The 288358-nt window shown below is 46.2% G+C and overlaps 3 protein-coding genes across 8 annotated transcripts; 1 reads left to right on the plus strand and 2 right to left on the minus strand.

The window, feature by feature from the left end:
• Window positions 1-67537: 67537 nt before the first annotated feature.
• On the minus strand, window positions 67538-199645 carry RNF144A (ring finger protein 144A). 5 transcript variants are annotated; one of them, XM_025261608.3, is made up of 9 exons: window positions 199626-199645; window positions 165073-165260; window positions 105116-105264; window positions 95678-95782; window positions 95475-95535; window positions 87095-87302; window positions 85441-85588; window positions 78468-78557; window positions 67538-71805 (listed from the first exon to the last, which is right to left on the minus strand). In XM_025261608.3, exons 3-9 carry the CDS (start codon window positions 105251-105253, stop codon window positions 71674-71676), a joined length of 882 nt encoding a protein of 293 aa, XP_025117393.1. In that variant the 5' UTR covers window positions 105254-105264; window positions 165073-165260; window positions 199626-199645; the 3' UTR covers window positions 67538-71673. The 5 variants fall into 5 exon arrangements, with proteins under 5 accessions (XP_025117393.1, XP_025117392.1, XP_044782224.1 ...); XM_025261607.3 differs by lacking the exon at window positions 199626-199645 and adding an exon at window positions 199027-199160; XM_044926289.2 differs by lacking the exons at window positions 105116-105264; window positions 199626-199645 and adding an exon at window positions 199027-199160.
• An 11813-nt stretch (window positions 199646-211458) lies between these two features.
• RSAD2 (radical S-adenosyl methionine domain containing 2) lies at window positions 211459-229570 on the minus strand. 2 transcript variants are annotated; one of them, XM_006076056.4, is made up of 6 exons: window positions 229117-229566; window positions 224865-225026; window positions 220588-220817; window positions 217961-218110; window positions 215757-215789; window positions 211459-213841 (listed from the first exon to the last, which is right to left on the minus strand). In XM_006076056.4, exons 1-6 carry the CDS (start codon window positions 229466-229468, stop codon window positions 213677-213679), a joined length of 1092 nt encoding a protein of 363 aa, XP_006076118.2. In that variant the 5' UTR covers window positions 229469-229566; the 3' UTR covers window positions 211459-213676. The 2 variants fall into 2 exon arrangements, with proteins under 2 accessions (XP_006076118.2, XP_044782225.1); XM_044926290.2 differs by lacking the exon at window positions 224865-225026 and having other exon boundaries at window positions 229117-229570.
• A 12218-nt stretch (window positions 229571-241788) lies between these two features.
• On the plus strand, window positions 241789-258274 carry CMPK2 (cytidine/uridine monophosphate kinase 2). The gene is made up of 5 exons (XM_025261612.3): window positions 241789-242612; window positions 244155-244269; window positions 245586-245787; window positions 254605-254838; window positions 256255-258274. Exons 1-5 carry the CDS (start codon window positions 241944-241946, stop codon window positions 256376-256378), a joined length of 1344 nt encoding a protein of 447 aa, XP_025117397.3. The 5' UTR covers window positions 241789-241943; the 3' UTR covers window positions 256379-258274.
• The last annotated feature ends 30084 nt before the right edge of the window (window positions 258275-288358 follow it).

Here is a 288358-nt window from a genome sequence, read left to right on the forward strand (position 1 = left end):
CATTTGTTTATTTTTGCTTTTTTAAAAAATTTTTATTTTATTTTTAAACTTTACATAATTGTATTAGTTTTGCCAAATATCAAAATGAATCTGCCACAGGTATACAAGTGTTTCCAATATTCTGGGAGGTGGGTCATAGAGGATCCTGCTGTGATGTATGTCAGAGAGTGTTTTGCCTATGTTCTCCTCTAGGAGTTTTATAGTTTCTGGTCTTACGTTTAGATCTTTAATCCATTTTGAGTTTATTTTTGTGTATGGTGTTAGAAAGTGTTCTAGTTTCATTCTTTTACAAGTGGTTGACAAGATTTCCCAGCACCACTTGTTAAAGAGATTGTCTTTAATCCACTGTATATTCTTGCCTCCTTTGTCAAAGATAAGGTGTCCATATGTGCGTGGATTTATCTCTGGGCTTTCTATTTTGTTCCATTGATTTATATTTCTGTCTTTGTGCCAGTACCATACTGTCTTGATAACTGTGGCTTTGTAGTAGAGCCTGAAGTCAGGTAGGTTGATTCCTCCAGTTCCATTCTTCTTTCTCAAGATCGCTTTGGCTATTCGAGGTTTTTTGTATTTCCATACAAATTGTGAAATTATTTGTTCTAGCTCTGTGAAGAATACCGTTGGTAGCTTGATAGGGATTGCATTGAATCTATAAATTGCTTTGGGTAGTATACTCATTTTCACTATATTGATTCTTCCAATCCATGAACATGGCATATTTCTCCATCTATTAGTGTCCTCTTTGATTTCTTTCACCAGTGTTTTATAGTTTTCTATATATAGGTCTTTAGTTTCTTTAGGTAGATATATTCCTAAGTATTTTATTCTTTCCATTGCAATGGTGAATGGAATTGTTTCCTTAATTTCTCTTTCTGTTTTCTCATTATTAGTGTATAGGAATGCAAGGGATTTCTGTGTGTTGATTTTATATCCTGCAACTTTACTATAGTCATTGATTAGTTCTAGTAATTTTCTGGTGGAGTCTTTAGGGTTTCTATGTAGAGGATCATGTCATCTGCAAATAGTGAGAGTTTTACTTCTTCTTTTCCAATTTGGATTCCTTTTATTTCTTTTTCTGCTCTGATTGCTGTGGCCAAAACTTCCAAAACTATGTTGAATAGTAATGGTGAAAGTGGGCACCCTTGTCTTGTTCCTGACTTTAGAGGAAATGCTTTCAATTTTTCACCATTGAGGATAATGTTTGCTGTGGGTTTGTCATATATAGCTTTTATTATGTTGAGGTATGTTCCTTCTATTCCTGTTTTCTGGAGAGTTTTGATCATAAATGGATGTTGAATTTTGTCAAAGGCTTTCTCTGCATCTATTGAGATAATCATATGGTTTTTATTTTTCAATTTGTTAATGTGGTGTATTACATTGATTGATTTGCGGATATTGAAGAATCCTTGCATCCCTGGGATAAAGCCCACTTGGTCATGGTGTATGATCTTTTAAATGTGTTGTTGGATTCTGATTGCTAGAATTTTGTTAAGGATTTTGCATCTATGTTCATCAGTGATATTGGCTTGTAGTTTTCTTTTTTTGTGGGATCTTTGTCAGGTTTTGGTATTAGGGTGATGGTGGCCTCAAAGAATGAGTTTGGAAGTTTACCTTCCTCTGCAATTTTCTGGAAGAGTTTGAGCAGGATAGGTGTTAGCTCCTCTCTAAATTTTTGGTAGAATTCAGCTGTGAAGCTGTCTGGACCTGGGCTTTTGTTTGCTGGAAGATTTTTTATTACAGTTTCAATTTCAAGAGCCCCTTTTCAAATAATATATTTATCTGTAGATTTTCAGGTGCAAAGAAGAAACTGATATCTTCATTGTGTTCTTCTTTTCCTTTTGTGCTAAACTTAGATTTTGGCTATTGCTTATTTCCTGGTTATACCCATTGACATGGGCAATTCCAAAAAATCTTAATCTTTGTCTAGTATTACATTTCACATGGGGACAAATACAAGCTGAGCTTTAGAATTATTCATTTATTAAAGTTGTAGAAGTTCTTACATGTTAAGTCAAAGGAACACAAAGTTCAACTTAAATCCCAATGCTACACCCTGTCTGAAACCCAGGTTCATAAGAAGAACAGGAACACAGAATTTTTAAGTGCATTTTTTTCTCTTTTCTATTCCATGCCTCAGATTGAAGCCTCTGTAAACACAGTGTTGGAGTGAAAGATATCTTGTTTCTTAACTGCGATACAATTTCACAGAACGTGGAAATGAGAGACAGAAAAGAGCTATTAAATCATCGTGTCCGCTCCCTGCCGGCACAGGATTGCTCCCTGCAGTACGTTTTCTGTTGCTTTGTCGATTCTGAAATGACTCAAGCAAGGAGGTTTTCATCACTTCCCTTGGGAGACTTTTCAATGGCTTAATAGCCCTCACTGTTAAGATTGCTTTAATTTTCCTTCGCTCAATTTTCCTTTGCTTAATTTTATTCTGTGTTTCCCGGTTATACTTCTCTGAATGTTCTCTTCCCATCCCCAGTGTTAGAGGAGCTCCCATCTGCTAGTCATCTAAGGCATGAATTTAGTCCTTTTAATCTCCACTCAGAAGCCCAATGCTGGGTCTCCTTTAACTGGTCTCATTGACTTTCTTTGGAGACATCTGATTGGTTGTCAGTTCACACCAGATCAGTTTCAGCAGAATATAACTAAATTATAAGTACTCTGTTTATTCCAGAACTCTATAACATGTGTTTGATATATTCTTGGATCAACAGCAAGCTCTTCTGTAATCTTTTTTTTAACACTTTAGTGCCACAGTGCATTAAACACTGTGCAAAGGAGAATGGCCCATTACTTCCCCTGGATTTAAACCCCAAATCCAAATATGGGCTGAGTAGAGGTGAACCAATTTTGAAATGATTCATATGCTTCCATATTTTTCTAGGAGATTTGTAAAATTATAATAAAATTAGCTATGATTTATTTCAAAGAAAGTATATGCTAACAACTGTTACAAAGATATATTTCAATAATTTTAAAAATTCATCTTTTGATATTAGAAAACTTAAAAAGAAAAATTTACTAGATTGTGATACTGTTTATATTTGTAACATGGGAATTAGGGTCCTGTCCTCAGCCCTGTGGAAAGAAACACAGGATTAGAGGAAGAGACCAACAGGCACTTATTCTTGGTATTCAGTCTCTCAGTTGTGTCCGACTCTTTGCGACCCCATAGACTGTAGCCCCCCAGGCTCCTCTGTCCATGCAATTTGCCAGGTAAGAATACTGGAGTGGGTTACGATTTCTTTCTCCAGGGGATCTTTGCGACCCAGGGATCAAACTCACGTTTCCTGCATCGGCAGATGGGTTCTTTACGGCTAAGCCACCAAGGAATCCCAAGTAACATTTAGCCTGAAGCAGTTGAAGCTTCAGGGGAGCTCAATTTTCTTTCCTCTGCCATGTTCTGAATGTTTGGTTCCTTCTAAAATCTGTATGTTGAAACCTGGTCTCCAAGGAGCTGCTATTAGGAGGTAGGGTCTTTGAGAGGTGATTATGTCACAAGTGTGGAACCTTTGTGAATGGGCTCAGAGTCTTGTAAAAACCACTTGAGAAAGCCTCCTTTCACCCCTTCCTTCCTGTGAGAACACAGAGAAGACAGCCACCTATGAACCAGAAATCAGGTTCTCAGCAGATACCAAATCTGCTGGCACCTTAATTTTGAACTTCCTAACCTCCAGAACTGAAAGAAATAAGTGTGTTGTTTATTAACTACCCAGTCTGTAGTAAATTGTTGTAGCAGCCCAAGCTAAGACACCCTTCTTCCCTCTGTTAGCACTCAGAGTTGCTGGTAATATTCTCAGTTGTGTGAGGTGGTGGACAATTTGCAACAGGGAAGCATTTCCATGTCAGCATGGCAGGCCCACTGCCCGAAGGCAGCTCACAAAGATTGGAACCTAAATCTCTAAGGTTCCAGCAATTTGTTATGATGCATATTTTCATTCTAAATATGCACTGCTTTCCTAATATATTTATATGAGTAGTTTTGTCAATTTTTCTCAACAAAGACCACTCAAATTGTCTAGGTTTTAGCTCACATCATTGTGAACCCACCTTGGCTGAACCAGAGATGCTGCAGGTCCCAGGCACTGACGAAGATGAGCACAGGTGGTCTGTTCTATTCCTCTCCCTCTGCCAAGTGACCGGACATGATCCAAAGGTACCCTTGAGGGATCCAGTGATAAGTCAGTTCATCCAAGTTTGGCGGGACAATCATTTTATTTCCTAAATCATTATGAGCCCTGATAACTTCTGCAACTTTATGCTTTAAAAAAACCAAAATTTGGGGCTTCTCCAGTGGTCCAGTGGTTAAGAGTCTACCGTGCAATGCAGGGGACACGGATTCAATCCGTGGTCCATGAAGATCCCACATGCGGTGAAGCAACTAAGCCCATGTGCCACAACTACTGAGCCTGTGCTCTAGAGCCCAAGAACCACGACTACTGAGCCCATGCTTCTAGAGCCCATGCTCAACAAGGAGAGAAGCCAATGCAATGAGAAGCCCGCACAGCACAACTAGAGAGGAGCCTCTGCTTGCCACAGCTAGAGAAAGACTGTGCAGCAACAAAGAACCAGCACAGCCAAAATTAAAAATAAATAAGTAAAACACTTAAAAAAACATCTCTAGTTGATGTACCAGTATTTCCTGATTTTATTTGACTACAAACACAGCTTTTTCCCTTCTTAATACATTACCCCCGATTTCACTAAAGGACTTAGGGCCGGAGGAAGACATTCTGGATGCTACTCCACTACTGCATTCCCTAAAGATCTAACATGAATGCTCTTTACACAGCAGGACTTAAAGGACGCCTCAAACTAAATGTGATTATTGAGTCCTTCGTGATTATTGGGACCTGTAAATAGACAGGGAAGGTAGACAGACATCTCTATGAAGCTTAATGAGTAATACTCTCTCTATTCCAAGGTTACTGAACTGAACAAAAATCTTATAAGACAAGAGAAGTGAGCCCTCTCTACCTGGCCCTGAGCCCCCAGTCCTTGAAGGTAATTTCCACCTGGAGTGTATTGGGCCGATCATGAAGGACTCCCACCCGGCTAATAAATCATGCAGAATTACTGTGTGCCTCAAACCTCACCAGAGGCTTCTTGCAACGCCATCTGGGCTGATGTTACTTATCCAGCTGTATTTCCTAAATCTTTAATTAGCAACAGGTTCTTTGTGTGAGGACAGAATGCAACCCCTGGGCTAGATCACAGGTCAGCGAGCCTCACACGCTCCTGGGGAGGCTTGGTTCCAAATCCGTTCTCTGCGTACTCTTCTTCCACAACTCGTTGGAATCAGACAAGGAAACAAATTACTCTGATGCCTCCAAAGTGAAAGTAAAGGTCATTTGATTGAGAAAATCCTAATCTCCATACAATTCCTCCCACAAAAGCAGGTGTGTAGGGAGATGGACATATTCTTGCTGACTTTATGTCTACTTCTTTCATCAGTTTGTTTTTGTGGGGGGTGGGGGAGGAGTTGATTGAAATCTCCAACCATCTCTGTCCTAAATTCCTGGTGTAAAACAGTCCTCTCCTTTTCTCACCCGGTAGTCCAGGGATTAGGAATCCGCCTGCCAATGAAGAGAACATGGGTTCGATCGCTGCTCGGGGAAGATTTCACATGCTGCCGAGCAGCTAAGCCCGTGCTCTGCAATAAGAGAAGCCACCGCCACAAGAATACAGTGCAAGACAACTAGGGAGTAGCCCCTGCTCACCGCAACTAGAGAAAGCCCCCACACAGCAAGGAAGACCCAGCACAGCCAAAAACAAATAAATACATAAAATAAGATTGAATAGGCTCACAATCGTCGTAGGAAAAAAATAGCCTAATAATGATCCCATAGACTACCATAACTACTGCTCAAATTGGCGACTCTTCATTTCTATATGCAAGTATAAAAGAAGCACGTGGTACCCAGTGGGTCAACTGCTGATCAAAACTGTATGTGTCCCAGGGGAAGTGGGGGAGTGGGATACAGTTCTGTCTTAACTCATATTTCAGTACATAATTCTCAGCTGAGGAAAGATGGAAAATACTGCTTCTGTCTCATCTGGTCCATAGACCAGATGACACAGACGTTAACCTTCTGAAAACCATTTTCCTTCTTGATCTGTATGGGTAAAACTTGTCCACAGAAGCCTCCAAAGACACCAGAAGAGGCACCCTGTGACCTTGCTGTCCGGATCTTTCTCAACTATGTGGATATGCTGAGTCGCTTCAGTCATGTCTGACTCTTTGCCACCCCATGGACTGTAGCCCACCAGGCTCCTCTGCCCATGGGACTCTCCAGGCAAGAATACTGGAGTGGGTTGCCGTGCCCTCCTCCAGGGGATCTTCCCAGGGATCAAATGCATACCTCCTGCATTGCAGGCCAATTCTCTACCCACTGAGCCACATGGAAAGACTGTTTTTCAATTATAGATTTTGTTAAATAGCCAGAAAACTACAAAGCCCAATCCAGTGATGGAGGCCAAACTTATCAGGCAGTAATATAGTGTGAAGTAAAAAAAAAAAAAAAATCCACCACCAGCAGAATGGGTATGAAGTCCTTATTTAATAAAGACAATCAGTATCTATTGCCAGCTTTCTTCTTAATTGGAATACAACTGAAATGTTGATGGATAAAAATAAGAAAATCAACTTTTGGTCATTTGTTTTTAACATCCATAACATGTTTGGACCTGCAAACACCACCTTGTGATTTTATTGTAAAGTTTATTCAAACAAATGAAAAGCTAAAGCAACACACAAGGTATGTGAGATTCCCCCCAAAAAAGTACCCTCAATGTCATCATATTATCAGTAGATGTATCCTTCCCAGAGAGTATCCAGCTCCCATTCTAATTGGAGAACGGTGTCTCTCTACCATCCAGGGGTGGTCCAATGTCTTCTTTCAGCCAATGAAGGGTGCGAAATGACATGCATCAATGGTATAAGCTGTAAGAGTTGAGTTCACATTGTCAGGCTTCTTTTATTGCTATTGTGGCTTATAAGAATATTACAGACAGAGGTAGATATGACAGCCTGTAGATAGACCAGAGATGCCAGCTGACCTGAGATGAATAGCTAAGATGAGCAACATAGAAACCTTTGGTGTTTTACACCCCTGAAATGTATGGTTCCTCTGTTACCATGACAGAGGCCAGATGGTCTGCCTGACATCCTTGACTTCTGAACTTTATATCTACCCAAGAAGGAAGCCCAGTTTGGACTTAAATTGAAGAAAGTAGGGAAAACCACAGACCATTCATTCAAGTATGATGTAAGTCAAATCCCTTATGATTATACAGGGGAAGTGACAAATAGACTCAAGGAATTAGATCTGATAGACAGAGTGCCTGAAGAACTATGGACAGAGGTTCGTGACATTGTACAGGAGGCAGGGATCAAGACCATCCACAAGAAAAAGAAATGAAAAAAGGCCAAATGGTTGTCTCAGGAGGCCTTCCAAATAGCTGTGAATAGAAGAGAAGGGAAAGGCAAAGGAGAAAAGGAAAGATATACCCATTTGATTGCAGTTCTAAAGAATAGCAAGGAGAAATAAGAAAGGCTTCCTCAGCGATTAATGCAGAGAAATCTAGGAAAAGAATAGAATGGGAAAGACTAGAGATCTCTTCAAGAAAATTAGAGATACCAAGGGAACATTTCATGTAATGATGGGCACAATAAAGGAGAGAAACGGTATGGACCTAACAGATGCAGAAGATATTAAGAAGAGGTGGCAAGAACACACAGAAGAAATATACAAAAAAGATCTTCATGACCCAGATAATCTTGATGGTATGATCACTGAACTAGAGCCAGACATCCTGGACTGTGAAGTCAAGTGGGCCTTAGAAAGCATCACTACGAACAAAGCTAGTGGAGGTGATGGAATTCCAGTTGAGCTATTTCAAATCCTGGAAGATGATGCTGTGAAAGTGCTGCACTTAATGTGCCAGCAAATTTGGAAAACTCAGCAGTGGCCACAGGACTGGAAAAGGTCAGTTTTCATTCCAATCCCAAAGAAAGGCAATGCCAAATAATGCTCAAACTACTGCACAATTGCACTCATCTCACACACTAGTAAAGTAATGCTCAAAATTCTCCAAGCCAGGCTTCAGCAATACGTGAACCGTGAACTTCCTGATGTTCAAGCTGGTTTTAGAAAAGGCAGAGGAACCAGAGATCAAATTGCCAACATCCGCTGGATCATCGAAAAAGCAAGAGAGTTCCAGGAAAACGTCCACCTCTGCTCTATTGACTATGCCAAAGCCTTTGACTGTGTGGATCACGACAAACTGTGGAAGATTCTTACAGAGATGGGAATACCAGACCACTGGGCCCGCCTCTTGAGAAATCTTTATGCAGGTCGTCAGGAAGCAACAGTTAGAACTGGATATGAAACAACGGACTGGTTCCAAATTGGGAAAGGAGTACACCAAGGCTGTATGTTGTCACCCTGCTTATTTAACTTCTATGCAGAGTACATCATGAGAAACACTGGGCTGGAAGAAGCACAAGCTGGAATCAAGATTGCCTGGAGAAATACCAATAACCTCAGATATGCAGATAACACCACCCTTATGGCAGAAAGTAAAGAGGAACTAAGGAGCCTCTTGATGAAAGTCAAAGAGGTGAGTGAAAACTTGGCTTAAAACTCAATATTCAGATAACTAAGATCATGGCATCTGGTCCCATCACTTCATGGCAAATGGATGGGAAAACAGTGGAAACAGTGACAGACTTTATTTTGGGGGCTCCAAAATCACTGCAGATGGTGACTGCAGCCATGAAATTAAAAGATGCTTGCTCCTTGGAAGAAAAGTTATGACCAACTTAGACTGCTTATTAAAAAGCAGAGACATCACTTTGCCAACAAAGGTCCATCTAGTCAAGGCTATGGTTTTTCCAGTAATCATGTATGTATGTGAGAGTTGTACTATAAAGAAAACTGAGCCCTGAAGAATTGATGCTCTTGAACTGTGGTGTTGAAGAAGACTCTTGAGAGTTCCTTGGACTGCAAGGATATCCAATCAGTCCATCCTAAAGGAAATCATTCCTGAATATTCATTGGAAGGACTGATACTGAAGCTGAAACTCTAATACTTTGGCCTCCTGATGCAAAGAACTGGCTCATTGGAAAAGACCCTCATGCTGGGGAAGATTGAAGGTGGGAGAAGGGGACAACAGAGGATGAGATGGTTGGATGGCATCATTGACTCAATGGACATGAGTTTGAGTAAACTCCGGGCGTTGGTGATGGACAGAGCGGTCTGACATGCTGTGGTCCATGGGGTCACAAAGAGTCGGACATGACTGAGCAACTGAACTGAAGAAGACTGCTACAATCATCCAGCTATTTGTCCTGCTTCTCCCATTCCTTTGTCAGAGCCGTCATCTACATTGCTGCTGGTGTAGGCCTTATGAAATCCAAGTGTATTCATGCCTTATTACAATCCTTCTGTGAAATACAGTCTAAAGGTAAAACCCAAAGTGTATAACCAAAGTCACCCATGACCTGCCACTTCCTAGCAGATTCCCTCCCACTCTTCTCCTTACACCATCAGCTGTCACATGAAGCTTCCTGCAGTGCTTGGATTGCTGATACTCATTTCTATTTCTGAATTTGCTCATAAAATGTCCCCTACGTAGAGGACAGAACTTTGCCAGCTCTCTGATAAAAGCTCACCTATTCTTCAAAATTCAGCTCAGAGAGCTCCGAACCTATGAAGCTCTCCCTGGTATTAACCCTACAAGCACCTCCAATACTGTCACCGTCTCCTAAACATAATTGTAACACTGGATTTAGTATATTTGGCTTTGTAAGTGTGTACTTATCTCTCTATCTAATATGAGTCCCTTAAAGGCATTTTTTTCCAAAAGCTCAAATATTAAGGAACTTGCTTAAGAGGAAGTAGTTCTAAATGCCTTTGAGGAATTCACATTTAAATAGATAAGTACACAAACAACTACAAAGCCAAATACTAAATCCAAGGTTAGAGCTATATTTAGGAGAGTGTGACAATTTTGGTGGTGGCAAGATAGGGCTTTCCAGACAGTGCCAGTGGTAAAGAATCCACCAGCCAATACAGGGGGCACAGAAGATGCAGGTTCGATCCCTGGCTCGGGAAGATCCACTGGAGGAGGAAATGGCAACCCAATCCAGTATTCTTGCCTGGGAAATCCTACGGACAGAGGAGCCTGGTGGGCTACAGTCCATGAGATTGCTAAGAATCGGACGTGGCTGAGGGCACAGGCACACACACACAGAGCTGCAGGGTAAACCTGCAACTATAAATCACGCCGTTTCCTGTAAGTACTGCCTCCCACCTACTGAAGTCAGAAGAGCTGTGTTTTAGTCCTCACTCTGTGAACTATGTGCCAAAGTGGACTTTCTCAGCAATGTATGAGGTATTTGAGACATGTTAGGACTAAGTATCAGAGAAGGCAATGGCAACCCACTCCGGTACGCTTGCCTGGAAAATCCCATGGACGGAGGAGCCTGGTAGGCTGCAGTCCAAGGGGTCGCTAAGGGTTGGACATGACTGAAGCAACTTAACAGCAGCAGCAGCAGCAGGACTAAGTATTCTTCCTCTTTCTCAATGGCTCTTAATTTATTACCTGATGACTCTCTGACAGGTTCCACATGATCTGCAGAACCAGGGAGATATCAGAAAAGGACTATGCATTTCTAGCCTGTCCTTCCCACTGCTCTTCAGTAAGACTTTTGTGATTTTCTGTTCTATTTCTGTAGTTTATTAAAGTTCGATTTGGACTGTCAGCAGGGCTCTTAAACTCTTTGATGGGATAGATTGTGCTACAGAATTTTCTATGGAGATTGTATGTTTTGGCTTGGGATCAAGGCCACATGTCTCAGGATTTTAAAAAAATGAACCTCATTTAGATGATCCCCAAGGTCTCTTAAGGGATTCACTGGTGGCCTAGACTGTAAAGAATCTCCCTGCAATGCAGGAGACCCAAGTTCAGTCCCTGGATCAGGAAGATCCCTTGGAAAAGGGAATGGCTACCCACTCCAGTATTTCTTGTCTGGAGAATTCCATGGATAAAGGAGCCTGGTGGGCTACAGTCCATGGGGTTGCATGGAGTCGGACACAACTGAGCTACCAGCACAAGGTTTCTTGTAGGGTAACATCTCATGAGTGTGAAGGTATGGTTCACCCAACCAGTAACGGACAACATTTACTGAGGACATTCCAAGCACAAGGTCTTGGATCAGAAGTAGGGACCTGTTCACTAACGAAGAGTTTTTATACTAAGCTCTGAAGGTGTTGTTGACAGAATAGAATCTTCCCCTGCTACACTTCTCTCTCTGTATTTCAGGTTCGTGATTTCAATGCTTTACAGCCAGCATCTTCTTGTTTATTCCCAATGGCGCCCTTGGTGGGTCCCTGTGGAGTGACTGTGGGGAAATTAAATGTTTTCACGCTGGGCGCAATCCTTCAAAGAAAGTTCTTGCCTGAGACAAATTTTCTCCATAGGTTGTAGTTAGTAATTTGCTTCCTGTTAATAATTCCACGCACATTGATCTCACAGCAGCTGGTGATTATTTGGCACAAAACCCTCTGGATTTATTTTAAATTTAGAAAAAAAAAAATTGTTCCAGTACCTGCTTCCTGCTTAGGCATTGCCTTGGGAGACCAGAATATTCTGAATAGCTTGATGAGAATGACCAGTGTTCTGACAACAACAAAGCCTCAAACTTCTCATCCAGCTGCCCACAGGAACAGATTTTGTTTTTCATTCAAGTGAACTTCTTCAAGCGGTTTCAAATAAAGCCTTTTCTAGCTTCATCCCAGTTCACTCAGTAATAAACTGCTAAAATGAGGCATTTTCTTTCCACAGCCGGCTTCTCTTTGCCCTTCACAGCATCCACCCCTCTCCACCCCCACAGTAAAACAGTGGCTATTTCTCATTAAGCTCCTGATATCTGTATTGGGGACACCTTTAATGCCAGAATAGAAGCTCCATTAAAGCATTCTTGTGTTGTTCATTGTGGCATCACGTAAGAGGTGTTCAAACATTACCTGTGCTGATTAATCAAGAACACCAAATTGCATTTTCTATTGCATAAATATTATTATCTCTTGCCAAAAAGCAAAGGTGAGTTAAGATTTCTCTGAGTATAATGTGATGAACATTTTTCTAAACAATTTTACTACCAATGCACTCCATTTTGTCAGAGGTAATCACAGCGGAATGCATTCAGATCCTCTGTCTGGTTATCTTATCTTAGGAACCGTCAATAACGGGATGAATATCCCATTTATCACCTCCGAATTGGGACCTTTGGTGTACCTCCTTCATCATTTTGTTTTTCTGTTCTGAAGCCATTAATGCTCTTGTTGTTACCAGATCACTTAAAACTTTAGCAAGCACTTAAAGCTTTCTGAAATTAACCCTAGTCAGAAACTTTATGTCCCGAATGCCACGTGTTCATTCTTTCCTCTTTTTATAAAAGAGCTTCTCACTTTTACCCCAGGTTTTTTTCTAAGCTTCCAGGGATGTTTCACGTTGTATATTCAACAAAAGCAAGCACTCTTCTTTGGCCAGAGGCTAGCAGCAGAACTACATTCTATCAAAAGTGAAGTCCCAACTTAACTTTCTCATTAATCCTTCTATTAGTTCAAAGGACAACTCCTATAGATCAATTCTGTTTTACATGAACATGGACCAAAACACGTGACAGCAAGTGAAATGAGGACATTTCCCTACTCATTTTTGACCCAAGTCCACTTGAGTAATGTTTTCTAAATTCTCACATGAAATAAATAAATATCATACCTCCTTTGTGGTAGATAGCCTGAGAGGTGATGCTTAATGTGATGACTGTCCTTCCCTGGAATGTGGACGGGTCCTGTGACTTGTGTCTAATAGATCTTGCTAAGCTAAGTCACTCCAGTCGTGTCCTACTCTGTGCGACCCCATAGAGGGCAGCCCACCAGGATCCCCCGTCCCTGGGATTCTCCAGGCAAGAACACTGGAGTGGGTTGCCATTTCCTTCCCCAATGCATGAAAGTGAAAAGTGAAAGTGAAGTTGCTCAGTCATGTCCGACTCTTAGCGACCCCATGGACTGCAGCCTACCAGGCTCCTCTGTCCATGGGATTTTCCAGGCAAGAGTACTGGAGTGGGGTGCCATTGCCTTCTCCGGTCTAATAGATAGAATAAGGTAAAGATGGTACTCTATTGATTGGGTTATGTTACATGACAAAGGTGGATGCTATCACTCCAGGATGACATTACATTATTTAAGATTATGACTTGGCAAAGAGAAGGCTTTTCGTGATGGCTTTGAAGAAGCAAACAAGCCTGCAGTGAAGTGCCATGGAGAAGGCCAAGTGTCAGGGAGCCACAGTGCTCCAAGACCTGAGGGCAGCCAGTGGGAAGCCAGGGGTCTCTGTCATCAAACCACGAGGAGAAAAATTTGACCAACAACCTGAAAGAACATGAAAATGGATTCTCCCCTCATGAGCCTCTGAGTCAGAGCACAGACCAGCTGACACCTCAGGCACAGCCTGGTAAGACCCTGAGCAGAAGACTCAGTTAAGCTGTGCCTGGACTCCTGACCCACGGAAACTGGCCAGAAACTGGATGTTGGTGATAATTTGTTGTGGAGCAAGAGAAAACTAATACACCCTTGTTTCTGAGACTTCATCCTATGAGATTTAAAACCAATGTAGTAATAATATTTACTACTAGGAAACGAGGATGATTGCATCAAATATATATTGAAAAAGAGGAATTTAACTACCTGTAATACCATATATTGGTGTCCCAGATGCTTTGCTAAACACAGAGGATGAACTAATAGAAAAAGGACGCAAGCTTTCTGGCTTCAATGAACCCACAGTTCATTGGATGGTTCTCTCTTCGTGGATGAAAGAGACATTAACAGGAACAAGGCACCACAGAGATTTCCACTGCCAGCCCTGAGGGACTGACTACAGCCCCTCTCCCGCTGATGACAGCTGAAACTGGACAGAATACAACAAAAAAGGTACTTGAGATCTCTGAAAAGTAAGGTATATCAGATGAACTGGGAACTGAAATATAACAACTTACAACCAGAGTGACTTTCATAGATTTTTTTTTCCCCTCTTTTGTATTCTCAAGGGTGGAACTGCTCCCAAATTGCAAAACTATGCAGACTATTGTGACTATGCAGCAGTCACCAACTGCAAAAGCAACAGAGAAAAATATCAATAAAATCAAAAGCTCATTATTCCAAAGTGTGATGAAATGGGTAAAGCATTCCCCAAAATGCCCATGAAAAAAGAGAGAAGATGCAAACTGCCTAAATCCAGAATCAAAGAGGAAACATAACTAGAGACCCTCAAGACTTTAGAAGGAGAATAATGGAATTTTATGAGCAATTGCAGGCCCTTCAGTGTGAAAAGGTCACACTGTGGCCCTTTCTCAGTGTGGAAAACGATAGTGACCTCTGTGTCTCTGATAAACGACACGAAGAATTTGGTCTTTATTTGAGGACCAGTGCAAAGCCATTGAATAATGTTCAGCACACATAGAACAAAGTTCCTCTGTCTCAGAATGGATTTGGAGAAACAAACCATAATTAGGAGCCTATGGTGCTACTTGAGACAAGAGACCATCAGATTCCCACCTGTAGTGTTGCAGTGGTGATAAACAGAACTGAAAAGATTCTGGAACATCCATTCAACTAATGGATGAGATTTTTCATTGGCTTGGATATGGCACATGACTGCAAAGTGTCAAATATCAGTCTAAATCTGGAGTCCCTAAACATTTTAACATTTCAAGCTTTGAAGGCCACACATGGACTCTTGCATATTTTTGGTCTTGGTTGATTTTATTCTGCTTCTAACTTTTTAGCAAAGATTTTTGAAATGTTTGGCTCATCCTTAGCTCATGAACAACACAGAACTAGCCACAGGCTGGATCTGCCTCGTGATGCGGGAGATTCTGGCTTTCATACGACAGTAGGTACTAGTCCCTTCTGTGGAGCATGTGATGTGGTTCAGAGTAAATCCATCGGGGATTACATTTTAAAATGTTGATTTTGAGCTGCTTTTGAGGTACCAGATGGAGATATCAAGTCATCACTTGGGTATACAGAATTGATGCTCAAAGGAGAAATCTGAGCAAACACACCATTCAGCACCATCTAGGACTGTGATAATAAAGGCGGAGATATGGATAAAAATGACTGAGGAAAAGTTAGATGGAAAAGAGGAGAGAGTTTGGGATTGCGTCTTGAGCAACTGCCTAAGTTAGTGTCTCAATTAAAAGTGATGAGCCTGCAGCAGAAATAAAGACAGTGGGCAGAAACACTGAAGGAAATTAGATCAGGTTGTGTTAAAAAAAAAACAAACAAACAAAGGATTCTATTTACATGCTCATTTCTTTTCCAGAATTACACTCAAGAAGGGGATTTAAGCTTATGAGTGTGTGTGCATGCTCAGTCATGTCCAACTTATTGCAATTCTTTGAAATTACTAGGCTCCTCTGTCCATGGAATTTTCCAGGCAAGAATACCAGAGTGGGTTGTTGTTTCCTCCTCCAGGGTATCTTCCCGATCCAGGGATTGAACCCATGTCTCCTGTATCTCCTGCACTGGACGGCAGGTTCTTTATCACTGTGCTACCTGGGGATCCCCGAGCTTATGAAAGTCCTCTCCAAAAGTGCCTTCCAAATCCATGATGTCACTACGTTGTTTCATACTCTATTCAGATGATACACTGCATTTTTATTAATATGTGAGGGTGATAGCAATCCTTTAAAATCGAATATCCATAATATGATATCGATTATTTAGAAGAATTACAGGGTCTTATTTATTTAACATTCACACTTAACCTCTCTGCACCTAAAATAATGTTACCTTCCCCATGAACAATACAGAGATCTTAAAACATTTATTTTCCACTGCCTGTCTTCTGACTTCTAAGCCATATCATTCTCATTGATTTTAGTTTTTTTCCTGTTCCTTTTACATCACAGACTTCTTTATTACTGTAGGATACAATTGATGATCAGTATCAGTTCAGTCGCTTGGTCGTGTCCCACTCTTTGTGACCCCACAAATCGCAGCATGCCAGGCCTCCCTGTCCATCACCAACTCCCGGAGTTCACTCAAAATCACGTCCATCAAGTCGGTGATGCCATCCAGCCATCTCATCCTCTGTCATCCCCTTTTCCTCCTGCCCCCAATCCCTCCCAGCATCAGGGTCTTTTCCAATGAGTCAACTCTTCGCATGAGGTGGCCAAAGTACTGGAGTTTCAGCTTTAGCATCAGTCCTTCCAAAGAACACCCAGGGCTGATCTTCTTTAGAATGGACTGGTTGGATCTCCTTGCAGTCCAAGGGACTCTGAAGAGTCTTCTCCAACACTACAGTTAAAAAGCATTAATTCTTCAGCGCTCAGCTTTCTTCACAGTCCAACTCTCACATCGATACATGATCACTGGAAAAACCATAGCCTTGACTAGACGGACCTTTGTTGGCAAAGTAATGTCTCTGCTTTTCAATATGTTATCTAGGTTGGTCATAACTTTTCTTCCAAGGAGTGAGCGTCTTTTAATTTCAAGGCTGCAGTCACCATCTGCAGTGATGATAGTTTGATGATTTTTAGATGATTTTTGATGATTTTTGATGATAGTTTAGATTATTTTGCATATTTATTACTCTCTTTGCCCAACACTTCACTCAGCACTTCATGATTCTCAGAAATTCCATGGGTGATAGTTTTCCTTCTGCCCAAAATATATCCTTTAGAAATTTCTCTAATATTGTCTGGAGGAAATTTAAGAGTATCTACTAATGGGAAATATTTATTTTGTCCTCATTTTAAAATATATTTCATAATATATGCAATTATAATTACTATATAAAAATAATTATATAATACATATAATTACATAATGATTATAATCATGAAAGTGAGAATTAGTCACACAGTTGTGTCTGACTCTTTGCGATCCCATGGACTGTAGCCACCAGGTTCCTCCGTCCATGGAATTCTCCAGGCAAGAGTACTGGTGTGGGTTGCCATTTCCTTCTCCAGGGGATCTTCCTGACCCAGAGATCAAAGCCGGGTTTCTTGCACTGCAGGCGGATTCTTTACCATTTGCCTTGTCATTTATTTCCTCTTAGAATATTGAAAATTTTAATATTTTTTGGCTTTCATTGTGGCTTTCGAGAAGTCAAATATTGATCAATTGTCATACTTGTAAATTTAATATTTCTTTTTCTGTTTTAAAGATACTCTTTTTACCTTTGTTTTTTTTTTCCAGTTTTATTGTAATGAGTCTATGTAAGGATTTCTTTTTACTCACCCTGCTTGGGATTTATTGGGATTTCTGGATCTAAGGATTGATTTCTTTCAAAAATTCTAGGAAATTGTAAGTCATTAAGTCCTTTAATATTGATTCTTCTTTCATTCTCTCTATTATCTCCTTCAGGAACTCCAATTTGATGCAAGTTAACAACTTCAATCTCCCCTGCGTGTGTTTCAAATTTACTCTCCTGTGTGACATCCGTTCATTTTCTCGATCATATTCCACATGATGTCGCCATCCTGCAGCTGTCTGACCTTCCATTTATTCTCTCCAACAGATTTTAATCTTAATTGTCATAGTGCTTTAATTTTTAATTACTTTAGTTCTCTCATTAACTTTATTTATTATTTATTATTTTTCACTCTCTTGTTTTTGAAGATGTTATCAAGTTTTCCTAATATCTTACTACACATAATGTAGAGAAAGCCCCTCCCAAAGATGCCTATGCCCTAATCCGTGGAACTTACAAATATATCACTTCAAATGGCAAAAGTGACTTTGCAGATGTGACTGAGATTGAAAAAGAAAGTGAAAGTGAAGTCACTCGGTTGTGTCCAACTCTTTGTGGCACAAAGAGTGACACAATCCATGTGACACACGGAGCATAGCCTACCAGGCTCCTCCATCCATGGGATTTTCCAGGCAAGAATTCTGGAGTGAGTTGCTGTTTCCTTCTCCAGGGGATCTTCCTGACCCAGGAAATCGAACCTGGGTCTTCCACATTGTAGGCAGATGCTTTACCGTCTGAGCCTCCAGAGAAGCCCATAAGCCTGATTAGCCTCGATTATCCAGGCTGATCCAATCTAATCACATGCAGCCTTAAGAGGGGAGAATTTCTTCCCATAAAAAGTAGAAGAAGAACATAGTGGAGGGGAAAGCAGGGAGACCCCAAGTGGGAGAAGGGTCCAGTATACCTTTCCTGGCTCTGAGATGTAGGTGCTCCCAAAAAATGACCAAAAAGAGACCCCCAGACAAGAGTCAGGAATAAAATGGACCTTAATCTTACAACTGCCAAAACCCAGATTCTACCAATAACCCTGTGAGCTTGGAAGTGAATTCTCCCCCAAACCTTCTCTTCTGCCAGAAAACACCTACATTTTGCATTCCTAAACCTGGAGCAGAGATCTTGGCTGAGCTAACTCCCAGAGTGAGATAATAAACTCTGTTGTTTCAAGACCCAAATTGTGGCAATTTTTATAGCAACAATAGAAAACTGATACAACACATTAAATGACATATCAAAACTTTACCACTTAATGTGTGAGCCAAAGACTGGCAACAATGGCAACCCCCTGGGAGTTTATTAGAAATGCAGGATACCAGGGCCAACTTCTCAGACTTACTGAGTTAGAATTCTAATCAAAATATAACTAGGTGATTCCCCAGGTGGCCGCTAGTAGTAAAGAACCTACCTTCCAATGAAGGAGACATAAGAGACCCCAGTTCAATCACTGGGTTGAGAAGATCCCCTGGAGGAGGGCATGACAACCCACTCCAGTATTATTGCCTGGAGAATCCCATGGATAGAGGAGCTTGGCAGGCTACATTCCATAGGGTTGCAAAGAGTTGGACACAACTGAAGCGACTTAGCATGCAGATGACTCATAAATGCCCAGAAGCAGTGTTCTAAGACATCCAGTATCTGGTTATATCAACATCAAGGTCTTTGTGGTGAGTCTTGTTTTTTTGGTTTTTTTTTTCTGCTCATGGTGCCTGGATCCTTTGTATTTTATAACTTACTGCACATCCCAATGATTGAAATTGTATCTATGGGATTTCCATATATGCATATCTTGACCAATTTTTAATTGAGTGGATCTGGGATGGATTGGGAGTATCTATATTGCTAACCAAGGAAGTTCCTTCAGAAAGAAATTGTATCTGTTCTCATCTGGTGCCCAGGGACCCTCAGCTCTGGCTCACATCTTTCACCTTCACAAGGAGGTGAGTTTGACCTCTAGACCTCTGTCAGCTTCAGCTTCTGGTTTTGATTCTCAGGGGATAATATGTCTTTGACCTTCAGCCTAGAACAAAACATAATTCTCCATTTAGGGGACTGGGCAGGGAGTTTATTCTAGTTCATTCATAAGCTAAAGTCGAAGCTACTCAGAATCACAGGTTAGGTGGTGAGACCTATTGGCCCTCCCAGCATGGGCAGGGCTTTGACTCTGTAGGACCCTATGGTCAGTGTGGCCTTGAACATGGAGTCTTCTAATTACCCTTCTAACAAAGGGCACCTTTGCTTTACTGTTCCAATCCACTCACTTTTCTGAGCTTTATCTTTCACACTCTATTTGGCCTCTGAGAAGGTCAGAAAGAATTTCTTAAGGGATCGACACCATTAAAAAAGATGATTTCTATATATTTACAGGAAAAAAAAAAAAGGCCTCCCCAGGTGACGCAGTGGTAAAGAATCCACCTGCCATTGCAGAAGACACAAGAGACATGGGTTCCATTCCATTCCAGACCCCGTGGAATAGGAAATAACAACCGACTCCATGGACAATCCCATAGACATAGGAGCCTGGCAGGCTACAATCCATAGGGTCACAAAGAGTCAGACATGACTGAGCCACTGAGCACAGAAAAATATCTCTAAGGATTGTAAAGTGATGGCATTTTGAATGTTTTCATCAATAAAGTCATTTGAAGAGCTTGTTTCATTGTGCTGCTATAAACACAATTTTCCAGTCACCAGGCTAGGCAACACGTTACGTACAAGGCAGGAAGGTGGCCCAGCAAGGGGGTGGGGCTTCCATGGTTCTTATACCCAGGGCTAGGATGATGTGGCATTTTATATCTTATCACTTAACTTGTCAGGTTGAGTCTATGCCATGTACTTGCATATGTTAGGCAAACAGGAATAAAGTCATACCTAGTTTGTATGAAGTTTTCAAGGTGAAAGAGTTGCTAACCCAAATGAGATCCCTCGGGATGGATACCCACGTCATACACTGAAATACAGCTGGATTGAAGAGGGAAAACTTCAAGAGTGAAATGTGAGATGTTTTCTCTTGAGGTTTCCCAGTGGCAATGTCAGCTATGCTACAGGTCTGGGCTCAGAGCAGAAATCTGGGCTGGAGACATAAACATGGAGTGATTTGGGGCAACATTAGGAAGAAACAGTATTTCACATTTTCAGTAGACAGGGCACCTGGCTGGTCTTAGGGGAGAATGAATGCTAGCTGAAACTCACAAGGAAGGCTTCCTGGAAGAGAAGGGCTGTGGGAGCCACGGAGACTTATGAGAAATATTTGCAAGTGAGAAAGAATGATGTGTGCTGAGTGGTAAGGTTGCTCTAAAACAGAGAATTCTGACAGCAGGCCCACCTGAGAGGGGTGTACAGGAGACAGCGGTGTTTGTTTTCACAAGGAGATAATGAGGTAAACAATCTCAGATTCATGTTATGTTCAAGTGGCATGATGTTGTGTGAGGTTATTTAATCTTTCTCTAAACAAACAAACAACCCAAAAAGAACAGAAGGGGAATACCATAAACATAAGCTGGAGGAACCTCCGGAAAGGTAATCTGTTAGGCTGTAGCGATGAGCATCAGCCCTGCCTCCCCCAGCTTCTCTGGCTATGGGTGCTGCCTTTCAGCACCTGCAGAGTCCCAGCCCCCGGCACTTGCCTGTGGTCCAGTGGTTAAGACTTTGCCTTCCAATGCAGGGGGTCCTGGTTCTATCCCTGGTTGGGGAGATGAGATTCCACATGCTTTGTGCCCCCAAAACCAAAACATAAAACGGAAGCAATATTATAACAAACTCAATAAAGACTTTAAAAATGGTCCACATCAAAAAAAAAATAAAAGAGAGAGAGAAAGAATCCCAGTACCAGAGGGGAGAACCTATAGGACTTGGCTCCTAGGAGTACGGAAGTCTGCATTTAGCCAAAGAGGTGTTTGCCCAGACCAGAGTCTAGTCTGTGTGGATAGAGTCCTGTCTGCCCTCTGCCATCGTTCCCTGTTTCATGTGGGCCCAGCAGTGCCAGACTCTCCGCATCCCTGCTGCCTCGCTGGTCTTCCCACCTGGCCACTCCTTCATGACCCCATCCTGCACTTGTCACTCCTAGACTCACCTCACGCTGCTCCAACTCAACTCAACTCTTTGGTATCTTCACTGCAGATGTCACCTTCTGCATCTGGCTTTCAGAGTAAGTCGCCCTGGATGCTGACACTGGCCTGGATCAAGCAAAAGTTTGTTCCACCCCAATCCCCACTTACTACAGTGTTACTGTAGTGTTGGAACACTGTTACTCAGGCTCTGGGTCTCAGGGTCTGAAGCCAGCTGAGCACCAGGTCTGACCTGGTTCCAGCTTTCTTTCCTAATGTCTTAGCTCAGGTCACCATTAGTTTTTCATCCCTGTTGCTGAACCCAGGTGATTCTGCTCCATGAAACATGGAAGTTTCTAGGAAAGCCATTCATTATTTTATTTTACAAATATGTATTACTTGACTACTACAGGCCCTATGGATTCCTTACTGTCTGAGCCCACCAGGGAAGCCTGGAGATTCTGCAGCACTAACAAAAATAAAACCCCTGTCCTTGGGAGATGTGTCCCACTCATTTTCGATCCCATGGACTGTAGCCCACCAGGCTCCTTTGTCCATGGGATTTCCCAGGCAAGAATACTGGAATAGGTTTCCATTCCCTTCTTTAGGGGATCTTCCCCACCCAGGGATTGAACCCACATCTCCTGCTTTGCATGTGGATTCTTTGCCACTGAACCACCAGAGAAGTCCCATGGGGCATTAGATGGTGTTGAATGTGATGAAGAACAATAAAGCAAGGTGAGGGAAAGAAATTTCCAGGGGAGGTGGGAGAGGGGGGTCCCTATTTTTAGAGTGCCTGAGGATGGGTCTCTCAAATAGAGTGATATTTAAGCAAAGGGGTACGACCCCATGAGCAGTATGAAAAGGCAAAAAGGTAGGACACTGAAAGATGAAGTCTCCAAGTCAGTAGGTGCCCAACATGCTGCAAGAGATCAGTGGAGAAATAACTCCAGAAAGAATGTAGGGATGGAGTCAAAGCAAAAACAATACCCAGTTGTGGATGTGACTGGTGATAGAAGCAAGGTTCAATGCTGTAAAGAGCAATATTGCATAGGAACCTGGAATGTCAGGTCCATGAATCAAGGCAAATTGGAAGTGGTCAAATAGGAGATGGCAAGAGTGAATGTCGACATTCTAGGAATCAGCGAACTAAAATGGACTGGAATGGGTGAATTTAACTCAGATGACCATTATATCTACTACTGTTGGCAGGAATCCCTTAGAAGAAATGGAGTAGCCATCATGGTCAACAAAAGAGTCCGAAATGCAGTACTTGGATGTGATCTCAGAAATGACAGAATGATCTCTGTTCGTTTCCAAGGCAAACCATTCAATATCACGGTAATCCAAACCTATGCCCCAACCAGTAGTGCTGAAGAAGCTGAAGTTGAGCGGTTCTATGAAGACCTACAAGACCTTTTAGAACCAACACCCAAAAAAGATGTCCTTTTCATTATACAGGACAGGAATGCAAAAGTAGGAAGTCAAGAAACACCTGGAGTAACAGGCAAATTTGGCCTTGGAGTACAGAATGAAGCAGGGCAAAGACTAATAGAGTTTTGCCAAGAGAATGCACTGGTCATAGCAAACACACTCTTCCAACAACACAAGAGAAGACTCTACATTTACATATGACATCACCAGATGGTCAACACTGAAACCAAATTGATTATATTCTTTGCAGCCAAAGATGGAGAAGCTCTATACAGTCAGCAAAAACAAGACCAGGAGCTAACTGTGGCTCAGATCATGAACTCCTTTTTGCCAAATTCAGACTTAAATTGAAGACAGTAGGGAAACCACTAGACCATTCACGTATGACCTAAATCAAATCCCTTATGATTATACAGTGGAAGTGAGAATAGATTTAAGGGACTAGATCTGATAGACAGAATGCCTGATGAAATATGGACAGAGGTTCGTGACATTGTACAGGGGACAGGGATAAAGACCATCCCATGGAAAAGAAATGCAAAAAAGCAAAATGGCTCTCTGGGGAGCCCTTACAAATAGCTGTGAAAAGAAGAGAAGCGAAAAGCAAAGGAGAAAAGGAAAGATAAAAGCATCTGAATGCAGGGTTCCAAAGAATAGCAAGAAGAGATAAGAAAGCCTTCCTCAGCAATCAATGCAAAGAAGAGGAAAACAACAGAAAGGGAAAGACTAGAGATCTCTTCAAGAAAATTAGAGATACCAAGGGAACACTTCATACAAAGATGGGCACAATAAAGCACAGAAATGGTATGGATCTAACAGAAGCAGAAGATATTAATAAAATGTGGCAATAATGCACAGAAGAACTGTACAAAAAAGAGCTTCACAACCCAGATAATCACAATGGTGTGATCACTCACCTAGAGCCAGACATCCTGGAATGTGAAGGCAAGTGGGCCTTAGAAAGCATCACTATGAACAAAGCTAGTGGAGGTGATGGAATTCCAGTTGAGCTATTTCAAATCTTAAAAGATGATGCTGTGAAAGTGCTGCACTCAATATGCCAGCACATTTGGAAAACTCAGCAGTGGCCACAGGACTGGAAAAGGTCAGTTTTCATTCCAGTCCCAAAGAAAGACAATGCCAAAGAATGCTCAAACTGCCGCACAATTGCACTCATCTCACACACTAGTAAAGTAATGCTCAAAATTCTCCAAGCCAGTCTTCAGCAGTACGTGAACCGTGAACTTCCAGATATTCAAGCTGGTTTTAGAAAAGGCAGAGGAACCAGAGATCAAATTGCCAGCATCCACTGGATCATCGAAAAAGCTAGAGAGTTCCAGAAAAATATCTATTTCTGCTTTACTGACTATGCCAAAGCCTTTGACTGTGTGGATCACAATAAACTGTGGAAAATTCTTAAAGAGATGGGAATACCAAACCACTTGACCTGCCTCTTGAGAAACCTATATGCAGGTCAGGAAGCAACAGTTAGAACTGGACATGGAACGACAGACTGGTTCCAAATAGGAAAAGGAGTATGTCAAGGCTGTATATTGTCACCCTGCTTATTTAACTTCTATGCAGAGTACATCATGAGAAACACTGTGCTGGAAGAAGCACAAGCTGGAATCAAGATCGCTGGGAGAAATATCAATAACCTCAGATATGCAGATGACACCACCCTTATGGCAGAAAGTGAAGAGGAACTCAAAAGCCTCTTGATGAAAGTGAAAGAGGAGAGTGAAAAAGTTGGCTTAAAGCTCAACATTCAGAAAACGAAGATCATGGCATCTGGTCCCATCACTTCATGGGAAATAGATGGGGAAACAGTGGAAACAGTATCAGACTCTATTTTTTTGGGCTCCCAGATCACTGCAGATGGTGATTGCAGCCATGAAATTAAAAGATGCTTACACCTTGGAAGGAAAGTTATGACCAACCTAGATAGCATATTGAAAAGCAGAAGATATTACCTTGCCAACAAAGGTCTGTCTACTCAAGGCTATGGTTTTTCCAGTGGTCATGTATGGATGTGAGAGTTGAACTGTGAAGAAAGCTGAGCACCAAAGAATTGATGCTTTTGAACTGTGGTGTTGGAGAAGACTCTTGAGAGTCCCTTGGACTGCAAGGAGATCCAACCAGTCCATCCTAAAGGAGATCAGTCCTGGGTGTTCATTGGAAGGACTGATGCTAAAGCTGAAACTCCAACACTTTGGCCACCTCACGTGAATAGTTGACTCATTGGAAAAGACCCTGATGCTGGGAGGGATTGAGGGCAGGAGGAAAAGGGGACGACAGAGGATAAGATGGCTGGATGGCATCACCGACTCGATGGACATGAGTTTGAGTGAACTCCGGGAGTTGGTGATGGACAGGGAGGCCTAGCATGCTGCAATTTATGGGGTCACAAAACGTCGGACATGACTGAGCTACTGAACTGAACTGAACTGAAGACCCTGTTCAGCACTGTGGGGCATCCATTCTGGATTGTGAAGTACACATGGAGTGGCCAGACACTGAAGAAATTCCAGTTCAAAAGCTCTACTGTGGAAGAGGACATTACAATGAGACTTGCACACCAGGCCACGTGGAAGGGCTGTTGCACGAATCGCTAGTGAACTGGTGCTCACTCAGTCACCGTTTTGACAATGATTACCTCTCTGTCTTTAGCAGGTCCCAAGGGGAAATATTTGATAGCTCTAATTCTCTCAAAATATTTGTTATGGGTATAAAGGTGAAATTGAAAATAGACTTGGTCACTGAGCTTTTTTTCTTTCAATGATATTTACTTAAATAATGTAAAAGAAGTGTTGCCACCATGCTGTATTGAGAATCCAGTTTATTCAAGCTCATCACATACTTTGTAGACTCTGTCACTCAGGAAAAACTGTTTTACCTGTAGGGCCCAAGGTCACGTATTCAGGTTGAAACTAGAAATCAAATACAGACTTAATTGAATTTTTTTTTTAATTTTTTAACTTTACAATATTGTATTGGTTTTGCCATATATCAACATGAATCCGCCACAGGAATACACATGTTCCCCATCCTGAACCCTCCTCCCTCCTCCCTCCCCATACCATCCCTCTGGGTTGTCCCAGTGCACCAGCCCCAAGCATCCAGTATCGTGCAGCGAACCTGGACTGGAGACTCATTTCATATATGATATTATACATGTTTCAATGCCGTTCTTCCAAATCATCCCACCCTCTCCCTCTCCTACAGAGTCCAAAAATGTTGACTTTTTCAACATATAATCCTTACTCCTTCTCACAGGGTTTAGCCTGTTAAAATGTCCCATATTCATATGGAAATACTAAATAATTTTGGCATTTTCCCCAAGGTAATGCAAATATAAAGGGTTAATTTTGAAGACAGAACCAGTTGCAAAATTTCTAGGTAGTTGAACTAAAATTCAGGAAAAAAATTTTTTTTCTTTAACCAAGTCTCTAGTCTCTGGTTCAAATGAGAAGACTTTGTCATTTAGATGAAAAAAATGTTTGCCAAATTTGATTTGAGGTGGTAAATTTTCAGCTGTAGGAGACCCTGTCAATTATATGGATATCATTAGAACCCAAAACAGAGCTAACAAAGGTAGCACATTTTCACAAAACTGCAGAAGCTTGATTTAATCAGTGAGAATTTCTTCTTCACACGGATTTTTGTTATCTCACTTAGCTCCAGGGGCCCCTTAATGACAAATTAGCAAGGTGTTACTGTATTGTAACTGAAAGACATTTTATCACATTGACATTCAGCATTGTGACCTGCTTCTTGCTAGACAAAAAATTAATATTTGCCCTGGCTACAGAATTAGCTTGTTTTTTAGATTATTTTACACTTGAAATCTGCCTTCATGTGAAGCAGGTTTTCATCTGGAAGCCAACTTTGTTTTCATTTTGTTTTATTAGTGATATTTACAAGAACAAACCAGTCCATCCTAAAGGAAATCAACCCTGAATATTCATTGGAAGGACTGATGCTGAGGCTCCAATACTTTGGCCACCTGATGCAAAGAGCCAACTCATTGGAAAAGACCCTGATGTTGGGAAAGATTGAAGGCAAAAGGAGAAGGGGATGACAGAGGATGAGATGGTTAGATGGCATCACTGACTCAATGGACATGAATTTGGGCAAACTCCAGGAGATAGTGGAGGACAGAGGAGTCTGGCATGCTGCAGTCCATGGAGCTGCAAAGAGTTGCAAACAACTTAGCAACTGAATGGCAACAAAAACAATTACTGTGGATGAGATGGGTTTTTGCTGGCCTTGCAGACATCTTGATTACCTATATGACTTCCAGTGCACTAAAGTGGGCAAGATAAATAACATTACCTCCATTTCATGGCTTAGGAAACTAATTTGTGCAAGCACATGCAGTTGATGAGGACTGCAAGGAGATTCAAATGCCCTTCTGTCAGAATCCAAAGATGCTCCTACCTGGACCAGACCATCATCATCAAACTAAAGAAGGTCCACTCAAAAGAGAAGCAGAAATCAATCAAAATTGCAAGTGGAAGCCTCATCTTAGCAGGTGTCCTGTGCTACTATAGATCTTCCAGCTGCAACAAAGAGAAAATGCTCTTCCAAACCAAATGACCTAATTGGGAGTTATATGAATATACCTGAGCTCCCCAGGTATTCCTCTAGCATGCAAATATGATCCCAAGTACCATTTAAAAAAAAGCATTCATTTTGATAAGTTTATACTCAGAGCTGAACCAGCCATTATATATATATTGAATCACATTCCAGAAGAACAGAAACTGTATCTTCATGTGTTTCTTCATGAAGACAGAACAGTTTTCTTAATAGTAAGAGAATATAGTTGATGATAAATGAACCTATTACCCTATTTTATCAACTACATCTTTGCAGGAAGAGCTAACAAAAGTAAAATCACACTGGAGGGCAGTGGGAACCAAGAGGCAAGCCAAGCCACCTGAGTTTACTCCCAGGAAGGGCTATTTGTCTGGGGCCTTGACTGTAGTTGAAGTCTCAGGGTTCTCCTTAGTGTTTCTCTTCTAAGCACAATTTGACTTTTGCTAATGACCGAGGTTAGGACTTGAACAGATGGCAGCTGGCATTTCCAAATTGTTACTTTTTGGAAAGATTTGGGAGAAAGACTTGAAGGGTCCTAAACTGAAAAACCTAAAATTTATAAAGAAATCACCTTTAAAACAAAGGTCAAATAAGTGTTGATTTCTTCTTTTAAGGAAAGGATGTTCAAATTCAGAGAGACGTTTTATTCATTCTTACTTTTACTTTTAGTGTGTGAAAGTGTTAGTCTCTCGGTCACATCCGACTCTTTGTGACCCATGGACTGCCTGCCAGGCTCCTCCTCTGTCCGTGGAATTCTCCTGGCAGAATACTAGAGCAGGTTGCCATTCCCTTCTCCAAGGGATGTTCCCAACCCAGGGATCGAACCTGGGTCTTCTGCATTGGCAAACAGGTTCTTTACCACTAAGCCATCAGAGAAACCCCAGTGTACAAATAATGAATGCTTACTTGGACAAATGGAAAGTACAGAGAATAAAAAAAGGAAAAGAAAGAAAAAAATATGTATAATATCTTTAGAAATAAGGGAACATTACTATCAACTTGATTTGACTCATGTTAACCCAACTGTGGGGAGGAGATATATTTTTTAATTTCTGCATAACCTTCTTGGAGCTTGTCTCTTTTACACCCTATAGACTCATAATAAGCATGTTTATATTGCACAATGACATCGCACTGTATATACTATATGTAAAGTCTTATCAGGCTTTTGTATTAACAATTTCATTTTCATGTTCACTATATGTGTGTTACAGAATTTAGATAATGTTCATTGTTATTTCAATGGCTGGGCCATTCCATCAAATGGGTGTCATATTTTTCTTGATATAGCCTTAAATAAGATTGCAGTTGATTAATTTTTTTGTTGTTTTTAAGAAACACTTCAATGAACATCTTTGTGTATACATATTTTGGCACTTCTAATAATTTTTTTAGTATAAATCCCTAGAGTCAGGTCAAGGCAACAAACATTTTTAAAGCTTTTAATGCAATCTGTAGAGAGGTTATAACAAGTTATTTTCATACAATCTGTGTGCAAGCATGCCATCCCTCCTCACCCTCTTCTACACAGTATATTTTTATTCTGTTTCACCACCGTCAGGTTCAGCAGTACAAGAAAACAGTAGCTCATTCTTGTCTTAATTCAGCCTACCCCTTTCAAGCTGTACTCTGCTGCTGCTACTGCTAAGTCGCTTCGGTCATGTCCGACTCTGTGCAACCCCATAGACGGTAGCCCACCAGGCTCCCCCATCCCTGGGATTCTCCAGGCAAGAACTCTGGAGTGGGTTGCCATTTCCTTCTCCAATGAATGAAAGTGAAAAGTGAGAGTGAAGTCGCTCAGTCATGTCTGACTCTTCGTGACCCCATGGACTGCAGCCTTCCAGGCTCCTCCATCCATGGGATTTTCCAGGCAAAAGTACTGGAGTGGGGTGCCATTGCCTTCTCTGCAAGCTGTACTCAACACCATACAAATCCAGAGCAAGACTTTAGGATATTTGGACTTTATGCTAGACATTTTTTCATCCTATATCTTTAAATGTTTTCTTTCCAAGCTCCTTTCCATTTTCTGCCTCACTCTCTTCTGAATGCCCGGCACTTACTTCAAACAGAAAGCCTAAGGAATGGAGCTTGAGAACTGCAGTTTGCTGGTTGTCTCTCTGCTCGGTAGCAGAGAACAGCAGAAAGAGAAGGGACTGTGTCCCAGACCCCGGCCTCATACAGTTCCTAGAAACAGATACCCAAGTTCAGAGAAAACCATGATTCGAAGAGTACATGCACCTCAGTGTCCACTGGACTGTTGACAACAGCCAGGACACAGAAGCAGCCTAAATGTCCACTGACAGATGAGTGGATAGAGAGGGCGTGGCACACATATACAGGGGAATGCCACTCAACCACAAAAATGAAGGAAATAATACCATTTCTAGCAACATAGACGGACCTAGAGATTCTCATACTCAGTGAAGCAAGCCAGACAGAGCAAAACAAAATCATATATTATCACATATGTGGAATATAAAAGCAAAAAAAAAAAGACATAAATGAACTTATTTTCAAAACAGAAGTAGACTCACAGACACAGAAAAACCATTTGTTGGTTACCAAAAGGAACAAGGAGATGGGAGGAAGCGTAAATGAGAAGGTTGGGATTAATATACACATGCTGCTGTGTATAAGACAGGGAGCCAAAAATGATCTGTAGCACAAGAACCTAGACTCAATATATGCAATGATCTATAAGAGAAAAGAATGTGAAAAAGAATGTATATATATATATGCCATAAAGAAGGCAGATCGCCAAAGAATTGATGCCTTCAAACTGGTGCTGGAGAAGACTCTTGAAAGTCCCTTGGACAGCAAGGAGATCCAACCAGTCAATCTTAGGGGAGATCAACCTTTAATATTCACTGGAAAGACATGCTGAAGCTGAAGCTCCAGTATTTTGGTCACCTGATTCAAACAGATGGCTCGTTGGAAAAGTCCCTGAAGCTGGGAAAGATTGAGGGCAGAAGGAGAAGAGGGCGTCAGAGGATGAGATGTCTGGACAGCACCTCTGATGCAATGAACATGAACTTGAGCAAACTCTGGAAGATGGTGAGGGAAAGGGAGGCTTGGTGTGCTACAGTCTGTGGGGTCACAAAGAGTCAGACACGACTGGGTGACTGAACAACAACATCAAATATATATATATATATTATATATATAATATATATATATAATATATATATATATAATATATATATATATCACTCTGCTGTACACCTAAAACTTACATGATATTGTTAACCAACTATACTTCAATGAAAGTATTGAAAATATAAATAAATAATGTTTTTTAAAATGGAAAAAAGAATGGATACCCAGGCTTCTTGGCACCTAAATTTCTCCATACTGAACAAGGCACAGGCCAGGCAGTGTCTGAGCCCAGCAGCTCTGTGGTAGTCCTTTTATTTGAAATAATTGTCTACTTTTATTTTATGTTAGTGATTATCCATTCAACATGTATGTTTGGTCATTTTGATAATATTGACCCTTTTCCAGAAGACGATGTAGTGGGTGCATTTCCTCTCACTTTCAGTGAAGAGTTTCTTCTGAGCAGGTTGTTCCTCTTTCAAGGATTTCTGCCCCAGGAGTGACTGAGAAAATGCATGGATGGTTTGGCAACCAATGTGCAAACAAGCCCCGTCAGTGAGGCTCACAGTTAGGTGAACATCTCTAACTTCAGCTTCAGCCTCGTGAAGATCAGCACATGAGGAGGTGAGGCGATACAGGACTTGGAGTGAGGTAAATACTGCTCCATCCTGGAGTAAAGGATACAGCCAGTCAGTTGACACCTGTGGTATTTATCAACAGACATGGACTGGTTAAGTATTGCAGCCCTGAGCTGCTTCCACCAAGGAAGATGGTTAATGCCCAAATGGGGCTCCCTTATCATTTCAGAACTGAACTTATTTTTCAAGCACTAACACATAGAAACAGGTTAAATCCCACAGATTTTAAAGAACTCTTCCAGTATTAACAGTATAGTAAACAGAAGGTTTACCACAGGCCAAGTAGGGGCCATTAGAGAAAAATCCTCCAAGGGATGCTTGTCTTAATCACACTTAAGAGAGGAAATTGACTTTAGAACCACTGTATAGATGGCTGTACCAGAAATTGTACCTAAATAGGATTAATAAAATGTGTTGTTCATATTTATAATAACCAAGACTTGGAAACAACCTAAGTGTCCATCGACAGATAAATGGATAAAGAAGATGTGGTATTTATATTACCAGGGGTTTCTCAGGTGGCCCAGTAGTAAAGAATACACATTGGAATATTATCAGTCTATCAGTCATAAAAAAGAATGAAATGTTACCGTTTGCAGCAACATGGATGGACCTAGAGACTGTTACATTAAATAGTCAGAAAGACAAAGACAGATACCATTATGGAATCATTATATGTTGAATCTAAAACATGATACAAGTAAACTTATCTATGAAACAGAAACAGACATGGAGAACAGACTTGTGGTTACTGAAGGGGAAAGGCAGTGGGGGAGAGAGAAATTAGAAGCTTGGGTCTAGCAGATATGCAGCACTGCACATAGAACAGATAAACAGCAAGGTCCTACCTTATAGCTCAGGTAACTATATTAAGTATCTGTAATAAGCCATAATGGAACAGTACATAGAAAAGAATATATATGCATGTAACGTGCATGTGTGCTTAGTTGCTTCGTGTCCGACTCCTTGCTATCCTTTGAACTTGTAGCCTGCCAGGCTCCTCTGTCCACGGGGTTTCCCAGGAAAGAATACTGGAGTGGGTTGCCATTCCCTTCTCCAGGGAATCTTCCTGGAGAAGCCAGGTCTCCTGCGTCTCCTGTAATATGGGAGAATTCTTTACCCGCTGACCATAGGGGAAGCCCCATGGATGCATATAACTAAACCACTTTGCTGTCACCAGAAACGAATGCAACATAGGAGGGTCTCACACAGCTCTTCTCCATGGTGACCCTGGGCACGCCCAGTGAACCACATGTGTTCCAGAGCACAGCTTCTGACGAGGTCATCACAGAAACACTGAGGACTTGAGTACCAGGAGCAGCACGACCCAGAAAACTGCCCCCAGGCTGTGGTCCAGGAGACGAGGGCTCTGTCTCTGGTCCTCTCCATCCCTCCAGGGTGAAGAAGCAGCCCTGGCTCCAAGACATGCCAGCCCATTGCTGAAGGATGCTCCTCAGTGCTTCCCCATGAGGCCCAGCCCCTCTGTTTGGCTTCCGGAAAGATGGGCACTCAGGCTTTCAAGACACGCGGACAATTTACAGCACTTATGAGGTTTCATATTCATTTTAGGCTTCCCTCATAGATCAGTTGGTAAAGAATCTGCCTGCAATGCAGGAGACCCCTGTTTGATTTCTCGGTCGGGAAGATCCGCTGGAGAAGGGATAGGCTACCCACTCCAGTATCCTTGGGCCTCCCTTGTGGCTCAGCTGGTAAAGAATCCACCTGCAATGTGGGAGACCTGGGTTTGATCCCTGGGTTGGGAAGACCCCCTGGAGAAGGGAAAGGCTACCCACTCTAATATTCTAGCCTGGAGCATTCCATGGACTAAGTCCATGGGGTCGCAAAGAGTCAAACATGACTGAGTGACTTTCACTTTCACTTTCAAACTCATCCGAGTTCCTTTTGCCAAGTCTGCGTCTCCGGTAGGGCCTCTCCTCCCTGGGATGTAAGTATCCTTGGGCTGACCTGGGCTCTGGCAGGGCTTTTGCTGCCCCGGTGACACCTGTTGTTGAGGACAAAGGTAGGGATTTCTCCTGGAGGAGACCTTGGGGGCAGAGAGGGCTTTCAGATTCCCAGCATCTGGAAGGAGAAGCGGGCTCACTGTGTAGAATGGGTACCGCTGCACTGAACAAGCAAGATCAAACGAGAGGCCAGGGACCAGAAGACAGAAACAAAGAGGGAAGAAAGGTCTTCCGTGTTGAAAAGCAAAGAAATCAAAGACCCCTCTGGCCTGGCACAAAGCCTCCTGACAAGGAAAAGCAGACTAAGAACTGGCCCTCTCCTGGGGAATTTGGAGAAGTTAGAGTGAAAGGAGCATCTCCTCGGGGACACAGAGCAGACTCTCCTGGGAGCCAAGCCCAGCATGCTCGGAGCTGACCTAGGTCCACCAGGGGACTGGTTTCTGCTGATGAATTTCTCCAAGCAACAAAGCGCCCAAGGTCACCCTGCCACCCTCCTCAGGAGGGTGTCCTCTTTCTTCTGTCCTCCCAGCCCGGGGAAATGAATGCTTGCTGTCGCAGGCCTGTCAAGTTTACGTTACAGTATCCTCATGTTCAAATACACAGGCCCCTGATTTCTTTAAAACCCTAGAAATTATAACAGGAAACACATGATAAATGCCCCTTTCATATGTACCGGTAATCTTAGCAAATAACTCTACTATTGCTGATTTTAATTTGGCTTGACCCACTCCCATATTCTTGCCTGGACAATTCGATGGACTTGGAGCCTGGTGGGCTACAGTCCATGGAGTCATAGAGTCAGACACCACTGAGCAACAAACACTTTTCACTTTTTACTTTAACGTTTAATTAAGGCAGGATTTGAAGTATTGATGACATATCAAATTCTTACCTTATATATTTTTTTAAAGTAGACACATGTTTTAAGTGACCCATTCTCCAAGTAGTTACATAAATACTTTCAAAATAATTATTTTTGGGTCCCAAAATTCTTTTTTCTCACCTATACAGATACAAAATTCAGCTTTTGACATTCAGAGAAAATCCATCAAATGGGAATTACTAATGCCTGAAAGGGGAGAGTTTTGGCTTGGCAGGGGGGCTGAGGGGGTGTGCTGGTCTAGAAGTTAGCAGAAGTGGTCTGGGGAGGATGAGTGAACTGGGCTTCCTCAGATAAATGTCTTTACCTCTCTGAGTCATAGTTCTCTATGTGTTAAATCATGGAATCAGAGCATAACTCAAGAGTTTTCAAACTTTCAAAGACATCTTTAACTCTCTTTGCATATACCAAAATATCTGCAGAGAAGCCTAGTTTTAAAATGAGGAACTTTGGGGGCTTCGCTTTTTCTCCCAGAGCAGCCTTGCAAAGACTCCTTGACAGCCGAAAGACCCCACGTAGCAGTTTGCCAAACACAGGGTAGCTGCCTTGACCTCTTGTGGGTCCCAGGGAGTCTGTGGTCCATGGTCAGGGGCCACATTCCTGCAAGAACTACCAGCTGCAGATCCCTGCGTGTGCATCTCCCTCTGAGAGAGGAGGGTGACCAGCCTGCGGAAGTGCTCCTGGTCATTATGAGAGTCGAGGGTGACAGATCATCCAAGAAAACCTGCAGTAATGGGACAGAGTAAGTTATTCTTAAATAAAACTAGAAAGAATTTCATTTCCTTAGGCTTCCCTCTGCCCAACTCTAAAATGAGAGATCAGATTAGGTGATCATTAATAATATCTTGTTCCTCTAGCACAACATATTAAACACAACAATTTCATTTGCTTTTTCTGTCTCTATGGTACCGTTCCTAGCCTCATTTTCTGGCTGAAGAGACAAGCTTGAGGGACTGGGGAGGTTGACCGGCAACACCTCCCAGGTGGTTCTAACCCCCCATTCTTCTAATTCCTGACCCAGTGCTCATCTATCACTCCCAAATACTTCTTCCCTCCACCATGCATGGTAGCTTCAAGCTCTGTAATTCTATGATTCTCTGAAACATTGTCCTCACGTTCTTATGAGGGAGAGTTGCAGCTTTGCACATGGATGTGAAACCAATAATTTGCTGATTCCAGCATATTGTGAGTGACCACAGCACGCCCTTCTTGGGAGCGTACACATGAAATATGAGCATTCCTAACACACAGCAGCTGGACCCCAGAGCAGACTGCATCTTCAGGCAGGCTCTTCAAGGTGTTTCTGTCACGTCTTCCAGGGCCCTCTTGATCCCTCTACTCCAGACATGGGGGGCTTCCTCCGTTCTTTTGAAATCTCTCGGGAACACGCTCTCAATCCTCATCACACCTGGACTGGATATTACAGCACAACGTCAGTTTCCCGTTTTCCTCTCTCGTTCATGTTAATTTCACTGATTGCCCCCTTAACACTTAATACATTTTCCTCGTTATTGGCATCTGGGCTGATGGCTGTAACACAAACACTGAAAGACCAAATCAAGATTTAAAAAAAAAAAAAAAAAAGAGCAAAATATTCCTGTTTCAGATGGAGAAGCAGATGGGGCTCTTGGCACTTCAGAGGATTTAAATTGACCCTCTGCACCACGCAGGGGAAGACAGACTGTCACTGCTGACAAGGAAGCATGCAGAGACCTGCTTTCCAATCGAACATAGCAGCATTTCAGAGCTTTTTTCTCTTGATGGTGCAGGACAAGAAGAAACCATATGATTTATCCTCACTCTCTGGGAACCTGCAAGTGTGGCGGTGGGACCAAAACAACCCTGGGTGCGGACATGACACTAACCCCGGTTCTACCTTGGCAGTGTGGACCCATTGACCTCCGAGCCTCGGTTTTGCCATGTGAAGATGGTAATAAAAACACCTGCCTCCCATCAATATTACATGAAGGGAGGTGAGTGCAGGTCAAAGTGCCCGGTGCATAATATAATATACTGGGATTCTTTTCCCTTTTTTCACATGGTCAGAGATGTGAATTTTTGGAATCTCTCTTTTCACAACTTTCTCTTTCACAGCTGGTAAAGATAAGGACCAGGTGGGTAGTTCTGACCTTCCCTTGGATGACATTTATGAAATAAGCACGATCTATACATAGGACAAGTGTGATCGGCATTTGAGACAGGAGTTCCTTATTTTAAACAGGTTTTGAGCTTGCCTGCAAATCTTTAAAATATGGGAAACTTGGACAACCTTTAGTAACAAATCTTGAAGCTGTCCTCCTGTTCAGTTATCAAAATACGTTCCAAATCTCGATGTCTATCCATTTTCAGCTATTCTGAGCACTGACTTCTTTTGATTGGTGTGAACTGTTCATTTTAATAATAAAAAAAAATTTTGCTTCAAACAAATCATACTCTTTGTGCTGTTACTCAAAAAAATTGGCGTACGCCAAGCATAGCTAAATTAGTCAAAGGATTACTTGGTGATAAAATACTACAAAGAAAGAAAATCCATTTGGGAGATTTATAAATCAAAGTGTTTATTAGAAAGACTGTGAGAGAAGAAAAAGAGGTACAAAGAGAAAACGCAATGACAAGAAGAGAGAAAAATCTGGTGAACATGTCCTCTGAACTTGCTGCTGGACATCTTACTTCTCTGTTTCAGCTCCTCCATAGGTGCCTTGCTGGCCATAAGATGCGTTCAATTCCCAAGGTACAGCACACAGTGACTTTTCTAATTAGTATGCCCTAACCTTGTGCAGCTCAAATTTTTGCTAAAGTGTGTTCGTTCTCACTAGCTCTCAAATAGATTTAAAAAAATTTAGTTGGCTGCATTGGGTCTCAGTTGTGGCACACGGCATCTTTGGTTGTGGCACAAGGATGAACCCTCTAGTTGCCATGCCTGGGCTTTGTTGCTCCACGGCATGTAGGATCTTAGTCGCCCCACCATGGAGCAAGTCCCCTGCGTTGCAAGGCACATTCTTACCCACTGGACTACCAGGGAAGTCCCTCAACTAAACTTTTAATAATTTCCCACATGTTCCTTCAGTGATGATCCAAGTCTCCAAACCATTCCCACTCCCCAGATGACGCTCAGCATAGTAACTGCAACTTGTACATGTGTGTCTGCTGTTCATCCAAACAAAAAGCTGAAAAATCATTGTGTGCAACTCAACAGGATACAGACCACATAAAATCTCAGAAGTTCCACTTACTTCAAGAAACAGCAGTAAGAAGAGAGGCTAAGAATAGAATGATTAGATACCCACACAGAGAGGTAGACCTCCATCCACTCTCCCTAAGCCTGAGGCATCTACACTCCTCTATCCATGTGGGATACGGGGTATTCATCTGATGGTAAACTCAAACCAGAGTCTCCAGACCTGGGAGTAAAGAAGATACAAAGGTAACGTAGGAGACAGAAGACAGAAAGAGAGAATGAAGTCTGCATAATGAAGATAAAGTCCTCCCAAGACCCTTCTCTCTTTGACTCCCAGCATAGCACAGGAGGAGATGGGGAAAACAATCTCTTGAGAGTGGATGTGTCTGAGGGAAAAAACACACCTCCAAGGACACAATTCTAGCACTGATTGCTCTAAGTGAAGCTTGTTAATTACTAAGCCATTCACTCAGAATTTCAGACCAACTGTTTAGTACATGACTTTTAAACCTAAGCAGAAAACCAAGAAACACTAGATGTTTGGGGAATTGGAGACAAATCAAAGCTTAAGAACAAGGGAAAAAATATTAAATAAAATTTTAAAGTTTCTTCTGCAATGAACAGAAAATATGTTTAATTAATATTCTCAAAGAGATAAGATATTACAACAATGAAACAAGAAAAGAATGCTGTTAAATAAGATCAGAGAATAGAGCTCTTAGAAAATAAAATAATTCATAAAATTAAAAACACAAATGATTAAAAGGAAAATTTGAGGAAATCTCCCAGAAAAATGTAATAAAACTTCCAGAAAATGGAAAATAGAAGATAAGAAATTAAGAAGATTTGTCTGAGAAACCAAATTTTTCAATAACAGGAGTTCCAGAAAATCCAAATAGAGTAAATTGAAGAGAATTATTAAAGAAATAATAAAAGAAAATGTCTCAGAACCAAAGAACTTCAGTTTCAGTTGAGTGGACTGTGGTGGGATGGATAATAGCAACCCCCTGTCCCCAACCATAGATGGGGAAACAGTGGAAACAGTGAGAGACTTCATTTTTGGGGGGCCCCAAAATCACTGCAGATGGTGACTGCAGCCATGAAATTAAAAGATTCTTGCTCCTTGGAAGAAAAGTTATGACCAACCTAGACAGCATATTAAAAAGCAGAGACATTACTTTGCCAAGAGGTACATCTAGTCAAAGCTATGGTTTTTCCAGTAGTCATATATGGATGTGAGAGTTGGACCATAAAGAAAGCTAAGCACTGAAGAATTGATGCTTTTGAACTGTGGTGTTGGAGAAGACTCTTGAGATTTCCTTGGACTGCAAGGAGAGCCAACCAGTCCATCCAAAAGGAGCTCAGTCCTGAATATTCATTGGAAGGACTGATGCTGAAGCTGAAACTGCAGTACTTTGGCTACCTGATGTGAAGAACTAACTCATTGGAAAAGACCCTAATACTGGGAAAGATTGAAGGCAGGAGGAAAAGGGAACGACAGAGGATGAGTTGGTTGGATGGCATCACCAACTCAATGGACATGAGTTCGAGTAAACTCCGGGAGTCGGTAATGGACAGGGAGGTCTGGTATGCTTCAGTCCATGGGGTTACAGAGTCGGACATGACTGAGTGACTGAACTGAACAGAACTGAACTCCCCAAACAGTATCTGTATCCCAATACTTAAAACATGTTTTGGTTTGCTTTCCTTTTAAGTGTTTGAAATGTGACTGAGTTAAGGACCATGAGTTGGGGAGATTATCCTGGATTTTCTAGGTGGCCCTAAATGCTGTCCCTTGTGCATCTATCAGAGAGAGGCAGAACGCCTGACACACACAGAAGAAAAGTGTTATGACTACAGAAGCAGAGACTGGAGGGATGCAACTGCAAGCTGAAAGACTAAAGAGTCAAAGCCTCCAGGGAGAAGGAACAAATATCTTCAAAGGAAAAAGACTCAGATAAGAACCCTAATAATTACTACAAACCAATGCAGCAATACCTGCAGAATATAGCATTTTGAGATTAAAATAATTTCTGATCTAGAATTCTATATCCAACCAAAACAAAATAGTGTCCCAATTAATTATGTTTTGACATGTAGTATCTCACTGGATGAACCTCTTCTTACACATTTTCTTGGGAAGATCCTGGAAGATACATTGAAATGAAGATGGAAACTCAAAAAACAAACAAAAACAACAAAAAAGAGGAAATCATGAAGTGAAGGAAGGTAAGCCGAATTAGGGGTAACAAAAATGAGACCCCAGGAAATTGGTGAAGGCAGGTTCCAAAACAACAGCTGGGCCACAGACTGAAGGCAGGATTGTCTGTGTTAGAGCAGGAAGATGAAAGTTCTCACAGGGCGTCTCAACAACAATCCCACAGTGGAATCCATATATTTTCTACACGTTGGATGACACTGCGTGGGATTCTAACCCTCCTTTCAAAAAGAATTATTGATAGCTTAATAGAAGAAGAAGATTTTAAATCAAAGATGGATGTGGTAGACCTAGACTATGACACCTGAACCCTCACCTTCATGATTCAAATCAATAGAGAAGATTTTAAATTTTAAAAATAGAATAAGTATGATGTAGAATTCTGAATCTTGAAACCAGAAGAAATAACTAGGAGAATTTGAAGCCATTGGTTCTGGGGCCCAGGTCCCAGTTTTTCCTAAGTATTTATTACTTTGATTTTTGTAAGCCATGCACACTTTTTACTATGAGTTTTTTTTTAAAAGGAAAAAATCCATGGGCCTTCTCTCTACAAAGAGAAGCCTAATCCAGTTTCTACATGACAGTAATTGTGCTAGGTATTTATATACATATGCATATGTTTCTCTCTACACTGACAAAATGTAGCTGGCCAATGTCAATTAAAGATGAAGAAACCAAAGTTTGGAGAAATGAGGTCTGATATCCAAGGTGGTAGAATCAGGAAGCAATGACCCATGATCTAGCATGACGTATGGTGTCCTGTCAATCCAGGTCTCCTTGATCTGAGCTCTGTGCAGCAAGACAGACCTCTTTCTCTTGATCCCTATGAGCTTGCTCTCCTCCCATTACACACACTTTCCCCACTTCACGGTATGAGGATAAGGGACGTGTGCAGATACTAACTTCAACAGGATGGCCAGCGTTCTCAAAGATGCTTTGCAGGCAATGAACTAACCTCCACCTTCCATCTGTCCAGATGGGTCCTGGGCTGACCAGGTTCTGAGACTGAAGGTGGGACCAGTGGCACATGGACCTGAGCCTGACCTTGAGTGAGCCTGATTCCCACCAGGTTGTCTATTCAGGCAAAGAAGACACAGGTCCTCTTCCTCTGCTCTGCTGAGTAGACGAAGTGAGAGTACAAGGTGAGTCACGTCCCATCCATGCCCTCAAGACGTCCAACGGGAGAAACTAGACATCCATTGAGAGCTAGTGAGAATGTATCTTAGAAGCTAGAACTGTGGTGCTCAGAAGAAGGAAAGGGGCTTTCCTGATGGCTCAGTGGGTAAAGAAGCTGCATATAATTCAAGAGACACAGATGTGGTTCGATCACTGATTTGGGAAGATCCCTTGGAGAAGGAAATGGCAACCCACTCCAGTATTCGTGCCCAGAGACTCTCATGGGCAGAGGAGCCTGGTAGGCTACAGACCATGGGGTCACAAAGAGTTGGACATGACTGAGCAACTGAGCATGGAAGGAAATATCCCTTTTGGCTGAAACCTCAGAAAAGGCTCCATGGCAAGAGAAGCATTTAATCTGGGCTCTATTGAACAGGCAGTTTCAGTCATGTCCCTGAATTCCCACACCGTGAAATGCCTCCATCCTGTCTCGTCCTGACACCCATCCCCAAGGCAGGTCTGTGAGCTCCCTGCCCTGAGCCCTGTGCCCTCTGCAGGTAACCTAAACACCCATGGATGGCACTGTCGGGCTCTGAGTCCCTCAGGGGTTGGGATTCATCTTAACCAAAGACTAAAGGCTGCTTGGCATTTATGAACCTCTATTAAAAATACTTGCTGAATGAAAATGCAAGCGTGTTCTGGCCATTAGCTCAGCTCCTATCAGAATCCCTGCCAAGGTGAAGGGCTGAGGTCCGTTTCCAGCCTCTGGAGTTACCACACTGGGCCAGAAGAACACAGAGTTTCCAATAACTGACAAGCGCTGCTTCTAATCTGTCATTTCAAAGAATGTTTTTGAAATTAAAATCTAATGTAAGTGGAAATGAAGGTGTTTTGCCTCTTAATTCAAACCCTAGCTCTTTCTCTTGGGACTTCTAAGTCCCTTGGAAGCTGGAAACTTGAATATCAAGCAACTTTGATATATTATGGGGGTTCAAAGGCTCCCAAGTGAAAAGACATATCTTTGCAAGTAAAAATCTCAAATCTTGGGGCTGGTGCCACAAGTCTGAGAACTGCAACCAGCATGGAAGACCTGAGGGGTGTGTGTGTGGGGAGGTCGGGGGAGCATTTTCCTGATGTTAGGGAAAAGAAGGGCTTATTTTTCCACTGCCATTCACACCAGCTGCCATGAAGCAGCAGTAAAGGCCCCCTGATGCAGCTCTCTGGCCATAGATCACGGCACCAGCCCCAGCTGCAGATGGACCCGGCAGCTGGCCGGAGAGGTGCTGGGCTCACACCCCTCCCAGGCTCCCCCACCTCCCTCCCCAGATTTATGAAGCAGGAAGCAGCCAGCCAAAAAAGCTAAAGACAAAAAGCCCAACTGCTCTTCTTTTTTTTCTTAAAGCCGACGCACCTAGCACTGTTCTTAGCCACGAACACGTGCAGATGTCCGTCACCTGCAGGTGTCAGGAAGCCCACACCTTGGACCCAGAGGACAGCATCATGTGCAGATGCTGTTAGGAACGTCCAAGTCCTCGCAGTTTCCTGTCACCGGGGTCTAGGAACAGCTGGGAGACAGTAGTCACGTTTACCATGTACCCACTCTGAGCTGATGGATTTCTACAATACACTGAATCACCAAGTGACATTTGGAGATAAAAGATTAAGGAATGCTGAGGTTGCTCTCAGGTTTATATAGCTCAGAGATGCTCCTCATTGAGAGCTAAGAGCTGCTTTTTATGGTTATATATGCTTTTATATATATATATATATTCTTTTTTAGATTATTTTCCCGTACAGATTATTATAAGATATTAAGTATGGTTCTCTGTGCTATATAGTAAGTCCTTGTTGGTTATCTGTTTTACATATAGTAGTATGTATGGGTTAATCCCAAACTCCTAATTCATCCCTCCCCCCTTTCCTATTTGGTAACCACATGTTTGTTTTGGAAAGAAAGTTCTAGAACTTTCTAGAGTCCTAGAACGTCTTTACAAGACTTCAGAATAAGCCATTGAATTGTTGACGCTTCAGTTGTCTTTCACTGAGACTTAGATGGATTTTTTTATGGTTTCACATTATACCTGATATAAAGCTCAAAATCTCAAACTACGTCTGGGGTGGAACTCCACCCTTCCATTTCACAGGTGAGAAAACCAAGGCCATGAGATTCCAACAGCTGCCCAACCTCACCCAATGACTTCGAGGGAGAGCAGAGAGTAGAGCTCAGCCTCCCAATAAATACCATTACTCTTTATCTAGTTTTTAAAGATAACTACCATCAAAAATACCTAGACAGGACTGAGTGACTAAACAACAAAAATCCTCAAAAATAATGATATGTCATATATACAGCATAAGTGCCCAAATTCCCTAATATGAACCCATGGACCAGAGTCATGATATAAAGACCTACTTAGGTGAGTTCCCTGTGCTATACAGTAGATGTTGTTGGTAATTAACCTTGTATACAGTAGTTCAGTTCAGTTCAGTTCAGTCGCTCAGTCATGTCCGACTCTTTGTGACCCCATGAATCACAGCACACCAGGCCTCCCTGTCCATCACCAACTCGCAGTTTACCCAAACTCATGTCCATCTAGTCAGTGATGCCATCATCCAGCCATCTCATCCTCTGTTGTCCCCTTCCTCTCCTGCCCCTAATCCCTCCCAGCATCAGGGTCTTTTCCAATGAGTCAACTCTTCACATGAGGTGGCCAAAGTATTGGAGTAGTGTGTATGTGTTAATCCCAACTTCTTAATTTATCCCTCCCCCCAGCCTTCCCCTTTTGGTAACCATAAGCTAATTTTCTAAGTCCGTGGGTCTGTTTTGTAAATAAGCTCACTTGTGTCAATGTTTTAGATTCCACATGTAACCTGATGTGCAGGCTAAGTCTCTTCAATCATGTCCAACTGTGAGCCTATGGACTGTAGCCCACCAGGCTCCTCTGTCCATGGGATTCTCTAGGCAAGAATACTAGAATGAGTTGCCATGCCCTCCTCCAGGGGATCTTCCCAATCCAAGGATTGAACCCATGCCTCTTAAGTCTCCCGCATTGGCAGGTGGGTTCTTCACCACTAGCGCCACCTGGGAACCCCATCCACATATAACTGATATCGTATGGTATTTGTCTTTCTCTGACTTACTTCACTTAGTATGATAATATTTTGTAATGATCTATAAGAGAAAAGAAGTTGAAAAAGAATAGATATGTATATACATGTATAACTGAATCACTGTGTTCTACATCTGAAATTAATACAACACTGTTACAGCTTTCTTATCCATTCATCTGCTGATGGACATCTAGGTTGCTTCCATGTCCTGGCTATTACAAACAGTGCTGCGATGAACATTGGGGTACACGTGTCTCTTTCGATTCTGGTTTCCTCAGTGTGTAGTGGTACATATACACAATGGAGTATTACTCAGCCATTAAAAAGAATACATTTGAATCAGTTCTAATGAGGTGGATGAAACTGGAGCCTATTATACAGAGTGAAGTAAGCCAGAAAGAAAAACACCAACACAGTATACTAACACATATATATGGAATTTAGAAAGATGGTAACAATAACCCTGTATACGAGACAGCAAAAGAGACACTGATGTATAGAACAGTCTTTTGGACTCTGTGGGAGAGGGAGAGGGTGGGATGATTTGGGAGAATGGCATTGAAATATGTATATTATCATATATGAAATGAGTCGCCAGTCCAGGTTCGATGCACGATACTGGATGCTTGGGGCTGGTGCGTCCTCCCTCCCCATACCATACCAAAGGGATGGTATGGGGAGGGAGGACGGCGGAGGGTTCAGGATGGGGAACACATGTATACCTGTGGGAGACTCATTTTGATATATGGCAAAACCAATATAATATTGTAAAGTTAAATAAAATAAAATTATAAGTTAATGCCATAAAAAAAATAGAACACTGTTAAACAACTATACCCATGTTGCTCAGTCTCTAAGTTGTGTCCAACTCTTTTTGACCCTTGGGCTGCCGCATGCCAGGCTTTTCTGTCCTTCACTATCTCACAAAGTTTGCTCAAACTCAAGTCCATTGAGTTGGTGATGTTATCTAACCATCTCTTTCTCTGTGACCCCCTTCTCCTCTTACCCTCAATCTTTCCTAGAATCAGAGTCTTTCCCAATGAGTCAGTTCTTCACATCAGGTGGCCAAAGTACTGGAGCTTCAGCTTTAGCATCAGTCCTTCCAATGAATATTCAGGGTTGATTTCCTTTAGGATTGACTGGTTTGATTTCCTTGCTGTCCAAAGGACTCTCAAGAGTCTTCTCCAATACCACAGTCCAAAGGTATCAATTCTTGAATGCCCAGCCTTCTTTATGGTCCAACTCTCATGTCTGTACACTATGACTGAGAAAACCATAGCTTTGACTATTTGGACCTTTGTCGGGCTATATCCTTAATATTTCCATTAAAAAAAAATTCAAAAAAAATCACACTGGTCAGCTCGGGAGCTTGGTAGTTACAGTTTAGCTATGAGACTCTTCCCATTGTTTGTCTCCAGCAAGGGAAGGGTTTAGGGCTCCTGGAGAATCAGACGTGCAGTTATCAAAATTCACTCTTTTCTCAGCATCCCAGGGCAGGCAATCAACAGCGTTGGTATAAAGGAGATCATGAGCTTCCCAGGTAGTGCTAGTGGTAAAGAACCTGCCTGCCAATGCAGGAGACTTAACAGACACAGGTTCAGTCCCTGGGTCAGGAAGATCCCCTGGAGAAGGAAATGGCAACCCACTGCAGTATTCTTGCCTGGAGAATTGCATGGACAGAGGATCCTAATAGGCTAAGGTATGTAGAATCGCACAGAGTCGGATACAATGGAAGTGACTGAGCACACGGCACACAACACAGCAATCAGCGCAACAGTGCACGTGCTGCAGACTGACCCCCGTGTGCATGCGCTTTTATGTGTCTGGACAGGACATCTCACAAGGCCAGACCCAGTGCCCACCCAAGGAAATGACCATAATGATGCTGAGTCCACTGGACTAGTAATAAGATGGTGCAAGCCCAGGGGTGTCCGTGGAGCATTCCACTGCTTGTGTGCTTTGGGGTTTCTCTCGAGGACTCCCACACTTCTCCCTTGTGTACACACACAGTCACCTGCTTATGAACCCAGACACCAGGTTTAATCACAAAGAGGAGCACAAGTGTTACAGCCAATGACTCTGTGATCACTAACCAATATCTCATAAAATGAGACCTGTGCACAGGCTGGAGAGAGGCAGATGTTTCCAGGGCTTAATGAAGGGGAATCACGCACCATCATCGTATGACAGAACCCAGCCCCGCCTCAGCCACATGCATTATAAAGCGCTCAAACAGCGTCGCTGGCTGTTTGGACAAGCTGGGTGCGAATGGTCCCTGGCTCACTTAGGTTGCATCCAGAGCTTGCTCAGCTAAACCTCACACACTCACAAATACACACCTGTCTTGTATGTGTGCATGCACACCCACCCAGGGCCCAGGTGGCCCGCAGGCAACAGTTAAATAAACACAGTGCCATGAAGGACTTTCAAAAAGGAACCAACCCGCTGCTGAGACTGGAACCCTGGATACATGGTGTGCAGTCAGTCAAGGGTTCCCGAAGAAAAGAACAAAGTCTGCAGTCAGTCACACCTGGGCTCCCCACGTTGTGAGCTGCAGGAGGCCAGGCATCATTTATCTCGAGGCTCTAACCTTTTGTGTGGAATTTGATGGGCAAATATTATAATACCTAAAAAGTTCAACCTGTGGATTGCTGAGCTGTGAAACACCATCATATTTTAGGGCATCTTCCTGACCAAGGGATCAAACCTGGGTCTACTCGCATTGCAGGCAGACACTTTACTGTCTGAGCCACCAGGGAAGCCATCATTTAAATCAGGTGAACCCTAAGAAAGGTTTTCAAGTGACCCAGGAGCTTATGAGTCATGATAAAGTTCTCTCTCTTCCATCTTATTGCCTGTTTTCTCCTTTCACAAGGGAGCCCTCAGGCACCCGTACCTAGTTCTTCATCAGTTTTCCAGAGTCACCCTTGTGGATCCAGGGTGCTCCTGCCTGGGCGGGGCTGCACTGACCTGTGCTCCAGGGCGTGCAGGGGGCGCGGGTGGCCTCAGACTCAAGGGGAAGGCACCTTCCCCAGCCAGCCTTGCCTCTTCCCTCTCACTTTGATCCGTGTGGCCTCCTAGCCTGTATCCAGACTGCTCATGAGGTCATGAACCACCTCCCATTGTGCAAAACCCTGCACAATGTCTGGGCTCCTGGTAAAAACCTGGCTTCGCAATGTCTACCAGAGCTCACAGTTTCCCCAGGTGGGTACTCCCACCTGCACTTCGTGCTTTCAACTCTCTTTAGCTCACCTCGCCTCCACCCCAGCGGGCTCTGATCCTTACAACCGCAGACAGCCTGGACAGTCCATCTGCCTGTCTGGTCTGGCTTCTCTGAACTCTGCCATCTTAGATCACTTCCCTTGACTAGACCATCAAAGCAGGTGACCCAGCATCGCCCACACAGACTCCAGCTCCAGTCGAGCCTCCTCTGGCCCAGCCAGCAGTCAGGGAAGCCTGACTCTGTGAGAGAGCATGGCCGTTCCAGAAACCAGCGGGCTTCTCATCCAAAGCAACTCCAGGTACACAAAGTGCTCACCTTTCATCTTCAGTATGATAGCCATCGCACTGTGTGTGTGTGTGTACGTGCGCGTGTGATTGTGTACACACACCTGTGCCAGTGTCTATGTGAAATGAAAGCTGTTCAGCTCTCTCTTGATCAGTCCTCCAAAATTCTAGTGCTCTGTCTGGTTCTTGTCAGCTCCAGGTTCATCATCTTCTCTTCTGGTGCTCAATTCTTATCTCTCCTAACAGAACACCTAAGGGGAAATGGGAACATTTCCAAAACACCCAAAATATGCAGGCATATGGTCACTCCCTTTTATAGCTGTGGACCTTGCAGGGTACAGACCGTCATCCTCATTGTAATCAGAACATCCCTTGAGTGTTTACTGTGAGCACGTGCTGTTTCAAACACCTTTGCCTGCCTGCCTGGTCTCCTTGAACAAATACCACTGATGGACGTTCAGAGAGGGACTGAGGGCACCGGAGCAGCCCGGGTAGGAGGGATCCCGCTGGGCCTGGAGGGCCTAACTTGTGCATGACATCACATCCCACCACGGAAGGGCACAGACCTGAGACCACGTCTATCCTGCTGCTTTGAAGGCCTGGGGGGCTTTTAATTTTTTCATTATTTTTTAAAATTGAAGTTTAGTTGATTTACAATGTGGTGCCAATTTCTGCTGTATTGCAAAGAGACTCACTTATACATGCATATATATACATTCTTTTATCTTCTTTTCCATTAGGTTCATCACAAGATACTGACCACAGTTCCCTGTACTATAAACCTTGTTACTTACTTATCCAGTCTATACGCCACAGCTTGCATTCGGGAGGCTTTTTAAGTGTATCTTTCTCTGAGATGCAACAGGCTTGTCTGTGACCTCGGAACTTCCAGCCCCAGTGAAATCCCCACGGGATTCTTTCTTCCAGAAAAGCCTCATCCTGCCGTGTGGGCTGCTCTCCTGGGAACCTCGACAGCAGCACTCTTCCTGGCCTCATTATAGATAATAAACCTTGAGACCTTAAACTAGATTATTATATCTATGGGCACATACATTTAGCTTGGAAGGAGAAGAAATGCTAGAAATGTGAGTTTCCATATCTAAAGGGTAAAGTTACTCATCGTGTCCCCTGAGCATCTTCCTTCTCTCTGGGAACGGCATAGAATCGACGTGGTTCCAGAATCAACCTGCAACTAAATGTGGAAACTGAGGCACGGGGTCCTGTGCTCTTACACAAACGCACACACACACAACACACACAACATATATACACACACCACATACACACACACACAACATACATACACACATTCCACATACACACACACAACACATACACACACACAACACACACACAACATATATACACACAACACATACACACATAACACATACACACAACACACACACAACCCATGCACACAACACACCACATACACACACACAACTCACACACCTAACACATACACACACAACACACACACAACGCATACACACACAACACATGGACACACACAACACATACACACACATAACACACACACACAACACATGACACATACACACACAGGGCCGAGTCTTTCTGGGACAAATGAAGAAAGAAGCCAGGACATCAGAACTTCCCAAGTAACCTCTCAGGGCTCAGCGTCTTTGCAGAGCACTACCTCATTTGAATCTCAGGGCGACTCTCTGAGGGGACTTGGAAAAAGGTGGCACCGCATTTGTCGGGTGGAGAAATCTACTCAGACGGTGCGCCAGCTTCTCTGGATTTGCGGCCAAACTAGAATCACACCTTGACCTCTGGCTTCTTGTCCTGGAGGTTCTTTTACACTAAAATGCTCTGAAAAGGTTGAAATCCCAAACAGCGGTTGGGGTGATAACAACAGTATGGTAATAACACGGGGAGAAGCAGTTGCTCTGGAAGACATACACACAGCAGCAGCAGCAGCAGAGGTCGAATCACTGAAACACGGAAACAACTGCAGCCCAGGTGTGAACAGGAGCGCCAGGAGCTGAAGAAGCAGCAGTGCTACGAGAGCAACGGCAGTGAGCACAGTGAGCACAGCGTGACTCACATTAGCAGTCACCTTTGTACGGAAGTATTCACATAAACAACTTCCAAAGACCTAGAGAAACCACTGGAAAAGTGCGTCACCCATCACACCTCCATGAGTAAAGCTGCTCATTATACTTGCTAAGCCTCTGAGGAGGCTTTACAAACAGCTGAGAAAGAAGAGAAGTGGAAGACAAGGGAGAAAGGGAAAGATATACGCAACTGAAAGCAGAGTTCCAGAGGAGGGCAAGGAGAGAAAAGAAAGCCTTTTTAAGTGAACAACACAAAGAAATAGAAGGAAATAATACGATGGGAAAGACTAGAGATCTCTTCAAGAAAGTCGGAGCTATCAAGGGAATGTTTCATGAAAAGATGGGCATGATAAAGGACAAAAACGGCAAGGACCTAACAGAAGCAGAAGAGATTAAGAAGAGGTGGCAAGAATATACAAAAGAACTATACAAAAAAAGTCCTAATGACCTGGATAATCGCAATGGTATGGTCACTCATCTAGAGCCAGACATCCTGGAGTGTGAAGTCAAGTGGGCCTTAGGAAACATCACTATGAACAAAGCTAGTGGAGGTAATGGAATTCCAGTTGAGCTATTTCAAATCCTAAAAGAAGATGCTGTTAAAGGGCTGTACTCAACATGCCAGCAATTTTGGAAAAATTAGCAGTGGCCACAGGACTGGAAAAAGTCAAGTTTCATTCCAATCCCATAGAAAGGAAATGACAAAGAATGTTCAAACTACCATACAATTGTGCTCATTTCACATGCTAACAGAGTAATGCTCAAAATCCTTCAAGCTAGGCTTCAGCAGTACGTGAACTGAGAACTTCCGGCTGTACAAGCTAGATTTAGAAAATGCAGAGGAACAAGAGATCAAATGGCCAACATTTGTTGGATCATAGAGAAAGCAAGGCAATTCCAGAAAACATCTACTCTGCTTCATTGACTACGATAAAGCCTTTTACTGTGTGGATCACAACAAACTGTGGAAAATTCTTAAAGAGATGGGAATGTCCAGACCACATTATCTGTCTGCTGAGAAACCTGCATGTGAGTTAAGAAGCAACAGTTAGAACAAGACATGCAACAACAGACTAGTTCCAAACTGGGAAAGGAGTACGCCAAGGCTATATATTGTCACCTTGCTTCTTTAATTTACATGCAGAGTACATCATGCGAAATGCCTGGCTGGATGACTCACAAACTGGAATTAAGATTGCTGGGAGAAATATCAACAACTCAGATAAGCAGATGATACCACTCTAATGCAGAAAGCGAAGAGGAACTAAAGAACTCTTGATGAGGGTGAAAGAGGAAAGTAAAAATGCCGGCTTAAAACTCAACATTCAAAGAACTAGGATTGTGGTATCTGGTCCCATCACTTTATGGCAAATAGATGGGGGAAAAGCAGAAACAGTGACAGATTTTATTTTCTTGGGCTCCCAAGTCACTTTGGACAGTGACTGCAGCCAGGAAATTACAAGACTCTTGTTCCTTGGAGGGAAAGCTATGACAATCTAGACAGTGTATTGTCTAGATGCCAACAAAGGTCTGTAGAGTCAAAGCTATGGTTTTCCCAGTAGTCAGGTACAGATGTGAGAGTTGGACTATAAAGAATGCTGAGCAGGAAAGAATTGATGCTTTTGATCTGTGGTGCTGGAGAAGATGCTTAAGATTCTCCTGGACTTCAAGATCAAGCCAGTCAATCCTAAAGGAAATCAACCTTGAATATTCATTGTAAAGACTGATGCTGAAATTCCAATACTTCAGCACCTGATGCCAAGAGCCAACTCATTGGGAAAGACCCTGATGCTGGGAAAGTTTGAGGGTAGATGGGAAGGGGGTGACAGAGGATGAGATGGTTGGATGGCAACACTGACTCAATGGACATGAATTTGAGCAAACTCCGGGAGATAGTGAAGGACAGGGGAACCTGGCATGTTGCAGTCCATGGGGTCACAGAGAGTCGGACACGACTGAGTGACTGAACAATAACAGCCACACAATCTTCCGTTTAAATAGACCAAAAGGAAAAAAATGCTTATTATCTTTTCTATAAGTTTGGAAGAGCTTTTGATAAAATTAAAATTCCATTCTTGACTTAAAATTCCTAACGAAATAAGATTGAGCAAGAGTGTAAAACTTTTTCCGCTTACAAACTTAAGACCTTTCTGAGACTGGATAAGAGTTATGTTCTAGGACAGAATTCCCTCCACTCTGCTGCATATTGCAGGTGTGGGTGTGGTGAGGTGCTCAGATTTGAAGCACTTTATAAATGTATAACTGGGCCTCATAAATGCAAGAAAGGTGAGCTTCCAAGGTAGTGATACAAAAACAGTCATAATTATGATGCGGGGGAAAGAAAAGGTAACTCAAAATGAAATTGTGAGAAAAATGGCAAATTTGTGCACACAGATAGAAGGAAAACATAAATGGGGAATGATTCTTAAAAATGAAGCAGGGACAATATGTGTATTAAAGATGTCTTGAGACTTCCCTGGCAGTACATTGGTTAGGACTCTGGGCTTTCAATGCAGGAGGCATGGGTTCAATCCCTGGTGGGGGAACTTATATCCCACGTGTTTCATGGCATGGCAAAAGAGTAAAACAAACAAACCTGAAAGACACCTAGTCAGTGGACAACAGCTAGGAAACATTAATAGCACCAACTTTGTATATGTTCTAGACTGCTGTGTGTCAGAAGAGGGCCAGGAATGTTCCCAAAGTTGAAAAACCACAAATAATTTCATGGGCTCAGCACTCTTTCAAATCAGTACAACACTGAGATAAAAATAGGGAAAACACTCACTTTGGTAGCTAGAAAGACGTTCACGGCAATACTCATTGAGATTTTCAAGGCAAATAAACCTACTTATTTAGAAAAACGAAGCCCAGAGTCATCCATATGCTTTTTTTTTTTTAAAGCTTTAAAATGAAATCACACTCCTGTTTGGTGGAATTACCTCTGGGAAACAGAACTTTAATCCCTGCCCAATCACTTTTTTTTAAAATAAATTAATGGTCTTCAAATTTTTCAAGTTCAAGGGGCTCCACAGAAGTGGGTTGAGGGAGGAAAACACGCCTTGTCCGTTACTAAGGCTCCATCGCAGGCTGCTTCCTGCCAGGCGCCCTGGCACACAACCAGGATACAAAGGTTCTCAACAGGCTGAACATTAAATGACCCACTATTAGCAGCTCCAGCTACAGAGCTCGCTGTAGTTTTAGAAGTATTCTCACAATCCCCCATCTCTGTTTGGTCTTCTCAACAGCCTTCAGAGGTGTTTTACGAAGGGGTAGTCTTGATTTCAAGTGAAGAAATGGTGGCCAAAGTCATGAAGTGAGGCCCCGGACACAGTGGGTCAATGGTTTCGATGCAGCAGCAGAACGTGGGGTCCTCTGACTTTCTCCTGCCAATGTCCAGCTGGCAATAAGCCAACACACTGCATCTGCACCCAGACTCGACGGAGCCGTTCAGAGTGAAAGAGGGAGACCTGGAATCACTCTCCTGGTTACGCAAGGAGGTCTTTTTACTTGTGAAACAAAGAGCTTGCGTCACGACTCAAACATCTCATCCTTAAGACAGGTGAGCCAATGTTTCTGACGTCATAGTAGGAGTAGGTTCTAGCAGTAGAATGAAAAATCTTAGGTCCCTTCATTAAAGTTTTAAATAGATCTCCTTGTCATCCAGGTGGGTGAGTAATCAGGCGAGATCCCAAGACACAAGGCTGATCAGTGCAATAACTAAACCCGGTTAACCTTTACATGTTTATGTCAATGAATGGGACCCTTAGGGGGTTTGTACTCTTGTTCACACTTGATGGAGAACAGAGGTGGAACCTGAAGTTCAGAGACAGAGCATCAGGTGTCCGAGGAATTAAGGGGCAGAGAAGATGGGCTGGCAAAGCCTACTTCAAAGGGTTAAATGTGGTTGAAAACCCTTTCAAAGGGAGACAGCAAAGCCTGCTGCATTTTGCTCTTATCCTCACGTCCTGGGGGCAAGGGCACACTGAGGATGGGGGTGTTGAGTGACGACTGGCAGACCCCAGACGACTGGCAGACCAGGGGTGAGACCCCACTGAGTGGCTGTGTCTTTGGGGTCCCTCTCAGTCTCTTAAGGAAGAAGGGGGTCTATGGGGAGAAGTCATTGTCAGGGTTAAGAACAAACCTCTTGCCTGAAGATCTCAGAGAGAAAGTGACTGGAGAACTCCTCAGGAGAAGTTTGATTTTTATATCATCTTGAAAGAAGACCTCTTTAAACAGGTGTGTCCACCTGGGATGCGGGATGAGGAAGGCTGTGTGCATGGGGAAGGGGTACCTGTCCATCACCAGCCTCTGGACCCCGGGATTCCACCCATCTGAGGTCTCTCCTGCCAGCAGGATGACCCCCAGGGACCAGGCGGGGCAGTGGCCACAGATGCCCGGTCTCCATCAAGCATGGGCCTGATCAGCTGCTCCCAATACCACCCTGTCCTTCCTGAACCTAGCACTTGCTTACTCTTTCCTTGCAGCCCTTCTTATTTTGATTAATTTCAAAGGAAAAAAAGAAAAGTGTCCTAAAAGAAGCTGAAAAGAAGGTAGGCGGGTACAGGTTGTTCAAGGACAGGAAAGTGAAAATGAAAGTTGCTCAGTCTAGCCTGCGACTCTTTGCAACCCCTTGAACTAGACAGTCCATGGGATTCTCCAGGCCAGAATACTGGAGTGCAGACACAAAATTCACACACACATGGCAAACAAAACACCAAAATAAAACATAACAAAAGACCTCAAAACACAGACCTCGGCGGAACCTGGATAAATGAAGCGCTGCAGCGCCACCTCCTGGCTGTCCCTTGGCACTGCATGCTGGTCGGCTTGGAAGTTAGGGACTCAAACCCCAATTTCACCGGCTGTGAGCTCCACGCTCTCTGCCACCTTTTCTTTCCCCTTACAAATTTCTATCGTCCTCGATGGTTCTTCCTTTTCAGATTTACCTTGTGTTTCCCTCCATCCAGTCCAGGCCCTGCACCAGGTAAGTCCCGAGAGTGTGTACACGCATGCACACCTTTCACTTTCTGCAAACACTTTGTGAAGTTAATTAATGGCCCAGAAATAAGCACATCAAGAAGATGCCCCGGGACCACGTCCTTGCTTCTCTCTCCTCTTTCTGCTTCCACGTCTCTGGCAAGAACCAGCCACTCCCCTCCAGGCCTCTGGGGTTAGGGGCAGCCAGGTCTGATCTTCAGCTTCTACCTTAAAGAAGTTCATCAAAGACAATTTTTCTAAAAAATTATAGCAATGCTCCATAGAGAAGGAGTCTCCTGAAAGCGTTTGATCCTTGTTATTCCACTTCGTAACCAGAAAGGGCCTCAATGTCCAAGTGCAGGAAGCTCCCTAGGACCAGACGCCCCTGCAAATTTGGGTCTCATCCCTTCCATCCTCTCCTCTATTTTCCGTGGGTTGGTCCTTCGATCCCATCTCCCCAGCTCTCTCTCTCTGCTCCTCAGGTGGGGATACCCAAGTCTATCTGGCCATATGAGCATTAGTATGGCATGGGACTTCCTTGAGACTCTTAATGGCCTGCCAGGGGTTCCTGCCCACTGCAAGCATTTTTTTTGTGGACATTTGTGCATTTTTTAAGTGGACAGGAGGATATGGAATGTCTTATTGATACAAGATGCTGGCCACGCTCTGCAGCCCTGGAGAGGTCCTTGGCCTCGAGTAGATGCTTGGAAAGTCCACTGAGCAATGTCCTCACAGGGGCACCTGTGGTCAGTCCCTCTGCCTCCCTTCCACCCACCCATGCGCTCAGAGCCAGGGAATAAGTAACCAATAAGTAAAGACAAGTTCCTGTCGCTCTCCCCAAATGCTCACACTGTTTGGAATCCAGTCTAAGTGTATGGACCACACACCTTCAAATCCAACTGGCCCTACTCGCTCCTTCCAAACTCTGCAAACCAGAATAAATACATTCATTTTAAGGCATGGTCATGTAAGCGAACAAAATGTTCATACTCAGGGCTGGGGCTATGATTTGAGAATCAGTTCAGTTCAGTCGCTCGGTCATGTCTGACTCTTTGCGACCCCATGGACTGCAGCACACCAGGCCTCCCTGTCCATCACCAACTCCCGGAGTTTACTCAGACTCATGTCCATTGAGTCAGATTTGAGAATAGATCTGGGAATTAGAGACATAAAGCTTTCTCTTGAAAAATATCCACCCATATCTGTTTCTAAATCTTTCAAAAGCTGTGCATGAGCAAAACTCTTGGCAATAGTCATTAATATATATGTTGCTTTCTTCAAAAGGATTGCATCATTGCCTCAGCTGACTTAATCATGAGGAGAAGTCTTTCTGTTAGGAGAAAAATGTGGTCAGTGTGTTTAATTTTAGCTTTTCTAATGGGTGTGTGATCACATTCCATTGTGGGTTTGGTTTGCAATTTCCTGATGACTGGAGAAGGCAATGGCACCCCACTCCAGGACTCTTGCCTGGAAAATCCCTTGGACAGAGGAGCCTGGTAGCCTGTAGTCCATGGGGTCGCTAAGAGTTGGACATGACTGAGCAACTTCACTTTCACTTTTCACTTTCATGCATTGGAGAAGGAAATGGCAACCCACTCCAGTGTTCTTGCCTGGAGAATCCCAGGGACAGGGAAGCCTGGTGGGCTGCTGTCTATGGGGTCGCACAGAGTCGGACATGACTGAAGCGACTTAGCAGCAGCAGCAGCAGCAGAGATGCTGAACACCTTTTCATAAGATTGTTAACTAATCACGTATTTTCTTTGGTGACATGGCTATAGAAGTCTGTGTCCATCTTTTAAAACTGAGTTTTAAAACTGAAAACTGAGTCTTTCATTATTTTCGCCTTTCGTTATTGATCTAAAGGAGTTCTTTCTATATTTTGGATTTAAGTCCTTTGTTAGATACTATATCGTGATTATTTTCTCCCAACATGTGGCTTGTCTTTTCATTTTCTTCATAGCTTCCTCACTTGAGCTTTAGTTACGATAAAACCAGTCTATCCATCTTGTTCTCTTACAATTAAAGTTTTTGCGTCCTCTCAAAAAAAAAGAAAATGTATTTGTTTACCCCAAAGCCACTAAGATATGTGCCTCTGTTTTCTTCCAATAACTGTAATGTTCAATCTGTGATCAACCTCAGGTCATTTTTGTGCAGGTTGTGGGGTTGGTACTGAGGCTCAGGGCTTCCACGTGGAGTTGTTAGGAAAACTCACCATCAAATTGCCTGGGCACTCTGAGTAAAAGCCAGTGTATTAACATATTTAGGGCTTCCCTGGTGGCTCAGTGGTGAAGAATCCACCTGCAATGCAGTAGATGCAGGTTTGATCCTTGGGTCAGGAAGATCCCTTGCAGGAGGAAATGGGAACCCACTCCAATATTCTTGTCTGGAGAACTCCATGGACAGAGTTGCCTGGCGGGTTACAGTCCATAGAGGTAGCAACGAGTTGGATGTGACTTAGCAGCTGAACAACAACAACAGTCTGGAGGCTCCCTATTGCATTCTTCTGATCTCTTTGTCCAAAGATGAATAAACTTACTCTGTAAAGGGCTAGCCAGGGAGTATTTTAGGTTTTGCCGGCCACGTGGTCTAGGTTGCAAAGACTCACATCTCTCCATGTGGTGTGGGGTATGGCTGTGTCCTGAAACTTCTGTAATGGACACAGAAAGGTGAATTTCATGTTATTTCTGTGTGTTGCAATATACCATTCTTCTTTTGATTTTGTCAAACTTTTAAAAATGTGAAAGTCTCTCTTGTAACTGTACAACAGCAGGCGGCAGGCTGTTTTTGGCTCACAGCTGTGGTTTGTCAGCCCATTTTGGTCCGGCCTTATTCCCAAACCACAGGGTCTTGATTACTGTAGTTTTATGAGAAATTTTGAAATCATGATGTGAGTAGTCCAACTTTGCTTTTTCTTTTTCAAGATTGTTTTGGCTATTCTAGGTTCCTTGCATTCCCGTATAAATTTTTGAACCAACTTTCAATTTCTATATAAAACATCTGATGGGACTTTGAGAACACTGAATCTATGGAGCAATTTGGGGAGAATTGACATCATAGCGCTGCTGAGTCCCCTGATTCACAAACACCGCACATCTCCCTCTCATTCAAGTCTCCTTCCACTTCTCTTACCAATGAGTTAAGGTTTTCAGAGTCAAGTGTCTTATATAGATTTTGAGAAATATATTTCTAAGTATTTTGTATTTTTGCTGCTGTTAAAATGGATTTCCAAATTAATTTCTCAAGTGTTTTCTGTGAGCTTAATGAAATACAATAAAAACCCAGGTCTGTGTTCTCAAGTCCCCTATGAGCATTCACTACAGATAGAAATGCCCTTCCTAAACTACAAAGCTGATCAGGCCTCTCTCCTGCTTACAACTTAACCATAGAATAAATGTCAAACATTTTCAGCTTTTCTTTCTGCTCATCACTTGAACTACAAATAATTCCAACTGAATTTTTTTCATTTTTTAAAAAATATAATTAGTATATTGGGCTTCCCTGGTGACTCAGCTGGTAAAGAATCTGCCTGCAATGCCAGAGACCTCGGTTCGATCCCTGGGTTGGGGAGATTCCCCTGGAGAAGGGAACAGCAACCCACTCCAGTATTCTGGCCTGGAGAATTCCATGGACTGTGTAGTCTGTGGGGTCACAAAGAGTCAGACACGACTGAGCGACTTTCACTTTCATTAGTATATGAGTATATTTTTGCCAGCCCCAAAGAAGAACTTTTAGACAAAGGGAGGATTCATACACACACAGGGACTTACCAGAAACTGTCCCATCCCTATCATGACCTCTTCAATAGGTGGTGGGATCAGAAACGCCATGTCTGAGCTGGTTTGGGACTAAGGAGGCTGTTGACGGGGCTTCACCATGATCAGTCCTTTGGCCAGAGGACAGGGTTCGCCTCCAGGTTAGCGGAGATCCAGACCAAGGAAGTGGGTGTGCGCCTCTCCTCCCTCCTCCGGTCCGTCTCACTGCACACCATGCAGGCTGACATCACGGTGAGTGTGACTTTGTCTTTCTTTATCTCACTCTCTGCCTGAGTTGTCTGTAATCAACTTGTTTGAACTTGAGACCATAATGTCCTTCCTACCACGGAGGCAATGCCTTTCGTGGCCTTTCTTCCTTGAAAGTGAAAGCCCCTTGCTAATCTCTTTTTTTGCTGAGTTTCCCACGTCATCAACTAAGAACACATCTGTGACTGATTACTCAGGGGCTGCACCCTGATCCCCCTTTGCAATGTGATTTTACAGCCACTGACATCAGGAAGCAGAAAGTATTTCCCTACTTCTTAACTCTGGAACATTTTTGAGATTTGCCCTGGCAAAAACCAAAAAGGATAAAAAAGAATACCAAAAATATGCAGCAGAATTAAGGTGAAATTCCTTCAAGCCTAGACCTCCAGACACCCTGCCTGTTTATTCTCTTTGTTCAACCTCTATTCAGGTCGGCCTGAGGACTTGACTTGCCGAACTTGGCAGAAATGGGAAGATGGCATGAGGCACAGCCAAGCTGGTCATCGACCAGCAGAACCTTGTACCAGGGTGACCCGAGCCAATCACAGTGCTTGACTGAGCTCTGGAGAGATAGGAAGAAGAGCCTCCTGCATGACCACTAGACTTACAACAAAGATGAATGTACCTTGTTTTAAACCACTAAATTCAGGAATGATTATCAATAGCAAACAGATACAGTATCTCTTTTTTATGTTACACAGTCAAATGGAGAAAAAGCCTATTGTTTAATATGTATTTGATAGGTGGTTCTTGTTGTTCAGTCACTCAGCTGTGTCTGACTCTTTGTGACCTCATGGACTGCAGCACACCAGGCTTCCCTGTCCTACACCATCTCCTGGAGCTTGCTCAGACTCATGTCCATTGAGTCTGCGATGGCATCCAACATCTCATCCTCTGCCATCCCCTTTTCCTTTTGCCTTCAATCTTCCCCAGCATCAGGATAATGCCTGCCAAATGCTAGCTCTAATGCACAGAGTGGGAAGTCCCCCATATCAACCTTTGAAACTCTGTAAAACGGTTCTCATTCTGGGGTTGGGTAATGTATGAAGAGCTATAACAGCCTAACCAGAAATAAGTGTGAGATACAAGTCTAGGTTCAGCATCTGGCCTAAATCATGAACTCCAAAGTGCTCAGGTTTATCTCTTTGGGACCCCAGACTGTAGCCACCAGGCTCCTCTGTCCATGGAATTCTCCAGCCAAGAATACTGGAGTGGGTTGCCATTTCCTCCTCCAGGGCATCTTCTTGATCCAGGGATCAAACTCAGGTCTCCTGCATCGCAGGCAGATTCTTTACCATCTGAGCCACCAGGGAAATTATAGGTGGCGCTAGTGTAAAGAATCCTCCTGCCAATGCAGGAAACATGAGACCCGGGTACGATCCCTGGGTTGAGAAGATCCCCTGGAGGAGGATATGGCAACCCCCTCTAGTATTCTTGCCTGGAGAATCCCATGGACAGAGGAACCTGGTGGGCTACAGTCCATGGGGTCAAAAAATGTCAGACACGACTGAAGTGACTTAGCACACACATGAACTCCAAAGAGCAGGCTCACAAAATCCACAGCAGAACACTCACACCTGGACTCTCTTCTTCAGCTGGCTGAGTGGTCATGGGTTCCCACCTTGGCCCACGGAAATGGGTACAGATTCATACAGGAGATACACAACTTGGGGAGAAAACTTTGGCTGAGGTTATTATCTTGCTCATCTGGGGAGGAAAAGCCATCATAAACCTCACCATGGAACTTGGCTCCTGCATTTTCCCTCAAAATATGATTAATTACTCTCTAAACAATAAAAGCCTTCCAGGAACAATAGAAGGCAGCTACTACAGAATATTCATAAATATTCAACTGAAGGCTGGTGGGAATGTTATACTCCCACCAGGGCTCTGTACTGACATTGGAAGTCAGACCCCCAACTCAGAGACATTAAACTCTGCAGAAAAATATTTACATAAGTGAGCCTGGTATGACTTGTCAGAGTGCCACGCTCTGCTTTTGCCTGGACATTGGGAATTTATTTGGACCTGATGATGAAACTGAGGTCTGAAATGCTGGCAGCAGCCTCTTTATTTCTGTGACCAGCTCACATGGATGTCAGGGGTGAATAGAACAGGGTTACTCAGGCCTCTATGTTAGTAGAGCCCGGGTCAACAAAATATTGTTTTATTTGTCTTTGGGTTCTTTCTTTTGCAGCCACTCTTTTAAAAATCACTTGGTGCTCACATACTAGACATTAGGAAAAACAAAGTGTAAACTCAGGCCCTGAGTTTTCCCCTGGAAACTACATCCCAGAAAGGAATCTTCATTCAGGCCAAATAGGCTATTGCAACGCATCTTAAGTGCCATCTTGACCCAATACAAGGGGCAGGGACATGGAGGGGCTCCAGGTGCTGGTCAAGGGTGTGGGAATGGGCTGGTGGCTGGATTGACGGAAAGCCTTTATTATAGGATGGGATGTCTGAGTATGGTCGCCTAGAGGAGGTCAACAGTTCTTCCAGGTGAGAGGACAGAGAAGGAGATTCCTGGCATCGCCGGTGTGGCTTGGGAAACAGTGAAGGACAGGGAGGTCGTGGTTAGAGAGCGAGAGCTGGAAAAAATCAGAGCTAAATCTGTAGCACTCATTTGGAGTCCCAGAAAAATGCTGTGACCTTTCTCCCTCTGTCTCACTGTTGGTTTATTCTGGCTGAAGTTTCTACACAAGGGAAAGGCTCTAGAGGGTCTTGGAGTATTTGGCCGAATCCTTTGTAATTTACAGGGAACAAAAGAGTCATCCAGCACCCTTGGTTACCATGGGCTTTGAGAATGACTGAAGGTCCTATAAAGAAAGCTGAGCACCAAAGAATTGATGCTTTTGAACTGTGGTGTTGAAGACTCTTGAGAGTCCCTTGGACTGCAAGAAGATCCAACCAATCCATCCTAAAGGAAATCAGTCCTGAATATTCATTGGAAGGACTGATGTTGAAGCAGAAACTCCAATACTTTGGCCACCTGATGCGAAGAATGGACTCATTTGAAAAGACCCTGATGCTGGGAAAGATTGAAGGCAGGAGGAGAAGGGGACAACAGAGGATGAAATGGCTGGATGGCATCACCAACTCAATGAACATGAGTTTGAGTTAACTCCAGGAATTGGTGATGGACAAGGAAGTCTGACATGCTGCAGTCCATGGGTTTTCAAAAACTCAGACACGACTTAGCAACTGAACTGAAGGTCCTACAGACCCCTGCATCCACTGGGGACACCACCAAGCTTCCTTTGTGAAGCTTTTTCAGGGACAGACCTGTCTCTGGGAAAGCAGAATGCCAGCATAAGGCCAAGTGGAGACTGCATGGACTGAATGGTCACTGGTGCCTTCAGCAAGATATGTTTGGATGGAGCAGTGGGTGTTGAAAAAAGGCAGAAAAAAATCAGAGACATTACTTTGCTGACAAAGGTCCATCTAGTCAAAGCTATGGTTTTTCCAGTAATCATGTATGGATATGAGAGTTGGACCATAAAGAAAGCTGAGTGCCAAAGAATTGATGCTTTTGAGCTGTGGTGTTGGAGAAGACGCTTGAGAGTCCCTTGGACATCAAGGAGATCAAACCAGTGCATCCTAAAGGAAATCAACCCTGAATATTCATTGGAAGGACTGATGCTGAAGCTGAAGGTCCAATACTTTGGCCATCTAATGAAAAGAGCCAACTCCTTGGAAAAGACCCTGATGCTGGGAAAGATTGAAGGCAGGAGGAGAAGAGGATGATAGAGGATGAGATGGTTGTATGACATCACTGACTCAATGGAAATGAGTTTAAGCAAGCTCTGGGAGATGGTAATGGACAGGGAAGCCTGGCATGCTGCTGTCCATGGGGTTGCAAAGAGTTGGACAGGACTAAGTGACTGAACAACAAGTGAGTGCAGAAGCTGGTGAGTGTGGTGTGAAAGCAGATGATAGGATTGCAAACCCACCTCTGTCACTTAGGAAGTGGTTCAGGTGCCAAGCTTTAGGTCCTTGCATCTGTGAGAATGTGGTCACAGATGAGGTCTGATCATTGCTTCTCAAGTTTCTGTTTACATGGAAGAAAGACCCTAGGGTAGTACTCACGCTCACATCATGTATAATTCAACACCTGGAACTTGCTTCTAACCAAGACAAAGACGTCATTCCCATGATTAATCTACACACTCACACACACAAACTCACACACACATACATATATTTATACACATATGCTGTTGTTTAGTCACTAAGTCATGTCCAACTCTTCGCGACCCCATGGACTATAGTCCATCAGGCTCCTCTGTCCATGGGATTTCCCAGGCAAGAATGCTGGGTGGATTGCCATTCCCTTTTCCAGGGGATCTTCCTAACTCAGAGATGGAACCTGCGTCTCCTGTGTCTCCTGCATTTCAGGTGGATTATTTACCTGCCTAAAGAGTCATCTAGAAATCGCCCTAAAACCCAGACCCTAACTCAGTAGATCTGAGGTGAGGCCTGAGATTTTGTTTCTAGCAGTTCTCAAGCTCCTGTCACGCCTCTGGTCTAAAAAACCACCTTTTCAGTGTAAAGGAGATAGACGCCTACTGAGATTCCTTCCAACTCCAGGAATATACCAGCTGGAAAGAATCACATGGGCATCAAAGAAAAGAAGTTATCACCATTTGCAAATATCTAAACTGACTTTTGCAATTTCACTAAACATTGAAAAAGTATGTTGAACAAGTTTAAAGGCATATGGAATTATTTCACAGAAGTCATTTTCAAGAAATTCTTAAGGCCCTACAGGAGAAATGAAAAGACTAATGATGAAATAAATGTTGGAAAGAGAAGATTACAGAAAAGTGCTAGCTCTAACTAGATATTCCATACACAATGCGTGGGTCCTTATGCAGCTCGTAACCTGTTTCAGTAGAAGCCTGCTTCTGTGGCTCTGATCACCGTGGGGATGGGAGGAGGCTCTTCCCTCCCTGTCTGTGCTGACCCAGCCCCCGACAATCCCTTCTCTTCCAGGAGTTTGCTCAAACAGGAAGCTGCTCCTCTCTGCTCTCACTGAGCTTCGGGGCAGGTGTAACCTTCACATCTCTGCACCCCGTGGCTGCAATCCCTGAGGACAGAAACCTGCTCCTGTGCTTTGGTCTGTGTGCAGAATTCAGGTGCTGAGGAGAGAGAGAGATCTGCTGAGAAGATGCTGCAGGCTGGAAGTGTCTTCCCCCACCCCCCCACCCTAGGGATTCCCCCCATGAGGTCAGAGGAGTCAAGAATCTGTTAGTCCTTCAAAGGCAAGTTCTTCTGTCTCTGCCTAAAGCTACACCAGAGAATCCACACTCCTGGGAGATGATAATATCTTAGAATTTTAAAAGCATAAATAAGGAGCAGTGTGGGAGGGCTGGGGTCAAAATCTAACTCTTAAGAAATTAAAAATCAAAAAAAAAAAAGTAAAAAGGATAATGTAATGAACACCCACACACTTTTCAGCTAAGTCAAAAATAAAAATAAAACCTGAATGCTATAGAGCTCAGTTATATACCTAGCGTGTGAAATAAACATCACAGGCAGGGCTGAGGCATCTCCGAAGGGTGTCCCCTTCCTTCCCTCGCCCTGCCCCCCACTTTCCTAGAAAGTAACTGACTTTGTGGATCTGATGTGCACTGCTTCTAACACATTTACCAGGTATATTATAATAAACTATGCAGTGTGATTTATGGTAATATATTTGCAGTATGTTACAATACACAATATATACATAATACTTTTGTTTAGAGTGGATCAAGAAAGGAAATATACAAAAACGGCATGATGGGCAACACAGGAGTCCAGCATGGCAGACCCATCCCACACCGGCTGCCACGTCCTACGGGATGGCCAGTTCTCCCAGAGCCCCTTTCTCACTGCACTGTGGGGATCACAGTCCTGGCAGACTTGGGAGCACTCGAATCAACACCTGCATGGAGAGAGCAAACTGCCTGGCCTATTCGTAACCCAAGGGGCCCAGTTCATAGCACATCTAGAGTGAGACTTCCACCTCTAGACAGTCTGTCCATCTCCAGTTCAAATTTAATGGCTGATTTCTTAACTGAATGACCCAAGCAACTGACACTCCTCTAATAAACACACACACACACACAGAGGGCAATTTATTCCTCCATTTGACAAGCTCCTAACAGTCTCTACTATGTCAGACTTGATGATGCAAACAAGAAAAAAATCTGTATTTATAATATTAATGTCCTAAAGTCCTGGATAAAACAATTGAGTCTACTTTTCTGAAACTTCCAAAACTGATTTCTTTTGTATAAAAATCTTAAATAAATACATGTTGAAAAAAGCAAGATAAAAAAGTCCCGTGAAGGATTTTAACCCTCCTTTCAAATGAAGAAAAGGATGCCCTGGTAAGACACAGGCCTAAGAATTCACCACCGGAGACCAGGGCCCAGGGCACCCTTTGGGCAGCGGCCACACTCCTGACCATGATGCTCGGCTTCCCACTGGATGTCAGCTTCACCCCTAAACACACGGCTGCGTGATGCCAGAAAGGAGGAGTGGGTTGTGAAAGCTCCAGTAATGAGTGGGAATGGCCATTTAAAAATGACTGAGGGCCCAGGAAACAGGAGGATTTGATGCTGTCTGGGGTCTGGCCACATCAACAGCTACTCTCTCTCCCAGGACCCGGGCACAGCAATCTTCCACACACACACAGATACACAAGCCTGCAGTCAGTACGCACACCTGCCTACTCCCCGTAATTTGAGTTCCCTAAGAGTCTGTGATGTGGGTGAGTGCAGGCACAGAGAAGAGTATTCTTTGTCGGGAGAACAAATCCATGCACCAATGTGTACACACACACACACACAAACCATGTACATGCACACACACAAACCATGTACATGCACACACACAAACCATGTACATGCACACAAATCATGTGTACACACACACACACAAACCATGTGTATACACACATACACACACAGAGATATTTTGCTTAAAAGCAGTTGCTCCTCAGCAGAGTATCCTCTGGGGTGATTCCCACCTTCCAGGTCAGCTTGAAGACCTGAGGTCCAACCGGAGTGGGGCAGGGCTGTTTTCAGGGTTGGGGAAGCTCAGCAACCCCCTGCCTTTGACTCTTGTCTGCCTCCTTGGATTGGCCTCCACTCAGGCAGGATCGTCCCACCCACGGACCATGCTCCCAGAAAGGGAGGAGTGGGTTGCTCCCACAGACCTGCTGAGCTATTGCCCCCAGAACATGCTGGAATCTGCATCCCTAGTGCCCGTGACTGTGATCTCATCTGGAAACAGGGCTTTTGAAGATGGTCAGCTTGAGGTCACCCTGGACTTGGGGAGGGGGCTAATCCAATGGCTGGGGTCTTCACAGAAGCAAATGTGGACACAGACAGAGAAGCAGACAGGGGAAAGAGCATGAGAAGATGAAGACAGAGACCAGGGGGCGGCCTGCAAAAGCCCAGGGCTGCCCGGGATGCTGGCAAAGCCCAGCTGGGAGGGCGGCTGGCATGGGCCCACGCTCGGGGTTCTCAGGAGCCACCTTGCTTCCTGTGGACCATGGGCCCCTGGCCTCCAGAAGCAAGGGAGAAGACATTCCCATTGCTTCAGTCCTGTTTGTGGGGCTCTGTTGTGGTGGCCCTAGAAAGCTGATGCACCCCGACACACACAGCTTTAGAATGAAGGCCCAGAGCTTTGTGGGCTGTGCCTCCCAAGGGGGGACCCCTGAGTGGCCGTCCAGCCCCAGCATGCCCATCAAAGTCCTTGTGCTTGCTGGACTGGGCCACTCCCTCATTTCTGCTCGGCCGATGCTTCCTCAACTCTAGACCCAGTCCACACACCTCACCCTCCCTACAGCCCTCCCTGACCACCCGTCCTGGCCGCAGTGCCACAGGACAGCCGCCAGGACCCTGGCCACACCTTGCCCTGGTCTCTGACCCTCAGATCGGCCTCCCTCGATGAGGAGCCCCCGTGAGCAGGGACACCGTGTCTGCAATGCCAGCAATGGGTCACCCACTCACAGAATACTCTTTCCTGCACCCGCATCTCCAGAGTCTAAGGATGGCTAATATTTATTTTTTAATTACTTATTTTTGGTCGTGCTGGGTCTTCGTTGCTGTGTGGGCTTTTTTCTGGTAGCAATAAGTAGGGGACACTGACTCGCTGTGGTGGAAGGGCTGCTCATCACGGTGGCTTCTCTTGTGGTGGAACGTGGGCTCCAGGGCGCCTGGGTTCATCCGTTGTGTCTCCTCGGCTCAGAGTTCGGGCTCAGCAGTTGTGTCTTAGATGCTCCATGGCACGTGGATCCTCCCGGACCAGGGATCGAACCTGCATCTCCTGCATTGGTGGCGGATTCTTTATCACTGAGCCACCAGGGAAGCTGAGGATGGGTTTTAAACTGTAGCCACAGGACAGGTAACTAACTGCCTTTTCCTAGCCTTTCATTTTATGTTAATAAGTGAAGTATATATATTCTTCCAGGAAATTTAGATGAAGCAAATGAAAATCAAGGTGGAATACTCAAGAGTTACTAATTTTTTCACCTATTAAACTCAGCATCCACGTTTCCTCTTTTTTTCTAGCAATGACAGGATGATCACTGATTCTTATGATGCTCCCATAAACTTCGGTAGTTTTTTTAAGTACTTGTTTCCATGGATGGAGGCAGAGAACGGAGGCTGAGGTGCTTTCTGATGTCATTTTCCTGGAGAAGGCACAAGTGTGGGATCCACTTACCCAGCACCCAACATGATTTTGGCTTCGAAAGAGTTGAGAACCTTCCCAAGAGAGAAAACCTCAGCATATACAGATGTGCCTCAAGGGTATCACGCTAAGTGAAATGAGTCATGGACATTGAGACCCAAAGACTGTGTGATTTCACTTACTCGTGGAATCTACAAAACAAAAGCAATGAGCAAAGAAAGCAAAGCAGAAATAGACTCAGAGTTACAGACAACAATCTTGGTTACCAGAGGGAGGGGGATGGGGGATAGATGAAACATGAGAAGGAGATGAAGAGGCACACACTTCCAGCTGTAAGACAAGTTCTGGGATGTAATGTAACATAGAGAATACAGTCAGTAAGACTGAAACATCTTTATACGGTCACAGCTACCATGTGACAAATGATTGCTGGTCTTACTGTTGGTGATCATTTCATAATGTATAAAAACACTGAACCACAATGAAGTACACCCATAACATTATCCTACTGCATGTTAATTATAACTCAATTTTTTTAAAAGCTGTGTTCCCAGTGGCATAAGGACCCTCTCCCGTCCACCTCCAATCCTCACAATATTTTCAATCTTCAAGCCAGCAGTCAACTAAGAGTGTAAGAAAGAGGGAGCCAGACAGGATTTACAAAAGTAACCTGTATTCCAGCCAAAATATCTTTAAAAAGAAATCCCTTCGAAAGGGGTGGGGGACAAACTACATAAGACACAATACACTTAAAATATGTATTGAAATTACAAATCAAACTTGTCTATACGATTCCAAAGTACAAAACACGACATTAAAAGGCATTCGAACAGCTCTTTTATACATCACAGTGTGAGTGGCACGAAATGTACTGACATTTCAGAAACACGAACCAAACTTGTTTTGGTTTTCTTGTTGTTTGTTTTTACCACCACTTGTCAAATGCATAATGTATACATGTGCATGACTCATTCATGCATGTTCTTACACAAGAGTAGAATACACCCACGGTAAAATGAGCACGAGATGAGGGAAAGGTTGGGTACCTACCCCTCCCTGAAGGCTGCTGGAATCTCGGAAGACAGAATTGTGCAAACTAAGGAGGGATGAGCATGGGCTTGGCGCCCCTAAACAGCAGGCTCTCTGGGTCGGGACGCAGCAGTCATTCTGCTTTCATGCACCCCCTTCTTTCCAGCTGGCATTTTTTGATAACACCAGTCACAACTCTTCATTTTGTTTCCTTTCATAAGGGCTTGGGTTAATGATAAGGAATAAACAAGCTTTGGTATTTTTGAGAGACCTTCAGGAAGCTTTATACATGCAAATGTTTTCCCTTGATGATTTCACTGTGATTTATATATACATAGACAGGTATTTATTAATCAATGAGAATCTGAGAAATAGACCAAAAAAAAAAACCCACCCTGGTTCTTTCTAGTACTCTCATTTTTAAAGACAACCAAGGGAAAACACTCTCTTCTAATTTGCAAAATAACTTGTAACTTTTGGGAAACAGGTGAGAAAGATAAAATCATCTTGGAGTAATTTCTGCATATCTGATAAGCCCCTTTCCCTGGGTCCTATGTGCTAATCAGGAATTGGTCTGGTTCTTAAACTGGTTTTAAGAAACAGTATCCTGTAAAGAGAATCTGTTCCCCTTTAAAAAGATGCCAGAGGGAGCAGACGTCGTTCCTTAGCTCCCCCCGGGGGTGGAGGAAACACTGATGGGCCAGCATTCGGGCCTTAAAAGTTTCTCTTTATGCTCAGGTCCTTGGTCGGTCTCTGCTGAGTGATCATCTACAACGATGCCCCTGAAGGCGCTGGTCCTCGGTGACGATGGTAAAGCTGGGCTGGCCAGGTTACAGGACGCAGGGCGGAGCCAGGCTCAGAGCCCAGGCATGGCCAGTGAAACCTCACTGCGCCGTCCGTTCCCAAAGGACTCATATTACCACACCCTCCGTCACCCCCACCTGGCCAGGGGCACTCAGCCATGGTCCATCTCTGTGTTCTCCTTCCCCTCCCCACCCACTCCAGAATTAAAGGCCTCTAAATGAATCAACAGATGTGTGCTTCCCACAGGGTCAGTGTGAACACCACCTGTCAAAGGTCATCTTCAATTACAGCCACATCCACAGTGTCAAACACCCAGGCTTTCCTGGGAGTGACGGCAAGGTCAGAACCCACAACACGGGCCATCTTCCCACATCCTGTGCACACCTGACATCAGGCCCAGTCCATCCTGCGTCCCCACGAACAACAGGGACGGCGTTCCTCGCTGAAAGGAGAGGAGTTGGATGGTGATGCTGCACGTCTCCAAAAGGATCTCAACGCGACCCTGCCGGTGTCTTTCTAGGGAACAGACAGCTTTATTTTTGCTTTTCCTAATCACACCGCCCACTCTCAGGCAGGCTTGATGTAAAAACTCAGAGCAAGCAGATGTGACTCAGACCCCGGGTGACCCCAGAATCCCGGTGTGTTCTACCTGGGTCGCACCATGAGCGTTGAACTATCAGGGCTAAAGGCACAGGGCTGGCAGGGGCTCCGTGTGTGCACGGTCTACCCAGGGACTCCCCCAGGAGAACAGGCGGCCCAGCCTGCTAGGAATCAAAGGGCCTGAGCTCTGGCCCAGGGAAGGCAGCGTTTCCAACAGCTCTGGTCCCCACCTTGAAGGAAGGGGCACTACTGCCTGGACCCCTGGAGGCGACGGGCAGCAGCAAGTACAGACAGGCTGACCTGGGATGGGGAGCTCTGCCCCGTGGACCACTGGACATAGGCTGCGAGCCTGCTGTCTTCCATGAGGACTTTAAAGGGCATTCACAAATTGCAGTGAGCTCTCAAGCCTGGGCCACCAAGCTCCTCTTCAGGCCCAGGGCGCTGTCGCTCTCTCCAGAAAAGCCATTCCCCACCCCCAGACCTGCCTGACCCTGATGGCAGCACCTCCAGCTACAGAGACTCAGTGCCCGGCTTCATCCAGGCAGATGGCCCCGGGCGTGTTCTTATCGTTAGTGAGTTTTCAAACTGCAGTTACATGGAGGCTGTTCTGCACATAATTTTGACACAGACTGGCTCCCTAAAATGGCTTCAGTTTCAAAAAGAAAATGAATCCTAGAGCGAAAGAGTGATCCTGTTTCTCCTAAGCTGATTAAATGTTAACAAATAAAAGTCATTTCTCTACCAGAAGGTAATCGAGGACCTGAGATGGATACACAAACGCAGAAGTCAAGGATACAAAACACCACCACGCTGTACAAATGTGCCTGACGTAGGCAAACAGCAGAGATAAAAGACTTCATTTTCATTTTACTCTTTCGTGGAATGCTTAATAAGTTTTTAAAAAGTTCCACCATGATAAATCCACAACGATCGCCTACTGTGTTTAAAAGTCCTAAGCTGGATGAAATCAGCGTGCTCTTTAAAAGCCACAGTAAAGTCCACTGTCTGTAAAGCACACTTTGCCCAAAGTTAACTTATGGAGCCCGGTATGTGTTATTGATCCGGGCATCCGCCTGCCCTGGTCATGGTCACACACAGCTGTAAAAGATCGAGTGGTAATACCCCCTCAATCAAAACAACTCAGTGAAGCGGAAGATTTTTTTCAGCAGGGGCAGTAGGGTAAGCAGCAAGACTTGGAACTGTGTAAGAGAGATGATTTCTCCAGAATAACTCAGTCATTTCAAAAACTGAACATCCAGAAGCTTGTGCCCCAGCCCCCTGCCAGGAAGCCCTTCCCCCGGACTTCAGGGTCACTATTCGATTGGTTTCATCTGCTTGAGGGGACTGACGCTGCAGCCAAACCACAGGGATTCTCGACAAAACTATTACCAAGTAAAACATTTGGTTTCTGAAGACATGAAAAAATATTTGCTGATCCTTGGGTGAACAGAGAGGAGCCCTGTGAGTCGAGTTGAATCACCATAGAGAGGAAAACAAAAGGCAAACCTAGGGTGGAGATGTTCCTTTAAATGCATCAGTATGTTTAAAGAAATGCAACTGTTTAAAGACACGGGAAACACGCTGATAACAGTATACAGCGTACAGCAATCCCAAAAGTCTCCACAAGCGTCAAGAAAAGACACAAAGAGCACACAAGGCTTCCTAAATCTCCTGCAAAGCGGCCGAGCCAGAAAGGCCATTTAACCATAACTTCTTAAAACCGCACATCTCAAGAGAAGGCATACAATGGTTTTGATGCACCGTGTTGATTTTTCACTACTCGGTTGGGGGCGGGGGGGGGGGGGTGGGGAAACGCCTTCTAAAAAGGATTTTACTAAATGCCATTAGTAATAAAAACAGTTGTCATAAACAGAGTGCTTTTCTCAAGTCAGAACACTCGGATTCTGTCTGAAGTGGAACGCGATCCTTAAAGGACTTCTCTCAGCCACGAGGAGGCGCCAGCTCGAAGCCAGGGAGGAGACAGACTGCACTCTGCATGAGAAAGTCCCCTCGGCAACATCGGAGGGTCCCGGTCCAGCGGGACAGGGAGAACGCCGCCAGGGTGGGGGGCGCTCCGCACAGCACCTCCCTCGGTGAGTCTGCAGAGACCCACCCTGTGCGACGCGCCCCATCCACGCCAGCCTTGCCTCCCCCATGCCGGGAGTGACCACACCTGGGGCCTCGGCCGACGACCTGACATCAGTCCCTGGAATCACGGCGTCCTGACGTGACACTGTGAAGCTCAATGGGGCACATAAGGCAAGAGAGATGTTTAGTGAGAGGGGGACAGCGGGGTGGGGGGGGGGAAACCTCGCTTCCCGCAGGCGGGGGTCCTGCTCCAGCATCACGCCATTCTCTAGGTGGGCAGAGGGTCGTCGTCACCTTTACTGCACTTGCACTTGCAGCAAAGTACAAAGGGAGTGGCCAGGAGCAGGAAAGGGGAGGCCACCAGGAGCAGGAGCCCAAATCCGGCAAAGATGCCCACGACCTGCAAGAAGGAAACAGGAGCAGAGCGTAAGGGGGCTGGTCCATAGGTTCCACAGTGTAAGTATGAACCACACAGCCACCCATTCAGCCATCATCCACCTACCCAGCCATCCATCCACCCACCTATATCCATCCATCCACCTATATCCACCTATATCCATTCATCTATCCATCTATCCATCCATCCATCCATGCATACATTCACCTACACCCACCCATCTATCCATCATCCACCCACGTATATCCACCACCTATCCAGCCATCCATCCATGCATCCACTCATCCATCCATCCATTATACACACAACATCCATCCATCTTTCCATATGTCCATCATCTCTCCTTCCACTTGTCCATCCATCTATCCATCTATCTACAACCTGTATCATCCATCCATTCATCCATCAACTCATTTATTCACCCACTCATCATCTACTCACCCATCCATCCATCTGCCCATAGTTATTTCCCTTCACTTCCTTCCTTTCATTCTCCCTCTCTTTCCCCCTTCTTCCTTTTCCTTTCCCTCCTTTCATCAAAGTAACCAAACATCCATTCAATTATAGATTCAGTTAGCCATCAAGCATCCTCTGAGCCCAGCACTGTATTAGGTGCTACAAACACAGAGGTACATAAGACCTTGGTTCTCAGCTACCACCCAGTCTGGGGGAAAGACAGCATGATTACAGCTGATAATAATACAGTTTACAAAAGCTGCTATCAGGTTCCAGGTGTAAAGGAGACCCGCAGCCGGACACGTACATGAGCCATGGGCAGGAGAATGTGCAACAGGAAACGGCTGAGATTATAAGGCTTACGAGGAGACGGGTGGTAAACAGGAATGACTGGGATAAGGCACTCCATGTGGGAGAGCAGAAAGGCATACATAGGTGCATTAGGGAGGGACCAGAAATGGTGCAGCATCACCAACTCAGGGGACGTGAGTTTGAACAAACTCCAGTAGATGGTGAAGGACAGGGGAGCCTGGTGTGCGGCAGTCCATGGGGTCGCCAGGAGTCAGACAACAGAGTGACTGAACAACAAGACTTGTGCTATTCCTGGAGTTTAAAGTCCAACATGTACTGTTAGAAATTTTGATTTGGTTTAAAACATACGTTTACCCCGAGAGTTGAGTACATAGCAAAGGAAATAAGCCTCAAGTGTACGTATGCTGTCATTCAAATCAGGGAGGGAAGCTGGACAAAGAAGCTGGGAGGTTACCCCTTACCTGGCTCCCTCCATCAGCTGCTACAGCAGGAATCTGAACTGAAGGTGGAGTTCATCTGCCACCTAGTGTTCAGAGTGGTAAGTACGCAAACCCAGGGGCTCGTGGTTCTAATTCTGACTCTGTGTTCACCTCTCTGGGCTTCGTGCTAAGTCACTTCAGTCATGTCGGACTCTTTGCGACCCCATGGACTGAAGCCCGCGAGGCTCTGCTGTCCGTGGAGATTCTCCAGGCAAGAATACTGGAGTGGGCTGCCATTTCCTCCTCTGGGGGATCTTCCCGACCCAGGAATCGAACCTGCGTCTCTTATGTCTCCTGCCTTGGCAGGCAGGTTCTTTACCACTAGTGCCACCTAGGAAGCAGCTTTCTCAATGATAAACAAATGAAGTAAAACATCTCTGAGGGTTAGTATCAGCTCTGAAATATGACACTATGCTACAGCATCACAGCAGGGTGAATGAAAGTGTCCCGTGACTTCTGATTTTACCTGAAAACTATCACAGGTGCATGCACACACCTGCACACACACACACATGCACACACACACACACACACACATCACATGGTGTTTATAAATTAGACTGTGCTCATGCTAAGAGTCCATGCTTTCTGACGAGCTGGCTATGTCCATTTGTCTGAACTTAACGTCAGTAGTGCAATTGTGAGGTCTGAATTCAGATCACACTCATAAAATCACACGCACAGCTATTTCAGAATACGCAAAACCCACAGGAAGGCATTGCTGATCTGCAGGGCACCTTGAATCACCTCAGCCACTAGGAACACACTCTCATTCTCCAGGGAGCCAAGGACTCTTGAATTAAAAACAGACCAAAACCCTTGACCAGATGCTCACATTCTTGGTCAATAAGACACCTTCGCTTTCACTCAGTCTACCCTGTCTCTTTCTCGGAGTGCTGTCGAACCAGCTAGGTTACCCGATCGTTCCCAATTGTGATAGTGAAACAAAGCAGGACCCTAAAGGTCCTCGCCCCCGCCCTATGTCCTTTGTCTGCCTTTTGTCTGCAGAAATACTTTAGCCAAAGAACAAGTTTGATCAGAGAAGTGAGAATACACAGAAACAAAGGGAAACAATCAAAGGAGACCAAATAACAACAGTTTAAGTCATTAAGCAAAGTCAAGGACCTTCAGTTCCTCCTCAAGGGCTAGAGATAACATTCCGAGCCATGTCCTGTGAGCTGTCCTGTAGATACTGAACCCCCCACCTGGTGGAGGAGTTAATTACATGATGACTGGATTGCAGTCACGACATGAGCTGCCACAGTTCTGACAACTGTCCTCAAGGAGATGGGAACAAACCAACCCTGGAACTAAAGATTAACTGTACTTAGAACAATCAAGATGACGCTGGTCAGACCACCGATGACCAATGTGAAGGTGACAGAGCTGACTGTGCCGTTTCTGCCCCCTCCTTCTGTCTATAAAAGCTCTTGTCCCCTGATTGCCGAGGGTGGGGGGAAAGTCAGCTTTTGGACAGGTGTTCACCCTTCACCCTCCCACCCCACCCTATTGCCAGCTTCCAAAATAAAGCAAACTTTCTTTCCAACCAACCTGGCCTCTTTATCGGCTTTTGAGCAGCGAGCAGCCAGGACCCACTTCCATTATAAAAGGAGGAAACAGGTATAGTCAGAAGGAAGTCAGCTAACAGAAAAGAATGAGACAGGAAGCAAATATCTCACAACAAAAATCATCACTTAGTGAGCATCTTATAAACATGTCAGACAGAAATGATATACTGTGGGGACAGAGGATAAAGAGGGAATCACGTGAAACAAGGACCCTTCACCCCAGGGAGCGGTTAACCACTCAGACTGTTTCTCAAGACACCCACTCATCAGGGCAGAGCCTGGTCTGTGTGACCATCACCAAGCTCCCAAGCACAGCCCAGAGTCTCTGCCTTCAGAAATGTCCAATATGGGCATATGGGATGAACCGGGCCAGTGGAGTCCGGGAGGATCTGAGTCCTCTCCCCTAGAGAGAGTTCTTCAACACAACTCCAGGGCTTGGTAGCAGTAAGCCAAGTCAAAGCGATGGTAGAACGATCAGAACACATTATGTTCATTGAAACTGGGCACTGAACACAGCGTGAATGTTGGCCACATCATAGCCTGAATGCTCGGAGGTCAGGTCAGAGAGGCTGTGTCTGGGGATACAGGGGGCTGCTCCCACATCTCTTCCCAGCTCTGCATGCAATGGCATCATCACCTTGGCAGCTTGAAATGGCTATCCCAGGAGAGTTGACACTGCAGAAGAGACCAAAACTACAATGTAGCCTGCCCACTGCCCCCGCCCCATGGCCAACTGGTAACAGTTCTCAGAACACTGGCCGCACGTGTGTGCTTCAAGGCAGGGGATGGATGAGTTCAGAGGGCCGGCAGCCTGCCTGCTTTACACTGAAGGTGCCTCTGCTCAATTTCACCAGCCCTGAGAGGGGCCTGAGATCAGGGGCGCGTCCCTCGTCCACGTGGCTCCAGGGGTTGCTCGGAGCTGGCACTGAGCATTTTGTCCCTAGAAGGTGCTGGTTGATGAGGCCAAGAGGAGCTGGTGGGAGGTGTCCACAGGCTTCTTCCTCAACAGTGATGGAGGCCGGGAAGCCCTGTCCAGGTTTCTGTATTTCTTCAGGGCCTGTTATCCAAGTGCCTGTTACCACCTCCGCTCACGACCCCAGAAACACAAGACTCACTCCTGAGAATTAACAGGCATGAGGGCTGAGGTGTGACCACACAGCCCAGCCTTGTTATCGGACAGGGTGACAGTTTCCACCGGCACTCAGGTGCTCCTGGGAAGCTCGCTGTGACTCCAGCCACGTGGAGACACGGGAAGGAGAGAAAACAGCTCCTTGCTCGGAAACAGGGTCTTTACAGAGATTGCTGTTGTTGTTGTTCAGTCTGACTCTTTGCGACCCCATGAACTGCAGCACAGCAGGCTTTCCTGTCCATCACCAACTCCTGGAGCTTGTTCAAACTCATGTCTGTAGAGTCAGTGATGCCATCCAACCATCTCATCCTCTGTCGTCTCCTTCTCCTCCTGCCTTCAATCTTTCCCAGCATCGGGGTCTTTTAAAATGAGTCAGCTCTTCACATCAGGTGGCCAAAGTATTGGGACTTCAGCATCAGTCCTTCCAATGAATATTCAGGGTTGATTTCCTTTAGGATTGACTGGCTGGATCTCCTTTCTGTCCAACAGTCTCTAAAGTGATTTTGGAGCCCAAGAAAATAAAATCTATCACTGTTCCCACTTTCTCCCCATCTATTTGCCATGAAGGGAGGGGATTGGATGCCATGATCTTAGTTTTTTGACAGTTGAGTTTGAAGCCAGCTTTTTCACTCCCCTCTTTCACTTTCATCAAGAACCTCTTCAGTTCTTTACAGAAGGAATCAGGTTAAGATGACATTCCCAGGAGGGACCCTAATCCATTGCAACCGGTGTCTTCACCAAGAGGGACGTCTGGACACAGAGACAAGGTGAAGTGCCGGAGGGACACACCTGTGAACCAAGGATCCAGGATCGCAGGGCCCCACCTGGAGCTGGAAGAGGCAGGGGGACCCTCCTGCAGGTCCCAAGGGAGAGAGGCCCTGCCCACACCTCGACTTCAGCCTCCTGGCCTTTAGAACTGCGCAAGAGTCTGTTTCTGTTGTTTGGTGTCTTATTCCAGTGTAGAGGGGGCGGGGGAGCCCTGGAGCTGGCCGTGCTGGCCCGGAAGGCAAAATAAAATGCAGCTTAAATCCGCTCTCACAGCGAGGTCAACAGACTGGCCCTCGGGCTGGATGGAGTTCACAGTCCATTGTGCTTTTTTTTGTTCTTACAACTTTATGGAGCTATAACTTACATACCTTACAACTCAGCCACTTAATGCCCAATTTATGGGGTTTTAGTGCACTCAGAACTGCCCAACTTGCACCCCAGTCAATGCCACCCCCTGCTTTTTAAAAGCGATTTCCTGGAATGTAGCCACGGGCCTTTGTTGACACACTGTCTGTAGCACCGGCCTCGCTACCAGGCGGAGAGGACAGTTGCAAAGCCAGACTGTCTACCATTTGCCGGCCAGAGACCCGTTGGCCCTGCCACGGGGTCTGCAGTGGAGATCACGGGAGAAGCACAGTTACAGGCAGCCTGTCTCTGTTCCTAGGAAACCCCTGAGACTCGGTTCCTGCGACTCCTAGATGGCCTGCCTCGGGGCTGTGCTGAGACGTGCTGAGAACATGGCTGGAGCCCACTGAGACTCTTCCCTACCCCAGGAGCTGGCCTGCACTGATGCCTGCCTGCCGGTCCCCTCAGGGGCTTCCCTCCACGCCCACAGCACACCTGAACATCATACCATGGCCTGCAATGCCCATGGGGTCCACCCTGATCATCTCTGACCACTGCTACCTCCTCCTGCTCTATCCGCATGGACCTCCATGCCACACTTCTGCCCTTCGGCCCAACGCTATCCCCTCTGCCTAGACTGTCCCCCTGTATGAACTGTCCCTCCTCTGGCTGAACAGTCCCCTCTCCCCTGTCCCACCTACTCCCACCACCAGCTCCCCATCACTCAGTCCTTGGCCATAGGCACCACCTCCAAGAAGCCTTCCAGGCCGCACCATCTAAAGACCCCTCCCAATCACCCCTCCCCTACAGCTCAATTCACACCCTATACTGCTCCTGGCTCACTGTCCCTACAGGAGATGTGCAGCCATAAGGGAAAGCTCCATTGATCTCCTTCACCAGAGTGTTTCCAACTCTTAGAACAGTGCCAGGCACACAGGAGGAAGTAAACATCTGCTGAAAGTATGAATAACCCCACCGACCAGCTGCCTAGACATCACCATGCGGGGACCTTTCCATCCCTTCCCTCTCATCCCTCCCTATGGCTAACGCACTCACCCAGGGGGCCTCTATGGGAAGCTCTTCAATAAGAGCCAGCAAGGACGGACCATGCATAGTAGGTCATGACCAAGGCCAGGAGTAGGCACAAGCAATCAGATGTCTGATGTTGAAGAACCACCGTGTGTTAAAACATGGGGCGTATTCATGTTAGGTCAAGAATCTGCCTGCAATGCAGGAGACCTGGGTTCGATTCCTCAGTCAGGAAGATCCCCTAGAGAAGGAAATAGCAACCCACTCCGGTATTCCTGCCTGGAGAATCCTATGAACAGAGGAGCCTGGCAGGCTATAGTCCATGGGGTCGCAAGAGTTGGACATGACTTAGCGACTAAACCACCACCACCACCATTCGTGTTAGGCAGGCCTATCAAAAGCATAATCTCAGTCCAGGAAAAACTCTGGCAGCTACCGCATTTACTAGCTGTTTTTCTATATGGGAGATCTTTGATCGCCCGGCAAGTCTTCTGGAAATGACACACACAGGTCCTGTTTCTCTCTTTCTCTCTGTGTCTCTGTCCCCGAGATCAAAACCCCAGGTGCGCCGCCTCCTACCTGAGTCCGATGCCAGATGACAGACGCCCTGGAGTGGCCCAGCTTGTTCCTGCAGGGCCCTTTATCATAATGGATCAGGAGGAAGTCGTCCTGCGGAGGGAGAGAAAGAACAGGGGTAGATGGGATGGCACACTCCACTCAGCGCGTCCTGCCTGCTCCTGAGGTTTGCAGCAGACTGTCATGTTCCCTCTTTCCTTTCCTAATATTTAGAACTAGAGTTCCTATCTCACACATCCGATTGAGAAGAAAGAAAACCGACTGACTGATTCTGGCTGGCCATCCCAGACTCCTCTCTGCTGAGTGCTCCAGAGTCTGAGTTCAAGCACGGTGAGAATTCTTTACAGGAAAGAAGCTGCTTATCTTTTTGAATTAATACAAAGACTAATTAATACAAAAAATTACTTAATACAAAAATGAATACAAAAAACTAATTAATACAAAAATACAAAAACTAATTAATACAAAAATACAAAGACTACACTTTTTCAATAAATGGTAAAGACCATGTTGTTTATACCTGTGCATTCCCCAGAATAAAAATGTAGAATTATTAAAACAAAGAACTAATTAATACAAAAACTAATACAAAAAACTAATTAATACAAAAATTACTACAAAGACTACACCTTTTCAATAAATGGTGAAGACAGTGTTGTCTATACCTGTGCATTCCCCAGAATAAAAATGTAGAATTATTAAAGAAAGTTATTCCAAATAATGGAGGAGGAAATGGCAACCCACTCCAGTATTCTTGCTTGGAGAATCCCAGGGACAGAGCAGCCTGGGGGGCTGCCGTCTATGGGGTCGCACAGAGTCGGACACGACTGAAGTGACTTAGCAGCAGCAGCATTCCAAATAAACCGTATTTTTAAATGAAAAAAAGAAAAAAACAACACTCAAAACGAGGGAACACGGACAACAGCAGAGGAAGCAAGTTCATGGGAAGGGACTGCAGTCAACCCAGCCTCCTGGCCCGCCTCCCTTCTCCTTGACCGAAGGCTCACAGGCCACGAGAGGGAGCACTGCTCCCACTTCGGCCCCCGTCCAAGCCTGGCTCCGGCTCCAGGAATCCGCGCTGATGCAGGGCTTCTGAAGAAGTAGGTCAGAGGCTGGGCCGCTCTGGGAGCCGCCAGCAGCCCTGGGGCTGAGCTTTCTTCCCCGGAGTCCCTGCCTTCCCGGCTTCCTGCTGCCCTGGCAGAATTACTCCCAGATGAGATGACTTCCGGTGTGTGTACGGTCCATCCTCGGCCTGTAGCACCAGCCTTCTTGCCTGGAAAGTGCTTCTTCTCTGCTCAGACCAGAAAACGTTCTCACGGCTCAAGAGCTGGCAGGAGACCAGTCTTCCGTCCACAGTTCACCCGACTGTCTAGAACGGAGAGGCGACTCCCTTCCGATTTGGTGGAAATGTCCTGCCCACCCCCCCACCACACCCCCACCTCCACCTCCATCACCTGGGAGTCTTCACCAGACTGGCAGGGGCTCCTGGAGTCGGACCCCTGAAGCAATGTCAGCCTCGGTAACTACATCGCCAGCTCGGAGCTTGGCACCCAGACCTCAGCAAGCAGGAACCGAGGTGCAGGAGGGCATTTTCTGTACAAACCCCTCTGCTCCTCCATTAACAGGAGGGGCTGTTTTCTCTCCTATCACCCACAAAGAGAACCAGCTCAGCAAGCAGCACAGAAGGGAGGCCCATGCTGTTTCTTCATGTAACTGAGAGCATGAACAGAGCCTCTTTCTGAGAGAAGAGGAAATAAGCCCAGCCCAGTGTGTCTGAGACAGGAGGCCATTCCTCTTGGAGCTGGGCAGAGCTGGTCACGGTGATGTCCCTTAGCATCCCCACAGGTGGCACTGCCTGGGAGCCCTCCTCTGGTCCTGGGAACCGCCAGCCTCTGGTCTGATTTATCACAGGTCAGCCTCCTGGAGCCTGAATGGGTCCTGGAACAGCAGGAAATCTGGTTTTGGGGGGTGGTAGTGAGCTGCCTTCCAGGGAGGTGGGCGGTCCCAGCCTGCCACCTCTCACCTCACCCCCCTGTCCTAGCCCCTCAGCTGTCCAGGAGAACACGGGCAGAGATGAACACACAGCTCAGCCGGCCGGGGATGTCTTCTCAAAGCCGTTTCTGATAGCTTGTGTCCACTGGGCACTTTCTCTTCCTTGAACTCCTCATTTTATTTTCTTTCACTCACATACCATGGAGGTTAACTTTTCATCCGGGGTCTCATTTTGCCAGGCTGCTCTTCACAAAGTCTTGCTCGGGAGGTTTGCGGATACTCTCTGGATTTGTCTTCTGAAACACAAGGCTAACTGTGCTGTCTCGCCCAGCTGTGAAGTCTGCAGGGATCTCCTCCAGCAAAGCTGCACAAACCCTGTTGCTCGTTACAGTCACTGGGAGCCTTTGGGGACTGCAGCTCCTGACTCGGGGTCCAGACGCCCTGCATGGCCTTCATCAACCTGCCGTGGACCAGTGCTTGGGGGCCATGAGCCCCTGTGATGGAGGTCAACCTCCATCTTGGCCCAGAGACCCGGGTCACGGCCCCCACCTCGGCCAGGCCCAGGCCACGTACAGCTCATGGCCTTCCTCACCACATCCTGTTCTTTGGAGGTGGCCCGCCTCCCACACTCTGCCCTCTGCCTGGTCAGTGAACTCTCCATCAGCTATGCCCACACCCTTGATGCCCCTGGGCCCAGGGACCACCCCAAAACCCTGGAAGGGCTGCTGGAGACCCCACACGCACCAGCTTGTGGTTCCGCCCACAGGAACCTAGTGCTACCAGGGGCTTCCTGATTGCGGGGTCACCAGCTCCTCGGGGTCACAGACTCTGCCAGCCTCAACTTGGCAGTCCCCCCTTCATGCAGAGCAGAGCTGCTGACACTCACGGCACGTTTCCTGAACAAAACGAAAGTTTTCCCCCTGACAAAAGCGCTGGAAGATGCTTTCACAATGTAACAGTGATTTCATTGTGACCTTAATTTCCTGAATGAAGGCCTGGGGAATAACCACCGCAGAGCCTGCCAGGAACCCAGGTGGACGGTGAGCGTGAATGTTTCCTTCACATTGTTCAGAGGAACCACACCAAGCTCCTGGGTGGACGCAGAAACAATGGAGCTGGCTACAGAGCTCGGGTGGCCAGATGCTCAGAGACGAATGAATGAACTCAGAGCAGCCCCACCACAGAAGGCCTGAGACTTCCTGTCCCACTCTGAGTCGGGTCTGCCTGACGGAGGCTGGTCTAACCCACATGGTGGGGTTTGGAGTCTGAAAGACTGGAGAATGGATGCTGGGTCTGTTCCTCAGTCCTTCGGGGCTTTGGGAAAAGATCCCTAACCTTCGTGGGCTTCTTAAAAACAGGAAATACCTCTCACGCCAGAATCTGATGCCTGATGATCTACGGGGCAGCTGATGCAATAACCATAAAATGCACGACAAATATAATGCCCTTGAATCATCCCCAAACCATCCACCCTCCCACCACAGTGCACGGAACTGGTCCCTGGAGCCAAAAAGGTTGGGAATGGCTGGATGAAGTAACAGGTATGCAGAGCAAAGCACAGAGGCTGCATTCGACCATCACTTCATACGTAGTAACTATTCACTCACCCCAAAAGAAGGAGAGTGAGGGGGTTCCCCCGACTGTAAGTAGTGACTGTGGGGCCGGGAGTGCAGCAGATGAACAGGTGCGGCCAGGGCCTCCCCTGTGAGGACTGGGGGCCAGGCCCAGCTGGGGGGGCAGTTGAGGACCAAGATGGAAGGCAGCGCCGGAAGATGGGGGCTAACTCCGTGAGGCGCAGGGGTGCTCAGGAGCTGGTGCAGGGAAGGAAAATTCCCCGGGAGAGATGGGAGACCTACCAGCTCTGTCTCCGCTCCGGACACGCTGTTGCTTCCAGACCTGGTTCACACATTTACTTTGAGTCATGGCTACTGTCCTTGACTGACCTTCCCAGAGCAGACTCCCTGTCCTTCAGGGTCTGCTTTCTGTGGCCACAGGGTCACTGGGCAGCAGCTGCTCATCTACAGAGAAAAACAGGACACTCCTGGCCCCAAGGATGCCGGCTTTCAAGGAGGAAATTGCTGCCTTGGTCCCTTGGAGCCTGGAAACAATGGGTCTCTTGCTGGCAGGAAGTGTGCTTTAGAACTGAGTCAGACACACACACGGATGGACAGACAGGGTGTCTCTCCAGAGACCAGAGCAGAGAGAGAACAGCCTTGGGCTCAAAGGAGATAGGTTGAGGGGATGTCAAGGTCGCAGGAGAGGTCACAGCAAAGCTATGGTCTCTGTGGAAGTCAGGCTCTGTGTCTGTCCACGTCTAATACTTCCCCCCAGAATCCACTGGGAGGTTTGATAACGTGTAGTTAAAACCGGTGTTTCACTTCCTTTCCCTTTTAGGAAAAGTTGATAAGGAATGGGAAATTGCGGGACAGACAGTAGATAATATAATATAAATTAATGATCAGTTTTCAAAAAAAAATACAGTGAAGTGTAAAATTATATATATTTATATAATATAGAGAGACTATGTATGATATATAGGATTATATAATATAGAAGACTATGTGCTAAGTCGCTTCAGTCGTGTCTGACTCTTTGCAACGCCATGGACTGTAGCCCGACAGGCTCCTTTGTCCATAGGATTCTCCAGGCCAGAATACTGGAGTTGGTTGCCATGTCTTCCTCCAGGGGATCTTTCCGATATACAGAAAGACTATGTATAGACTGAAAAGTGTTAGTTGCTATGTCATTTCTGGCTTTTTGCAACCCCGTGGACTGTAAGCATTTCAGGCTCCTCTGTCCATGGAATTCTCCAGGGAAGAATACTGGAATGGGTATCCATTCCCTTCTCCAGGGGATCTTCCTGACCCAGGGATCGAACCCAGTTCTTCTGCATTGCAGGCAGATTCTCCACAACTGAGACATTAGGGAAGCCCCATATACATACATATATGTATATATATACGTGATACATAGGGAAACCATATACATATAGACTTTGAAGACCATAAGGACTTGGTAATGCTTCAGATATCATTCTAAATATCCCCTTCCCATTGCACAAAGTCAGTGAACAAACCTATTATTGGTTTTAAGTTAAAGAAAATTAACCTTGCCAAAGTGATTCATTAAACTTGCTTAGGAAAGGAAAAGGAAACCCCCAAGACAGAAAGACGGCAATATGCTCCCCAGATTTGTTCAGTTACACAAAGATCTCCTATACATTTAGTGATTTTAAGTTAACAAAGGGACAACAGGCTTTTCGAAAGAAAAAACCAGAAAGAAGCAATCTGTGTAATATTTTTATAGGTGGCCTTTGAATTACAGACCTGTTAGCTTATTCAAGCGTTCATCTCAAACAGACATTTTCTTCTTGACAGTCTCTAGACCTGTCCATCTTGGGACAGGCAAGCTTTCAAAGTTCTGCCACTTTGCACACTGTTAAGAATTCTTTCTCCTTCACCTGTGTGGCCTGAGTTGACCCTTCTCTGCAAGGATGTATAAAGCTGAATCCCCTGCGATAACCTCTCAACAGGAGACTCACCCAGACACGGTGCTCTGACTGCAGGTGGTCGGGATGAGAAGGAGCAGCTGTCCGACAGGTGAGCTCCCATTAAAGTAAACATGGGGCCATTCTGACCTCCTTTTATTCTAATTAAATCTTAATACTATTATGGGGTGGGCTGGATCCATCCAGGACACACCTTTGCTGCAAAGGACAGATAAATATAAAGCCATCCCTTTATGACATAGGACTCAATAGGCTTTGACTGTCACCAACTACAACGATCTTAATAGATGATTAGTTCTGTTTGATCATAGGTGGCTCAGACGGTAAAGGATCTGCCTGCAATGCGGGAGACTGGAGTTTGATCCCTGGGTCAGGAAGATCCCCTGGAGAAGGGAATGGAAACCCACTCCAGTATTCTGGCATGGAGAATCCCATTCTCCAGAAGCCATAGTCCATGCGGTCACAAAGAGTCGGACGTGACTAAGCCACTAACACACTGTAGAAACAGATGTACAAATAAGGTCTTATAAAATTGGAGTCATAATGTCATCTTGTTGGCAAGATGCCCACTCCCAATACAGATGAGAAAGTGAACAAGAAGCTGGAAAGAAGTATGGTCTGCCTTAGGCCTGGGAGCTCCAGAAAAGGCAGGGACTTGAGATGGGGTGGGCCTGGCACCCCTGGCAAGATCTCCCTGTGAGACAGACAGCACAAGGTACATATGGGAGAAGAGGCCGTATGAGGCCAGATGGCAGAGGGTCCGTATGTTCCTCGGCCCTGCAGGTGACACGACTGTCACTGCTGCTCTGTCCCTGGCATCCGTGGCTCTCTCATCTTTGCTCTTCCAGGAATGGTCCCTGCGATGGACTGCTTGTGTTCCCCCCTATCCAAAACTCCTATGGGGAAGCCCTAATGTCCAGTGTGATGGGATTTGGAAGCGGGGCCTCTGGGAGGTGATCAGGTTCAGATGAGGTCATGAGGCTGCAGCCCCCATGATGGAATTCGTGTCCTTGGAGGAACAGGAAAGGGTCCAGAGGGTCCTCTCTCTGCCAGATGAGGCCACGGCAAGAAGGTGGCTGCCTGCACACCAGGAAGAGGGTCCCGAACCCAAGCCCGCCGGCTCTCAGACATCCAGCCCCCACAACCGAGAGATCAGCAACCAGTTTAAGCTCCCTGGTAGTGGGGATGAGCTGAGCTAAGACAGCTCCACAGGCAGAAACCTAAGATGCTGAGATCTACCCACTCCCTGAAAACCCAGGCTGAAGCCCACCCTGCCCCCTTGGAGCTCCTGTACCAACTCCCGTCTTCTGACACCACTGCATCTCATGAGCTCGTATTTTCACAGGCACAGAATAAGCACCTGACAGCATGACTTCCAGGGCCCAGGAGTGCCCCCTTAGTCGCCGTGCAGTGGCTGGGCCACGCCTCCTGCTCAGCCTGCCCCACGAAGCACCCCACCACCCAACTGGTACTCACATCCAGGGACTCGAGGCAGTACCAGCAGAAGGCGTGTTTGCAGTTCTTACACATCATCTGGGCACAGCCTTCGTCCCGCTCGATGTAGACCTTGCACTTGGGGCAGCGCTTGATTGGCGCGTCGTCCTCGTCCAGCTTGAAAGCAGAGCTGAAGCAGGAGAGACTCTGTCAGGCTGTGCTCGGAGGCTCTGGGGTGACCTGCCAGCAAAGGCCACCCCGGAATCACGAGCTCAAGTAGCTGAGGGGCTGAGGTTGTGTGTGTGCTCAGTCGTGTCCAACCCTCTAAGACCCCAGGGACTGTCACCCACCAGGCCCCTCTGTCCAGGGGATTTCCCAAACAAGGATACTGGAGTGGGTTGTTATGAGGTCACTTGTTATTAAGTGAAATAAGTCAAAACCAAAGAATCTCAAACTCTGGAAAATAATCACCAAAAAAAAAGAAAAAACTGAATCAGCAACTATGGGGGAAAAAAATGAGCAAAATCAGCACAGATCTAAATTTAGATGTGTACAGACAAACCAAAGAAAACAGGGCAGAGGCTTAGAAGGGAGGTCTAACTTTATATCCTTATTCATATACTTTCCAAAAGGTTGATAATACATAGTATGCTCTTTGTTATTATCAAGGAAAAAAAATGTTAAAAACACACACATGCTAATCATTTACTTAGATCTATTTGGTGTCTGTACAAAATCGTTTTCCTGAGAGGTCTGGGCAGGCCACGGGGGTGAGCATGGACGGACTGAAGCCCAAGCTCAAGTGCAGCTCTTCTGCACACGGGCTGGGTGGCAACCTCTCTGAGCCCCAGCTTCTGGTTGGTGTGATAGTGGCAGACGGGATTATGCATGAAGGGCACTGGGCAGGGCAAGCCTGTGTGAAGTGCCCAGTAAGTGGCAGCGAGGGTTCTATGCTGCTCACAAAATGACAACCTAGGTATCTTTCTAGGTTTAACTGTAGAAGGACGCCCAGCCCATGCTGTTAAATTTTATGTCAGCTGAAAATGCAGAGTCATCTGAGGAAGTGGTTCAAATTCACCGATTATGGGGTGAATTTGCTATATCGTTATGAACTCATGGCATTTACCAAGGGGAACGTGATTCTTCACAGAACTGAGCAGATTGTGCAGAACCTAAAGAATTTATGAGTAGAGATTCACTGAAATTGCGAGCAAATTCTGGCATTTTGAATGCATTCTGACTGCAGGACCTTCCACAAGCATCATAATGACTGTAAGGCTTAAATATGTCATCATTTTACATGGTTTTCTGAGGACCGGTGAGCTTCCAAACAATTACACAGGTTTCCCTGGTGGCGTAACAGTAAAGCATCTGCCTGCAACACAGGAGACCACCTGCAATGCAGGAGATGCAGGTTTGATCCCTGGGTCAGGAAGATCCCCTGAAAAAGGAAATGGCAACCCACTCCAGGATTCTTGCCTGGGAAATCCCATGGACAGAGGAGCCTGGCAGAATACAGTCCATGGGGTCACAAAAGAGTCAGACACAGTGACTAAACCACCACCACCAACAAACGATTCTACCCTTGGGGTCTTCCTAAGCTCGAGACTCTTGCACTGTGAGGCGTGCACCAGTTTAACAGGTTCTGTTTCATTCATTAGTACAAGGTGACCAAGAAAGACACGCTGGAAGGTACCTGGTCTCCCCGGGAAGGAAGGTGATGGGCATGGTCTCCGGGCAACCCTGGCCAGGGTGCCAGCTGGCTTTGCAGGCAGAGCAGAACTCCGTGTCACAGGCTTTGCACTGGACCAGCTGGGGGGTGTGCAGCCCCATCTCCTGGAGTTGGCACACCGCCTGGCACGTAGACGCCGGGCACCAAGTCCGACAGGGGTCCAGGAGCACCTCTGACACAAAGAGAAAAAACGGGCGAGTCAGGATCTGCAGGACCAGGGAACTGACAGGGCTTAGGACAGACGGACACGCCAGCACACAGCTTCTCATATTTAAGGGAGAAAAGAAAATCAAGGTCAGATATAACATGCCCTTTAGGATCTGGGACCCACCTGGGGGCGCCTCCTCCCTCCAGCCACTCCCCACTCCCCAGCCCACTCATGTGGTGGGACAGCAAACCCCCAATTACCCCCAGAGTCCTCAGGGCTCCAGAGCCCCATCCTGGAAACCCCGCGATTCAGCCAGCGCCTCCTGCCCCCGCCTGCCTGCCCTGAGACGTGGTGTGGCCACAGCAACCCGTCCGAAGCCTCACATCCTTGGGCGGGGTGTGCTGTGGGCACCCGAAACATTGGGTAAGCATGGAAGGATAAGATGAAAAGGAGATGGCTGGCTCTTCTTCTCATCAAAGGGCGTATCCACCTACAACGGTTTCCATCCCAAATTCACATCAAAGCCCTGAGCTAAGGACTGTGTGAAATTCATTCTTCGACAGCGGGTTTTCCCTCTGAAGTGGAGCCTGATTTAATGAAATTAGTGAGAAAGCTAATTCTGAAAAACAGGACCCGTGACAGTCACATGCCTTCACATCTGCGTCCACATCTCATGTTTCTTTAAATAAAGGGTCCTGAGCTACCCCACCACCACCACAGTGAGCCTGATGCTGGGTCCTATGGGCCCTCTGTCAAGTGTGACTGGACTCTCAGTGCTGGGCCGCGGGAGGGAGCACCCAACCAGAACCCACACGGATGCTGATGCCAGGCCAAAAGGCGAGGAGGCCAAAGGATTACAGGGTGTTTGCAAAGGGCTCCAAGTCGGCCACTGATTTGCAAGCTGTTCCCAGGGTCACTCTTGAGAAGGAACGGACTGTATTTCGCTGTGAACCTAGAAGCAATGAAAGGCTCTTCTAGGCCATATGACTGGCCAATTCCGGAGTGGGCTGGTTCACCCACATCAGAGATGGAATGTGTAGACACCGGGACCCCCAGCAGGCTGCAGCTGTCATGGGCTGCAGGCAGGCTGGGCTGCCCCTCAACATGCATGTGTTTGCCACGTTCCCTGAACTGGAAGCCAGATTCAGCCCTCAAGTTCCTGTTGGGTACCAATAGACTGAAAACCACCTTATCATCTAATTCTGATGGTGAGTATTTCAGTCTTTAAGGGCCATGAGGTCTCTATCCAACTACTCAGCTCTACTTCGGAAGTACAAAGGCAGCTGTGTTGATCTGTAAAGGAGTGTTTCAATAAAACTTTATTGACAACACCAAGCCAGGGGCCGGGCAGATTTGGCCCACCAGCCATGGTTGGCTGACTCCTACCCTAACTATTTTAAAAAGGTGAATTAATCAATAGCACCTAGGGGCTTCCCAGGTGGCTCAGTGAGTAAAGAATCTGCCTGCAATGCAGGAGATACAAGCAGATGCAAATTTGATCCCTGAGTCAGGAAGAGCACCCAGAGGAGGGTATGGCAGCCCATTCCAGTATTCTTGCCTGGAGAATCCCATGGACAGAGGAGCCTGGTGGGCTATGGTCCCTAGGGTCGCAAAGAGTTAGATACGACTAAAGCAGCTGAACACAATCAATAGCACAAAAACTATCAAACCGGTAGGTCCAGCAGAAGGTTTAGAAGACTTGCTAATACAAAGGAACTCCGGCATCCAGGAAAATGTGATACTTTCTCATCGATGTTTATGATAATAAGGTAAAATTTCCTGAGGCCTCAGTGGTGAGTGAATGTGTAAAACGAGGTCTTGTCATGAGCTGAAAGTGTTTGCTTTTGTAAGACTGTTTCTGGCTGCCAGATCCGAGGAGGTGGTTTTGTGGGGAAAATGCACGCATGTGGGGACAGCGGTCTGCGGGTTCCCACGCTGAGGGGGCAGGAGAAAGAAGGACGGAGGGATGAACGGTGCCCTGGGGCACAGCGGGGAGGGGGGAGGAAATGCCAAAGGCTGTTCCCCCAGAGTGCTGTGCCTTTTACCTGGCGGCCCTCCCCTGCCCCCATCTGGATTTCTCTACCAGCAGTTCTGGCTCCGGGCTGGGTGAGCCCGGACCTGCCTCACCTACATCACAGGGCCCCCCACAGGCACGGCCCCCCAAGGACGGCATTGCAGGATGTGGGCACTCAGCCTGCAAAGACGGCAGGACACGTGCAGATAAGCTACATCCTCCGCTGAGTCAGCTTCCTGGCTGACTTGACAGTGTTCAGTGCGGGTCCACCTGAGCCCCTAAGGAGACACCACTGCCCAGTTCAGGTCCTTCCAGTCTCCACGGCGCTCCCTTCCTGCTCTCAGCAGCCTGTGACATGAGGAGGGGACCGACTTTTCCAAGGTCTCTTCCTGCCTCTCACCGTTGTGCAGCATCTCCCGGTCACTCCTCTCAGCACCACACATGTAGCCCTGATTATAAGATGCGGTGCGCAGCAGAGGAGACCTAGTTAGTGTTTCCATGGTAACTACTTGCATCGTGTGACTTGTGTCCTCTTGGAGCTGTGAGAGGGCAATGCCCATCCCCATGGAAGAGACTCCCTGTGGCAGACGGAGGGCAAACACCCCGCCCCTCTGAGCTGCCAGCTCAGAGCCCCCCTCTCTCAGTGCTGCCGGCACCCCCCACCCCAAGAGCACAACCCAGCTCTGCTCTCGGACGTCTATTAAAATTCTACAAGATCCCTCTGCTGCTGGAGTCTGCCGGCTGGGTGTGCAAGATGGGACACAACCAATAGGAAGATCCACACTGGGCACCAGCACAGCTTTTCTTTCCAGAATGTGTTTATGCATACATATCGATGTCTATCTGCTTATCTACCTATTTATCTATCCATCACATCTATATATTTATATATACTATATATACCATACTATCACATCTATATACTATACATTAGATACATTATAGCTGATATGTTAGAAATATTATACACATTGTATCTAGTATGTATACATGCACATATTTGTACCTAATATATTTTCAAACAAATCAAGAAGTATATTTTCTGGCACAAGATGAAGAAACAAATCTACCTCTATGTACCTTATGTATCTACCGCCCCGAGATAGACACATAAAAAGAAATAAAGTAAGTCCTTAACAGCCATACTTATCAAAAAGCCCAAGACTCTTGTAAAAGGTGTTCTTCTTTCTTAAACACAATTGTCCTTTGTGAAACATGCTGTGCAGGGCGGTGGGTCCTCGTCCCTTATGCTGCTCCAGCTCCCACTGGCCCAGAAATGTAAGCAAGCACTGTAGCATGGCCTGGTCAGTGTCCAAAAAGGAACTCATGTGTAACACCAAGGGGCATGACCTTCCTGGGAAGCCTGTAGCTCCCAGCTTTAGGGGTCTTACAGCTGGCAAACGAAGTGCTCAGAAGAGACCTCCTCCCAGAACCTCCCTCCCAGCGTCCTGCTCCCCAAGGACCCTGGCTGGAAGACTGGGGATGCTCAGGTTAAAATAAGGCTCTGATATGAGAGGTGCACATGGAGAGAGTATTGGAACTGTGACCATAGCACTTTTTAGTAACTAAATGTTGTCAGAAGATGATGTAGACTGTCACTTTTCCACCAGTCACCATCCTCATTTGAAGGTAACTTCGAAGGTAGAGAGCAAATTGAAACCTGCTTCACTGATCCCATCTAGATTTTGCTCAGTTCAGTTCAATTTAGTCACTCAGTTGAGTCCAACTCTTAGCAACCTCATGGACTGTATGTAGCACGCCAGGCCTCCCTGTCCATCACTAATTCCCAGAGTTTACTCAAACTCATATCCGATGAGTTGGTGATGCCATCCAACCATCTCATCCTCTGTCATCCCCTTCTCCTGCCTTCAATCTTTTCCAGTATCAGGCTCTTTTCAAATGAGTCAGTTCTTTGCATCAGGTGACCAAAGTATTGCAGTTTCAGCTTCAGCATCAGTCCTTCCAATGAATATTAAGGACTGATCGCCTTCAGAATGTACTGGTTGGATCTCTTTGCAGTCCAAGGCACTCTCAAGAGTCTTCTCCAACACCACAGTTCAAAAGCATCAATTCTGCACTCAGCTTTCTTTATAGCTCAACTCTCACATCCATACATGACTACTGGAAAAACCATAGCCTTGACTAGATGGACCTTTGTTGGCAAAGTAATGTGTCTACTTTTTAATATGCTGTCTAGTTTGGTCATAACTTTTCTTCCAAGGAGCAAGTGTCTTTTAATTTCATGGCTGCAGTCACCATCTGCAGTGATTTTGGGGCCCCCAATAATAAAGTCTCTCACTGTTTCCCCATCTACTTCCCATGAAGTGATGGGACCAGATGCTATGATCATAGTTTTCTGAATGTTGAGCTTTAAGCCAACTTTTTCACTCTCATCTTTCACTTTCATCAAGAGGCTCTTTAGTTCTTCTTCACTTTCTGCCATAAGTGTGGTGTCATCTGCATATCTGAGATTATTGATATTTCTCCCAGCAATCTTGATTCCAGTTTGTGCTTCATCCAGTCCAGCATTTCACATGATGGACTCTGCATATACGTTAAGTAAGCACAGTGACAATATGCAGCCTTGATGTACTCCTTTTCCTATTTGGAACCAGTTTGTTGTTCCAAGTCCAGTTCTAACTGTTGCTTCCTGAGCTGCATACAGATTTCTCAAGAGGCAGGTCAGGTGGTCTGGTATTTCCATCTCTTTAACAATTTTCCACAATTTGTTGTGATACACTCAGTCAAAGGCTTTGACATAGTCAATAAAGCAGAAATAGATGTTTTTCTGGAAGTCTCTCACTTTTTCGATGACCCAACGGATGTTGGCAACTTGATCTCTGCATCTTCTGCCTTTTCTAAATCCAGCATGAACATCTGGAAGTTCATGGTTCATGTAGTGTTGAAGCCTAGCTTGGATATTTATGAGCATTACGTTGCTAGTGTGTGAAATGAGTGCAGTTGTGCAGTAGTTTGAGCATTCCTTGGCATTGCCTTTCTTTGGGATTGGAATGGAAAGTGACCTTTTCCAGTCCTGTGGCCACTGCTGAGTTTTCCAAATTTGCTGGCATATTGAGTGCAGCACTTTCACAGCATCATCTTTTAGGATCTGAAATAGCTCAATAGCTCACTAGCTTTGTTCATAGTGATGCTTCCTAAGGCCCACTTGACTTCACATTCCAGGATGTCTGGCTGTAGGTGAGTGATCACACCATCGTGATTATCTGGGTCTTGAAGATCTTTTTGTATAGTTCTGTGAATTCTTGCCACCTCTTCTTAATATCTTCTGCTTCTGTTAGGTCCATACCATTTCTGTTCTTTATTGTGCCCATCTTTACATGAAATGTTCCCTTGGTATCTCTGATTTTCTTGCAGAGATCTCATCTTTCCCATTCTATTGTTTTCCTCTATTACTTTGCATTGATCAAAGAGGAAGGCTTTCTTATCTCTCCTTGCTATTCTTTGGAACTCTGCATTCAAATGGGTATCTCTTTCCTTTTCTCCTTTGTCTTTCGCTTCTCTTCTTTTCACAGCTATTTATAAGGCCTCCTCAAGCAACCATTTTGCCTTTTTGCATTTCTTTTTCTTGGGGATGGTCTTGATCACTGCCTCCTGTAGAATGTCACAAGCCTCCGTCCATAGATCTTCAGGCACTCTATCAGATCTAATCCCTTTAATCTATTTGTCACTTCTACCATATAATCATAAGGGATTTGATTCAAGTCATACCTGAATGGTCTAGTGGTTTTCCCTACTTTCTTCAATTTAAGTTGAATTTGGCAATACAGAGTTCATGATTTGAGCCACAGTCAGCTCCCGGTCTTGTTTTTGCTGACTGTATAGAGCTTCTCCATCTTTGGCTGCAAAGAATATAATCAATCTGATTTCAGTATTGACCATCTGGTGATGTCCATGTGTAGAGTCTTCTCTTGTGTTGTTGGAAGAGGGTGTTTTCTATGACCAGTGCATTTGCTCAGTTCAGTTCAGTCGCTCAGTCATGTCTGACTCTTTGTGACCCCATGAATCCCAGCACACCAGGCCTCCCTGTCCATCACCAACTCCCAGAGTTCACTCAGACTCACATCCATCGAGTCAGTGATGCCATCCAGCCATCTCATCCTTTGTCGTCCCCTTCTCCTCCTGCCCCCAATACCTCCCAGCATTTGCTCAGTGACTGGCTATAATTAATAGCCGTGTTTCAGGTCTAACATTTTCATAATCCATTCAGACAGGTCTCTGCTCCTATTAAGTCTGAGTCCTTTTTTTTTTATTTTTTTGCTGCTTTGAACACAACGCTAGCAAAATATTCTAAAGTGATAGTTTTGAGAGATATTTTTTTAACCTAAGTCAAGTTGGGTTCATTACTATGCAAAAGAAAAAAAAAAATCTTCTTTGACTAAGTCAAAGTACAGAAGAAATAGCAACAGTTAAAATTATTAGGTAGGAACATTTACCCAGCTGCATTTTAAAATTCAATGTCATAGAAAGTTCATTTTCTTCTAACCCAAATAACTGCCAGTTTCTGTTGAGATTCCCTCTGGAAAATGTTTTCAGAAGAGGCTCACAGCCTCAGAAATCCAAATTAATCAAATTTATAGCTCTACATACCAACTCTTGTGTCACATGGCCATATATTTAAGCTATAAACTGCCCCAAACCAAAGAATATATGGCATTTCAATAAATAAGCTCTTGAAAACAAATTTCAATGTCATCAGAACTCCTGTATGATATTTTTTAGGTTGGTCACACATTACCTTTTCTTTTTTTTTGCCTTGAAAAGTGAGTCTCAAGAGGAAATGCAGCTATCTTTAGCATTTCTTAAAAAAAAAAAAAAAAAAAAAAAAGGAGAAAAAAACTTTCCACATTCAGCTAAACAAGGAGTCTCTGGACACACTGCTCTGGTCTATTCCGCATTCCATTCCCATCCTGACAGTGTTTTCCTGTAAACACGAAGCCCGGGGTTGTGCTCATTTCTCATGAATGCCCGATTCAGGAGACCACTAAGAACCCGTCCAGGAAGAGTGGGGAGCAGACAGCAGTTGCTCAATAACCCACCCAGAAATTATAGAATCCAGATACAGCATCTTCACAATAAAGTCTTATATACAGAGCACTGGCTACACACGTCTGTTATTCTGCTTCTTTTCAGATGAGCCCAAGGTCCAGAAGAGATATAAAAATAAGATCAAACAAACTCCACAGTATAATGCCACCTTGTGAATCCGGCATGGGGCTTCCCTGGTGGCTCCGACAAGTAAAGAATCTGCCTGCAATGTGGAAAACCTGGGTTCAATCCCTGGGTTGGGAAGATCCCGTGGAGAAGGGAATGGTGACCCACTCCAGTATTCTTGCCTAGAGAATCCCATAGACAAAGGAGCCTGGAGGGCTACAGTCCATGGGGTCTCAAAGAGTCAGACATGACTCATCGACCACACACACATGAACACGGCATATTTCAGACAGCAAAGACACAGATCCAATCCGGACAATCAATGTGTCTTAACACTGGAGTGGCCTGGCTGCAGCCAGGAAGAGTAGGTGGGACCCTGCAGGGGCGAGGGGGGACCTGGTCCATGCCCTTCCACCCACCAGAGATGGAAACCAGGGCACATTAGTTAGCCTCTGTGGGTGTCAGCTAACAGGCAACCCTGTTGGGCTGCTGTGAGGCTTCATGAGACAAGTCCCCAGCACCCACTGGCCCCGTCGGTGTGCAGTAGACAATGTGGGCAACACACCTGTGGTCAGGGTGGTGACCATCACCATTCCACCCTGTCTGACCTCGGGACTTCCTTCCAACCTTCTTTCCAAGGATTCCTATCTTTTAAATTCTGTGATGGCCTAAGATTTAGTCCTCAGACTGTTAGGCCTTAACCTGGCTGGAGAATAATGCCCTGTGAGGGTCTCTTTAAACCACCCCCATAATTCCAGATCCCTAGAAGCAAGCTGTTCTATGGATCTTTCCTGCTACCAACTAGACCCCCTCAACAGAGGCCATTCAACTGTGAGCTCTGCAGAAAACTCAAACGACAGCCAAACTTCAGAAGGCTAATTTACATCTATGTTTTCACATCCACTGCATCCAAATGATGCAGAGTGGCACCCACCCCAAGCACGCCCCCCAGTTTATACACCGGATTCAATCACAGGAGTCATAAGCGGCTGCGACACCGGGGCACCTACCTCTTTCAAACTGTAGCTTTTTGTATCTTTGCATAATTTCAGCCGCCACCATGCACTCAATCTAAAGGAAGAAACAGAAGAAAAAGGAGTCTAACCATCTGAGGGCTAGCACACACTGCCAGGTCATCCCGGACAGAGCCTGGGACCCCCGACTCACTGGGGAGCCCCTGCACGTGCACCCCGATTTCCCCAGCCGTACGTGCCTCGTTCTCCTGCAGGTGGCCCTGTTTGGGGCAGGCGGCATCTGGACAGCTAATCGCAGTTTCTAATCCTTCTTTGATCAAGAGCTCCACATACTGTTTCAGGCACTGAAAAAAACAAAACAGAGAAGTGTCTGTAAACATCTTTCTTAAGGCTGAAGGAACAGTGATGCATTAAAAAAAAAAAAAAAAAAGGCAAATCAAGCACATTGTTCCCATACAGTTTTTTTTAATTTTTGCCCTGTAGTCCATGGCAATGACCAAATTAGAGGTTATATTCACTCGACAAATATTTGTGGGGTACCTCTGCTGCACCAGGGCTGAGGATGCGGTTGGGTCCCTGTTTGCCCGACCTTGGCAAACACCACGCCAGTGCGCTCAGTGGGAGGAGCAGGGAGGCAAAGGAGGCTGGGGACCCCTACTCCTCAAACACACACCAGACATCAGGGTTCTGCTCAGTCCCCTGTATGCCACTGTTTCACGTGGCACTTGGAGTGTTTTCGCAGGAAAGTTATGACCATGCCATCAATCGAGTGTGAAAACTGAGATCCAAACAAGGAACCACCAGCTTCCCCAGATAGCAAGGGCAGAGCCCAGGCTCCAGCACAGCCTCACCTGCCTCTAGGCCGCCCCTGCGCCCCGACCAAGAACCCAGGTCGAGCTGCCCATCCTCCTTCAGTGACCTCTCACGCAACGGGCAATGACTGGCCGCCACTCCCCACCCCTCGACTTGGCCGTCTGGCTGAACATCCAAAGTAAGTCAGAAAAGTAAGTAGGAGATGCAACCCAGAGTTCATGCCAAAGTGAAGCGGCCTTTCCCAGGGCCGGTCCACTCGTGCATTTTCTGTCTGCTGGTCTTGAAGATCCAATGCTCCCTGAAAAGCACTTTTTAAACAACAAGTAGAAGAAAAGTGATGGTCTTCTCTAGGCAAGGTCACTGCCCGATGTGACTGAGACGGACACTGAAGCACTTACATCAGATGACATCAGAACTCAAAGAGGATAAGAAACCGGACCTCTCAGTGATGGGAGCACAAAGTTAAATGTCTCAGCATCATCTCCAAGTCCACTTCCTGTCACAGCCCAGGCTGCAGAGCTACAGAGACACCTGGAACCCGGGTCCATCCAGGCAGAGCTGAGGATCAGTCTCATGATGGACTCGGGCCACAGCTCTCTGGACAAGAGACCGGAGATGCCCATCCTGCTGGGCTTCTGAGACAGTAAGAAAGAAAGTATGGAAAGTCACCTGGCGTGATTCCTGATTCACTGACCAGCTAAGTAAGAGTGGTGGCTGGTATCTGATGCATGTGTATCTTGGTGATTGGTGTCTTACAGTCATAGGTGTAAAAATATCACAACCTTAGCAGCAAGATCATTCTTTTACTTTTTTATAATTAAGTCTGTCTAAACCGAGTCTCTGGGGGGACACTAGAATGCCATAAAGTGATAAAAAGCTGAAAACTCTCAGAATATTGTGCAGAGAAGTACAATGTGTGGAGAAGGCAATGGCACCCCACTCCAGTACTTTTGCCTGGAAAATCCCATGGATGGAGGAGCCTGGTAGGCTGTAGTCCATGAGGTCGCTAAGAATCGGACACGACTGAGCGACTTCACTTTCACTTCAGTTTCATGCATTGGAGAAGGAAGTGGCAACCCACTCCAGTGTTCTTGCCTGGAGAATCCCAGGTGTGGCGGAGCCTGGTGGGCTGCCGTCTATGCCGCACAGAGTCGGACATGACTGAAACGACTTAGCAGCAGCAGCAAATCAAGTCTCTGGGGGATACTAGAATGCCATAAAGTGATAAAACACTGAAAACTTTCACAATATTGTGCAGAGAAGTACACAATGAGAGAAAGCGGACAAAATACAACAGTTAAAGCTGGTGTGATAGGTACACTCAGGGGACATTTCTGACTCTAAACATCGCTGTGCAAGGACTTGCATGTTTCAACAAGCAGTGCGTCACACCTGGGGAGGGTTACCTGGGGGGTGAACATTCTATGCCTCCAGCAGGCTCTGCACAATCTGCAAAATGACTGTTTCTGGAAGCAACTTATTTGCATACTATATAAAAGGGATGGGGACTTCCCTGGTGGCTCAGTGGAGAATAACCCAACGACCAATGCAGGAGACACCAGTTGGATTCCTGATCCGGGAAGACCCCACGTGCCACGGAGCAGCTAAGCCAGTGAACCACACTCCTGAGCTTGTGCTCTAGAGGCTGGGGGCTGTAACTCCTGAAGCCCATGTGCCCTCTGGTCGTGCTCCACGACAACAGAAGTGACCACAACAAGAAGCTGGGACGCCACAACTAGAGAAAAGCTTGGGCAGCAACAAAGACTCAGCACAGCTAAAAATCAATTAATTAGTTAAATTGAAAAAAAAAAAAAAAAACAAAGACTAGCAGAGCATGAAAGCCCCTTTAAAGGCGAGAGCAATGAGGATCTGTATCTGACCAAGCATCCACGGAAAACAAGTCCAGTCTTCTTCCAGATAGAAACCGGGCCATGACTCACAAGCTGTGTTTTTCAATCTAATAGCAAAAAGATGTCTTGAAATAAGCACCCGAAAATGCCACAGAAATCTTGGTGAAAATAAATATACAGGACAGAGGCAGACACTGATGTATTCCCGACTATTGTATTAATTACAGCTCTCCGTAACCAAAGGCCTTAGGACTCCGCGTTAATCACCACCTGTGTCAGCCAACTAAACAAACAAGACTCTTAGGAGGTGTTAATCGCTCCCCTTAGACAGAGGAGAGAACAAAGCTCAGGGAAGTCAGAAACAGGACAAAGTCGGGGTCTGCAAGTGGAGGAGCTTGGCTCAAACCCATGCGTGCCTGACTCCGAAGAGGTGGCAGTATTGTTTTTTAAACTCTTGCCTCCTTCCTCCCCAGTCAAGAATTCTTCCATAAGCAGTCATTGCTTACTTATTTTCTGTTACCTCGTAAGTTTTCTAATGAGTACAAAGAATCGTATGCATTTCAGACCAGCAAAGTCTGAGTCACCCCAGAGTGTGTCCCTGATGCTTGGGTGCCGGGACCCTCCAGGACATCAAGACATCCAGTTCAGTTCAGTCGTTCAGTCATGTCTGACTCTTTGCAACCCTATGGACTGTAGCATGCCAGGCCTCCCTGTCCATCAAGACCCCCAACCCTCACCCCCAAAGACGCACCATGCTGAGGTTTCGGGGTGGGGGGGTCCCATCCTGGGGAGGAGGGTCAGGAAAGTAACAGAGATGGAAAGCTGGCCAGAGGGACAAGGCCTCTCCAGAAAGGGGCGTCCACTGCATAAAGCACAGGAGAGTCCGGGAGCCGGGAGGCAATGTGTGGAGAGCTGCAGAAAGTTCCAGACTGTTCATTCTCCACTTTCTTGCCCAACCCTTTGAAACCCGGGTCCAAAGATGCGGAGGGGGGCTACCGATCTGCTGGGACCCCCGTTGCTTCGGAATTCTTCGCTAAGGAGAAGGGGCCACAGAGAGACGGCCGCCTGGTGCGGAGTCCGCAACAAGCCATAACTTGGTCTGCTTTCTCCCTGGGAGGCCCGTCAGTTACTGATGATGCTAACAGCTGGGAGAAACCCCCAGAAACCGTGCTCAAAGATGCCTGAGTGGCTTCTGCTTATCAGGGGTCCATGTTTACAAATGGCCCACACAGGCAGATCTGAACGACGGCTGTGGGATTCCCGTGGACCGGGTTCAGGCAGCCAAGACCCTGGGACCACCGCCCTGGTGGGAATGCCAGCGAACCAACATGTCAGATGTGAGCCTGCACCCCTCTGAGGCCCCCGGCCCCCCATAGTGTGGAAGGAACAAACCCCGAGGACAAAAGAGGATTCTTCGGCAGCTAGGTGCTTGCACGTGTACCACGAGTTCTGCCCAGCCCCCACGGCCTCAATCAGGGAGGGTCTGCTTACCCCCTCCTCTGCTAGGAGGCAGGCTCTTTGAAACCCAGGCTGTTTATCCTCCCAGTCCCTGGGCCTGATGGAGTGCTGCTGAAAAGCAGGGCCTTAACAACTCGGCAGGAGAGACAGAGGCCGACAGCTAGGGGAGTGAGTGGTCCGCACACAGACCAAGCCAACACCCACACAGAAGTGAACACGGACACGCATCCATGCAGAGGAGGGGAGACCTGGGGTAGGGACCTCAGGTCACTGCCAGAGAGCTAGCTGGACGGGCACCCCGGGCCCCTTGGCGGACAAAGAGGGCAGACACTTCCTACAGGGCTGTCCTCAGGCGGCTGGAGCCACCGCCTGGCACAGCGGGCGAGACGAGGATGCTTCATGCAAACCGCCCCCCCGTCCCCCAACTGCTGCCAGGGGCTGGAAACCTGAGCAGACCACCCAGCAAGCCCCGCCGTGTATGTTCTGGCAGCAACACCACTCCAGGCTGCAGGGATTGACTTCACCCGAACCAGGGACTCCAAGAGATGAAGGCTGCTTTTGTAATAATAAAATTTTTAGAGGAAAAAAAAAAAAATCAGATTTACTTTCTACTGAAAAAATGAAAACCTCTCATCTACGGGTACTCTTGGTCCAGGGGTCTTGCCAAACCACCAGCAAGCTGTCTCCTGGACTCATCTTCCCTGAGATCTCTGACCCCTCAGGCGCTGAAAGCCCAGGTGGGCCCCACAGTTGGGGGGCACTGGGTAATGTCGATGCTCAGTCCCCCGTGTGTCCCCTGGGCCTTTCCCTCAGGGTCCCTCAGGGTTTCTAAGAGTCAAAACCCAGTCAACCACTGGACCAGGAAAATGACTTTCCCTGCAGGCAGTGTCCCTGGTGAAGGACACACAAAGAAGGTCTCAGTAACACCAGTTCCTGCCACTCTGACCCTGCTAGCCTGCACCCACCAGCCCCTCTCTGTCCACGTGGACGTCTTCCCACCAAAACCCTGCCAGCCCACCAGTCCAGACTGGGGTGCCCATCCTTTTCACTGGCCCCCCGACCTGTAGCCTGGTGTCCATGTACAGCTGAGCCCACAGCCGGCAGGGGCAGACGCGACCCCTTCTGAGGCCCTGTCGCCCCGGAATGCCCCCACCCTTGTGGGAGAGCGTGTGACCACAGGTGCAGAGAAAGATACGGGCTGAGCCCGTCTGATGGGCAATGCTCTCCTTCAAGAGCACGGAGTCGACAGTTCTCAGCTGCAAGTCTGTCACTTGCTGGGATTTTCCAGGTCAATTAAACTAGCAGGCATTGGGTACCCGCTTCTCTGGAGGGTGGCGCGGGGAGCTGTGATGGTGGCAGGAGGACCTGGGTGGCCGTCCCCGCCTCACCACAATGAGCGCAAAGAGGCAGACTGGCCAGCCTGAGGTGCGGATGCTGCTCATTCAATATCACCGCCCAGAGAGGAAGTTGTCCATCCCAGGGCTGGGTCCGCCCACGGCAGAGAAACTCCAGGAGATGGTGCACAGGTGTGATAGCACATGGAGTTGAGAAACAGAGCAGGTGGTTCTGGGGGACTACGAAGCCCAGGGGGCGGGGGAGACACGAGAGCACCCCAGAGCTGAGTGGAGTAGCACGTGTGGTCTATGGAGGCCGTGGGTTCCAGGGTGCCCAGAGTCGATCCATATCACCAAAAGATGTTCTATAAGAACCTGGTCTCCATGTGTGAAGATGAACCTGACAGGGCAGGATGACCAGTGCCAATCAGGGCACTGGAGTGGCCCTGGCTGTGGGTAGGGAACCTGGCCCAGCCTCCGCCCATCCTACAGCTACCAGGATCTGAAAAACCAGCCATCAAATGTGGACCTGCCTTGGGAAGCCCTGCTGGTGCGGTCACACACCTGCTGATAAAAACGCAGGAGGATGCCCTTTGTTCTGGAAAGAATTGCCCTGTTCTGAGAACTGGGCCATGGCCACAGGGACCCAGAGGACAGGTGATGCCTGACCCTGGGGGCCGGACTCAGGGTGATGTTGGGAGGTGACCAGGAGGTGACAGCGGGGATGTTCTATGGATGACTCAGGCCAGCTCTGATGACCCGGGAGCACTCTGGGACTGAGCCGGGCCTTCCCCTTGCTCCCCCAGCCTCACAGAAGAACATGAAGCTGAAGCTATGTCTTCTGCTCATCCGCAGAGACCAACGCCCGTCCAACGCTGCCCATCCCCAGCGTGCTGGCCGAGAGGCGGAGCTCCTAGTGGGCAGGCACCATCCGCCGCCCCCCCACCCCGCCTCCACAGGGAGGGTGCTCTCCTCGGGCTTCTGACAAAGCTGCAGGAGAAGCCCTGCGTGCAGGACACGGTCTGTCTGCTCCAAAGTCGTGCAGGATCAAGAATGAGCATGTAACCCCACTACATCTTCATCATGAAGACCTCCCGGGGGAAGGGAAGACAGGAGGGGTTGTGAGAAAGTGAAGCCGCTCGGTCGTGTCCGACTCTTTGAGATCCTTCGGACTGTTGCCCGCCAGGCTCCTCTGTCCATGAAATTTCCCAGGCAAGAGTACTGGAGCAGGTTGCCATTTCCTTCTCCAGGAGATCTTCCTGACCCAGGGATCAAACCCAGATCTCTCACATGGGGGACAGATGCTTTGCCGTCTGAGCCACAAGTAGGAGGGGTTAACATACAATAATTCAGGGAGCTGCAAGGTAAATCAACAGTTGGCCCTCATGTGGATTTCTGGGGCTTCCTCTGTGTTCTTGGGCACCCAGAGTGTCCCAGGGTGGGTACAGAGAGGGACATGGTACGTGGTGCTCAGCAAATCCACCAAACCGCAATGGTCATCTGAGTGCATCTTTTAGGACAGATGTTCCCCGGGACGCATGGCTGGGGAAAGCTGCTCTTTTGGATTCCTGCAGTTCTAACCCCGAACTCAGAAGTGAGCTGAAGGGGTTAAGAGCCTGCAGACAGCCTGCCACAGAGCAGCTCCTCCACACACGTGCCCTGAGCCTCGGGGTGAACTCCGATCATCTCCATTACACAGGTGAGGCCCACAAGGGCGGCGGGGTCAGAAACAGCCTGCATTTCAGGGTGCTGATGCCCAAGCCCAGCTCCAGGCTTTCTCTGGACCCCCTTCCTCCTCGAGGTCAATCTTCTTCTGACCCAAAGCCTGTAATTCTCTGGTCATTTTTTTATCTGAAGAGAGCCTTCCTGCAGCCTTGCACAACTTCCTCTCTTCGCTCTTCTCTTCTCAGGTCTGTCCCCAAGAAAAAGACACAGGCACTTCTGCTGGTGGGGGGCCCTGGGGCCTCCACAAGGGGACGGGGCCTTCCCCCGCCCACCCAGTCTGTGGACACGCAGGTGTTTCCTGTGCTTCAAGCCTCACGGAGCTGCAGACACAAGCAGGCCTGGTCTCAACATCTTAATTTTTAATAAACGGTTGTGAAAAAAAAAATCACAACCATCCCCTGTTTCTTCATGCTCCCAGCAAGCCCCCTGCGAGAAAACAGTGCTCTTTTCCTCTGTTCACAAGCCCTGACTTGAATTAAGTGTCTGATCTGAATTAGAGCTGCACTCCGAGAGAAAGAGGAAACTAAAACAAGGACAACAAACGAAAGGCGGGGTGAAGCCACGGCGGGGTGAACGAGCGACCTTACAGGGGAGGAGAGCTGTGGTCTCGGGAGGCCCTCCCCGCGATGGCACAGGGAGCGACAGGGAGGGGCTGGGAGCTCGCTCCCAGGCACAGCTGCACAGGGAAGCCAGCCAGTTAGCTGAGGCTGGAAAACTTCCCTTCGGGCAAGAAAAGAGGCGATTTTGCATAAAGGGGATTCTTTAATCCAGCCAGACACGTCTGGACCATTCCAGTTCACCCTTCAGAAATGAAAACGCTCTGTGTTCTTCTTGGGCTGGAGGTCTGTCTGTCCATCCACCTCCCCCAGTTACCCTCGGCCTCCCATCCTTCCCCAGCTCAGAAAATGCCCCAAAACAGCTTCCTGTGCTCCAGGCTGAATTTCCTTTCTCGGGGGCTCAGTGAGGCAACATTATTTGGCCACCAACCATGCAGCTGAGGCCGACTCTCTGCGGTTCAATCCGTCTATCAGGATGATTAGACAGCATCACTGACTCAATGGACATGAATCTGAGCAAAGTCTGGGAGATGCTAAGAGAACAGAAGAGCCTGGTATGCTGAGGTCCGTGAGGTTGAAGAAAGTGGGACATGACTGGGCGCCTGAACAACAGCAGTCACAGGTACGGCTGTAAACCAGGTACTTGGGGGCAGAACCGCGCCCTCAAGAAGCCAGGGTCTAGCATAAAAGGAAGTTGGATACACAGACTTAAATGACTGCAACCTCCGTCTCCTTATCCGTAAAATGTAGATGACGCTACCAAATAAGCCTACATTTCAAGGAGATCAAGAGATAAACAGAGCAAGGGGCAGGAAGGAAGAAGCCTCTGGGGAGGTGGCTGTGAGGGGACAGAAGCTAACCAGAACATCTGAGCAACACACAGGCAGGCCGTCCGGAGAGTTTACTTGTAACAGAAACTTTTTTAGTTTTTCACAGTCTAAAGAAAAATATTTTTTCTGCACTTTTTTAAATTTTGGAATTCCTTGAATGGGAAAAAAATTATAAAATTCAATGAGACAAACAAAATAAATCCTACACCCTCATTTTTCTTTTCTGATGAGTAAAACGTTGGGTCTGAGTGAGGCCTGATGGGAACAGAAGACCTGCAGCCCTTAAGTCCCGTATAGCCTTTGGCTCAGAATGATGCTGGCGGTGTCTTCAGGAGATTCAGGTGTGATTTCAACACTCTCTAGGGAGGGGAGTTTGGGGGAGAATGGATACACGTGCAGGTATGGATGGGCTGCTTGGCTGTGCACCTGAATCTATCACAGAGGCTTCCCCGATGGCTCAGTGGGGAAAGAATCCACCGACAATGCGGGAGACACGGATTCTATCTGTGGGTCAGGAAGATCCCCTGGAGAAGAAAACAGCGACCCACTCCAGTGTTCCTGTCTGAAAAATCCCATGGACAGAGGGCCTACATTCCAAAGAGTCGCAAAGTATCAGACACGGCTGAGTGACTACGTATACTGACATGTATAGCTATCACAACATTGTTAATAGACTATACATCAATATAAAATCAGTTAAAAAAAAATACATCCTCTCCAGTTTAGCACTAAGGCAGTGCCAGCTGACACACAGAGCCAACTCTGCTGTGTGCACACTCGCCAGGATGGCGCCCTGGCCATCTCAGGCACACCACTGTTTAATTCAATTGGACACAAGCTACGGTGAAGATTTCTTTTCCAGAAAGGCGCGTGCACGCCACGGCAGGGTTTCTCAGCTGCGTTCCCAGCTTCCAAGTCTCTGTGTAACTGATCGCTTCTACACCACGAGCACCTGCAAAGGATCCTGCCTGGGGAGCCTGATGGACTCAGAAGAGAATCCTTCCAATAAAGCCGCGTAAAAGTGAGGGTGACCCTGCATGCTGTCCCTAAAACAAAAGCAAAAGGCTCATCCCGAAATCCTTTTAAGCCGGCGTTCCCGGCGAGACCAACCAGGGTGCAGAAGACGCACTGGCACTGGGCGATGGTCGTCATCTGCTCCACGGGGTACTCCCCCAGACACAGCTTGCAGGACACCAGTGGGTCCAGGGCCAAGTCCCAGGACGGCCGGCACGCACGCGCGGCGCTCATGGCAGAGCAGTCTGAAACGAGAGAAGCACAGGCCGTCAGATCCGTGTGGCCTCCACGGAACCCAGGCAGGGCCACTCCTGGCTGAACCTGGGGCCCCGGGGCTGGCCGAGTGACCACTGAGGGGCCAGAATTTCATAGGCCTCATCGGGCCCTCTGAGAAGTTTTAGCCAGAGGCCCCTGACCTGGTCTGTGGGTGATGCTTCCTCTCCTGTATTGACGGTAATATTCCTTTCCCATATTGATGGTAATATACCTTCCCCATAATGATAGTAATATTCCTTCCCCATATTGATGGTAACATTCCTTTCCCGTATTGATGGTAATATAACTTCCCCATATTGATAGTAATATTCCTTTCCCATATTGATGGTAATATTCCTTTCCCGTATTGATAGTAATATTCCTTTCCCATATTGATGGTAGTATTCCTTTCTCGTATTGATAGTAATATTCCTTCCCCGTATTGACGGGTAATGAGGGATCCACCCACCCGCATCCTTCCTTCCATCCCTCCGATGGGTCTTGAGGAAGACACAACCCCACCAATCAAGCACCCAGCCCAGGAGGGCAGGACCTTAGCAAGCCAGCGAGAGAAGCTTTTGTTAACATAGTTGTTGATCAGGTCACGCTGTTCTCTGCTGTAGGAACATCACAGGGAAGCCAGTGTGTGAAGCTCTGGCCTCAGTGCTCTGTGTCCTCCAGGTGGAGTGGTCTTCCCACACCGTCTCTGTCCTCACTGCCCAGGTGTCAACTGACCTTCCCGAAACATGCACCACTGCCTCCTAAGAAAATCCTGGAAGATTGTCTAAACCGTGAGCTTCAGGGAGGTGGGACCTTGGGCAGCCTTGTTCACTTCTGTGGGTCAAGCACATCCAGCAGTGTCTTGGGTGAAGTGGACACTACACAGAGACATGGATGAACAGTCCTCACCTCCCCAGCCTCCCCGACATTCTCCGGCCATGTCCCCCCTGGTCTGTGCTCCCCTGACAGTATGCATCGTCCTATTACTATGTTCACACACTGATCTCCACTGTCTATGGCTAGAGGGGGCAGAGAAAGGGTCAGCCTCCAGCTCTCAGCTCAGCTCTGATCCACGTGGCCTCCATAACTGCCTGCTGATGGATCAGATGCTTGCATCCAGGGATGTGGCTTCTCTCATCCTGCCCCTGGCACTGGATTTAAGCCTTAAAGACATTTATTTTGTACCTGCGTTGGTAAGTATGTCTTTATTCTACCAGCACCCCTTGCTCCCCAAATTCAGAACTGAGAAAGATTCATACAAATTTCACATAAAATTCCTGGCCATCTGAACTCTTACCACTTGCTATCCTAATCTTAAGACCTAAATTGATTTAGACAGCTGGCATCCTTTCCTACGGAACCCCACTGTCTGAAGTGAGGAACGAAAAGATTTGGAGAGCAAGATACATCTGCATTGCCCCTAGTCCGTGAGGTCATGAAAAGAGTGTTTTTCTCATTCAACTCCACACATATGGCAGAAGACTGTTTGCATGTGTGCATGCTAAGTTGCATCAGTTGTGTCTGACTCTTTGCAACCCCACAGACTGTAGCCCACCAAGCTCCTCTGTTCATGGGATTCTCCAGGCAAGAATACTGGAGTGGGCTGTCATTTCCCTTCTCCAGAGGATCTTCCAGATCCAGGGATCGAACCCACATCTCTTGTGTCTCCTGCACTGGCAGCTGAGCTCTTTACCACTAGCACCACCTGGGAAGCCCAGAAGACTGTGTGCATAGTGACAAAGACACAACACATCCAGGGGAAGAGAAGAAGACAAAACAGCACCAACCAATGACCAGAATGTACACAGGACGGCTCTTGGATATTAGAAAGTCTCAAAGATATATGAGACAGAGTTCTCCACCTTGGGGTATTCAGTTTCAACTCAAGAACATTCTCGGCCAAATAAAAAGCTAACTGATAACACAAGGGAGAGTTTAGGATTACGTGTGAAATCAGTGCTCAGGAACTTTGGAAAAACTAGAAACCAGCCTGGGTTAGAATTCTCAGAAGAGGAGAACTTTGCAGAGGAGAGGCTTGAGTTTTAAGGGCAAGTTCCATTACCTATAGTTGCGAAAAGGGGGTGGATATCAAAATAGGAGAGAGAAGTGTCTGAGCATCTTTCACCAGACAACAGAGGTGACACCACAGGGACTCAACGCTTCTGGGGCCAATAGGACACCCATAGCTAGTTGGGTGCTGGGTTACCTGACCACAGTCAGCCTCAGTCTGCCCATCTGTGTGATGGGGCCATAATCTCCATCTCCCAGGGCTGGTGCAGCATTAGGAGAGACCGTATAAAAGAAATGGCACACCTGGCAAGGCTCAGTAAAGCCCCTCTCCCCTTCCCCTACGATGCCTCATTTAGTCACAGCTCATCCACCTGTGAGAAACACTGGTGACACCCGTCCTTCCTACAGTCAGGGCCTGGGTGTGACCACCACCCGTGTGAGTCATTCTCAAGGTCACGATGTGTGCATGTGTATGTTCAGCGGCTCAGTCATGTCTGACTCTTTGCAATCCAATAAACTGTGGCCCGCCAGCCTCCTCTATCCGTGGGAGTTTCAAGGGAAGAATAGTGGAGTGGGTTGCCATTTCCCCCTCCACGAGACTAATAGTTTATGATGAACGAGGTCAGATTTGTGATCGAAGAAGATTTAGATTCAGGACCAGGGACCAGGCTTGATCACTCAAGAGCTTTTATGTAGCAGAGTTTTATTAAAGTGAAAGATAACAGAGAAAGCTTCTGAGAGTGCCCCGCTAGCTAGTCTTATCAAGGCCTATATACTTTTGCCAGACCCATTCCCACAACATACATCTTAAATAACCAGATTAGAACAGTAGAAAGGTCTCACCAGACCCACTCCACAACCTACATCTTAACGGGACTAGAACTAACAATAAAAAGGTCTTACCAGACCCATTCCCATAATATACATTTTAAGATAACAGGATTAGTCAGAAGGTTCTTGTTAAGGAGAAACATGTCCTAGAGCAAGATACATAGTTATACCGACTAAGGCAAAGCAATGTAGAAAAGAAAAAAAAAACATTTGTAGTTTTCTCCTCCTCGGGGAGCTTCAGACCGCTTTCTCCTCCTTGGGGACCTTGGATTTCTTATCAACCTGCCTAGGAATTGACTCTCTCAGGATCTTCCTGACCCAGGGACCAAACCCACGTCTTTTGCATCTCCTGTACTGGCAGGCAGATTCTTTACCACTGCGCCATGTGGTAAGTCCAAGGGTTACAATACTTTTCTTAAAAAACAAAACAAAACAAACAAACAAAAAAAACACACCCTCTTCTTGTGTTTTCACAGTCATAGTTCACTGGGTATCACTAAGCAAATATTTAGTTAGGATGAAGCACTGTGGGTTCCAGGCAGGGCACTGGTGGAGGAGGGCACTGGGACTCAGGGGAAGAGACCACAGGATGATCTTGGAAACTCAGAGGAGATAAGACACAAGGACACAAGACCCAGGGTGTGAGTGACGTCAGGCTGACGGAGCAGCAGAGGGGACCCTGACCTGTGAGAGCTCAGACAGGCAAGGGGAATTACCGAATTCCAGCTGGAATGGGCTTGGCGGGGAGGACAGAAATCAGAATTCAGAGCAGTGGCCTCTTCCCAGGTCAGTTAATATCCGAGAGCAGCTTAGTGTGAAGTAAGTGTAACTTCCATTGTTAGAAGAGAACTCTGAGGTGGTCTGTGGCTAAGAATCTGCCTGCCGATCCAGGGGACACGGGTTTGATCCCTGATCAGGGAAGATCCCACATGCCACAGAGCAACTAAGCCCGTGCACCACAGCTACTGAGCCGGTGCTCTAGAGCCAGGAGCTGCAGCTACTGAGTCCACATGCCCCTGCTGTGCAACAAGAGAAGCCACTGCAGCGAGGAGCCCGCACACCGCGACCCCAGAGCAGTGCCCCTCCTTCCCGGTAAGGAGAGAAAAGCCGCATGCAGCTATGAAGACCCAGTGCAGATCAGATCAGATCAGATCAGTCGCTCAGTCGTGTCTGACTCTTTGCGACCCCATGAATCGCAGCATGCCAGGCCTCCCTGTCCATCACCAACTCCCGGAGTTCACTCAGACTCATGTCCATCGAGTCAGTGATGCCATCCAGCCATCTCATCCTCTGTCGTCCCCTTCTCCTCCTGCCCCCAATCCCTCCCAGCATCAGAGTCTTTTCCAATGAGTCAACTCTTCGCTGCAGCTGAACATAAATAAATAAAATTGTAAAAGAAAGCATTAAAAAGTAGAAGAAGAAGAGAACTGATACAAATTCAAGTAGCTTTCGGAAGGGTTAGAGTCTTCCAGATAATTAAAACAAACATGATAATTTGAACTTAAGTCAAATGGGCCAGAACATTTAGTTGATTTGAGAGGTCATTCGGCAATCTGGAGGGTGCAGAGGGAACCAGAGTCAAGACTCCCCCACTCCCTGAGTCTATTTTCTTTTGTAACATTTCCCTGAACCTTGAATCTACGATTATTATTATATTAAATGTCCACTGTTATTTGGATCCCGGGATCATGGGCCAAGATTATTTTGTTTATATTTCCCAGTACCTTCTTCTGTTTTAATACCTAATGTCTCTTAAAGCTCAGAGGATGGAGCACTGACTATATTTTGATTAAGTTGTTGTCCAGTAGCTCAGTTGCTCAGTTGTGTCTGACTCTTTGTGACCCCATGGACTGCAGCATGCCAGGCCTCCCTGTCCTTCACCATTTCCCGAGGCTTGCTTAATGTCCATTGAATCAGTGATGCCATCCAACTATCTCATCCTCTGTTGTCCCCTTCTCCTCCTGTCTTCAATCTTTCTCAGCATCAGGGTCTTTTCTAATGAGTCGGCTATTCGCATCTGGTGGCCAAAGTATTGGAGCTTCAGCTTCAGCATCGGTCCTTCCAATGAATATTCAGGATTAATTTCCTTTAGGATTGATGGGTTTGATCACCTTGCTGTCCAAGGGACTCTCAAGAGTCTTCTCTAACACCACAGTTCAAAGGCATCAATTATTTGGTGTAAGAATGTTAGCTAGGCCCTAATAGGGATCACAAAACTTTATTGGAAGCATTGAGAAATCACTTAAGACTGGAAGTGTCCCCAAGGGGGCAGAGATTGTTTAATTGGCTTTTCTGTCCTGGAGAGCTGCGGACAGGCAGCAGTGGACACTGTCTGAGAGGTCTGGGGCCCAGATTCTGCAGAGATGTCACCTGCCAAGCATCAGATGACACAGTATGTCACCCAGAGACCCGGATTCAAATTCCTGTCCTGCCACTTGGTCATGTGATTTTGGAGAAATTACTCAACCTCTATGAACTTTAGCTAAGTTTTTTTTTTTTCTCTCTCTCTGTAAAACCTATACATCATCACCTCCCATGTACAGTTGTGAAGAGTGAGTGAGAAATAATATATTTAAAATTCCTGGGACATAGTGCCTGGAGAATCCCAGGGACAGAGGAGCCTGGTAGGAGGCGGTCTATGGGGTCGCACAGAGTCGGACACGACTGAAGCGACTTAGCAGCAGCAGCAGCAGTGCCTCCTTAGTAAGCAGAGGTCATCGTGCTACGTCAGACTGAAGAGCCTGAACATTAACCGATGCGAACGAAAGTGAGGAGAGAAGCTGAACCGAAAAATGATAAGATTGACTCAGGGTCAGGAAGTTCACGCTGATGGGCCCAGATTACTTTGGAAGAAGGAAACAACCCAACCTCAGAAGCCTCCAGCTTTATCATCATCTGCGCAGGCTGCGGTAAGGCTGAAGATCACCCCAACTGGCAGAAATCGGGAGCTTAACCCTTGTACACTGTCTTGAAGCCCACAGCCCCAGCCCCACACACTGTCTCTCACCCTGGACTGCAGGTTGCCCCTGACTGGTCCCTTCTTAGACGACTCACTCTCCTGCAGCTTGGTGCCTTTCCTGTTTACGGCCTGGCCAAAGATATGACTCTCAGTCCAGTGTGCAGGGCTTGACCTCTTGCTTCCTTTCTTCCTGGACCACGATTTCCACTTGACCTGAGACAGCGCGGCCTTCTGCTGCCCTGGGCACAGGTCAGCTGCCGCCCCTCACCTCCGTGTCTTCCGATTTAGCTTTGGAGCAGGTCAGACATGATTTCCTGGCACCTGATCAGTACTCTTTCCTCCAGAGTAGACCCTCTCTGAGGTGAGCTCATCATCACGATTAAGAGGGAACAACAATTGGGCATATTTTACCAAAAAAAAAAAAGTTACATTGTCTAAGCCCATCACGACCTCAGGATGGGCTGAATATGACTTTGCAAACATTGAGCAGCTGCAAACTTGAAACAGGAGTTGGCAAAGAAACTCACAACGCACAATGCGAGAAAAAAAAACAGTCTTTGTTTTCTTAATGTGAATGTCAAGTCAAATGAAACAACAAACTATTTTAAGAACATCTGGTCGATTATAAGTATTATTCAATCTGAGCAACTCAAAATGTTTATAAGGCAAGTCACTCATTAAGCACCATGGGGTTATGCAAAGAGGGTGCATGGTGAGGTCTACACGGATGAGAAACAGCCAGAAGGGAAAAGAACCCCTTGAGGGAGACAGTTGTAAAGGTATGGTGTGGTTATTCGGCCAGAACCATCCTAGCCCTGGGGCATTCCAGGTGACTCAGTGGTTAAGAATCCGCCTGCCAATGCAGGAGACAAAAGAGTCTCAGGTTCGATCCCTGGGTTGGGAAGATCCCCTGGAAGAGGAAATGGCAAACCACTGCAGTATTCTTGCCTGGAGAATCCCATGGACAGAGGAGCCTGGCAGGCTACAGTCCAAGGGGTCCCAAAGAGTCTGACATGACTGAGCGACTAACACACATCCCAGCCTCGGGCTTTGGGGCTATGGATTCTGCACATCCCTCTTTATCCTCCGTCACCCCTTCAAAGCACAGCAGTGAAAGGGAAACCAAACCAGGAGCCAGCCAGTCACACCCACCCTTTACTCTCAGGACCCCCTCCAACAAGCCCTGCTGCCCTAAAGCCAACTAGGATGTGTCCATGTTCTTCCCCGGCAGAGGGAGCAGGAGAAGACATAGCAACCTGAGTCTTCCAGAGAGTTCCCATCACAGTGAATCTGAGAAGCACTGGGCTGTGGGTCCACAGGATGGCATCGCCCCGGGCACCTCCCAGCCAGAAGTCCATGGAGGTAGAAGCTTAACACACGATCGACTCTGAAAACCGTGGCACTGGGCAATCTGTGTCTGCCAGGCGCTAGGTTAGACTCCGTGTACGGACCTTCCTTCATTCTTTGCCATCACTCTCTCTGGGGAGGCAAGCAAGGATCAGGGAGGAGGAGCCCCCTCTGAAAGCCACAAAGATGATGTGTCAGTTCGCAGGTGTAACACACGTGCCTCTGGTGGGGGCCAGAAGTCAGCACTGGCGGAGGCTGTGTGTTGGGGGAGGAGGGGAGGGCGAGGGCTATGCAGGAACTCTGCATTTTTATCTCCATTTTACTGTGAACCTAAAACTTTTCTGTATGGTAAGTCCCTAGAGATCTGTATCAGTTTTATAAATCTAAAAAGTCAAATCTGTTCATCTAAATCTAAATTTAAAAACCGAATGTGTTCATCTGACTTGCCCTAAAATAAAACATTTATTTTAAAAATTTGTTTTTATTTAAACCCAAATAACCCTATTAACAGAGAAGGCAATGGCACCCCACTCCAGTACTCTTGCCTGGAAAATCCCATGGGTGGAGGAGCCTGGTGGGCTGCAGTCCATGGGGTTGCTAAGAGTCAAACACAACTGAGCAACTTCCCTTTCACTTTTCACTTTCATGCACTGGAGAAGGAAATGGCAGCCCACTCCAGTGTTCTTGCCTGGAGAATCCCAGGGACAGCGGAGCCTGGTGGACTTCTGTCTATGGGGTCGCACAGAGTCGGACGCGACTGAAGCGACTTAGCAGCAGCAGCAGCAGCAACCCTATTAAAGGGTTTCCCTGGTGGTACAGTTGGTAAAGAATCTGCCTGCCAATGCGAGAGATAAGAGAGATGCAAGTTTGATCCCTGGGTTGGGAAGATCCCCTGGGGGAGGAAATGGCAACCCAGTCCAGTAAAATTTTTGCCTGGGAAATCCATGCACAGAAAAGACTGGAGGGCTACAGTCCATGGGGTTGCAAGAGTCAGACACGACAACCCTATTATTAATAAAATGCAGAGTCAACTGGGAATATTTTAAGAGTCTAAAATTTTTATCTGTTTTAAGATTGTATTTTCCCCAAGCAGCAATATTTTTGTTTTTAACTTTTTTTTTTTAATTGGAATACAGTTGATCTACAATGTTGTGTAGGTTTCGGGTCTGCAGCAAAGTGATTCATATATATGGATATATATTCTTTTTACAAATTCTTTTCCATTACAGGTTATTATAAGACATTGAGTCTAGTAACCTGTGCTATGCAGTAGCTCCTTGCTGGTTATCTATTATGACATGTGTGTGTATGTTAATCCCAAACTCCTAAATTATCCTTCTCCACCCCCTTTCCTCTTTGGTAACCATAGTTTGTTTTCTATGTCTGTGAGCCTATTTCTGTTTTGTAAATAAATTCATTTGTATCTTTTTCTTTTAAGATTCTACCTCCAACAGTACAATTAATTGTGATATTAAAAATCAGAGGCCATGGGATTAACTGGGCAGATTAGTGTGTATATTTTTAACCATCCAACCCCATGTGGGTCTTGAGATGCTAATGAACGCAGTAACACTCCAAGAAGCTGTACTACAGGCTGTCTCCACCGGACAAAACACAAACCACGTTTTGTTTTGTCCACACATCATCAACACATAAGCACAACCACACAGCATCAAGGTTAAAAAGAAAATAAAAACAACTTTTAAATCATTTCACTGTCACAAGCTCCCCAGTATTCAGACAAAGGACAAGGGGCCCATGGAGCAGGGAGCGTGCTGGCCTGTCCAAGTGCACTCGGCACAGAACGAGGTCTTAAATTCAGTGAAGAAACAGCCGCAGACTGTCCTGCGCAGGGACGGGTGTCCAGGCTGCACACTGCTGAGGGGACACTCCATGGTCCACGGGTCCCTCACTGCACTCAGGGTGAGGACACTTGCCTTCATCTACCCTGGGATCTTCTGTCTAGCTCCCTCCTGCCTCTGAGAGATTCGGACCATTTTACAAGCACTATGAATTCACCTCTGTTAACAGCGGCTCAGAAGCTTCTTTGTGCTAAAGCGTGGATGGCTGAAGGGAGCCAGTCATTCCCCAGGAAGCAGAGCCCCTCCCACTTCATTCGCTGCCCCGACCCTGTCCTGAAGCCTCACCTGGCGGGGCCACTCTCTTGCCAGGCTGCCCCATCACCCATGTCCCTGCAAGACCCTGTGTTTGAGGAAGGTAAGGTTGGAGAAGACTCTTGAGAGTCCCTGGGACTGCAAGGAGATCCAACCAGTCCATCCTAAAGGAAATCAATCCTGAATATTCATTGGAAGGACTGATGCTGAAGCTGAAACTCCAATACTTTGGCCACCTGAATCGAAGAGCTGACTCACTGGAAAAGAGCCTGATGCTGGGAAAGATTGAAGGCAGAAGAAGGGGACAACAGAGGATGAGATGGTTGGATGGTCTCACTGATGCGATGGAGATAAGTTTGAGTAAACTCTGGGAGCTGGTGATGGACAGGGAAGCCTGGCGTGCTGCAGTCCATGGGGTCGCAAAAAGTCGGACAGGACTGAGCAACTGAACTGAACTATGTTTTTAAAATACCTGTATTACTTACAATTAGTTAATAAAAGTGACCAAAGTGGGTTTAAAAAGCCAACCCAGGAATGGGAGCTCTGTCCCTTTCAAAGGCCCCTGCACAGGTGATGGGGAGAGGAGTCCCTTCCTGGAGCATCTATTACTGGGCACCGAAGTTCACTGCATGGGGTGGGGGCAGGCAGGGGAAGGGTAAAGGCTCGGGGGTGAGCAGAAAGGGGACTTGAAGGGGCCGCTTCCTTCCACAGAGCAGCCTGCACCTCCTCCAGCCCCTCTCAGGGCCCTGAGTCTGCACTTCTCCTGCCAGAAAAAGTCTGGGCTGGTCTGAAGCCAACAGAGCGCACCTTCCTGCCGCCGCCGGGGCTGTGACAGAGAGGGAGCGCCTCACGGACACGACAGAAATCCGGCTGAAGAAGGCCTCAGGAACATTTCAAACACCAGCCAGGCTTGGGCCTGGACACCCTCCCTCCAAGCCTGGGCAGACCTGCGGACTTGCTCCCGGGAGCTGTATCTCTTTCACCGGAGGCTCGTCTTTGGAAATAAATGGCCAGGAGCACAATCTTTCCCTTCTAAGTCGGACAAACCCTCTGCAGGAGAGCTCAAAGGGTCCCCACAGCTTCCTGCTCACAGTCTGTTTCCCGCAAACACCCTGCCGTTCCGACCTCCATCCCGGAATGGGGTGCAGCGGCACACCCAAAGAAACGATCACCCCCACTGCGGATGGCACACTCCGGCCAGCAGCAAGCAACACTTTAAAAGCCAGACACAAAGTCACCGTGTTTCAAGGCTGATGGGGGTCAGCATCATGTGTCCTGTTAGGGATGATTTCCTTACTCCCCACTGCTTAGGGGCCTGCTCAGAGGTCGAGTGGCCACCCCACCCCGCCCCGCCCCACCCAGAACCTTCTACGTGGTCATATACCACCCTGAGTGCACCGCATTTTGCCAGGGACACAGTGACCCCTTGTCTCCACTCCTGTTTTTCAGACAAGGACACACAGACAAGAGCAACAGCACATGTCAATGCATGTATGATGGAGCATGACCAGCATGGGCCGCCCCCTGCTCTCACGCATCCCGAGCACCTTCTGCCAGTCAAAGGGCAGTCTTCGGGGCACAGGCATGTCAACTGCGTCCTCTGGCCCCTTTAGTCAGTCCCGGGTGATGGCAGGTGGTCGGGGAGCAGCTCTGGCCAGTTCAGATGGGAGGAGGATAGACACAGGGCTGTTTCCTTGTAGGCAGCCAGGCGGAGTTCTTGCTGCTATGACAACGAGCCTGGGAAAGTCCTGGGTGTGGAGCTTGTCAATCCTTTGGGTTAACAGAGCAGGACATCACGGAGTAGGGACTGTGCGGTGGCATGGACACAGGCCTCTGGGAAGATTCTAGAAGCCAGGGCTCTGATGTCAGCACCACTGCCCACTGACCACTGGACACCCCCTCTCCTCCAGGGCCTGTTCTGGAACTTCCCGGGCCAGCAATCCTCATCTGAGCTCTGGCTGGGACCTGGCCCCAGGATTCCCCAAGCTTTTAACCTTCCCTTCTCCACCCACCTGGGAAGGTGTCACCTAGCTCTCAGTGAGAAGCCTGGCTTCTGTGTCTACAGCGGCAGAGAGGGGCTTCAGGGCAGTGAGGATACATCTCAGAGAGCGAGCTAGAGGATAAAAATATCTCTTGAAGGAGCAGCCCTGAAGCCACAGATCCACCTGGGAGCTCAGGCATGCCTGTGGCTGGGAGCCCTGTCTGTCCATGAAACCATCTAAACACTCTCCGCCCTCCCTTTCTAAGAACTCCCCACAATTCCACCTCCAGTCCTTCCCATGGCCACGCCTATGTTTACACTCGAATCCCTCCACCTACTCAGGAGCAGCAGTGAGCCAGCTGGCATTAGGTTCCCCTAAGGCTCTAAAGACTGCTCTAGACTCTGGATTACAAGAGTCAGAGGCACTACCCACACAGCGTGTCAGAAAACAACCAGAGCCTTTTCTCTGGGCAAGCACCTGCCTTTGAGGATCTCATCATGAAAGGAAAAAGATCCAACAAAGCTGGTGCTAGTGGTGAAGAACCCACCTGTCAATGCAGGAGACATATGAGTTCAATCCCTGGGTCGGGAAGATCCCCTGAAGGAGGGCATGGCTACCCACTCTAGTATTCCTGCCTGAAGAATCCCATGGACAGAGGAACCTGGCGGGCTACACTCCATGGGGTTGCAAAGAGTTGGACACAACTGAAACAACTTAGCACAGCACGCATGCAAAAGGTATAAAATGACAGGGAATCTGTTTAAAGACAAGTGGAATTGCCCCTTTATCAATACTGAGTTGCAGATGGTTTTAGCTTCCCTGACATACTTTAGTCAGAAAATTAAGCAAAATCTGGGACTTCCAAATACACACAGCAGATTTCTTACTGCACCACTCCAAGATCTAAGTTTCTTCTAACAGATTTATTTGCTTTTTAAGGTCTTTGCTTTTTAAGACCAGATGAGAGAAGGGAGTATTTCTAAAAACACAGAAGTGGATACAGTAAACTCCACACAGGTGGTAAGAGTTGATGACAGTGAGGACAAATACCTGCCAGGTTCTCTAAAGACAAAACCAGGATGACTGGAGACATGCCAGCGAGGACTCCTGGGTGAGGCTCAGAAACAGGAAATCCCTGCCAGTATCATCCAGGAGAGCGGGTTCAAGGTCAGGACCAAGGCCAGGGCCTGACAACCACATCTTGGAAATGTCACTTCAAACATGCGTAACCACGAGCAGCCCTCCAAAACCTCCTGAGATTCGAAGACAGGAAGAGACAGAACTAGAGGTTTGGGCCCTGTCTCTGCCTTCACACGTGACAGCAACATATGATGTCCAGAGGCTGGGTGCTGCCTGGACAAGTCAGCTCTGAGTGCCCCGTCCTTGGTGCTCCAGTTCATGGACACCCAGGGCTTCTAAGGATTTCTTCTAGAAAGACAGTAGCAGGTGCAAGTGAGGGGGCCCAGCAACACACCCTCAGCGTCCAGGAGACTTCTTGTGGGAAAGTAAACAGGAAGCTTTAAATTCCGCCTCTCCTGTTAGGAGCATGCCAAGCAAGTAGCTCACACAAGAACCAGACATACACAAGTGCAATCAGCTCATGGTCTGAGCCTCTGTGTCCTTAGATCTGGAAGAAGTAACCTCTGACATCTAGCAGCACATTCGTGGGAGAGACACACACCTCCCATGGGAAGAGCTGGAGTGGTCCTCACTGCAGGGGCCACTGTAACACGCTGATGACAAATATCCTCCCTAAGCTGTCTCCACACTCTCATTTATACCTTTGGGTATACTCAGGGTTCACTCTTAATCACGAGTAAATTATAACCCGCTGTGCCCTGAGACAGGCAGAATCCACGTCATTCTATTCCATGTGGGCTCAGCTATACTCTCAGTGTAATAATTGAGTAATGTAAAACTGATGTTTCAACCTAAGAATGTTGAAAGTGTCATTTTGTGCACCTAAAAACATCTTTTTCATCACTGGGAGCTATTAAAGGTCTGGGAACTCTTAAAGGGCCCCTGTGTTTCGAAAACAAGAACTTGTAACAAGCCTAAAGAATCCCGTGTCAGTTCATCTGTATGACAATTATGACACTAATATCACAAATCTTCGTTTTCCAAAACCCCTGACCTAGAGATCAGCACATAGTTCACCATCTTTCAGTCACCTGATCACCTACACAAAACTGCCTGCCTCCCATCCCCTCTGGTCCCCTGCCTCTCTTGATATTACCCCAGGAACTGTCTACAAGCACTTCTTCATTTATTTATCATTCCCTTCCCCCTAGAACACAAGTTGCATAAGAACAGTGGGTACTATCAAGCTAGAGTTTAAAATACTTACTCAAAGAAATATATGGCTGCATTTTGTTCTTTCCTTTACTGCCAACTTAACTACGTAGAAAACAAAAACAAAAACAAAAACAAAAATACTAGCTTCTGTGGGGCATTATCTATTTCATTGGGGAGAAGAAGACAGACCTATTTTCTGATCAAACAAGGCTGACTAGCATCTCCGGATAACCTTGTGATTAGCTGCGATGTTTCTTCTTCTTCTTTTTTTTTTTTTTTTTTGCCATTCTCCCAAATCTTCCCACCCTCTCCCTCTCCAACAGAGTCCATAAGACTGTTCTATACATCAGTGTCTCTTTTGCTGTCTCGTTTCTGAATATCTGTTCAAAATATCTGTCTCTGCTGTGATGTTTCTGAATATCTGTTCAAAACTGCTTTCTATTTTGTAGCTAGTAACCAACATATCAGAGACAGGAAGTCAGCTCAATTATCTTCATGTAACAGATGAAGAGAAGAGGCTCAAGAAGGGTAAGACCATTTGCCCAAAGTCTCAAATGGTAAATCCAGGTTTCACACCCAGTCTCCTGACTTCCCGAGTCACGTTCTCTTCCTGCACCAACATCCACACTGCCCTCGGGTCCACCGAAGGCTCTCACATGCCCATGGCTTGGACAGTTGATGGGCCGGTGGGGGCTCCCAAGAGCCTTTGTCTGCTGCACAGAAACGCCAAATGCCAGGGGCTTCCCTGGTGGTCCAGTGGTTAAGAGTCCACCTGCCAATGCAGGGGACACAGGTTCGCTCCCCGGTCCAGGAAGATCCCATGTGCAGTGGGCAACTAAGCCCATGCATCGCAACTACTGAAGCCCGCAGTCTAGAGCCCTGCAGTCCGCAACAAGAGAAGCCTCCACAACGAGAAAGAAGCCCGCGCACCACAACAAAGTGTGTCTCCACTCGCCACAACCGGAGACAGTCTGTGCGTGCCGCAACGAAGACCAGTGCAGCCAAAAATGAATAAACAAAACAAAAATAAAGTGGTTTTTAAAAAGCCAGTTGCTAACCTGGCTCTTCCACCTTCTTATGACAAAAGAGGCCAGCCACCCTCTGGGGGCGGGAGGGAAGCCACTGATGTTTTAACCTAAGAATGTTGAAAATGTCATATTTTTTACCTAAAAACATGTTTTTCATCAACGAGAGTCCTCTGGTTACGAAATGAGGTGTCTGGCCCCCATGAGGGGAAGGACAGTCTATCGAGTTGGCCAAGACGCCGAAATCAATCCAGAGCTCAACTTCCGGATAACCTTGATGAGACAACGAATCACAATCTCACAACCTTCTCTGTCCTCCCTGGGCTCAGTGCCGAGACACTGTACTTTCTAATAATTGGGGAAAAAAAAAATCTATCATCCTCCCGGTCTCCCAACGTCTCTGTGAGGAAGGCTGGGTCGTCGGTATGTCCCTGGACTTGGACAGGACTGAAAACCCGGGGTCCAGGGGTGTGGCCAAGATTAAGAGGTCAGGAAGGGTCGTGCTCCATCCCACCCAGCCCTGAGCCCCCCTCACTCCCCCACGTCAAGCCGCCTTCTCAGCCCTCACCCACCAGTCTAGAGTTCACATTCCAGCAGGGACTCAGAGCACACCACGACCGCTCTAGTCTCACTTTTCTGACTCTGGCTATAAGCAGACCCCAAGCGCCGATGGGCTTACTTGATGGAGAGAGAAACCCAAGTCACGTCAGAGATGGGATCAAGGCAATGCCACAAACCCCTTTTCGTCCCCTTGTTCCAACAGTTCACCCGTCCCCTCTCCCCAGCCCATAACGAGACACCACTGGGGGCTCTGTTAGATAGAAAAGCCACAAAACTTACTCAATATTAGTTCTGACATGGCAACAAAGATCCCCCGCAGGTGCAGACACAAGAGTTTTCATTTAGAGAAGATTCACGCAGAGAGAAGGCCCCAGACCAACAGGGCCAGGGCTCCGCCTGCAGACCTAGCTCACTGTCTCCGGAACAGGCAGCTTTGTTGGAAGCCCACCCGTGAGGGACTGGGAGATAATCAAATAAACTGACGCAACCTTCCCTGCGGGGAAACAGAGAGGCAAACTTCCAATTATTCCCAAGAAAACACCAGCTTCCAAGGTGGGGAGCATTCCTGCTGGGAATACCCACAATAGAGCAAGTCTGAACAGTGTATTTACTTCCAGCCCTGGGTAGAAGCCTGACTTGGACTCCCAGGACCGGCGCCCAGTGTCCCTGTGCGTAGAGCCTTCCTTCATGGAGAACAGACGTGGAGGAGTCTGTTTCAGGGAAGGACCAAGTTGACATGATAATGGGTCTAAAGGGACTACGTTCTCTCAAGGATGTAAAACTCTGGCCACTTGAGAATCGTTAGTATAGAACTACAGCACCAACAATAATAAGACCCACCAGGTCCAGACAATGTTTTCCTCTTTCTTAGGTTATCACAGGACTCCAGGGCCTGGCATCCAGGGCCATCTGCCAGCTTCCTGACAATCCAGGAATGAGTAGGTCCAGGTGACCCCGGGGCCGTGGAAGACCACTGACACCCTCACCCGCAGGCACCCAGGTCTTCTTTCCGGGTCTGCTTGCCACTTATCCAGAGATGCTGAGGGATGAGGGGCTGGGGGGAGGGGGCGGTGGGCTGTTTCTCTGGGCTCTGCAGCAACCCTGTGTCTGCAGGACGCTGCTTCATCAGGTCTTGCTCTCCTGCTTGAAAACTTCTGACCACCCCCAGCGGTGCAGGAGACATACAAGCCCCTCAAGCCCACCTGCATACACACGCTTCCATCTTCTCTTCCTGCCAGCGCCCATCAGTGTCTGCAGCGTAATTTGCTTATCTCGTTTATTCTGTCACCCTGTCGGGAAGACACATTCCTCGAGGAAACTGATTTTCACTGGCTTTGCTCTCTCTCAGGTTCCATGGCCCTGGCACAGAGGAGGTGCTCCATAAAAATGGGTACGCACAATCTATCTGATGAACTCACCCCTGGGAGAAAGCCAGGGGGGAGGGGGCCAGGGGGGTGGGCATGTGGGAAGGATCACTGCTCTACCAGAGATGTCACATAGGACAGGAAGGATGCTATGTCCACATCGTATCACTGCCTGGTATTACAGGCTGTATGTGGAAAGGAAATATTTACTGAGTGGATGTCTCAGTAACTACTAAATTAGCCATTAGGTGTGATTTTCTCTTCTGAGAAATAAAATTTCTCGTTTTGGCCCAACTCAATGTACGTGAAAACTGTCCAAAGAACCAATTCTAGTCACCTGTGCTTTGGTGTGAGTTCATGTAGAAACGTGCCAGCTTTCTCTTTCTTCCTGGGGACCAGGACACGGGCAATAGCCAGCTCTGCAACCCTGGCACATCTGCTAAGCTCTCTGCAGCTTGTTACTCACATGGAAAATGATAACGGTGGATTTTCCACCTATGAAATCAACTGCATTGTTTTTAACTATAATAATCTGATTACAGTCATGGTTGTCGTTGAGCTGCTCATCCATGTCCGACTCTTTTGAGACCTCACAGACTGTAGCCCACCAGGCCCCTCTGTCCACAGGATTTCCCAAGTTGGACTACTGCAGTGGGTTGCCATTTCCTTCTCCAGAGGATCTTCCCAACCCGGGGATCGAACCCATGTCTCCTACATTGACAGGTGGATTCTTTACCACTGAGCCACCTGGGAAGCCCAAACTCTACAATCATGGAGCCAACAGCAAAACACACGTGACTTACATAACACACAATGATAGCATGCTACTGAGAGGCAGCAGGCAGCATTTATCAAGGACCTTCAAAACGTTAAAAATTACTTTGATCAAGTAATCCCATTTCTGGGAATCCATCCATAAAGCATGAAAAAAACTATGGGCATGAAAATATTTGTCATAGCATTTCCCATAAATGTAATTTTTAAAAAGAAATATCAAACCAGTAAAAGCAGAAGAGTGTAAGACTATGAGGCACAGGATGATATTCTGCAGTCTTAACCAACGCCTTAATGTAATTTTGGTGAGTGGAAAAGGAGTATAAAAATCATATGCTATGTTAGCCTCTGGAGACAAAAAAAGGATACACACTCACACAGGTGGAGTCATTGCATCATTACAAAGAGGAGACATTCTGCTCTTCCTGAAATAGTCCCACCAGGCTCCTCTTTCCATGTGATTCTCCAGGCAAGAACACTATAGTGGGCTGCCATTTCCTTCTCCAGGGGATCTTCTGGACGCAAGGATCAAACCCATTATCTCCTGTGTCTCGTGCATTGGCTGACAGATTCTTTACCACTGAGCCACCAAAGTGAAGATGAAGTGAAGTGTGAAGTGTTAGTCACTCAGTCGTGTCTGACACTTTGTGACCCCATGGACCATAGCCTGCCAGATTTCTCTGTCCATGGGATTCTCCAGGCAAGAATACTGGAGTGGGTTGCCATGCATGCCCTCCTCCAGGGGATCTTCCAGACACAGGGATTGACCCCACATCTCCTGTGGTTCCTGCATTGCAGGTAGATTCTTTACCAATGAGACACTGAGGAAACCCTTACAACCCCATGGTCTGTAGCCCTCCAGGCTCCTCTGTCCGTGGGATTCTCCAGGCAAGCATATTGGAGTGGGCTGCCATTTCCTCCTCCAGGGGATCTTCCCGACCCAGGGATCAAACCTGTTTCTGCTGCATTGGCAGGTAGATTCTTAAGTGTTGAGCCACCCGGAAAGTCATACATATAATTATATGATCTCAAAAACTTCTACAAGCCCAAGGCAAGTCAAAATAAACTGTTTCAGTGAACAGATGCAAAACTTATCCCAAACAGTTAATCTCCTTTATACAGAGTTTTAGAAATTGAGAGATGAAAGAACAACAGTAATAGAAAATGATCAAAGAACAAGAGACAGTTCACAGGCAAGAAAGACAAGTATCCTCCAGAGGGACCCAGTCCTAAGAAGACATGCAAATTCACGACATAAGATGCCATTTCTCAATTTTCTACCCAGCAAACATTCAAACGTTTTGCAAAACACTCATCCATGAGGCTGTAGGTCAATAACTGCTCTCCTGATCCACTGGAGTTCAAAATGATACAACACATCAAAAGATTTTTTGTTTTGTTTTGTTTTTAAAATTTACCAACACTTTATCTATATTTGCCCATTGATCCAGAAATCCTACTTCTAGGGCATGTGACCAGAGTATGAAGTTTGTCACTGTGGTCTTGTTTGAAATACCAAAAGATGGAAAACAATCCAAGTAGGAGACAGGTTAAATAAACCAAGGAAAACAATCCTGGAATGCAGTACTAGGTGATGGCAGAAAGGAGGAGAAATACTCTACAAGTTAAAAAGGGAAGATCTGCACGATGTAGTAAATTAAAAATGCGAAGTATAGAACATGTATATTATATGCTGAATTTTCTGTATATTTGCACTTATTTATATTTGCATAAAGAAACACTAGATGTACAGGTGTAGCCATCACGGAGAACAGTATAAAGGTCCCTTAAAAAAATTAAAATAGAGCTACCATATCCCACTCCTGGGTATATACAGGGAAAAATGTATAATTTGAAAAGATACAAGCACCCCAGTGTTCTCCTCAGCACTCTTCCAAATTAGCCAAGACATGGAAGCAACTTAAATGTCCATCAGCAGATGACTGGATAAAGAAGACACCTTATATGTATACAATGGAATATTGCTCAGCCATAAAAAATAAAGTAATGCCATTTGCAGCAGCATGAATAGACCTAAATTCTGCCATAATAAGTGAATTAAGCCAGATTGAGAAGGACAACTCTTACAAGATATCGATTATATGTGCAATCTAAAAAAAAAAAAATTATACAAATGAACTTACTTACAAAACATATAGACTCACAGACATAGAAAAAGAACGTATGGTTATCAAAGGGGAAAAAGGGAAAACTAGGAGTTTGGGATTAACACATATACACTACTATATATAAAATATTAATAGATAATCAACAAGGAACTATTGCATAGCACTCGGACCTATACTCAATTTCTTAACCTATAATGGGAAAAGAATCTGATACAGAATGTGTGTGTGTGTGTGTGTGTGTAACTGAATCACTTTGCTATACACCTGAAACTACATAACATTGTAACTCAACTATACTTCAATTAAAAAAAAAAAAAAAAAAAAGAACACCTTAGGAATACCCAAACCTAATTAAAACAGTTACCGAACAGGGTGGGCTGGGTGGAGGGTGGAGAGACTGAAAAGGCCCAGCTGGCAAACAAGACTCCTCAATTATTACCTTTAAATAAAACTGGCTGTGAACTACATGGATAAGCTTACAGAGACTTTAATAAAACAGACTGAACCATCATAGTCATTTAGCATAAACAGAGGATCTCTTGCTCGGTGTTAATTCAATCAAGGGATAAAGCGTGTTCATTCTACATACTGACTGGGGATGTCAAGGTCAGGGGATGCATTTTAAAATTATATAAGAGAAAAGTTTCAAACGGTTTTAAGAGTGTTTTTCTTCTCTGAGCTAGCTCAGAGTTCCCAAAATGTCAGTGTATATCTGCTCTACTCCAAATTTAAAATCTGCCACTTATTGTCAACATTCTCTGATCCTCTGCCTGTCAGAGCTAAGGTTTTAGACAGAGACCTGTCCACTCACAGAGGAATAGGACTTTCACAGAGTTCACAGTCAGCCCCTGGGGAAGGGTCTTATTTTTCCCACAAAGAAAGCAAAGCAACATCAAACAAAGATTGTGCGTGTGCCTGTTCAGTCGTGTCAGACTCTTTGGGACTGTAGCCCGCCAGGCTCTTCTTCTGTCCATGGGATTTCCCAAGCAAGAATCCTGGAGTGGGTTGCCATTTCCTCCTCCGGGGGATCTCCCACACCCAGGGATCAAATGTGTGTCTCCTGCATTGACAGGTAGATTCTTTACCACTGTGTCACCTGGGAAGTCCCAAACAAAGATTAAGAAATACCAAGAACAGCTAACACCGACTGAGAACTTCCAAGGTGTACACATTCATGCACCACTTAATCATACAATAGCTCCAAGAAACACTGCGCCTCCTTTGCAGGAGGGCTGGGGTCCAGGAGGCTGAGTGATGGAGGTAGGGGTGGACTCAATCCTGCTCTCTAACTATAAGGGTCCACTTCCTTATTTTCTGAACAAAACTGGACTGAGTGTAGCTCAGGTTGTCCTGAAGCAGCTATAACCTCGGCAGCACAAAGGCCCACACTCCAACCGCCGTTCTTGCCTCTTACGAACCCTGTGTGTTCAGTTCAGACACTCCTGGTGAACAGGGATGAGTGAACTGCGCCAGGCCATCCCACAGAGTGTCAATGAGACGGAGCTGACAAATGAGCAGATTCCAGGCTGCCCTCAACACAGGAGCATGACAGTGGCCTGGAAGCTGTGGGATCAAGGTTCTCACACAGCTAAGTCCGACATCCTCCCTTCTACTAACTAATGGCATGCTACAAAAGCCCAGCAAAGGTGTAGACCAGATGCCAGAAGACGTTCCCCACAGGGGATCAGACAGTTCCTGCTCTGGGTTTTGTTTCAAGTGTCTCCACAGCAAAGGTTAGACTCCACCGCTACATCCCCAAATCAGACTGAGGCAGCTCCTCACCCATGGGTGGGCCGGGCATCAGGGAGACCAAGGACCATATCCTGGCCCTGGTGCAGGCACCTATGGGAGCATCCTGTCCCCTCCTCCCCCGTTTCTGACCCCTGGCCTTCTCTAAACATGGTTAAAGACTGTAACAAAGCTGTCATGGTTTTACTTTGCTTTTTTCATTTTTACAATATTGTGTTGGTCTCTGTCATACAACTCTAATCAGCCATAATTATGCCTATAACCCCTCCCTCTTTTACTAACGTACCGTTTTTTATCATTTTATTTATTTACTTATTTTTGGCTGTGCTGGGTCCCGTACACGTGGGATGAGCTAAGCAAGTGCAGCCCAAAGACCCGGCAGGCTGTGGTTGAACAGCTGGCGGCACTTCTGAGAAAAGATCCCAAGTCTCTTTATCCAAGGGGCCCAAGGGACCATGGGGACCTCTTATGCCAGACAGCAGCCTTTCCTGGAAAGCAGACAGTGTCCAGGACCCGTGGCCATCAGGTTTGAATCCCAGTTCAGCCCCCCAACCACGGGATGGCGGCAAATCAGTGAAGCTGAACATCTGTTCACAGTTCCCAGGGCACGATCCTAGGCTGCATAATATGCATATTGCTTCACTCAGTACTTCCACCAACCGTGAAATACATGCACTCTTCTTCCCATTTTACAGAAAAGGAAACTGAGGCACTGACGCTCCACAACCGCTTCAATATTAAGTGTCAGAGCCTAGTTCCAAACCGAGGTACCCTGGCTCCAGAACCCCACTTTCCAACCCATAAACTCTAGGGTCCTATGAGCACTGCCAGCAACGGTGTCTGCAGTCACTGGTTATTCCGCATACGCTGCTTCATGCTGATGTACGGCAGAAACCAACACAATATTGCAAAGCAGCTATCCTCCAATTAAAAATAAGTAGATTTAATAATAAGTATAGCCCTCAACTCCAATACTTTGGCCACCTCATGCAAAGAGTTGACTCATTGGAAAAGACCCTGATGCTGGGAGGGATTGGGGACAGGAAGAGAAGAGGATGACAGAGGATGCAATGGCTGGATGGCATCACCAACTGGATGGAAATGAGTTCCGGTAAACTCTGGGAGTTGGTGATGGACAGGGAGGCCTGGCGTGCTGCAATTCACGGGGTCACAAAGAGTCAGACACGACTGAGCGACTGAACTGAATTGATAGCCCTCAAAACAACAACAACAACAACAAAAACAGATGCTGTTATTATGATTGTTCTCTCCGGACTGGTTCAGGAGACACATCACTCTAGCCAAGGGCGGTTGGAGAACCGACCCCACCATCTCTTTTCTGCCCTATCATCTGCTCTGCCAGTCACAAGCATCTATGAGAGGTCTTCCTCTGGGAGTCTGGGCCTGGACACAGCCCAGGGACAGGACCCCTTCAGCCAGGGAGATGTGGACAGCACCCCCACAGAGAGTCGGACACGCCCAGAGACACAGCTGGCTGCCTTTTCAACCAAGGGCACAGCAATATGGTAAGATGGTGGGTAAGCTAGAAAGGCCAGCAAGTGGCAGGAGGGGGCACAGAGCAGGAAAGCGTTGCCAAGGAGCCTGATCCCACGTTTCCGTCCCAAGAAAGAGCAATCAGCCCACAGAAGAAACCACCTGGGGCTGTGTCCGCTTAGCCCGACCCACTCAGAACTTGTCTAAAAGGGAAAAATCAGCCACACACATAGGAGCTTGTCTAAAAGGGAAAAATCAGCTACACACATAGGAAGACGTGCAGCTGAAGAAGGTGAGGGGTGGGGTGAATGCCAGAAGTTACATAACATCACTTCTGTAGGCTGGGAAAGCTGTCTCCCAGAGTTTGACAAGTGAACAAAGAAACAGGGCAGCATTTGAGACTGCCACCCAGTCTTGCTGCGGAGCTGACGTGCCCACGAGCAAGCTCAGCCCAAACCCGGCCTTGGGATGAAGAGGAGGGGGTGGCGGGGCGGGGGAGGCAGACCATGTAAATTTAGCATCCTGTCAGCGGTGTGCTGTGCTGGGCCTTCCAGGAGAGTGGGTGGGTGCAGCGGCTCCAGCCTGATTTGCGGTTATTGCATAAGGTTGTGGGTTGGGGGTGGGAGCCATTCCTCCCCAGGGGCCCGGACACAAAGAAATGAGACTCCTCCTCCAGGACCCAGGGCTCATGAACCAGGCTGCAGTCTCTCTTGGGCACAAACAAGTAAGAACAGACCAGAAAGAAAACTGCATTAAGTTCAAAAGAAGCAAATGAGGAATCTAGAAATATACTTTCTGTACTTTTTATATATATATATATATATATTTTTTTTTATTATTATTAAAGTAGTGGGTAAAGAATCTGCCTGCAATGCAGGAGATGCAAGAGACACAGGTTTGATCTCTGGGTGGGGAAGATCCCCTGGAGGAGGAAATGAAAACCCACTCCAACATTCTTGCCTGAAAAGTTCCATGGAAAGAGGAGCCTGGCAGCTACAGTCCATGGGATGACAAAGAGTCAGACACGGTTGAAGGGACTGAGCACGCCCATGCGCAGAGTTGGTTTACAGTGTGGTGCCAATCTCTGCTGCATACAGCAATGTGACTCAGTTATACATTTACACACACACACACACACACATATATATATTCTTTGCTTAAATTCTTTTCTATATGGTTTATCCCAGGCTACCGTGTATAGTTCCCTGTGCTATGCAGTAAGACCTCCTTGTTTATCCATTCTAAATGTCATAGCTTGCATCGCTTATATGTGGAATCTAAAATATGACACAAACGAAACTGTCTACAGAACAGAAATACACTCACAGACATAGACAACAGACTTGTGGTTGCCAGAGGGAGGGGAGAAGCAGAAGGACTGGGAGTTTGGGGTTGGGTGGATGCGAACCATTCTGCACTGTCTTAACCTACAGAGAACATTCTAGGCCTCATTCAAAAGCAAAGCTGCAGTTAAGTAGAGCGGAGTCCATACTGTAAACACAGTAAAAGAACAGGGACAGCTTTGGGAATCCCAGTGTCCAAGCCCTTTTCCGGGACAAGTGACCTCCAAGGCCACAGAGTAGCAGAATCTAATCAGAAGACCAGACTCACTCCTAATCCCCAGGTCAGCGTAGGTGCCAGGACAGAGACTGGAGGGCTGTTGCCGCTTACAGCGAGCTCTCCGCAGGGCTGCAGTGAGTCGAAGGCTCGGGGTCTCCCAGAGAAGGGTCAGGGAAATGCTCAGTAACCCTGACACTGTATCTTGTCTTAACCAGACCCACCCAAGATCTCTGTTTTCCAGTCTTCAGCATCACAACTCAGAGGTGGTTTCATTTTGCAACATTCACCATCTTCCTGGCATTTATATGGAACAAGATAAGAATTACCATGTGTACCGGATGCCAACCAGTGGGACCTGCTTTCCAGCCACCCCCACCACCCACCCATCCCAGGCTCACAGAACCAAAGAAATGAGGCCAACTGGGGAAACCAGAAAACTGGAGGAATATTCAGACCAGTTCACAAACTGAAATCGGGGAGTTGAGAGAACACTGCACAGCCCTCCCAGGGGCCCCCGGATACTTCTGGGTCACCGTGAACCTCAAACCAGCTGCAGCTTCTGTGGCTAGGACGACTGACAAGGATGGTGGGAAATCCAGTGGCACCAGCAACAAAGTTGAATGAAGTGCGAATCAGTGATCCTTTCTCTAGGCCTGCCAGATACTTCACAAAGTGTGTGTCATGTCATGTGGGAAGAAAAACAAGAAACGCGGCAAAGACAAAAAAGTTCAGGAGTGCGCACAGAATTCATGGCCTCAAGGCTTCTGCTTGTCTTTCTGGTTTTTTGTTTGTTTGTTTTTCACAAATGTTGCTGTGCAGTAGGTTTTCTGCAGGCCATGCTTCAGGGGCAATACATTTGGCTCAAAAGTTCAAACAGGAACAAGATCTTGGAAGGAAGGGAGGGAGCCCAGGGCCACTTGAGAAGTCACTGCAGCATGACAAAACTCAGCCCCTGAGGTTACATGGAGAAGGTCACGTCACCTGTCCCCGGAACCTGCAGGCTGAGAACACAGGCTGGAACCAGATGACCTTGGGTCACACCCACCTGCAGCCCCTGCTCTCCGGGGACCTTGACCAAGCTACTTAATCCACCCAGCCTCAGTTTTCCCATCTTCAGAAGGAGGATAATGAGACTTGCATTAGTTAGCTAAGGCTGCCTTAACACCACGCCACAGACTGCAACTTGAAAAGTGTTAGTGGCTCTGTCGTGTCTGACTCTGTGCGACCCCATGGACTGTAGCCCACCAGGCACCTCTGTCCATGGAATTTCCCAGGCAAGAATACTGGAGGAAGTTGCCATTCCCTTCTCCAGTGGACTTTCCCAACCCAGGGATCGAACCCACATCTCCTGCCTTTCAGGCAGGTTCTTTACCACTAAACCACCTGGGAAGCCCCACAAAAGCAATTCTTTGTGTCACAGTTTGGGGGCTGGAAGTCAAGGATGAAGTGGTGCCAGGCTGGTTCCTCTGCAGCCTCCGTCCTCAGCTTGTTGATAGTTGCCTTCTCCCTGTGTCTCTTCCCTTTCGAGGTATTTCTTTGTCTCCATTTCCCCTTTGGATGAGGACATTCATGATACTGGGTTAAGGTCCACCATAAGGACCTCATTTCAACCTAATTCCATCTGTAGAGACCAAATCCAAACAGCTGCAATTCTGAGGTACTGGAGTTTAGGGCCCCGACACTTGGCTCTGGGGACACACTTCAGCCTCCACAATACTTATGTCAGAGCTTTGCTATTGTTGTTAAAGGTCTGGGAACTCTTAAAGAACCCTCATGTTTAGAAAACAAGAGCTTGTAAGAAGCCTAAAGAATCACGTCAAGTCATCAGTATGACGATTGCTGTTGTTATTGTTCAGTCGCTAAGAGTTGTGTCCAACTCTTTGCAATCCCGGACTGCAGCACGCTAGGCTCCCCTGTCTTTCACTCTCTCCTGGAGTTTACTCAAACTCATGTCCATCGAGTCAGTGATGCCATCCAACCATTTCATCCTCTGCCATCCCCTTCTCCTCCTGTCCTTAATCTTTCCCAGAATCAGGGAAAGTAGCCAAAGTACTGGAGCTTCAGCTTCAGCATCAGTTCTTTCAATGAATATTCAGGATTGGTTTCTCTTAGGATTGACTGGTTTGATCTCCTTGCAGTCCAAGGGACTCTCAGAAGAGCCTTCTCCAACACCACGGTTCAAAAGCATCAATTCTTCGGGGCTCAGCCTTCTTTATGGTCAAGTCTCACATCTGTACCTGACTACTGGAAGAACCACAGCTTTGACTACATGGACCTTTGTCGGCAAAGTGATGTCTGCTTTTTCATACACTGTCAAGGTTTGTCATGGCTTGATTCTGCTGAGGGGCCTGAACTCAGCTAGGGGTCTACATAGAATGATTGTCATTGTCATCATCATGCCCAGAGCTCCATCCCTGGTGACAGGCTGTCACCACGGCCATGTCCACCCCCTGGACCAGAGGCAGGAGGCAGATGACCCCATCTGTCCGACAGGGTGAGTTATGCTCTGCCAGCCTCACACTTTCTCTGCAGGGGACAGGCTGGCCTAGAAAGGCCAGGCTCAGAGACATAGCATGGCCACCATCACCCCTTCTGATGCTGGAAGGAGGAAGACTTGTGGAGGTGTTGCTCATGGCCCCCCAAGTTCAAAGTGCCTCCTTAGTCTTGAAGAAGTGTGAATTAATTTTTCTAGACATTACAGCTCAGCTGACTTGTAATGAGCAAACGTGCAAGGAATTCTGGATGTTATTTTGCATGGTGGGAGAAAATGACTTTTTTGTCAAGCGTGTTCGTTTCTGGTGATGAGAGCAGGCTAAACTGGAGAACTTGAGACGGGTCTTCAAGGCCAGGAGGCCCCCGTTCCAGCCGCTGCCATAGGACATGTTTGAATTACTGGCCGGGCTGGTGTGTTCCCAGAATAAACCAATGTGTGTCCGACCGAGGAGGGAATAGCAACTGGTGCAGCAGGTCCTGCCAGCCAGGAGCAAGCCTTAATTCCAACCTGGCTTCCTTCAGTGCCCCGAAAGTTCCCCCACACTCCTCCTTCAACCAAAATAAAATGAAATGCACTCTGCCAACATATTTCAACTTGTGAATCATCCTGGAGGATTTTGTGATCCTGTATTTTCTCCTGCAAATAAGGAAAGCGGGAGGGCCCGGGAGCGTCTCTGTGCCAGCCTTCAGGACAGTGGCCCAGAGAGCGGAAGGGGCCACACAAAGCACAGCCTGGGGGTTGGCAGGGCCAGGCTGCCTGCAGACTGCAAGTGCAGCGCATCTGCCCCGCCTGCTGTCTGGCTGTGCACCACCCCGTCCCGGGCTGTAACATCCTGTCTTCACACAGAAGTTCCCTTCGATCCCTGCCACAGCTGCAATACCCGGGGAACAGCAGGGAGGTGCGGGAGGAGACACAATTTAACAGCAACCAGCAGGGGCTTGCCCTGGTGGCTGAGTGGTAAAGAACCCACCTGCCAGTGCACAAGACACGGGTTCCATTGCTGGTCCGGGAAGATCCCACGTGCCTCGGAGCAGCTAAGTCACAACTGCTGTGCTAAGAGTCTGTGTTCTAGAGCCTCGGAACCACAACTACTGAGCCCCCACGTGCCTAGAGTCTGGGCTTTGCAGCAAGAGAAGTCACTGCAATGAGAAGCCCATGCACCGCAACAGGAGAGTAGCCCACCCACCCCCTGCTCACCACAACTAGAAAAAAGCCCACGGGCAGCAACAAAATTCCAGCACAGCCAAAAATAAATAAAAAAATTGGAAAAAAAAACCTAACAGCAAATCCCACAGAACTCACTCTTTTCAAGAGGAATCGTTTCTCAGACCCCACATGGCTCTCTGCAGACATGACCCGACTCTGCAAAGCATCAGGGTTCCCCTGAAACGCTCACAGGAGGTCCACCAACACACAAGAGGCCAAAGTCAAATAAGTTAGAGCTTTGAGTTTAAAAGTACATTCCTGGCTTTTAATCCGTCTGATTGTCCCAGCTCATAGGGAAACCGCCAATGAGAGCATTTTAGCTTGGCCTCCCTGAGAGGCAGTCTACTGGGGTAGTGATCCTGGAGACACAGTTGTAAAGGAGCAGAGGGAGGCGGGAAGCGAGGTATTCATCACTGAGGGGCTGCCACTGGGGTTCACGGGAGCCCTATCCCTCGGGGAAGGTGGGGGGCCGCTGTCACACCCCCTCAGTGTGCCCCCAACCTGGAGGCAGGAGCTGGGACAGCTGCCCCCCTTAGGTCATTCGCTGGCCAGGGAGGCTCCCACCCAGAAGGAGATAGGGCTCATCTCTACACCTGCAGGCTCCTCCAAGGAATGTCTCAGGTGGGGAAAAGCAGGCACCCATGGGTGGGCACTTCAGGATGGGGGCAGGCACAGACCATAGGAGGCACCACTCCCTGGGGGTATCTGTCTCACCCCCTCGTTGTGACAGCCCGGCTCTGCACTTCAGGAAGATTCCCCGGGGCAGATGACAAATGGCTGTGTCTTTCTGAACATGAGGAATTCCATGTTTCATATAACATTTTCAAAGCTTGATTTGGGATGATCTCTCAGGTAAATTAAACTCTAATTGGTGGAACAACCTAAATGCACAGAGATGGATTGGAATTTATTAGACCATGTGTATGAACTGATGAAAGCTGATGGCAAAATGAAGGAGTAGAGGGTGGACGGAACAGTCGGTGAGAGAAGATGCTACAGGAATGGTGGAAGGGTGGGGGGCAGGGGAGGAGCCAGAAAGTGTCCTCCTACAGCCCCCTAGAAGGTCCTGAAGAAACTCATGACGCAGTAACAGAAGTTAAGAAATCAGAGTTGATTTGAGAACATGAGTCTGTGCAGGGCAGAAGCATGGACATTTCAAGGACAAATGAACTTCCAAGTGGACACAAACCCCGGGAGAGGCAACTGAGGTCTATCAATAGGGAACTGGGTAGCTCATATACACATCTGGGCAACCACGGTCCAAGGACCCCCTGCCATGCTGCAAGCTGCTCAGCGGCCCCACCACTCACCTCCCAACTATCCTGTTCACAGAACAAGCTCCTCAGTTGTTATTCTACAAGACAACATTGAGGTTCTTCAGACCACCCCAAAATAGCCTCCGCTCACTCACCCTTTCAGACCAATATTGACTGTACCTCCCAAATGCAAGGGAAGAGGCCTGTTATGGGAAAGGAATTTAGCTACTATTAGCCTCTATCTGAAAAAAATCTTTTCATAATAGACTCTTTGGGATATTTTGGGGATTGGGGATTTCTCCAGTGGCAATTTACCCTTCTCCCAAAACAAACCTCAAAGCACAGCCCTTCCAGGCTCTGGGAAGACGGGGCGGGACGGGGAGGAGGGATGTTGACTGGAGACCTTGTAATCTGACCACTGTGCTTGCTGGCTGGATCCTGTACCCCGGCAAGGAGAGAAAACACACACTTTGAGAAGATGCCCCTAAGTTTAAAATATTCCAGAATGCTTCTGGCCAATTTGTCACCATGAGACTCCGACCGTCAGTTATAATAAATCTCCTCTTTTCTTACTATACATGAAATAAAAACAAGGTAAACTCATGGCCACATGAGACTAGGCACAGCAAGTGCTTGGTGATGGAGACTCTCCTAATTCTGATCTTGGAGTTTGGGTTTGGGGGGAATTTTCTGTTTTCTTCCCTTTTCTTTTTTTTTTTTCCTTTTTAAAATTAACATTAAAGCTTCAATTCTCTTAAAGCTAAAATGCAAATCCTGTTTAAAAACTGGAAATGTAATAAATGAAAACTCCAATAAACATACCTGGTAGTTCAAAGATTCTCTTCTGCAATTACAGAATTACTTGCACAAAAAGAAAAAGGCTGTGTCTATTTCACTGTTGATCTGGAGAGCACAGGGGAAAGGCTTCATACAGGAAACCCTAATGATAGAATTCTAACGTATTTTCCAAAAAGCAGGGCCACTGGCCCGTCAGCCTTATGCATCCAAGGAAGTCAGGCATATGGATCAGCCACCTGTGCTTACATCTCACATCCTTGTCCAAGACTTTGGGAGATTCTCTCTCTTACAAGACACTGGACCCCAAAACTTTATCAAGGTCCTAAATGTACAGAAAGTGAAAGTGAAGTCGCTCAGTCATGTCCGACTCTTTGTGACCCCATGGACTGTAGCCCACCAGGCTCCTCCGTCCATGGGATTCTCCAGGCAAGAATACTGGAGTGGGTTGCCATTTGCTTCTCCAGGGGATCTTTCCGACCCAGGGGTTGAACCCAGGTCTCCTGCTTTGGAGGCAGATTCTTTACTTACTGAGCTATGATGTACAGACCTTTCTATAATCTAGAGAAACCTAGCTTCCCCATGGAAGGGAGCCTGGTGCTGCCCACCCGCGGACCCCAGGGCTCCTGTCAGCCTTGACAGTCATAGTGGGGGGCGGGGAGGGCCAGTAGGGAACCTGCAGACCCCTCTGAGAGCCTCAGCCTCTCCAAGAGGGTCAGAAACCTGTCTCGTGTCATTGCCTCAGACAACCATCTCCAACAACCACGGACACGTCTCATTCCCCCAACGGCCCCATCACAACCCATCTGTCTGCAGAGTGGGTACGCTTTTTGCATTAATAACATCCTCAGGGCAGCTTCGCCAGCCAAGGTGAAGGAACCATCCCCCACCTGAGCCCACGTGTCTACGTTCAACTCTAAACGAGTGCCCTGCAGAAGCACGCACGCGGGACTCCTTCCTAGGCTGAAACACAGCTTTTCTACCTAATCTCTCCTCGCTGCCTCCTTGATCTCAAACTGTGAGCCTGACTCCAGTGAAGGAGAATTCAGACCAGAACTAATGTGTTCTTTGTCCCAGTTTTTGTTGGTGGTGGCGGTGTTCTTCCTTTCCACCTCCGCTCCTCTCTCAAAGGTTCTTCTTTAACGTTATTCCTTTTTTCTGGGCCACTTCACTCATTCTTCTACTGTACTACTTGAGCTGGTGGGCCAGTCAGTGAACAAGGACAGTTCTAGACTAGACCAACCACGTGTTAGCACAGATACCCGAGAGATCCTGCTCCAGGGACAAACCCCCTCAACTGGATGTGAACTGTGTACCCCAGGCCCTCCTCCAGGTGGGGACCAGGGCCTGGATCAAATGCATCCCAATGACCCCACTTCCTCACCCAGGGACTAGAACTTATGTTGGTATGAGGGCATGAGCCAAAAACTCTGAGTCTCACCCTAGATGTGTCAAGAACCAGTTGGAAGACTTTTACCCATCAAAAGAAGGGAAGGAAGGGAGGGAGGGAAGGAGGGGGAAAAGAAGGGAAAATGGAAAAAAGAAGAGAAGGGGAGGAAGAAAAGGAAGGAAGAGGAGAGGGAGTTGTTGAAACCACGTGGTTTATCTGGTCCTCATGTTTGGAGAAGGCAATGGCAACCCACTCCAGTGTTCTTGCCTGGAGAATCCCAGGGATGGGGGAGCCTGGCGGGCTGCTGTCTATGGGGTCGCACAGAGTCGGACACGACTGAAGCGACTTAGCAGCAGCAGCAGCTTCTAATGTTCTTTCATTCTGTCATTTTCTCTTCGGACATGGGGTTCAGGCAGTTGACATCTAAGTGGACATCACATGTTCAACTCTACAGATTCTGAGAAGGAAAGGACGCAAAACAAAAGGCTTAACAGGAGAACAAGGCACTGAGGAGCTGTGTAAGATGGGAGGAAGAAGGTGGGGTGTGGAGGGTGCTGAGCTCAGTCAACGTCTCTGCGAACAGGACAAAACCAACGGGGCGATGCATCTGATCAGAATGTGCTGCATGCTAACTCTGGAGAAATTCTTTCTTCTGTAAAATGCATGGACATATTTCGACCCAAAGACCCCTTGCTTGGTCAGTGAAGGTGAAAAATACACTCATGCAATTAGTCGGGCTCGCCTTGTCAGATATTTAGACTCTGTGTCATCAGAAAACCGCAGTGCCCTTTGACCCCACCTCTCTAGGCCCCAGGGACGCTCTGTGGAAGGGATGGCTCAGGAGAAACGTCCTTGCAGACCTCAGACATAGAAAGCTTATTCATTGCTGTTCAGCAGCTCAATCGTGTCCAACTCTTTGTGAGCCCATAGACTGCAGCACACCAGGCTCATCTGTCCCTCACTATCTCCTGGAATTTGCTCAAACTCATGTCCATCGAATCAGTGATGCCATCCAACCATCTCATCCTCTGTCGTCCCCTTCTCCTCCTGCCTTCAATCTTTCCCAGCATCAGGGTCTTTTCCACTGAGTCAGTTCTTCACATCAGGTGGCCAAAGAATTGGAGCTTCTGCTTCAGCATCAGTCCTTCCAATGAATATTCAGGACTGATTTCCTTTAGGATTGACTGATTTGAACACTTTGCAGTCTAAGGGACTCTTGAGAGTCTTCTCCAGCACCACAACACAAAAGCATCAATTATCAGTTCAACCTTCTTTATGGTCCTGGATCTCCCCAATCAACCTGCTGTCCTCAAACTTGCTGCCTGATTCCAGACCCCATGTACCTGTTCCCCTGTCCTCTGCGACTCTGTGTTGGAGACGGCCTCCTTATTCATCCATCTATCAAAATCACCATTATGATTAGGAGGTCTCCCAAGGCCAAGACCAACCAAAGACCCCAAAGGTCCAGCATTGGCCTCACAATGGCACAGACCACGATGAAGGCAGAGGATCGTCCAGGCTGTGTGAGAGGGTCTGTGCCAGGCACTGGGGGGGTTCACCCTCTGGAGGTTTGCAATGCAAGTGATCAATGCAGACATATGCACAAATAACTACACCACAGAAAGGAAAAGACGTGAGGTTTTATGGGCTGCCCAGTAAGTGTTCAGAGTTTTATCTGTTTACATGGATTTAGCCATGACTGCAGTCCAATGGGATGTTTTTATCCTAACCTTACATATGAGGAAACCGATCGTTAGTGGGTTAAAGAGTTCTCACAAAATCTTATGTGTATTTGGTGACTGATGGGAGATTTCCAAATGCCAACCAGACACCAGAGCTAATGCCGTCCACTGCTCGCAGTTCCCAGAAGAGACCCAGATTTCCTGGTGAACTCATCAATCATGCTTCACAACAGAGGAGCTGTTTGTGTGGCTCTGAGAGACTGGTGGGATGCTGTTAAGTGACAGGAAAGAGGTGCCGGGCAGAGGGACCAGGGAGTGATGGGAGGTCACAAACCAGGTGCTGGAAAGGAAAGCCCGACCTCACTAGGTTGTGAGAAGGAGCCACTTCACCTGGAAGACCACCCTAGTTGGAACTCCCATTTCTTAGTGACATGTGTCTTTTGAAACAAAGTATTAACCAGCTTCTTATCAGGCACACCTCATCTCTCCAAACACGCTGACGTCTCCGTGAAGGCTGGATCTCTGCCTAACATCTTCGGATCCCCAGAAGCTCTACTCACAGAGCCGCCAATGTAGTTGACGCTTACCACAGCGTGGTAAGTGCTCAACAGCGCGTAAAGTCGGCGCTTACATGAACAGATAGCATCCTGAGACACAGTGTACTTTTACAGGAATTCAACCGCAAAAATGAAATACTCCCACCCCTTAGAAATACTTCGGTTTTTTTTCCTGGTCTGATCTGTGCTGAGCATTATCATTTGAACATCTGAGTACAATAACAGAAATAAAACGTAATCTAAATATATATCAAATACCTATGAAGCAACCAACCTCTCTGTAATGCAATAAGAGGCAGTAAGAAATCCACAGAATGTTTTAACATCAGACATAAAGAGAGAAATGCATTTATTACTTCTTTTTCCAATTACAAAAGAATGGCTGGACATTTTGAAGAGAAAAATACAAGAAAAGGCATAAAGAAGACAAGTGATACATCTACAAACAAAGGAAAAAATGAAGGGGGCCAAGTTTATTCCAAACATCTAGGCAGCCTGTTTTAAAGCTCTCTCCAAAAGCCCTCCTCCCCACCACACACATGCACACACACGCACGTGTGTCTGCACACACATACACACACACACACCCCAAAGTGGCATTATACTGACCAATGGCTTCACACAATCCCATACTGCCAAGTTCAAAAGCAAAGGCAGACAGTACTTTCCTCTGTTCTTCCCTTCACGCTGAAGGAAGTAAACAAACCACTTGTGAATGTGAACACAGCGGAGATCCCGACACCCTGCCTGCAGCTCCTCGTCCGTCCAGGCCAAGGGGGGCGAGTACACACAGACACACAGTGGGTGATCGGCAGGCACGACTGCCAACCCCTCTGCCTCTTACAGGTGAGGAGGCGGAGGGCAGGGGTATGAAAAACACCCAGCAGAGAGCACGCCTGTGGCTCCTCTGACTTCAGGAGTTCTCTCCCTGCACGCGACAAGTCAGAGCTACAAACGCTTTGTCTTCATATTCAAGACTGGGTTAAATGTCTGGTTACGGTTTGGTCACCACTCTCTGTCAAGCGTGCCTGGCAGCTCCCCTCGTGGAGCGGTCACCAGAGAACGCAGGGATCTGGGTGGACTCGCCCCCATGCGACCCACTAACAGCACAGAAGCAAAGGCTCCCTCTTCCCACTCTGTCTTCCGAGCATCGGAGCAGACTCTCGCTAGACTAAGCTTCAAAAAATAAGAACACAGGCCAGCATTTATCTGGAAACCTCAGAGGCTTTGGCTCTGCTATAAAGACTGTATTCCAAAGACACAAACGTCACCATCTACGCTGAACATCTTCCCAAGCCCATCCCAGGGGAGAAACAGAAAAAAAATTATATTAAATTAAATTAAAAGGTTTCAATGAGCAAGAAACCAAAACAACACACAGTTAACTTTTCCTCCTCCCATGTTTCCACGTAGTTTTCCAAAGGCCTTCACTGTCATAAAGCATCCTCTCAAGTAGCAGAGGCAGTCTGTATGTTTCCAAAGAAAAACTAATTATTAGAATCACTGAATGTGGGGGCGGGGGACGGGGGTGCCGTGAGAAACCAAGAGAGGAAGTGGCTGAGAGCAGAAAACTGTGTCTCGGCACCTGCAGGAAGGTGAGATCAAAGTCCTGTTTGGTGCCACAAAAGTCTCGGGGGACCCACGGGCTTGGGGCTCCATGAGCTGTTGCAGCTGCCATTCTCCTGCCTGCATCTGAGTGTTCAAAGGGACCCAGGCCTCATAATTAACCATCAGACTGTGCAGAGGTTCTGTGCTTACCAGCTCTCAACTACTTCCCCTCACCTTTCCCAACTCCTGGCAACCCCAGCCCTCTCACGAGGAGAGCATGTTGGGAATATCTCAGGGTGTCCTAAGATGTAGACTTACTCCAGGGATGTGGACTTTGAGCATCCCCCAGGTTTCAGCCTGGGGTACCTGTGCTGTATAAATGGCCAACCTGGCCCCAGGCTATGACTCGAATGCGACAGCACATTTTACAGGGATAGGGTAGGGAGGAAGAGGTGTGTAGTCTAGGAAGTCTGTGTAGTCTGTGATGTGTGTAGGAAGAGGTGATAAGTCTCTGGGGACTCCCACATCCCTGCTCTATGGGAAGGAAAGAGCGATCAGAGGAGAAGCCAGCCCTGCCCCATGGGGACTGGGAGCCCTGCTCTGGCTCATCTAAAGTAGAATTTAGGAGGACTTCCGTGGTGGTCCAGTGGTTAAGCCTTCGCCTTCCATTGCAGGGATTGCAGGTTCAATCCCCACTAGGGGAGCTAAGATTGCACATGCCTCATAGCCAAAAAAAACAAAAACAAAAAACAAACAGCACATAAAAAACAGAAGCAGTATCTTAACAAATTCAGTGAAGAGTTTTTAAATGGCCCACATCAAAAAATATACATAGATTAAAAAATAAATTTTAATAGTATTTAGGGAGGCTGCCCACTGGGTAAAGTATAATTCTTCGTTTAGTGTCCAAGGGCCTCTGAGATGCCCCCGGACCCCACCCCAGACCTTGATCTTTGCACAACTCACCCCAGCGTCACCCTGCACCCTGGACACTCAACCCATGTCATGACCCCCGTCCTCCCCTCCACTTCTCTCGTTAAGGTTTTAGGAGACACGTGGCCGTTTCTACATAGTGTTTTCATCTTTTAGGTCTTTTAACATTTGCCTTCCCCCAAGTACAAGCTTGGGATGTGTATGCTGAGTTGAACTGGTTGCAAGAGAATGGGCACAGGTGTACAAAAATATACAGAAATAAAAGACAATGCGCCCAGACAGTGGAATGAGTGGAGTGCAGTGGGCAAGGCAAAGGGGGCAGCCGTGGAGCCGGGCAAAGCCAGCCATTGAGGTGGGGTCAGCACTGGAGGCCTGGAGCATGGCCTGACCTCCCTGGGTCTCTGTTTCGTCAGGATCAGGGCGATAAGGCCTATCTCGTGAGGTTTCCACGAGGGGTGAACCAGGCTCTCTATGCACAAGCCCATCGGGCCCTGGACAGAGGAAACCTGCAAATGACCACTGCCTGGATCGGATGCTTCATGACACAGTCAACACCCAACTGAGGGCAACCTGGCTTTGAAGTGACTCTTAGAGAAAATAAAACAAAACCCTGAGCTCCCTGATGTTTAATATAAATGCACCACATCCTAACTGCAAGTGTTTTTAAAAAGTGGTCAGGGGGAGGGGGTGGCCACGTGCTGCACTGTCCCTGGTGCTGACCAAGTGAGTCCTCCTCGGCACCCACAGCGGCCACGGTCCAGAAGGACAAAGGTGAAGCCACAGCCCCCAGACAGCCGGCCCCTGCCGCCTCCGCCACCTGAGCTGAGCTCAGAAAGAGGCGTGGGGGTGCTGAGTGCTCACAGTGAAGCCAGGCGCCAGGATCAGGGCAGGGAGACAGCACCTTGGCCTTCTTCCTCACTCTGCCGGACAGCCATCTGTGCCTGGACAGCCAGCCAGGCCCCTCAAACCCGACTGTGTGTGTGTCTGTGCATCTGTGTGTCTGTCCCCCTGTGTGTCTGTGTGTCTGTCCATCTGTGTATCTGTGCATTTGTGTGTCTGTCCCCCGTGTGTGTGTCTGTCCACCTATGTATCTGTGTGTCTGTGTGTCTGTCCACCTGTGTATCTGTGCGTTTGTGTGTCTGTCCATCTGTGTCTGTCCATCTGTGCATCTGTGAGTCTGTCCACCTGTGTATCTGTGTGTCTGTCCACCTGTGTGTCTGTGCGTCTGTCCATCTGTGTATCTGTGCATTTGTGTGTCTGTCCACCTGTGTGTCTGTCCACCTGTGTGTCTATGCGTCTGTCCACCTGTGTATCTGTCTGTCCATCTGTGTGTCTATGCCTTTGTGTGTCTGTGTGTCTGTCCATCGGTGTGTCTGTGTGTCTGTCCATCTGTGTGTCCGTGCGTCTGTGTGTCTGTGCATCTGTGTCTGTCCACTGTGTATGTGTGCATCTGTCCACCTATGTATCTGTGCATCTGTGTGCCTGTGTGTCTGTCCATCTGTGTGTCCGTGCATCTGTGTGTCTGTGCATCTGTGTCTGTCCACTGTGTATGTGTGCATCTGTCCACCTATGTATCTGTGCATCTGTGTGCCTGTGTATCTGTCCATCTGTGTGTCCGTGCGTCTGTGTGTCTGTGCATCTGTGTCTGTCCACTGTGTATGTGTGCATCTGTCCACCTATGTATCTGTGCATCTGTGTGCCTGTGTGTCTGTCCATCTGTGTGTCCGTGCGTCTGTGTGTCTGTGCATCTGTGTCTGTCCACTGTGTATGTGTGCATCTGTCCACCTATGTATCTGTGCATCTGTGTGCCTGTGTGTCTGTCCACCTGCGTGTCTCTGCATCTGTGAGGCAAGTGGACTGGCCTAGAACCAGGAGGGCCTCCAGGAAGGGCCTAGCTCCCTCCGGGTAGTAGGGAGGGGGTTGTGCACTCTCCACCCCAGCACAGATCACACACAACAGCTGATTCAGAGGAAAGTCTCCCTGCCAGAACGAAAGCACTTTGTCAGCATGTGGCCTGTACTCCCTGCCAATGCCCCGCAGGTCTGAGACCTTCAGACTTAAACCCCAGCTGTGGACAGGCTTTAGGCCTGGGAACATCACCTACCCGACAACAAAAGCAAAGAATGAAAGGCCCCATCTTCCTTTGAGTCCCACGTTGTCAGGCACTACCATGGGGAACCCAGGGTCAAGGACACCTGTGCCCGCGTGTGGGCCAAGCCCCTGCCACCCTCTGCCGAGACTCAGGAACATCGATCGGCCAGCACAGGACCTTCTGGGAAGTCCACTGTGGTCACATGGATGATCCCAGAAGAGTGGACACGGAGGCCTTGGCCTGGCCCCAAAAGCCACATCACAGGCCCGGGAACTCGCCACTGTGACTGAGGAAAGGCGGCCACGCCATCAGCTAAGGGTGTGGGTCTCGGCCTGTCTGTGCGATGCCCAAAGGAGCTGGGGGCTCCCTCAGCACCTCCGATGGGTCCCCTGGCCACTTTCTCAAGGTCTGTGCTGAGCAGTCTGCAGGGAACTCAGGACCTTCCTTCTCGGCATCTCGGCAGGCTGCTCTACCTGAGCCAGGACTTTCTACTTTTTCTTTTTCTTTCTCCCTATTTCCTCCCACTGAGTGATGGAAGGAGAGCAAGCAGGGCTTGTCCATTTTGTGACCGTCTGTCTGTGTGCATTGTGTACATCACAGCAGCGAGTGAGCTGGCTCGGCTTCAGCTTTCCATCCTGCCTTTTGTGCTTTCTGGGCCTTTCCTGGCTTGAGGGGAGCATCCATCCAGGGCAGGGGGTCTGCACAGGGCGGAGCTGATGGGACCGGCTGCACGTCCAGGGAACGAGGGCCCAAGAGGCACGCTGCAGCCAGGCCACAGGCCGTGGGCCGGCCCTCCGTGGGTGTCCATCACGGGCACGGCATCCACCACGGGCGCAGTGGCCCCTGCAGCCCCACCAGCGTGTCGGTGCCTGGCAGGCTCATCCAAGATTATGTGGCCTCAGTCCAGGAGAAAAGCTGAGAAGCCAGACTGGGCATCTCAAAACAGACAAGTCGGGGCTGGATGCTGAGAAGGCAGGGGGTGCCAGATCCCCAGGGTCCTACAGGGTGACACACGCACGGGGTGACACACAGGGTGCCTCCAGGGTGACACCTGGGGTGACACACAGTGCCAACAAGGTGAGACACAGGGTAACACACAGGGGGCCTACAGGGTGACATCCGGGGTGCCTACGGGGTGACACACGGGGGTGCCTACAGGGTGACACACAGGGCAACACAGCTCAAAGAGTGGTAAGGGTGGGAGAAGGGACTCTGTTTTCATGGAAAGCATTTGCAGAATCAGCTCTCTGAGCACCCCTCTAGTGTTCTCTGGGATCTATGGAGGCCCAGAACTGAAAAAGGTTCAAAAAGTCTAAGCATTAAGAGGAGTTACACTGCTGCTCTATCCCATAAGCACGCTGAGAGCCAGTGCCCTGCAGAGCTGCCTGGGAGCGCACGGAGACCCCACCCCGGGGGCGGGGGGACCCTCCCTGGCAGAGGTCACAGTGATCTCCATACATCAGACACCACGAGCTCAGGACCAAGGCCAAGCTGGGCATCAGGTCGAGCCGGGTCCCTCTGAACGACCCCACAGCCAGCTCCCTCCCAACCATCATAGCCTCTAAACACCCACAGAGCATGCGCACACGTCAGGGAATTCAAAAGGGAATTTTTGTAAATGCAGCTCCTTCATTGACTGACTAAGGGCACGGCCCTCCAGGGGATGTCAGAGTCCAGGAGATCCACAGCCCTCCCTGCCAAGCTCACCGTAGACTCAGCTGGGTAAACCCCAGTAATCACGGGGAGGAGGGATGTGGTCTCCAAAGGGGACAGTGCGGGGATGGGGAGGGGACATCCATCTTACGGACCTGGATCTTAGGACCAGCTTCCTGCAGACACCTGACCTAGGGGAGGGAACAACCACGGAGAACTCCCTCCTCGGACACTAGTCAGGCATGCATGGGGACTTCAGAGTGCTCCAGGCTGCAGGGATGCCAGAAGCTGACCTTGCTGGTTCAGATAAAGCCTCAGAACTTGGTCTTTGGAGCTCCAGTAATGGAGCTTTGATCACAGCATGTTTATCACTTTAGAACAATCACTCCGTTGCAGAGATCCAGTTAGGTTAGAGAAACCAGTGAGAGCTTTGCTAAGATAGCTAGGGGTGGAGAAACCAGTGAGAACATTGCTGAAGACCACTAATGATTTGGAAGTGGCCTCCCTGTTTTTCATAGTGTATATCCGCAGCGAAAGGCTATCAGGTGTGAGGGCATGGACCCTAAACCAGCAAGCCTTCCACAACATGGTGCTAAGGCTGTGCAGTAAGCCCACATGCCATCAGATTAAAACATAGCATCTTTGAATACTTACCAGTAGTGCAACAGAAAGAACACTTCTCTAAGGTTCAGGAGACCCAGACTTAAGACTTGATTGCACCTTAAATTCACGAGCTCTTAGACACTTCCACAACCCCTTGGAAGCCTCAGCACCATCATCTATAATTTGAGGTAAATAATAAATGCCCTGCTTCTCGAGGGGTGGTCATGGAAATGGCATAAATGAAACAGGAAAGCATCAGGGGTGTCCACACAGGAGCATGAAGACAGGGAGCTGCTGGCCCCTTCTGCTCTCAGCACCTCTGACTCTCTAGTTCGGCCACTTCACAACTATTTCAGGTACACCCATATGACAGACACCAAAGTTACCAAGACAATTAAGGAAAGCGCCATCCTCAAAGAGTGTGTAAGAAAATAAATGGCAGTGACTGGGCATCTTGTCCTAGGAAAACAGAAACAAGAAAGGAGTTTGCCAATCCATAGCCAACATGCAATCCTCTATGAATCAGACCCCCTTACCATGTAATCTGGGCTATTTTGGAACAGGCTTAAGAAGGTTCAGAGGGACCACCTCATTGTCAAGGTCTTAGAGTGCTCGTGGCCATGGGATATTTTTATAGCCTCTCTTGGAGTCAAGAGTAGTGCAGATTTTGTACTCATTCTGAATTTAACTAGTATTTAAGTGTGCTGATTATAGCTGCAAATACACTTTTTATTCCAGTTTGTGGTTGGAGAGGTGGCCGGGGAAGAAGCCTTGGAAATTTACAGCACAGAAATAGCATGTGGTCTGTCTGCTTGAAGGAACCAATCCTTCCATGAGCATCAGCGAGAAGGCCAGCAAAGGGCCTGAAGTAAAGACAAGACAATGAAATGAGGCTTTTTGTCACCATATCCCTGTTACCAGGGGCTTCCCAAGTGGCGCTAGCAGTAAAGAAGCTGCCTGCCAAAGAAGGAGACCTAAGAGACGTAGGTTCAATCCCTGGGTCAGGAAGATCCTCTGGAGGAGGAACTGGCAATCCACTCCAGTATTCTTGCCTGGAGAATCCCATGGACAGAGGAGCCTGGTGGGCTACAGTCAATGGGGTCTCAAAGAGTCAGACACAACTGAAGTGACTTAGTACACAGCACACCCTGTTACTATAGTCTGGGAGAGACCCCCGAAGAAGCAGGCAGCAGCCCCAGGGCCAGAGTTTAAGAAGACCTAGGACACAGCAAGTCTAGCTGGTGAACTGGGGTCACCCAAGCAACACATCTAGACATGATCTGAATACGAAGAAAATGATGAAAGTGGAAACGTGGAAATTGCTTTCTAACTGGCTTTGCCTGAAAGAGCAGCTCTCCTGCTTGTGGAGATGAACTCCTGGTGGCAGAAGGGCTTAGAAAAGACTGCAAAATCTGAACTCGGGTCCAGCTGCCAGCGTCTTGGGGATGCTCTGAGGTCACCAGGTTCTCCTCTGCTGAACTAGGGATTCAAAGGAATGGCCTTTAACCTTGGGGTTCTTGCACATCCCCTGTTCTCTCCCAGGGCTCAAGAGTGGGGAGATCTTAGCTGGTATGGGCCACAAGTGCCCCAAGTTTATTCCAATCTGAGCCTATTTATTTTTAAGACATTAGGCGTCCAGAAGACTTCTTTGAAGAACTGGTAACTCAACTACCTCCACAAAATAAGTCTGGAAATCCGTGCGATGTTAGCAACACGACTTCCTTTCAGCTCTGCAATTCTACATCCAGACTCATGGGTGCTGCCTGGCAGGAATGTGTGCAGGAGAAGAGAGCATGGAGATCTTGCCCCATAGGATCTGGCATGGCACCGGCCACCTAATACACGCTTTTGACAATGAAACCCTCGTATGTCCCAGAATTTCAAGTCATTGAGAAAAATGTGGGACAGACAGGTTTCTTTTCAAACAAATACACTCCTGCCTGGCCTTTTTTTTTTTTTTTTTTTTGAGAGAAGATGGTGTGAGTTTCTTTATAAATACATTAGAAAGTAAGGGCAAAATGAAATTATACAATAAGAAAATCTAGAACATCATGTTGGAGAAGGCAATGGCAACCCACTCCAGTACTCTTGCCTGGAAAATCCCATGGATGGAGGAGCCTGGAAGGCTGCAGTCCATGGGGTCGCTGAGGGTCGGGCATGACTGAGCAACTTCACTTTCACTTTTCACTTGCATACATTGGAGAAGGAAATGGCAACCCACTCCAGTGTTCTTGCCTGGAGAATCCCAGAGACGGGGGAGCCTGGTGGGCTGCCGTCTATGGGGTCGCACAGAGTCGGACACGACTGAAGCGACTTAGCAGCAGCAGCAGAACATCATGTTGATAACTAATGTTAATGCTTCTGTGTTCTTTCTCTGTAGTGGATGAAGGAAGCCCCTGTGTTACATACAGATTAAATCTGCACCCGTCATCTAATCCAAACTGACCAAGAAATATTTCTTTACACTAACACTTTTTGCTCCCATTTCACTGCCCTTCTATGCAGGAGTCAGTTGGTAAAGAATCTGCCTGCAATGCAGGAGACGCCGGTTCAATTCCTGGGTGGGAAAGATCACCCGGAGAAGGAAATGGCAACCCACCCCAGTGTTCTTGCCTGGGAAATCCCATGGACAGAGAAGCCTGGCAGCTACAGAGAAATTTGTCATCTTAAATGCATTTACTTAAAAAGAAATCTGAAAATCACTAAGCTGTCTCTAGTCTAAGAAGTTAAAAATCAACTTGCAGAATGAACATACAGTAAGTAGAAGGAAAGATCTATTAACAGATAAAAACAAAAATAAAATGCAAAATTAAAGACAGTCACAGAGTCAAAAGTATTTTTCTTTTAAAATAATAATAAAACATACACTGTCTGGCAGGTTGGTCAAGAAAAAAATAAAAAATATAGCCCAATTAACATATTCATAATGAAAAAAAGATAGCAGGGATTTCAAGCAAAATGAATAATTTTATGCTAATTTTAACCTGAAAAACAGGTAACTATGAATATACTCCTAGAAAAATATATTATAAGAAAACTGAAAGAAGTCCAGTTTAAAAAGAAATAGGAGTTCAGATCATTTCAAACAGCTTGAAAAAACTAGATAAAAATCTAGCAACAAGGAAACCACGAGTTCTTGTTTTTAGTTGAGTACTACCAAAATTTCACGAGCAGATTAATTCAAATCATACACAAATTCTTGCAAGAAATAGGGGGAAAAAAGGGAAAATAGGAAATAAAAACCTCTCTCTAAATCAGACAAAAGCAGTTAAGGAAAGGAAAAATATAGGCCAAAGTCACTCATGAGCAAAGAAACAAAAATTTAAAACAAAATAAAAGCAAATAGAATCCAGATGTGCATCAGGCACGTATTCAGGGGGGAAAGTAAAGTCAAACAAGCTAGATTTATTGTAGGCATAGAAGAGGGTTTACCATTGAAATAAGTCATATGTGTCAGATAACATAGTAAGAAGAAAACAGTGGAAATCATATGTTCATCCTAATAGATACAGAGCAGTCTTTGATAAAACTCAACATACACTTGTGATTAAAGCAGAAAACAAAACTCTGCAAAACAGAACCATAAGGGAACCTCCTTAACCTAATAAAGGGTATTTGGAAAAAAGTGACAGCAAACATCAGTCTTAATCAAATAAGAACATTTCTTATAAAGATGAGGAACAATGAAGGGCTATCCTTTATGGCTTCAGTTCACTATTATATTAGAGCTTTAACTCAAACAAAGAAGACAGGAAAAAGAAAACGCCAGAAATGAAAAGAAATAAACCATATTTCAATTATTCACAAATGACTTTACTTCTAGGAGGATCTGTAGACAAAAATATTAGAATTACTAAAAGTTTAATAAAGTGTCTGGATGCAAGATATGTATAAACATCAATTAGACTTTTATCCTTTGCAAATATGACATCTCTTAAGGCATCCTGAAACTAAAGTGGCTGGAAACAAATATGTCACATGTACCTAGGAGCATACAGAAAATGAGTAAGACCTAGTCACAAAAGTATATAACTTTCCCCAAATATATGGATAGAACACAAATATATGGATAGTGATACAATGTTCATGCATAGGAGAACTCAACATAAACAATAAACTCAATCCTTTCTCAACTGACCTATAGATTGAAAGCAATCCTGGCAAATCCCCCACTGGTTTTGTTGTTGTCTTTGTCATTGTTCTTCCTGTTTCATAAATTAACTCTAAAATTGCTATAGAATGGCAAAAGTCAAGGACAGCCAAATATTACCCCGTAAGAGGAAAAAGGTGAAAGACCAAATATGAAGGTGTCACAGAGAATTACGGTAATTAAGAGCAGGCAACATTGATTCAGAAGTGGGCAAATTAAGCAAGACACAGAGAGAAAAGACGCAGAAACAAACCCAAATACCTGGGGAAACAAGACGTCACAGGCTGCGTGTCCCAGATACATGGGAAAAACGGACTGTTCAATAAATGGTACCAGGAGAATAACTATTCATTATGCATAAAACCAACACTGGATTCCTATATCACACACAAAAATTAACTCCAAGTAGTTTTAAAATTCTGAAGGAGATCAGCCCTGGGATTTCTTTGGAAGGAATGACGCTAAAGCTGAAACTCCAGTACTTTGGCCACCTCATGCAAAGAGTTGACTCATTGGAAAAGACTCTGATGCTGGGAGGGATTGGGGGCAGGAGGAAAAGGGGATGACAGAGGATGAGATGGCTGGATGGCATCACTGACTCGATGGACATGAGTTTGAGTGAACTCCGGGAGTTGGTGATGGACAGGGAGGCCTGGCGTGCTGTGATTCATGGGGTCGCAAAGAATCGGACACAACTGAGCGATGGAACTGAACTGAACTAAGCTGAATTTTAAAATAGGTAAAAGAAGATAAGGGAGTAACTTATAACCTTGGGACACAGAAGAAAATCTTAAAGGAAAAGCTCTAACTGTAAATGGGCAAGGTTGTCTACATAAAATACACTAAAATCAAGAAAAGCACCTTGTGAAAACATACAGCACAAACCAGAAGGTGATCTTTTTTAACACATGAAACCACCATTGTGAGTCTTCTGAATATGTAAAGAATGCTTGCAAGTCGATGAAAAAACATAACCCAATGAGAACCGACATCAAGGAGATGAACAGTCTTTTTACAGTAAATGAAACAGATGATAACTAAAAATGTGAAAGAAGCTCAAAACTGCTGGTACATTAAGTTTACTCTACTATTAATTTGTCAAAAATTAAGAAGGCCAATGACACCAAGTGTTGGGATAAGACAAGCGTGAATCTTAAAGGACACTTTTATTCACTGCTGATAACAAAGTGCCTTGGTAAATTAACAAGGCGTTTTCTTGTAAAGTTGGTCATAAATTAGCCTTTCTTTAGTCCCAAACTCTCCTCCCTGGTATATAACCAAAAGAAAAAGAAATGGCATATGTGCAGCAGAGATATGTGCAAGAATATAAATAGCAGGGTATTTTGTGACAGCAAAAGACTGAAAATAACTCAAACACCCACTGACAGGAGGAAGCATGGATGTTAACCTTATCAGATATTATATAAGTGAGATGAATAAATATAGCTGCACAGAACAAGGCTGTTAAATCCTAGAAACAAAACACTGAACAACATCATGACACAACTTTTAACGAGTAGTATTATATATATTTTTAGGGATACAGACTACCAAAAACAGCAAGGAAAGATGAAAGGATAGTGCAGGGAAGGGCAGTCAGATAGATGAAAATGTCCACATCGGGGTCACCGTGTCGGCGATGATTTGTCTGAGACAGGTTCATTAATTATACTTCGTAACTCACGTATATAAAGTGTTATATATCAGATCCAACCTATCAGATGTTTTTTAAAAGACAGGATTAGAATGGTATTGTCTAATCTGGTTCAGATTTAAAATGGGTCTCTCTCCAGTGAAATGGTATCTTACCATCTTTAGATGGTGAAACTAAAAAACAAACTAAAAATTATTAGTGTTATTTTTCCGGGGAGGACAAAGAGATGAAGCATTTACACTTGTGTTTAATGATTTTTCTGTATTTTAATAATTTTACTACATTCATGTGAAGTGAAAGTTAAAGTCGCTTAGTTGTGTCTGACTCTGCAACCCCATGGATGGTAGTCCATGGGATTCTCCAAGCCAGAATACTGGAGTGGGTAGCCTTTTCCTTCTCCAGGGGATCTTCCCAACCCAGGGATTGAACCCAGGTCTCCCGCTTTGCAAGCGGATTCTTTACCAGCTGAGCCACAAGGGAAGCCCACTACATTCATATATGTATTAAAAATATTAAGTAACCAGCTTAAATTGGTGACCTTCAGAAACTCAGAGGCTGAGAGCAACAAGAGCTCCTCAGAGGATTCCAATGGACCACTGTTGATTTACTGTCAATGAGTTTAAAGAAAACAGGGATGTCTGGGCTGAGCTGGTAGCCAGATCTCTGAATGGATGTCTTAGACCATGTCCACACGCCACCCCCACCCAAAGCCTCCATCCATCTCCCTGGCCAGGGAGACAGCTCTGGGTTCAAGAAGTCAAGAAGTTCAAGGAATCAAGAAGTCAGATTCAACTCCAATACCAGGTCTTAAGGTCTATGGATTTCATGATCCTTTTTAATTAACAAGACGTCCTTTAGGTCCTGTCCTATAAAAGAACAGGGTCATGTACTTATAATTTCTTCTCTATTCCAATGGAAACTTTTCGATTCTCTTAAAAAGAAAAGAAAAAAAAAAAAAGGACTATGAAATGCTTTCCCTTGGCTAGGCCCTTCTTCAGAGATTGTGAAATATGATTTTTTCCCCCCAGCTTGGAACAATTTGTACATGAAACATCCTGCTTCTTGTTAGTTCTCACATTCAGTTCACTCACTCACACAGTATGCTCTTCATTCTGATGTTTCAAAACCCCACAGTGCATCTGATTTTCTTTCTAGGGGGTGCTGGTGATAAGATTACACTCTCTGATGTTCACTTCAGCTTGCCCCACAATGTTGAACTTGAATTGGGCAGAGAGGATCTACAACAAAATTGCAAAGTATCTTGTAGGGCTGACACTACTTGCAGAGTATCTGGTAGGGCCGACACTCCCTAACACATCTAGGGATGGCTGCCCCAGAGCCCGCTGGCCTCGTGTCAGCCTCGTCTCTCCCCACACTAATCCTGCCCACTAATGGATTTAAAGTGATGCTCCTGAACCCTGCAAATAATTCATCAAGTTCAATATATATGGCCCCTCCCTCAGCTGGGTAGTGACTACTCAGGATCTCTTTAGATTTCCATAAAGCACAGGCCAACCCCTCTTTATTAAAGAGGCTCTTTCGAAATTCCAGCCCAGAGAGGACACCATCCCACTGCCACCAACTTCTTGCTTGTAGACATCTCGCAAACCTAAATAATGTCCATTTTTAACCAAGCTCTTTTCCAAGACTTTCTATTCCTCCCTGCTTCCCTGGTGCTGAAAGTCCATCCAAAACCTTCTTTACAGGCAGAAGGTCAAGTGAGATGTGGAAGCTGGGTGTGCTGGGCTAGCTGGGCTCCACCATTTCCCAGCTGCATCATCCTGAAGTCGCTTTTGGTCTTAGTTTTCTCAGCTGGACCGTGGGAACAACAGTAGCTATCATCACAGGAGAGCTGCATAAGCGAACAGTGCAGAGCACTCATGGAGGTTCAAGTATGAACTCCAAGGCCTACTCCAACTACAGCTGTGAGCAGACATCCTTTGTTATTTCATCTCTCCCTAGGCACGTGGACAGTGGCTTCAGGAGCCCGAGAATAAATCAAGATTATGGCTTCTTCCTGCTGTGCTGGAAGGCATCCCTCAGTCCCATCCTCCAAATTCCTACAGCCCTCCCTAGTAACCGGACCATCCCTCCCCTGAGCACAAAACGCACATGACCATGGGAACGCTTAGCCCTCCTCACAGCTGTGCGCAGGGTGCTTCCTGTCATCTTGTTTGCATCTTCTGTGCTCCCAAGGTCTGCCCTCTCCACCCCACCCTCAGGTCCCAGAGGAGGCTGCAGGTGGTCATTCCGTTTGCATTTGGTTTCTGATCAGTAACGAATAGCTGAATGTTGTTTACACGTCATGAGAACCGTGCCCACCCTTCTGGCACAGCTGGGACTTCCGGGGAGGTAGGGAGGCATTGCTGTCATTCCCATTTTAACAAAGAAGAAATCCAGGCTCTGAGATGCCATTGACTTTCCCCAGCTCCAATTTCTGGGTGGCTCAGATGGTAAACCATCTGCCTGCAATGCAGGAGACCCAGGTTCAATCCCTGGGTCAAGAAGATCCCCTCGCAACCCACTCCAGTATTCTTGCCTGGAAAATTCCATGGATGGAGAAGCCTGGTGGGCTACAGTCTATGGGATTGCAAAGAGAAGGACAGGATTGAGCAACTTCACCTTCACTTTCCCCAGCTCCTGGGCAGGAAGGGGTGAAGCTGGGCCTGGACCTGCCTTCTGACTCCCCGTGTCCACCTCTGCCCACCACAACACAGAGCTTTGAATCTGCTCCATGTGCCCCAAAGGAGAGATTTTCTGGTTTTCGTAGGGAGGAACTGAGCTACAGCCAACAATAACTTTTTACAAGTACACAGGACTTTAGCACATTCCTTGGTTGTCATAAAATTATAGAAGACTTTTAAATAGTTGCAGAAGATACAACTTCTGGCATACTGGAAATATTGTCTTTTTAAAATAAAGTAGCAACAGTTGAAAGAAGTGTAATTTCTAGTATATCATTTATTCTTTTAAATATCCATGAATAGCTAAAGCAATCCTGAGAAAGAAGAACAAAGCTGAACATGTCCTGATTTCAAACTATATGATGAAGCTACAATAATCAAAACAGTATAGTATTGGCATAAAACAGACACACCAATCAATAGAACATAATAAATATTCTAAAAGTTTCTGCATGGCAAAGAGATCATCAACAAAATGAAAAGGCAACTTGTAGTATGGGAAAAAAATATTTGTAAACCCCCTATCTGATAAGGAAGGGGTTAACATTCAAAATATAGAAAGAACTCATATCACTCAATAGTAAAAGTACAAATAATCCAATTTTGAAATGGGCAAAGAACTTAAACAGATATTTTTCCAAAGGAGATATACAAATGGCCAACAGGTAGATGAAGATATATGCTCAATATCACTACACATCATGGAAAGGCAAATCAAACCACAAGATGTCACCTCACACCTGTTAGAATGTCTGTTATCAAGGAGACCAGAGATAAATGCTGACCGGGTTAGAGAAGAGGGTACCGGTGGACACTGATGATGGAAAGTGTAAACTGGAACAGACCCTGTGGAAAACAGTATGGAGGTTCCTCAGATTATTAAAAATATAACACATGATCCAGCAGTCCCATTTCTGGGTATACATCTGAAGGAAACAAAATCATTAACTCAAAGAGATAACTGAAGTCCCATGTTCAGCTCCACCTTCCGCAGGCAAGATGTTAGAAACAATCTCAGTGTCTGTTGACAGATGAATGGATAAATACATATATATGGTATATATATATGGTATAAATACAATGGATTGTTATTCAGCCTTAAAAAAAGAGGAGGTCCTGACATGGATGAACTGGTGGTATTATGCAGGTGAAATAAACCAGACCACATGGTATCATTTATATTGAAATCTAAAAAAAAAAAAGGAAAACTCATAGAAACAGAGAGAAGAAAGGTGGCTGTCAAGTGCGGGGGGGTGGGGGAAATAGGGAGCGGTTGGTAAAAGTGTGAAAACTTTCAGTTATACGATGAATAAGATCTAAGGATCTAACCTATAAATGGTGACTATACAGGCCTCTGGTTTAAACCAATACGTTCAGAAAAAATTTCAGAAAAAATATATTCACTTCAATGCACCTCTCCACAGAAAATACCTTAATACATGATTTTATCATAACCATGTTTCAATTATGTTTGTCCATATTATTTGCATATTTATCTCCTTCCAATAGTTTAACAGATGAGAACAGTTTTCACTGTTAAGCCAATGAACCGATAAGAATTCCTTTCTATCAGGAAGATTTTACCTTATTTTAAATTCAGATAAGTGTGTTTATACATAGTTGATACATAGAATAAATTATGGAATATGCTTATAAAATAAGCCATTAAAATAAGTAAATTCAGGACTAAAATGAGATTGAGGTAAGTCAATTATGTTATGTATGCAGTTTTCAATAAATGAAAATGACCAGATACTAAAGATTTACTCACTGACATTAATCAAGCATGTTAACTGTAGCAGAAACCATTAAGTATCATAAAGGATGGTATTTCTTTGGTAAAAGGGCTTGCATGTGTTTGTGAAGCTCTGTTGTTAAGCTTTGAGTAATTAAAAAAAGAAAAAAAAAGTACTGTATGCAGGAGGAAATGGCAACCCACTCCACTATCCTTGCCTGGAAAATCCCATGGACCAGGGAGCCTGGCAGGCTGCTGTCCACGGGGCCACAAAGAGCTGGACACAACTGAACAACTAAGCACGCACTCACTGTGCATTTTTTAAATTGAGAAGGGGAAAAAATTTCCATTATTCCCTGTTTTCCATGTTTTCTTTGCAACAGTGCCCAATGAATCTGTCCAAATTACTTTAAAAAAATCCTATCACTATGCTAACAAATCCTGATGGTTCCCAACCAGCCATAGGAGGGGGTCTAATCCAGACCTGCAGGATCCAGCCCAAGGGGCCCTAATTACTGCCTTTCACCCTCTGTCCCTCCCTTATCTCCACTCAAGACACATCCCTTCAGCCGTGAAGGGACCTAGTACTCAGCACCTCTTTCTCAGTCTCAGTTCTGCTCCATCCTGCACTCAAGTTTTGGGGACTGGCATCCCACACCTGCTAGCCAATGTGCATCAGAGGAAAACGTCAGAGCAGAAAACCCACCCACAGCTCCTCCTCCATCCCTCTGGGACCTTGCACACAATAGATGCTCATCAACTGTCTGCTGCCCGGATGTCCAGAGAAACTCACAGCATCCTGGCACTTGTTTGTCTCTGACCAGAGGTCCTCGCTGCCGCTGGGCCCTGGGACATGCAGACAGTGAGAATACTGAGCAGACTTGCCCAGCAAATGCTGACTTGACAGCACAGCCTAGACAACAGCACATGTAGCTCTCAAAACAAGCAGAACAAGAACAACAACAGCAAAAGCCCAAGAAACTGCAATGGAGACAAATGTGGAAAATGTGACACCGTCACCATTTCTTTTACCGAGACCCTCAGCCACGGGATCTCAGAAGAGCATCTTTACGTGTTTCTGTTTCCAAAAATACTGCTGGCCTAACCGCCTCAGCCACTCTGAAACCAAGAGAACTAAAGCCGGGTATTGATATTTTCGATTCTAGTTAATCTTTTAAGCGACCTTTGCCTTAAAGCTTCACCAGCCAAGACTGAGCCCCGTGTCCCAGCTGCAGCTCTCAGAATGCCGGCCGTTCCCAAGGCTGTGCTAAGGCCAAGGCTCAGCTAAACTTTCTTTACAGAAGATTTCTTTTCTTATCGATGACATTCTCCAATTGGCGGGGAGGGGGGAAGGAAAAGGAAAAAAACTCTTGTTTCAGATTTAGCTACTTCAATCACAGAAGTGAGACCTGGGGGTGGCTTATATCCTCTGGAGGCTGTTTCTCTTTATAAATCCTAAACATTTAAAAATAACTTTGCCTGTGCTGGAATGTCATTTTCTGGTATTTGGGCTTCTTCCACACGAATCTTTTTGTGACTATGAAGCCATTTCAGTTCTTGGAATTTGCTGGAGACCGATTCCCAAACACAGCGTCCTGGGAGGTGGGAGTGGGTCAATGCAGGGAGAAGACACAAGTCCACTCTGCTTCACAACGCCTTCTTTCCCAGGGTGCTTTCACATTCCCCTCATACCCGGGGAGACTGTGTCCGAACCAGTCAGGGTACTGCAGAGAAAGCTGCAATAACCCTAAATCATTGCAGCTGAGGTCAAAATACACACACACACACACACACTCACTCAGTACCCAAGGCCTGTGAAGAAGTGGGGGGCCGTGCTTGAAAGGTCACACTTCCTGTTTCCTTGCAGTGCTGATGAGCCAGCTGGAGACCTCCCTCGGCCTCAGCAAAAAAAAATGTGTCAGTGAGAAATTAGCAACAGATTCCCAGGATTACTGGAGAAACGCTGGTAATGTCAGTACATGGTACACTGTCAGGGATTCAACAGGAATTCTCAAGCAGGCCCTTTGAGAGTGCAAGTGACAAGGCTGGCCTAGTGGTTAGGACTCCACACTCTCACTGAGGGTTCAATCCCTTGTCAGGGAACAAACATGCTGCTTGCCAAAAAAATTTAAAAATAAAGTGCAGGTGGTGAAAAGGCAAGGCCAGCTGATGAGGACTTGAGGCTGTTGGGGAGGGAATGTTGGAATTTAGCTTCCCTAAACTGCCCCAACAACACAAGAGATGACTCTACACGTGGGCATCACCAAATGGCCAAATTCAGATTGATTATATTCTTTGCAGCCGAAGATGGAGAAGTTCTATACAGTCAGCAAAAACAAGACCGGGAGTTGACTGTGGCTCAGATCATGAACACCTTATTGCAAAATTTAGACTTAAAATGAAGAAAGTAGGGAAAACCAATAGATCAATCATGAGTCTGAATGAAAAGTCGCTCAGTCGTGTCTGACTCTCTGTGACCCCATGGACTACATAGTCCATGGAATTCTCCAGGTCAGAACAGTAGAGTAGGTAGCCTTTCCCTTCTTAAAGGGATCTTCCCAACCCAGGGATCAAACCCTGGTCTCCTGCATTGCAGGTGGATTCTTCACCAGCTGAGCCACAAGGGAAGCCCAGGATATGACCTAAATCAAAGCCCTTATGATTATACAGTAGAAGTGACAAATAGGTTCAAGGAATTAGATTTGATAGACAGAATGTCTGAAGAACTAGGGACACAGGTATGTAATATTGTACAGGAGGTGGTGATCAAAACCATCCCCATGAAAAAGAAATGCAAAAAGGCAAAATGGTTGTCTGAGGAGGCCTCAAAAATAGCTGAGAAGAGAAGATAAGCAAAAGGCAAAGGAGAAAAGGAAAGCTGTATCTATCTGCATGCAGAGTTCCAAAGAATAGCAAGGAGGGATAAGAAAACTTTTATAAGTGATCAATGCAAAGAAACAGAGGAAAACAATAAAAGGGAAAGACTCTTGAGATCTCTTCAAGAAAATTAGATATCAAAGGAACATTTCATGCAAAGATGGGCACAACAAAAGACAGAAACGGTATGGACCTAACAGAAGTAGAAGATATTAAGAACAGGTGGCAAGAATTCACAGAAGAACTATACAAAAAAGATCTTCATGACCCAGATAATCACAATGGTATGATCACTCACCTAGAGCCAGACATCCTGGAATGAGAAATCAAGTGGGCCTTAGGAAGCATCACTATGAACAAAGCTAGGGGAGGTGATGGAATTTCAGCCGAGCTATTTCAAATCCTAAAAGAAGATGCTGTGAAAGTGCTGCACTCAATATGCCAGCAAATTTGGAAAACTCAGCAGTGGCTACAGGACTGGAAAAGGTCAGTTTTCATTCCAATCTCAAAGAAAGGCAATGCCAAAGAATGCTCAAACTACCTCACAATTGCACTCATCTCACATGCTAGCAAAGTAATGCTCAAAATTTTCCCAGTCAGGCTTCAGCAATACATGAACCAAGAACTACCAGATGTTCAAGCTGGATTTAGAAAAGGCAGAGGAACCAGAGATCAAATTGACAACATCTGTTGGGTTATAGAAAAACCAAGAGAGTTCCAGAAAATCATCTACTTATGCTTTATTGACTATGTTAAAGCCCTTGACTGTGTGGATCACAACTAACTGGAAAAATCTTAAAGAGATGGGAATACCAGGTATTGCTGAGAAATCTGTATGCAGGTCAAGAAGCAAGAGTTAGAACTGGACATGGGACAACGGACTGGTTCCAAATTGGGAAAGAAGTACATCAAGGATGGATATTGTCACCCTGCTCATTTAATATAGAGTACATCATGGGAAATGCTGGGCTAGATAAAGTACAAGCTGGAACAAAGATTGCTGGGAGAAATATCAATAACCTCAGATATGCAAATGACACCACCCTTATGGCAGAATTAAAGAGTCTTTTGATGAAAGTGAAAGAGGAGAGTGAAAAAGCTGGCTTAAAACTCAACATTTAAAAAACGAAGATCATGACATGCAGTCCCATCACTTCATGGCAAATAGGTGGAGAAAGAATGGATACAGTGAGAGACTTTATTTTCTTGGTCTCCAAAATCACTATAGATGGTGACTGCAGCCATGAAATTAAAAGACACTTGCTCCCTGGAAGAAAAGTTATGACCAACCTAGACAGCATATTAAAAAGCAGAGACATTACTTTGCTGACAAAGGTCTGTCTAGTCAAAGCTATGGTTTTTCCAGTAGTCATGTATGGATGTGAGAGTTGGACCATAAAGAAAGCTAAGTGCCAAAGAATTGATGCTTTTTAACTGTGGTGTGGGAGATGACTCTTGAGAGTCCCTTGGACTGCAAGGAGATCCAACCAGTCCATCCTAAAGGAAATCCGTCCTCAGTATTCATTGGAAAGACTGATGCTGAAGCTGAAGCCCCAATACTTTGGCCACCTGATGCAAAGAACTGACTCACTGGAAAAGACCTTGATGCTGAGAAAGACTGAGGGAGGGAGGAGAAGGGGACAACAGAGGATGAGATGGTTGGATGGCATCACGGATTCAGTGGGCAAGAGTTTGAACAACTCAGAGACTTGGTGATGGACAGGGAAGCCTGGCATGCTGCAATTCATGCTGTAGCAGAGTCAGACACGATTGAGCTACTGAACGGAACTGAAAGTGCCCCATATCCCCAGGTCCAGGCACACTGACAACCCACTGCTCCTGTCTTCCCAGCCAAGCCCTCCAGTGTCCTGGTACAGACAGCACGGGCCCTTCCCCTGCCCCTCCAGGCCACCCATCACCCAGCCTGACCTCCTCCTCACGACCCATGTGCTCTCTCCTCAAGTCACCATGGTAACCTCCCAGTGACCTGGGTCATCTCTCTCCTGCAGACACTGTTGTTCAGGATGTCCTTTCATTTTTCCCTTCTGCTCAGCCAAACAATATTCTGGGTTCTTTTTTTAATTTTCATTGGAGTATAGTTAATTTACAGTGTTATATTAGTTTAAGGTGCACAGCAAAATGAATCACTTATATATATATATCTCCATTCTTTTTCAGAGTCTTTTTCTATATAGATTAGAAAATATTGAGTAGAGTTCCCTTTGCTATATAGTAGGCCCTTTTTCATTATCTATTTTATTTATAGTAGTGTGTATGAACCTTGAAATTATAATACTAAGTGGAGTGAGTCACAAAAAGACAAATAGCACATGATATCACTTATATGTGGGATCTAATTTTAAAATGATACAAATGAACCTTTTTACAAAGAGAAACAGACTCACAGATCTTGATATTTCAAGTGCTTAGTTGCTCAGTCATGTCTGACTCTTTGCGACCCCATGGACTGTAGCCTGCCAGGCTTCTCTGTCCATGGGATTCTCCAGGCAAGAAGACTGGAGTCAGCTGCCATAAGCTCCTCCAGGGGATCTTCCCAAACCAGGGATCGAACCCAGGTCTTCCTCATTGCAGGCGGATTCCTTACCATCTGAGCCAACAGGGAAGCCCAAGAAGACTGGAGCAGGTAGCCTATCCCTTCTCCAGAGGATCTTCCCGACCCAGGAATCAAACCGGGGTCTCCTGCATTGCAGGTGGATTCTTTACCAACTCAGCTACCAGGGAAGCTACTGTGCATGCTTTCAAGTCCCCAGCTGAACTGTCTAGATAAACACACAATCACACAGATGGGGGTCTTTCCATCTGTGGCCATGAGCTCCAGGTGGATTCACACCAGGGGATCACGCCGCATCTGCCTCTCCCTGGAGGTCTCCTCACTCTTTCTCTTTTTCCTCAAACTAACAAGACCTCCTGCACCATGAAAGTCTCACCTGAAGACTTCACTTCCAATTTCACAAAGAAAATAGAAGCAATCACAAGAAAATGCCTCTTCTGAGCACCACACGTGTCTGTCATGTAGTCCATCCCCACCAGTAACTATCTGTGTTCCTCTCTAAACAACCGCACCTGTACACAAACACCTCTCCCTCACCTACTCAAGACACAGTCCCAGCAACCCTCTGTCCTATATTAACATTTTTTCCTCTCTACTAGACCATCCCCACGGATGTATAAACAAAGCTAATGCATCTAACTAAAAACAAATTCTCTCAGCCTGACTTACCCCACCAGATCACATCAGTTCAGATCAGTCACTCAGTCGTGTCTGACTCTTTGCAACCCCATGAATCGCAGCACGCCAGGCCTCCCTGTCCATCACCAACTCCCGGAGTTCACTCAGACTCACGTCCATTGAGTCAGTGATGCCATCCAGCCATCTCATCCTCTGTCGTCCCCTGCTCCTCCTGCCCCCAATCCGTCCCAGCATCAGAGTCTTTTCCAATGAGTCAACTCTTCACATGAGGTGACCAAAGTACTGGAGTTTCAGCTTTAGCATCATTCCTTCCAAATAAATCCCAGGGCGGATCTCCTTCAGAATGGACTGGTTGGATCTCCTTGCAGTTCAAGGGACTCTCAAGAGTCTTCTCCAACACCACAGTTCAAAAGCATCAATTCTTCGGCGCTCAGCCTTCTTCACAGTCCAACTCTCACATCCATACATGACCACAGGAAAAACCATAGCCTTGACTAGACAGACCTTTGTTGGCAAAGTAACGTCTCTGCTTTTGAATATGCTATCTAGGTTGGTCATAACTTTCCTTCCAAGGAGTAAGCATCTTTTAATTTCATGGCTGCAGTCACCATCTGCAGTGATTTTGGAGCCCAGAAAAATAAAGTCTGACACTGTTTCCACTGTTTGCCCATCTATTTCCCATGAAGTGGTGGGACCGGATGCCATGATCTTCATTTTCTGAATGTTGAGCTTTAAGCCAACTTCTGCACTCTCCACTTTCACTTTCATCAAGAGGCTTTGGAGTTCCTCTTCACTTTCTGCCATAAGGGTGGTGTCATCTGCATATCTGAGGTTATTGATATTTCAATATCAATATTGAACCCCACCAGATACCACCCCATATTCTGTTCCCCTTGGCAGCAAACCTCCTCCAAACTGTTGTCAACAATCTCTGTCTCAGATTCTTCCCTCCATCTGTCCCTCCAAACCCATTCTCCTTGGCCTTGGTTGCCATAGCCACCAGACCCACATGACTTTTTGCTGTTTTTATTGAAGTCACCAATGACCCGCATGGCACTCATTCAAGAGTCAGTTCTCCGTCTCCACCTCACTTGGCCCGTCCACACACTGGGCACAGCTCATCATTCCCTCCTTCTGAAATGACTGCATGTGGCTTTCAGGCAGACTCACCCCTGGATTTCCCCCTTTCTGCCTGGGGGTTGCTTCTTGGTGCTCCGAAAGCTGGAAAGTCCCAGGACCCAATCTTGAAAACTCTTCTATCCCCAGGATCTTATCTGACCTTATTCCTTTAATAACCACAGACCAAAGATCTCCGTTGTATCTCCAGCTCAGACCACCGTCTTCAACTACCAGATCTGGATATACCTGTCACTCAGCCTCTCCATTTGGGGGTCTTACAATCTCAAATGCAATCTGTTCAAAATAGAACCCCTTCTGGCACCACACCCTTGCCACTGCCCTGGCGGAGTTCCCCATCTCAGGTGGTGGCAACTCTCCAGTTAAGCTAAAATTGTTGCTATCATGATGGACTTTCACTTCTTCTCAAGCCCTACATCCGTTCTGCCACGACACCTTAAGGGCTCTTTCTTCAAAATATATCCAGAATGTGACCACTTCCTGCTTTTCATGGCTACCAATGGAGCAGGCCACTGAACTATCTCTTGCTGAATTACTACAGTGATTTTATCTAATGACCTCTAAGTGGCCTCCTGGTCTTCCCCTATCCTCTAACATCAGTGCCGGAATGAGCCAATTAAAACAGATCCTGTCCCTTCTCTGCTTAAACCCTGCACTGATTTTCAAACCTAGAATTCCTCCAACGGTCCACGATGCTAAAACATGGTCAGTTCTCCACTGTCTCCTGACCACCCCACACCACCTGACTGCCTCTCAGTGCTCCTGGACTCTGGGCCTTCACACATACATCTTCTTCTAACTCCAATTCTCTTGTCCCAGATGCTAACTGGCTAATGCCCAGTTCAGTTCAGTCACTCAGTCATGTCCGACTCTTTGCGACCCCATGGACTATACCATGCCAAGCCTCCCTGTCCATCACCAACTCTCGGAGTTTACTCAAACACATGCCCATTGAGCAGGTGATACCATCCAACCATCTCATCCTCTGTCATCCCCTTCTCCTGACCTTATTCCTTTTCAAATGGGTCAGCTCTTCTCATCAGGTGGCCAAAGTATTGGAGTTTCAGCTTCAACATCAGTCCTTCCAATGAACACCCAGGACTGATCTCCTTTAGGATGGACTGGTTGGATCTCCTTGCAGTCCAAGGGACCCTCAAGAGTCTTCTCCAACACCACAGTTCAAAAGCATCAATTCTTCAGTGCTCAGCTTTCTTTATAGTCCAACTCTCACATCCATACATGACTACTGGAAAAACCATAGTCTTGACTGGACAGACCTTCGTTGGCAAAGTCCCACGGTTCTTAAATCCCTGTTTAAATGTCAGCTTTTTAACGAGACCTCCCAGAGCACTCCATTTAAAACTCCACCCCTCTAGAGCTGGTAGCTTTTTATTTTCTCCACGACACTTACGCCTGGGAATGAAACATAAAATTCACTCCCTCACGCGGTGGAGCAGACACGGTCTGTCTCTTGGTGCCTGTCCCCACCCTCACATTCCACTCATATCCCGCCATCCGGGAACTTCCAAGAAAGCAGAAGCGTTGGAGCAGCACCGGGCACACAATGCAAGTGGCTCAATCCATCTCTTCTAGGTGAATCCATGAATCATGGAAACCCTAGAGACACCACTTTGATTTTCTAAACCTGTTTCCCAGTCTACAAAACCAGACTGGCAATATCAACCTCAGGAGGTTGTTAAAAGCAATAAATGAGGACCTGGGTGGAAATCTTCATAAAATATTAATTACTACAATCACTTAACATAATATGCTAAGGACCATCCTCAATATTCATTAAGGGGAAGCAAACTAGGCAACAGCTTACATGGTGTGGTTTAAGAGGTTTAGAAAAACTCATTCAGGGTCTTTCCCAACAACTGCCTGAGATTCCACCTAAAAGACATAAATGAAAGTTTTCAAGCTTTCCTTTTCCAAATTCAAAGTTACCTCTGAAATGTCCTGATGGGAGGAGAGGAACGGTCTTCCGGCCAAATTCCAGGGTTCCCAGAGGCTCAGCTGGCTCGCCCTCTCATGGCAGGACGCCCTCCTGGAGAAGGGGAGGAGGTCTCTGGCACTGGGGTCCCTGCAGACCTGGGGGATGGGGAGAACACCAGACTCCGCCAAATGCTGACCACCTGGGGACAGGAGAAGGGTGCAGGAGCTTAGTGAGCAGGTCTGGGTAGGGGGGGGGAGGGGGACAGCAACCATGAACATGCCCACGCAGCACCCTCCTGGCATCAGCCTTTCCAATCTCCAACCCAAGAGGGAAAGCCTGTGAAATAACCACTGAAGTCTAGGCAGATTAATCTATGAAATTATTACAGTTCACTGGAAGAGGAGCTGAGGCTTATGCTGTAAGTAACCAAGCTCCACCACGAGGTTAACAGATACATTTGCCAACACAGACAATTTTCAGATGACAAAGTGTCCCTGGTCTTCCTTTCCACCCCATCTTTTCCCAATCACAGCTATACAGGTTTGCCCTAACTGGACTCCTACAGGGAGAGGTTTAGGTCCATAGAATAGCAACATAGAGCAAGACTGCATGAACTGCAGACCCCAGTGTAACTACTAAGGAGATAACTGAAAAATGAATAAAGAATGAACTACAGAATTAAAAAGGCAGATTAGAAACTAACACTAAAGAAGGCAAAATAGAGGAATAAAGGAACGCAAATGACACAGATCCATAGGGAAAAACAGCAAAACCACAGATATAAATTCTATCTCATCAGTAACTGTACTAAATAGTCTAAACACTCCAATCAAATGGCAGAAATGGGTACAATGGATAAAGAACATATGCTGTCAAAGGAGACCCACTTCAAAACAGCATCAAAGAGTAAAACCCTTATAAATTCAATAAGCTATACAATATTTATATGTTGAAAATTACCAAAACATCATTACAAGAAATTAAAAACTAAGTAAATAGACATCCTGTGCTCAAGGACTGAAAGACAATACCGTTAAGAGAGCAATACTTCCCATATTGATCTTCAGGTTCAATGCAATCTCTGTTAAAATTTCAGCTTTCTTTTTTACAAAAATAGACAAGTTGTTCCTAAAATTCATATAGAAATCCAAGACACATAGAGACAAAACAACCTTAAAAAGGAAAAGCAAAGTTGGAGAATTCACATTTACTGATGTCAAAAAAAAAAAAAAAGCTACCATAATCAAGATAGTGCACTAGTGGGATAAAGACACACAGAAAAGGAAAATGGCTTAGAACTGACGTTCAGAAATAAACCCACATATTTATGTTTAACTGATTTTTGACAAGACTGCCATGACAATCCAGAGAGTAAATGATAGCTTTTCAGAAAATAGTACTGACATTCAAAAAATGAATCTCTACACAGACCTTATACCTTCCACAAAAATTAACTCAAAATGGATTGTAGACCTAAATGTAAGAACCAAAAATTACAAAACTCCTGGAAGAAATCATAGCAGTAAATCTTTGTAATCTTTCCATACTAGTTTCTTAGATATATCTCCAAAGCACATACAACAAAAGAAAAAGAGGTAAGTTGGAACTCAATCAAAATTTTAAAATTTTGTGTACTACTGACAACCATCAATAAAGTAAAATCAGCCCACAGAAGGGGAGAAAATATACACAAATCCATCTATCTGATATAGACATTATACATACCTGATAAAGATGTATTCAAATTATATAATGAACACATTCAAATCAACAATAAAAAGCGAAATAACCCAAATAAATAATGGGCAAAAGATGTAAACAGACATTTCTCCAAAAAAAGATATCCAATTGGCCAACAAGCACATTTAAAAAATGCTCAACATGATTATTCAGCTTAGGAAAGGCAAATCAAATGAGATATCATGTCATACCCACTAGGATGACTAGAATCAAAGACAGAAGACAACAAGTGTAGGTGCAAATGTGAATTCTGAACCCTTACATCTCACGTTGCTACTGGGAACTTAGTGGTACAGCTACTTTGAGAAATTGGCAGTTCGTCAAAGTGTGAAACACAGAGTCACGTATAACCCAGCAATTTCACACCTAGGTATGCACCCAAGAGGATGGAAAACAAACGTCCGCACAAAAACCTGTATGTGAATGTTTGCAGCAGCATCACTCAAAATAGTCAATAAGTGGAAACAACCCAAATGTCCATCCACTGGGGAATGTGGTTTGTCCACACATGGAGTTGGAATGCTACAATAAGGAGGAACTATGAGCACATCCCAGGTGGCTCAGCGGTAAAGAATCTGCCTACAATGCAGGAGACCTGGGTTCGATCTCTGGGTCAGGAAGGTCTCCTGGAGAAGGAAATGGTAACCCACTCCAGTGTTCTTGCTGGGGAAATCCCACAGATGGAGGAGCCTGGCAGACTACAGTCCACAGAGTTGCAAAGAGTTGGACACAACTTAGCAACTAAACACACACATGAATGCATCATGCTAAGTTAAAAAAAAAAGAAAAAGTCAAGCAAAAAAGCTACAAAATGCAAGAAAATTTATACATGAAATGTCCAGAAAAGGCAAATCCAGAGAGACAGAAAGCAGACTGATGGTCTCCAGGGGGCTAGGGCACGCAAGAGTAAGCAGGGATGGCTACTGGACTGGGGTTTGGGAGGGAGCTAAAACTCTTCTAGCACTGGAACAGGTGTGATATTTGTACAACTCTGGGAGTATCCTGAAAATCCCTGAATTGTGTACTTCAAAATGGTGAATTTTATACTACATGAATTACATCTCCAGAAAACTTCTGTTTAAAAAGGGTAGTAGTGGGCTACTTCCACGGGGTCGCAAGAGTCGGACACGACTTAGTGACTAAACCCCCAGCACACCTGAGATACATCCCAATGGACAGACCCACATCTCCTCGGGAGCCAGCCCTCCCTCCCTGCACTTTTACTAAGATAACAAGTTTGGCCCCCCGGGAGGCCGGAGCAAGTGAGTTCTCCCACAATGCTCTGACCAGCTCCTGAAGTCTACAGCCTTGGACATAGAGGCTGAGAGTTCTGAGCGACCCTTGCCCCTGGCCGGTGCCTACACAGAGCAAGCCCCTTCTCCTGAAGGAAGCTCCTGCTACACCCCGAAGCATCAAGGTACCAACTCCAGAAAACGTGCCCTGTGTTTTGCGCCTCCTTTCTCTGCCTTTACTTGGCAATCCATCTGAACCCTTCAAACAAAAGGCACTACAAAACAGTCTGCTCCACCACCAGTTTCAGCCATTTTCCCATGTACAAAGAGCCAGTAAATAAAATTATAATCTTCAGCAAGAAAGAATGGCTCGGGCTGAGCTGGTACAGGGACAACAGGCAACCAAGCCGCACGAGGAGGAGGTTTATGAAGAGAGGCTGCACGCAGGGCTCTCTGCCCAGAGGCTGTGCTGGGAGCCTGGGTGTTTTCAGGCCGCCAGCAGGTTGGGGGGTTTCCCCTGCCAACTTTCCAGAGCCCCGCTCAGGGGGCAGCTTTGCGCTGGCATCGCTTGGCCCCCACAAACAGGCGTGAATTAAAGTTTTAGAGCACCACGGGGTTTCCCGTTTCCTGGGGTGGCTCCTCTTCCACATGGGTCACGGAAGTGGCGGCCGCCTCCAGCCTCAGCTCTGTCACCCAGGTATGAACCACGGGCCTCCGCAGAGCTCAGCTGACAAAGCTGCACAGGTTGTGATGGGTCAGTGGCCATACTAGTTTCCCACAAGCCCTCTGAGTTTTTGCATGCTATGCTGTATGTACAGAAGGAAAAATGAAAGTAACGTCGCTCAGTTGTGTCCAACTCTTTGCGACCCCATGGACTGTAGCCTACCAGGCTCCTCCATCCACCCATGGGATTTTCCAGGCAAGAGTATTGGAGTGGGGTGCCATTTCCTTCTCCAGGGGTATCTTCCCAACCCAGGGACCGAACCCAGGTCTCCCACATTGTAGGCAGACGCTTTTACTGTCTGAGCCAGGGAAGAACTAGGAATATATGCACTAAGTTTTTAGCAGAAACATGTGTAGTAAATATTCATCAGCTATTAATCTTGTTTTGCAGCAGTCCTACCTTGTGCTGAGATGATGGGTAGGAATGAACCAAAAAAATGTTGATAAAATGTTGATATCCTGATCTCAAGGAGATCAGACTCAGTAGGAACCCTGATGCCCACGCATGACTCTTCAGACTCATTAAACATAAAACGCACTACTGTTTGTCACTGGAAGCAAAGACAACAAACTACAGCCTAAGATGAGGCTTCTTGTTTCCTCAGTCTGCGCTCCTCGGGAATCTCAATGCCATTCCAATATAAATTTAATCAATTCACTCAGAAGGACAATGCAGATAGTAGACTGCAGCTTATCACACCAGCGGGCCCAAGGCAGAGTCTCCTCTTAGCCAAGGACCCTGACCAGTTTTTGTGAAAACCTTATATACCCTAAGTGTACGTGCTGCTACATTAAACAATGAAGGTCTCAACCTGAGGAAGTCAACCTGGCACAAACATATGCATTGAAGAAATTATTTCACCAACTGTATCATACATGCATGCATGTGTGCTCAGTCACTCAGTCGTGTCTGACTTTTTGCAACCCCATGGATTGTAGCCCTCCAGACTTCTCTGTCCATGGGATTCTCCAGGCAAGAATACTAGAGTGGGTTGACATGCCCTCCTCCAGAGAATCTTCCTGACTCAGGGAATCGAACCCACGTCTCCTGCATCACAGGCAGATTCTTTACCCACTGAGCCACGTGGGAAGCCCCAACTGTGTGTACATCAATATATAAATGAGTCCTAGCAGTGAGTTACAAAGACTTCCCTGGTGACTCAGACTGTAAAGAATCTGCCTGCAATGCAGGAGATCCCAGTTCAACCACTGAGTCAGGAAGATCTCCTGGAGAAGGGAACGTATTCTTGCTAGAGAATTCCATGGACAGACCACAGGGTTGCAAAAACTCAGACATGACTGACAGACTTTCCCTCACTCAGTGAGTTATTATATAAGATTATTCCATTAAATTAACTCACCAAAGGACAGCTGGAATCACTAAAATATAAGAAAAAAACTGGTGGTAGGGACAACTCAAAACCTTCAGAACTTTGTAACACACACACACACAAACACATCACACATATATGTGTGCAATATTTATATATGGGCTTTCCAGGTGGCTCAGTGGCAAAGAATCCACCTGCCAATGCAGGAGATGTGCATGGATCTGATCCCTCGGTCAGGAAGATGCCCTGGAGAAGGAAATGGCAACCCAGTCCAGTATTCTTGCCTGGGAAATCCCATGGAGAGAGGAGCCTGGCGGGCTACAGTCCATGGAGTCGCAAAGAGTCAGACAGTACCTAGTGACTATATATATCTATGTATGTGTGTAGATTTAAGTCTGAATTTGGCAATAAGGAGTTCATGGTCTGAGCCACGGTCAGCTCCTGGTCTTGTTTTTGCTGACTGTATAGAGTTTGTCCATCTTTGGCTGCAAAGAATATAATCAATCTGATTTCGGTGTTGACCATCTGGTGATGTCCATGTATAGAGTCTTCTCTTGTGTTGTTGGAAGAGGGTGTTTGTTATGACCAGTGCATTTTCTTGGCAAAACTCTATTAGTCTTTGCCCTGCTTCATTCTGTATTCCAAGGCCAAATTTGCCTGTTACTCCAGGTGTTTCTTGACTTCCTACTTTTGCATTACAGTCCCCTGTAATGAAAAGGACATCTTTTTTGGGTGTTAGTTCTAAAAGGTCTTGTAGGTCTTAATCGAACCATTCAACTTCAGCTTCTTCTGCATTACTGGTTGGGGCATAGACTTGGATTACTGTGATATTGAATGGTTTGCCTTGGAAACGAACAGAGATCATTCTGTCATTTTTGAGATTGCATCCAAGTACTGCATTTCGGACTCTTTTGTTGACCATGATGGCCACTCCATTTCTTCTGAGGGAGTCCTGCCCGCAGTAGTAGATATAATGATCATCTGAGTTAAATTCACCCATTCCAGTCCATTTCAGTTCGCTGATTCCTAGAATGTCGACATTCACTCTTGCCATCTCTTGTTTGACCACTTCCAATTTACCTTGATTCATGGACCTGACATTCCAGGTTCCTATGCAATATTGCTCTTTACAGCATCAGACCTTGCTTCTATCACCAGTCACATCCACAGCTGGGTATTGTTTTTGCTTTGGCTCCATCCCTTCATTCTTTCTGGAGTTATTTCTCCACTGAACTCCAGTAGCATATTGGGCACCTACTGACCTGGGGAGTTTCTCTTTCAGTATCCTATCATTTTGCCTTTTCATACTGTTCATGGGGTTCTCAAGGCAAGAACACTGAAGTGGTTTGTCATTCCCTTCTCCAGTGGACCACATTCTGTCAAATCTCTCCACCATGACCCGCCCGTCTTGGGTTGCCCCACGGGCATGGCTTAGTTTCATTGAGTTAGACAAGGCTGTGGTCCTAGTGTGATTAGATTGTGGACCACAATAAACTGTGGAAAATTCTGAAAGAGATGGGAATACCAGACCACCTGATCTGCCTCTTGAGAAATTTGTATGCAGGTCAGGAAGCAACAGTTAGAACTGGACATGGAACAACAGACTGGTTCCAAATAGGAAAAGGAGTTCGTCAAGGCTGTATATTGTCACCCTGTTTATTTAACTTAGATGCAGAGTACATCATGAGCAACGCTGGACTGGGAGAAACACAAGTTGGAATCAAGATTGCCGGGAGAAATATCAATAACCTCAGATATGCAGATGACACCACCCTTATGGCAGAAAGTGAAGAGGAACTCAAAAGCCTCTTGATGAATGTGAAAGTGGAGAGTGCAGAAGTTGGCTTAAAGCTCAACATTCAGAAAATGAAGATCATGGCATCCAGTCCCACCACTTCATGGGAAATAGATGGGGAAACAGTGGAAACAGTGTCAGACTTTATTTTTCTGGGCTCCAAAATCACTGCAGATGGTGACTGCAGCCATGAAATTAAAAGACGCTTACTCCTTGGAAGGAAAGTTATGACCAACCTAGATAGCATATTCAAAAGCAGAGACATTCCTTTGCCAACAAAGGTTCATCTAGTCAAGGCTATGGTTTTTCCTGTGGTCATGTATGGATGTGAGAGTTGGACTGTGAAGAAGGCTGAGCGCCGAAGAATTGATGCTTTTGAACTGTGGTGTTGGAGAAAACTCTTGAGAGTCCCTTGGACTGCCAGGAGAGCCAACCAGTGCATTCTGAAGGAGATCAGCCCTGGGTGTTCTTTGGAAGGAATGATGCTAAAGCTGAAACTCCAGTACTTTGGCCACCTCATGCGAAGAACTGACTCATTGGAAAAGACCCTGATGCTGGGACGGATTGGGGGCAGGAGGAGCAGGGGACGACAGAGGATGAGATGGCTGGATGGCATCACTGACTCAATGGACGTGAGTCTGGGCGAACTCCGGGAGTTGGTGATGGACAGGGAGGCCTGGTGTGCTGCAATTCATGAGGTCGCAAAGAGTCGGACACGACTGAGAGACTGATCTGATCTGATGTGTGTAGATACATACATACACACACTGCTGCTGCTGCTAAGTTGCTTCAGTCGTGTCCGACTCTGTGCGACCCCATAGACGGCAGCCAACCAGGCTCCCCCGTCCCTGGGATTCTCCAGGCAAGAACACTGGAGTGGGTTGCCATTTCCTTCTCCGATGCATGAAAGTAAAAAGTGAAGTCGCTCAGCCATGTCCGACTTTTAGCGACCCCATGGATTGCAGCCTACCAGGCTCCTCTGTCCATGGGATTTTCCAGGCAAGAATACTGGAGTGGGGCGCCATTGCCTTTTCCACACCACACACATACATATATACATACACAAATACATACTCAGACACATACTGCAGAACTGGGCACCCTGCTAACGGAGCACTGTGGTCAGAACCAGTGCAGCAGGGGGCCAGACCGAACACCTGCCCAGCCCCACACCGAAGCTCAAGTGCAAGCGCACAGTAGCAGGAAACTGGACCTAGCTAAAGCTGGGTTTTACCAGGTGACTATGAAAGTGGGAGAAAGGGCCACATTTTAGAAAGAAGAGGACTGACAACACAAGGGTGGCAGGGAACACTGGAAAGGAAGTGGGGCTGTGGGGCTGAGGGTCCCGGGAGGATGGGGCATTTCTGAAGCCCAGGAGCAGAAGGACAAGGACTAGCTGCAACGAAGGACGACAGTGATCAAAGAGGGTGCTGGATGTCAGGGTCAGAATGATCAGGCACCACTCTGGAAATGCACAGGCGACAGGAGGCCTCGCAGCATTCCTTGCGAAATAAAGACTGCAAAATGACTTAAATGTCCATCAACAGGAACAAGCTGAATGATTAGGACGGTGTCCTTCACACAAGAGAAGGAGCTGGATCTGAAGACACTGGTATGAAGAGATGTCAGAGTCATAATAAGGAGGAAACAGACAGAACAGGTTCCATCTTTAAAGCAGGACTCCATCTTGGGCCGGACTGTAGACTTTGAGCTATATACCCAATATCTATGGAAACGATAAACCCACTGGAAAACCAGGCCCCCAGAAGGAAGAGCCCTAGGGCTCATACCTAGAGTCTCTGCCGCCTAAAAGAATACCCTAATTATCTGTGTAACCAAATAGAATCATACATTCTATTATGCTTATTGGGGTATGACCACAGGCCTATTGATAACTGTCCACTGTTACCTACCTAGGCTTAAGGCGTATGAATTACAGGTTAACTTTGATTGTATCTTGCTTTTCCTTTGTTCAGACTGCTGCTGCTGCTGCTGCTAAGTCACTTCAGTCGTGTCCGACTCTGTGCGACCCCATAGACGGCAGACCACCAGGCTCCCCGATCCCTGGGATTCTCCAAGCAAGAACACTGGAGTGGGTTGCCATTTCCTTCTCCAGTGCATGAAAGTGAAAAGTGAAAGTGAAGTCGCTCAGTCGTGTCCGGCTCTTAGCGACCCCATGGACTGCGGCCTACCAGGCTCCTCCGCCCACGGGATTTTCCAGGCAAGAGTACTGGAGTGGGGTGCCATTGCCTTCTCCGTTGTTCAGACTAGTTTCAGGGAATTTGGGGAGGTGGATTTGGGCATGTACACTTAGGGTATATAAGGTTTTCACAAAAACTGGTCAGGGTCCTTGGCTAAGAGGAGACTCTGCCTTGGGCCCACTGGTGTGATAAACTGCACTCTACTATCTGCATTGTCCTTCTGGGTGAGTTTGTTTCCCGGAACTCGTGGCTACAACAATAAGAACAAGGACAAACGCATAATACAAAACAACGTATATAATAATCCGATTCACAGACATAGTTTAAGTTACACACACAAAATTTTTCTAGAAGAATGTAGAAAAAAAACCTGTTAATAATCACTTTTATACTATAGGGAATTTTACCCTTCATTTTATTCGTAAATTTTTTTTTCTTTCTGCATTTGTAACTCAAGTTTTTAGAACCACAGATTTTTTATTTTTTTATGTAGCGTATTAACCATGAGATGCTACACATGAATGCTATACATTCTTTGGCCTCTCCAAGGATCTTATTTTGCAAACTCTGAATTAAAATCCCACAAAAAGGCCCACTGCTTTGCATTCCAGGCTCCCTGAAGCAAATCCTTAGAGAGCAACAGGCTACCCGAATTGGGCACAGGGATTAGTTAGTGGGAGGTCTTCCTTCTTCCTGTCTCTCTGTCTCCCTAATGAATGGGCTTTAAGACTCAACTAGACATCAGTGCAGAACCCAGCTCACAGAGAGAAAGCCTCCCACTTACCTTCAGTTCCACACACCCAAGTACACACAAGAGATTCAAAAACAATCCCTCTACCTTTTCCCAGTCTTTCAATTTGCAAATCAAGAATTGTCTTTGGGCTGCTGCTGGGCTTGCAAGTTCCTAATTCAAAAATCCATGAGGCTCCACGAAGCTCAGCTTCTGCAGCCCCGCAAGCGGAGGCTTTCCTATGTGTGATGTGTTTGACTGATATGAATAGAGGTCTTGTCCCGCGTCTATAAAGCGAGCTCTGTCTCAGGACATTGTATACTAATAGTCTTGCACATGGAGAGACAGAGGGCCCCACAGTCAGCCCTCTAGAGCTGTCCTGCACTTACTTCTTACTTCACATTGATCTTCTCGGGAAAATAAAACTCATTCTTCAGCAATGGAGATATTTGTCAAATTATAGCTATGGAACAGATTCATGGGCTCATTAACTATCAATTAATTAAATGAGTTTTCTTTTCAATTCTCTTGTTGTGATAAAAGGCACTGGGCTGATACCATCATCCTTCCTGATTCTAAGAAATGACTCATAAAAATAAAGCTAATCTTTAGGCTTAAACCTGCTCACAAAGAACAGATTGCTTTCCCCAATTGGATACCGAATTAGGCACAAATTAAGCGGCTTGTTATAGTAGAGGCATTACAACAGGAAAGAACAGTTTATTTAGAATGGTGACATGAAACATGTACCTTTTAAGAACTTAGAAAATAATTTCTTTGACTATGTAGCTCTGAAAAAGAGAAAGGTAGATTTTTCATGTGCCGATAGGGAAAAGCTCCGATTAAGGAGAAGAAAAGCTGCATGCAGCATCTGCCATGCAAAAAGGGAGGTCGGGGGCTGGTGTCGAAGTGCCAGTAAGCACGGACAGCAGATGCCTCTGGCTCAGAAGACTAAGGGCCTGGGGCAGAAGGAAGAATCGCTTTGCATGATAAAAGGTTTTGCACTGTTGAATGGCTAATGTACTATATGTAACTTTTACTGAGGTGAAATTCACATAACATAAATTCAAACATTTCAAAGTTAACAATTCAGTGTGTTCCATGCATCACAGTGGGGTGGCTCAGATGGTAAAGAATCTGCCTGCAATGCAGGAGACTTGGGTTCAGTCCCTGGGTCAGGAAGATCCCCTGGAGGAGGGCATGGCTACCCACTCCAGTATTCCGCCCTGGAGAATTCCACGGACAGAGAAGCTTGGGCTACAGTCCATGAAGTCGCAAAGAGTCAGACAGGACTAAACACGCACGCACGCAACGCTGCACAAGCAGAACCTCAGTCAGGTTGCAAGACATCCTCATCACCCCAAAACAGAACCTATTAAAGCACTTAATCTCCTCTCTCATGCCACCCGGTCCCTGGTAACCAGAAATTAGCTGTCCCTACGGTTTTACTATTCCAGACACTTTAGACAAATGGAATATACAATATGTGACCTCTTGTGTCTGGGTTCTTGTGCACTTCAATTTAAAAGCCAAAATTTAAATAAAATATTTCCTGGAAAAATTCTATTCAAGTCATTCATTATATTTTTCAAAAATATATAAATGCCTAATGTCTGTAAACCCATGATAGCATGTCCCATAAATGAAATTAGACAAGAAAAGATTATCCAGATAATTATATCCTGCTTCAAAGGGCAAAAAGTTATGAGGCTAATGAAGAAAAGTTTGAACACCCACCCTATGCAAAATATCCTGCAAAATACCATGAGTAATTCAGAAGAAAGAGATGGTTAGATTTACAGCTGGAAGGAAACAGAAATTTTCTTTACTTATGGGCTTCCCTGCTGGCTCACACAGTAAAGAATCTGCATGAAATGCGGGAGACCTGGATTCGATCCCTGTCCCTGGAGGCAGGCATGGCAACCCACTCCAGTATTTTTGCCTGGAGAATTCCCGGGACAGAGGAGCCTGGCAAGCTACAGTCCAGGGGGTCCCAAAGAGTCAGACAGGACTGAGTGACTAAGCACACAGGTTAGAAAGTCAAGGCCCGGACCCACAAAATTCCCCAGGCTCATGCCACAGTTCTGAGTGCCCAGGTCTCCACTGGTGTCCTCTACACTACCACGGCTGACACTCTCAGGAAGTCTGTTATTGAATGAATGAGAGTGAGGCAGAACAACACACGTGGGCAGAAAACTGTGAGGGTGGAGATCTGAGGTCTCAGTGCTGACACAGAATGAGCTGTGACTCCCATTCTTGCATAAAGGCCTGAACAAACCCACAATCTGCTATTCTGTGGACTCATCAGAAAACTGAGAGTACAGGGCAAAGGACCCGTCTGAAATCTGGAGAGGTCAGCAAGTCAGAGCCAAGATCTGCTCACGGGAAGGAGACTCCGCCAGGGTCAGGACAGACAGGATCGCGCACGTGTTCATTTTCATGAACTGCTGGATTGAGGATGCACTAGCCTGAGTGAGAAAGGAAACTCCCTGGGGCCATCATCTTAGGGGGCCCCACACTTTGGTGGGTCTGACCTCCAGGAAGTCCACCAGGTTGTCACAGCGAGGAGCCAAGAAAATTCATTCCTGGCTCTGGCTAGGAGAGGGGAAGAAAAACCAACTGAGATACGCCCAGGACTGTCTACATAAACAAAGGCCCAGTCTTCAGGCTTCAATGAACCTGAGGAGCCATAATGATCCCACTCCAGTCCTGCTCACCCAAGGAGGAGCAGGATACCCAAGGGACTCTTGTGAAGAACTCAGTCCAGGTACCCTGCCTGCGAAGTCAGGTATGGAACTTTACCTGGTGCTCTCTAGTGGGCTAGTTAAGAATCCACCTTGCAATACAGGAGACATGGGTTCGAACCCTGGGTGGGGAACTAAAATCCCACATGCTAGGGACCAACTAAAGGCACCTAGTGCGAACAGTGTGTGTGCGCTCAGGCGTGTCCGACTCTTCGACCCCCATGGACTGCAGCCCCCCAGGCTCCACTGTCCATGGAATTTTCCAGGCAAGAACACTGGAGTGGGTTGCCATTTCCTCCTCCAGGGGATCCTCCTGACCCAGGGATCAAACCCACGTCTCCTGTGTCTCCTGCGCTGGCGGGTAGATTCTTTACCACTGAGCCACCTGGGAAACCCTGGCTAAGCCCGCCCACCTCAACTATTGGGCTCACATTACAACTAGAGTCTGCACCCCACAGGGCAGCGACCAGCGAAGATCCCGCGGGCCTCAACTAAGTCCTGATGCAGCCAAATAAATCAGAGAACCGTTTTTTAAAAGACTGAGCTTTAATGTTCAGCACACACAATGTTCCCCTGCCCCTCAGCTAACAGCCCCGCTAATAAGGCGCCCGTGTGTGTGTGTCTGGTGACACAGAATCACAGCTCAGAGAGCTGCGGGAAACAGACACTCTCCAACGAAGAGTTCTCAGGAAACCCCAAAGGCATTAGGGAAGACAAAAAAGGTCACGAGAGGACTCTGAGGCCTCTGGCACCTACAGCTACCACACACATTAAACACAGCTCAGCTCCTATGACATTAACACAAAACCTCACCCTACAGGCCTTTTACCTCAGTTCCTACTAACAAACACATCATTCTCCGCTATCAACAAAAAAACCCCAAAGCATACCGCCGGCGACAGAAATTGCAATCTGAAGAGACAGAGCAAGCCCAAACTCAGACATGACATAGATACTGGAATTATCACACAGGGGATTAAAATAGCTGTGGTTAATACATTAAGGGTTCTTTGTGGGAACGCAGACAAACTATAAGAGCCAATGGGATATGTCAAGTGACAAAAATGCACAACCCAGAAGTTGAGAATTACATTTGATTTGGCAGATTTTCTGAAGACTTAAGCCCAGAAGACAGTTTTTCAGATAGCTGTGAGGGACTGCTCCGAAGAGGTAAGGGAGGAGCCAGGATATATAGAAGTTTAGCAAAAAAAAAAAAAACACACAAAAAAACAGGTCAGTTCAGTTCAGTAACAGATTCAGTTCAGTTCAGTAGCTTAGTCAAGTCCAACTCTACGACGCCATGAACCGCAGCACGCCAGGCCTCCCTGTCCATCACCAACTCCCGGAGTTCACCCAAACTCATGTCCATTGAGTCAGTGATGCCATCTAACCATCTCATCCTCTGTTGTCCCCTTTTCCTCCTGCCTTCAATCTTTCCCACATCAGGGTCTTTTCAAATGAGTCAGCTCTTCGCATCAGGTGGCCAAAGTATTGGAGTTTCAGCTTCAACATCAGTCCTTCCAGTGAACATTCAGGACTGATTTCCTTTAAGATGGACTGGTTGGATCTCCTTGCAGTCCAAGGGACTCTCAAGAGTCTTCTCCAACACCATGGTTCAAAAGCATCAATTCTTTGGCGTTCAGCTTTCTTTATAGTCCAACTCTCACATCCATACATGACTACTGGAAAAACCATAGCCTTGACTAGACGGACCTTTGTTGACAAAGTAATGTCTCTGCTTTTTAATATACTGTCTAGGTTGGTCATAACTTTCCTTCCAAGGAGTAAGTGTCTTTTAATTTCATGGCTGCGATCACCATCTGCAGTGATTTTTGGAGCCCCCAAAAATAAAGTCAGCCACTGTTTCCACTGTTTCCCCATCTATTTGCCATGAAGTGATGGGACTGGATGCCATGATCTTAGTTTTCTGAATGTTGAGCTTTAAGCCAGATCACAGTTAATTAAAACAAACAAACAAATATCTCATGTTAATGAATTTAGCACTTTTCTATGTATGGGAAGATGAAATGCAAGAGCCTGGGCTCGTTGAAATCACTCTTTTGATGAGCACTTCGGCTATCTGGGGCCAGGGTCCTACTTTCTCCATCCTGAATATCCTCATGGTGTGCAGTTGGGGTCAGCTTCTGTAGATGCTGGCTTGATGTCCATAACATCCTCCATTTACTGGCAGGCGATATTTTCCATCCACAGTTATATAAGCAGAAAGATGGATTTTTTTTTAAAGAATTAAAGGAAATGCTAGAAAACAAAAACATTTTAAAGAATGAAAAATGTCTAAGTCATGCTCATCAACAGAGTAAGTACAGCCAAGACAAAAGTCAGTAAGTCTGAAGAGAGGTCAATTGAAAGTTGCCAAACTAAAATGCAAACAGAAAAAAAAAATAATAATAATTAAAAAAAAAACAGACCATCCAAGAATGGTAGGAAAATTTCAAAAAGTATGGCATATGCATAATTAGAATGTCAGAAAAAGAAAAAAGAGAAAACAGAGGAGGAAAATATTTGAAGCAAGAATGGCTGAGAATTTTCCATTATCAATTACAGACACCAAACCACAGGTTCAGTAAGCTTAAAGAACATCAAACAGGATAAATAGCAAAATATGCGCTCCTAAGCACATCATATTCAATTGCAGAAATCAAAGACTGAATTAAAATCATGAAAGAAAGCAGAAATGAAGGAGAAAAAAACACTCTACCTGTAGAGAAGCAGGAATAAGAAATTAGATCTGGCTTCTCTTCAGAAAAAGAGAAGTCTCTCCACATGCAAAAAGTGGAGTGAAATATTTAAAATGTTGAAAGAAAAACATCACCACACTAAAATTCTACTTCCAAGAAAAATATCCCTCAAAAGTGAAAGAAAAATAAATATTGGGTTGGCCAAAAGGTTCGTTCAGCTTCCTGAACGAACCTTTTGGCCAACCCAATATTACTTTAGAGAAGCGAAAATTGAAGGAACCTATCACCAGGTGTCCTGCCTCACAAAAAGTGTAAAGTTCTTCAGAGAGAAAGAAAATGATATGTCAGAAACTCAGATCAACATAAACACAGGAAAAGTTAGAGAAGGAATGAATGAAAATATCCATTTTCCCTTTCTTAATTGATCTAAAAGAAATTATTTAAAGCAGAAATAGCAACTTCAGAATATGGATAAATGAAAAAAAAGTCAATAAAATCATAAAGGCAGGTAGCGAAGAATCAGAAATACTCTAAGAATCTTTACTACATACGCATCAAGTGGAACAGTGTTATCTGAAAGTGGAGTTAGTTTAGTATAAGAAAAAAATATATATATATAGCACAAACTCTATGGCAACCACAGAAAGATATTAAAAAAAAGTTTAACTGATATGCTAACAGAGGAGATAAAATAGAATGATACAAAATACTCAAAACCAGAGAAGTCAGAAAAATGGAGGAGAAAAAAAAAATCAAAGAACAGATGTCATGAATAGAAAACAATTTCAAATATGGTGGATACTAATCGAATTATATCAGCAGTCACTTTAAATGTGAAAAGTCTAACTGCACCAGTTAAAAGTCAGAGATTTCCAGGGTGGATAAAAAAAAGTAAGATTCAATGATATGTTGTTTAAAGAAACCAATTTTAAATAAAAAGACTCAGGTTAAATATAAAGGAATGGAGAAAGACCCGTATGTCAATGCTAAAGAAAAGAAAGCTGGAGCAACTATGTAAATTTCAAACAAAGCCGACTTCAGACCAAGGAAAACCATCGGGGTAAGGGACACTGTGTAAGATACAGGAGTCAATTCTCCAAGAAGACATAAAAGTACTAAATACATATGCATGAGCAGCACAGTGTCAACATATAGAAGCAAAAATTAACAGCCCTGAAAGGAGAAACAGTGGCTGAGATGGTAAAGAATCTGCCTGCAATATGGGAGACCTAGGTTCCATCCTGGTTTGGAAAGATCCCCTGCAGGACGGTATGGCAACCACTCTAGTATTCTTGCCTGGAGAATTCCATGGACAGAAGAGTCTGGTGGGCTACAGCCCATGGGGTCGCAAAGAATGGGACTCAAATGAGTGACAAAGCACACAAGCACTGTTATAGTTAGAGAATTTCCACCCCTTTCAGTAATGGACACAGAGAAGGCAATGGCACCCCACTCCAATACTCTTGCCATGGAAAATCCCATGGACAGAGGAGCCTGGTAGGCTGCAGTCCATGGGGTCGCACCGAGTCGGACACGACTGAAGCGACTTAGCAGCAGCAGCAGTAATGGACAAGATTCAACAAGAAGAAATACAGTTAAGTACATGGCTGACCTGAACAGGACTAAACAATCAACTTGATCTATTTGACACACAGAATTTTCCATCCAACAGCAGCAGAATACACATTCTTCTGGTTCATATGGAACATTGAAGACTATAAAACATTTTATCAAATTAACAAAAGCAGCAGAAATCATACCAAGTATGCTTTACATCAGGATGGAATGAAACTGGGAGTCAGTAACAGGACAGTAGCTGGAAAATTCCCAACGATCTGGAGATGAAGCAGCACACTTCTAAATAACACGCTGGTCAAAGAAGTCTCAAGAGAAACTTAAAAGTATTTTGAACTGAATGAAAATAAAAACATAACTTATCAAGATGAGCAGACTGGAGCAAATACACTGCTTATAGGGAAATTTATAGCATCGAATGCATACATTCCAAAAGAAGAAAGATCTGAAATTAATAACCAAAAACTTGCTTTTTTAGGCCTAAAACAAGCAGAGGAAGACACTGTAAAAACTAGAGCAAAAATCAATGAAATCATAAACAGAAAAGCAACAGAATCAAGAGCTGATTCTCTGAAAGATCAATGAAATTGATAAATATTGAGTTAGGCTAAAATTGTATTGGTTAAGATGGATACATAAAACACAAGGGTTGTGAACTTTGGACATAAAAATGCATGAGTGACTAATCTCAGTCCACAGCTATAGTCTCTACTGTATCTATGAGCAATGCAGTACTTTGGAGCATTTTCACCAAAAAATTAAGGCAAAACAACAATCAAAAGAGAAAACTTTTGTAAAGGAAGAAATATGGCACTATTTCCTTTAGGCTGTGCTAAACAGAAAGAGCCGAAAAGCTAGAGAAAATAACAGGCTTAATGGGTCTAATACTTTCCATTTTTGTGGACCAGAATGGCAATATTTTATTCAACCAGGAGGAGCTTTGAAGATGGGATACGAGTGCATTAGGCAGTGTCTGTCCGAGTTCCCAGGTGCCTCACCACTGCCTCACATCTTACATCTGACTGCCTCCTTGCTCTCGAAACTCGGAAGGGTTATTTGTGCATCTGCCTTCTGATGGATGTTGAATGTTTTCCTTCAGAGCTTCTCACTGGCAATGTATGCAGTCCTCAGAGGAGCCTGTAAAAGAAGCAGCCCTAGTACTAGTCTCAGTTTTCGTAAATAAACTGGGACCATTTACAGAAAGGCTAAGGGTCTTTCCAGAAGTTTCCAATGGGACGTGAAGTCTGGAGAAGGATTCCAAGCCACTGTCTTTGTGGTACTGCTCTGCTCTGCTCAGCAGTGACAACAGCCACAGATGCTTGGACTTCACGCGGCCAGTGTCACGGTCCTGACTTTGACCATCACTGCTCAGATTTAAGCACGTGAGCCAAAAGCAAGCCTCAAAGAGTCCCCTTTCAGGGAAAATGTCAGTGTTCACATTGCTTTATCTCTTTAACTGACTGGACAGGTGTCTACTAATTCGCCCTCACTTCTCTTTAAGCCCCGGCAGCAAAATATCCACTTGACATACAAGGTTATTTGCTGAAATATATTTGCTGTGTATGAAACAATAAACTGCTGGGGGAGGGTATGCAGAATTTAAGGCTTCCCTGGTAGCTCAGCTGGTAAAGAATCCGCCTGCAATGCAGGAGACCCCAATTCAATTTCTGGGTCGGGAAGATCCTCTGGAGAAGGCAACAGCTACCCACTCCAGTATTCTGGCCTGGAGAATTCCATGGACAGAGGAGCCTGGCAGGCTACAGTCCATGAGGTCGCAAGAGTCTGCACATTGTAAATTGGGCAGAATTTACAAGTAAGACCACTTTTAAACTGAAATAATTTCACTATAAAATTAAATTAGAACCACAATTTAAAAAATCAAAAATAGGAAAAGAAAAAGTCCATAGGAGGAGCCTGGACTCCCGTCTTCAGTATATTTTCCATATCTGTACACATAGTGTACATACAATTCAGTCTCATAGCTGTTTTCACTTAGTGATATATTACAAACATTTTCCTATGCCCACCATCTCCAAAAATCTTATCAAATTAGAGCAGGATATTTGCTTGTCCAAATTTAGATGTTCTCCATTTGGGGCTATTATTTAAAATGAACAAACAAATGAAGAGCCTTTGGGCCTAAAGCATTTCTTTTTCTCCACGTTCAGTATCGTTTTCCCAAGCAAAATTCTCTAAAGTACAACTGTTTGAAGTAATTATGCAGCTGCAAACAAAAGTCATGCCTTTATCCTTCAGTCATCCCTTCCCCCAGCCTAGACCTAGAAATTCCTTTCCTCTGCTGAGGCAACACAATTTATATTTCAAAGGTTCCTGCTCTGCAGAAGAGCCCACTTCATCGTATTAGCAAACGTTCCCTGCAGCTAGTTTATCTTTGAATTGTTTTTCAATTTAAAAAATTTTTAACCCAGAAATATCCTTTATCTTAACCACCAAGATATATATTTGCTATCATATAATCTTAGGTGCTAGAGAAGACTCTTGAGAGACCCTTGGACTGCAAGGAGATCAAACATGTCAATCCTAAAGGAAATCAACCCTGAATATTCATTCACTGGAAGGACTGATGCTGAAGCTGAAGCTCCAGTACTTTGGCCACCTGATGCGAAGAACTGACTCATTGGAAAAGAGCCTGATGCTGGGAAAGATTGAAGGCAAAAGGAGAAGGAGACAACAAAGGATGAGAGGGTTAGATAGCACCACTGACTCAAGGACATGAACTTGAGCAAACTCCAGGAGAGACTGGAGGACAGAGGAGTCTGGTGTGTTATAGTCTATGGGGTTGCAAAGAGTCGGGCATGGCTTAGTGACCAAACAACAACAAAATGATAGTTACATTGTCTAGACTTCCCTGGTGGCTCAGTGGCAAAGAATCTGCCTGCAAATGCAGGAGACACAAGAGATGCCGGTTTGATCCCTGAGTGGGGAAGGACCCCTGGAGAAGGAAATGGCAACCCATTCCAGTATTCTTGCCTGGGAAATGCCATGGAGAGAGGATCCTGGCAGGCTACAGTCCATATGATCACAAAAGAGGTGGACACAATTTAGCAGCTAAACAATAGCAAGATCAATGTCTAAGCAAGCAGCTTAGACAGATTGCGTGGTGCAGATTAAGCACATAGGGTCCACAGAAGGAAAACTCCACATACAATTTAAGCTAAAATCATACAAACTGCATTTTCAGCTTCTGAATGATTATTTTTATTAGCAGCTCATCTAAGGGTTTTTGTCATGTGGAGTCAGTTTATAAATGTCAGTGGTTTTAAAAACTACCATATGGGCAGTATTTCAGAAAAAAAACAAAAAGTAAATCTTCAAGCAGGATCTTAATGTCCTGTATTTATTTATGTTTTTAATGTACTGCTGCTGCTGCTGCTGCTGCCAAGTCGCTTCAGTCGTGTCTGACTCTGTGTGACCCCAGAGACGGCAGTCCACCAGGCTCCCCTGTCCCTGGGATTCTCCAGGCAAGAACACTGGAGTGGGTTGCCATTTCCTTCTCCAATGCATGAAAGTGAAAAGTGAAAGTCAAGTCGCTCAGTCGTGTCCGACTCCTAGCGACCCCATGGACTGCAGCCTACCAGGCTCCTCGTCCATGGGATTTTCCAGGCAAGAGTGCTAGAGTGGGCCGCCATTGCCTTCTCCATTTAATGTACTGAGATGAGTTAAAAGTTTAGTATAGTGAAACAGAGTGTACCAGGCCCTGGGCTGGGAATTCAAAATGGAGTGACAGGCCAGGGTCACTAAGGCAAGAGAGCAACAAATAAATGTGGAAGTCTGCGTCTCATTTCTGGTGCCAGGCAGAGGTGGGAAAGCAAGAAGTGTGGAGGGTAGTGCTTAACTTGGGGAGGTTTCATTCCCAAAGGCCTCAGCGAATCAAGCCAAACGCTAAAAAGCACGCTTATTTCAGGGTAAACACGATTTTCTACATAACTGTGTCTTAACTTTCAGTTGACTAAATGATGGTTATATCTTGTCAACATAACACAACACAGGTGCTACCATCAATTCTCTTTGGCGAAGGCTTTTGGTTTTTGTCTTGCTTTTTTTTTTTTTAATACTTTGGAGCTAATGCTTATTTCCAGGATTTTTTTAAATATTCAATATTGCAAAGCTCACAGGCCCTAGGCACTGTGCCTGCTGTCCCTAGGAGTATAAGCTGACTCAACTCCACGTTACCATGAATGCCAGGGCAGATCAGGAATGTGATGGGGTCTGAAGGAGCCACGCAGTGCTCCCAGGAAAAGGCAGGAAGAGGAGCAGGGGGATGAGTCAGGAGGATCTCAGGAGCAGGCACAGTGCCAAAGCAGGGGAGCTGAGACGAGCCTGGGATGCAGATGAAAGCAGGTGATGCAGGGGCAGGGGACCCTGCAATGCCCTGGACCACCATTGCTGTCCAGAGACGGCAGCCAGCCAAGGACAGCAGGCCAGAGAAGGGACAGGTGGGTGAAAAGTCACATCTCAAAGATGCAGGAGCAAAGAGCAGGTGGCTCTGAAGCAGGGATGCAAACAGGGCCGGCATCACTGCCAGGAATGAGGGCAGCAGCTTTAAGAGGTCAGCTAGAGCCGGACAGCTGGGTGGGCAGTTGATCAGCTGCAGGCAACACACTCCTGCATCCCTGGGCAAGATGTGTGGCCCTGGGCCGGGAGCAGGTAGCAGGATTCACCACGATGGCATGGTGTGGGAGAGGATTCTCTCAATCAGCCTCCATTGGGCATTCAGGGGTGGGTGCGGCTGGACTGGACCCTGGACAGCAGGCAGCCGGAGCTGAGGTTCAAAGGCCAGCAGTGTGGATGCTGTGAGACACGTGGGACTTGGAAGGGAAAATCAGGAGGGCTCGTGACAATTAACCTGAGGCCAAAGGTCAAAATCAATGGACATGAGTTTGAGCAAACTCAGGGAGATAGTGAAGGACAGGGAAGCCTGGCGTGCTGCAGTCCATGGGGTCACAAAGAGTAGGACATGACCTAGAGACTAGACCACAAAAAGGTCAGGGTCCAGGCAGATTTCAAGGACTAAAGAGTTTGGTAAATAAAAATGTTAAGTTCCTCTAAGGCATGCCCCTCATTTTACACATTAGACATAAAAGTCCACAGACTCTTGCATCTGTGTTGGGACTGAATGGAGCCAGCAGAACGGTTGAATCTGAGTAACACAGGCTGCTGAGAAGAGGATGGGCCCCGCTGAGCAGGAATGTCAAACATCTGGGACTAAACCCAAGAGAGAACAGTCCCAGTGACAATGAACTCTGCACAAGTCAGGCCTGGACCCGCTCCTGGCTGGCCCACCAGGGCTGGCTGCATCAAGTCCCCATGAGGCCAGCCTCAAGAACAGGCAGGGCTGGCCGCAGGGTCTGTGAACCACGAAAAAAAAGCACCTCCCCAAGTCCCTTCTTCAGATCGTCAGTCTAGGAAACTTGAGAGCCGCATCTGTAATTTTAAATGTCCTGGTGAAGTGAAGTGAATGAAGTGAAGTCGCTCAGTCGTGTCCGACTCTTTGCGACCCCGTGGATTGTAGCCTACCAGGCTCCTCCGTCCATGGGATTCTCCAGGCAAGAATACTGGAGTGGGTTGCCATTTCCTTCTCCAGGGGATCTTCCCGATCTAGGGCTCGAACCCGGGTCTCCCGCATTGCAGGCAGACGCTTTAACCTCTGAGCCACATTTAAAAAAAAAAAAGGAAAAGGAAGCAAAGGAAATTCATTTTAGTATTTAACTCACTGTAGCCAAACTAAAATCATTTCAACGTGTGATCAACTTCAACGTTATTAATGAGATAATCTGCATTCTGTTTTTCACACTAGATTTTGGAAACCAGACACTTCCCACACTCGGGGCACAGTTCACATGGGACTGGCTGCAGTGCAAACGCCCTCTGCCCACTCTCCCCTCTACCCCCACCCCCTTTGGTTTGCTTCCACTCTCTTACTGCACCAGCAAGAGAGCCTGCCCCCGCAGGGAGAAGGCTTATCTGCAAGGCCCCGGTACACAGCCCAAGGCCTCCCACCAGCACTCTGCAGTGGGCAAGGTCCTTCTGGACCTTGTCTGGGCCAGCTGCACGTGGCTGGAGAAGGGAAGAAAACAAGGTCACCAGCAAGGAAGCATGGCTGCAGGCCCAAGGAAAGGAATCCTAGGAGCGATTAAAGTATTAACAGATAAGACCGTTCCCAGCCACTCAGCTGAAGTAAGGACACATTCATTTCAGGACAAAGACTCCCGCTTACTCATTCCATAGCACAGGACCCAGCAAAGGAAGGGGGCTGGATAAATATTTACTGAGCATATTCAAAAGCATGCCCTTTAAGCTGGAGTTATTTCACAGAGAGGAGAAATGGAGAGTGAGCAATGTCGCTGGATGGAAATTCCTAGCTGTCCCAACTGGTTGTTTTCACTAGAATGAAACTGACACTTCTTGTTATTGTTCAGTCGCTAAGTCGTGTCCCACTCTTTGCGACCCCATGGACTGCAGCACGCCGGCTTCCCTATCCTTCACCATCTCCTGGAGTTTGTTCAAATTCATGTCCATTGAGTCAGAGATGCCATCCAACCATCCAACCTTTGTCACCCCCTTCTCCTCCTGCCCTCAATCTTTCCCAGCATCAGGGTCTTTTCCAATGAGCTGGCTCTTGGCATCAAGTGGCCAAAGTATTGGAGCTTCAGCTTTAACATCAGTCCTTCCAGTGAATATTCAGGACTGATTTCCTTTAGGATGGACTGGTTGGATCCCCTTGCTGTTCTCCAACACCACAGTTCAAAAGCATCAATTCTTTAGCACTCAGCCATCTTTATGGTCCAACTTTCACATCTGTACATGACTACTGGAAAAACCATAGCTTTGACTATATGGACCTTTGTTGGTAAAGTGATGTCTCTGCTTTTTAATACACTATCTAGGTTTCTCATAGCTTTCCTTTCAAGCAACAAGCATATTCTAATTTCATGGCTGCAGTCTCTGTCCACAGTGATTTTGGAGCCCAAGAAGATAAAATTCTGTCACTGTTTCCACCTTTCCCCCATTTATTTGCTGTGAAGTGATGGAACCAGATACCATGACCTTAGTTTTTTGAATGTTCAGTTTATAACCAGCTTTTTCACTCTCTTTTACCCTCTTCAAGAAGCTCTTTAGTTCCTCTTCACTTTCTGCCATTAAAGTAGTATCATCTGCCTATCTGAGGTTGTTGATATTTCTTCTAGCAATCTTGATCCCAGCCTGTGAGGTTATTTCACATGATGTAGTCTACATATAAGTTACTGAAATTTACAAAACTGCAAAAGTGTAAGAGATTGATACCTGTCTTGCTGATCGCTGATCTTGTTTGTCAACTTAAGTGTTAGTTGCTCAGTCGTGTCTAACTCTTTGTGACCCCACAGACTGTAGCCCACCAGACTCCTCTGTTCATGGGATTCTCCAGGCAAGAATACTGGACTGGGTAGCCATTCCCTTCTCCAAGGGATCTTCCCAACCCAGGGATCGAACCTGGATCTCCTGCATTACAGGTAGATTCTTTATCATCTGAGCCACCAGGGAAGCTCTCACAACTTAAGAGTTGAGAGTCATGTTTTATTCAGTGGGAATTATTAGGACTTTAAGCCAGAGAGACAGCATCTCACATGACCCTGAGAGAACTGCTCTGAGGAGGCAAGGGGAGGAGCCAGGTTACACAGAAATTTTGCAACAAAGGGCAGGTAGTCCAAACATCAAAAGATTATTGTTCATTAAAGAAAACCACACATCCCAAGTTAAGGATTTTAGTGTTTTTCTAATGCGGGACACACAGGTTCAATCCCTGGTTTGGGAAGATGCCCTGAAGGAAGAAATGGCAACGCACTCCAGTATTCTTACCTGAGAAATCCCATGGACAGAGATGCCTGGTAGCCTGCAGTTCATGGGGTCACAAACAGTCGGACACGACTGAGCACGCAGACACACAGGGCGCTCGTGCACGTCTGGGAGGATGCAAGAGTCTGGGCTCACAGCAATCATTCCTTTCATTTGCATCTCAGCTACTGGGGCCAGTATCCTGTGTTTTCACATTCTGGTTCCCCTGGGGAGCTCCCCGTGTGGAGTGGCTGCAATCCGACAGCTGTTAGATTGCACGTATTCTTCTCCTTCCTGAGTACCCTTAGGGTTCACCAGCTCACACTGGAGGGCTGCAATCGCTGATGACCATGGCATCCTTGTTTACTGATAAGGCAAGAAATATTCCATTTCTCACGTTCTAGAAAAGCCTCATCAGCCCCCTACCTGCCCGCTCCCCATGCCCTCACCTTCAGTCTACTCCTTAATCTGCCTTTGAACCCCCAGGACCAAAAAGGTTTTGCCAAATGAATGAATGAAATAAACACAAAGAATGAATGAATGGATGAGATTGTTTCTGGACCTGAATGTCTCTGAAGGGAACAGATGCCTACTAAGTTCAACAAACATTCACTGAGCACCTACTGTGTAGCAGGCACCACGTGCCAGGTGTTAGAGGGAATCAGAAATGAACAGGACAGGGCTGCGCTTTTCTGGCCCTCAGTTCAGTTCAGTTCAGTTCACTCAGTCGTGTCCGACTCTTTGCGACCCCATGGGCTGCAGCACGCCAGGCTTCTCTGTCCATCACCAACTTTCCAGAGCTTGCTTAAATTCATGTCCATCGAGTCAGTGATGCCATCTGGCCCTCACAGCACTGAAAACCACAAATACCCACGGAGGTTCGGGTGTGCTGGCACCACACTGGAGAGATACCAAGAACATTTAAGCCCCGTGCACAATAGCCTGGATGTCACCCCGTTTGGATTCCTGTCTTTCAAAGAAGATCAGGTAAGAGCAGCAAAGACAATTATTAGATGGCAGTCCAGCCACGTGGAATGCCAGGAGCTCGGTCCTGTCCTGTCCCACCCTCCCTGCTCCTGCCATCTCTCACTTCCTTGTCTTCTCTCACTCCCACCAGGAGCCACCCAGCCCAGAGCAATGAGACAGGAACAGAGGCAGCCACGCACTTTCAGAAAAGGTGGCTTCCATGATTAAAAAACAGACAAATGGATCCGACACCAACTGCCCCTCTCCGGCGACCTGAACATGGATGAGAGTGCAGCCTGGGGAGCTATCTGGCCCCAGGGCCTGGCACAGAACGGGGCTGCCTCAAGAAGACCCCCAGTCCTCGGGGCAGCTGACCCAAGGCCAGCAACTGGCCCCTTCAGGGGCTTGTCACCAAACACAGGGAGTATTCTGTTGCTGGCCAAACACACAGTAACTTACAAGGACATACGCACATGTACTCCGTGGTACTGGGAGATGCGTGCTATGGGTTGAACCGTGTCTCCAAAATACATGCTGAACTCCGAGGCCCTGGCATCTGGGAATGTAACCTTACCTGGGTCTCAGAGGATGATCAGCAGTGGGGGGTCTCACCCCCAATGTGACTGGTGATGAAACACTTTTGCCTATCTTAGTCCATCCGGACTTCCCTAATAAAAAATCCCACAGATGGAGTGGCTTGTAAACACAGACACCCACCTCTCAGAGATCAGGAGCCTGGGCATCCAAGATCAAGGTACCAGTGGATTCAATGTCTGGTGACAGCCACTTTCCAGCCCAAAACAGTTGTTCTGTCGCCATGTCCTCCCACGGAGAAGGGGCTAGAGAGCTCCCTGAGGTCTATTTTATAAGGCCACTAACCCTGTCCGTGACTACTGGAAAACCCACAGCTTTGACTATACCCACCCTTGTCAGCAAAGCGATGTCTCTGCTTTTAATATGCTGTCTAGGTTGGTCATAGCTTTCCTTCCAAGGAGCAAGCATCTTTTAATTTCGTGGCTGCAGTCACTGTCCACAGTGATTTTGGAGACCAAGAAAATAAAATCTGTCACTGCTTCTTGCTTCCAGTTTTCTCCCTTCTATTTACTATGAAGTGATGGGTGCTAATAAGTTCCAGTCCTGTGCCATCTGATAGGAAGAGCCGACCCATTGGAAAAGATTCTGATGCTGGGAAAGATTAAGGGCCAAAAGGACAATGGGCTAGCAGAGGATGAGATGGTTAAACAGCATCACCGACTCAATGGACATGAATTTGAGCAAACTCCAGGAAATAGTGGAGGGCGGAGGAGCCTGGTGTGCTGCAGTCCATAGGGTCGCAAAAAGTCAGACATGACTTTGTGACTGAACAACAACCCTATTCGTGAAGTCCCCGCCCTCATCACCTCCCAAAGTCCCCACCTCCTAGCAACATCCCACTGGGGATTACGTTTCAACACACGAATTTGGGGATACACAAACCCTGGGTCTATAGCATCACTCCCTGCCTGGGGACAAGAGAGAAGTTAGGAAGGAAGCGGTGAGTGAGACTGAGAGTGTTAGAGGGAAAATAAACTTGGAAACAGAGGTAATTTCTTAGGGTCCCAGGAGCTGACGTAATAAAGATCCTATTTTTCTTCCTTCTAATACATCTGGCCCACCCATATCTGCCTCCCACAACCAGCCCATCTCAGTTCTCAAGGCCCCCAGCTAAGGCTCAGTGGAGACCTAAAGAAAGAAGAGACTGAGCTCCCAGCAGGGATAGCCAGCTCTGTCTGGTTCGCAGCAGCCCTGGGACCGCCTCACCCTGCCAAGCGATTAGGAAGAAATACACAGTTCCCGCCAACAAATTTAAATTATCCCGAGGCGCCCAGCTCTGAAAGTCTGCAGGGAGCTCTTTTGTTCCATTTCCTAGGACTGTTCTGAGCAGTGTGTGTGGTACCAAGAAGCACTGTGTGGCAATCGGGGTGTCAGGAAAAATTAATTTATGGGACTGTTTGTTTCTTTCTGTTCTCAATGGCATAACAAACAGGTGCCCCCCGCCCCCCTGCCCAGGGTCTCTGCAGACTTTCAAAACTTGCCAGAGCAAAGCTGCTCCTGGAATACACAGCCTACCACCAGCTTCTGGATGCAAACTGGCCCAGTGCACAGAAGGAGAGGGGAAGACACCCAAGAAACAGACTCCCTGGGGACAGAGAACAGGATCACTGCCACGGGTCATATCACACACCCTGGATGCACCAACCCTCTGACCACTCCGCACATCCATGTGAAGCGAGGGTCCCCACCACGTTCGCTGCAAAACACTCTTTCCAGAAAATCTAACCACCTCTTTACCTAGAGCACCTCTCCCTCTCGTTAGAAAGATTCAGACTCATGAGGCCAATGGAAACACACCCCCAGCCCGGGCTCCCCGACATCCTCAAGAACACATCCTCTTTGCCCCGTCCCACACCAGCACAGGGCGCCCCCTTCTCCAGTGACCCCTCTTCAAGGTCTACCCACCTTCACCCCACTTCCCAGCAGTCATTTCCTCACTGGAGTTCCCGTAACACCCAGCTGGGTGGGCCCTGGGGGGGGTCACCGTCCCCCCATCAAGTCTCCCTGGCTGGGCCCTGCACAACCCCTTCCCTGTCTCGACCTCCCTGCGCTACGGAGCTCAGGCCCCCTGGCCTCCTCCAACTGGTCCATGCAAGGCTTGCCACCTAACTCTGGAACTGGGGTGCCTGCCCCCACATCCAGGTGACTCGGGACTGTCCAGCCCGCCCCCCGACATCCCAGAAGGCCCACCCGTGGGCTGGGTCTTGTGGTGCACCCCTGCACCACAAGCCAACACCCCACCCACTTCGGCCCCACACAGTCCTGCGGTGTCCCGCTCTGTGGCTGGACCTCCCCAAAGACAGAGCGCGTCTCTATTTGTTCAGATCCTGCTGGAGACCAGAACACGAGCCCGGATCCCATCTCCTCGTCAATAACCTACTCCACGTTCCCTTCTGGACCCGGTTTCTTTCCCATGGATTCAATCATGGAGCAAAAATGCATTTAGAGACATCATGACGGGCACTGAGGGAATGTTAAAATGAATAGGTCCCTACATTTATAGGGCTTGCAATTTAGTAAAGGAAGGATAAAGTTACAGAAAAATTAGATTAGAGAGCTTAAGTGCAATTGCAGGTTCTGAAAAAAAGTCACCATAGAAACACCTGGTAGAGAAGAGGCTCCCGGCTCACGGCAGAAGGAAGACAGATGCTCGGGCCGGAAAGGGAAGGGGCCTGACAGGGCTCCCGGGACTGCGTTCTTCCCTCTCTGCTCCACGCCTGCATTTCCTCCTCTGTCAGATGCCACTGCTGGAGGAGTCAGCCTCCACAGCCCCCACATCAGTGATTCCACAGCTTTAAGAAAAAGGCAATATGCCTGTGGAGCCTGGAAGGATCATTAGGAATTTGACACCTGGAGGCAGAGGGAGAATGTTTCAGGGTCTAAGTGTGGAGGCTGCGAAGAGATTAGCATGGAAAGACGGGCTGGAACCCAGGAGAAACTTATAGAGCCTCGCTCCAGAGGCACAGCTGTGACTTCATGAGCAGCGGTGTCTCAGCCAGGAAGTTGTCAACTTTCTGGGTCAGTGGTGAGCCTAAACGGGGGCAGGGAGTGGAGGAGAGACACCACAGAGAAGGAACAAAGGTTGTCCCAGGATGTGACACACGCCTGAATAATTCTGGCTTCGGGACACCCACTGAAGAGATGATTTACCTTCAGGTGGAAGAGGCCCCTAACACAGAGGTCTGCACACTTTCCACCCACGAGCTAGGGGAGCAAAGAGCCTCTTTGTCCTGCAGGCTACCCCTCCATGGACAAGCCTCACCAGGGAGGGGGGCCGCAGGGGCTGGCTGGCAGGGCTACTCTGGAATGATGGAGCAACTGCAGAGGAGCCAACCATAGAGGGTGGGTAGCAGGACACACATATCAGCTGCCACCGTCCAGGAACCACTTCCCAGATGCAAGAGACAGAGCATCACAGAACGGCTCCCTGCCTGCCTGTGAGGCTAGCAGGTCAGTGGGAATCCGAGAGGCAGTCTTTGCTGCTCCTTGGGTGCAGCTGGCACAGTCCCACCTCCCTCCAGATCACCTTTAGACGCTGGTACCCCAACATCAAACATGCCCCGTTTCAAAAGACTGCTTGAAAACTGACCCTCTGGAAACTAAAATATGTCCCAGATCAACCGCTATGGGGGAGGCGTTCCAAGGACAAATGTGAAGCCCTGTTTAACCAATAACCTAGCCTGAGAGACAGAGTCAGTATTTTGGTTTGGAATCCTCTGCCCCAGCAGGTCTGCCGTGTCCTGGCCTGCAGGGCAGAGCTGGCAGGAACAGGGGTGACCCCAGCTGCACCGGCATCCTTCAGAGGCCGCACTTCCAGCTCGGTGCTTGTCCACCAGGTCGGGCTGCCACCCCCTGGGGAATCACGGCAGCCTTGCTCAGGTGACCCTGCAGACAGAGCGAGCAGACCCTGGGCTGCGGCTGGGCTTCCTTTCATCTTCCTGGGACACCCTCTCCTCTACAAGCAAACTGGTGGGGTGGGGGGTGGGGGGTGGGAGAGAGACAAAAGAGGACAGAGGCACTAAAACCAAAGAACTCGCACTGGTGGGACCATCCAGAAGGTTCCAGAAGTGACAGCAATGCTGCTGCAGCTGGGGGGTCTTGCTTTGAACAGGATTCAGAGACAGGGTCACCCCCCAGCAGGACAAATCCAGCACAGCCCCACTACACCAGCCCGAAGTTCCCTGCACCCCCAGGCAGCTTCTTGCTGCTCTCGGGCCCAGCCTGTGACCCTGACCTCATCTGCCTGCCAACAGGGACTCGTTTTCAAGACCCAGCCTGCCTCACCAGCTCCAGCGGGCAAACTCCTCACCATGCCCCCCTGCACTGTGCGTACCGACCCCAGAGCCAGAACAATCTGTGACTGGCTGCTTCCCAATGCCCAGACTGTAGCCTCCTCAAGGACAGGGAATATACCCTTTTTCCAAGGGGCTCTGAGTTCCATGCTGGCTTTAGCACGTACCAAGTGGCTGGCCTTGGACTCCATAAGGGCTCCTTAAGCCTCTCCCCTCCCCTGTAGATCGGGTAAGGTAGTGGTGCCTGTCCTTTCTACGGGCCACCTGAGAATTGGGTCCACAGCACTCAGAGCACTTCCCATCGGCACCTGGTGATGGAAAGGCTAAATGAACATCCACTGCTTCCTGGTTTTCCAAAGTCAGACCCCAAGAGACTGCATATCACCTAGTTGGCACAGTTCATCACGCCATCCAGGAACTTATTTTTCTCCTAACACTGCATCCAGCTCATCAGTTTGCTCCTTAGAGAAAGCCCTGCTCTCTCTGTACCTACAGGCTAATCAGGAAACACCATCAGATCCAGGCTTTAAATTCCAGGAAAGAAAGAAGATACAGACTCTCATCATCAAGGAATGACCCTCTTCAAAGCCCCATCTCTCAACTTATCATCTCTGAGGAAAACCATTGTTCTGAAACTGATACATATATATAAATATTTATATATATATATATTTTTTTTTAATCTTGCAAAATTTCTTAAAAATGGTTGCATTGTAAAGACTGATGCTCCTGGAAGAGACCTTTAAAGCAGCACATTCTTACATCCAGATCTTGACGATCATTTAGACCAACATCTTAGTTCCACAGTGGGGGTAAACTGGGGCCACACAAGGTAGTTAAGACACCTGCTCAAGGTCACAGAGCTGGGTTAGAAAGTTGTACAAGCTCTGTCCTTCAGCCGAACTCCCCAGCAGGTATATGAACAGTTGCTTCCATTTAATTTCTTCATCTAATTAAGAAAAGGTATCCATGTGTGTCAGTGATGCAGAAACAAAGGAGAGAGGAGACTGCTTCCAGAAATGATGACCTCGGATGACTTTTTCATCTCAAAGAAAGGAACCTTCAACTCAGTCCTTGGACCTTGAAGGTAGGAAACTCCCCCAAGTGAGTGTGGACAGGGTCCATGTTCCGTTGAAGTATTCCATTCTATTCACAGCCTCTTGGCTGCCCCTGACTATCCACACCCCAGGGACCCAGGGCAGGTCCTCACTTGACCAGATCCCCTGGAAGAATCACCTGGAGTGGCTCCAGACCAGCAGACCCCAAGGGCAGCGGACATGTTTCCATCTTCCCAGTTTAAGCATGGAGCCAGAGAAAGAACAGCAGACCATCAGGAGGGCTGGTGCTGGGCCCAAGCTGGCCACGGCTCTCTTTGTGGCCGCGCCCCTGACCTCCCCCTCCAGTCCGCAGTGTCCTCAGTCACAATGGGCGGCTGGGCTGGGGATCTGTGATGACCAGTGAGCTGTGATGCTCACTCTCCGTGTGGACAGACTTTCCCTGTTTCCACACCAGAGAGAGAGAGGCTCCTAAGAGGGAGGTGAAATTTGCACAAAAGAAGGCAGTGGGGCCAAACCATGAACCACAGTGGAAAACACAGGCGACGTGGCTCCCGGCGTCTGGCCGAATGGCACGTTCACCCCGCTGAATGCCAGCAGCGTCCACTGAAGTGTGGGAGGTCCCTTCCGAGTCCCAAACCACATGGAGTCCACAGGCCAAGCCCTGTACTTGGGCAAGGATCTGGGTGCGATGAGCACACTTGATTAAAGCCAGGGCGCTGGACAAGCTTATAAAGCACAGGAGTTTGAAAGTGCTCGTGCAGGTCTCAACACCCCCATCTTTCAGGCCCCTGGGAGCCCACACCATCACCCACTGGCCACAGCTCTACCCCCAGCATCTGACTGGTTCATCTGTTTCCCTTCCAAGGATCCTGACATTTGAACCTGAGCTTCGTTTTACACAAACTTCCGAACTCCAATGGTGCTGGATCTGGAAAACTCGCCTCCCATTAAAATTAGGTTGTTTGCATCTTGCTTTTTCCTGAGGTTCTCAAGCCCTGCCTGACCTTTGATGAGAAGTACCAGGGGGACTACAAGCCACACCTTCCACAACAGACAGCACGGTGCGCTCCCCACCCCTCACAGCCGCCTTCCCCACTCTCAGTGGGGGCCCAGCCCACTCTCTGAACCATCCAGAACCATCTATGGCTCCCAATGCCACAGGATCAAGGCCATAAGTTGGCCTGGAATTCAACATTTCACCATCTACCCCCATCTGACCACACTAGGCATAATTCCTTTGCACTCTCTAGAAAATAATAAAAGTAAGATTTGAAAAGGCACTAGAAACCCTTAGAAGACTAGGAAAAGGGGATCTTGGTTCCCTCTCCTGAGAACCTGCTCTCAGCACCATCCCAGAGGGACCACATCCAAGGAGCACACGGGCTGCACGTCCGAGGGTAAGGTCAAGGGGCACACCTGTGTCCCTTCTCCCTTCCTCCTCTGGCCAGTTCCCTCTGGCCACCCAGAACCTGTCCCACCTCCAAGCTCTGACTCAATTCCGTCTTCACCAGCAGTCCAGACCCTCCTTCCCCGGCCTCTCCCTCCTGGGAAGTCCCAGGGTTCTCAGGCAGGCGGTCCTCACCTTGCTCTCTGGATCTCACACTTTCTTTATCCACAGGGCTAATCTGCCCTGCCCCTGGCCAGATTGCCTGGAATGCGTCCTTATCAGATCCCCAGGCCCTACTCCTGGGAAAGGGCTTCCTTCTCACCATCAAAGCAAGAATTGAGTCTGTTTCCAGTTCGGAGACCAGATCCCCCTCACCTCACGGAGGGCAGGACCCCCTGGGGATAGTCCCCTGGGTTCCCTCACCCAGCCTTAAGGCCTGGCAGGAGGCCAGCACAGGCTATTTGTTGACTGGGCTTTTTATGATGATTGTGCCTGTTCGCTGGGAAGAGGGTAGGGAGAGAGAACTTTTGGAGCTGGACATCTACGAGATGATGAGGGCGCAGTGAGTAACCCCTTCCTCCTCGGGACCTGATCGTCCAGATTCGCAGGAGGCCCAGAGCTGGGTGCCCAGGACAGTGCAGGGGAGCTGGGGAGCCCGCTGGAGGGTAGGATGGGGGGTGGGGGGTGGCAGACAACTTTCTGCACGCCCCTGGGGAGGGGAAGGCTTGGAGGGCCCCGGGCGGCCGCGGTCCTGGGAGCCGGGATGTGCACCCGGGAGGACGCGGCACCGGCCCACCGCGGCCGGGCTGACCTGTCCGCCTCCTGCCCGGGCCCCGCCGGATCGCCCCGGCCAGACCCCATACGCCGCCCCCGCCGCCCCGGGGACCCGCCGGAGCGCCGGGACGCGGCGGCACCCGGGCCAAGGGCAGGGCCGGGGAGGCGCCCCTGGCGGGGATGGATTGGCCGTCGCCGCCGCCGGATCCGCTCGGCACGGCCACCTCCCCCGGGGCCCTCGGCCGCGCCCGCCCCGGCGAGGCCGACACAAAGGGGCCGCGCGTCACCCACCTGATCCCGCGCGTCCGGGGCCCAGGGGGTGGGGGCCGCCGCTCCTGCTCGGCCGCGGGCGGGGCTCCTAGCGCCGAGGTCCGCGGTCCGAGGCCGGCTGTCCGCGCCGCTCCGCGCGGAGCCGCCCTTTATTCCCGCCCGCCCTCCAGCCGGGGCGCGCGGCCCGCGGGGGGAGACTGGGCGGCGGCGCCGCGCGGCACAAAGACGCGGGGCGCACGGGCTCGGCCCCCGCCCCGCCCGGCGCGCAGCGCCCCCTGCCGCCCGCGCGAGGCCCGCGAGGACCCAGACTCCCCAGGACCGCCCGGACCCCAAGCTGCCCGGAGGAACGCCGCGGCCTCGGTTAGGTGGCAGCCAGAAGACGAGGTCCCTGGTGTCGACGCTCGGAGGCACAAAGATCCGCAAGCTGGGAGAGGAATGGGGGACCCAAAACAGTCTTAGCGCGGCGATAGAAAGAGAACCGGGCCGGGCTGCTTCGGACCAGATCCGGGCTCCCGGAACCTGGGCTCCATGCCCTGGCGCGTGGGGACCGTGCGTAAAGGCTGTGGGCCTTTCTAAGCTAGCATCTCATCAACGCGCCAAAGGTCTTTGCCTACCCGTACCTGACCTGCTGGACGGATGGAGCCCCGGGCTCGTCTGGTCCTTCGGCTCTGTGGATTCCCGAGTTCCAGTTCTGGGCTGTTGACTTCCTCTGCCTTACGGTTTCGAGCTTGTTAGAGCCAAAGGTATTTGAAGGTAGAATTTTCCTGTAAGATTTCTCCTTGCCACTCCCCCTAATAACTAGAAGTTACACAGGCATTTAATTCTGTCTCCAGCATGCGTACCTGAACAAAACCTACTGATGGGTATGAAAGAATGCCCCCTTCAATACATAGATTCTTCTCTATGGTGGGAAAACCCACCCTCACCGCTTTTGTCCTTAACACCACACCCTCCAGTGTTGACTCTGCAGTCTAGTACCATCACCTAATGGGCCCAGTGACCTTAACTGAGCAAGTTAGTTAACTTCTATGTGTTTTGATTTTCTTATCTGAAAACTACCAATGGTCATAGAGGTCATAGAAATCTTGGCAGGGATTAAATAAGGAAAATAAGCAAAGAGCAATCTCAACATAACTGGAAAATTGTAAGGATTCCATAATCCTTAGCTGTACTTTGTCTCATTTCCCCCCAAACTACAATATTCTTAGCTATCGTGGCACTGCATAATTTATCTTCCCCTACTACATACACATCTTTAAAAATAATAATAATAATAAATCTGTCTCATCTACACTGAGAAGTTATTCTGGTAACTTCTTAAATATGAATTCCTCCCCAAATATGAATGAGCGCTTCTGATGTCTCTGTCAAATTCTTTGTATAAATGTCATCATTCAAGAAAGAAGGCACAATGACACTTGGTTACCCCAGCCTCTCACCAGAAGATGAAAATGGTTCTGCATAAAGGCCTGAGCTTCACGGAAAATATATTCGGCCCTTCTGTACAGGGGTTGTGGAGCCAGGAAAGCACTGTGAGATACTGCTTATGAATGAAGGGATGGATGGATGAGAGCAAGTATCCGGGGAAGTGAAGAATGTGTCCACACGGATGCAGATGCTTCTGTAGATTACCAGGGGCGTGGGAATCAAGCCTGGGGGAGGGGGAAGGGGGGAGGTTGGCAAGGAGAGGGTTGATGGACAAAACCAACCTCTTATCCAATTGTGTCATTGAGCCTTTGTGTCTCTTCCAAGTGCTTAAGCAGTGATGTGACTGTGTGAGGTCATTCCCATGTTTGTTTGTCTTTGTTAACCTGCTTGTTGTTGGGGAGACGGGGAAAGACGACATCATCATTGATAATACAGTTTGCAGCAGGCCATGCCCTGAATTTCATAAGTCTCAAGACTTTTCTCTATGAAGTCTTCCTAACCCATCACTGCTCCCCATCTCCAGATGTCTGGAGTTGTGTAATAGTTCATTTGTTTCCATGGCATCTGTTAGACTTCATGTTTTGGATATTTACTGTCTGATTATTAGGTCATAAGAGTCTGTAGATGAGAAATGAAGTAAATTTTCTATTGAGTTTCCCAAAGGGCCTTGGGCATAGTAAGTGCTCAGTAAATGTAGATGAGTCCTCTGCCCTGAGCTGTGTCCTTCCTAGTTCTCTCCAATGAGCTGCCTGTATCTCTCAAGGTCACATCCACCCATCACTGATTGATTTTCAGTCCATTCCTCTCATGGCTGTCAACCATCTCACCCAGAGGTGTGTTGTGTCAAGCTCATTTTTAAAAATACCCACTGTTGCTAAGCGCTTGTGCCTGTAGGCAACATGACTCATCGTTCTGAAGAAGCCCCTTGTTGATTATTTACTGAGGGCAAGGTTTTGTGCTAGGTTGTTGCCAGGGAGTCAATGCCCCAGCAAATGGTCCAGAGGCTGGAGAAATGGAAGTCCATCAGGAAGTTCCTTCTCTAGCTACAAAACTGAGTGAAGATCAAGATTCATTTGGTGGCTTAAGTTTAAACCTTTTCAGGCAGTGGAGTTTGCATGGGTTCATAATCACACATTCTGAAAGTCCAGAACATTCACATTTCTTTAATTTTTAAAATTGCCTTAAATTCAGTTCCTTATTTCTGGAGAGAAGCAGGCAATTAAATGTCAACTATTGCTCTGATTGTCTCTCCCTGGAGGCCCACAGGTCCCTGGGGGTTTTACGGTCCTGGGATCCAGGGTGTAACCCTTCATGCTCAGCCCATCTCCCTGTATATCTAGCAGGCTCCTTCCCTGAGTCCTGGGTCCCTTCCAAGCAGGCTACGCTCAGTTTCTCTTTCAGGGGCCCAGCTTCCCAGGTGGGCTAGAAAGCTGCAAGTTTCCTCACCTCTCAGGGCGATGCAAAGTCTCTGCTGCTCTCAGGGACTCTTGGGAAAGCTTTTCTTGTCCAACCCCTGCCTCCATTCCCACAAACACCTCCCCTCTTTCTTCCCCAGCCTTGTTGTTCAGTCGGTAAGTCGAGTCTGACTCTTTGCGATTCTGTGGACTGCAGCATGCCAGGTTTCCCTGTCCTTCACTATCTCCCGAAGTCTGCTGTAACATATCCATTGAGTCGGTGATACCATCCAACAATCTCATCCTCCACTGCCCCCTTCTCCTGCCCTCAGCCTTTCATAGGACTTCGCTGGTGGGCTCAGATGGTAAAGAATCTGCCCACAATTCTTAAGGAAGAAAAAATAAAATTTAGGAAAGATAACACATGGAAAGGGGGAGATTCATCCTTATAATCACGTAGAAAGAGCACTGCTAGGGGTGAATTGGGCTTCCCTCATGGCTCATTCAGTAAAGGATCCACCTGCAGTGCATGAGACCCTGGTTCAATTCCTAGGTTGGGAAGATCCCCTGGAGAAGGGATAGGCTACCCACTCTAGTATTCTTGGGCTTCCCTGGTGGCTCAGGTGGTAAAGAATCTGCCTGCAACGCAGGAGACCTGGGTTCAATCCCTGTGTTGGGAAGATCCCCTGGAGAAGGGAAAGGCTATCCACTCCAGTATTCTGGCCTGGAGAATTCCATGGACTGTATAGTCCATGGGGTTGCAAAGAGTCGGACACGACTGAGCGACTTTCACTTTCAGGGGTGAATTGTGTCTCCAGATTCACAGGTTAAAGTGTTAGCCTACCCCACCTCCTGACATGAACTCATATGGAAATAGGGTCCTCGCAGATGGAATTAGTTCAGATGAGGACATTCTGACTCAGTGAGGACATAGACTCAACGAACATCAGTTTGAGAAACTCCGGGAGTTGGTGATGGACAGGGAGGCCTGGCTTGCAGCAGTCCATGGGGTTGCAAAGAGTCAGACACGACCGAGCAACTGACCTGAACTCAACTAAGGACATACTGGAGAAGAGTGGGCCCTAATCCACTATGAGGGGTGTCTTCATACAAAGGGTAAATTTCAAGGGACTTCCCTGGGGGTCCAGTGGCTAAGACTCCATGCTCCCAATGCAGGGAGCCTGGGTTCCACCTCTGGTCAGGGAACTAGGCGCCACAAGCCACAACTAAGAGTTTTCATAAAAAAAAAATAAATAAGAGTTTTCATGCCACAACTCATCCTGAGTTCTGCAACTAAGAACTGGCATAGCTGAATAAATAAGTAGAAACAAATATTAAAAAAACAAAGGGTAAATTTCAAAACAGATACATAAAGGGGGCACTCTGGGAACATGAAGGGATGGAGATAAATTAAGCATCACCGAAGATTCCACCTGACCCCTGGAAGCTAGGAGAAGACCTGGAACAGCTTTAAGGTTCCTCTCAGCCCTCAGGAGGAACAAACCTTGCTGGCCCCCTAATCTCAGACTTCTAGCCTCCATAACTGTGAGACAGAAGACTTCCATCGTTTAAGCCACTGGGCCAATAGTATTTTGTTTCAGCACCCCCCAGCTCACTAAACAAACAGCTAGACAGTGCCCATGTGTGACTACAATTTAGAGAATAATTTCATAACAAAAATAAAAATATCAAAGGTCGTAGCTACTGCTGCTAAGTCATGTCAGCCGTGTCCAACTCTGTACAACCCCGTAGACAGCAACCCAACAGGCTGCTCTGTCCCTGGGATTCTCCAGGCAAGAGTACTGGAGTGGGTTGCCATTGCCTTCTTCAAAGTTCGTAGAGTATGTGCTCATAAGATTTCCATGCTAGTAAAAGAGCAAAAATATTTTCCAGACACCTCTCAGGAAATAGAGACATTTTCTCTCTTATTCACCACTAAGCCCAGCACAGTAAGAACAGGTTCTGGGCACTTAATACATATTTGTTGAATAAAATAGGTGTATCTTGTCTTCTAGTGTTCTCTGCTAACTTGTCCTTCTACGTGGCTTAGATGCAAAGGCCACGGATGCTACATAAACATTTAGACCAGAGAGAAAGTTTCATCTCATCTTTTCATGTCACACATAGAAACACTGAGGTTGAAAGTGGTCCTTGAAGTTCCCAAGTTTACTGCCAACTGGAGAAGGCAATGGCACCCCACTCCAGTACTCTCGCCTGGAAAATCCCATGGACGGAGGAGCCTGGTGGGCTGCAGTCCATGGGGTCGCTAAGAGTCGGACACGACTGAGCAACTTTACTTTCACTTTTCTCTTTCATGCACTGGAGAAGGAAATGGCAACCCACTCCAGTATTCTTGCCTGGAGAATCCCAGGGACGACGGGGCCTGGTGGGCTGCCATCTATGGGGTCGCACAGAGTCGGACACGACTGAAGCGACTTAGCATAGCATAGTGACATACACGGTGCTGTTACTTGCTGTTACTCAAGGTTCGTGGCCAATTCAGTTTTACTATATTGCTTTTCTGGAATAATCAATAGGATATGACCCTTGTGGCTTGACAGAATTTTAAAAGGTTTTCCCAGCTCTCAAGGAGTGATTAAGTTATATTCAACATTAGATGAACTTAACTATGGGCAGAAAGTTGATGCTCACTGAACATCCATGTGCTATTGCACAGGTCCCAGCCCCTTGCACTTAGGAAGGGGTGTGTGACTCGTTTCGTTCACTAGACAATCAGCAAGACTGTCACTTCTGGGCTGAGACAGAGAGAGGAATTTCAAGACCTCTAACTGGCCTGGCCGGTCCCCATTACAGTAACCACACAGCCACCCACTGCTATGGTTGGACTCCACAGCAAGGTCAGCATGAGTCCTTGGATTGTCTCCTGTCGGGACAATTCCCAGGAGACATACATGCTTGTGTTGAGCTATGGGAGTCTAATCTATACTTACTCACGCATTTGCTCCATACTGCTTTTGTTGTTGTTTAGTCACTAGTGACGTGTAGTGAAAGTCACTCAGTTGTGTCCGACTCTTGCAACCCCATGGACTATAGCCCGCCAGGCTCCTCTGTCCATTGGATTCCCCAGGCAAGAATGGGAGTTCTTGAGTGGGTTGCCATTTCCTTCTCCAGGGGATCTTCCCGACCCAGGAATCAAACCCAAGTCTCCTGCATTGCAGGCAGGTTCTTTACCAACTCAGCTATGAGGGAAGCCCTAAGTTATGTCCAACTCTTTACGACCCTATGGACTGTAGCCCACCAGGCTCCTCTGTCCATGGGATTCTCCAGGCAAGAATACTGGAGTGGGTTGCTGCTTCCTCCTCCAGGGGATCTTCCCGACCCAGGGATCGAACCTGTGTCTCGCATTGGCAGGCAGCTTCTATACCCACTGAGCTGTCGAGTCACGGTCACTCTCCTGGGTCTTAGGGAAAGTCAAAGTGCAGTGTCAGGGAAGGAAAGTAAGTCATCAAGTCTTAGATGAACCTCCGTTTGAAGCAGATGGCCAGCTGTCAGAGAACATGAAAACCTGAAAGGAACTGAGGATCAGAGAGGCAGAAGGCAACATCAGGAGGAGCTCCTTTATCTGGGGTGTGACCATGTGCTGTAACATCTTTTTTTTGTTGTGAAAGTCACTCAGTTGTGTCCACATGTCCATTCTGTTTGTGACCCCATGGACTATACAGTCCATGGAATTCTCCAGGCCAGAATACTGGAGTGGGTAGCCTTTCCCTTCTCCAGGGGATCTTCCCAACCCAGGGATTGAACCCAGGTCTCCCGCATGGCAGGCAGATTCTTTGCCAGCTGAACCACCAGGAAAGCCATCTGTAAAGTCTTACAGGTCATTAAAATATAGGCTGAGGGTGCACGGAATGGCTGCTCTGTCCTCTGCAGAGGGCTTGGGTGAGGTTCGGCAGGTTGATGCTGTGGTGTGTTGACCAGACCTGCCTACGGAACCAGAGCGCTCACCCCGGGCTGCTGGCATGCCAGGTATCAATGGTTCACTTCCTGGGAATCATCTTTTGCCAGAGGAGGCTACCTCAGCCAGATTTCTGGAGGCAGTGCTTCTGATCATTGGTCCACTGGGAATTAAAGGCCTGCCCAGCTGCCTTCACTCCAGACAGTCCTGAAGAGTCCCAGCGGCTGCAGTTCTCTTCAGCCTCATCCCAGGCCCTCTACTCCCCACTCTCCCTGGGAGCCCCTTGGAGAGCATCCTGCCAGCAAACACCAGGTGTCAGATCTGCTTCCCTGGGGGCCTGACCCCTGGACACAGGGCCGTGCGGGAGGAGCCCAGCACAGCCACACAGACGGAGCCAGGGGTCATCAGGAGGTTCATCTGGTTTGGTGAGGACTGGAAATGAGGGTGGGGGTGAGTCCCAGGACCCAGGATCCACCGGGCCTTGGGTACCACCTGTGGATGGACAGTTCTGGGGAACCTGAGAGTAAGAATAGAACTGGTAGGAGGTGGGAAGGCGCCTATGGTGGAGGGTGATTGCCAGGGCACCCAGCCATGTGACTGGAGCGTTACAACTTTCAGTCCCAACCTCAGACCTCCAGAAGGGGGAGTGCAATCACCAGTGACCAGTGATGTCAGTGGTGAGAGACCTTTGGAGACTTTTGTTTGTTTGCTTCTAAGAACCATTTGATTTCTTTGTGCGTGCATGCTCAGTCGCTCAGTCGTGCCTGACTCTTTGTGACCCCATGGACTCTTTGTAGCCCACCAGGCTCTTCTGTCCATGGGATTCTCCAGGCAAGGATATTGGAGTGGGTTGTCTTGCCCTCCTCTCCAGGGGATCTTCCCGACCCAGGATCAAACCCATGTTTCCTGCATTGGCAGGTGGGTTCTTTACCACTGTGCATCCTGAAAAGCCCTGACCTCCTCGTATTTAACTCTTACTCGGCTATGATTTTTAAAGCTACTTTATTTTAAGGAGCTTATTCAATCCCGTGAAGTGCTCTATCCCTGGACAGTCTGGGGTCCTCTTCTAATATTTTGGAACTCGGTTCCCAGCTGTTGCTTTGGTGTCTCCTCCATGACTCCGTCTGGATCAGGGTGGGTGCCTCACCTGAGCTCTCAAACTCCCCTCACTCTCTGTGTCTGTGGCCCTGGCACCAGGACTGATCGCCGAGTTAGGATGGAAGAACTCAGCTTCCTCTTCCCACCTCTGCCCTCTGCATGTGTATGAAGATCTGTATCAATTCTCTCTCTCCCCTTTTCCTTCCTCTCCCATGTCATATGTGTTGATGAATGTTAGATATCAGGCTGTATTTCTGAGAATATCGTGTTATCACAGGATCTCGGGGTAAGGCCTCATCTCATTTCCCCGAAAGAAGACACACAATCACAACATCTTATCAAGAGAAGGTGCCACAGACTCCAGCAAACAAGCACACACCAACCGAGCAAAACCCAAAGATGCAGAGTCGGGGTCTCCTGGGAGTGGAGAGGCGTGGGGAGCGGCCCCTCTCAGAGCCTGGAGCCCTGGGCACCCTCCCCAGTGTTACTGACTGGCAGTCTCTCTGCCAAGTGAGGGCAGGCCAGCGGGAACTCATTACCTGGAGCCGGCTCAGCTGTCACCTTGATCTTGGGCTTCCAGCCTTCAGAAATGAATGCCTGTTGTTTGCAGGGCCCCCAGTCAGTGGTGAATTAATAAGGCCACCAGAGCTGACATGCCACAGGTCAGGGCGGTACAGACAAGACTGCAGTCAAGTGACATCTGAGTTATACTGGAAGGAGCGACAAGGTATATTTTTTACCTTGTAAAAATACACAGCTCCCCCTTCACACACACACATACACACACACACACACATGTCTTGTAACATCTTATGGGAAGGAGTCCTAGCAAAGTTCACTACAAAGCAAACCCCAAGAAAGAACTGACTAGTATAGGCCAGTCTACTCAGACACAGAACAAATGGGGATTCAAGGTGAGATATTATGCTATATCAATTCAGTTCAATCTTTCAGTCATGTCTGACTCTATGAAACCCCATGGACTGCAGCATGCCAGGCCTCCCTGTCCATCACCAACTCCTGGAGCTTGCTCAAACTCATGTCCATCAAGTCAGTGATGCCATCCAACCATCTCATCCTCTGTCATCCCCGTCTCCTCCTGCCTTCAATCTTTCCCAGCATCAGAGTCTTTTCTAATGAGTCAGCTCTTCAAATCAGATGGCCAAAGTATTGGAGCTTCAGCTTCAGCATCAGTCCTTCCAATGAATATTCAGGACTGATTTCCTTTAGGATGGACTGGTTGGATCTCCTTGCTGTCCAAGGGACTCTCAAAGAGTCTTCTCCAACACCACAGTTCAAAAGCATCAATTCTTTGGCACTCTTATAAGAAATGAATATTTGGTCTTCACCCTCATTCCTAGTGCAGAGCTCCTAAAACCCATGGAATTTCCTAAGTGATGATGGTACTGACCTGGGTTCCAAGATTCTAGTCAATAAAAATTGCTGAGAGGCCAGATGAGGAATTCAGGTGGAGCTTTAGGGGGACTCATGCTGCAGCAGGATGGAGTGAAGACAAGTAACAAGTTCCCTCGTTCACTCCCCAAAGGGGGTGAGCTGGTCCCTTAAATAGGATGAGGATGGGGGCAGACAGGTGGGTCAGGAAGGAGGGGGTGGCTTGGATGGGCAGTGCACCCCCTGGGGGTGCTGCCTGCAGGGGTCACGCACAGGACACTCCTTGTTTTCTCCCAGCTACGGAAGTAGCAGCTGGATTTTGGCCTTTGTGTATTGTGTCCGTCGTTTGCCCCACTTGTGCAAGTCACAGTTGCTTTTAGCCCCTTCTAGTTTCTTCACATCCTGTTGCCCTAGGAGACATTGGTCCAAGTGCAAGCTCTCCAGGAGGGGGACAAAGGGTTCCTGGTCCCAGGTCCCAGCCTCTCTCAATGACATGAATACAGAGGTCTTTTACTATGATACAAAGCAGACTTTGGGCAGGCCCTAGGCCACCTATGGTGGAGGGTGATTGCCAGGGCACCCAGTCATGTGATTGAAGCATTAGAACTTTCAGTCCCAACCTCAGACCTCCAGAAGGGGGAGTGCAATCACCAGTGACCAGTGATGTCATGCTACAGAATGAGTCCTCCATAAAACCCAAAGGGACCAGGTTCAAAGAGCCTCTGGGTTGGTGAACAGGTGCAGATTCAGAGTGACTGGTGCCCCTCCAGAGGGCATGCATGCTTTGTACCCTTCCGCCACACTTCGCCCTCTGCAATTCTTTCTTCCAGCGGCTATTCCTAAACTGCATCCTTTCATAATAAACTGGTAACCTAGTAAGTACAGTGTTTCTCTGAGTTCTGTGAGCTCATCTATCAGATTAGTCCAACCCTAGGAGGGAGTTCTTGGGCCCTTCGACATAGCTAGTCAGTCAGTGAGAAGCACAGGTGATAACCTGCAGTTGTGATGGGCATCTGTATTGGGGGTGGGGGAGTAAGGTGCCCTCTGGTGGGACTGAGCCCCTATCCCATAGGATCTGATGCTGGGTGTGTGCTGTGCTATCGTATCCAACTCTTCACTACCCCATGGACTGTAGCCCTCCAGGCTCCTCTGTCCGTTGGATTCTCCAGGCAGAAATACTGGAGTGGGTTGCAATGCCTTCCTCCAGGGGATCTTCCCAACCCAGGGATTGAACCTGAGTCTCTTATGTCTCTTGTATTGGCAGGCGAGTTCTTTACCACTAGTACCACCTGGGTCTGATGCTACCTCTAGGTAAAGAGTGTCAGAATTGAGCTGAAGCAGGAGGGCTGCCGTCTATGGGGTCACACAGAGTCGGACACGACTGAAGCGATTTAGCAGCAGCAGCAGGACATCACGCTGATATGGGAAAATTGCTTGCTGGGGTGGAAAAAACTCACACATGGGAATTGAGGGTAGAATCAGACAAGGACAAGCCAAGATGGCCCGGATTAAAATAATAAATCACTTTTGTTCATTTCCCCAGATCCTCCAGGAATGAGTTTCCCCAGAGAAGTTTTGTTTTTATTATTATATGTATATTTTCTAGATAAAGTGAATTCCCAGAACACGGGTTGCACTCATGTTCATAATCAAATTTGTAAACAATTCAAAACCCAAATCTGGTGGTTTTTTTTTTTTTTTTTCAAATTAACTGAGGTTTTTAGGATACCTTTGAATCTCTTCTCATCTTTTCATGTGAATTGTAAAGAACTGGCTGTTCTCATTAAAGTATAAGAATGCCCGTTGGTTTTAAAATCCTTCAGAAGCTATGTGGAAAATAAAATTGAGTAAGAACTCAATTCTATTAAAAATATGCACTCCTGGAAATATGCATGAAATGAACTAGCAGTTGCCTCTGGGCCACTGTAATTATGGGTAATTTTTATTTTCTTCATTTTGCTGTGTTCTGTTTCTCAAATATTCTCCAAATGCTTATTTGTCTTAGAATCATGGGGGGAGCATGTGGTTAAAAAGCCTTTCTCATCTTTCAAACCCAGCTTAGTGGCATCTGAGTTGAACTTGCTATGTGGGCTTTCTGTGGAATTTCCCATTCTTTGCCACTGACTAGAACAGCAGACGCCAGCAGAGACTTGACGCTGGGTTGTGCACCCCGGACATGGCTGCCGGCCACAAGGCTGGACGACCTGGGCTGCCTTCTGAGTCCCCTTCACTGTCCTCAAGCCCCTGGATCTGATCCCTGTCCTGGGGGCTAGAGCCCAGGGTTGGCCTGACTAGTCCAGGGTGGGCAAAAATAATGAGGCCATATCCTTCCTGAAGAAGTGAGTAAAATGAAAGTAAAGTCATTCAGTCATGTCCAACTCTTTGCAACCCCATGGACTATAGCCTACAAGGCTCCTCTGTCCATGGAATTTTCCAGGCAAGAGTACTGGAGTGAGTTGCCATTTCCTTCTCCAGGGGATCTTCCCCACCCAGGGATTGAACCCAGGTCTCCCACATTGCAAGAAGACACCTTTACCATCTGAGCCACCAGGGAAGCTCAAGAAGTGAGTACTTACAACTGAAGATTAAATGCAATGAAATGTCTGAGAAAATGCCCCATGTCCAAGAAGGGCCAGTCCAAGTCTGGAGGGTGTGGGATGGGCATTGGAGCTGGGGTTGTAGAACTCTTGACTCCAAGAGCTGGGAAGACACGGGAGGGGGAAATCAGGCTGGGGAAGGAACAAAGGCAGGCCTGGCCTGAGGCATCTGAGGGGCAGGGACTGAGTGGGCAGCTCAGAACCGGGTGCTCTGAACGGTTCCGTGCCACCTGGGACTCTGGGTGCCAGGCTCCCGCTCTGCAGACTGCAGACCCTGTGATATTCAGAACAGCGGAACAGTGGCTCTGCGACCACGCAAATCCTGGGCTGCTGCTATTCCTGCTGCCTGTCTACAGGAATTCATTCCTTCCAAAGGGATCAAATTCAGGACACCAGGGCCCCCAGATGCTGGCTTTCATTTAAAACAAGAGGAGTACATTCCCCAGTGGCTCTTTTCTGCTCCATCTTGTTGCCAGTGGGGCTGTCTGAAATGTGCTCATTAATTGTTGGTAACTTTGTTGATTTTTAAAGCGTACTTGCCTTAGCAATGGTGGTTTGTAAAAGCCTGCAATTACTTAAACACACACCAAGGAGAGACTTCATTAAGTTGACCCACTGAGAATGAAGGTAGTGTACAAAAATTACTTTATTACAACATCTTACAAAACAACAGACCAGCAGTCAAGAGCATCCCACATATAGAAAAAAATAAACATATATACATATATTTCCCTAAAACTGAGATGTCCAAAACACACTCAAGACAGTCTTAAAAGCTTATGGTGTGAGTAGCCTTCATCTAATCACGAGGAATGAATTAAGTCCTTTCAACAAGACAGCGGGCTGTGCAATGAATTACTTTCTGATAGAACCTCATGGAGAATTTGTCCACCTGTTTTTCATCATGATTCTCTTTATTGATCGAAGAACTAGACTCCAAACTCCAGATTGTCATAGAAGAGGAGCTGACATATCAGATGTTTCAGATTCATACTTTGTATACCAGCATGCTGTTACTAATGTCCAGTCTTTCCAGGTTTCCTAAGACAAAATTCCATTCCTACTGTCACAACCTAACCAAGAAGTAATTGAAAGCACCACAAAAATACTTGCCTTTAATACTTAAATGGAGATACCTCACTGAAATTACCTTTTATTTTCTTAATAAAAAGAAATACATCTCACAAAATAGACACAAATATTTAAAAACAAAATATAAAGCAAAATGTTATATAATCCAAACTTGAAATTTACTGTAATGCTACTTTTCCAGCTAAAGAAAAATGAACACTTGAATATTTTAAACATTAAGGATTTGAAAATTCTGTCAGTGCATAAGGAAGTGGGTGGTGGTGTAAAAACAGCTGAAAAATGTATTTTAAATAGCTTATTTTTCATTTTTCTTTTTTTTCATTTTTTATTTTTTATTTTATTCTTTTTATCTTTATATACATATTTTTTTCATTTTTATAAGTGCAATGTTTTACTTTATATTATTTCTCTTTGGGGAAAGAGAAATGTAGCTTTCCTCAGGTTGAGAGAAATTCACTTCATATTTCATTTGAATCACAGTGACTTAACATTTGAAGTAGGGATATCTTTTCTGAGGAAAAAAAAATCACTTAAACCAAACTTTCAAAATCTGCAAGTCTTGAAAAAAAGATTCTGAAGTAGAATTTCTATGTGGAGGCTTAACAGAATCAGGCAACATTTAGATGCCATCTAGTGGCCAAAACGGCAGCTGGATTATTAATTAAAGAGTTCTTTGAGCAAAAAATTGTCCGTGATTTTGCTGTTTTAGAGCAATGATAGGAAATTATTACTTCCCAGGCAATGGGATAGTGTTACATGAATAAAGTTACATGAATAAAGTTCAGGTGGTATTTCCACCAGAAGAGGGTTTTTTCCCTTGACCCAATTCAAATGACGTTTTTTCTCGAGCTCTTTCTTAGCAGTAAGAGAAGGCTCTGGAACTTTCTCACGTTGCCCTAGATTACATTCTTATTTCAAGTGGTTCAGAGTTAAATGGGAAACAGTAGCTTTGTGCCACAGCTTTATTCACAGAAAAGCCAGGTCCAGTCGCAACCCCCTGCTCCACCGTCACCTGGGGCTTTTGCCAACGGGATGGTGCCAATCCAGGAAACTGTCACTTCCTGGTGATGTGCAGACAACCGAGCAAATAAACAGTGTAGTTGCCTGCAGGCTCAGAAGATCCGCACGGCAACCCAAGCCCCGACCCAGTGTCAACTCCATCACGAAACGTAAAGCATACCTGGGTTTTGTTAAGACTCTTGGAAAACAAAAGGGAGATGGCTCACATTCCTGGCATAGTCAGTATGGGCTGCAGATTTCCTCTTTCTGGGTCTCACCAAAGCCTGATAAGATGAGCATTTCTTATTTTTTGAAATATGTATGGACTATTTATCAACGTCTAGTTAAGTATCCAAGGTTGCAATGATATAAAGGCTGAGAAATAAAAAGCCTCCCCACAGGTGGAGAGACTTCCTAATTTTTCCAGATGGGAAAATAACTATCAACTGAAAGGACTGGGAAAACAACTCCAAAACGGAAGCACAGGAGCCACAGTAGACACTACTTGAGCATTAAATGCAAAATGAGCTAATTAACTAAGGTTAACTGTCTTGTATGAGCTACGGATTTCAATTATCTAAGTTATTTGTGTGGGTTCAGTTACAATAGACAAGCAGATTCCACATGCAATGAAAACAGGATTTGGGGCCCCTGAGAAGTGCCCATCAGAAGGGGGGCAGCCACACACAGAGTCCCAAGGTGGCCCCCACGGGTGGGCAGAGGGTGGTCCAGCTTCCAGCTTCACCAGTTCAACTTCACCAGTCTAACTTCAGGTCTGCTTTGCTCCATACATATTTCCCTCCTCGCTTTAGAAACATCTTCTCATCAAAGCCACTGAATTTTATAGCTTCTTCTACACCCACGTCCAAGATGGACTTGGAAGGATCCTTCCGCCCATTTCTACAGTTCAGGAAGCGCATCTAGGAAATTCAGGACAAAAGTTAGAATATTTCCATATAATTTTCCTATAAAACTCAACTAGAGGGATCAACTCAAAATGATTCTGGATATTCCAATCATTCCAACAAATGTTTGTGGAGACCTATAAGCGAGATGCTCCCCTGGGGATGCTGAGCCCATTGGACAGCATCTCTGCTCTCAACCAGCTCCCTTCACCCACCTGAACACATTAGGCCAGGTAAGTGCAGGATAACCAGAATTGTATACATGTGCGTATCCCTCCATTGGAGGGTAGGGTAATTGGAAAGGCTTCCAAAAGATGTTGATATCTGAGTTGTGTTTTGAAATTGTAAGCCGGAGAGAGTAGTATTGATAAAGCCCAGAAACAATACAGTAAATTTGGGAAATTTCAGGTAGATGATATTGTTGGTATGAAAACTGTGTGTGCACAAATAAGTGAAGAGTAATAAAATGTTCTTTTAAGAAAGGGAGAGAAGGTTGTACGAAAAGGCACTGCAAAGCCAGGCAGGTCCCACATCAAGAAGTGTCACGTGCCCTGTTAAGGGTCTTGGTGGCGGTATTCACTCACTCAGCCTGTCCGACTCTTTGCTACCCCCATGGACTGTAGCCCACCAAGCTCCTCTGTCCATGGGATTTCCCAGGCAGGAACACTGGAGTGGGTTGCCATTTCTTCCTCCAGGGGATCTTCCCGGATCAGGGATTGAACCCACATCTCCTGCATTGGCAGTCGGGTTCTTTGCCACTGAGCCACCAGGGAAGTCCAGGGGTCTTGGTTTTTATCCTAAATTAAGCATCCTGGAGCGAGGAACCAGATCTTCATGCCTTATGACCTACCATGGCACAGAGCATTTTATAGTAATTCTTACTGAATCAAAATGCTCTTAAATTGTCAAAAGTAAATTTTGTTCCCACTCTGTTTATTCCAACTATGCAGATACCAGAGAATTTTGAAGGAACATTGGTAAAAATCCCCAGGCAGTAAGGATACTCCAAAAATAAATTTCGTTTGACTTTTCCTCTCTACCTTGAACCCATAAAATAACACTTGTGTTACCACCCTTACCCCTCTGCTCTGTAAAGACAGCTCATATTGACAAAAAAAGTGAATGACTGTGAAGTGCCACTGATTAACTTGAAAATAATAAAGTGTCAAAAGTCACAGTAAGCATTTCTTGAAACACCAAATCCAACTTAAATATGGAAAAGCCACTGTTCTTGGAACTCATTTCTTAAACACAGGTCTTTGAATGCAAGTATTTGTCCTGTGCTAGAAATATTGGCAAACGTTTCTGAATTGGGACAAAAACAGAAGAGACAGAGAGGGAAAGGGAAAGTGATTTTTCAGTTTTGAGAATGCTGGATTATCTTTTCCCTCAGAAGGCAGTGGCATAGGAATGTATTGGTGGCTTTAGGGGACTCTGCAACCTCTTCACCCCAAAGCCTATGGCAATCTGTTAGAGATAAGCCAGCAGCATCTGAGGAATTAAAGGCAATAATGTGAATTGTGACACATCCTTCCTGCAAAGAACCCCTGGTACCCCATGACCAGAGAAGCCAGCCAAAGATGGCATAACAGAGGGGGTCTGCTTTGTGTGATGTCAGCTCCACACAACCTCCGTGGATCCATGGCCATGGGGAAGACACCGTGTAGTGGCAGAGGGGGCAGGGTGGTCATGCGAACATGGGCAGTGGGTTCAAGCCAAGACCTGCCCAACGCCTTAGCTCCAACATGGGCACAGTGGATGAAGTCAGGGCTCTATAATGTTGATGCTAATCAGTGACAATAAAAATAGGAAATGCTGGCTAAAAAGAACGAATATGGGTTAAATGGTTATGCTGATTGTAACTCAACTCTGGCCTTGCTGCTTAGCTAATTTTTAAGGGATCATTTTATGATGCACTAGAAATACTCACATATTCATCCAGAATAAGGTAGGAATCTCTCATCTGCAAAGGAGAAATCACAGACAACTTTAGTTTCAGGCATATTTTTCAGTACGTACACTCAGCTGTCTGCCTTACAATGTTCGTGTGTTTGCTTCACCTTATCTCTGGAGTCACCATTTCTCAAATCTCCTGAGCATCTTTGGATTCATCTCCACAAGGTAAGCCACCTGCCAGGAGCCCGTCCCCACCCAAAATGCCCCCCACCTGGGCAAGCTGTCTGTGTCCATTCAGATTCCAACAGATTCCAGCAAGCTGGCTTCTGAGTCCTGCTGGAAGGGTCACAGGGCTCTCTGAAAGCGCCTCTGACAAGGAAGCCCCCAGGCTAACTCTCCATGCCCTCCAGATCTTGGAGTGCCCCGTCCTCCACTGTTCAGTGTTCCTCGTGTGTGTGACATGCCTCTAATGGACCCCCTTTTCAGTGAATAAAGCAGAATCTCTAATGCTACTGCCTGTGTACTAAGTTGCTTCAGCCGTGTCCAACTCTTCGCCACCCCGTGGACTGTAGTCCCCCAGGCTCCTCTGTCTACGGGATTCTCCAGACATGAATACTGGAGTGGGTTGCCAATTTTTTCTCCGGGGGATCTTCCCAACCCAGGGATTGAACCTGTGTCTCTTATGTCTCTTGGATTGGCAGGCAGATTCTTTACCACTAGCGCCACCTGGGAAGCCCTTTAATGCTATTACCTGGGAGCTTACTGAGGACTTGAACATTGCTTTCATTCCTCGTAACTAGTGACGTCTTTCAGAGGTATGTGGAGGGTGTATCTGTACTTCTGTAGGAAGTTGTACCCTCCCTACGTACCCACAGAGGTTGGGGTCTGCACATGTGTTTGTATAAAGGCCAGATTGTAAATATTTTTCAGTCTTGTAGGCTGTTAGTCTCTACGGCAACTTAAGTTTACCTCACTTTACCTCTGACATAGGTGAAGTCAGCCCAACCTTGCCTCTCACACAGCTGAGGTCAGCTAACTTTACCTCTGACATGGGTGAGGTCAGTTAACCCTTTCTCTGATGTATGCGAGGTCAGTTAATCCTGCCTCTGACATGGTGAGGTCAGTTAACCCTATGACTCAGGCCCCTGTGTTTCTGCAATGGGGGAGTGATTTCTGGCTCATGGTCTCTCTGTGAAGAACTCACCCAAGTATTAACAGTAATGCTTATTATAACTTATATGTTCTTTGATCTCACATTAACTGCATAACTAAGACAACTTTTATAAAGTCAAATACAACAGTGTGGACATATGAGTATTCTCCTCTGTTTTCTGTCCTCTTTTTGAAAGCTGCTCTGACCCCATCTGGGAATTTTCTTATTCATGCTCTGGTCAACATGACTTAGGAGTCTAAAGCATAAGGAATGAGTCCTTGTTCTGGAATTTCCAATATGATATAAGTATGTGAGGGAGAGATCTTGCTGCATGTTTATTCTTCAGGTGAAGATGGGGAAAGCTTTTGATTTTTAAAGAGTTGAAAAATAACAAAACTACCTATTTTAGAAAAATTTAAAGTCCGAAGAGTTATCAAGGTAGACAAAAATGATTGATAATCCATTACCCTGAGATGACCACAGGATGCGTACATACACACCCGTGCACACTAGGATTAAAGGTAGAATGGATTTTGCCTGTTGTTCTTTATTTCCACCCAATATCGTATCGTGCAAATTTATCCTGGCTCCCTAATGTTCTTTGAACTATACTACGTAGTCAGTATAACATTCCATACTGACCACGTGAGTTTACCTGTTCTCTGTATGCTGAGTATCAGACTACCTTCAATTTTTTTTTTACTCCTCTCCTTAACACTGCAGGAACATAGCTTTGAACAAGAAGTTCTTTTTTCCTTTGGCTTCAGAGAACACTCTCATTATTTACTCTGTGGAATCTCTGCAGGTAGACATGCTTTGGCTGACATGGTTTAATCTACAGGACATATGCATTTGTACTAACAAGGCATATCCACTGTTCTCACTGGAAACCTAAAGATTCAGTACAGCTTCTATATCTACCATGAGACTCCTCCCCTTTCTCCATGAAACCCTCCCACATCCCAGCATGGGCAGCCCTTGGTGGAGACACTTTTCTCTTTGGAGCTACGTGTGTGATGGGAAACAAAATGACGTTCACTTTCTATTAATACACTTTAATACACTTAGAAAGTTCACTTTCTGACCTTCTGGTTAGACTCGGGCACCAAGCAGGACACATCCTTGTGGCGATCCAAGAACGCTTCAAACTCCTCGTCGCTGACCACGAACCTTTCCGCTTCTCTCAGAGCATCTTCTCCGGAGTTCTCACCCTCAATTATGAGACACTGGAAGACCTGAAACACAAGGGTGGTGTTGGCCTCCTAACGAGCTTTCCACCGCTTTTTATCCCAAATTGCATTTCCCTCTGAACCAAGCTTCATCCCTCCTGAGCAGAGAAAGTGAAACTGTTAGTCGCTCAGTTGTGTCCGGCTCTTTGCGACCCCGTGGACTGTGGACTGCAGCCCACCATGCTCCTCTGTCCATGGGATTTCCCAGGCAAGCATACTGGAGTGAGCACACATTTCCTTCTCCAGGAGGACCCAGGGATCGAACCCATGTCTCCTGCATTGCAGGCGGATTCTTTACCATCTGCGTCACCAGGGAAGCTCAGCAGAGAAGACTTGTTCAACTGAGGAACATTCTAGAAAGACACTGCTCTGGCGAAATGAAAATGTGACCTGAAATTTAGGAATATGGTACTAAAAGCCCAAATATTCCCAAAATACAATGTTTTAAAAAACTGATCTAGGTTATATTTGATCTAAGTCTTTTTTTTTTTTTTTTTTCATAATATGAGTGAAATGAATTGAAGTTGCTCTGTCGTGTCCAACTCTTTTCGATCCTGTGGACTGTAGTCTGCCAGGCTTCTCCATCCATGGAATTTTCCAGGCAAGGATACTGGAGTAGGTTGCCATTTCCTTCTCTAGGGGATCAACATTGGGTAATTGGGCATCTTTTACAAAATTAGAAACTTCAGCTGAAATCAATGTAAATTCATAAGAATATTTTATATATCTAGAACTCTCTCTTAGTGTTCTGAAAATAATCTTAATGAGATGAACAGAATTGGAATTGGAAAGTATAGGAGAGGAACTCCTTTACTATTACTTTTGGGGGCATCTCTAGCCTTTGGGTTTGGAACATTAGCTAGTTATACCTATTGAGATGAACAGTTTTGGGGGACTTGAGAAATAGAAGTGATTTTTATGTATAAATCTATGTCGTAGTTCTTTGATACAAAATAATCAGGTTTATAATATGCGTGCTCAGTCACTCAGTTGTGTCCAACTCTTTGCAACTCCATGGACTGTAGCCCACCAGGCTCCTCTGTCCATGGGTTTCTCCAGATAAGAATACTGGAGTGGGGAGTGGGTTGCCATGCCCTCTTAACAGGGGATCTTCCTGACCCAGGAATCTTCCTGAGATGCACACCTCCTGCATGTCCTGCATTGGCAGGCACATTCTTTATAACTAGTGCCACCTGGGAAGCCATTTATAATACATCTGCCTATAAATTTTCAATTTTTTAGATCAGCATTTTATTGTTAGTATTTATACTGTGGTATTTTTAAAAGTAGTTTTTAAACCTTTTTATAGAAATGCATATTGTTTCTTACTACATTTTAGATTTAAGTGATGAAATATACCAGTTGAAATAGGCTTCCTAAAATATTTAACACTTTAATTTTGAGGTAGTCCCTTTAGGTTTTAAGCCATTATGTGCATGCATGCCTGCTAAGTTGCTTCAGTCATGTCCGACTCTTTGAGACCCCATGAACCATAGCCCGCCAGGCTCCTCTGTCCATGGGATTCTCCAGGCAAGAATATGGAGTGGGTTGTCATTCCTTCTCCAGAGGATCTTCCAGACCTAGGGATCAAATCCAGTTCACCTGCACTGGATTTAATCCACTGCAGGAGGATTTTTTACCATCTGAGTCAAGGAAGACTCATCTGCTAGAGAAGGAGTCAAATACCGCCTCCTGCATGAAGTCTTCCTGGTTTTTTGGCAGAATTAAGCCTTTCCCATTTTGCCTTCCCACTTTATCCCAGCAGACATAGCTTCATATTCCAAGAGTTTTCTTCCTCTCTTTTCCTTGCTAGAATTGAATTCTACATCCTATCTTCAGTTGTATTAGTCTGGGGTCCAGCCACAGACTTTCATGGATTCCTGCATGACAATGACCAGGGCAGATTGTTAAGAACACATATTCAGGGCTTCCTTGGCGGTCCAGTGATTAAGAAATCTCCTTGCAATGCAAAGGACACAAGTTCAATCCCTGAACCGGGAAGATCCCACATGCCTCGGAGCCACTAAGCCCATGCACCACAACTACTGAGCCCAGGAGCTACAAATCCTGAGTCCACATGCTGTTAACTACTGAAGTCTAAAGCTTGTGCTCTGCATCAAGAGAAGTCACCATAATGAGAAGCTCACACCCTGCACCTAGAGAGTAGACCCTCATTGCTGCAATTAGAAAAAAGTTCATGTGGCAGTGAAGACCCAGCACAGTCAAAAATAAATAAATCTTTACCAAAACCAAAACAAAACAAAAACCGACATATTCACACAAGTCCTGCTAATCTGTTTCAGGACAGTGCGTATGGTATGAGTCCCCAGAAGCCGATTCTAAGTCTAGCAGAAAGAAGAACCAAACCCAGCTGGCTCTCTGAGTCCAGAGTTCTCTGTATCCTTATCATTTTTGGTGTCCCTGAAGCAAATCTCTCCTGAAGGCTCACTTCATTACAATCACAAAAGCAATGCGGTTGGTACCTTCCAGCGGACGGGGTTGAGCGCGGTTATCTGTTCCTTCATATCCTCGTCCACGTTGAATCGATTGATGACTGAGTTTATCTTGAAGGCCACTCTGTATTCCTTACACCATGTCCTCAGTTTCTGGAGATTTTCCACGTGGTTCTTCTTTCCTTGACCACGGCCAATAAGGACATTGACCTGCTCGTCAAAGCTGTCACAGGAGATGGCGAGAATGTCCAAATATTCACCTGAGGGAAAACGATCACTGTTAGGCTTTTCTGTCCAAGGAGGAAAACTTATGTTAAGCTTTTCCATCCAAGGATGAAAGCATAGGATTTGGGGCTTCCCTGGTGGCTGACGGGAAAAAATCGGCCTGCCAATGCAGGAGACACGGGTTCACTCCCTGATCTAGGAAGATGCCCACATGCCTCAGAGCAACCAAGCCCGAGTACTACTATTGAGCTTGGGCTCCAAGCCCAGGAGCCACAGCGACAGAAGCCTACGCGCCCCTGAGCCTGTGCTTCGCAACAGGAGAAGCATCTACAAGGGAGAGTAGTCTCTGGTGCCCAAAACTAGAGAAAAGCCCACACAGCAGGGAAGTCAGCACAGCCAAAAACAAAGAAATAAAATTCTATATATATAAAAAAGAGCATAGGCTTTCAAGCCAGAGGTGGAGAACTGGAGCCTTAGGGACCACAGAAGTAGGCAAAAACGTTTTGTTTGTTCCTCCAGACATTTAAAAATGTTACAGGAGCTAAATCTGACTACATGTCAGCTCTGTGTCTGTTACTTTGACCTTTGCTTCCCTTTGCTATTGTTCACTAAAAGAATACTGTCCATACACAATGGCCTGCCTCGGAGAACCCTGGCCCTCTGCCTGAATGTTAAACCAAAATGCTTTTGTTCAGAGAAACACCCTGAACTTGTCCACCTGCAAGAGAAAAGAAACTTATACATATCCTTCCTGAGGGCCCTTGAGGGAATAATTGCAAAACCTGGGGCCTTTTTACTTTATTTCTCATCTCCTCCAGACCCCAGTGAGATGCTTATTTTGAGACAGTCTGCGATCTGGTCCTTCTGCCAGCTTTTGGAGTCAAGTCCTTATTCCTTGTCTCAACACCTTCTCTCCCAATTTTAAGGCCTGTCGTGTGGTGAGCAGAGAGAGCTTCGACTTGGTAACAAAAATATTTCATGCTGTTTTTAAAGATTTTTATTTGGGAGATTGAACATAGTCATTAAAAAGAATGAAATAATGCCACCGCAGCAATATGGATGGACCAGGAAATTGTCATACTGAGTGAAGTTGGGCAGAAAAAGAGAAACATGGAATGATAGGGCTTGTATTGCAGAATCTTAAAAATGATACACATGGACTTATTTACAAATGGAAACAGACTCTCTGACTTAGAGAATGAATGCATGATCACCGGGAGGGAGCAGGGCAGTGATAATCTTGGGTCTGCGACTAACGAAGTGGAAGCACTTGGGACTGACCTGGACAGTCTATGACCATAGACTGACCATAGCAGTCTAAACTGCTATGTTTAAAACAGACAACCAACAAGCACCTACTATGGAGCACAGGGAACTCTGCTCAATACTCTTTAATAACCTTAATGGGAAAAAGAATTTGAGAAAGAGTAGATTTATGTATAACTAAATTGGAGGAGGAAATGGCAACCCACTCCAGTATTCTTGCCTGGGAAATTCCATGGACAGAGGGGCTTGGCCGGCTATATAGTCCACGGGGTTGCAGAGTCTGACATGACTGAGCGACTGAGCATGTGGAACATACTCTAATACAAAATAAAAGGTGTAAAAAAAATAGAGTGTAGATTTAGGATGTATCTTTAATAGTCTGAGCATATGGCAACACTAACCCTGATCTCTGATATAGGACAAAAATCAATGGCTGTTCACAATTGGCTGTCAAAGTGTCTGCTATGAATAGTCCTTGCACTTTCTTGTTTTCTCCAGTGATCTTTTTTCTTTGCTGTTTTTCAGTCACTAAGGCATTCATGTCTGATTCTTTGTGACCCCATGGACAGCAGCATGCCAGGCTCTCCTGTCCTCCACTAACTCCAGAAGTTTGGTCAAATTCATGTCCATTGAGTTGGTGATGCTATCTAACATCTCATCCTCTGCCTCCCACTTCTCCTCCTGCCTTCAGTCTTTCCCAGCATCAGGGTCTTTTCCAATGAGTTGACTCTTCGCATCAGGTAGTCAAAGTATTGAATCTTCAGCTTCATCCTTTTTCTTGCTGCTGCTGCTAAGTCACTTCAGTCGTGTCCGACTCTGTGCAACCTACCCCATAGACGGCAGCCCACCAGGCTCCGCCGCACCTGGGATTCTCCAGGCAAGAACATTGGAGTGGGTTGCCATTTCCTTCTCTAATTCATGAAAGGAAAAAGTGAAAGTTAAGTTGCTCAGTCGTGTCCGACTCTTCACAACCCCACGGACTGCGGCCTACCAGGCTCCTCCGTCCATGGGATTTTCCAGGCAAGAGTACTGGAGTGGGGTGCCATTCTGAGGCACTTCCAAATTTGCTACTTTGCACTGCCTTTCCAGACCAGCTTCTGAGCTTTTGCCCTAAGGTGCAACACTGCTCGTGGTCCTTACTCCTCACACCACACCTCTTGGAGGGAACGCACGGCCCAGGACACAGGCAGCAAACCCAACTCAGTCTTCTCTGCTTACATGGCTCCCTAACCCTGTCTTATCTCTCTAAATCCAGTTCCCAAAGCTTACTTTTGAATTTCTGATGGTCACCTTTGACTGAGTGACTGCCTTCACGGGTGTTTTGTTGCTGACTTATGGCCCTGTGCTCCTCCTGTTAACCTTTCCCAGAATGGAAGTACAACCCTCCCCCACACCCCACCCTCCCCTCCCCCACATCCATATTTCTTCATCGTTTAGGAAAGAGGGTTTCATCAGAGATTCCCGTGAACATTCTCAACAAATTGTACATGCAACTACCCTTTGAGTGATTTCAAGACTCAACTCACAGAAAGCAAACACAGAACATTTACGCAAAGAGTCCAATCAGAACTGTTTACTAAAATAGTAGTAGTGCTCTGTGCTGACCTAAATGGGGTGGAAATCCAAAAAAAGAGGGGATACATGTAAACAAACAGCTGATCCACTCTGTTGTACAGCAGAAACGAACACAATATTGTAAACAGCTATACTCCAATAAGAATTAATTTAAAAAAACTGTTAAAAAACAAAATAAATAGAATAGACTAAATAAATAAGTTAAATAAAGTGTAATAATAGCTAACATTTTTCAAATGCTTCCTAAATTCCAGGTACTGCTCTAAGAATATTAATAAGTGTAAGTGTTAGTCGCTCAGTCATGCCCAACTCTTTGCAACCCCATGGACTGCAGCCCACCAGGCTCCCGTGTCCAAGAGATTTTCTAGGCAAGGATACTGGAGTGGGTTGCCATTTCCTTCTCCAAGAATATGAATATCTATGTAAAAATTAGCATTAAGGGACCTCCACAGTCTTAGGCTTCTCTGGTGGCTTAGTGGTAAAGAATCCACCTGCCAATGCAGGAGACACAGGTTTGATCCCTGAGTCAGGAAGAGCCCCTGGAGAAGGAAATGGCAACCCACTCTAGTATTTTTGCCTGGAGAATCCCATGGACAGAGGAGCCTGGCAGGGTACTATCCATGAGGTCACAAAAGAGTAGGACACCACTTAGTGACAAAATATCAACAGTCTTAAGACCAGGGGTTCGTAACCCTGATTGCAGAGTGGAATCCCTTTGGAGCACCCCAAGTTGGAATGTCCACACACCACAAGGCTCTGAAATAAATAGTCTGGAGGCCAGTCCCAGCAGAGATGTCTTATTTAAAGTTCCTCAGTAGCCAAATACATAGCCAGAGGGGAGAATGACTATTTTAGTCCAATCCCTCAATTTATACAGGACACTACTAAAATAGAGTCATTTCCATAAATACTCTAAAAATTAAACATGAATAGGAAACAATAAGGTCAGGGCTTGCCAAACTGTCCACTGTGTTCATCTTCCCCACTAATGACTCAACTAAAGCTACTTTGATAATGGACGGGAGCGTCTGCTGGTGGGTCCTGCTATCTGCTTTGCCATACTTGTTTATGAGAGCCCTACCGAAACTTGGCATGCAGCCTGAAGAGAGATTACAACAAGCATACTTGCTTTTTTCCTCCCTTCAGATCCCCAGCAGGCCAGGCCGGAGGCCCAGGATGGAAGGAAATACAGTGACCAACACTGACAGAGGCCAGAGTCACATGCCGTGGGGGCTGCTCACCGTACTTCTGGAACCACCTCTCGCGGATCAGGCTCCCGTTGCTGACAATGCTGACGCTGGGCAGCTGCAGCTCCTGCTTACAGAACTTCACCAGCCTGCCCAGGTACTCGCCCCGGTCCTGGAGGAACGGCTCCCCGCCTGAGAAGTTGATCTTCTCCATACCTGGGACAGACAGCACATGGAGTTTCCTTCTATTTTAGCACTTCATCAACATCCATTATCATTTTAATGGCAAAAGTAGAGTTTTCTCAAGGTAATAGAATGAGACTGGAGAGAAATGGCAAATAGATAGGGAAACAGTGACAGACTTTATGTTGGGGGGCTCCCAAATCACCACAGATGATGACTGCAGCCATGAAATTAAAAGACGCTTGCTCCTTGGAAGAAAAGCTATGACCAACCTAGACAGCATATTAAAAAGCAGTGACATTACTTTGCCAACAAAGGTCGGTCTAGTCAAGGCTATGGTTTTTCCAATAGTCATGTATGGATGTGAGAATTGGACTATAAAGAAAGCTGAGCACCAAAGAATTGAAGCTTTTGAACTGTGGTGTTGGAGAAGACTCTTGAGAGTCCTTTGGACTGCGAGGAGATTCAACCAGTCCATTCTAAAGGAAATCAGTCCTGAATATTCATTGGAAGGACTGATGCTGAAGCTGAAACTCCAATACTTTGGCCACCTGATGTGAAGGACTGACTCATTTGAAAAGACCCTGATGCTGGGACAGATTGAGGGCAGGAGGAGAAGGGGACGACAGAGGGTGAGATGGTTGGATGGTATCACTGACTCAATGGACATGAGTTTGGGTAAACTCCGGGAGTTGGTGATGGACAGGGAGGCCTGGCGTGCCACAGTCCATGGGGTTGCAAAGAGTCAGACACGACTGAGGGACTGAACTGAACTGAACAGAGAGAAATGGAGCTAGGACATAGGTCCAAGGACATAGGTCCAAGCTCCAAAGCCTTTGATCTTTCTAAAGTGAGTTTGCCCTCCATCCTGGCTTTCCCAGGACAGTCCTGGTTTACAGAGACCACATCTCATCAGTTGTTCTTCCCAGCACCTGTTTTGCTCTCTAATGTTTCTGCAGTGGGACAGTGATAAATTATATCATCTCACTCTTCATAAGCTAACATGCTAGGAGGCAGCTTGTGTGACAAGCATTATTATTCCAAATAAAATATTGTTCCCTAAAAGTGTGATTAAGCAGGGACAGGTAACTGGGGAAAGTGAAACAGTGTGTTGGCCAGCAGTGTAGCCTGTGATGAGTTTGAGGAGAAGGCCAGAGGGGATGAGTGAACAAGAAGATTGAAGGAACGGGATGTAGAGATGCAGCTAAGAGCTTAGAAAAGGAGCCATTCATTCACAGTGGCGGCAACACACAATCCATCCTGTCACAGCTCAGGTCAAGAGCTGTGACGATGCTCATAATGGCTGTGTTCTATTCAACCTGCTGTGTAAAAATCAGAGGAGTAAATAATATATCTTGGAAGCATCTTCATCCAGAGTGGTGGTGGTTTCATTGCTTCAGTCATGTCAGACTCTTGTGACCTCATGGACTGTAGCCTACCAGGCTCCTCCATCCATGGGATTCTCTAAGCAAGAACACTGGAGTGGGTTGCCGTTTCCTTCTCCAGGGAATTCCTTCCTGACCCAGGAGTCAAACCCAGGTCTCCTGCATTGCAGGCAGATTCTTTACCAACTGAGCTACGAAGGAAGCCTCTTCCTCCAGTGTAGCAATTTTAATTTTAAATGTAATGTATATTTATATTTATTCTCTTAATTTAAATTTAAAAGTAAATTCAAATTTTAATAATCACCAAAATAGATTTTCCTTCCTTTACCAGAAATTTCACTTACAGGTCATGCCACCCATATTATACCCTAACCATCTTAACTAACTTTGGTTTTATTTACTTAAAACTGAGAGGTCACAATATGTATTAATTATAACTATAATAGTTTATGCTCTATTAAAAAAACAAGAGCATTCATTTATTTGTGCCTTGTAGAAACTTTGTAAGATTGATATACGAGCTATCATTTTGCTCTATATTTTAAAGAATATTAAACTGATAGTCAGAAAGTCAAATCTCTTGGCACATCTCAAATTCTGGCCTTATGAATCAAGAGTCTAAGTTCTTTCCACCACCTCAGTCCTCTCCTCATTTGTTCATTCATGAATTAATTCATCTATTCAAAAAATTCATTAGATTCCTGTTACCTGCTAGATATTTTGCTAGACAAAAAGATAAACAGAATGTCAAGTTTCAGTCTTAGAACTCAAACTCTTGGGGGACCCAAGTATTAAAAACGAAACAGTAAAACAAAAGAGCACAATTTTAAACATGCTATAACAAGCAGTTAGGCTGCTTCCATTCCTTGGCAATGTAAGCAGTGTGCTGTGAACATAGCACTGTGCCATGAGCTTAGGTGCTCAGTCATGTCTAACTCTGCGACCTCATGGATTTTGGCCCACCAGGCTCCTCTGTCCATGGGAGTCTCCAGGCACGAATGCTGGAGTGGGTTGCCATTTCCTTCTCCAGGGGATCTTCCTGACCCAGGGATCGAACCCCAGCCTCTTGGGTTTCCTGAATTGGCAGGCGGGTTCTTTGCCTCTAGTGCCACCTGGGAAGGTATCTTGCATGAAGAGGACCAGGAATATTTCTAAGGAGCTTTGAAAGTTCACTAACAGAGCCTGGGGTGACTGGCATTCCAGAAAGAGAGAACAGTGCGATCAGGGTCCAGGAGGAAGGTGTTGGGGGAGAATTGTGTCATGTGATGTGCCCATAGCATGGGGTCCTTCAGGAAATGGGGTGAGGATGGCAACACGGTACTTGAAGCCTGTGCTCACAAGTTTGGGCTTGGAAGCCAGGGAAGAAAGTTCAGTAGGGGGAGTTATGCATCCAACATATATTTCCATATGATCACGTGCTTTCCGTGGGGACAAAGGGACAATGAGATGAACTGCAACAGTCCTGGTGAGACATACCAAGATGCTGAACTAGATGCCACTGGGAACGGCGGTGAGGTGGGTCAGCCGCTGGATGAGCTGCAGATGACTGGGCAGACATACGGGGAGTGAAATACGTCAGATCCAGTAACGGTCAGGTGTACGTTCTCAGCATGCTGCTGCTGCTGCTGCTAAGTCGCTTCAGTCGTGTCGGACTCTGTGCGACCCCAGAGACGGCAGCCCACCAGGCTCCCCCATCCCTGGGATTCTCCAGGCAAGAACACTGGAGTGGGTTGCCATTTCCTTCTCCAATGCGTGAAAGTGAAAAGTGAAAGTGAAGTCGCGCAGTCGTGTCCAGACTCTTTGCGACCCCATGGACTGCAGCCTACCAGGCCCCTCCATCCATGGGATTTTCCAGGCAAGAGTAGTGGAGTGGGGTGCCATTGCCTTCTCTGCGTTCTCAGCCTATAAATTACCAAATTTGGCAAGGCTGGTGTCAGAATAGGAGCTAGTGGTTACCTCAGGCAGGAAGGGCAGGGGCTGAAGGCAGCAGGAGCTATGGGCACCCTGCTGTTCTCTGTGCAGATTTGCCTGCTCTTTATCAGGATGTGGTCACTGTGACGTTCAGTATGTGTGCAAGACAAATACGTATATGTCTGCAGCAGTTAAGTTGAGAAAGAAGCTGGTGATGTGGCTGAGGTTGCTGGTTTAGGAAGTGCTCTAGGGAAGACAGGCGGATGGGAGAGGAGGAGGGCAGATCACCTTAGACCTGGACTGGCTGGGCTGTCTCTGAGATGCCTGCCTGTTACTGATGCGGTGACACTCAGTGAGCAAGTCCCCAGAGCAAAAGCACCGCCTTGCTTGAATGGTACACAGCTTCTCTAAATATTCATGATAAGAGCACGTAAATAATCCCAAACAACAAACCCAAACATTGCATTTCTTAAGTCAAAAGTTTTTGTATTTGTTGGCAGCTCTCATCAGCTGTTTCTGGGGAACTCAGTACATCAACTCAGAGAGCGGCACAACTTCCCAACCTGCCTCCTTCCCCATGCTGCTCACTTAGAAGAAGCGGTGATGCTTTGCTCCCCGATGCCAGCCCACTCTGCAGGTTGGGAAGATCTTGGCACCCATCCACAGCTCACCCCTACCTCCTCTGGCCGGAGTGCATCCCCACTGTGTCCTGGGAAGGACTGAGTTCCTGGGGAACCTCTCCGGCCGGGACTGCTCCCTGCCCCAGCCTCGTCGCCCTTTTTGAAGTGGCTGAGCACCTGAGGGCTTTCCTGGGTCTGGGGACTCACCTGCTTCTTTCAGCATCAGCAGACCTCTCTTGGCCTCCTCCAGCGGCAGCACGAAGGATGTTTTGGCTGTGTGGAAGCAGAAGCCACACTTGTAGTTGCACTGGCGGGTGAAGTGGTAATTGACGCTGGTGGGGGTGGTGGGCAGGTCGCCGCCGCCCTCTCCCTCTGCCCTGCTGGGCTCCCCTGCTTCCCTCCTGTTCTGGAGCGGCTGGCTCCTCTCGCCCCCTGCCAGCCAAGATGCTGCCCGGAGCTGGAGGAACAGGGGCCCCAAGCTGCTCCACACGGAGCCCAGGGGCTGCAGGAAGACGTTCAGCAGCTTGAGAGCAAATGCAATGGGTACCAGCATCCACATGGTGGCAGGTGCTCTGAGGCTACGCTGTGGCGGCAAGTGCCCTGAGACTGCGTTGCAGCTGCAGGCTGGCTTTTATACATGCCTGGCACCCTGTCATACGGGAGGAGGAACACACCTTCCTTGACTAACGCTCAGCTGAGTGTTAAGTTTCGATTTCCTTCTTCGTGAAAATGAAAGTTGGAACAGGGCCAAGACTAAAGTCTCAGGAGTAGGACCGACATCTGGTTTTCTCTGCCCAATGGTGCAGCTCCGTCTCCTGGAATCAGTACTAGTTGAGACTGGATGTAGATGGACATGCTGCTCTCGAATCTCTATTTGGATCCAGCAGGTAGTGATAGAACTAGGCAGAGACATAGCCACCTCTGCAGCTGCTGCATCACCAGTGCAGGACATAACCTGTAGAAGCATCTGCCCCAGTGCCCTTTACTTGCTAGGGCTCAGTGAGAGTTTGTCTGGAGAGCCAAACAGTGAAGACTGATTGCCCGGTAGACAATGAGAGCAGACTATCAGCTCAGGACCCCTTTCAGATCTCAGTTGAAACATATAGGCACATAAAGACATTAATGCCTGAATCTTCCTTAGTGATTCATCTTAATGAATGCATTTTCACATGGTGAAAAGTTTCAAATGTTGAAATTAAGCCATTTATCTTTGCCTGCAGGTTTATGCTTGTCTACACCATTTTTAAAAGACAAGAGAAGAATCAGATGCTTTTCTAAGATCCTTCTTTTTTTAAAAAAAAAATTGAAGTATGGTCAATTTACAAGGTTGTATTAGTTTCAGGTGTACAAAAAAGTGATTCACTTATCAGTTCAGTTCAGTCACTAAGTCATGTCTGACTCTTTTCGACCGCATGGACTGCAGCACGCCAGGCTTCTGTGTCCATCACCAACTCCTGGAATTAACTCAAACTCATGTCCTTGAAGTCGGTGATGCTATCTAACCATCTCATCCTCTGTTGTCCCCTTCTCTTCCTGCCTTCAATCTTTCCCAGCAACAGGGTCTTTTCAAATGAGTCATTTCTTCACATAAAGTGTCCAAAGTATTGGAGTTTCAGCTTCAGCATCAGTCCTTCCAATGAATATTCAGGACTGATCTTCTTTAGAATGCACTGGTTGGATCTCCTTGCAGTCCAAGGGACTCTCAAGAGTCTTCTGCAACACCACTGTTCAAAGGCATCAATTCTTTGGTACTCAGCTTTCTTTATAGTTCAACTCTCACATCCATACATGACTACTAGAAAAACCATAGCTTTGACTAGACCGACCTTTGTTGGCAAAGTAATGTCTCTGCTTTTTAATATGCTGTCTAGGTTGGTCATAGCTTTTCTTCCAAGGAGCAAGCGTCTTTTAATTTCATGGCTGCGATCACCATCTGCAGTGATTTTGGGGCCCCCAAAATAAAGTCTCTCACTGTTTCCACTTTCCCCGTCTATTTGCCATGAAATGATGGGACCAGATGCCATAATCTTAGCTTTCTGGATGTTGCGTTTTAAACTAACTTTTTTACTCTCCTCTTTCACTTTCATCAAGAGGCTCTTTAGTTCTTCGCTTTCTGTCATAAGGGTCATGTCATCTGCATATCTGAGGTTATTGATATTTCTCCCGGATATCTTGATTCCAGCTTGCGCTTCCTCCAGCCCAGCGTTTCTCCTGATGTTCTTTGCATACAATTTGAATAAGCAGGGTGACAGTATACAGCCTTGATATACTCCTTTTCCTATTTGGAACCAGTCTGTTGTTCCATGTCCAGTGCTAACTGTTGCTTCCTGACCAGCATGCAGATTTCTTAAGAAGCAGGTGAGGTGGTCTGGTATTCCCATCTCTTCTTTCAGAATTTTCCACAGTTTATTGTGATCCACACAGTCAAAGGCTTTGGCATAGTCAATAAAGCAGAAATAGATGTTTTTCTGGAACTCTCTTGCTTTTTTGATGATCCAGTGGATGTTGGCAATTTGATCTCTGGTTCCTCTGCCTTTTCTAAAACCAGCTTGATCATATGAAAGTTCACAGTTCACATATTGCTGAAGCCTCCTTGGAGAATTTTGAGCATTGCTTTACTAGTGTGTGAGATGAATGCAATTGTGGGGTAGTTTGAGCATTCCTTGGCATTGCCTTTCTTTGGGATTGGAATGACAACTGACCTTTTCCAGTCCTGTGGCCACTTCTGAGTTTTCCAAATGTGCTGACATATTGAGTGCAGCACTTTCACAGCATCATCTTCCAGGATTTGAAATAGCTCAACTGGAATTCCATCACCTCCACTAGCTTTGTTCATAGTGATGCTTCCTAAGGCCCACTTAATTTCACATTTCAGGATGTCTGGCTCTAGGTGAGTGATCACATCATCATGATTATCTGGGTCGTGAAGATCTTTTTTGTATAGTTCTTCTGTGTAGTCTTGCCACCTCTTTTTAATATCTTCTGCTTCTGTTAGGTCCATACCATTTCTGTCCTTTATTGTGCCATTCCTTGCATGAAATATTCCCTTGGCATCTCTAATTTTCTTGAAGAGATCTCTAATCTTTCCCATTCTATTGTTTTCCTCTGTTTCTTTGCATTGATCACTGAAGAAGGCTTTCTTATCTCTCCTTACTATTCTTGGAACTCTGAATTCGAATGGCTATCTCCTTCCTTTTCTCCTTTGCCTTTCACTTCTCTTCTTTTCACAGCTATTTGTAAGGCCTCCTCAGACAACCATTTTGCCTTTTTGCATTTCTTTTTCTTGGGGATGGTCTTGATCACTGCCTCCTGTACAATGTCATGAACTTCCATCCATAGCTCTTCAGGAACCCAAAAAGGACGGGTCATGGTGGAGAGTTCTGACAAAACGTGGTCCACTGGAGAAGGGAATGGCAAACCACTTCAGTATTCTTGCCTTGAGAACCCCATGAACAGTATGAAAAGACAAAAAGATAGGACACTGAACGATGAACTCCCCAGGTCAGTAGGTGCCCAATATGCTACTGGAGATCAGTGGAGAAATAACTCCAGAAAGAATGAAGAGACAGAACCAAAGGAAAAACAACACCCAACTGTGGATGTGACTGGTGATAGAAGTAAAGTCCGATGCTGTAAAGAGCAATATTGCATAGGAACCTGGAATGTTAGTTCCATGAATCAAGGCAAACTGCTGCTGCTAAGTTGCTTCAGTCTTGTCCGACTCTGTGTGACCCCATGGATGGCAGCCTATCAGGCTCCTCCATCCATGGGATTTTCCAGGCAAGAGTACTGGAATGGGTTGTCATTTCCTTCTCCCAAACTGGAAGTGGTCAAACAGGAGGTGGCATGAGTGAACATGAACATTTTAGGAATCGGTGAACTAAAATGGACTGGAATGGGTAAATTTAACTCAGATGGCCATTATATCTACTACTGTGGGCAAGAATCCCTAAAAAAAAAAAAAAAATGGAGTAGCCATCATAGTCAACAAGAGTCTGAAATGCATTACTTGGATGCAATCTCAAAAATGACAGAATGATCTTTGTTTCCTTCCAAGGCAAACCATTCAATACCACAATTATGTAAGTCTATGCCCTGAACAGCAATGCTGAAGAAACTGAAGTTGAATGGTTCTACGAAGACCTACAAGCCCTTCTAGAAGTAACACCTCAAAAAGATGTTGTTTTCATTATAGGGGACTGGAATGCAAAAGTAGGAGGTCAAGAAATACTTGGAGTAACAGGCAAGTTTTGCCTTGGAGTACAGAATGACGCAGGGCAAAAGCTAACAGAGTTTTGCCAAGAGAACGCACTGGTCATAGCAAACACCCTCTTCCAACAACACAAGAGACAAGTCTACACATGGACATCACCAGATGGTCAATACTGAAATCAGATTGATCAAATTCTTTGCAGCCAGAGATGGAGAAGCTCTATACAGTCAGCAAAAACAAGACCGGGAGCTGACTGTGGCTCAGATCATGAACTCCTTATTACCAAATTCAGACTTAAATTGAGGAAAGGAGGGAAAACCATTAGACCATTCAGGTATGACCCTAATCAAATCCTTTATGATTATACAGTGGAAGTGAGAAATAGATTCACTTATACATATATATCTATTCTTTTTCAAATTCTTTTCCATTATAAGTAATTACAAGATATTGAATATGGTTCTTTGTGCTATTCAGTAGCTCCTTGTTGATTATCTGTTTTACACATAGTAGTGTGTTGACGGAGAAGGCGATGGCACCCCACTCCAGTACTCTTGCCTAGAAAATCCCATGGACGGAGGAGCCTGGTAGGCTGCAGTCCATGGGGTCGCAAAGAGTCAGACACCACTGAAGCGACTTAGCAGCAGCAGCAGCAGCGGTGTGTACTGAAGGCAGAAGGAGAAGAGGGCAACAGAGGATGAGGTGATTGGATGGCATCACTGACTTGATGGACATGAGTTTGAACAAGCTCTGAGAGTTGGTGATGGACAGGGAAGCCTCGTGTGCTGCAGTCCATGGGGTTGCAAAGAGTCAGACACGACTGATTGACTGAAATCAACTGGATACCACTGATTGAACTGAAAGGACACCACATCTTTTTTATCCATTCATCTGTCAAGGATATTTAGGCTGCTCCTATGCCTTGTTTATTATGAATAGTGCTGCTATGAACATCGGGGTGCATATTTCTTTACAAATTATAGTTTTCTTTGGATATATGTTCAGGAGTGAGATTGCTGGATCATATAGTAATTCTATTTTTAGTTTTCTAAGGAACCAAATACATGTTTTCCATAGTGGCTGCGCCAGCCTACATTCCCAATGGTGTTGGAATTGTCTCCACATTCTCTCCAGCATTTATTATTTGTAGACTTTTTAATGATGGCCATTAAAAAGTGACCAGTGTGACTGGTGTGAGGTGGTACCTCACTATAGTTTTGAAATGCATTTTTCTAATAACTAACATGCTTCTTAGTTGTCAAGAATTACTGTGGCTTTTCATTTTCACATTTTTCCTAGAAAATGTTGTCCAACTCTGTATTGGGATTTTCTCTCCTTGAACCCTCTTTGATTGGAATAGCATTTGATTGCTCATGTGTGGTCTGGCTTTCAAGAGACTTGTAGGAAGTTGGGATAGTCCTCGTGGTTAAGTTTGTGAAACCACCAGCCTAGCTCATCTCTTACTAGCTGAGCTGACTGGGTTACTTTATCTCTCTGGATCTTTAATTCCTCATCTGCAAGACCAGATACCTCAAGGGATCCTTGAGGAGACTGAAAATTCTAATTTGTGTGAATCACTTAGAACATTCAGTTAGGGTTAGCTTTTGTTATTATACTCGTGTTGTATTTTGAGTGGAAACAGAGATGACTTTCATTTCATTGGGTAGGAAACTGAAACTAAATTCACTGTGACTGAAACTGAAAGTAAATTACCAAGCCTGTCATGTGTGCACGAAGAAACAAAAACCAAGTCTGTTTCCATTTCAAATCAAATATTGAGTAATGTAATAGAAGGTAACCATACAGGCTTTTGAAGCCAAACATTTAGAGGTTTGAATCTCAGTTCAGTCAGTATTGTTTTGTTCAGGCTAACTTTCTTTACCTGCCTGATATTGTTAACACATCTGGGAAATATGGGTGTTAATAGTGTCTGTCTCACCCAGAGCATTTTAAGGATTAGATGACATGATGTTTATTAAGCACAGAAGAAACAGCTAGAGAGAATCAATTAGAACTATCTAGCCTGTAAAGTCCCACGGACGGGGGAGCCTGGTAGGCTGCAGTCCTTGGGGTGGCTGGGAGTCGGACACGACTAAGTGACTTCCCTTTCACTTTTCACTTTCATACATTGGAGAAGGAAATGGCAACCCACTCCAGTGTTCTTGCCTGGAGCATCCTGGGGATGGGGGAGCCTGGTGGGTTGCTGTCTATGGGGTCGCACGGAGTCAGACACGACTGAAGCAACTTAGCAGCAGCAGCACATTTAACATTGTGTACCAGGCACTGGGTTATATTTTGAAGGCACTAACTTACCTTGTTGTTTCATTGTAAAATCATATTTGACTGTTACAACCCTGTGGACTACAGCCCACCAGGCTCCACTGTCCATGGGATTTTCCAGGCAAGAATACTGTAGTGGGGAGCCATTTCCTCCTCCAAGGATCTTCCCAGCCCAGGAATCGAACCCACTTCTCCTACACTGGCAGGCAGATTCTTTACTACTGAGCCAACTTATCTTACAGCTGGTAAAACCTATGTCACATAGGGAGTGAGGGTTTGAACCAGGACTTAAACACCTACAATACTGCTCAATAATTGATAATTACTATCAAATTATTTTATGATTTCTTCTTTAGTCTGTCCTATCAAGGCAGTTTCTTTTATTCATTCATTTGCTCATTCAATCATTCATTCAGGGATTCATGATTCATTCAAGAATCATTCAGGGATTGTTTATTTCCTTCCTTTCTTTTTTTTTAAATTTTATCTATTTTATTTTGGCTGTACTGGGTCTTCGTTGTTGCATGCAGGCTTTTTCTAGTTGTGGCAAGTGGGTCGGTGGCTACTCTCTAGTTATGGTGTGTGGGCTTTTCATTGCAGTGGCTTCTTCTGTTGTGAAGCATGGATTCTTGACGCACGGGCTTAGTTGCTCCACAGCATGTGTGATGTTTGCAGACATCAAACCTGAGAGATCAAACCTGTGTCCCCTGCATCGGCAGGCAGATTCTAAATGCCTGAGTAACAGCCAAATGTCACCGCCATTTTTCTTTAGCCAGGCACTTTTTCCTTTGAACACCTGCACGTCCCTAAGGTACCCCCTGCTCCCGGACGTGCATCATCCTTGAAGCAACATCAAACAGCTACTGCCACACATTAGACTATGGAATCCATTTAGCTACTTGAAGTCTTCATATTATTTCTCTGGTAAATCTTGTGTTGAGTATCTTCTGGATAAAGAAAAGTGCACAATTCACACATGTGCAGCTGAACAAATTTTGGATGCTATGGACACATGTGTGTAACAACCGTCTTGATCAAGAGATAGAACTTTTCCCAGACCTTCAGACGTCCAGGACCTCCCCCCAGGGTCCTAAACCCTACCTCTGCCCCAAAGATAACCCTGTCCTGTTTTCTAAGACCACAGCCTAGGTGTGCCTGCTTTTGAAGTTGTTATGAATGGAATCACGCCATACATACTCTTTTCTGTGTAGTTTCTTTCACTTGAGGTTATCTTTGTAGATTTATCCACTTTGTTGTGTCTAGAGTACTCTGTTCATTTTCGTAGCTGTCTAGGATTCCATTGCTCGGATTTACCACAATCCACTTAATATATCACAAACCATGTCATCATTATGAGGAGCGTTTGGACTGTTTTCTTATTATGCTATGAATTTTCTTGTACTTGTCTTTTGGTCGACATCAGTATGCATGTGTGTTGGGTATACACCCAGGAGTGGGCTCGTTGGTTCATGCAATATGCACATGTTTCCCTTTAGTACTTATTTCCATAGAGTTTTCCAGAGTGCTGGACCTATTTACACTCCAACCAGAATAATAGAAGGGTTCCCATTGTTCCTTATCTTCCTTCTCACTTGGTATTGTCATTGTAAAAGTTTTGTTTTGCCTGGTTTAATGTTAGCCATCTCAGTGGGTGTGGAGTGGTGTCTCATTGTGGTTTTAGTCTCCAGTTTCCTGATGACGAATGATGTTAAGCATCTTTTTAATATGTTTATTTGGAGAGGGAAATGGCAACACACTCCAGTATTCTTGCCTGGGAAATCCCATCATCAGAGGAGCCTGGCGGGCTACAGTCCATGAGGTCACGAAAGAGTCGGATATGACTTAGCAACTAAATAACAACAACAACATGTTTGTTACCTATTCCGTTATTCTCTTTTGTGAGGTGCCTGTTCAAATCCCTGGCCCTTTTTTTGTGTTAGGTTTTCTGCATTTTTATTATTGATTCGTAGGAAGTCATGTGTACCATGTGCTTTCTTGGTTATATGTATTGCAAACTTATTTAACTCTTTGTCATTCCTGTTCACTGATTTACTGGTTGTAATTTAGATCATCTGATGAGTGTCATTTCACTAATTTGCAGAGCCGTATTTGTGCATATGAGTATTTCAATAAACAAAACGGAATATGAAAGTGCTTCAGAATAAGAGTTCTTGAACTTTTAAGTTCTGTGTGTGTGTGTGTGTGTGTGTGTGTGTGTGTTGGATTGTGTTTAGGAGTCTTAGGACCACCCACATGTTTGTTAATTGGCCACAAGGACTTGCAGGTCTTTGGAGCAGGTCACACTCACAGCTGAGGTTTATTCCAGGGAAGAGGTGCGGAGCAAGGACAACAAAGCAAAGAGGGACATCAGAGGAGTTTGGAGAGGTGGGTGCAGCTTCTGAGTCTTTCCCTTCTGGGCTGCACAGATAGATGTCCTTTTCCTTCCCCGCCTCCCCCCACCCGCCCCCCGCCCCTCCCCGAGACAGGCATGAGAAAGCAGGTCAGGGATGCCTGGGGAGTCTCTCAGGTCTGCCTTGATGTTGCTGAGTTCAGTCCAAGCTCGCTCTGCTCACTGCACAACAGGCCACATTGAGAGATGAGGTGGCATATAGAGAGAAGATGGCAAACTAATGTCTCAAAGTAACCACCTTTTCAGGGACTGGATGCCACTTTCTTTTATAGAACAGAGAGCAGGAGGAGAGGAGGAAGGCAAGTAAAAAGGCCATTAATCTTACAAATATCCCTAGAATGCCAGCCTCAGAGAAAATGTGTATATTTCTCTTTTCTTACAGCCATCCACAGATGGACAGGGTCAGGGTGTTTCCCTGAACAAATGTAGTTCGGTTTAACATTCAGGCAGAGGGGCAGGGTCCCCCGAGGGAGGCCATTATGGGTGGACAGTGTCGTTTTAATGAACAAAAGCAACAGGAAGGAGCTGACATGTAGTCAGATTTTGTTACAGTTACATGGTGCTAGGCTGGACCTGTAGACACATTCTTCTGTGTCCATCCTTAGCCACCTAATCTCAGGACCCCACCTGGGAATGAGGCACCAGTGTGGATGGTTGTGCAAAGATACTCAGACAAAACAGAACCATCAGTGATTGATAAGAGAAGCAAGAAACTTTTTTAAGTTTCTAAGTTAATTTGTATTTTATCCATCATAGAAGCATAAAATGCTATTTTAAAAAATCTTTAATTTTGTATTGGACTATAGTTGATTACTGATGTGTTAGTTTCACGTGTACAACAAAGTGATTAAGTTATACGCACACATGTATTAATATCTATTCTTTTTCAAATTCTTTTCCCGTTTAGGTTATTACGGAATACTGAGAAGAGTTGAGGGCATATTTCTAGGATTTGGGCAGTATCAATCATGGTTCTAGACTTCCTTGGAAAGATGCCAGGAGTAAGTATCTGCCTTTGCCGTGTTAACTTTCTTCTCACAGAGAGCTATCTAAACTCTCCTTCTTAGTGGGAAAATCAACTCCACAATACAATAGCGTGCCCTTGGAGGCCAGAAGCCCACAAGTGTGCCTCAAAGAACTTTTATGAACCAGACACTGATGGCTTATGTACTAGAGGGTTTACCTGTTTCTTGACAAAGCAACTACCTATAAACCGGGCCCAGTGTTTCTCAGAACCTTCAACTACCTTTCTGGGATTGGAATTATAGAAGCACCACTCGCTTGGATTTATTTTGGTATATTTTATTTTCCCAGTTCATTATTTATTTTGTGACATTTGGATTTATGGATGTAGGATTGTATGTGTCTTTTTTGTGTCCTTTATAGTCTGTGGTTCTTTCCTCTCTTGTGTTACTATTAATATTATGCTGATTTCATTTTCTTTTTATGCACTTGAATGGTCTACCTAGAAGCAAATCTGTTTAAACAGGTTTTCAAAAACCAATCTGTTCTTCAAAATAAAAGCTATTTTTTCATTTTATTAATTATTATTAATAATTACTGCATTTATGTTAGTTAATTCTCTCTGCTTTTCCCCCTATTTAACAGGATGACTAGAATATTTCATATTTAATGTTTTCCTGATTGATGCTGCATTGAAGACTCTGGCTTTTAATTTTTTTCTGATTTATACATCTCATAAAATTTTATTTCTTATTCATTTTTCTTTTTTGTTTTTTAAATTATGAAAGTATAACACATTTACAAGAGGCTTGGAAAATATAGAACAAAGGTACATTTAGTTCCACTATATATTACAATTATTAAGTGGATAAATTAAGATTTTTAGTTGAAGTTTCAATATCAAACTGTCAAAAATTAACAACAGAATGATATACAGAAATGTAGGCTATAGTAGACCTGAAAAACACCATGAACCAATTCAACATAATTAAGATTTATACAATTTTCACACAACAGTAAGATACAAATTCTTTTTTTTTTTTTTTAAGATACAAATTCTATTCCGGTTCCCATAAACTGCTGCTGCTGCTGCTGCTAAGTCGCTTTAGTCGTGTCCGACTCTGTGCGACCCCATAGACGGCAGCCCACTAGGCTCCCCCGTCCCTGGGATTCTCCAGGCAAGAACACTGGAGTGGGTTGCCATTTCCTTCTCCAATGCATGAAAGTGAAGTGTGAAAGTGAAGTCGCTCAGTCGTGTCCGACTCCTAGTCACCCCATGGACTGCAGCCTACCAGGCCCCTCCGTCCATGGGATTTTCCAGGCAAGAGTACTGGAATGGGGTGCCATTGCCTTCTCCGTCCCATAAACTAGGAGACACTAAAACTTATCCAGGGACATAAAACAAGGTGCAAAATTTCTTGGTCTAAAGATATTGAAATCACAGAAGAAGCCATAAAATCATCTGACTATTTAAATGAATAAGGCCATGCTATTTGTTTATTCTGGAGTAGGAAATGGCAACCCACTCCAGTATTGCTACCCAGAGAATCCCATGGACAGAGAGATTGAGAGAGAGAGAATCCTATGGACAGAGCCTGGTGGGCTACAGTCCATAGGACCACAGAATCCAACAGGACTGAAGTGACTGAGCATATTGGTTTATTCAAAGCCCTCTGAGGTGTCTTCCCAGCTCCCAGCTTCTCTACAGTCACAGGATAGGTCACTGCAGGAAAGTTTATTCAGTCAAACATCCACCCAAGCTGGATCCATCATTCTCTGTCCTAGGCATTTGAAATTGAGCTAAACAATAAGACAGATTTTTTTTCCCTTTATCAATGAAGACATTATGTCTCCAGTCTTCAACACAAGGTTACCACTGACTGAGCCCAGATCCTACAGTGTCACTGAGGTCACAGTCTCCTGGTACGAAAGTGGAGAGGAAAACCGGAGTGAAGAGCAGATGTGACGTGGGCGGGGGTGGCGGGCGGCGGCGGGTCATGGAAAAGAGATAACAGAGAGGTTCTCTGGAGGATGCACTACAGTCCTGAAGAACAGAAAGAACTTTGTCCTCTTCCTGTTTTCTTATCCCCCACACTCTTGACAACCTGCTCTCAAAGTCCAAAAGTCAAATTGTTCATACAGAACTAAAAATATCTTAATCTCAGAATTATTCCTTCCCTATTAACCCATACTTCACATGAAATAGCTCATACTTATTAAAAAGGGGTTTGCTTTCAGAATTAAACCTAATCCCACTCTAAATGCACACGGATTAAATCATAATTATTTGCTTTCTGTTTATCTATCGTTTTCCATCTTTGTTTCTAATTTTGGGGTCTGCTTAGCAATTATTTTCAAAGATACCAGCGAAGGCGTACAAACAAACGAAAACATCCAAATAATCTGGTAATTGCTGCTTTTCTATGGAAAGACAGTGCTGGCTGAAGAAGGCGCTGTCAGGTCACCTCACTGCTGTCTCATTGGACCTGCGTGCAAGACTTGGGCGTCTGTAAGGCAACTTGGAGGGGCCAACCTGGAGACACCTCTCAGTCTGAGAGGCAACTAAAGGAGGGAGATAATCCTGAAACAGGGTAAAGCATGTGTATAGCGGACGGAAAGCGCTCAGCGGCTCCCAGCACCGGAGTCTGGGCGCAGCCGCGGCGGGGGAAGGAGGTCGGAGCGCCGCGCCGGGTCTGCTGGGCGAGCCCAGGGGAGGCGTCGGCGCTGCAGCCGGGCGGGGGAGAGCCGGTGAGAGTGGGGGCGCGGGGCGCGGGGCGCGCGGCGGGGGGGGACCCTGATGAAAAGATACACACGCGCTCGCGCACACGCCCGCGTTCCGTACCCGGGCACAAGCAACACAGGAGGAATTATTCAACCGGGGGCCTGGGCCACCGGCCCGCCTCCCATCGTGGGTCCCTATCGGAGGCGGCCCTGCGCCCGGGCCTCTGCGGTTGCCCCTCCGGCCCCTCCTGGAGGCGGCCTGCTCGCGGCGCGACCTCGCGGTCGGGCGGAGGCGGAGGCGAAGCCGGGGAGGTCGCCCCAACCCGGGCCCCGCCCACTTCCCGCCGCCGCCGCCGCCGCCGCTTCGTTTTCGCTTCCACCCGGGTGCCGCCCGCCGGTTCCCAGGTTTCGTTTCCCCAGCGTCCGGGGCGGCACCGGGAGGCGCCCATGACCTTCGGCCGCCACCCGCGAGCGCGGCGTCTGCTCGCGCGCCTATCGGGCCGGCGGCGCGGGGCCTGCGCTCGGGCCATGGAGCCGCCGCGCTGCTTCGCGCTGGAGCTGCCGGGCTGCACCTTGGCGCACTTCGCGGTGGGCGAGCTGGCCCCGGGCGCGCGCCCCGACCCCCGCGTGGCCGCCCTCCTGGGCCCGCCGGGCCGCAGCTACTCGCTGAGCGTGCCGGAGACCGGGGGCGTGGGGGCCCGGGTGCGCGCGGCCCGGCTTCATCAGCACCTGCGGCAGCAGCTGCGGCGCGGCCCCTTCCAGCGGTGCGAGCTGCGCTGGCTGCTGGGCTACCGCCCGGACGGCGGCGCCGGGGCCCTGCAGCACGGTTTCCTGCTCCGCGACCCCCGCGACAGCCCCGACACCCGGCAAGCGCTGCTGGAGCTGCTGGACGCCTGCCCCGAGGCCCCGCGCCCGCTCCTGGCAGAGTTCTCCGGGGACCGGCTCTGCCAGCTGTGGCAGCGCCCCTGGGAGCGGCGGGACGGCAGGGGCTGGCGGCAGCTGGGCGGCGAGCGCGTGGGGCCCGCGCCGGAGCCCGCGCTGCACCCGGTGGTGCCTGACCTGCCCAGCACGGGGGTCTTCCCGCACCGGGAGGCCGCCTGCGCCGTCTTGGAGGCGGTAAGAAGTCAGGTCCCTTCCCAGCGCTCGGGGACCCCCCGGAACAGGGACGTGGAGGCAGTGGGCTTTCCCGGGGCGGGGGGGCTGGCCTGTCCCGACGTCTTTTGCCTCTTTACTCCTGTTAGCAAATCGGGTGGTGAAGGCGGCCTCTGTGCCAGCCGCTGTTTAGACCCCGGGCTCTTTCCAGATTCTTGCCCGCCAGGACCCCCAACCCCACATGGGAGGCTGACATCCCAGCAGGAGCGGTGGGGTGCCCCGGGAGGGGAGGGGAGGGGCCGCTGGGTGTGTGCAAGAGCTGTGCCATCTCAGAAGCAGTTATCCAGTTCTGGGAGGTCGGAGTGTAGAGAAGAGGGCTTGAGTTTGGGGGTTGGAGAAACTTAGACGTAAGTGGTGCCCACCTGCTTACTGGCAGCTACTTATTTCGTGTGTAACACACCTGCCTCGCTGTGCTAGGACAAGGAATCAGGTGACACACAGAGGTGCTTGGTTCGGGATGGCTGACATTCTGACCCCAGCCTATAGGCAGGTCCTGAGGCTAGACTCTTGTATCTTAGATACATTTTAGGAACTTGGGCTTATTTCTGAGCACTTACAATTGCAAAACCTGGGTTTGGATCCAGACACGTATTTATTGAACTTCCCAGGTGGTGCTGCTGGTAAAGAACTCACCTGCCAATGCAGGAGACTTGAGAGACTCGGATTGGATCCCTTGGTCGGGAAGATTCCCTGGAGGAGGGCTTGGCAACCCACTCCAGTATTCTTGCCTGGAGAATCCCATAGACAGAGGAGCCTGACGGGCTACAGTCCACAGGGGTCGCAGTGTCGGACACCACTGAAGCAACTTAGCAGGCACTGGTATTTATGACCTGTGTCACTTTCAGTAAATTTCTTGAGCGTTTCTTTGCCTTGGTTTCCCTAATCCGTAGATGGGGTTAATAACAATAACACTCTGGTAGAGTTATCTTGAAGAGGGGCCAAGTTGATACTCCCAACGGCACTTAGAATATTGCCTTGCTCAGAGAAAGCACATAAGAAAAGAACACGTTCGGGCCTCTCTGTAGAGATTCTGTGAGTACACAGTGAGGTCAGGAACCGTACAGAACCTTGAAGCCGGGAGACCCGCAGCAGTTGGCACTCTGCTGAGCCCTGAGAGCTCAGGAAAGGACAGGGTGCTGACTGCTTTCCTTGGAGCCTCCAATAGAGCTGACTCCCCATTTTTGCAACCCACAGTCCACAGGTCTGCTGCCGCCGTGTGACACTGCTCTGCAGTCAGGCATCTCTCCCGTCCTTCCTCCTCTGGGGGAAGCTGGTCTGTGAGAATTGCAGGCCGAGTAGTCCTGACACTTACTGCGTGTTTGAGCCTCCGCTGCATCCTAAAATAAACCAGTCCTGCCCTTTCTGAGGTTCAGAATGCTTTGCACTTCGGCCTGGTGCCAAACACAACTCTGCCTTATCAGCCCCATGCAGTCTTCTCAGCAGTTAGACATAGCTTCTGCCCCGGCCCCGTGGCTCCGCTGCTGATGTGCGGATGTTGCTTTCCAGTGCACGTCCTTCATTCCTGAAGCCCGAGAGGTGCTCAACCTGGTGGACCAGTGCCCAGAGCAGGTCCAGAAGGGGAGGTTCCCCGTCATTGTCATTGAGGGCCTGGATGCCACAGGTAAGAAAATGTCACCTGCTGGTTCTAGGCAGGGAGATTAACATCAGTTGCAGAAATAGATGGGTCTTGGCAAGCAAGATGTATTGAGGGTTCAACTCCTAAACCTCCTATGAGCCTCTGTTGTGTGCCAGGGATGAAGTAAAGCTGGTTTGGGATGAAAAATGGATAACTTCCAGGGGAGCTGAGTTTCAGGTGGCCCTGTGAACACGGGGGAATGCGGCCCCCTTGGTGTGAGAGGAAGGGTGGGTCATGGTCTGGCAGAGCTTGGAGGGGTGGATCCCTGGATTGGGTTTTCAGCGGGACAGGCGCTGGTCGGGTGAGGAACGTGGGAGAGATCCTCCAGACAGAAGAAATGGCAGCGTGCAGGCAGTTGGAGACTTGAAGCGGCCCGGTGTGGCCAGGAACCACGGGAGCAAAGTTTGGGAAAACTGGGGAGTGGAGGGCAGAAGTCTTCAAAGCTGCCATAAGGTGTCAGAATGCAAGACATGTGCCCACACTTGGCCCAAAACGCAGCAACAGGAGGAGGGTGGCCCAAGGGCAGGGCAGACCCGGGACAGCCACAGTGTCGTGAGGCTCCATGGGAGGCTGTCTCCTTCTGTGTCAGCTGACTGAGGAGGGGAAAGAGGCCCTGGGAGCTGATGCCAGAGTTTATCGTCAGTTTGTAAACCAACAAGGTGACCATTTTGTTTTGGCTCAGACTGTAAAGAATTTGCCTGCAATGTGGGAGACCTGGGTTCCATCCCTGGGTTGGGAAGATGCCCTGGAGGAGGGAAAGGCTACCCACTCCAGTATTCTGGCCTGGAGAATCCCCATAGTCAGAGGAGCCTGGCGGGCTACAGTCCAAGGGGTCGAAAAGAGCTGGACACGACTGAGCAACTGAACACAACACACATTCTATTAATAGCACTTCCCAGGTGGCGCTAGTGGTAAAGGATCCGCCTGCCAGTGCAGGAGACATGAGAGACATGGGCTCAATCCGTGGGTCGGTAAGATCCCCTGAATCGAACCCACCCCAGTATTCTTGCCTGGAGAATGCCATGGACAGAGGAGCCTGGTGGACTACTGTCTTTGGGGTCTCTAGAGCCAGACACGACTGAAGTGACTTAGGACAGAGGTAGGATACTATTAATAACACCAATAGAGGAATCCCAAGTTCCTAAGGGTCAGCAACTATTTTAAAAATAAAGAATCATATTATTTAATCAACTCATAAGTTTTATAGGTAGAAAAATTGTCTTTGCTCTTTCTGAGTTACTGTTGGGGAGAGATACCGTGGCCTTGGTTAAGATCTGCTGTATTTTGTGTGTGACCTGCAGGTAAAACCACTGTGACCCAGTCAGTTTCAGATTCACTCAAGGCTGTTCTCTTGAAGTCACCACCCTCTTGCATCAGCCAGTGGAGGAAAATCTTTGATGATGAACCAACTATCATTAGAAGAGCTTTTTACTCTTTGGGCAATTATATCGTGGCTTCTGAAATAGCTAAAGAATCTACCAAATCGCCTGTGGTTGTCGACAGGTAGGTGTAATGTTGCCTTGAATTTGGCATTTTCTTCCTAATGTATGAGTGTGTGTGGGTGTCCATGTAGCATACATATGTATATGCAATTATACAATTGTGTTTAAGCCAAACTGTATTATGATAATAATAGGAATAATGTCTATGATTTATTAGCCTATACCATTGGCTGGCATTTTGCTAAGAACATTCCACAGACTATCCTAACCTCTGAAACAATTACTACTACTTGGATCCTGAAATTGCTAATGAGAAACACAGGTCTTAGAAAAGTTAAGTAGCTTGCCAAAGTGAGAAAGCTAGAAATACCATGTTGGGAATATTAACAAAAGTCCCTACTTCACAAATCGAGCTTTCAGTGACTCATTTGTTTATTGGTTTGTTCACCAAACATATATTGGGCATTTACTGTTTGCCAAAGACTTCTTGATTTTGGGGGATTTTGAGGGGAATGAGCTAGAAAACGCCTTGCTTTCGTGGAGCAAACGTTGTGCTGAAGGAGAAGATGATAGTCAAGCACATGGATACATAAGATAATAATCAGAGAATGGTAAGGACCGTGAGAAGGAGAGTGCAAGGTCGTGTGATGGAGGATGGCTGACCCCCAACTAGATGTGGTTTAGTAAGGCCTGTGCGAGGAGGTTCCATTGGCCTGAGCTGTGAATGACCCTAGAAGGACAGACATGGAAAATTGTGGAGCAAAAGCTTTGCTGGAGGGGGATGCAAGAGCAAAGTGTAGAGACAGGAAGAAGGGAACATGTTCCAGGGCTGGAAACAGGCCAGGAAAACTTCTGGACGAGTGTCTGCTATCTGGATGGATAAAAAGACAGAGATCAGCAGTGTCTGTGGCTGTGATAAAGTGTGCGGATTTTATTCTGAGTGCAGAGGGGAGCCTTGGGAAGGTTTCAGATAATAGAGTGACATAAAGTGAGTTATATTTTAAATTTCTATAAATAAGAAAATGGCTTTAAAGTGCCACAAAAATAGACAACAGGTACGACAAGAAAGTCGTACTAGGGTTAAAGTCACCAGGAATTGGTGAAATGAAAATTAAAACGATGATGAGGTCCCAATTTCCTCTCATTGGGGTAGTAAGCCCTGATTGAAAAGGTCTGAGCTGGAGATGTTATGGATCAATAGAAACCCTTGTGGTGCTGGTGGGAGTGCATACCTGCCTGGTGACTTGGGGAGCAATTTGAGAAGATGTAGTAAAGTGGAAGATTTGAGCAGATTCTTGTATGGCCTGGAGAAACACCAAGAGAGTCTATTTCAGCTTTGTTCATAATACTGAAAAACTTGAAAAAGCAATAGGCATCAGCAGAAGAAAGTACATAAATACTGGTGTAGATATAGAATGGAGCGTCCTATAGCTGTGTACGTGAGTACGATGTGTCAGTGTGCCTAAGTTGCAAAACCATCATTTCAAATGAAAGAAATTGTTACAGAAAGATGTTCAGTAGACTACATGCAAAATAATAGAAAAAAATACCATAAAAAGGGCTGGAGGGTGGAGGGTGGGAGGAAAGTTCAAGAGGGAGGGGACGTATGTATGCATGCATGCATGCTGAGTTGCTTCAGTCGTGTCTGACTCTTGGCCACCTTGTGGACTGTACCCGCCGGGTTCCTCTGTCCCTGGGATTCTTCAGGCAAGAATACTGGAGTGAGTTGCCATGCCCTCCTCCAGTGTGATCTTCCTGACCCAGGGATAGGACCCGCATCTCTTACGTCTCCTACATTGGCAAGAGGGTTCTTTACCACTACTGCCACTTGGGAAGTTCTGGATATATGAATACTTACGGCTGATTCACACTGTTGTATGGCAGAAACCAACACAACATGGTAAAGCAATTATCCTCCAATTAAAAATTTAAAAAGGGCTGGAAAGGTGTTGACCATTCAGTTTAGGAGGGTGCTGTCCCCTGGGAAGGAGAGAGATACAGTTGACAGGGAGGGCCACAAGACTTTGATTGCAGCTGAATTCGTCCTAAGCTTTTCTCCCATGTACATCTTACTGTTCCTGCTGCAATTTTTCTTATTTTTGGAAAGATGAGCGATTGCATTAAAGTCTGACAAGTGTTAAGGGGAGAGAAGTAATTATAAATGGAAGTTCCAGGAATTTCAAAAAGTGAACACATTCGAGGACAACCTGCACCCACATCGTGACTTAGAACCTTACTCACCCTGTAAGTCCTTCCCTTTCAGTCACGACCCATCCTTCCCCTGGTGGAACCACAGCCTTGATTATCCATTCCTGGATCTTATTTGTTCTGCTTGTTCTTGAACAGTCTACCCAGGCAGATAGACTTCGAGTGCCATTTGCATCTGACTTCATGTGACCTGTGAGCTTTGTCGCTGTTGCCACAACCATTCTTTCATACAGCTTTGTTTGCCCATGTGTGTTACTAATCCTGGTTGGTTTGCCCAGAGCTCACCAAGCCAAACCCTGAGCCTCTGTTTGCAGCAAAGAAAGGCTGTATTCACAAGGTCGCCAAGCTAGGAGATGGGAGAACATCTCAGGTCCACCTTCTCCAAAGCGAGGGGCTCGGATATTTATGGGATAAAGACGCATGGTAGTCTGAGGTGTGGTGAGTGAAGTGACGTGAAAGTTACACAGTCGTGTCTGACTCTTTGTAACCCCATGGACTGTATAGTCCATGGAATTCTCCAGGCCAGAATACTGGAGTGGGTAGCCTTTCCCTTCTCCAGGGGATCTTCCCAACCCAGGGATCGAACCCAGGTCTCCCGCATTGCAGGCAGATTCTTTACTAGCTGAGCCACCAGGGAAGCCCCTGTGGTCTTGAGGTGGGGGAGCCTGGGAAAAGGTGATAGCAAGTAGGGGAAAGGTGAGGCGATCATGCAGTGCACGTGCAGCCAAGCATGTCTGGAGAATGGCTACACAGTTGACCTTTTTGGCCCTCTGACACCAAAAGATAGCTGACCAGTCACCACCTTGGGAGGGTCAGTGATCCCAGCCAGTCCTAAGCCTGGAGCTTGAAACGCACACCACTGACTCCAAGTTCCTGAAAGAACTCCAACTTGGGCAAACATCTTAAGACTCCTAGGACCAAGATACTATCCATAGGGATGGAGAAGGATCTTGTTACTTATTGTTTAGGCTATGTGACGCTTGTAGAACATGCAGGGGTTTGTGAAAACAGTTAAATCAGGCTTGATGAATCACGGCAGGTTACAGTTTATTATTTATTAAGCAAGTTACAGTTGAAGGGACCTAGCTGATGCCAGGCCTCAGTTTCCCGTGTATGCCTCTGTTGCCTAGAATCCCAGGAGTGGGATTGCAAGGGTGCAGGGGGCTCACGTGTACTCACCTGGAGAAGGTGCCACAAAAAAGTGCTGAAGTGGTTGAAACTTCACAGCACCCTCCCCACCCACCCCCCACAGTGGTATCTGAGAATTCCCTTCGACCCACATCCTGGTCAACATTTAGCATTGCTGGTCTTCCACTCTAACTAGTCCAACTTTTCCACTGTTCTTGGTGGGAACGTTAGTCATTTAAAAGCTATAGCCAGAGCATGAAAGCGACCCAAACGTCCATCAACAGAGGAATGGATAAAGAAGTTCAGTTCAGTTCAGTCGCACAGCCATGTCCAACTCTTTGCGACCCCACGGACTGCAGCACGCTAGGCTTCCCTGTCCATCATTGACTCCCGGAACTTGCTCAAACTCATATCTGTTGAGTCAGTGATGCCATAAAGATAAAGAAAATGAGCACGTATATACAATAGAGTATTACTTAGCCATAAAAAGGAACGGAATTGGGTCATTTGTAGAGATGTGGATGGACCTAAAGAGTGAAGTAAGTCAGAAAGAGGAAAACAAATGATGTATATTAATGCATCTAGAAAAATGGTACAGACGGCCCAATTTGCAGGGCCTGCAGATGTAGAGAATGGATGTGTGGACAAAAAGTGGGGGAAGAAGGGTGGAAGGAATTGGGAAATTGCGATTGACATGTACATGTAAACACAACCATGTGTAAAATGGATGCCTAGTGGGAAGCTGCTTTATAGCTCAGGGAGCTCAGCTCGGTGCTCTGTGATGACCTAGAGGGGTGAGACAGGAGAGAGGTCCAAAAGGGAGGGGACATATGTGTATATATGTATAGTTGATTCACATCCTTGTACAGCAGAAGCTAGCATAGTATTCTGAAGCAACTGTTCTGTAGTTTTAAATAAAAGCTAATTGCCACATCCGGAAATAGAACTTCTGTCTCTTCACATGTCTTTCTCCGTGCAAAAGAGACAGATACCTGCATATCTGAAATTTCATTAAGAGATCACTTTGTACGCTGAGAATGAAGTGTGAGATGATGATTGAGGAGGAGAGATAAAAACAGTAGAAATTAGTTAGAAGGCCTTCAATGTCGTCTCAGCTCTAGTACCGGTGGGTACTTTTGACTGTGGGGATGGCAAGATAGTTATCTCAGAGTTGGCAAGTCACAAAGGATCCTAGAGGAAGGGTAAGGCTTTGCTTTCTATTGTGGGACTTCACCACCTGTGAGATATTTTCAGCCTATTGTTAAAGTGTCTGGATTTATTGCACGGATATCTTTTTTGTGATACAGTCCCCTTTATCTTGTGGAGAAAGACTAGGCTTTTCCTAATGAAGTATGACTCCACGAGGTGTATTATTTCCTGAGATGTCCCCAGACGAGCAGCACTGGTTCCTGCATGGAGGCAGACACTTATTCTTGACACCCTAATTCCTTATCCTGCTGACCAGAATCTGAAAAAGAATAGATACATGTAACTGAATCACCTTGCTGTACTTCTGAAACTAACATAGCATAGTTAACTAACTCGACTCCAATATAAAATAAAAATGAAAAAAAAAAAAAAAAAAGACTCGTGATGAATATCCAATGAGTTGATGTAGGCGGACATGCATTGCAAACAACAAATTGCTATTAAAATATAAAGCATTATTATATAAGCGATGTATAAGATGTCAGCAAATTGCATTTGATTTGAACTAATGTGGTTTCCCTGATGGCGGGAATAGAGAAAACTAAATAATAAAGAGTCTGAAATTGATGGCCAGAGGCTGATTATTTAAAATGAGCTGCAGTGTTGTTAGTGAGAGGCCTCTGTCTTTGCAAAACAGGGCCCCCATTCTTCCCTGATTTTTCTTCTTTGTGTCTGTGAATTGTCTGCAATTTTGGTCTTTAAAGAGATAATACTAGATCACCTTGTCAGATGAGAAGAAAAGAGCAGTTATTTGTTGTCTGAGTGGGTTTTGTTCATGTTTAAAGATTTTAACGAAATCCATTTTAGACAACACCATCATCTAGCTGAAAAAATAAGGGAGACAGAGTAATTTTTGATGGTGACTGTGGTTAAGGTTGGCAACTTAATCACCCTTATTACCTTTAAAAATCTATTCTTGCTGATGGTTTTGCTAGAATAAAGAAGGCTTTTTACATTTAGATAGTATCAGCCTCTATATTCATAGCTGAGTATTTAATTTGGTGAACAGGGAGAATGTGCAAAATGCAGTGCAAATTGTAGTTCTGTTGCCAAGAAGGAGAAAACCTGGACCTGCGTGGATTTATTCAGCTGGGGAGACAAGATGTATCTGATAGAAAAAGTGAGAATACACGTTTGTAAGTGATTAGGAGTCTGGTAAGTGATACACAGGGCTTCACTGGTGTCTCAAAGGTAAAGAATCCTCCTGCCAATGGAGGAGACATAAGATACATGAGTCCTATCCCTGGGTCGAGATCCCCTGGAGGAGGAAATGGCAACTCACTCCAGTTTTCTTGCCTGGGAAATCAGTGGGGTTGCAAAGAGTCAGACGTGACTTGGCAACTAAACAAAAACGATACACGTGAATGGCCCCAGGCAGAATTCAAGCATGCAGCAGCTCAGTGGCCATGCTTTTTGGAGGTGCAAAGGGACTCTGAAGGATGAATGACATTAGAATTGATCAACTCCCAAATTAATTTTTTTTACATTTATTCTTTTCCGTACTCTTGGTATTGTCATAATTTGAAATGATGCAGCTTTTGTTTAAACTGGTGCCCAGTAAGAATTAAATATTTTCTTATAATAACAGTGTGATGTATTTTTTATAAGCACTTGACTATTTTTGTAAAAACTATGGGGGAAAAAACAAAGCTTTCACGACTTTCATTTTCCAGACAAGCAATTTAAGACTCACCTACATCCACAAACCGAGTAGGTGGCAGAGAGTGAAACAACACACAGCTTTGATGGCACTGTGGACTATTTTGTAGATAAAGGACAAGCACGTCCTTTGCACTGTGAAATGTAGTTCAGATCTAAAGTGATTCACAATCTGGGATCTTAAAACATCGCATACAGTGAGTGGACAGCCCAGACAAGGATGGGGCCGTGGGGCTCTGTACAGTGGGGTGTGTATTAACTGTTTCATAAATATTTGTGAAGGTTTAAATGTTTTTGCAGTCCTTTGATACTGGATTTGGAGTTTCGCATTTTGTCACTTAAAACTGGACTATGACAAAAACAGGGCAAGAGTGTAATAAAGGATGCCAATTAATGATTCTAATTGTTGTTTTTCAGCCTTTAAGTTGTGTTTGACTCTTTGCGACCCCATGGACTGCAGCATGCCAGACTTCCCCATCCTTCACTATCTCCCAGTGGCTTCCCTGGTGTCGTAGACCGTAAAGAATCTGCCTGCGATGCAGGAGACCTGGGTTCAATCCCTGGGTTGGGAAGATCCCCTGGAGGAGGGCATGGCTACCTATTACAATATTCTTGCCTGGAGAATTCCATGGACAGAGGAGACTGGTGGGCTACAGTTCACGGGTTCTCAAAGAGTTGGACATAACTGAGTGACTGACACTTTCACTGTCTCCCAGAGTTTGCTCAAATTCATGTCCAATGAGTTGATGATGTTATCTAACCAGTCTCATCCCCTGCCGACCCCTTCTCCTCCTGCCTTCAGTCTTTCCCAGCATCAAGGTCTTTTTCCAGTGAGTCAGCTCTTCAGATCAGGTGGCTGGAGTATTGGAGCTTCAGCATCAGAATCAGCCCTTCCAATGAATATTTAGGGGTGGTTTTCTTTAGCATTGATTCATTTAATCCTAATGCAGTCTTTCATACATCCAATAAAACATTATTCATTGCATACTTATTGTGTGCCAGACACTCGTTTCAGGCTTTAGGATGTAGAGATGACTAAAAAATGAATTCTCTAATGGAGGAGACAAAAAAGAGCTTGTAAATGGCTAGGTCTGACTTACAATGAATCCTTCAACAGGGTCGAGTAGGAAAGGGTTGAGAGCCTGGAGGGGAGGAACAGTGAATTCTGTCCAGGGTCTCCTCTGAGTGAGATTCCCTTTTCTGTTACGGTTTATCGCAGGGTGTTAAATACAGTTCTCTGCGCTATATAGCAGGACATTGTTGTTTATCTATTCTATATATAATAGCTTACATCTGTTAACCTCGACCTCCCACTCCATTCATCCCTCAACTGCCCTCCCCCTTGGCAATCATTAGTCTGTTCTCTGTGTTTGTTTCAGTATCTTCAATTCAGTTGTGTCATATTTTAGATGCTACAAAGTAAGTGACATCATATGCATTTGTGTATCTCTGACTTATGTCACTTAGTATAATCTCTAGGTTATCCATGTTGCTGCAAATGACATTATTTCATTCTTTTTCATGGCTGAGTAATATTCCATCATGTATATGGACCCCATTTTCTTTATACATTTCTCTGTTGATGGACACTTAGGTTCCTTCCGTGTCTTCTCAACAAGTTCTGTTTTAAAACACCATAGGAACCTAATGGGCCTGTGTATTTTTATTTGATCAGCACACAGTATTAAATACTAACAGACTACCAAATAAATCTACTGAAACAATAGAAACAGTGACAGACTTTATTTTCTTGGACTCCAAAATCACTGCAGATAGTGGCTGCAGCCGTGAAATTAAAAGACGCTTGCTCCTTGGAAGAAAAGTTATGACCATCCTAGACAGCATATTAAAAAGCAGAGACATTACCTTACTGACAAAGGTCTATCTAGTCAAAGCTATGGTTTTTCCAGTAGTCATGTATGGATGTGAGAGTTGGACTATAAAGAGAGCTGAGCCCTGAAGAATTGATGCTTTTGAACTGTGGTGTTGGAGAAGACTCCTGAGAGTCCCTTGGACTGCAAGGAGATCCATCCAGCCCATCCTAAAGGAAATCAGTCCTGAATATTCATTGGAAGGACTGATGCTGAAGCTGAAACTCCAATACTTTGGCCACCTCATATGAAGAACTGACTCACTTGAAAAGACCCTGATGCTGGGAAAGATTGAAGGGGAGAGGAGAAGGGGACAACAGAGGATGAGATGGTTGGATGGCATCACCAACTCAATGGACTTGAGTTTAAGCAAGCTCTGGGAGTTGGTGATGGACAGGGAAGCATGGCATGCTGCAGTCCATGGGGTTGCAAAGAGTCAGACATGACTGAGCGACTGAACTGAACTGAACCAAATAGATCTACATCCTCTGCCATTATGCCTTCAAAAAAGAAAGCATCCTGCAGGGCCAAAGCAAGAGTAGTCTTGCCACACATGCAATTTCAACTGAGAAAATGGAGCTCTGAGAAGTGTGCACCAGATTCTTATTGTGGTTACTCATTCTAATTTTTATATGTTATAAATATGTTAAAAAATAAGATTTTGTTTTATCTCTTTAATGTGTACAGTACTAGGAGAAGTTCAGCAGAGCCATCCCTGGTTTTGACATCCTCAGTGGCTGATTTTTAGGTACTGCCTTGATTTCCTCTGCAGATGGAGAACTCACTACCTCTTTCCTTCTCAGGTACTGGCACAGCACGGCCACCTATGCCATAGCCACCGAGGTGAGTGGAGGCCTCCAGCACCTGCCCCCCGTCCATCACCCTATATACCAGTGGCCCAGGGACCTGCTCAAACCTGACCTGATCCTGCTGCTCACCGTGAGCCCCGAGGAGAGGATGCAGAGGATTGAGGGCCGAGGCATGGAGAAGACCAGAGAGGAGGCTGAGCTGGAGACCAACAGCATATTTCGTCAAAAGTAGGTGTCCTGATGTGATGTGAGGGGCAGGGGTCTCTGGCTGTGGTGATGACCCAGAAACAGCATTGATTCCAGGAGAATGGAGGAGATGACATGGCTCTCGTTTTCCAAACCAGCGAGGCAGTATCCTCCTAGTTAGAGTCACCCCTTCCCCTCAGTCGGTTCCCTGGGGCTCCAGCGAGGTTGTTCTGTAGCCAGGGGATACCTTCCTGCTAGTCCTGGCTGTGTCGGTGGCAGGGTGAATCCGAGTGAGACAACATGCCTTTCTGGGCCCTTGTAACAGGATGCGTGTGAGCTCTGTCTGGTGACCACACTGAGTCTTACCTGCTAGGGGCTCCCTGTGTGTCGGGCATTTACGTCTGATGCTCTTTAACCCTTGCAGGGACAATATTAGCCATGTTTTACAGCTTCCGAAACTGATGCTCAAAACGTTAAGTGATTTGTCTAGTATGGGAGGCATAAGAGACATGGGTTCAATCCCTGGGTTGCGAAGATCCCCTGGAGAAGGGCATGGCAACCCACTCCAGTATTCTTGCCTGGAGAATCCCCACGGATGGAGGAGCTTGGCAGGCAGGCTTCAGTCCGTGGGGTTGCAAAGAGTCGGGCACAACTGAGCGACGAACAGTTATTCCCTTACTTAACCATAAGGTTGTTTTCCACATTTCTGATTCTTTCTGTTTTGTAAATAGGTTCCTTTGAACTTTTTTTTTTTTTTAGATCCGACATATAAGCGATATATGATATTTGTTTTTCCCTGTCTGACTTGCTTCGCTCAGTGTGACAGTCTGTAGGTCCATCCGTCCATGTCACTACAGATGGCATTGTTTCGTTCCTTTTTATGACTGAGCCTGGGTACTCATTTTAACCACAAAGCTCTAGAGTTTTGGTCACATGATCGTCCCTGGGCATTCCGCACACGCAGAGGCTGGTTAACACCAGAAGGGGAGGTGGTATTCTGTGCAATTGCAGAAGAGTCCTAAGTGAAAACAGTGCTCATGCCAAGGACCTCTGGCTTGTGCAGAATCCTTCAGGGTGTGGACTCCTGAGAAAATTGCCACTGGGAAACTTAATCTCTTTGAGCGTTGGCACCTTTCTTTGCCAAATGGGGATAAATGACAATGGTTCTACTCCTAAAGTTACTCTTGAGTATAAAATGAGAAGAATATGCAGAATGCTAAGGCTTGGCAGTACTAGGCGTTCAATAAAGGCTAGCTATAAAATATTATTAATTTTTCATTTATTAAACTAGATGTGTCAAATGTTTCCTGTGCACAGCAAGTTGCCTGGGGTGGGGGGAGTGAGCTCAACCAGATGGGGACCTGGCTTCAAGCTGTTTGTATTACGGTAGGAAAACAACATTTGCACGAAGGGCTGTGTTAACACATGGGCTGACTCTTTCATTCTGCCTGTCTCCAGGGTAGAAGTGTGCTACCAGCGGATGGAGAACCCCGGCTGCCACGTGGTGGATGCCAGCCCGTCACGAGAAAAGGTCCTCCAGATGGTGTTAAGTGTAATCCAAAATAATTGCAATTACTTGTAGTTACTCCGGGCCAGGCGACACATTTTACTAAACCTGATGCTGTTTGATCCATCTAAGCCCACGACTGGTTGTGCGGTTTTCCCAGATTTCAGTTGCATAAAGCGTGTTGTGTGTCAGAAGAGTGGACATTTCAGTTTTATCTAAACTGTTGTTCTCCTGACCAAAGGACCCATGTGGCTACCATCTGCCAAGTATAACGAACGTTTGCTTGGAACGAGTTCTTAAACTACACCCTCACTGAGTCCTTCCAAAATGTGTTTCCTCTAGAAAGCGTAGGGTGGACAGAAGCGACCGAGAAGGTCATCCAGATCCGTGGAAGCCCCCCGCCCAGCGCTCCCTGTGTCTGTGCAGGCTTGCGTCCCGAAGAACGTGTCTACGTGTCCCAGCTGTCAGGGCCCATCTTGGCGTGGCGAACTCTGAGCAAGAAACGTCTGGCTTGTGTCTGAGGCTTCTGGCCCCTAAACAGGTCCTCTTGGTTAGCACTGCAAAGTCAAATGCAGAGGAGGCCACCCTGAGAGGCTCTGAATACAAACACACCGAGAGTCCTTGGATTCTGTTCTGCTGATTTATGTTCCTCTCCTTTCCTCCGAAAACATGGCTTTGGATGGAAGGAGTGGTCTGCATGGAGCTAGATGCATAAAGGGCTTCCCTGGTGGTGCTAGTGGTAAAGAACCCACCTGCCAATGCAGGAGACTTAAAAGACGCTGGTTCAGTCCCTGGGTCTGGAAGATCCTGTGGAGGAGAGCATGGCAACCCATTCCTGTATTCTTGCCTGGAGAATCCCATGGACAGAGGAGCCTGGCGGGCTACAGTCCATGGGGTTGCAAGAGTCGGACACAACTGAAGCAATGGATGCATTAAACGGAGCCAATCCAGTCATGCATTTATACTGAAGTTTACATCTTATCTGTCCTCAGCATAGGGGGTGCGTTTTACTAATCAGAATTGAAGCCAAGAAGCTGAATGTAACACTTGCTATATGTTTTTATTAGACAGATGCAATTTATCCTACTGAGTAAGCAGTAGGATATGGGATCCTCGAATGGGATTTCTCAATGAATTATCTTGCACTTGAATGTCTTATGAGTGCACATGCAATGGTATTGAGATTTGTTTGGCTAGAAGGAAAAAAAATAGCTGAGAAAACAGAAACTTAATAGTCTTGTGGCCTTGGGTGAGTCATTTAACATCATGTAACTTGATGTAAAAAGTGACAGTAATTCTTTATTTTTCTTAAGGCATTGAGTGAACTAGGTGATTACTTAAAATTCCTTCCAGTTCTAAGGTAGATTGAATCTGTGAATTACTTTAGGGGAATGGCTCAAGAAGACATCTCCTCAGAAAAATTTAAGGCATTATCAGGTTTATCACATGCACTCTTAAATTTTAATAAAGTTTATATTAGCTATATCATATTATTTTTTCAAAAGAACTGTGGGTAATTTATGCATAGTATATGTATATATATGGGCTTCCTCAGTGGCTCAGCGGTAAAGATTCCATCTGCAATACAGAAGCCACAGAAGATGCGAGTTCAGTCCCTGGGTCAGAAAGATCCCCTGAAGGAAAAAATGACAACCCACTCCAGTCTTGTTGCTTGGAGAATCCTGTGGACAGAGGAGCCTGACAGGCTCTAGTCCATGGGTTCAAGAAGAGTTGGGCAGGACTAAAGTCACTGAGCATGCACACATGTAAGTATATAAATATTTAATTTTGGGTAAATATTTTTTAAAGCTGATAAATCACGCTTGGGCGAAGATGTGATATCTAATTATGCTGTTGGTGTTATTGACTTCAAACATTTTCAAAAGCATATGGTGGCACCTAAAAACAAACCTTTAATGCTTTCTGTATGTACCTTGCCAATGAATAAACTTGCTGTGGTTTTCTAATCTATTCTGTTGTCACAGAATGTGTGGATTTTCTTGAAGGTGATCCCCTACTATGCCTCTTGTAAGGGAGGGGATTTGGGGTTAAAGAAGTGAAAAAGGTGAATTTGTGGTCAAAATGCTTTCAGAGGAAGAGGAAGGCATTTTTGTTTCATTTTAAACATCATTTCAAGAAAGTGCAATCCCTTCCTCATTGCAGATGTTAAAGAGATTTAGTCCTCTAATCTAATAATTCTTCATCCACTTGTCTTCATATGCTGAAAGGGATGAGATCACTGAGTGTGAGATAGCACCTCCTGCCTGGAAAACAATGACAAGGATTCATCTGTTTGGCTTTGTTTTGTTACCATTTTTGTTTCTGTTCCTGAAATAGACCTCGAGTGTCCCAAATATTTATTCTTCATCGTCACTGCCAGGAATTTCCAAGTCTTATCCCTGGAGCGGCCAAGTGACCACTCTGTGACAGGTCCTTTCCATGAGCAGAAGGGGATTAGGAATGTCAGGGGGAGGGCGGCCCCCGTCCCCTTTTAACCCTGCACACCGCTTGCTATTCAGGATCGTGGTAAGGCATTTGGGGGTCAGCGAGGACAGTCACCCTACACAGCTGGGGAAGCAGAATGAGTGGGGCGGCCGTCACTTACAAGAAGGGGTAAGCTCTGGGCATGGGTGTGCGTCTGGGGCTCAAACCTGGAGGGTGCGTCTATCTGGGGACATGGCTTCTGCACACAACGTCAGTGCCCACCTTCTCCGTTTGCTTCCCTTCTTAGAGGCAGGTGTCTGGGTTTTTTTGCTTGTTTTGTTCTGTTTTCTACACTAGAATCCTCATTTTTTGCTGACGCTTCTCTCTGTGAACTGTCTCTCTCCTCTAGCAACAGTTGTGAAGCATTTGAAAAATGTTTAGACCCTGCTATCTTTTTGGAATATATACCGAGGAAATGATCAGTAACTCACATAAAAATTTTTCATTGTATCTACATAATGTACTTCAAGGAAGTGGAATGTATTTACTTAAGGGGCACACTTGTTTTATTGCGCTCTACTTTATTGTGCTTCACAGATACTGTTTTACTTATAAGTTGAAAGTTGGAGGCAACCCTATGTCGAGCAAGTCTATTGGTGCTGCTCATTGACAAACGAGCTGGCATGCAGGATCTTAGTTCCCTCACCAGGGATAACCCACATAAACCTGGTCATATGAGAGCCTGATGGGGATGTACAATGAGATGAATTCTGTTGTCACGCCTGCTAACACAGCACCCATACTGTAGCCCGTGGATCAAGAAGACTTTCAAGTAATTATTTAAGGAATGCATTTCATAAAGCTTGGGCTTCCCTGGTGGCTCAGAGGTTAAAGCGTCTGCCTCCAATGTGGGAGACCTGGGTTTGATCCCTGGGTCGGGAAGATCCCCTGGAGAAGGAAATGGTAACCCACTCCAGTATTCTTGCCTGGAGAATCCCATGGACAGAGAAACCTGGTGGGCTGCAGTCCACGGGGTCGCAGAGTCGGACACGACTGAGTGACTTCATCTTCACCTTTCATCAAGCTTTAGCTGCCATAGACGGTGATTCCTCTGATGGATCTGGACAAAGTCAACTGAGAATCTTCTGGAAGGGACTCACCATTCTAGATGGCATTAAGAACATTCATGGAACTTCCCTGGTGGTTGAGAGTCCACCTTGCAGTTTTGGGGACACAGGTTCGATTCCTGGTCAGGGAACTAAGACCCTACCTGCCACAGAATAGCTAGGCCTGAGTGCCGCTAGCACTGAGCCATACATAGCACCACAACTAGAGAGTCCTAGTTGTTCAGTTGCTAAGTTGTATCTGACTCTTTGCGACCCCATGGGCTGCAGCATGCCAGGCTTCCCTGTCCTTCATGATCTCCCAGAGCTTGCTCACCACTGAGTGGGTGATGCCATCCAACCATCTCATCCTCTGTCATTCCCGAGGGCCACAATGAAAGAGGCTGCATGGTGCAATGAATATCCTGCCTGCCACAGCTAAGACCAGATGTACCCAAATATATAAAGAAATAAAATACTTTTAAAAAAGAACATTCATGAAGAGGAAGGAACTGCAGTGTGGTGGAAACAGAAAAAGAACTATAATCAGAAGTGAAGCTTGAAGATACGGCCGAATGACTGCAATCTTATGATAAAACTTTAATGGATTAAGAGCGTCTTCTAATGGGTGTGCAAAGGAAGTGGTTTTTTGAGATGGACTCTACTCCTGGTGAAGATGTTGAAATGACAACCAAGGATTTAGAATTATTACATAAACTTAGCTGATAAAACAGTGGCAGGGTTTGAGAGGCTCGACTACAATTTTGAGAGAAGTTCTACTGTGGGTAGAATGCTATCAAACATTTGTGTGCTTGTACCCATAATGTGTGCTTAGGTATAATGTGCATTGATTAAATTATTGTTTAGTCGCTCAGTCATGTCCGACTACAGCCCACCAGGCTCCTCTGTCCATGGGATGTCCCAGGCAAGAACACTGGGAGTGGTTGCCATTTCCCTCTCCAGGGGATCTTCCCAACCCAGGGACTGAACCCAGGTCTCCTGCATTGGGAGACAGATTCTTTACCTCTGAGCCACCTGGGGAGTCCTGGTATTAAGTACACTAGGGTAAATCCTTTCCTGAAATGCTAAGCAGGATGCACCAAGGGACTCCTCTGGTGGTCCAGTGGCTAAGACTTTGCCCTCTGATGCAGGAGGTGTGGGTTTGATCCCTACTTGGTAAGCTAAGATCCCACATGAAGTGAAGTGAAGTGAAGTGAAGTCGATCAGTTGTGTCCGACTCTTTGCGACCCCATGGACTGCAGCCTACCAGGCTCCATCCATGAGATTTTCCAGGCAAGAATACTGGAGTGGGTTGCCATTTCCTTCTCCAGAGGATCTTCCTGACCCAGGGATCAAACCTGGGTCTCCTGCATTGCAGGCAGACGCTTTACCATCTGAGCCACCAGGGAAGATCCCACATACCTCAGGCCAAAAAACCAAAATATAAAATAGAGGCAACATTGTAACAAATTTAATAAAGACTTTAAAAATGGTCCACATTAAAAAAAAAAAAAATCTTAAAAAAATTTTCTTGCACCTAAGATGTAAATATCAACAATACTTTTTTTTTTCCAGAGATAGCCTATGATTTAAATTTCAGCCAAAATGAAGGTATAGCTAAAACCCTTTTAATTATAAGCAAGGTTAGCTGATTCAGAATGGGAATTCCGTGCTGAGCAGCAGTATGGCTTCATGGGTACTAGGAGATAAGGGTCTTTATGTCTTTGGTTTGCTTCCCTTTCAAACTTGCTTTTCTCTAAATTTTGAACCCAGGAGTCAGACACTAAGCTGTACCTCACATGGACATATATATCCCCAAGCAAATTGATTTAATCTTCAGGGCTCTGTAAATGCATGCTCAGTCACTCAGTTGTGTCCGACTCTGTGTGACCCTATGGACTGTAGCCCTCCAGGCTCCTCTGTTCATGGGATTCTCCAGGCAAGAACACTGGAGTAGGGTGGCCATTTCCTTCTCCAGGGGATCTTCCCAACCCAGGGATTGAACCTGGGTTTCCTGCATTGGCAGGCGGATTCTTTTCCAGTGAGCCACCTGGGAATCCCTCTGCAAATGCAGTGTTGTTCATATACTTATTTTCTTAGAATGAACAGGGAGAGGAGAAATGGTGTTTGGCCTTCCCACCACCACCACCCCACCCCCTGCCCTGGGAAAGCTTTTTTTTTTCTCCCTCTCACTTTAAAAGCATAGTAACTTTATGAAATTCATTCAGTCTGCCGCTGAGAGCTACAACTAAGAGGAGATATTGTTTCTTTATGATGCCTAAAAATAATCTGGTCTTTTTCACCAGCAGCATAACTGGTTACTAGACATAAAAGTCTTTAGTCCTATCGAGTTTCAACCTCCCTAGCATTTGATCTCTTAACATCCCCCTTAGGTAACATGCACTCTTTTTTAGAGAGGAGCTCAGGGGCTCCGATTTCTGTCTTCAAAGACCCACACTGGCCTCTCCCCAGGATGGCATCTGGGTGCCTGGGGCCAGAAGTGTCATTTCAGCAAAGCTGGGGCAGGGGAAGGGTGGGTGAGGGTCACAGCATCTTCTCTCTAGTTGAAAGAGGATTGCCCCGCCCATGAAGGCGATTGAGATTTGTTTTTTGTGGCTGTTTCTAAGGAACCTGGCCTCGGTGTAGGTCTCCTTGGCTCTCGGGTCTCTGGAGCGTTTGTCTCCCATCCAGCCCTGCAGTCCTCTTCTAGCTCTGGGTTCAAGGCCTTGGAGCTCCCTCCCCAGGGCCCATATCCTCTCAGGGTGTCTTCAGAGTCACGAATGAATGGGAGTACCTGAAAGGAGCCAAGAATTCAGTGCTCTCCTCTGTCTGGGAAGATGCAGGAGTCTGGGTTCACTGCGATCATTTCTTGTATTTGCATCTCAGCTGTCAGGGGCCAGTATACCTTCCTTGATTTTCACATCTCGTCTCCCTTGGGGCTCCCCGAGGGGAGTGGCTAATGTCTGAGGGTCCTTCCTGAGTGCCCTTAGGGCTGACCAGCTCACATTGGAGGGCTGCAGTCACTGATGGCTCTGACACCCTTGACACTGATAGGGCAGGAAACTGTCCATCTCTCAGATATATATATTTTATATGTGTGTGTGGACTATAAAGAAAGCCAAGCGCCAGAGAATTGATGCTTTTGAACTGTGGTATTGCAGAAGACTCTTGAGAGTCCCTTGGACTGCAAGGAGATCCAATCAGTCCATCCTAAAGGAGATCAGTCCTGGGTGTTCATTGGAAGGACTGATGCTAAAGCTGAAACTCCAGTACTTTGGCCATGCGATGTGAAGAACTGACTCATTTGAAAAGACCCTGATGCTGGGAAAGATTGAGGGCAGGAGGAGAAGGGGACAACAGAGGATGAGATGGATGGATGGCGTCACCAACTCAATGCACATGATTTTGAGTAAACTCTAGGAGTTGGTGGCGGACAGGGAGGCCTGGCGTGCTGCGGTTCATGGGGTTGCAAAGAGTCAGACACGACTGAGCAATTGAACTGAACTGATATATATATGGCTCCCCTCATAGCTCAGTTGGTAAAGCATCTGCCTGCAATGCAGGAGACCCGGGTTTAAACCATGAGTTGGAAAGATCCTCTGGAGAAGGGAATGGAAACCCACTCCAGTATTTTTGCCTGGACAATCCCCATGGACAGAAGAGCCTGGTGAGCTACCATCCATGGAATCAGAGTTGGACATGACTTAGCAACTAAACAACTACTATACATACATATACATATATATATATATATATATATATTTCAGATTCTTATCCATTATCGGTTGTTACAAGATATTGAAAATAGTTCCCTGTGCTTACAGTAGATCCTTGTTGGTTATCTATTTTATATACAGTATGTATCTAGTAATCCCAAATTCCTAATTTATCCCTTCCCCACACTTTCCAGCTTTGGTAACCTTACCTTGGTGTTCAATGTCTTTGAGTCTGTTTTCGTTTTGTAAATAAGTTCATTTGTGTCATTTTTTAAGATTCCACATGTAAATGATATCACATGGTATTTTTCCTTCTCTGTCTTTCTTCACTTAGTATGATCATCCACAAGACCATCCGTGTTGCTGCAAATTGCCTTATTTCATTATTTTCTGTGACTGAGTAGTATTCCACTGTCTATATAGACCACACCTTTATCTGTTCATCTGTTGATGGACATTGGAGTTGCTTTGCTTGCTTTATTTGCCCTTTCCAGGTAAGAGGCTCCCCTCAGATTCTGGTAATGCCTGGCAGTGCTCATGATTGATGTGAAAGGTTAGCAACTGTGTGTGTAGCCATTGGTCTCACTGAGTGAAGCTTCCTTCTTCTGAGTTATTGCTTTAGATCCTCAACCAAACTCCTGAGTGATCGGCCTTCACCCTGTGCACTCTTTAAGGTGTAGACCTTATTACAACTCTTCCCTGGAGAAAGAGGACCAACCAGGGCTCTGGTCAGACTGACTTGCAGGCTGAATTCAGCAAGCACAGTGTTAGTTGATTTTACTTTAAAGAAAAATGAACTTTTCAGCACAGTGGTTTTGAGGCAATTGAATGTGGGTGCCTTTGAAGTTGTGGGCTTCCCTCATAGCTCAGTTGGTAAAGAATCTGCCTGCAATGCAGGAGACCCTGGTTTAATTCCTGGGTCAGGAAGATCCTCTGGAGAAGGGTTAGGCTACCAACTCCAGTATTCTTGGGCTTCCCTGGTGGCTCAGCTGGCCAAGAATCCATCTGCAATGTGGGAGACCTGGGTTTGATTCCTGGATTGGGAAGATCCCCTGGAGAAGGGAAAGGCTACCCGCTCCAGTATTCTGGCATGGAGAATTCCATGGACTATATAGTCCATGGGGTCGCAAAGAGTCAGACACGACTGAGTGACTTTCACTTTCACTTTTTGAAGTCGTAGTCTCTCCAGCGATGCCACTCTTCAGCCATGAGAAGGAGACACATAAGGAGTGCATTGTCCAGGTGGAAATTTGAATGTGCCCACAAACCACTGTTGACATACGTCCTATGGCCGCAGGAGGTGCTTACAAGTCAGGGGACAGTTTACTTTGCCTGGGGAGTCCAGAAAGTTTTCAGAAAGATAGAAGATACATGGAATAAGTACCTATGCATTAAACTGAGTTGAAATGGACAATTCTTGCCAAACACTCTGTCTTGTAACTCTCCTTCCTTTGGGCTTGTCCCATTCAGTGACCGCTTTGACTCAGTACTTTTCGTAAGTGAACTGATTGTAGCATTTTTGAGGGTATAAATTAAATCGTCCTTGTTCAGTCTCTCAGCTGTGTCGGACTCTTTGTGATCCCATGGACTGACTGCAGCACTCCAGGCTTCCCTGTCTGTCACCATTTCCCTGCGTTTGCGCAAACTCATGTCCATTGAGTCAGTGATGCCATCCAAACTCATGTCCATTGAGTCAGTGATGCCATCCAAACTCATGTCCATTGAGTCAGTGATGCCATCCAGCCATCTCATTCTCTGTCACCCCCTTCTCCTCTTGCCTTTAATCTTTCCCAGCATCAAGGTCTTTTCCATGAGTCAGCTCTTTGTCTCAGGTGGCCAAAGTATTCAGCATCAGTCCTTCCAATGAATATTCAGGGTTGATTGACTGGTTTGATCTCCTTGCTGTCCAAAGGACTCTCAAGAGTCTTCTCCAGCACTACAGTTCAAAAGCATCAATTCTTTGGTGCTCAGTCTTCTTTATGGTCCAACTCTCGCATCCATGCATAACTACCAGAAAATTAAATACAAAGTATAAATTAAGTACAAAACATCTAATTTGGACCTGCTTATTTCATTTGCAGATTGTGTGTCTAAATCTATTTTGCAGGTTTTCATTTTTAACCTTGAAGTTTTTAAACAAGTAGAATATTTAAGGTATTTGTGTAGGAAAACATTGTAACAAATTGAGTTTAGTTTGATCCCATATTACGACTCATTCTTGCTAACTCTTCTCTATTTTGTTTGATGAACACTTAACTTTTCAGTTCAGTTCAGTCGCTCAGTCATGTCCAGACTCTCTGCGACCCCATGGACTGCAGCATGCCAGGCTTCCCTGTCCATCACCAACTCCAAGGATGTCCATTTGGTTTACAGCAAATGCATCACATTTCCACTAGAGGGAGAAGAAGTGCTAATTTTAAAAATTGAGGAATGAGCTGTTCTTTTTGCCCAGATAATCACTCCCTTCATTACACACTGTGCTTAGAAAAACAGTGGCGGTTCCTTTCATTTTTATTTAAATGTCTGCTCCAAAGGGAGAACAGAGGACAAACCGTGGAACATTTCTAGGTCAGAGTAGCAATTCTTTAAAAGTGGCTGATTTCTTGCTTCATGAGTTCTAAACACAGCCCTGGGGTCAAAAACATTTTCAAAGGAAGATCTTAGTGATCAGAGAAAGCCATCTCTTTCTTTAATGGTTGTGGAAAATAGGGCCCAGAGAGAGGGTTGTCCTGCCTGAGATCGGAGAATTTTCTAATAGCAGATGCAAAAATAGAAATGCTGCCCAGTTCTTTTTCTACTGCTCTTTAGAATGCAGTCGATGGGGTCAGCATATCTAATCTAATGCTGTGGCTATTTCAGAGACACACCTATGTATATGCTTTTGTACACATATATGAATGCATGTATTTTCTGCCCTCTGACTTTTGGGATCTGGCATTAAGAAACATTCTGGGGCTTTTATGCAACCTTGTTTATTTGCTCTTCATCCTCCCCCCATCCCAACTCCCCTCTCCATATTACTCTAGATGCAAAAGACAGTACTTATGTAGGACATGGCTGATGAATCCAGCAAGGTCCAAGATCTTGTAATTACTGACCAATCAGCAAAATACCCCTAGTTTAAAGAACACACCATAAAATTTCCTGTGAACTCTCCAAAATTTTTATTAACATGCATGACATTAGAGGTTGTGCTTATTTTGCCATAATTGAGAGTGTCTCGTTTCCATAGAACATAACAAAGCATTTGAGGACGCTCTCAAATTTCACTTCTGGCTAAACTTGGTCTGTAATGCATTTTGTGCTCATCTTTGAGGTAAGAAAGATGATTTTCTGAGTTCTAACTGAAAAGCAAACAAACCCCCAAATACCCAAATCTTCTAGTCTGAAGTTGTTAAAAAAAAAAAAAAAAAAGCAAGAACACAGCAAGACCAAAGTAAATTACCAGGGCATGCTTTCGCAAGTCATTAAAGAAGATTTATTTCTACATTTTCTGTAGTCAGAACCTCCGATAAGGAGTTTTCTCTCTGCCTCTGAATACTCTGATTAGCCGCTCTAGTCTGTGTCCACCTGAGAGGAACTTCATCAAAAGTGAGTGGTAAAGGATTTACCTAAGGGTCCAGTGGTTAGGACTCCCTTTTGCTGTAAGGGGCAGGGGTTTGATCCCTGGTCAGAGAACTAAGGTCTCACGTTTTGTAGGGGGGAAAAAAAAAAAGTTAGGCTTAGTGTTATGGAAGGTGGAGATACATGTATAAGAACTGTGATCATCTATTTTTCTCCCTTCCATTTTTGTTGAGATATAATGGATACACTTCCCGGGTGGCCCAGTGGTAAAGAATTAGCTTGCTGATGCAGGAGACAAGGGAGATGTGCATTCAATCCCTGAGTCAGGAAGATCCCCTGGAATAGGAAATGTCAACCCACTTTAGTATTCTTGCCTAGAGAGCCCCATGGACAGAGGAGCCTGGTGGGCTACAGTCCACGGGGTCACAAAGAGTCAGACATAACTGAGCACGCAACAGTGGACACACCGCACTATACATTTAAGGCGAACAGCATAATAACCGAACTTACACATGACATGAAATGATTATCACAAGGAGTTTAGCAACCATCCATCATCTTACGTAGATCTAAAATTAAAGAAATAGATTTTTTTCCTTGTGATGAGAACTCTTAGGATTTACCCTTTAAATAACGTTCACCCATAACATATAGCAGTGTTAATTATATTTATCATGTTGTACATCACATACTTTGTCTGTATTTATCTTATAAGTAGAAGTTTGTGCCTTTTTACCACTTTTATCTTACCCTCCCCTCCCCGCCCCTGAAACCACAAAGCTGATCGTGGCCATTCTTTCAATGAAGAGACCAATCATCTTCCGCTTTTATGGGCATAAATACGAAATAACAAACGAAAACACTTCTGGCTGTAAGTAGGTGTAGGTGTCATTCCCAGCTGGACGGCTCGGTGATCCGGGGTAAGATCCTCTCTGTTTGCAAAACAGGATGCCCACCAGGCTTGGAGAGGAAAAAGGGCCTGCACTTTGAGTGGCCACACTTTCATGATTGCATAACGAATGCAATTTGCCTGAGACTCTTAGATCCCTTATAATTTTTGAGTGGATTGTAACACAGGATCTGTTGTTTTTATACCATTCTATCACTGTTGTGATATCTTGGGAAAGCCAGGTGTTGGGTTACATTCTATGTTGGTGTCTATAAACCCTTTAGGTAAATGAATCTTCTGTAAAAGAACTGCCTTTAAGTTCCTTAGGGGACTCTGGTATGACTTTTAGTGTGACTAACGAGGGGCCGCTTCTTGGTGCTGGTGTGACTCCCACTCAGTGGGACCTGCTCTCCTCCTGAGACCCAGGCAGTAACCTCCACACTGCTGGCACTACCGCCCCCTACAGTCCGCTCTGTGTGCAGCACCCGGCCTGATTCTTAACAGTCACCCTTGTTCATCACACTCAGGGGTCTCCCTTCAACTCTCTTTTTGGCATTTCTCCTGAAAGGCCTTCCCCATTACACAGTCTGAAACATGTTTCATCATTCTCTTCCCCTGAGTGCTAACTCACGACTGCCTGTCTCTCTCCATGTCTCTCTCCACGTCATATTTATATCCAAAGTGAAAGTGTTAGTCACTCAGTCATTCATGTCTGATTCTTTGAGATCCCATGGACTGTAGCCCACCAGGCTCCTCTGTTCCTGGGATTCTCCAGGCAAGAATACCAGAGTGGATAGCCATTCCCTTCTGCTAGGGGATATTCCTGACTCAGGATCGAACCCTGGTCTCCTGCATTGCAGGTGGGTTTTTTACTGTCTGAGCCACCAGGGAAGCCCTATTTATGTCCATACCCACAGCTATATGCCTGTACGCATAACCAGATATCTATCTAGGTCCATGTCGACACCTAGAGCTATACCTCTGTCTACAGTATGCGGGTGTGTTTATCTGTACTTCTGCCCTAGAATACACCTTCCATGAAGGCAAATGCTGTGTTTTCTTGTTGCTTTAATCCCACTGTCTAGAACAGTGCCTGGTGTATGATGCATACAAAATAGGTGTTTGTCAAATGGATGACCCAATCTCCCACTTGTCAGGATTTGGGTTCTGGCTTTTACTAGCTCTGTGGACCACTTACTTAACTTTAGCTTGACTTTATTTTCTCATTTCTCCATCAAGGATGGCATCATTTCTCTCAAAGGCCTGGTGTGAGAACGAGATTAGATGCTATAATGAAGAGAAGCTGCCAGGCCTGGCCCATAAAAGGCATGAAGTTAAGGTTAGTTCCCTTCTTCCTCCTTCTGTCTTGTTGAGCACATCCTGACGTTCACCAGTCTCTGAGCTCAAAGAGCAACATGTTGATTAGTATCCACTGTTGAGTCATGTCTAGAGTTGGCAAAATGAGAGTTCCCAGCTCAGGAAGATTATAAACATAAACACTATAACACTGTATTCCACAGGAGAGATTACAAAACACTGAGCTGGTGTGCCTACAAGTTCAAGCAAGGCGATGGTAAATGTATATACATATATAAAGTCAAGAGCAATGGTAGCTTATTTTTAAATTTTATTAAAAGACAAAAATGAGTTAAGAGCTATACTTTTGCTATTAGTATCTTGTAACATGAACTTAAGCATTTACCCCATCACCCAACACAAGAGATCATGTTTCAAAAATGAAAAACACTTTCAAGAAGGCCTCTTTCCATTTGTATTTAAAAAAAAACAAATAGGTTTCCAACAGAGAAATACCTCCCTTAGAAAGAGAAACCACTTTAGTCAATAAAAATATTAACCTTAAACATCTGTTAAGAGTTTCATGTGCATTATTGCACACATTGTTCACATTAAACCTATGAATCAGCTACTATTATTATCTTTGATCTGTTTTGAAGTGAGTTAACCAGCCCAAGGTCACAGGGCTAGTTAACCATGGAGCCTGGAATCATCTTATATTTGTCTGACCCTGGAGCTAGTGAGAGTCCCTGGCCATTACAGCCGGACATGACAGCAAAGCAGTCCCAGTGACAGTTTCATCTAACTAAAAATATATCAGCACCAAAAAAATGAAAACTAAGGAAAACAAATACATCAAGTTTTTATTTGTTGTTTACAAATGGTCTATTTACAAGTTGGGCTTCCTGGGTGGCTCAGTGGTAAGGAATCCGCTGGCCAGTATAGGAGATGCAGGAGATGCTGGTTCGATCTTTGGATCAGGAGGATCCCCTGGAGAAGGAAATGGCAACCTACTCCAGTATTCTTGCCAGGAAATCCCATGGACAGAGGAGCCTGGCAGGGTACAGTCAATGGTGTTGCAAAGAGTCAGACAGGACTGAGCAACTGAATGCGTACTCATCCTCTTTAAGTCATCACAATCCATCCTATGTAGGATGGGGTGAGATTTTATATCACTTTATAGATGAAGGAGGAGAAGTTACAGAACTTCACTGATGCCCCCAGGTAATAAGGGGTAGAGCCTAGACTCCACCTTCTGATTGTAGATCCTTGTCCTTTCCCCTGCTCTCCTTGACTTTCCAGGAGAAAATTCCTCTTCTACCCTTAGAGACTTAGTCATCGACAGAGTATCTTCCAAGTGTCAGTGACTCTAGTAGCTGTCATGAGCACACAGGGCTTAGATACACACAGACATAATCCCTCCTCTTTGGGGGGGAGACAGATAATAAGCATATAAATGCAGACGATGTTAGGTCCATGGTGGTGTTTGTGCCACAGACAAAATTAAAATATGTGAAGGGGATTGGGAGAACCAGGTTGGGGAAAGGATTGAGATTTTAACTTGGGTTGTGTGGGGAGGCTGCTCTGCTAAAGAGATATTTTAGTACCTGAAAGAGGTGAGAAAGCCAGCACGTGGTTATCTGGAGGAATAGGCAGACACCACTGCACGGGCAAAGGTCCTGAGGTGATGAGAGGACTCTTGTGTACAAGGAACAGGGAGGAGGACACAGGGGCTGCATCAACCAGGGAGCAAATGAGTCTACAATCCTGAGGGTGTGTCTTCTGCTGTGGAGGGCAAGGACCTATAGGTTCAGCATCTGAGGGTTTGGTGCCAACAGGCCTGTGGAGGGAACCACTCACCGCAGGCAAAGAAGAGCCCTAAGGTAGCGAGAAATCAGAGGAAAACCTAGGCAGAACACTCTTTGACATAAATCACAACAATATCATTTTCTGTCTCCTCCTACAGTCATGGAAATAAAAAGAAAAATAAACAAATGGGACTTAATTAAACTCAAAAGCTTCTGCACAGCAAAGGAAATCATAAACAAAATGAAAAGACAACCCACAGAATGGGAGAAAATATTTGCAAACGATGCAACCAGAAAGGGATTAACCTCCAAAATGCACAAACAACTCATGCAGCTCAATATCAAAAAAGCAAGGAACCCAATCAAAAAATGGGTAGAAGACCTAAATAGACATCTCTCCAAAGAAGACGTACAGGTGGCCAAGAGGCACATGAGAAGATACTCAACATCAATAATTATTAGAGAAATGCTGATCAAAACTACAATGAGAAATCACCTCACACAATCAGAATGTCCGTCATCAAAAAGCCTATAGACAATAAATGCTGGAGACAGTGTGGAGAAAAGGGAACCCTCCTACACTGTTGGTGGGAATGTAAATTGGTGCAGAACTATGGAGATCAGTATGGAGGTTCCCTCAAAAACTAAAAACAGAGCCATCAAATGACCCAGTAATCCCACTCCTGGGCACATATCAGGAGAAAACCATGGTTTAAAAGAATACATGTGCCCCAAGATTCACTGCAGCACTATTTACAATAGCTGAAACATGCATGCATGCTCAGTCATTTCTGCTGTGTTTGACTCTTTGTGACCCTGTGGACTATAGCCCGCCAGTCTCCTCTGTCCATGGTATTCTCCAAGCAAGGATACTGGAGAGGGTTGCCATGCCCTCCTCCAGGGGGATCTTCCCAACCTAGGAGTTGAACATGGGCCTCCTGCATCTCCTGCATTGCAGGCAGATTCTTTAGCCACTGAGCCATCTGAGAAGCCCCAGCCAAGACGTGGAAAGAACCTCCATGTCCATTGATAGAGGAATGGATAAAGAGATGTGGTAAATATATACAACGGAATATTACTCAGCCATGGAAAAGAGTGAAATAATGCCACGTTCAGCAACACAGATGGACCTAGAGATTACCAACACTGCTGCTACTGCTGCTAAGTCGCTTCAGTCGTGTCCAACTCTGTGCGACCCCATAGACGGGAGCCCACCAAGCTCCCCTGTCCCTGGGATTCTCCAGGCAAGAACACTGGAGTGGGTTGCCATTTCCTTCTCCAATGCATGAAAGTGAAAAGTGAAAGTGAAGTCGCTCAGTCGTGTCCGACTCTTACTTACCCCATGGACTGCAGCCTACCAGGCTCCTCTGTCCATGGGATTTTCCAGGCAAGACCACTGGACTGGGGTGCCATTGCCTTCTCCAATAAGTGAAGCAAGTCACACAGAAAAAGACAAATACCACATGACATCGCTTAGATGAAGAATCTAAACTAAATAGTACAAATGAACGTATTTACAAAGTAGAAGTGGGCTCACAGACTTAGAAAACAAACTTATCATTACCAAAGGGAAAAAGGTGGTGGGAAGGGGATAAATTGAGACTTTGGTATTGACAAATTTAAAATAGATAATTAACAAGGACCTACTGTATAGCACAGGGAATTCTGCTCAACATTCTGTAATAACCTAAATGGGAAAAGAATTTGAAAAAGAATAGATACATGTATTTACATACCCAGATCACTTTGTGGTACACCTGAAACGAACAAAACATTGTTAATCAACTATAGTCCAATAAAAATTAAAAAAAAGACTTAGCAACTGGAAGATACAATGAATATATTTAAATCAGTCAATAAAAATGAAGCAAAAAAAAAAAGTGATTCAGGCACAGCTTATTTACAGCCTTAGAAGGAGCCAATTCTGTTTCGTAAACATGAGCAGCGTCCCCTGAGGATGGTGAAGACCTGTCAGAAGAGCATCCCTGCTGAGATTTGGAGGAAAAGCCCTCAGCAGGACATGACCAGCTCTCTCCATGGACTGGAACCTTCCTGGCAGAGACCACACATTTTTGTATCACATTTCCCAGAAGAACTCAGGCTTCTGGGTCCGCATAGATGAATGATCTAGCGTGCAGTCAAATGTGGCAAAGTCACACAACACGAGCCTGTTTAATTAACAGGGTGCCTAAGTGCTTGCTGGAAAGGCAGCACTCAAGCCCATTTTTTCCCTCCTTGACATTTCTGTAGCCCTCTCTTCTGCATAAAGTATAATTTTTTATTGTCACAGCAAAACTGTGATGTAGTTGGGTATCATGTCTTTCTCTGTCTCTTTCTCTCTCTGTCCCTCCCTTCTGTCCTTCCTTCCTTGATGAGATGGGAAGTCACACAGTGTTTGATGTGATAGAAAGTGCTGGAGCTCCAGAGACCTCAGCAGATTCTTCTGTGTGGTCTGGTCAGATCTCACCAGAAAGAGACAGGGCACCAGGTCAGGCTGTGACGGCGTGGGGTGGGACAACTTCTTGAATCTGCAGGACCCTCTGAGGGGCCCTGTTGGCTCCCAGGACACATGGGTGGGTGGGTGAAGAATCTGGAGTCCTGGATCAGGACTGGGAGGGTCACTGGCTAGCTGAACAAACCGTGGGGAAATCACTCATCTCTCCAGCCTGTCCTTCTCTCATCTGTAAAGGATAGCAGTGAACGTTTCATTTATCCAAGTAGCATCTCTATATAGCTCTTATTTCCTGCCAGGCTCGTTGCTGAGCACTTTAGAGACATTGACTCTAATTCTGCAGGCCTGTCCTCTGAGGTCGGCCCTTCTCTTACCCCCGATTTACTGATTCAAAGCCACAGGAAGGTGAAGTGGCTGCTCAGAGCCACCGGTGAGTGTCTGGCATAGCTGGGATTCAGACCCACGCAGGCAGACTCTGTCGTCCGGCTTTCAGCTCTCCAGCCCCCTGCCTCTCAGTGCAGGGTTTGTACGTTCGCTCCCAGCCTGCACATCTGATGAGTGTAATTGTATGAGGCGAGATTTCAGCCCATATGGGGAGCTCTTGTGCTAATCTGTTAAATCGCGGTGCACGCCCTTCTGCCTTCACCTGGGGGACACTGCCCTGGGGAGCATTCACCGCCGGAATCGGCCTGGATGCCACTTCCACAGAGGCGAGAACTCAGGGCCTCGGTGTCCGCTGACATCACCATTGATCTGTCTTCTTAAATTGGAAAACTAGATGCTGATGTAGGCGGGGTGGCTGGCTGGGGGCCCTCTCCCTTCTCCTGAGGTCACTTGCTCCCCTGAGGGTTCCAGTGACTTCTGCTGAGATGACCCTAAATGGTCCTTAGCCACGCCCCTCAAGGTTAAGTGGCTCAGTGGGTGAAGAATCCACCTGCAATGCAGGAGATGAGGGTCTGATCCCTGGGTTGGAAAGATCCGCTGGAGGAGGGCATGGCAACCCACGCCAGTATTCTTGCCTGGAGAAGCCATGGACAGAGGAGCCTGAGTGGGCAGCAGTCCATGGGGTCGCAAAGAATTGGACATGACTGAGTATGCAAGAATAAAAAAGAAAAGTTAAGTAGGTTAAGGAGGAGCCACAATGACACCTCCTTCCCTGCCCTCCTACTGGGCCTCTCACATCCCCTGGAAGTTGGAAACTTCCCACAGCACCCCCCTGCCATAAAGAAGTGGGGGCCCCTGTACAGAAGCCTGGGTCCCACCAGGAGGCAGGAGCTAGCTTGGGCTCCTCTCCACCCCTTGTTTCAGTTCACCTCTCAAGGGTTCATGGGAGACTCTGACCCTCCTCTGGGCCACCTCTGGAGGTCGTGCTTGGGCTTCTAAGATTTTTATTTTTCAAACAAAAATACATCTTATTCCCAAACAGCTGGTGTGGGTTTTGAGTTTCCTGTGTGCTGCCGGCCTCTTTCACTCCCAGATCTGACATGAGAAATTCACATCCCCGCCTCCTCTCAGGTCGACTCGGGTCCATGTGGTCAATGGCTCCCCAGTCCTTGGAAGTGGGTGCTCTGCCCAAGTGGTCCTGGATCTCTGTGACCCTGGTGCCAGACGTACCTCCTCGGAAGTGACCCTGGCGTCATCTCTCCCTGTCTGTCCCCTTTGTGGTCCTGTCAGTGACGCTGGTTCTCAAAGCTGCTGCAGCCTCATCTCAGTTATTGGAATAAATCTCTCCGAAGAAACCTCACTAGTTAAGAGCTCTCATCGAATTGCTTTTCTTTTTCCAGGCTTAAGTAACATAGATTTGTATTCTGTTTTCTGTTTGCATGTTTTTGTTTTTGCTAAAACACAAAGCAGTTTACAATGCATATTTTTTAACCTTGCTTTTCACTTAAAATTACATCTGGTAATTTTTTCACATGAAGACACAGGTATCTAGTTGCTTCTTTTTCATGTCTGCATTGTGTTGTATTATATATATATATATATATATATATATGAAAAGAAAGTGAAGTCGCTCAGTTGTGTCCAGCTCTTTGCGACCCCATGGTCTGTAGCCTACCACGTTCCTCTGTCCATGGGATTTTCCAGGCAAGAGACTGGAGTGGGTTGCCATTGCCTTCTCCAGAGGATCTTCCTGACCCAGGGATCGAACCTGGGTCTCCCGCAATGTAGGCAGACACTTTACCATCTGAGCCACCATATATACACACAATGCATATATATATATGTATATACACACCATAGTTTATTTAATGAATTGTTGATTTGTGGACAGATGTTCCCAGTTATTAGCCATACTAACTGGTGATTCAAATGAACACCAGTGGGTGTATAAGTGGGTGTGTTTTCATATGTGTATATGTGTATGTGAGTGTGTATATGCATGTACATATGTGTGTGAATATATGTGAATACTTATATGTATTTGTGCATATCTGTGAGTATATCTGTGGAATAAATGCATAACAAGTAGTCACTGAGTCAAAGAATACATTCATTTAATTCATTTTTAATTTGCTCAAAATCAGTTAATTTGGCATCCAAAAATGTTGCATCAATTTAGCCACACCAACAATGTTTAATATTTCCTCATTTTAATGTTTTCAGGTTGCATAGCTAAACAATCCTATCACATTGTTTTAATTTGTATTTTTAAAATATCAGTGAGTCTGAGGATCACTTTGTATTTCTAAGCCTTTTCTATCTTTTCCTGCCTGTTCACATACAATGCTGGGTACTTTACTGGGTCTTTGTCTTTTTAGAATATTGATTTGTAAGATTTCTTTATATATTTAGGCAAGTGTCTTATGTTATATGTTTTGTCTTATGCTTTTTTTTTCTTGAAACTGTTAACATTTTAGTGAATTGAAATCTGTTCCTTACTGGCTTCTGTTTTTTGTTTGTTTGTTTTAAGATGTTTTATTTTCAGGGAATTTTTTGGTTCACAGCAAAATTGAGAGGTAAGTACAGAGATTTCTCACATAATCCTCTTGTCCCCAGACATTCACAGCCTCTCCCTGACCAACATCCCTCACCAGAGTGGTCCACGGATGACAATCAATGGACCTACATCAACATATCTTAACCACCCGAAGTCCACAGCCCACATCCAGCTCCATTCTTGGAGATACATTCTGTGGGTTTGGATGAATGTATAATGACACATATAAACCATCATAGTATTGATCAGAATAGTTTCAGTTTTATAAAAATCCTCTGTGTTCTGCCTATTCATTACCCCCACCCAGCTTCTACCCCAACCCCTGACAACTACTGCTCAATTTTTTCCTGTCTTCATGGTTTTGCCTTTTCCAGAATGTCATCTAGTTGGAATCAAACAGTGTGTGGTCTGTTCATATTGGCTTCTCTCACTTGGTAAAATGCATTTAAGTTTCCTTCATGTATTTTCATGGCTTGATAGATTATATCTTTTTGTTTGTTTGTTTGTTTTTGTTTTTTTGTTTTAATTTTATTTTATTTTTAAACTTTACAAAATTGTATTAGTTTTGCCAAATATCAAAATGAATCCGCCACAGGTATACATGTGTTCCCCACCCTGAACCCGCCTCCCTCCTCCCTCCCTATACCATCCCTCTGGGTCGTCCCAGTGCACCAGCCCCAAGCATCCAGTATCGTGCATCGAACCTGGACTGGCGACTTGTTTCATACATGATATTTTACATGTTTCAATGCCATTCTCCCAAATCTTCCCACCCTCTCCCTCTCCCACAGAGTCCATAAGACTATTCTATACATCAGTGTCTCTTTTGCTGTCTCATACACAGGGTTATTGTTACCATCTTTCTAAATTCCATATATATGTATTAGTATACTGTATTGGTGTTTTTCTTTCTGGCTTACTTCACTCTGTAAACTGGAGCCTATTATACAGAGATTATATCTTTTTAGTGCTGAAGAAAATTTCACTGTCTGGATATACCACAGTTTATTTATCTACTTACTTGCTGAAGGACATCTTGGTGGCTTCCAGGGTTTTGCGATTATGAATAAAGTTGCTATACACATCTGTGTGCTTCTGCCTTTCTTGTTTTGCTTTGAAAGTTGTCTTTATTTCCAAGATAAATTTCCAAAATTTAATATTGCAATTTTCTTCTAGTTTGGGATTTTACTTTTTGCTTCTGTTTTATAACCCATTTGAAATTATTTTAGTGTTAGAATGTATAGTGATGTTTTTCTCCACCTGTCTATTGAGTGATTTTTTAATGGCAAGTGTTACATTTTGCCCTTCTTTGAACTCTACCTAAGAGGTAGCAAAATGTTTGGCATGCACATGACAGTATGTACTAACTGTCATGATGCTTATTTGCTTTAAAAAATGTTAAGCAGCACCACTAACATGTTGGGAGTGCTAACAGTAATAATAGCTACCATTTATGGGCTGCTGCTGCTGCTGCTGAGTCGCTTCAGTCGTGTCCGACTCTGTGCGACCCCAGAGATGGCAGCCCAACAGGCTCCCCCGTCCCTGGGATTCTCCAGGCAAGAACACTGGAGTGGGTTGCCATTTCCTTCTCCAATGCATGAAAGTGAAAAGTGAAAGGGAAGTCGCTCAGTTGTGTCTGACTCTTTGCGACCCCATGGACTGCAGCCTACCAGGCTCCTCCATCCATGGGATTTTGTAGGCAAGAGTACTGGAGTGGGGTGCCATCGCCTTCTCTGATTTATGGGCTGGGTCAACCTATCAACTTTGTTGTTTTTGTTTTTTAGTTGCTCAGTCCTGTCCAACTCTTTTGCAACCTCATGAAGTGTAGCCTGCCAGGCTCCTCTGTCCCTGAGATTTCCCAGGCAAGAATACTGAAGTGGGTTGCCATTTCCTACTTCAGGGGATTTTCCTGGCGCAGGGATCAAACCCACATCTCCTGCTTGGCGAGTGGATCTTTACCACTGAGCCACCAGGGAAGCCCCCACATTTAAAATCCAACAATCCTGCAAGGTATGTGCTATTGTCTCTATTTTATACATAAGAGAATGGATGATTTTGAGATCACACAGCTTAAAAGTGGCAAAGCTGTGACCTGAACACAAGTCAGCATATCTTCAAAATGCCAAGAGCTTCCCGCTCCCAGTGCTGTCGGTAACAGTGGAGAGGGGAGGCGAATGATGCTTGGAAGGATGGAGGAACCTCTTTCTGGTCCACTAACTGGAATTTATAGTTCTAAAGCTTCCATCTCAGCATCAAATATTTTATTGAATTGGATTTAGACCTCTTCACTGTCGACTGAGCCCGATGAGGTAAGACTTGGTAAATGCTATGCGTTGGCTTCTGTCCCAGTGCAGGGAATGCACTTTACAGCGGTAATTTCCTGCTAATTGGTTGTAACTAATGCACCACCATTCTGGAATTTGTCACTTACAGAAATGTACCTTAGCAAATGGACAATGGTCTCCACCTAAATGCACATTTACTCATGCTAGAAATGGCATGGTGAGAGGCAGGTGGGGTGAAGGATGTGACTGAGTGGGCAGTAGGTGGTCTGTGGACCCCCGCCTTCCACGAAGTCTTTTTTGGATGAGGAAGGACGGCTAGGAAAACAGGCGTTGGGAATCAGAGGCCAACAGAAGAGGCAAGGTTGGGGCCAAAGTCAGTGTGTCTCCTGGGCTAGTCTTCCTTCTCCAGAGGCACAAAATTTTTTTATAAGTAAAACAGAGAAGATTGGTTACACCTGCCATTTCAAACTGTGCTCTGCAGAGGTTCCCTGGGGTCTCAGAGCTAGAATGGATGAATCCTCTGCTCCACTCAACCCTGCGCTTCTCTGCTTCACCCTTTTTACATCTTAAGTTTCCAAGGCGAGGAACATTCCAACCATGGGAAGCGAGGCTGCCCTGGGAAGGCTCCGGCGCTGACAATCTGAGATCTTATTTTTTCCCTCCCCCCTCCCACAGCCGCACTCTGTTCCAGTGTTCATGCTCTGATGCAGGCTGGCGTGGCAGGTACAGAGCCTGCTACACTGCCTGTGTGGTTTCCCAGGAACCCCCGCACCAGGCAGGGCCAAAGAGAGGGCAGGGAGGGTGGCAACAAAGAGAAGCCAGTGGAAGTAACCAGGGTCAGTCTTGGCCCCCAGGGAGCAGGGGGATGGATGCCTGCCACTGCCAGCCCATCCCTGTGAGAGGAGCAGAGGGCGGCTTGTGGCATCTGTGTCCTCATGAGGTGCTCCCAGGGCTGGCAGGGGCTGAGGACATGTGGAGTGCCCACCTGCCCACCCCAGCTGGCCGGCTTCAGGCCATGCCAACTGCAGTCAGGGGCAACTGTCCTGGTCTGGAGGACATCTGATGCCTGGTAGAGCGGGCCAGGAGCCTCGAGGGAAAGGAATACAAGACAGTCCAGAAACAGAGGTGAAATGAACCTTTCAGAAGGACTGGCACCTTGAGCCTTTGCTTTCTTAAAATGTCAATGAATTCATCTCTCTGCATGTCTCAGTCTCCCCCCACCCCGCTTTCTCTCTCTCTCTCTCATCTCTGTTCTACTGAGATGTGATTTTCATTACCCCAGGGATCTTAAGATTTCCACACCAATCATAGTAAAATTGCATAAGAAGTCTTGATATTACTACTGTGAATTTCACTGCCTTGGGGCCAGGCTGAAATCCACAAGATTGAAAGAGCTGGACTTTATAGGAGAGGCAGACCAGGGAGAGGAAGAGAGACAGAGAAAGAGAGGCAGGGAGAGGAAGACAGAGAGGGAGAGAAAGGACTGATGAACTCAGAAAAATCCATGGGAATCTCATTTCTATCTTTTACGAGCTAGTGGGAAATCAGCAAATGACTTAGCCTGTCTGAATGTCATGTTCCACATCTGTTAAACAGGGATTTAGATTAATTTTAGATTCCTAAAGCTAATAGTAGTATCTACTTTGCAGATTTATTTTGAGAATTATTAGAAAAGAACCTGCTTAGTCTAACCTTTCCAAAACGTGCTCCTAGATGGTAGCTGTAATGCTGCATAGGTTAACACCGATGCTGACGTTGTCTTCACCTGTGTGGCCCTGGGATCATGATTTTGTTGTGCTCTGTTCCTCCCAGAAAGACAGGACTCACCACAGACATGTGCTGCCATGTCAGCTTGTCATTTTCCTGGGCTGCTTAAAAAAGGTCAAAGAAAACAAATACGGAGAAACATTAATAGAGGTGTTTGTCTGAAAAGGCAGTCATCTACCTTCAAATTCTCATCCTTTCTCACTATCTTTTCCCACCCAAATTCCAGCCTTCCCATAAAACCTTTCCAAATCGAGCAGAAGTCAGACATTGACATCCCCAGAATGTGAGCTCCAGAACCATCCTTCATGTCTCCCCTGGTTCTGGACACCAGTTCTGGTCCGGACTGGCGTTTCTTGTCCTGCAAAGCCAGTCTGTTGGACTTCCTGGTTCTGAAATCCATTCCATCCCAGGTAAGCTCTGCGACTCTCTCCTCCCATTCTGAGACCATGAATTTTTCTATACTAAAATTCAGAGACCTGGTCTGATAACTGAAGGAGAAATGAAGAGACCTTTGGAGTTGAAATGGTTTGTGGCGGCCCATTCTCAGATTTTTTTCTGATGATATTTGGATGTGTAGATCTAATATTTTTTCAAAAATGAATTATATATATATATATATATATATTTTTTTTTTTTTTTTTTAAGTTGGAAGCCCTTTGGCTCTGAGCACTGGAGGAAATGAAGAGGATATGTGAAGTTGTTACCTGGATGGACTGCATGAAACTCTCATTAATTGAGAACACAAGGGATCAGACAAAACAGATTTTGAATTAATTAGTTTGCAGTGTCTGAAAGCATTGCTGAGAAATACAGGACATCTTTTTGGCTAAAAAGTCCCCATTCATTATGTCACCTGATGCAGTGTTAAGTCAATTGGCAAATGGCAGTGATATTTCCTATATTTTGGGGTGAATGATAGGTGATTTGGGAAATACATTATTTGGTTCTCAGCCATCTGGACAAAACTTATCAGATTTTTGCCTATTGTACCCTGACAGCTCTCAAGTTCCGTTCTTTAATAACTTTTTTCCTTTCCATGTCAATACTTAGTTATCTAGTGGTTAACCAGACATCCCATGTTTTGTTTTAAATTCCTAAAGATTCAATGGGCTTTCCCAATGGCTCAGTGGTAAAGAATCTGCCTGCCAGTGCAGGAGATGCAGGTTTGATCCCTGAATCAGGAAGATCCCCTGGAAGAGAAGATGGCAACCCACTCCAGTATTCTTGCCTGGGAAATCCCATGGACAGAGGAGCCTGGCAGGCTGCAGTCCCTGGGGTCAAAGAAGAGTTGGACACAGCCAAGTGATTGAGAGAGAAAGCCAGGATTCAATACTACTTTCTCACTTGAAGATCTTTCTTTTTGCTTCAAACATGGCTTGTGTTCATCAGCGAGGAGTGTGGCTTCTTCACCGTGCATAGTGGCCCTTCTGCGTTGCCTTCCATTTTCAGCTCCTAAGCTCCCAGACACTGGCTGCCTCTGACCTGTGCTCCAGCTGCCTCAGCAGCGTGGCTCAGGGTGTGGCGTTCTGGTCTCCCTGCTCCTAGCACATGTGCTGAGATCCACGAGGAGTTTTTACGTCTGTGCTTTTTAACCTTTCCTATTTGGGTTAGAGTCATCTTAACACAGGGCCTCAAGCAGGTTAAGCTGTAATGAAATACTCAACATATATAACAGGGGTGAGGGGAGGGCAGTGTGATGGGATGCTGGGGGTGAGCTGGCCCCATGTCCCCCCAGCTTCCATAAAACGCTCCTCCTCCCTCTTGGTTGGGGTCTCCTCTCTCCCCTGCTCCACTGCCTCGCAGCTGAGTCTCCATGTGGTCCAGGGCTAGGCTGAGGCCTGGGTCAGGCCATTCCCCCTATGTTCCCTCCAGGATGGAGCTTTGCTTGTTGGAAGGACGTCTCTCTGTCCCCTCACGGGAACGTTGGGTCCTCCACATCAGCCTCTGCCTCCCATTTCCACAGCCCCTGGATCCTGGAGCAATAGGATGCCATGAAGACAGGCTCAAACATAGTCTGTGTAGAATGAAGAGTAAAATCTTGCAGAGCCTGTGACTAGTGGGTGGACAGGATGCTCTATCTGTGACACTGAGCCTCCCTGTGCTCTGCATCACCAACCCTCCTCCTCCGTCTCCTTCCCGTCTCTGCCATCTGCCTCTCCAGCAGCTTGTGACTGCAGCCGCCTCTCCCCACATGGCCACTGGACCACCGAGCCAACTGCTCCGACTGCTGGAGGACCAAGTGCCCGGTCCCTCTAGCCTGCTTGCCTCACACGGGCGATACCTGCCACCATGGAGCAGTCTGGAGGAGCCCTGTTGTTGCCTTAAGTATCAAGTCTCCATGGAGAGGAATCCAGAGCCTGGGCTCATGTGCAGTGGTCCCAAAGCCCACCAGATGGAGGGTGTGCCAGTGAGGTGCTAGAATCAGCCCAAAGCTAAAGAATGACCCCTGCCCCTGCTGAGCGCAAACCTTGGTTAACTGGTACTGTGCTGGCTTTTGCTTGTGTCCACACTCGTGGAGTGTCAAGCACACATCTCTATCCTTCCCTGGCTCTTCCCCTGACCACGATGGGGAGCAGACTTGTGACCATCTCTCTCTGCTACGGCTTCACTCCCAGCCCTCAGCTCAGCCGAAACTCCTCTCTGTCCTCTGCATCACCGCCTAGGGTCTCCCCTCTACCTCAGCACCCGCAGACAAGTCCTCAGGGCACTGTGTTGTCTACACTACAGCATCTGGGAGGCTCTGAGGATCCCAGCAGTCCAGAGTCCTCTGGGTTCCTTGAAGATGAACAAGTTGTTTTCTGAACAAACCATCAGGAAACCTGAACAGATGAATTTACTGATGGGACAAAGGGACAGGCTGTTTGTAATTAGAGGTCTCCCAAGAAATCCTGAAATCTGGGTTGATGCAGCTGAGAACTCTGCTCTTGGGAGGGAAGTGGGTTAAAACACACTCAGAAAACAGGCTAAGTTTGGGCACCAGAAGATCTCAGACAATGCCAATGACACGGACAAGATGCAAACATCTCACTCTGTGCCAGATGCTACTTGCACACGAAGGGACTCATGTATGTTACCTGATCTTCATTGCCCAAGGGTGATCGTCTTCAGATGGAACTGATAAGCAGTGCTCTGACTGGTTGAGAGGGTTACGGAGCCGGCCCATGTCACACCATTACTGAGTGGGGAGACTTCCAGCCATGCTGGTTCCATTCCTGGTCCAAGTCATCCCTTCTAAGGACCGCATAGTCTGTATCCAACAAGAACCAGCTCCAGATATACCAGCCCTCCTCACAGCAGGGTTGCTGACTGATCTCACCTTTTTAAGTTGGGATCTCATCTTGAGTTTCCAGGTTTTCCCAGCTCCATCAGATCTCTCCCTGGAGGACACGTTTGTCTTCTTCCATCCAGTGCTGTCTGATTCACCTCCACGAGTGGCTGAGCTCCCCCTGGCAATGTCTGGCTCCTACTCATACAGGGCTGTTTGTTAAATGTGCGTGGAGGTTCTCCTCTTGAAATTTCAAGCGGTAAATAAGACAATCATCTTTACCTACAGAGTACCTGCCTCCATACACCCACTGTGGTAATTAGTATAGTAAAATCAATGTGGTGGAAACGGAAGGATGGCCTGTTAAGACAGAAGGATGCTATGGCTGGGCTTTGAATCAACCTTGGCATGTGCTGGATTGGGGGCTCTGAGATGGTGTGGTAAAGGTATTTTGAGAGCAGTTTGTAATGAGCTGATAGATTATTATTTTAAGAAAAATACAGGGAATGCTCATGTTCTCTGTGGCTCTAAAGGGAAGAACTAAACCTTAGTTTTGCACTGAGGAGAGTACAACCTTCAGCTCAGTATAAATTTCATCCAACGCCAGGGAATTCTGTTTTGAAGTGAGTTACCAATCACTGGACTATCACGTCCTAAGTACGGTGTGGGTGGTTGTCTTTGGATAAGATGACCTCAGATGTTACTTTGAACTCTGAGATCCCATGACTATTTTCTAGAAGCATTCTGTGGAAGAGAAGCAGTCAAAAGGCAAGGTGTCAGGAGATTTATTTCATTTTCTATTAATTTTTATCAAGGAAAACAGAGCCACTCTGAGTTAGGGAGAAACACAATTTAAAATATTATGTATACAGCTAATAATTCATTCTGTGTGTTGTTCAGTCGCTAAGTGCTGTCTGACTCTTTGCGACCCCATGGACTGCAACACTCGAGGCTTGCCTGTCTTTCACTATCTCCAGAGTTTGCTCAAATTCATGTCCATTGAGTTGGTGGTATAATAATTCATACCCTGAATAAAGATTTTAAAATCTCCTATAACCTCCTCATCTTCCTATAATAACTATTTTCATTGCTTTATAGTCACAGAAATCATAGGATTTTCAGGGTTAATGATGTTTGTGCAGTTGTTATCATGGAACATAGAAGATTAAGTAAAAATCAAGTTTTTATGGGGAGAGAGGAGGAGAGGGTGAGATTAAAAAAAATTGATTTTTTTTGACCTTCCCTTCAGATGATTAGGAATAGAATTCTTCCTTAGTTTCATTTTATGTAGGAATAATAATATTTAAAATCATGTTTGTGTGTGTGTGTGTGTGTGCACGCGCTCAGTCACTAAATTGTGTCTGACTCTCTGAGACCCCCATGGACTTTAGGCCTCCAGGCTTCTCTGTCCATGGGATTTCCCAGGCAAGAATACTGGAGCTGGTTGCCATTTCCTTCTCCAGGGGATTTTCCCAACCCAGGGATTGAACCCATGTCTCCAGCATCTCCTGCATTGGGAGGCAGATTTTTTACCCCTAAGTCACCAGGGAAGCCCACTTAAAATCATAACATGTATTAATAAACATATATCAATAATGGAATTCTGTTCACACAGTTATGAATAAATGCTGTTTCTCTTTAGATGTGTCTGTTTCCTGCTCACAGTCAATTTTGGTCTTATGTTATCGACTGCATGTTTTTATGGATGAGGGGTCCATGGCTGGGCCTCAGAGGGACTGCAAACCACTTGAAATTACATAGAAGATTTGACAAGAGTGTCCGTGCTATTGTTTTCCCTGGAGGAGAGTTTGGAGTGTTTCCATTAGTGTTCCCCTTAAGTGCCACTGCGTCCAGACTGGAGTCCAAGCTTCTCAGAGCCTTTCAGAAAGGACACACCGCACACCCTCCACTCACTGAGCTGGGCTTTCACTCTCCCCACTTTCCTCTGCGATGGCGGAGGAAGCAGAGTGGCACCATCCGTGGGCACTCGTGGAGACTCTCCTCAGTCTGTCCGGCTGCCACGATGGCTCCTTCAAGGCTGGCATCATGATTCTCAGCACCTGACCAGGAGAAAACTAAGACTCAGAAACTTGACTGGTCCAGAGACACAGGTCAGGAGGTGGGAGAGACATTTAAATGCTGTGCTTCATTCATCACACAGCAAAGCCTTTCTACAGGCTGTGAAACTCTGCTCGTTGGCTCACAAGCAAGCAAATGCTAATAATAGATACTATTTATTGAGTTTTCATCCTGTACACTCTCTGTGTATACCTCAGTTCCTCGATAATCTCACAAGGGAGGGTTTCTAAACCGCTAATGCAATGCCTATTTACTAATAATGGAACGATGCCCGTTGCTGAGTTAAGTAACTTGCTTGAGACAGCAGCTCAGCAGTGGGGGAGTCAGCATTTGAAACAGGGAATGGGTTCATCTTTTTTAACTGTGATGCTATGGAGTCCTTGATTTTTCTTTGATTTTTTTTTTCTTTTCAAATTAATTCCTTTGGAGTATAGGGCTTCCCTGGTGGCTCAGATGGTAAAGCATCTGCCTGCAATGTGGGAGACCCAAGTTTGATCCCTGGGTTGGAAAGATCCCCTGGAGAAGGAAATGGCAACCCACTCCAGTATTCTTGCCTGGAAAATTCCATGGACAGAGGAGCCTGGTGGGCTATAGTCCAGGGGGTCGCAAACAGTCAGACATGACTGAGCGACTTCACTTCACTATAGTTGCTTTGCAATGTTGTGCTGCTTTCTACTGTACAGCAAAGTGAATCAGCTGTACATGTACACATGTCCCCTCTTTTCTGGAACTCTTTCCCATTCAGGTCACCACAGAGCATTAAGTACAGTCCCCATACTCTACAGTAAGTTCCCTTTAGTTACCTGTTTTATACATAGTATCAATAGTCTCAAATCTTCTTGGTCTCCTAATACATTTGCCACATGAAAAGTAAATTAGGAGCCCATTCATTACAAATATGAGCTCTAAAGAGTCATGCCAAAGCCTCTCTAGCAGTAATCTCTGTAGGACTTGACACAAGAGGAGACTCTATTTATAAACCTTGCTCATAGCTGCTTATGGCTCATACCTATGGTATCCCAGGTTGATGACAATTCCCAGATGGACTTGACTACTTTTTTCCCACCATTCCTCAAGGCAGACAGTGACAGCAGCAATGGGAAAGATCCTCGTCTCATTTAATTTAGAAGCAGATGCCGTCTGAAGGGCTTGCAGATTTAATTACAGGGTGCAAAGTGGGTGATGCACAGCATTTGACTGACAGCTGATGGAAACCTCAACTGGGTGTCCTGTTTTCATCTCCTGAAATCATGCTGACAAACCTCAGGGGGGATTTTGATAGGATGATCATAAAACAGACACTTTTCTTTAACTGCCAGAGTAAATTATCAGGTAATTTTTGTGGAAGCTTGTGTCAATGTAACACGATCTCTTTTCCCACCTTTCTTGCTTTCTTTTCCCCCTTCTATCCTTTCAAGGTGGTCGGTCTTCTAGCAGGATGGTGAGAGGAACAGATGATTGCTCTTTGATCAGGTGTTTTCTGAGGATGCAGTTTCTCGTTTGCAGCCTGCAGCATTCTGAGCAGGCTGATGATGAGTCTGTGCTTCCCAAACCTGCAGACCTTCCCTGTGTGGGTAGTGATTGCCAAGCCAAAAGGGGGAAACATGTCCTGGGCTTGCAGAGATGTCCCCAGTCAAGTTTTTAGTTGGCTAGCTGGTCATCCAAAAGATTTGATCCATGATGGAAACTTAAGGTAACTGTATTCTCTTTTATTTTGGCCTTTCAGATCATTGAAACACAAAAACATAAGACTTCATTCCACCCTGGAAACCACAGCAACCCCTCGTGTGATGCATACCACTCTCTTGACCCCATGCAGCACCCCTGGACCCCACACACAGGCTCTACCAGGGGCCGCCAGCCAGTTCCTCTTCACCATGCTAGGTTTGGTCTTGACCTTGGTTGGGAGGTTGACTCAGCAGCTACACAACTTTGTTTTTCAGTTGGAGCCTTTGATTTTCCAGGAGGACATAGGTCTATGGATAACCCAAGGGTCAATGACTTCATGGGCAAAGATAGTCATTGATGACCTGCTGGGAGCCGGCATATTGCATATCGAGTGAGGATCTGTAATAGCTCAACTGGAATTCTATCACTGCCGGGAGCCAGCGTGAGGCACTTCGCCCATGACAAAGGTCATGAGGAAGGAGGCTCGGCATACGCAAAGGCGGGATCGAGCCTCAGGAGTCCCCCTGGAAATTCTCGAGCATCTACCCCCAAAACCAGAGTCTGCCTACTTTCTGCTTTGTGCTTTCACCTACACCTCTGACTTTATGGGGGGCTGTCTCCCACTACCTCTCTCTGAAAAAAGAGTTAGCTTACAGTTCCAGTTAATAATTCTTGGGTGTGACAGTGTTTCAACCTACAAACTCCTTTGGAAATCCTCTAGCCTGCCTGAATGAGTTTTTCCGGCCACATGTGATTGTTCAGAGCCTCCCAACTGTGAGAGGCAGGAGATGTTCTAAA

This window comes from Bubalus bubalis, chromosome 12 (assembly GCF_019923935.1).
Source record: "Bubalus bubalis isolate 160015118507 breed Murrah chromosome 12, NDDB_SH_1, whole genome shotgun sequence".
NCBI lineage: Eukaryota > Metazoa > Chordata > Mammalia > Artiodactyla > Bovidae > Bubalus > Bubalus bubalis.

Bases quoted from the DNA above. Each gene is read 5' to 3' on its own strand.
- RSAD2 (XM_006076056.4), bottom strand. From the start codon at position 229,468: ATGTGGATGCTGGTACCCATTGCATTTGCTCTCAAGCTGCTGAACGTC. The intron at 225,027-229,116 runs GTGAGTCCCCAG...TGTCTGTCCCAG, and splicing joins GCTGATGCTGAAAGAAGCAG to GTATGGAGAAGATCAACTTC. The intron at 213,842-215,756 runs GTGAGTATTTCT...TGAATTTCCTAG, and splicing joins ACCTTATTCTGGATGAATAT to ATGCGCTTCCTGAACTGTAG.
- CMPK2 (XM_025261612.3), top strand. From the start codon at position 241,944: ATGACCTTCGGCCGCCACCCGCGAGCGCGGCGTCTGCTCGCGCGCCTA. The intron at 245,788-254,604 runs GTAGGTGTAATG...TTTCCTTCTCAG, and splicing joins TCGCCTGTGGTTGTCGACAG to GTACTGGCACAGCACGGCCA. The intron at 254,839-256,254 runs GTAGGTGTCCTG...GCCTGTCTCCAG, and splicing joins AACAGCATATTTCGTCAAAA to GGTAGAAGTGTGCTACCAGC.
- RNF144A (XM_025261608.3), bottom strand. From the start codon at position 105,253: ATGAGCGCCGCGCGTGCGTGCCGGCCGTCCTGGGACTTGGCCCTGGAC. The intron at 87,303-95,474 runs GTAGGTGCCCCG...TCTTTGTGTCAG, and splicing joins AAAGCTACAGTTTGAAAGAG to AGGTGCTCCTGGACCCCTGT. The intron at 85,589-87,094 runs GTACCTTCCAGC...CTCCTGCTTCAG, and splicing joins TTCCTTCCCGGGGAGACCAG to CTCTGCTTTCAAGCTGGACG.